General features: G+C 41.4%; 28 protein-coding genes across 28 annotated transcripts; 13 read left to right on the top strand and 15 right to left on the bottom strand.

Moving 5' to 3' along the window:
• Positions 1–5,931: 5,931 nt before the first annotated feature.
• MELLADRAFT_92458 (uncharacterized protein) lies at positions 5,932–6,631 on the top strand (the record flags this gene model as incomplete). The annotated part of the gene is made up of 3 exons (XM_007405644.1): positions 5,932–5,937; positions 5,999–6,166; positions 6,230–6,631. The coding sequence occupies 3 exons, from the start codon at positions 5,932–5,934 to the stop codon at positions 6,629–6,631; spliced, it is 576 nt and encodes a 191-aa protein (XP_007405706.1).
• A 3,083-nt stretch (positions 6,632–9,714) lies between these two features.
• On the top strand, positions 9,715–10,863 carry MELLADRAFT_92457 (uncharacterized protein; the record flags this gene model as incomplete). The annotated part of the gene is made up of 5 exons (XM_007405645.1): positions 9,715–9,786; positions 9,848–10,246; positions 10,304–10,456; positions 10,512–10,609; positions 10,674–10,863. 5 exons carry the CDS (start codon positions 9,715–9,717, stop codon positions 10,861–10,863), a joined length of 912 nt encoding a protein of 303 aa, XP_007405707.1.
• An 8,410-nt stretch (positions 10,864–19,273) lies between these two features.
• MELLADRAFT_102895 (uncharacterized protein) lies at positions 19,274–20,864 on the bottom strand (the record flags this gene model as incomplete). Its single annotated transcript, XM_007405565.1, has 5 exons — positions 19,274–19,310; positions 19,638–19,777; positions 19,833–19,934; positions 20,014–20,104; positions 20,383–20,864. The coding sequence occupies 5 exons, from the start codon at positions 20,862–20,864 to the stop codon at positions 19,274–19,276; spliced, it is 852 nt and encodes a 283-aa protein (XP_007405627.1).
• A 22,759-nt stretch (positions 20,865–43,623) lies between these two features.
• MELLADRAFT_92456 (uncharacterized protein) lies at positions 43,624–45,669 on the bottom strand (the record flags this gene model as incomplete). The annotated part of the gene is made up of 6 exons (XM_007405564.1): positions 43,624–43,711; positions 43,778–44,097; positions 44,213–44,933; positions 45,064–45,110; positions 45,264–45,418; positions 45,621–45,669. 6 exons carry the CDS (start codon positions 45,667–45,669, stop codon positions 43,624–43,626), a joined length of 1,380 nt encoding a protein of 459 aa, XP_007405626.1.
• Positions 45,670–51,011: 5,342 nt separating this feature from the next.
• On the bottom strand, positions 51,012–51,830 carry MELLADRAFT_60034 (uncharacterized protein; the record flags this gene model as incomplete). Its single annotated transcript, XM_007405563.1, has 3 exons — positions 51,012–51,386; positions 51,484–51,666; positions 51,753–51,830. 3 exons carry the CDS (start codon positions 51,828–51,830, stop codon positions 51,012–51,014), a joined length of 636 nt encoding a protein of 211 aa, XP_007405625.1.
• A 1,253-nt stretch (positions 51,831–53,083) lies between these two features.
• MELLADRAFT_60033 (uncharacterized protein) lies at positions 53,084–54,350 on the bottom strand (the record flags this gene model as incomplete). The annotated part of the gene is made up of 4 exons (XM_007405562.1): positions 53,084–53,587; positions 53,672–53,881; positions 53,968–54,189; positions 54,273–54,350. 4 exons carry the CDS (start codon positions 54,348–54,350, stop codon positions 53,084–53,086), a joined length of 1,014 nt encoding a protein of 337 aa, XP_007405624.1.
• Positions 54,351–56,560: 2,210 nt separating this feature from the next.
• Positions 56,561–57,288, bottom strand: MELLADRAFT_74138 (uncharacterized protein; the record flags this gene model as incomplete). Its single annotated transcript, XM_007405561.1, has 2 exons — positions 56,561–56,858; positions 56,962–57,288. 2 exons carry the CDS (start codon positions 57,229–57,231, stop codon positions 56,820–56,822), a joined length of 309 nt encoding a protein of 102 aa, XP_007405623.1.
• Positions 57,289–60,088: 2,800 nt separating this feature from the next.
• Positions 60,089–60,770, bottom strand: MELLADRAFT_124158 (uncharacterized protein; the record flags this gene model as incomplete). The annotated part of the gene is made up of 5 exons (XM_007405560.1): positions 60,089–60,105; positions 60,171–60,236; positions 60,320–60,427; positions 60,511–60,579; positions 60,659–60,770. The coding sequence occupies 5 exons, from the start codon at positions 60,768–60,770 to the stop codon at positions 60,089–60,091; spliced, it is 372 nt and encodes a 123-aa protein (XP_007405622.1).
• A 1,682-nt stretch (positions 60,771–62,452) lies between these two features.
• Positions 62,453–63,169, top strand: MELLADRAFT_123833 (uncharacterized protein; the record flags this gene model as incomplete). The annotated part of the gene is made up of 5 exons (XM_007405646.1): positions 62,453–62,573; positions 62,640–62,705; positions 62,783–62,887; positions 62,999–63,064; positions 63,144–63,169. The coding sequence occupies 5 exons, from the start codon at positions 62,453–62,455 to the stop codon at positions 63,167–63,169; spliced, it is 384 nt and encodes a 127-aa protein (XP_007405708.1).
• A 3,637-nt stretch (positions 63,170–66,806) lies between these two features.
• MELLADRAFT_70925 (uncharacterized protein) lies at positions 66,807–68,236 on the top strand (the record flags this gene model as incomplete). The annotated part of the gene is made up of 4 exons (XM_007405647.1): positions 66,807–66,948; positions 67,032–67,129; positions 67,244–67,397; positions 67,480–68,236. 4 exons carry the CDS (start codon positions 66,870–66,872, stop codon positions 67,788–67,790), a joined length of 642 nt encoding a protein of 213 aa, XP_007405709.1.
• Positions 68,237–72,002: 3,766 nt separating this feature from the next.
• Positions 72,003–73,061, top strand: MELLADRAFT_29246 (uncharacterized protein; the record flags this gene model as incomplete). The annotated part of the gene is made up of 5 exons (XM_007405648.1): positions 72,003–72,108; positions 72,229–72,348; positions 72,424–72,555; positions 72,640–72,699; positions 72,895–73,061. Coding segments are annotated over 5 exons (585 nt in total), but the record flags the coding sequence as incomplete, so codon positions are not given.
• Positions 73,062–74,319: 1,258 nt separating this feature from the next.
• MELLADRAFT_70924 (uncharacterized protein) lies at positions 74,320–75,551 on the top strand (the record flags this gene model as incomplete). The annotated part of the gene is made up of 1 exon (XM_007405649.1): positions 74,320–75,551. One exon carries the CDS (start codon positions 74,383–74,385, stop codon positions 75,091–75,093), a length of 711 nt encoding a protein of 236 aa, XP_007405711.1.
• An 8,131-nt stretch (positions 75,552–83,682) lies between these two features.
• MELLADRAFT_70923 (uncharacterized protein) lies at positions 83,683–85,352 on the top strand (the record flags this gene model as incomplete). Its single annotated transcript, XM_007405650.1, has 4 exons — positions 83,683–83,707; positions 83,770–83,884; positions 83,990–84,848; positions 84,942–85,352. 4 exons carry the CDS (start codon positions 83,690–83,692, stop codon positions 85,264–85,266), a joined length of 1,317 nt encoding a protein of 438 aa, XP_007405712.1.
• A 257-nt stretch (positions 85,353–85,609) lies between these two features.
• MELLADRAFT_60030 (uncharacterized protein) lies at positions 85,610–87,292 on the bottom strand (the record flags this gene model as incomplete). Its single annotated transcript, XM_007405559.1, has 5 exons — positions 85,610–85,721; positions 85,806–85,901; positions 86,034–86,173; positions 86,229–86,691; positions 86,778–87,292. 5 exons carry the CDS (start codon positions 87,290–87,292, stop codon positions 85,610–85,612), a joined length of 1,326 nt encoding a protein of 441 aa, XP_007405621.1.
• Positions 87,293–89,172: 1,880 nt separating this feature from the next.
• Positions 89,173–89,962, bottom strand: MELLADRAFT_102886 (uncharacterized protein; the record flags this gene model as incomplete). Its single annotated transcript, XM_007405558.1, has 2 exons — positions 89,173–89,858; positions 89,905–89,962. The coding sequence occupies 2 exons, from the start codon at positions 89,960–89,962 to the stop codon at positions 89,173–89,175; spliced, it is 744 nt and encodes a 247-aa protein (XP_007405620.1).
• Positions 89,963–91,554: 1,592 nt separating this feature from the next.
• MELLADRAFT_124323 (uncharacterized protein) lies at positions 91,555–92,431 on the top strand (the record flags this gene model as incomplete). Its single annotated transcript, XM_007405651.1, has 3 exons — positions 91,555–91,822; positions 91,925–92,334; positions 92,414–92,431. The coding sequence occupies 3 exons, from the start codon at positions 91,555–91,557 to the stop codon at positions 92,429–92,431; spliced, it is 696 nt and encodes a 231-aa protein (XP_007405713.1).
• Positions 92,432–94,180: 1,749 nt separating this feature from the next.
• MELLADRAFT_115375 (uncharacterized protein) lies at positions 94,181–96,722 on the top strand (the record flags this gene model as incomplete). Its single annotated transcript, XM_007405652.1, has 4 exons — positions 94,181–94,432; positions 94,509–94,614; positions 94,722–96,472; positions 96,545–96,722. 4 exons carry the CDS (start codon positions 94,268–94,270, stop codon positions 96,584–96,586), a joined length of 2,064 nt encoding a protein of 687 aa, XP_007405714.1.
• A 1,406-nt stretch (positions 96,723–98,128) lies between these two features.
• Positions 98,129–101,376, bottom strand: MELLADRAFT_76784 (uncharacterized protein; the record flags this gene model as incomplete). The annotated part of the gene is made up of 4 exons (XM_007405557.1): positions 98,129–98,759; positions 98,832–99,766; positions 99,859–100,144; positions 100,249–101,376. 4 exons carry the CDS (start codon positions 100,821–100,823, stop codon positions 98,735–98,737), a joined length of 1,821 nt encoding a protein of 606 aa, XP_007405619.1.
• Positions 101,377–104,552: 3,176 nt separating this feature from the next.
• On the bottom strand, positions 104,553–108,509 carry MELLADRAFT_42064 (uncharacterized protein; the record flags this gene model as incomplete). The annotated part of the gene is made up of 10 exons (XM_007405556.1): positions 104,553–104,908; positions 104,984–105,172; positions 105,268–105,531; positions 105,666–105,971; positions 106,048–106,329; positions 106,416–106,952; positions 107,077–107,487; positions 107,580–107,669; positions 107,919–108,042; positions 108,165–108,509. The coding sequence occupies 10 exons, from the start codon at positions 108,335–108,337 to the stop codon at positions 104,903–104,905; spliced, it is 2,382 nt and encodes a 793-aa protein (XP_007405618.1).
• Positions 108,510–123,382: 14,873 nt separating this feature from the next.
• Positions 123,383–124,441, bottom strand: MELLADRAFT_92446 (uncharacterized protein; the record flags this gene model as incomplete). Its single annotated transcript, XM_007405555.1, has 6 exons — positions 123,383–123,419; positions 123,485–123,579; positions 123,676–124,083; positions 124,159–124,272; positions 124,354–124,361; positions 124,438–124,441. The coding sequence occupies 6 exons, from the start codon at positions 124,439–124,441 to the stop codon at positions 123,383–123,385; spliced, it is 666 nt and encodes a 221-aa protein (XP_007405617.1).
• Positions 124,442–131,397: 6,956 nt separating this feature from the next.
• Positions 131,398–133,137, top strand: MELLADRAFT_92445 (uncharacterized protein; the record flags this gene model as incomplete). Its single annotated transcript, XM_007405653.1, has 5 exons — positions 131,398–132,147; positions 132,234–132,287; positions 132,373–132,449; positions 132,523–133,015; positions 133,093–133,137. 5 exons carry the CDS (start codon positions 131,398–131,400, stop codon positions 133,135–133,137), a joined length of 1,419 nt encoding a protein of 472 aa, XP_007405715.1.
• A 703-nt stretch (positions 133,138–133,840) lies between these two features.
• Positions 133,841–134,476, top strand: MELLADRAFT_54997 (uncharacterized protein; the record flags this gene model as incomplete). The annotated part of the gene is made up of 4 exons (XM_007405654.1): positions 133,841–133,859; positions 133,941–134,072; positions 134,144–134,279; positions 134,402–134,476. Coding segments are annotated over 3 exons (241 nt in total), but the record flags the coding sequence as incomplete, so codon positions are not given.
• A 5,402-nt stretch (positions 134,477–139,878) lies between these two features.
• Positions 139,879–141,784, bottom strand: MELLADRAFT_60021 (uncharacterized protein; the record flags this gene model as incomplete). The annotated part of the gene is made up of 5 exons (XM_007405554.1): positions 139,879–140,563; positions 140,783–141,098; positions 141,179–141,294; positions 141,370–141,470; positions 141,566–141,784. The coding sequence occupies 5 exons, from the start codon at positions 141,782–141,784 to the stop codon at positions 139,879–139,881; spliced, it is 1,437 nt and encodes a 478-aa protein (XP_007405616.1).
• Positions 141,785–161,327: 19,543 nt separating this feature from the next.
• Positions 161,328–164,810, bottom strand: MELLADRAFT_92442 (uncharacterized protein; the record flags this gene model as incomplete). The annotated part of the gene is made up of 7 exons (XM_007405553.1): positions 161,328–162,792; positions 162,863–163,143; positions 163,201–163,373; positions 163,422–163,714; positions 163,780–163,964; positions 164,047–164,275; positions 164,362–164,810. 7 exons carry the CDS (start codon positions 164,808–164,810, stop codon positions 161,328–161,330), a joined length of 3,075 nt encoding a protein of 1,024 aa, XP_007405615.1.
• Positions 164,811–180,329: 15,519 nt separating this feature from the next.
• On the top strand, positions 180,330–182,143 carry MELLADRAFT_60018 (uncharacterized protein; the record flags this gene model as incomplete). The annotated part of the gene is made up of 4 exons (XM_007405655.1): positions 180,330–180,735; positions 180,813–181,261; positions 181,333–181,578; positions 181,661–182,143. The coding sequence occupies 4 exons, from the start codon at positions 180,330–180,332 to the stop codon at positions 182,141–182,143; spliced, it is 1,584 nt and encodes a 527-aa protein (XP_007405717.1).
• A 2,850-nt stretch (positions 182,144–184,993) lies between these two features.
• Positions 184,994–185,733, top strand: MELLADRAFT_123973 (uncharacterized protein; the record flags this gene model as incomplete). Its single annotated transcript, XM_007405656.1, has 5 exons — positions 184,994–185,150; positions 185,224–185,274; positions 185,364–185,447; positions 185,548–185,628; positions 185,711–185,733. The coding sequence occupies 5 exons, from the start codon at positions 184,994–184,996 to the stop codon at positions 185,731–185,733; spliced, it is 396 nt and encodes a 131-aa protein (XP_007405718.1).
• A 9,121-nt stretch (positions 185,734–194,854) lies between these two features.
• On the bottom strand, positions 194,855–195,949 carry MELLADRAFT_92439 (uncharacterized protein; the record flags this gene model as incomplete). The annotated part of the gene is made up of 4 exons (XM_007405552.1): positions 194,855–195,060; positions 195,125–195,291; positions 195,370–195,607; positions 195,685–195,949. 4 exons carry the CDS (start codon positions 195,947–195,949, stop codon positions 194,855–194,857), a joined length of 876 nt encoding a protein of 291 aa, XP_007405614.1.
• A 471-nt stretch (positions 195,950–196,420) lies between these two features.
• Positions 196,421–197,625, bottom strand: MELLADRAFT_92438 (uncharacterized protein; the record flags this gene model as incomplete). The annotated part of the gene is made up of 4 exons (XM_007405551.1): positions 196,421–196,433; positions 196,492–196,763; positions 196,842–197,080; positions 197,148–197,625. The coding sequence occupies 4 exons, from the start codon at positions 197,623–197,625 to the stop codon at positions 196,421–196,423; spliced, it is 1,002 nt and encodes a 333-aa protein (XP_007405613.1).
• Positions 197,626–206,461: the final 8,836 nt, after the last annotated feature.

Genomic DNA, 206,461 nt, shown 5'->3' with positions numbered 1-206,461 from the left:
GACAAGACCTATCATCCTGATCAATCGCCCGTTACCGTTCGTCAACTGAAGACACCCAGCAAAACTCAATCGATATCTACTCAATCAAGATCTACTCATCCAAAAGCTACTCAATCCAAATCTACTCAATTGAAAGCTACTTCTAAAGGTAAAGACAAAGCAAAAGTTCCTCCCAAAGCCTCATCTTCACGCCCAGCAAAGCGTGTCCGTCAATCCTCCGATGCCCCAAACAGTCAATTGGATGCCACTTCAACTGCTTCTAATAGTGAACCATTACGGCTTGAGGTTGATCTAGTGCAAGACTCCAACAGCGAGAACAATAAGGTCCTCAAACCAGAACAGAAGAAAGCTAAGCAGCCTATTTTTGATCCTCTCCGTGAATACTACCACAAAGATCCCATTGAAGGAGAAAAAGACGTGAGTCATCTATTCTATTCTTTCAATCCTCTTATATCATACTGATTATTGTCAATTGCCTCTCACTCGCACCACAATTCATAGGATCCGGGTCAGCGCACATATTATCCATGCCAATACTGTGATGCAGCGATTAGATCTGTAGGTGGATCAACGTCCAATATGTGGGTGCATCGAGATGGTTCCAAGCAAGATGGAAAATCAGGCAAGCCCGGTTGCAGGGAAAGGGAGGCCGCCCTCGAGCAAGGATGTAACAAAATTCTCGAGCAAAATCATTTGTTTTTCATTTTGAACAAAAGACATCTCAGGACAGACCTCGATCATGGATTATGCTCAGAAGGTTCCTAAGTTCGACAACCAAACTTTGAACCAGATGCTAGGAATGTGGGTCCTTAGGACTGCACAAGCTTGGGCTCACGTGGAGGATGTCTATATACGGGCCTGTTTTTGTTACGCCAACCCAAATGCTCAAATATTTGGAAGGACTTGGGTCGCAAAGTTCGCCCATGAGGCTTACCTTGAACTACGAGCTACAGTGATTGGAGATTTACAGGTGAGTTCTGAAATAATCTCATGATAGCAACAAAGATTTTTGACTGAGATTATCAACATTATCAGGCTCTCACTAGTTCATTTGGTCTTATCTATGATGCATGGACAACCAAAGGCAACCGATACGGGGTTATCGGCGCTACCGTCACTTATATCACTTCCAATTGGAGCTTTGTCACTCAACACTTTGCTCTCAAACTCATAGCTTGGCACCATAAGGGCAAATGGCTTGCCGAGCCATTAATCAACCTCTTGACCAAACATGGCTTACATTCCAAGATAAGTATTTCCGCTATTTTATTCCAATCTTATCTTTTCCTATGACATTCTACTAATTTATCATTCTCAATATTCACATGCTAGCTCAGACCCATGACTCTGGAAGCAACAACAACACCCTGGCCAAAGCAATGCAAGTCAGGCTCAGCAAGTACTGTCAAGATTGAAACAAGGATTTTACTTGGGATCATCAGACAGACAGAGTTCGGTGTGTCTGTCACAAATTGGCACTCATTGTGAATGCGGGTCTGCAAGCGCTGGGAATCCAGGCACCCCCTCCTCCGCTGGTCAAAACTTCAATGTTGGGCAATTTTCCAGTTCAAACGCACACTTTACAGACCGTGATAGAAGAAGATGAGAGCGATGAGACCAACAAGATATCCGACGACCAATCAGATGCAGACAGTGAAGTCGACAATGTCGATGCGACGGTCCCTGAACAGGCTAGTACTAGTAGTACTTGGTATGACGTTATTGATGGCCCGTATGAAATCGAAGAACTTTCTGCAACCGACCGGAACGCCGCCAACGCAGTTCACTTGCTCACAACCAAAGTAAGTGAAGTGACCCAACAGTTTTATACTTTTAATATAACAGCATGCTGACATCAGTAAGTACTTTACTTTTCACACCATAGCTTGACATTGTAGGGCGTAAGATTGGTGGTTCTGCAGTTATGTGCATGCTTTTCGACGCCGTCAGCCAGGCATTGTTGAAGCAAAAACTTCCAAGGCCGATCCCCGGTTATGGTATTTGATGGAATATCAAATTGCAATGCTGGACTCGGTTGTACAACGCCCGTGAGGTAAGCAAGTCATTATGATATTCTCTCAATCTGTTCATCTTACTGATAATCTATCAACCCTTTACAACTAGGTCATCGATCAAATTCTGAAAGAAGATCAGATGGAACAGCCCCGCAGAGGTCAAACCAGTCGCGCTGGCAAGACTGCCCTCCCTCCGGATATTAATCAACCACGAGGAATATTCAATAAGATCATGATTTTGCCCGATGAATGGCGACAAGTGAGGGAGCTCATGGAGCTTCTCCAGGTGAGTAACTCTGGTGTTGCTGATGTGTTTGGGAGGAATTAACAAAGATTATTTATTACACATATTGCAGGAGTTTGAAAATTTAACTAAATTCTTCGAACAAGACAGACCCACGGCCTCACTTGTCATACGCGAGTATGTCAAGCTTCAGAAATATCTTCAAAAGAAGATTGACACCACTTGATCACAAAGCGCACCACTTTTCCCTATGCACCACGCCATGCTGGTGCGAGTGAAGTCGTACCTCAAGGAAGCACTCCGATCTAACACATTATTCCTTGCAACGGTTTTGAATCCAAGCCTACGCTTGGAGTACTTCGACTTTGCTTTTGGACCCAATTCCGAAGAGGCAGTAACGGCGAAGTTACTTATGAATGACGTTTACGACCATTGAAAGGCTGTAGTGGCGAACGAATTAGTGAATAATGTTTCAGCCTTACCTAATCCTGTTGGTCAAAGCAAGAAGTTGAACAAAGAGGACAAGGAGTTCCGTAAGCACAAGGAACGCAACCGTCGAAACACAGCCAACGAGCTTCGATCCTACTTGGACATGGCAGATGAACCGGCTCCTGAGGTGGCCGAGAACCCTCATCTAGCGTTGGAGTGGTGGAGGGTTTGTCTCCTTTCTCTTGTTTAAAAAGAAACAATAAACTGACTCTCATGTATTGTGCAGCTCAACGCAGGCAAATATCCGGTCCTAAGTTCCCTCGCACGCGACTATCTTGCTATCAGTGCGACGGCGTGCCCCGTGGAGAGAGGATTTTCTGCCTCTGCTGATGTCTGCTCACAGGATCGAATGGCTCTTGAGCCAAGAACCATTGAGCGCACTGTAGGGGGACTTACAGCCGTTGTGAGAACTATTGGTAAGTTTTGAGGTGGTGGGTGTCGCCAAGTTTTAACTAGAGTTTAATCTTTGGTCCAAAACTCAGTTTTTTTTGATCTCACAGGCCTAAACCTTGTTTTGGCTCCTGCAATATGCCTGTATCTCACGGTACTCATGGTCAAAAAGGAGTTTTTTTTAGTTTTTGCCAGTTTTGGATTAAATCTCAACACAACACAAAATAAAAAAAAGTTACCGTTAGTTCTCACAACGGCTGTATATGGTCTGTACAAGGTGTAAAAATGGCCGGCAAGTTTGAAGCCGCTCAAGAGATGATGGCAGATTGTATTGCAAAGGATCAAGTGGCGCGGGAGAGAAGGAAGTGAAAGTGATAGTCACTTTTGTCTATTACTTTTGTGTCTCGTTTTTTTCTATCTCTCTCTTTTCCTATTTGTCTCTTTCTCTTTCTTTTCCTATTTGTTTTATTTATTATCGTTTGTCTTTTGTTTCGCGAACTTCATCTCATTGTGGTTGTCAAGGCAGACGGTACGGTACTTTGCTGGTATTTCACGGCACGGTACGTTATCGTACCGTACCGTGGTTGTATCTCGCGGTACGGTATAGTACCGTACCGTTTTGTATACAGTCTAACCCGCGCAAATGCATAACTTGGGTGGAAGGCTTTCGCTATGCATTTTGACGGGTTATGCAATTCCATTGTCAAATTTGGCAGTAAAAAGTATCAAAATTTAGGATTTTTTTTATGCATTATCACGGGTTATGCAGTTGCGCGGGTATGCATTTGCGCAGGTCAGACTGTATGACAATACGGCACCCCCATCCAGTAAATATGGGTATCGTGAGCTTCGGTAGGGTATCTGGTACCGTATCCGAATCCAGGTACAATACTTGATACCAGGATTAAGGGTATTGACCACGGATACTCGCCACATCCAGCTATTTAAATAAATAGGAAATGGATCTGTATGGCACAATGTCACTGTAAATGCACATTAGAGCGGAGTCAGGATTGGTAAACAATCGAAGACAGTACATACACGTTCTAGCTTTCCTTTCCTTCCACCTTAGATTGGGGATGAGTCTGAGAAGCAGAACTGTCACTGATGCTCAAATCCCTGCATTTGAAGGACCATCCAAGAGAACAGTCGCAAATGGTAAACATCCCCGACAGAACATACAATCCCTGGGATCCTTATCTTCCACCTTAGATTGGGGATGAGTAAGCGAACTACAGTCATTCCAAAATACCTTGTCAGGTCGAAATTTAATAAGATATTATTTCGGCCAATACAGGCACTTATATGCTTATACATAGCCTTCAATCAAGATTGAGATATCTCGATTGAATTCGGGCTGTTGACCTCCATGCCCTCGATCCCAATTCCCACCACATCCCACCACAACAATACCCTCGATCCCATCCCATCACTTCACCCATACCCAATACCACCATGCCCACGAGGGTTAGCAAGAAACAACACGCTGAGGATGCAGCGCAAGCGAAGAAAGACTTGTAAGTTTCTTCTTGTCTGCTTCTTTTCCTCTTCTTTTCAACGATTTCAACCACTGAATGATTTCTCTAGTGAATTGAGACGAGATCGACGGGCTGGACCAGAAGGCCTCAGTCCTGATCTTGGCAGAGGTGGAACCCCTTGCCATTTCAACAAGTGAGTTCCTTTTCTAAATCTTATTCTTGAAATCATTCCAATGGCTGATTACCTTTGATTTGGAACTTTAGAGAGGGACATCATTGGGAAGATTGTACGGCTGGTCGACGTCAATACCTCGACACGGAAGTCTTTCATATTGATCCATTCGGTCAAGTAGGCTCTCGAGAATTTTGTTGTCGACTCCACCCCGAAACCAACGAAGGCAAGTGATTTTGACCTTCTCGTTCTGTTCATTCCTTTCAATATATGCTGATTCTTCTGCTTGTTTTCTTTTTCCGTTTGGTTTGATCTTCTCCAGCTCCAAAACCGTCTGAAGAAGCTATGCACCCCAATGAAGCTCACCAAGACCCGATGTTCAATACTCCCAGCAGTAATGTTCAAGCTCGTCCTAGTAAGCCTTCCATTCTATCCCTAACATCATTTTTGAACTTGCTCTGATTTGGAATTGATCAGAATCTAATATCGATATAGACTTGACTGGATCACCATGCCCAGCACCCTCCTACTCGGTTCGTCCTGGACCTGGTGTGGAGTATGAGGCCAAACCAAGTCATGTGAAGATTTGGTTTCATGCCTTCACTCCAATTCCGAAGACGAAGGCCGAGATTCAAGCTGGAACCGCCCAGAAATACATTGATTACACAAGTGACCCAGCTTTCGACGCTGTGATTCAAATCCATGGGGCTGAGCTTATTAGCGTACAGGATTCGGTTTTTGATGCTTGTAATGCTTACAAGACAGTTTGTGGAACGATCCTCAAGGAGTCTCACGAAGAGGGACATGTGAAATTCAAAGGCTATGTTGCTGGACGTGGCGACTTTCTCAAATCTGCTTTGAAGACCATTACGTCGGAGGAAATCTTTGGTAAGTTTAAGGCAACAATGATCGAGAACAAGGATAGCGAGGTGGGTTTTCGACTATTCATGGACAACCCAAAAACTGTCAAACGCTTGAAGTCAAAAGTAAGCTCTTTTTCATTTCTACTTCTGTTCAAGTGTTTCAGATATCCATCAAGACTCATTTTATCTTTGATGAAATCAACAGGAGGACGATTTTGATCGAGCAACTGTCAAATCTCATCCAAACTCATTGACTCCAGCCCGAGTCAGTGAGTTAGAAATGCTGGTAAGTGTTTCTTTTATTTTGTTTTCATCCACTATCTTCATTGATTCCTTGTTTGTTACAGGGAATCGATATTCAACCAGAATGGCAAAAAGTCAGAGTAAGCCTCATGAGACGATTTGGATGTGTTCCGATTGGAGGTAGAGAATGCATGGGATGCATCAATCCAGAGAACTCAAAGGAAGCGGTCTACTTGAGCCATGCCATGATGGACACCTGGGCTCAAGACGCAGTAAGTGTTTCTTTCATAATTATCTTACTGACACTTTACTAATGTACATTTTATCTTTGTTAGGTGGAACACAAGAATGGTGCTACTGAGATGATGCCACCCACTCGCCGAATCGAATTCCGATTTATTCCCATCCAATCTAAACCAGGTCGGCAATTAGAAAGTACTGCCAGTACCACCCAGTCGACCTCACAGATTCCCATCAATCAACCCGATTCGCCACCACCTTATCCTCTTCCGCCCTTTGAAGACTATCTCAAATTTGCCAATATTTCACCAAAGGATCAATCAACCCGAGACATTCTTGTCAAATGTGACATCATCGACTTCGAATCTTTCCTGTCTAACTCAATGGATGTTCCCACCCTCGAGAGGTTGGGATTTGCTTATGGCACTGCAGTCCGTTTACACGACAGAGCACCATTATATCGAACTGACCTCAAAAACCGCAAGAATGATATTTGAAGGAACATCATCAAAGAGTTAACCTGTCTTAATGGTAAACATTACTTGTCTTTGTAGCTTAACAAGATATTGCTGTATTCGTTATTAACCCCCCAACAAATGTATGACTGAACCATATGTACTGCTGAAATTAAAAAATCTGTGTGTTTGTGAAAAAATTGACCTGTGAGATAACCAGACTTTGCCTCTGTGAGTTCATACAAATTAAATGAGAAGTAAAATTGGCCATAGATCTCTCATGTGAGCTCTTTATTTGATCAATTCATCAATTGAACCTGAAAATTCTAACAATCAGCTGAATTCTAAATTCTTTGATTTCTAAGATCTGTGAATTTTTTGATTGCTCAGATTGCATGCAGAGAAGTGCAACTCAATACAAGCATGGATTTCTAAAAACCCTTGAATTGTAGATTCTCTCAGAGCAACTTGGACCAATAGGAAACAAACATAGAATGGGTATTAGAACCCTTTTGCATTTCTTAACCAGAGAGAAGGAAGTTTTTTTTGAGAACAGGCTGCTGGACTTGTATTTGAGATTGATGAGTGAAACTGTAATTGTACAACAAGTCGTTTAGGAATTTTAAGATCACTCGGTATGGAAATATCCACAAGTTCTGTAAAGACTCGTAATCAGTGAGCTGGTAGAAACTTCGCTCATCACCACTAGCATACAGCCCAACTTATCAACCGTATTCTCCAGCATCCGATTCCTTCTGAGCCGGTCTTTGAAGACGTCAAAAATACGTTATATTGGGTTGAACTCTGGTGAAACCGGCGGTAAGTATTGTAAAAGTATACCATTCTCTTCGCACATCTCTTCAATCGCACCACCATGATGGATGGTGGCATTGTCGAGCACCAAAACCGAATTGCGAGCCGGATATGCGTTCATCACAGGAAGCTGGAATCAAATCAATCAGTTTGATTGATTAAAAACAAAACACATGAAGAACCTGAAGCACTTACCAAGACGTGCTTCAAGAAAGCTTCAAAGTCGGTCCGAAGATAGGCACCCACTTTTGAATGGGCTGCCAATAGTCCCATCTCACATACAGCTGCAAGCATGCTGTAGTGAGGTCCAATTCGCTTCCGTTTCAACTTCGGTGGACGTTCGCCTCGCTTGGATCGGACCTTTGAGCGCATCACATCTAGTGATCGGAGACCAGTTTCATCTGATTGATACATAAGAATTGTTTCAATTCAGTTATTGAAGCAGTTATCAAAGAAAAGAAGAAGCGAGAAAAAAGCTTACCCATGAACACAAGGCACTTTGATGGGATGTTGGCAATTCGCATCGAAAAAGCAGCTCGAATTTCAGGTGATTGATTGGGGTCAACCTTAGATGCTTTATGAATGGTAAGAGAAAGTCGCTCTTTCAAATCGTTCGCAATAGTCTGTAGACAAGCACTGAGGTCGGTATGATTGTACATTGCCTCCTGAATCTCATCGAGGAAAAGCATCGGATCATCTTCAATAAGCTCTACCATAAATTCACGATCTTTGTATGAGTAGATGGTTGGACGGCCTTGCTTCTTGTACGTAGTCGGATCTCTGACAACAGCGTGAGTATGTTCATAAAGAGTCTTCCATCGGGAGAAAGACCTGGCTGAAATGTCGGTTAAAAGTTCGGTGTTAATTTCTTTAATTGATTGACCATGAAGAAACTTGTTGATGGCGATGACCTTGATTTGAGCACTGTACTTGATGAAAGGCATGGTGGTATTGGGTATGGGTGAAGTGATGGGATGGGATCGAGGGTATTGTTGTGGTGGGATGTGGTGGGAATTGGGATCGAGGGCATGGAGGTCAACAGCCCAAATTCAATCGAGATATCTCAATCTTGATTGAAGGCTATGCTTATATAAGTGCCTGTATTGGCCGAAATAATATTTTATTAAATTTCGACCTGACAAGGTATTTTGGAATGACTGTAAATTGTCACTGTTACTCTCTTTAAAAAAAAACAGATAGTGATAAATGTGTATTGATCTAAAGACACCTCTGATGCTTGTACCGACTAGATGGCCGCATTTTCGGGTGTACTAGTTTCCTCCAAATTATTTGCTCAGTTAGTGTAATATGCAATTAAAGCAATGAAGCACTTAAAAAAAAAAAAAAAAAAAAAACAAAGACCACAGATACGGTACTGGTATCGCCGGTACGATACTGGTACCGTATCTGTGGCGGCCTTGGTAAATACCTCGTAGCACGTCAATGTGCGCACACGACAAGATCAAACAACTAAAGGAAAGATACCTGTTTTCGCATAGTTACCACGCGAAGGAATGTCGTTGCCTGAAACGCCTAGAGACCTACCCGAGACCCTACTCGAGACCTCCCGGAGCGCCTTGAGACTCATATGAAGCCTGAGACCCTACTCGAGACCCTACTCGAGACCCTGTTCGAAGCGCCTTGAGACTCATCCGAGACCCTACTCGAGACCCTACCCGGCGCGCCTTGAGACTCATGAGACTCATATGAAGTCTAGAGTAGAATCTAAGACTTACTCGAGCCCCTATCCGAGACCCTACTCGAGACCCTACTCGAGACCCTGTCCGAAGCGCTCTGAGACTCATATGGAGTCTGTACTGTGACATGTGCTGATTTGTGGACTCCGTAAACACGTCACGAGCGACCTCCCGACGTGCAACCCTCAATTTACTCAGCCTCCGCCGCGTTCGACAGGTATGCCCCTCAGATAAAAGCGTTGAGTACGACTTTCCTCTGCTGAGACCTGATTAGACCCGCTGCCTCCGTCGTCGTCACCGCGATGGACTCAAGTGAAACGCCCCTTCGTTCAACGAGTCCCTATTCAGCGAAATGAGGAGTTGCGCGCCTTTACGCCGTGCCGCGCCAACAACGCGCGTTATGATGACCACTACCTGGAGCCATCGGTGTGAAACTTGAGAGTTAAATATTGCATTATAAATACGACACCACCGAAGCAGGGGAATAGCCTATGAGATCGAAAAAGCATCTTCGCCTCTCCATCCAAATTACACTTTCAATAAACTTCTCTACAGTGTGTGTCTATTTCTCCTAACGATTCTCTTTTCCGTTGATCACCATCGCACTTCCTCGACATGTCTCGCAATGAGAGCCGCGCGCCGTCGCATACCGTTAGGGTCAATTATACCGGCGAGGCGGGTGAACCAGTGAGTTCTGCATTCCGTCCCAACGCACGTTGACACTTTGCTGATACATCTGCCGTCATAGGGCCCTGTCACGGGGCCAGCAGGCAAAGGTTTCCTGTCCCACTTGGCAGCAGTCCTCACTTCTGGAATGAATGGTTCCAAGCCGTTTTCGAATCCATTTTATCTCACATCTTACGGACCAACTCTTGATTCATTGGTCGAAGGATCACTCTATGGCATGACGTGCAAGATGATCGGCTCCAATGACCATAATTACGATCATTTCCATTTCGAAAATGCTAATCGCATCAACTTCGGTCAAAGCGCCACTCTAGGTGAGAACATTCCCGAGGACCTCATAGACAAGATTACAATGATCGCAATGGGAGTCATAGTCGCGATCGACACCATCAAAGACCCATTATATAAGGGCAAAACGACTGTAATTGCCACTTTGAAACATACTGACTATGACCCATTCGTAAGCAGCCATTCCCTCATAATGATATTCATCGCTAACGCTTCGCATCTATTGTAGACTCGCATGAACCTGAGCTGGATGACACAACATTATGTGCCACCAGTCCGAAACATGGAGCGCGCTCAAGTTCTCTGCGTGATTGGGCGTGAGGCACAGTTCACCGGGTTGCTCCGTGATTATGACGCCAAAAAGTTCATGTGGTGCTGTGAGGTCGGTTATTTTTTTAGACTTTCATCCAGACTTCTACTGACTCTGCATCCTGCAGACACATGCTATCAGCGTTACCAGCGGCCACACAGCCCCCATCAAAACTTCGCCAAAGGCAGCTGGGAAACCAACTCACAGTAGGACGCCTTTGAACATGTAAGTTCTCCGGTTCCCCTGCCTTTATTGACTGCGGCTGACTCAACGATAATGATGAACCCAGGCGCCCCAAGTTAGCTAGCGAGACTCCACCAAAGCGCCCTTTCTGTACGGAGGAGAATGCCGGCCCGTCGAACTCTGATATTGGAATACCTAATGAGAGTCTTGCTGAGGTCGATGAGACCACGGCGGCAACTACTCCCAATGTGGCCAGAACCTCCAACTTGCCCTCGAAGCGCTCCCGCCGCGAATGACCAACTCGAAATGATGCTTCAGTCACTCTGGGTCCCCCGATTATATGGCATTTCTAGATTTGCAGCTGCATGCCACAAGACGAAACAGAAACTTGCAGGATGCTAGATTTCAATCGGAGCATCGTCCCATCTTTCTGTACCAATCATGGTCCCTTCCAATTATATGCTCTTCCAAAAAACGAAACAAAAAAATATATAAAATGTTGTAACCAATACCAGATACTTTTCCAATATTTTGTTCTCATCTGTGTCTGTCTCATGCCTGCGTATCTACGACCTCTCTGCTCTGCCACCGAAATCTAACTTCATACACTCATTAGCATTTGAGTCCTTTGCGCGAGTTCAAATTGGTGTGTTGCCAGTCTGCTCCCACTTGCCCGTTCGACGTGTCGGCAGCGGTCTCAAGCTGTTTCCACACTGTTTTAAATTCCTACGGCAACATCAATGCTCCAATTGCCGATGTCCGACGTTGCACTCGGCTTTGTTCGCCTGACGTGTCGTGGGCAGTGTCCTATGTATCGAGCGTACTGTTGCTCACTCTCTCACAATATAAATGCTCCTCACGACGCATAAGTTGTAGTTCGGGAAGGAGGATCAATGAGATTTCTCAGGATCGATTCATGGCTCTTTACAGCCATGTCCGCGGACAATCCCGTCATTCGGGCGGGATCATGACTGATGCCGAAGACATATCAATGGTCTTCATTGTTGGCCATTGCAAGGTGACTATCCAGTCGACAGCTTTGAGCAGAGGCGCGATGTGGGATGCAGGAAGCCGTCAAAAGCATAACAAGATAATGTTATGGTCAGTGTTATGGTCGCATACAAAGAATGTAGTGTGCTCTGTGAGATCACTGCACGCAAGCCTGCAGAAACTTATTTGGAATGTAAATATCATTAAAGGACGACGGTAGGCAAATATTACGCAACAAACACAGAGATGAAGGATTCAGGGGGCCAAAACGCTGTTGAACACATGAAACGCCCTGCCACTGTCTGTAGCAGAACAGGGGAAGAAACAATGCTATAACGGATACCTTGCAAATGGTAGACATATCTGATGATTCATGGAACGGTTACTGTTAACAATAAAAGATAACATCTGCAACAGCCGAGGGTGGGGAAGAGTCTCAACGCAAGTATGACTGAATAAGGAAGCTTTTTCATATTGGCAACAAAACACATGAATGATAGTAGTGCTATGCGTCTTCTGCAATACCCAACATAGAATAATCGGCCACCTGTCTGACGAAACGAGTATCAGTGAGACTATTGAAAAACCACGATGAAGACGCGGATCACGCACGCTGACAATATAACGTAGCGTCTCTGGATCTTTACGGACCACGTTGCCGTGAATCCGCATTTTCATACCAGTGGCAAAGTTGGCCCATTCATAAGGCAAAGGCGTGAAATGCTCAAAGTGATAATCGACAAGGAAACTGGATTTGTCCCTTGACTGCACGACATGACAAGATGCTTGAAGGTCATTAGCGTTGTCATCGTGTCACAGCAGAAAGAGAGACAACGAAGAAGTGCTGTGGACATTTACAACTGGATGGTAATAGTTGTGCATCGCCGTGATCACCATGTTCCACGCGAGCATTCCGTCGTCTAGGTCTTCAAAGACGATAGATATGGATTTGCCGATGCCATCTATGACGGCGCGCCCCGCAAAAGAGTCGTAGGATTGGCGGAACTCACCGATGTCGATTTGGCTAGAAGCTGTGTGATGAATATAAGTGATGTCATGCTCGGTGTCTTGATGGAATCGGCCGGTGAGCGTTGTAAGGGTTACATAGAGACAGATACACATAAGGCATGGCTGTAGACAGGTACACATTATAGTTGTCAATTCGCCCTAGCTCCAGAAGACTTCTTCTTCACCGAATACTCTTCGGACGGAGCTAGGTGAGCATTATCACATTTCACTTGTCTTTTCTCTTGTTGTCTCTTTCTCTAGTCTTGTTAGTTGTGTCTGATTCGTTCCTCTTCACCGAATACTCTTCGGACGGAGCTAGCTTTGTGTCGTAAGGAATTATAGAGCCGGGTTTTAGAATACGTTGTCGAGCTACCAGCTCTTGAGCCACTCTGAGTGAAGACCTCCTTCAGGAGTCTTACACTTTTTTATTCTAAATCCAATCACCAACCTAGAACATCAAACCGACGCTATCAGCACTTGAAAGTTTTTTTCTCTCTTAGACATACCAAGACACTCTGAATATCCCGACACTAGACAACCGTGTGAGACTAGACTGCGCCACTGACAAGCGACACTTCATGGGATTTGATCTCCCATTGAACTTCATCAGCGACCCGGAATCGTTTCTAAGACGCCAAAGACAAGAAAAAGCAGCAATTGAAAGTCCACCGCCTCCCGATCCGCCGAGATACCACTATAAGCCCGAAGCCTCCATTGACACTCTTGACAGCAACTACACGTTGCAAGCCAGTTCGACCTTGACTAACTTTGTTACCTCGACACCTGCTGACCTACCGGATCCCTCTGAACCAACTATCACCGACGACGCAAGAATCGTGCGACAATTTTTTAACTCCAAATTGTCACAAGACACACCACATCCCCCGGGAAGCTTTGTATTTACACCACTGGCTACCATGGAAGGTTCGTCGAAAGACAAAGGACACCAGTCACACGACGAGGAAGACAAAGACGCGATGATTGCACGACTCGAAGCAGAGGTTGCAGCGTTGAAATCTGATAGAGATCGGATACGAGCATTAGAAGCTTCTATGTCTCAATTTCTTATGTCTCAACAATCAAGAGTCACCACCTCCCCGTCAGGTATAGGCGCGAACACCAACCTTGGACAGTACCAGTCACCCGGTACCCCAACGCCGCTAGGACCAAGACACCTGTCAAGCAGCTTACCAGTCATCCCGGAGAACTCTACGTTACCACCGGCCGGCAGTACCCCGCTTCACTCAAGCCATGCAAATGAATCGACGGCATCAGCTCAATTATTTGAACCAGCACCAAACTGGCGAGAACGAGAAACCACGTCGAGCCCGGGTGGAGCGCGACGCGTGTCCTTTGCACAAGCTATGCAACCAGCTCTGCAATTGGACAGGCAGAGTCTCTTTGACCGAAACGAGACGCCAGCGACTGTCAAACCGGTACGAGCATGTGATATCAAGTTGTCAGAAGCCCCGAAGTTCACTGGACCCATCGAAGATCCCGTCGCGTTGCTCAACTGGCGCCGCCTTGTCGAACAATTTTTTCGACTAAAGCAACTAGATGAGGTTCAAGAGAGACTAATCGTCTTGGGGACAATTGTTGTCAAACCACGGGCGGGTAACTGGCTTCGCCGATCTGAAGACGAACTGATCGGACTCTCTTGGGCGGAAATTATGCACGCGATGGCAACTGCAACGCTCCCAACTGGATGGCTAGACGACTCAGAAAAATCTATTCGACAATTGAAAATCAAAAGCAGCGAAGATTTTAAGACCTACGCCAACCGAGCACGAGACTTATACACCTTAATCGAAGTCGAAAGCTCAATCCAATTGAAGAATCTAGCAGAATACGTCGTGTGGGGAACTCCCGAAGTGTTTCAGCGCTGGGTAACGGATAGGCGCCTACTCAAAGCCGCACCGTTTAAATGGCTTGAATTTGTAGCAAGTGGCTCGGAGATCTGGTTATTACTACAATCCAGCAACTTGCTACCTAGAGCAAGCGTACCCCAAACTCAATCACACCACTTGGCCCCAGCCAACCGTACTGGAAACCCGAGAACAAACGGGAATTCTAATGATCGCCGAACGCCCGAAGAACGTGCGGATTACGCCTGGCACTTTCACCAGTACCTTTGACACCGTGGGATTTGCTCAGCGTGCCGAACGGAATGCGGCAATCCTAATTGCAAGGGCCCGATCAGAGGAGGCTACATCGCACTCCCGCCTCTGAGCGTGTTCGACCCAGGCCCACGACCGAGAGGTCGCTCCAATCCACCAGCCAACGCAACCCCTAGACCTACCGCACCAGCAGGAGCACCCACACAACGGCCAGCAGGAAGGCCAACTCAACCGGTACCAGTGAGAGCCGTCAGTCAAGGGGTGTCATTCAGTCAAGCACCAGACCTATTCGCGAACGAATTAGAACGTTATGAAGAAGCAGATCGCATCCTAGTAGCTCATATGAAAGAGGAAAACGAAGGAGGGTGCGTTGACAACACCAAACAAACCAGATCCATCATCCTTGAATTAATGATTAACGGTTGTCCTTTACGTGCATTGATTGATTCAGCAGCCGAGACCAACCTCATGTCGGAAACAACGGCGAAACGAGCAAAAATCCCGCGTAGACCACTAGTGACACCAATTGAGGTGAGTTTGGCGATCTCGACTACCTCCACTCCGCACGTAATCAAGGAATTCTGCTTTGCTAATGTCAGCTCAGCAGACCCAAAATTACGATTCGGCTCAACCTTCTTCAAAATCGCACCGCTGGGGACAAGTTATGATGTCATATTGGGAACCCCTTTCTTGGAAAAATTTCACTTGGATGTTTCACTCAGAAATCGAACGGTCACACATGTACCTACAAAAACTATTCTGATTGAAAAAGTTGTGCAAGAAGAAATCACGTCTGCAATGAAAAACTCAATGGTGTCTTGTGTGATTCAAAATCTTGAACGTATGCAAACAAATCGTGACTTGACGATGAGAGAAGAACGTGTGCTCAGAGAATTCTCTGGCCTGTTTCCCGATGAGCTACCAGCAGTAGCTGATGACGACCAGGATGATTTCATCGCGCCTGAAGGGCAAAATGCGGCATCCAAGGTTAGACATCGTATCATCTTAACTGACCCAAACGTTGTCATCAACGAAAAGCAATACAATTACCCGCAAAAGTACCTACCCGCGTGGGGGAAGCTGATTGATCAACACTTGAAGGCAGGCCACATTAGGAAATCCACCAGTCAATACGCCTCGCCTTCTATGATCATCCCAAAAAAGGACCCAAACGCCTTACCACGATGGGTCTGCGACTATAGGACACTCAACAAGTTCACCGTCAAAGATCGAAGCCCACTGCCAAACATCGATGAAGCAGTCCGCCTGGTTAGCACAGGGAACATCTTTTCGATAGTCGACCAAATCAACTCGTTTTTCCAAACACGGATGCGAGAAGAAGACATTCCCCTAACAGCCGTGAAAACACCTTTTGGGCTGTTTGAATGGACTGTAATGGCGATGGGCCTGACGAACGGACCTGCCACCCATCAGAGCAGGGTGGAAGAAGCCTTGGGGGACATCATAGGTACATACTGCGTGGTATATATTGATGATGTTGTGATATTTTCAAAGTCAGTAGAGGAACACGAGTTACATGTGAGAGAGGTGTTGAGACGATTGAAGGCAGCAAATTTGTATTGCTCACCATCTAAGAGTAAGCTGTTTCGAACAAAGATAAATTTTCTAGGCCACGAAATCAGCGCAGATGGAGTCTGTCCAGATGATGCTAAGGTTGAAAAAGTTTCCAAATGGAAGACACCAGGAACCCAAAAACAATTACTCAAATTTTTGGGCACAGTGCAATTCCTGAAGAAATTTATCGACGGATTGGCCCACTATGTTGCGACGCTATCACCACTGACGAGCAGCAAGAGGAAAAATGAACCATTTAAGTGGGGTAAGAAAGAAGATGAAGCATTCGAGAATATCAAGAAGATCATAACCACCTTGCCAGTATTACGACAACTTGATTACGACTCCGACGAGCCAATCTGGCTGTTCACGGACGCCAGTGGTCATGGCCTTGGCGCGGCCTTGTTCCAAGGTGAAAAGTGGGATCGAGCTTCACCGATAGCTTACGAGAGTCGTACAATGACGGCGGCAGAACGAAACTACCCCGTACACGAACAAGAACTATTGGCGGTGGTAAACGCGCTGCAAAAGTGGAAACTACTTCTCTTAGGACTAAAAATCAACGTCATGTCCGACCATCACTCGTTGACGCATTTATTGACACAAAGAAACATCAGTTGTAGACAAGCTCGTTGGCTAGAAACACTATCACAATTCGATCTGAAGTTCAACTACATCAAGGGCGAAGAGAACACAGTCGCGGACGCATTATCAAGAAGCGAGGAAGTTTCAGCTTGCCACATAGCAGCCACACTCGACAAGGAAACAGTCCTGATGATTCAGAATGGTTATGCAGGCGACGCCTTCTGTACAAAAATCAAGAAGACACTACCGTTACGAGAGGGAACCGAGTGGAAGGGTGGTCTTATCTACGTGGACGGACGACTACTCATCCCGGACACGGGGAACCTACGGCAACGTCTGATGGAACAAACACATGCAGCATTAGGCCACCTAGGTACCCTGAAGACGTTATCCGAACTTCGAGAACAGTTTTTCTGGCCTGAAATGTCATCGCAAGTCAAGACCTTCATAAGCTCCTGTGACAGCTGTCAACGACTGAAAGCCAGGACAACGTTGACTTCAGGAAGACTGCAAGCTACAAAAATACCAACTCGACCAATGGAAGACATAGCTCTCGATTTCATCGGACCTTTCCCAAAAGTTCGTGGATACGATATGATCTTATCGTGTACTTGCCGCTTGACAGGCTTCACGAGAGCCATACCGACGTGTCAGACTGATACAGCGGAGAAAACCGCCCAGAGACTTTTCGGATCATGGCTAGCAATCTTTGGAGCACCTCAGACAATGATAGGCGACAGAGACAAGGCATGGACCTCTAAATTCTGGCAGGAACTGAACCTTTTACTACATGTAAACGTGAATCTGACTACTTCTTACCACCCACAAGCAGACGGCAGGAGTGAAAAATCCAACAAGACCATCGTCCAGATTCTACGCCAACTCGTGAATAATCGACATGGACGATGGCTTGAAGCACTGCCTGCAGTTGAATACGCAATAAATAGCGCACTCAACGTCGCGACGGGAGTCTCGCCATTTGAATTTGTATACGGCCGAAAACCACGATTGTTTCCCATTGCCAAACGTTTTGACGAAGTGGGAGGCAATGCCGCGAAATGGATTGAACACCGTCAAGCATTGTGGGCGCAGCACCGCGATAAGCTGTGGACTAGCCGGATAACACAAGCCGTACACTACAACTCTCGTCGAAGGCAAGGCGACACACTCTCAACCGGGGATTGGGTACTGATTGACAGCAAGGACCGACAACAATTGGTTGGAGGGGAGGGGAGGCCGACGTCGAAACTGAGACCCCGATACGATGGACCCTACGAAGTCGTCGAGGTCCTTAACGGCGGCCGTAACTTTCGGCTGAGGTTAAACGAGGAGGACAAATCCCACGACGTGTTTCACATCTCGAAACTCAAGAAGTACAATTGGAGGGAGGAAGAGCAAGGCTCAGAGGGCCAAAAGTAAGTCCTCCCACTTAGTATGCACCGCCAAGGCAACTATCCCAAAAAAATTTTGTCAAAACAATACCTCGGCCACACATGTGAGCATTATCGTTCGACCCTGGTTTGTTTTGCAGTTGGCGACGACGGTGTCAACGGATCAGCAAGACTTTTTCAGGACATCAAGATTGATAAATTATTATTATGAAAAATTTACGCAAGACCTCAAGACATCAAGTTTTATGAACTCATTTCAACTATCTTTTCAAAGCTTATCATCAAAGTTTCAAATAAAAATTTCTTTTCGTTACTCTATTAAATTCATGAATGGTTATGTGTGTGTTTCTTTTTTTCTCTCTTTATTTCTTTCAATTTCTAAGCGGGACGAGTCATGTCAATTTGAGGGCGCGTTATGCCATTTTTTTTCTCCTTTTTCTAGTTCTCTTTTTCTCTTTTTTTTTCAAACAACTTAGGGGCAATCATTGGGATTTTTTTTAGAAGGGGAGGGATGTAAGGGTTACATAGAGACAGATACACATAAGGCATGGCTGTAGACAGGTACACATTATAGTTGTCAATCCGCCCTAGCTCCAGAAGACTTCTTCTTCACCGAATACTCTTCGGACGGAGCTAGGTGAGCATTATCACATTTCACTTGTCTTTTCTCTTGTTGTCTCTTTCTCTAGTCTTGTTAGTTGTGTCTGATTCATTCCTCTTCACCGAATACTCTTCGGACGGAGCTAGCTTTGTGTCGTAAGGAATTATAGAGCCGGGTTTTAGAATACGTTGTCGAGCTACCAGCTCTTGAGCCACTCTGAGTGAAGACCTCCTTCAGGAGTCTTACAGTAGTCAGTTTGTCCCTATCAGATAGGTCTTGTAAGATTGTCAAGATTTGCTTCTTATAACCCAAGGAAAACAAGATAAGAAAGCCGTTGTGATAAAATAACCCGCGCTTCACAAGGGTGTTTGAAAAGTCTTCTATTCACTTTCAATATTAGAGACCAAAAATAAATTTCTCGATCCATCAGGAGACTGTGTCAATGTAGGTCTTCCAAGCTCAGCCATTCCGTCATACTGCATAGTCCAAGTCCTTGATTCATAACATATGTTAAAAAAGTAAAATTCAAAAAAATTATAAACTGTTTTCGAAATCAGATGAGCTTCAAAAACTAACTTTGATATTGGGCCCCACCCCCTGGGGTCTACAGTGAAGTCGGCACCTCGCCTAGATATCACACTCGCCTAGATATCACAGTCAAGCGTGCTTCAAATGCTTGTGTGTTTGAGCTGGGAAGATATAGCAGTACAGCAAAGTCCAGAGATGATCCCATAGGTTGACAGTTGTGGCCAAAATGGTTACAGGGGTTTCCATATCATTAGTGAAAAATTGAAATCACTTACAGGACTCCGTCACGCGCCTCACGATCCTCCTGCAGCGTCAATAACAATTTGTTTGTTTCAATCCCCGAGCTGAAAATACTTCCTGATGAAGTTGTGTCTCGGGATTGAGAGCGAGTATGTGTAAGATCCACCTTTCCATACTGGAGCCATCTGGTCAGAATTAACTCGGAGATGATGAAGAGGCAGACCACTTACGGCATTGACACCAAGCGAGAGGCCAAATGAAGTATCTCTACCCCGATGCACTGTAGTAGGTTCTCCAGTCGTGTGAACAACTCCTTGACTAGGGTGAATTGTCTAGGGCGGAAAAAAGTGCGATTGAGCTCTGATGTCCTGGATGTTGGTTGAAATATAGCAAGCAAATAGGATGGGATACCTTAATAATTGGATTTTGACTGCCTGGATCCGTCGGTCCGGGAAACAATGAAAGACTGATTACCACGTGTTTGATCCTTGCATGTGGGCGACTAGGATGGGAAACGGTTCGAAAACCTGCCCGGGAAGATTCCAGGCATCAACAATTGACCACAATTGATCGTAAGGGGAGGGCTGTCCCGCCAGTTTTTTTTGTCCAATGAAAAATGTAATGACAAACCTAATAAACAGCTTCTATAACCTAATATATTCTCAGTATAAAGACAGTGAGTCTTAGTCACCAGCAGTCTTGTGATTATAAATTAAAACATCTATCAGTAAAACACTTTGAAGCTCGGTGTCACGCTAGTTGTGATTGAGGAATGCTCACCTGCTCGTGCCAATATCAACGTCTGCAATCAGATCTTCTTCCGGCGGTATTCTGCAGCACTTTATCCAAGGTTGTCTTAGTGCCGCAACCCTCCTCGCCGTGTACTTTTCACCCACCGATTGACCTGGCAACCACCGCTTTCTCTCATCTAACCAGGTTGGTCGCCATGTGAAGACTTCAAACGTCTCACTGAGCGGCTCAAGAGACGAGGGGATTGAAGTGACATGAGAATATCGAGATCCTGATTGGTCAACTTCAAAATGTGATTCTGACATCGGACAAGCGCGCAGTCCTGGGTCGCTTTCATCGAGAGGAGGGTTGATCAAATGCTTGGCTTCAGCGTTCTCCGCCACCGAGGTCACGCTGGGACTTATAAGGGATTGGGAGTGACACTCGGGATTGGTATATGGTAGACCCTCCGCAGACTGCGTGTTGAAAGAAGGCATCACGCCAGAGCTGGAATCGTGGTCAGGAGTACTCATGCTCGTATAATGTGCAATAGTGAATTTAAAGGGAGAAAACAGTATTGATTGGACTTCAAATTGAGAAAGAAAGTACGGATGTGACTGTTCTATTAATCTATAAGCGTAAACGTAGAAGGTTCCCTGAGACTTGGAGAGATGGAATGTGATCGAGAGTGAGACTCTTTTATAGCAGAAGATCAAGACCTATACGTACAAACTGTTTTCAAGCCTAGAAGTTGAAGTTGGTACACAGCAACCTGTGAGATGAAAGCCGCATCACAGCAATTGGGTGAAGGTTGGTCAGCTCTCCGACCAAAAGTCCCAGTACGGCCGGCCCATGCTTTAAGTGCCATTTTGTCCTAGAGAATCGGCGGGCAAGCCTGCAAGGGGTTTCCGGCCACATCCTTGCTTTCTCACAACACAATTCACTCCCCAATTTATCATGAAGGACACGCCAAAGCATATGTCAAATTTGCTTGGCGTCAAGACCATAGTCCCACACAAAATACTACCTACAATCAGGACCGTGGAAAGCTCTGGTTGAGGTTGCTATGAAAAACCAGGAAAAACCTTACCATTTTTCAGACCAAAACAAGAAAGTGGAAATTTTTCGGTCAAAACCTGACCATTTCATTAGGTACCTCGAAAGAAAAAAGGGAGGCACTGGGTTCTATTTGCCTAGTAATTTGGTTTTAATTGCATAGTAGTTTAGAGAGAGCATATCAGTTGGCATAAAGCATAGTAGAAAGAGAAATGAATAGATAGTAAAGACAAAATCATTGCATAGATAAGTTGTAAAGAATCAGTTACTTTCAATGAGAGTCAACATGATTGTTTCTTTGAGACTTTAATTTTGAGACTTTGTCCTCATACCGGCTGATCAAATGTTTGGTATGAGAGCCTCCCAACATTTCTCTGATAGCCATTGGGATTGAGTAGCAACCCCCATCCACAGACATAAAGTTGCAGCCAGTCAAAGGTCGAAAAACATAAGCCATGTCTGTTGCATGCACAAGTGCAAAGGTCGGACCATCTCTGCGGTGCGGACAAGTTGACAGGGCAACCGGAAAAGCTGGATCATAAAATAAAATGTGGATAGAAATGTGTGACAACTCCTTTCAAGAGGTTTCAATGTTGCCAAAGCAGTGTTTCCCACTTTTGTGCTGGTAAACAACCAGAGTGCAACCCAAATAAAGAACCTACAGATCAATGAAAGCATCAGCATTTGTTCAATCAAAGTATTGTGGTTATACAGATGAGACTGGCATGATTTTTGATGTTTATCACAAATTTACCCGGCTCAATTGTGTTCTGAGTGCTGATGATAGTGATGATACCACTGTAGAACTCTTTCAGTACACAGCTGAAAGCAGAGCCAAGAAGGGGAGGAATGAAGACACAAATCAACAAACACACACAATCAAATTAAGAGAAATAAGTCTTGAGATGGTGAATTGAAAGACTTCAATCAAAGAAAGAAATGCCCTTCTTAAACAGGGACTTTGATTATCAATGAATTAAATTTAAGACCTTCAAGTCTTTGGATTAATAAGAGCCAGGCTGAAATAGGACAATAACTTCAAAAATAGCACAATCTAGGCGCACTCAGGCACCTTACAAATGAGCAAATGAGCTTACAACTCAACAAGAAATTAATTAAAAGATGAATAAGGGTCTTATTATTATAAAATTCCAACTCTCATTAGTTGTTTACCTGAATGATAATAATAAAAGATAAAAGCTTATTCTAAAAATCTAGTAACTATTTTTGCTAACTAAAAGGCTCCCAAAGGGAAAGAAAAAAGACCCTTGACTATATCAAAATTGAAACACACACAAAAAAAGAAAGTAAGACAAAAACAACCCTCAAACTCGAAATCCACCTTCAAACAACTTTTTCACACACAATTCATTGAACAACCCCCAAATTAAAATTGATAAACATCTTCAACTCACCCACATGTATCATTCACAAATTTTCAAGCACACATTTATCATCAAAACTGAGCTGTTTACCACAAAAACTGAAAAATCCGCCAATTTACCCTTAAAACCTGAAAAAAGATAAGAAATAGGGACTGTATCAAAAATCTGAATAGACAGAAAAAAAGGTCTGCTTCCGCTCTACAACTTTGCTCAGCCAAGCTAAACTCTAACTCTATTGGTTGTACCCTTAAAATGAAATTCGATTTTATGTGAAAATACTCGAAATTGAATTTACCCAGTTTACCACCTGATATTACCACTGATAATGCTGTATATGGTTTATAATTGATTTTTCATGCTCAGATGCGCCCATATGATGCCTTCCACATGATTTACCCTCTAAAAAACTGATGTAGTACATTTGAAATAAAGTCTCATGATTGAAAATGGAGCCTTTTATGGAATTTTGAAAGCCATTTTCGAGTTTCAAAATCATCCTTTTCATTTGTGATTTTGTATTTGCCAATATTGGTGTTTGATAATCTGATGAATTTATAATTCAACACCAATCCCTACTTGCTTTTTCAGTTTACCACCCCAGTTTACCACCACCCCAGTTTACCACCATCTGTCTGAGTTGCTGGATTTTCGAAATTCAGCCTTATTTAAACCCATACCTCAAAACCATGATTCCTCTACACATAACTTGTTAAAACCATACACATCTGTAACCATGACTTTTTAAACCCATAAAATTCGAAATTTCAAGTTTAAGCCTGTACACCCTATGTAACCCATACAACATTCAACTACACATAACCTCTAAACCCATAAATTCGAAATTTGACTTCATTAGGGGTTCTCAAAGTAGACCCGGTTTGTAAAAACCCGGTTGACCCAGTTGACTTTTTGGCTGTGATCTGTCAAAAAATGTCAACTCGATACACAAGGTTACTGCCAAAAAGCAACCGGGTCAACTGGGTTTTCTTGAAACCGGGCCAACTTTGAGAACCCCTATTTTACACTACACCTCATCCATCAAACTACATAACCCATAAAAAGAAAAATAGAGAAATAAAAATATAACACTTCACATAATAAAACTTGACATATATGATCAAACTAAATAAGATAAAAAATAAAAAATGAAAATTGAAAATTGAAATTAAGTAAAGAGAGAAAGAAAATGAAAAAAAGAAATGAACTAAATAAAGAACTAATTTAAAAACACATTATTGATGTAATGTTCTAAAAAATGTAGTTTCTCGTATTTTAAAATGAAAGTTAATAAAATAATGGGGTTACCCCAATTCTGATTTCCACACCACCATCAAAAAGACCTTGCAGGGTTTCATATCCAAGGAGCAATGTTCTGTTCAGTAATCCAGCCATGTTTAGCTTCACATGGATGTTCCAACAATGTCTATGTTTGCCATAAGAATAAAAGTTTGTTTGACTTTTCATGTGGACCGTGATGATCTTATAGCATGCACTGGGATCAAGACAACCATCTGTGTTGGTAGAAGCTACGGCCACTTGTAACTTGACAGCATTAAATTTAACCCGGTCTTGCTCATTGCCCTTGTGTCTGTGAGATTGACTGTGGTGTTTTTCTCAAAGATCAACCAAAGCCTTATTGTGAAGCTTTCAATCTTCAATCAAGCTCCAGATGTTCTTTTGGGTACATTGTTTTGCAAATATGGTGAAGATTGATTGTGTTCAACATCTGTAGATGAAATCCAATTCAGTCACAGTTATAATTGAAGCATAGACAGAACTTACCTGGGTTGAGGAGCCTAGATATAGACATGGCTGCACTCTGGACTGCTTCAGAATTGATGTTCTCATCTAGCTGATTGAGTTCTGTTCTTTGCCCAACATGGCAGCCACCTCCAATGCCTGGTCTTCTGGACAGTTGCTGGGTCTGTAAGCGTAGGTGACTTCATAATCTTTGGCAAGACTTTTGGATATATCTGAAATTTTGTGAGATGAGGTTTGTCAACTTAGCCTTGGTGTATCAGAAGTAACAAACTACTCTAAGATGCACGTACCTCACTTGCTTTGGATTCAGGAGATAATGAAGACTCTGGGGAAATAGTATCAATAATCTCATCTTCAGATAGATCCAGATGTCCCATTCCGGCAAAGTGAATAGGGCTGTTTGCTTGTTTGCTGGCAATTGCTAGATTGTCAGAGATCTTAGCATTTGTAGGAAAGTAGCTGAGTGATTTGGTGTTCAATCATGTGGGCTCCTGTCAAATCTGATAACCTGCATGCACGTGTTCTGACGGTGCCAGCTTCATCTTACCCATTACAATAGTTTTTATGACTGCAAAGATCTTGGGGATCATAAGGTGAGTGTTGAGAACAATTAATTTTTCAGAAATAATCTGCATCCATCCAAAGATATGTTCACAAGCTTTGCTGCCATGCTTCAAAGGCAAGAAAGGGATTTCTGAATAGTGTTGACAATGTGATATCATCAAGCTGAGCAAGCTTCATGCAAGAGTTTTGAATATCTTGAAGCTTTGAGGGGATATTCCGTTAGAGTCTGTTCGGCTGCCTTTGACCTTGCTGGCATAGACTTGCAAGGTGTCTGCCTGCGGATCTGCAGGTAGACCATGTCTGCCACAAGGCATGTACCAGGGTTTGGTGCGTTTGGTACACTCGCCTTGAAGTGTACTTGACCTTGAAACTTATGGGTTTTCTCCCTTTGCAAAATCCAATGTTGCGCTCCTGGTTTCAGGTCTATGGGACTAGTCAGGTCAACCTGCAAGATTCGACCAAAACGTCAAACCTGGCTGGTCAACAAATTTGGCTGACCGACCTCAAGGTAGACGCCTCAAAGGTCGACCACAGCTTCTGTACCAAACAACAAAACTTCAAGTGTACGTTTCAAACTGCTTCAAAGCGTACGCCTCCGGTTTTGGCTTGGTCAACCTGCAAGGCCGAAGGCAGCCAAACGGACTCTTATTCTTCATGCTCATGATACTATTGGGCTCATCTTGATGTCTCTTCAAGTGATTTTCCAGCATCACATGGAAAATTTGGTGGTCCATGCTGATCTGATCCTGTCTTGATGACTAATTTCTTGGTTTAACCATGCATCAGTCATCTCTCCAAAAACAAATAATAGTAATAAGAGACCAGGCAATTCTGGCTTAGAAAGTGAGGCCTCAAGAGTCTACCAACTGAATCTTTGAAAAGCTTGGCCATTGTCTTGCTTGTGACTATCACTGACATCTTTGGTAACTAAGGGACTATATGGCATCTGAAGGACATGTACCAACTGTTGAATGCATGAGTAGTATTTTCCTAAAGCCAGGAGTTGGGCACCAGAAAGAAGTTGATTTGCTGTGGTCTTTTTTGCATGTTCTGGATCTTGTACACCTACAATAGGTCAAAGTGGATTACCAACAAGTAGAACTCTGATATGTACATCAAGACTGGCTTCTTCAAAAGTTAAGAATTGGGTTTTCAACATTGCAAGACCTGCTTGTGCCGCAAGCTCCACAGGAGCACTGTTGCCTCCAATTGAAAGTAGATTGATACCTGAAGCTTGTCATATATTTATAAATTCCTTGTGCTGACATAGAATATTACCAGTGTTTTCATTAGCAGGGGTTGCAATGAGAGCTACCACAAAAGTGGGTACATTTGGGGGTGGAGCTCGTAATGTGTATGCTTGAATCTTGAAACACCAAGAATTGTCACCAGATGATTGACTAACAATCATACACAGATCAATTCATGAGCTCACCTTGCCACACAATTGATCTTCTTCACTTATCTTTTTCACTAAATCAGCCAATTCTTCAGGGGGTCCAAATAGGACATCACCACCTTTGGCTCTGACAAGGAATACATTGTGATGATGCAGTGTTTTGACACACACTGTCTGATTGGAAGTGCCAACCACAGGTCCTGAATAACCAAGATCTGAAATGAACCAAGCAACTTTCCCAAAGTTGATGAGTTTGAGTCCATCTTTGAGTTGCATCCCAGTTTTTCCACAAATCATACGTTGACTTCAGGCTGTGCTTCCTGCAAAGTTGTGATTGACAAGACCCAGAACACTTGTGCTCATTGCACCAAGAGTGGTGAGGCAATCGTCAAGGCCAGAGTTATTTCACATTCCTTGTATCAATTTTCCTCAAGATTCTTGCTCAGCTTGAATGGCTAAAGCTTCAATGAAATCTTTGACAGCTCCTTGATTTTGAAGAAGTCCTTGACAGGCTGAGATTGAAAGATGGTACATGAAATCACCCCAATCACGTTGTGACAAGGCTTCAATGGAATTGTTTAGGGTATCTAGCTCCTTGTGCTTCATCAATTTAGCATGGGAGGGATCAGCACAAATGATGAATTTCAGAGTGAATTTGATATTGTTGTCTAATGCATACATCATATTAAGTGCTGTTTGCACACTTTCCAGCCCTTTTAGTTTCTGAGATTCATCACAGAAAACCAGCTTGTTCTTCTTGCTACACTTTACTGGTATAGTACTTGGACAAGATGGTGAGTAGAGAGTGTTGCAATTGGAGAGTTGCTTATCCACATTGAACATGAATTGAGAGCAGCAATTAGGTGAGCTTTCTGATCTGCTGTCAGGTTGATTTCCCTTGCATCCGCACCAAACAGCTCTTGTAAGCAGTGGCCCAAAATTGGAGATAGTTCAGAAGTTTCATAAACTTGAGGTACTTGATTGAGTCTTGTGAGTTTGACATCTCATAGCCCTTCCAGTTGAGATTTGTTGGTTTTTGTTACATCCAAGGCACAGGCAAGCTTAGAGGGTGTTAAGGACACAAACAGGGTTCTCAAAAAGGGTTGAGGCTTGTAGTCTCTGGGGTTCTGGATTCACTATGTAGATTTTCAGATGGGGAAGACAGCAATGAGTGACGTGAGATACAAGCAAAAGTAGTCTTCAAACATGTGACATGTGATATCTGATATGTCACAGGTGTTTCCCTGTTATGTCTAGATCATAGCATTATCTCCCCTTTTACGCCTAAGCTCCCTCTTGCAAGCTCTGTGTTCTTGCCACAGGAAGCATTAAAAAACCCTGTGGGAAAAAGCTTGCCCTCTCGCTCCTATTTCTCCTATGTCTTGATGTTGCTTGTGGATTTTTCATTTTAAATTCATTTGATAATTCCATACTATGTTTTAAATTATCTTCCTTTTCCCATGAATTATGCTCTGAATTGAAATCTTTTCAACTTACTAAGTATTCAAGCTTATTTCTTCTCTTGCTCCTGTGCAAAAGTTTGGATACTCCCCACTCCCCATGCTTTTCAATATAAACTGGTTTTGGTTTAACTTGTTGTTGTTCCTTGATAGTGTCTGGAAGATGTTTTCTAAGCAAGGATACATGAAAAACAGGATGGATCCCTCTCATTTAAAGCAGTAATGTCAGTTTATAGGCAGACCTCAAAATCTTTTTGATAATATGAATTGTGTTCCCAGAGCCCGCGGAGGTACCCTACCTTCCATTACTAGGAAGTGTGTGACAAAGGTAATGGGTGCGAGCTTGAGAAGACTCATATGTGACAGGTGTACGTACACATGTCACATAACAAATGAGCCGAGGATGTGGAGTAGAGAGAAACTCAGTTTTATCTCTCTACCTCTCCACACCACCTCTCTCATAGCTCGCACTCTGAAGATCCTCAGAGTCTATTTTGCTCTGAATCTCACTTAATTTTTTGAACCCACCCACCACCCGGGGTCAAGAAGTCAATATTCTCTGGCGCTGTCCTCATGTCGCAGGGGTCGGGACTGGGGTAAGGTTGATACCTAAGACCCCTTTCCCCCAAATCCTGGGACCCACCCCAAACCACAACCAGGTAGGATGCTGGCCGTATGGTTGGTATTGTACAGATTGTGGTAGGACGGATCCTAGAGATAGAACACTATTCGGAGAATCTACTCGAGAGATTCTCCAGAAAGGAAGAGACAATCTAATTCCCTTAGGAGGATAGATTTCCTACGGTCACAGAAGTGCACCTCAGAATTCAAAATACACCTGACGAAGAAATGGATTAAAAGGTCCCAGCCACTTATCATATAGTTTTGGGTTTGGCCTGGTTGTTGAAATTTTCTTGCTACTAAGCCACACTGGATCACCAACATTCCAGTATGTTGTTGGTTGTGTGTGTTTGTCAAAGTGCGGTTTTATTTCCTCCTGTGCTCTTTTCAAACATTTCATCGGTTCAGTTTGTACATCATTGGATACCCTCATCCTTTCCTCCACTGCATTTGAGCATTGTGCTACTGAAGGCACTCCTCCAATTGATGGTTTGAATCCGTAGTTTGCCTTGAAAGGTGATACTTCAGTTGATGCATGGTCATTGTTGTTGTACGCAAACTTGCCCAATGGCAGTAAATCCGCCCAGTTGTCCCGTTGGTAGCTGGTGAAATGTTGAAGATATTTTTCAATTACCTTGTTCACTATATCAGATTGTCCATTGGTTTGTGGGTGATAAGCAGTCAAAGGATGTAACAACACGCAAACGCACCGTCGCGGCCGGCAGCACCTGCCTGACTGCGACGACAATGTGATCTACCGCAGTGTCGTCTTGACGCCATCGCAGCGCAGTTGCAGTCACCCAAAAGCTCCCTGAGAAAGCGATGTGCAAGAAAAATCGCTGCACATTGCAGGCCGTCGCGCTGTAAAAGAAACGCAGCGCGCCGCAGGCCGCTGTGTGCTGCGATGAAATGCTGTGTAAAGTGCAGATTTGTAAAGGAAACCACTATTTACCGCCCGGAAAAAAAAACCTGACGCCCCCTTTATTTGGGGTGTTACCCGAGGGTACCCGCGGGTACCCGATGTTGTCAGCGCCACAAACGGCCCCGACGGGCTGTCGGCGGGCTTAAGAATGCGGGCTGATTTGTATTCACAGCCCACGGGGGCTTTTCACCACCAGACAGGGCTTAGGGTGAGGGCTACTTAGCCCTCATTCCACATACGAATGATACCACACACCTCACCATCCATTGATCCACTCACCTTGATCACATCCAACACTCGATCGAACGGCCCAGGGAGACCAACCTGGACTCACCAGATTTGCATGAAGATGATTTGGCTTACGATGGTAAGCACCCGTTCCTTCATTCATCACGTTTTTCACTTCCTCTCCACTTGTACTTACCCCATTGTATCGTATATCCCTTCTTCAGGCGCCCTCCACACTCCCTCCTTTCACCTGGACTTTCACGTTTCAAATCGACAACAACAAATCCTACAGGTTCACAAGCATCCTCATGATGAAGCGAAACCGCAAAGGAAATCTTTTGAACGATAACGGTTCAAATGCTTTGTTGACCTCAAGCTTTCCTCAATCGACACCACAAACCAACTCACCATTACCGACCACACTACCCACTCTGCTATACAACCGACCACACTGCCGAACCACTCTGTTATACACCACCACGTCTATATTCCCTCTCAAACTAACTTTGTAGCCGGACCTTCAGCTCAACCCCATCTGTTCTGGCACTCATCTCCTGGGTTTCCATACCCCAATTCAAATCAATTCGTCTTTTCAAATCCCCCTGGAACAACACCTTTTCCTCCAACTGAATCGCAAACACAATCTCAGGGTCAAACCTCATTGAACGCGACCAATATTCTTTCACTTCCTATGCACTTGAGCACACATGTCAACAACCCAAGCCTTCCGTCATCACAATTCAACCCTACTAGTTCCAGCGATTGCAATAGTGTTGTTACTGTTACCAATGAAGAGCCACCTGAAGGAAACGACGTTAGCATTTTACAAGACTTTGATTTGGCCAACGATGAGCGGGATAATGAATGGCCTCCTATTGGTGAGTCCAGTCCACACCCGTCACGGAATCAATATGATGTGATACTTGATATACTTGATACTTATACATTGTTTCCTGGTATAGGAGCACCTCCTGTACGGTTAATGCAATCGCCAAAAATCGGTAAACCATTCTTTGAAAAGGAGGCTGGAATCATGTATCTCAATGCGGTCGCACGGTATCAAGGCTATGTTTTATCTATCAAGAGCCACAAGCCCAACCTGCAAGGAGAGACGGTACGAATCTATCTAGAGTGTTCCCGGGCAGCCAAACCAAAAAACAAGAAGAAATCGAAGGACGAAACAACTGACAATATGAACGACGAGGACAATCAGGACCATGCTGAGGCGAAGGAGCAAAAGCAGAAGCGTGCGTCATCATCCAAGAAGACAGGATGCACGTTTGAGGTCTCACTCAATTACCATGCTTCTAAAGACCAATGGTTCGTCACGTTGGATGCCAACAAAAATCCTCTCAAAGCGATTCACAATCATCCTCCTTTTGATCATCTCCACGAAGAAAGTCGATATCGACAAATCAATGATGAAAATGACAAGACAATTGCTCTCTTAAGCTCGGCTGGTGTTCGACCTCGCAACATTCGACCCCTTCTCAAAGTTGACAGTGGTGCCGATGTACTGGTGCGCGATATCTACAATGCCCGGGCACGTCACAAGAAGTGCTGGCTCAACGGAAGAACACCCATTCAAGGGTTATTCGATTTAGTAACAGAACTTCATTGGGCTTTTCGTACGGTTACTTCAGAAAACGGTACCCTCCAATCCTTCTTCTTTGCGAGTCCTGAGGCTATTCAGCTTGCCAGACGGTTTCCGACGGTTTTAGGCATTGATTGCACCTACAAGACGAACCATTTTAATTTACCACTCCTCCACATTGTCGGTACCACCAACACGCACAAATCTTTCACTGTAGCGCTTTGTTTCATGCATAGTGAGACAGAAGACGCTTACGAATGGGCCATGCAACAGCTGAAGTCCATTGTCTTTGACTCCGATGCAACCGTCAGCCTTCCTCAAACGTTTGCCACCGACGCCGAACCTGCTCTCTTTAATGCGATTAACACTATCTTTCCAGACTCCGTACACATTTTATGCATCTGGCACATTAATGAGAACATTGGAAATAATTGTAAGAAGCATTTTGACACGAACGAGGAATGGGATGAGTTTATGAAGGTATGGAATCAGTTTGTTTCCTCAACAACTCCTGAAGACTATGATATCAACTTGAAAGCCCTCACCGTCATTGCTAAAAAACACCACATCCTCGAATACTTGGAGCGCAATTGGCTCCATCGAACCAATAAGTTTGTATCACTTTTTACGTCGTCAACACCTCACTTTGGCAATTCATCTACATCCCGGGTCGAAGGTGGCCACTTTGGATTGAAGAACTTTTTAGAAGGTCGCAACAACGACTTTCTAACCTGTTTCAATGCATTCAAACGGCATGGTGAACATCAGTTCAATGAAATCATGGTATCATTTGGAATTGAGAAGGGCAAGACGCTTCAGGACATACCTCCGTTCCTTAAAGACCTTCACGGCGTAGTTTCTCACTTTGCTATCAAGGAGATAACATCCCAGTACCAGAAGATATCTCAATCTCAACAGCAACCCGACCGGCCTTGCACTAAGACTTCTCGAACCGCATGGGGAATGCCATGTAGTCATGACATCGCTGCTGAACGCGAAGTTTCCGAAACCCTCTCGCCGAATCTGGTTCATGATCAATGGCGCCTGGTGATGGACATCGCACCCCAATCACGACAAGGCCTTCAAGATGCCGCACGATTGAAGTTTGATGCCTTATTGAGTCTACCTGAACATGCACTCTGTAAAATCTATGAGGAAGTGGACCTTATGAAAACCGGACGATTCTCATTGGTTCCTATCTTACCACCTGATGTCAAGCACAACACTCGAGGTCGACCACGTACTGGAAGCCAAAAGAAACAAGCGGTCTCTAAAAACAGTCGATGGAAATCAAGACATGAAGTTGAAGAAACTAAAAGAAAGAAAAAAGAGAAGTCCAAACGAAGACGAGTCGAACGAGCCCTTACTCGAGAAGAGGAGATGTTGGATGAAGACTCTGTGGATCCAGAATCATCCGAGAACGACTCCCAACCTGAAGATGTCACAACACACACACACACTTCCGCCATCTCATCAATCCCAAACAAAGCTACCTCTAACTCATCCAAGCCAATTACCACCACGACCACAAAGACTTATAAATGCAGCAAATGCAGCGAACCAGGCCATCGGGCCAACAAATGTCCTGCAAACCGCGTAGTTTCTCAGGCAGAAATCAAATCAACTCCTCCTGTCAAATTGAACACTGCAAATGAGCCTAGTGATTTGTTGAATAACAAAAACGAAGACAACCTACCTACCGATTTGTTTTGGCAAAAAGAACATAATGAACACTTGTTACTTTTTGGTGTGGATGACAAAAGTGATGTTGATATCGGGTCCGAGACAGAGGATGACAAAATACTTTGTGTATTTTGCGATGAAGAAATGCCGGTGAATCCTTCAGAGAAACTTCTCTCTTTGCAGGCCGAACTCCTTGCTATGCCCGAGATAACTCAGGAACTTACTCGTCCCAGAGTGAGGTCCCATCTAGTAAGTAAAACACCCTTCTAACGTCTGTATTTCAGACGTCTTGTTGACATCGGTTCTCTTGTTTTAGTTCCCAATGACTGTGTCGTTTTGCTCACTTCATGAGGCTGAGCGTGTTGTAATCCCCAATGGTATCAGTCAGGGGTGGCCAACCTCGATGGACTTCAACGGTCTTTCAAGGTAAACCCCATCAAACCCCATCTAGAATTTGTGTTTAACCCCACTCGCTGACGCTATTCTGTGTTGTACAACAGGCGCGTAGAATCACATGTCAAATTTCTTTCCAAGATCATCAAACATGAAACGAAATCAACTTATTACAACCTAGCTAAGCAAAAACGGACCACCGGTGATCGAGGTCCAATGTTACAATTTGAAGGGTTCGAAATTGAGATTTCTGGCTAGTGAGTCCATGAGTCAAGCGCTGCTCCATAATGAGATGAATGGTCTAACACTAAAGTTATGTTTACATCAGTTATGGATACAAAGGTCTTGAAGTCATTGTAACAAAACTCGAGCGGATCTTCTTATCCAAATCATCCGATGCACAACTCAACAACAAAAACACAGCCCCACTGGGCCCTGACTTGTTCATTCGTCGTGTCCTGCTTCCCAAAATAAGCCTATGTTTGATTGCTGAGGATCTAGGATTAGCTCGAACCGATCATATAGTCACAGCAACACTTGAAGTGAGTCGAAACTTTGGCGCTGCAGTGTTCCCGATCGAGTACAAATACGAGGACAAGAACATTGACAAGTCCGAATCTCTGCAATCTAATACTATCCACAAAATCTGCCTTGTGAAACCAGATGAACAGTTGATATTGAAACAACTACCAGCCATAATAGTACCATATATCAAATCAATTCACAACCCTCCTCCGTATGGGAATTGTGGGTTTTACGCGATTGCGGCTTCCATGAACATGTTCACCAAGGATTCTTACCTTGTCATTCGCCGAGAAATGAAGGCTGAACTCTCTTCCCATCAAGAAGATCACACAAAACTGATATCAACGCCTTCTCAGCGCCCCCGAACAAGAAAACAGCAATCTGACGCAGAGGAAGTGGTACAAGATCTTATGGGTCGGCTTGACCACGAGGCAATATCTTGCACTAGAGAGTACTGGTTGAGGATGCCTTCATTGGGCTGGGTGATAGCAAGCGCGTTCAACCGCCCCGTGCTTCTTTTCAATCCGGAAAGGAGCAATTGTTATTTATTTTTCCCTTATCGAACACCACCTAACAAAGAAGCCCCAATAGTACTCGCGTTTGTCAATGGTATGCACTTCGTCAGTCTAGGTCTGGGTCATCTTTGTGAGCTTTTAGTACCTTTTCCTGAAGTGTATGGACAGGTCCAAAATGCGGCAATGCTTGAGACCACTTTGGTTCCTCAATGGGTAAAGGAATACAACGCTGAGTTGGAAAGATGGACTTCTCACCGTTGATTCTCATGTTGTTTCATTTCTTGTTTTTTTTTTTTGCTTTTCCTACTTTTTTATTCTTTCTTGATCAGTTGATGTGTTGTTGTTGCTTGTGTCTGGGAGAATAAATGATTGTTTTGTCTCAAGATTTGCTTGTAATCGATATCGATCGATCTCTATTGATACTTTGTAATTGATCCTCTCTTGATACTTCATGTTTTCAATACAATCACGTTTCGTTCTCAATACAATCACGTTTCATTCTATACATTCACTTGAGAAACACACAAAAAAAAGAGTAAGCTTGACTTGAAAGCTTCACGAGACCAACCAAACCACACAAAGTAGGTCACTTTGGAGTAGCCCGCTTTGATTTTGAAGCAGGCTGAGGAAATTCACAGCCCGCGAATTACCCGGAAAGGGGGCTTTGGGTTTTTTTTCCGGGCGGCAAATAGTGGTTTCCTTTGTAAAAGAGAAATTATTTTTTGAAGAAAAAAATAAAAAGTATAATAGGGCAGTTCAAGTTTGGGATTCCGAGCATTTGAAAAAAAGCCAGCGAGCAGGCTTTTTATGACGCGAGCATGCCTAAAAAGCCTGCTTGGGTTCCTTAAAATGTTGCAAATATAAGTTTCAACGCCTTTGAGACAAAGGCACAAAAGAGTCCAACGGACATTTCTTTTTTTGCCAATGAGTCCAACCGACATTCTTTTTTGTTGCCAATGATCAACCATGGAGTATCCACTGGTAAAAGAGATCAGACTCAGATCCCACTTGCTTTCTGAGCTGAAGAGCCTCTGCATCTTGCCCGTACACCATCATCTTCGACAAGAACCTAAATCAACCTCATCAAACCATCTTGAATCAGCTCGACTCGATGCCTCGAATGTCAGAACAAGCAAAGATGCTCCGTGAACTCACTGAACTATCTGTCTTTGCACATGCGGAATCAAATCTTTCATTACCTGGGATAGATGGAGTTGAAGATATGGATGACCTTCCCACCGATGGCAGCTTGTTCTACCCTGACGATCCTGAGATGGCCGAACTCTATGATCACCTCTTTGATGACGAAGATGAATGGGCTGAATGCCTGATTTTGGTTTTGAAGACCAGATACTTAGTCCCTCGATTTCGCGCTCCTCTAGCCAGTCCGTTCAATCTGAAGGACATGTTACGTGATCGATGTACCGATTTTCAACAAGCCATGAGAACGTCTCCTGAGGGTTTCAATGCCCTTCTCGCGTTGATAGAGACCCACCCAGTGTTCTTTTCAACTAGCCGGAACCCGCCACCACCTATCGAACAACAACTTGCTATCACCTTGGAGCGTTTAGGAAGCAACGGAAACGGTGCTTCCGTTGGTAGATTTGCTCGAAACTACAAAGTCGGCCGTGGAACTGTCATCAACTGTACACGCCGGGCAATCTTGGATCGAGGGAAATCTTACCTTCAATGGCCAAACAGCAAAAGGCGTAAGGCCATCTCCCATGTACTCGATGGCGACGGCTTTCCAGGATGCGTTGGCTTCGTCGACGGGACAACTATCCCCTTATTTCAAAGACCCGGAGTTGATGGAGAGGTTTTCTTCGATCGCAAGCACAGATACTCTATCAATGTTCAAATCATCTGTGATTGCGATCGAAGAATCACTTATGCCTATGCTGGGTGGCCAGGCTCTTGTTGTGATAGTACGGTATTTAACAAAACCAACATTGCCATCAATCCAGAAAGATACTTTGATGAAGGTACGTTTTTGACCGCCTATCCAAGTAATTCGTACTCACTCATCTGTGTTCATTTGTGACAGGCGAGTACCTCATCGCCGACTCTGCGTATACACCAACCGAGACAGTTGTTCCGTCTTACAAAGGCCAAGCTGCAGAGGTTAGCAGAAATCAAGAATTCAACTGGTGTGTGGCCAAAGTACGAGTATGTAATGAGCATTCCATTGGAGTCAGTAAGCTCCGCTGGGCCTCACTACAGTGTTTACGCCTGGCATTGAACAATCCAGAAGATATGTCACACATTCTGGATTGGATTTGGTGTTGTTTGATACTCAACAACATGCTGGCAAAATTTGGAAATGCGTGGGACATTATTTCACAAGATATCATTGATAATGAAATTGACCAACCTGCTATCAATGAGAATTTGGACATGGATGCTGATGAGGTGGAGCGTGGAAGATCAATGAGGGAATTTGTGCGTGATCATGCTGTTGCTTACTGCTGGGAAAGTGGTGTCCTTCCCATTGTTTGATAAAGTTGTATTTCACATTTGTTCATTAAACACACTTTTTGTTTATTCAATAGAATTGTATTTCCATTTCATGAGAATTCTCAACTTAGACACACTTTATGTTTGTTCACTTGCTCTTTCATCCAATTAATTCAACTCACATTTTGTTTGATGTGTCTCAATCTCAATAAATGTTCATGCAAACAAAGTAAATTCATTCACATTCAAAAGTTTTTTTTAACTCTACAAAAGAGTGCACTGACAAAAGAAGACAAAGGAAAATTTACATTTGTTTTATTGTTTTATTGTTTAGGGAAGTAAATAAAAAGTTTTTTTATGTTTATGTGATAGAAGGAAAATTTACATTTTTTTTATTTTTTAGCGAAGTAAAAAGTTTTTCATGTTTACGTGATTGACCATCTATTGAATGATAACAAAAAATCAAAGGAATGTGAAATGGAATGTGATTGGCTTGAGTCCTGTCAATCCCAATCACAAGACCAGATGGGAAGAAGGCACCTGAAACCTGTCAGTGCGCCTTAGAGGGTGAGGTAGTTGAAAGGTAGTCGAAATTGACTGATTGAAGTCTTGATGAAATGAGATTGACTGATTGAACTAACAAATAAAGTCAAAATTGACCAATTGACTGTGTTGTTTTGAATTGATAAACAAAACCGGTAAGAAAGAGAACTGATGAATAAAACTAAAGATTGAATACGGCTGAGAGTTGAAGTCTTGATGAAACAAATAAAGACAATGACAAAATTGACTGATTGACTTCTTGGAAAAACAAAATCGTTAAAGACAATAATAAGATTGATTGAGTGATTGAGTTGAAATTGAAATTGACTGAGTTGTTTTGAATTGATTAAAAAACGAAACCGGTTGATGATTGACTGATTGAATTTTTTAAAGACAATAGAAAACTTGACTGCTTGAACAACTGCTTGAGACCGGTAATAACAATAATAAGATTGACAGATTGAACTGATGAATAAAATTGAAGATTGAATACGGCTGAGAGTTGAAGTCTTGATAAAAAGAATAAAAATTTCCTATCGATCTTCTTGTGCCTTGGGGGGAAAGACAACATTCAAAAAATCTAGGACTTCGGTTGGTGTCTTGCCTGATATAGCAAGATCTTTTGCTAGTTGATTTCTCTCCTGTCGTTCACGGATAATGGCCTCTGCAGCAGCATTCTCCCTGGCCTCCTTGCGATCGAGGTGATACTTTTCTCTATTCCAGTCCAATTCGCTTTTTAACTCCTTTTTTGCATCAATTTCCTTACGTTTGGCTTCGTTGTACTTTGTGTTCTCAAACTCGTGTCGCCAATTCAAATTCTCCCTGAGGACCTCCATCTTCTGCTCGCTTGTACTTTGAAGGGCTGATGCTAGAGGATGCTTGAAATCCTTGGTTCGAACATTGGCCGGATCGATTGACAGTAGAGGATCCAAGCCACAACTGGCCAAAGTCTTAGTCTTAGAGTGGCGGCCCGAAGCGGCGGATTTGGAAGTTTGACCCCGAATCCTAGGCTTGACTTCCTTGCTGGTGGATTGAGCCTTTGCTCCCGTAGTTTGAGATCGTCTGGTAGTGGTTGAAGCTGAGGTTGAGGCCCCAATCAGGCTCTTTGGCGCAGGCTGTACAACTTTTCTTTCAGTGATCTCGTCATCGGTCGTGTTGTCAAGTGCGAGTTCAGATGCTGTGAGACCTTTTTCCTAGATAAATTGAATTGAACAAAACAAAGAAGAGGATATAAAAAGATCAGTAATGATCAAAATTGGAAAAATGATCAAAAGAAAAAGCTTACACTTCTAGTGCGCTTCTTTGGCGCAGGCCCTTTACCTTTGATATTTCCAATTTCCAAATCATTGTCCATATCCAAACGGGGAGTAAGAGGGGGGGAAGGCCATCATCAGAGCTATCGTCATGGTCGCTTTTGGTGGTTGGATGTTTGACTTGATTGTCTTCAGAATCTGAGACAACTATCTCCTTTTGACGTCAATTGTCTTGGGATTGTTGATTGTCTTCAGAATCCGAGACAACTATTTCCTTTCCAGCTCCAAATTCTTCTTCATCTTCTTCCCATTCACCATCTTGATCTTCGCCTTCCTCATCTTCATCACATTCTTCTTCTTCACCATCTTGATCTTCAATAAGTCCGCTATCCATGATACCAAATGCGTTTACATTTCCTTTATCTTTGAAGATCTCGTTCAACTGCTCGAAACAAGGACATAAAGACTCGTGCTTCTCGGCAAGAGTCCAAATTCCACGCTGGTTGTCCTTCTTGCTAGTTCCAGAACCGGTATCTGCATTCAAACGTTTCGCTTTCATATAGTTTCCTTTCCACCAATCCATTCGCAGCTTGAGTGAACGCCCAGTAAGTCTCATTTTTGTAGTCTTGTTTCGAATATTGTAATTGTTCTCAATAGTTCTTGCTAATTCATTCAAAATCTTTTGTGGAAGCATTGATTGTCCAGTGACCTTAGTTTTGCCACCACCACCACCAAACAGGGCATTTCGGACATTAGGACGATCTAGATTGGCAATAATTTCTTCGTAGTCAAGTTTTTGAAGGGGTGGGGCTTGGTACGACGATGAGGACGGAGGTGCTGCTGAACTGGGATTCGATTTTGATTCAGGAGGGGTTTAGCTTTTGCACTAGGAGTTCGAGGTTTTTGAGCCTTTGATCCTGAAGAAATCGGTTGAGCTGATTGATGTCGTGCTTTGGCGGCCACGAGTGATCTTCGAACTTCAGCAGGTGTAGGCTTACCCTTGCCTGTGTGTCCGCTTGCAGCAAGATCTGCCTCAAGCTGAGCTTTAGTTCGGCGAGGTGTACGGGCAACCTGACGAGATTTCTGATGTCAGCTCCTGCGTATCAGAGATTTGGGAAGACAGAGGACTTACTGAACTAGCAGGTTGCTCCGATGTGGCCATTGTGCTTTAGAATGTTGTTTCGATTCAATTGATTAATTGAGATTTGAAAGGATTTGTTTTGATTCAATTGAAATGATTTGAGATGATTTAAAATGATTCAATTTGAATTGATTTGAATTGAAATTATTTGAGTTGATTCGATTCGATTTGATTTGAATTGATTAATTTGATTGATTTGATTAAGTCAGATCCTGATTCAGATTGAAGTCGATAGAGATAGAAGGTGATTGATTCAATTTGAATTGATTTGAATTGAAATGATTTGAGTTGATTCGATTCGATTTGATTTGAATTGAATTGATTAATTTGATTGATTTGATTAAGTCAGATCCTGATTCAGATTGAAGTCAATAGAGATAGAAGGTGATTGATTGAGATTGGGGATTGGTTGTGTAGATGAGCTGATTGAAGAGTTTGAATTGAAAGAGTTGTGTACGAAGAGGATGATGAATTGAAGCTGATAGAGATTTGTAGAGTGAAATGAGGATTGGATTTGAGGACCACACGATAAGCAAAGGAGGATGAGGTGAGGATGAGGTGATCGAAAAGTGAATGAGGATGAGGTGATTGAAAAGTGAAATTGGAAAGGAAGGGGTGATCGGGAGAGGGTATGGCAGAAAAAGAGACGGTTGAGACAGGGTATGGCAGAGAAAGAGACGGTGGAAAAGGGTATGGGAGAGGGAGAGGGCAGGTGAACGTCTTTGAACTGTTTCTCACCTGCTCTCACCCGATTTTTTTGTCTATGAGCCAAAAGACTTATAAATTATAAGTCAACTTATAATTTATAAATCACCGAGCCACCTCGAGAGGTGGCTCGGTGGTCTTAAATTATGTGTTTTGGTTTAAGGACATCGAGCATGTCTTAAAACGTAAAAATGTGCCTTAAAACCCAAACTTGAACTGCCCTAATACGAATTCGACTAAAGAAAGTATAATAAAATATAACTATAGAAAACATATTCGCTGTGTCGCAGGGTACCCCCTGCGGTGCTTTCACTGCAACAGCGGCCCGGGAAAACCGCAGGCAACCCCGCGCGGCGTCCCAGGTGTACCTTAGGGGCTGTCTGGTTCACTGCAACAGCGGCTCGACCACAACCACAGTGTCATTTTACTCACTGGCAGGCCAGTGAGTACGTCCAGCTCAATCCAATCTCAATCCAATCTCAAATCCATGTCAGTTCAATATCAATCCAATCTCAATGTTTGGCCTAGAGTAGCAGACAAACAACCTTCCAGAATGAACTGGAATAAAGTTCGGTTGCATGTCCACACATGAAGGTGTCAGAATGTCTGCAAGGTTTGAGAGATTATGCAGCCCATGCATACCCCCCACTCAAACATAATTGGACATCAAACTGATATTGAACTGACATTGAATTGAGATTGGATTGAGGTGAATGGAACTCACTGGCCTGCCAGTGACTAGTAAAATTACACTGTGAACGCTGTCGCAGCGCAGTCGCAGTCCCCGGCGGGGGGGTTTGCGTGTTGGATGTAATTGTATCCCAAGTTTTTTATCTAACCAAGGCTGCTTTCACAGCCGCATGGTCATCCTTTTCCATCACTAGATCAGTTGGGTCTTGTTCTTGGGTCGGTGTGGTTGACGTTGGTTGCTGAGTCTGATACAAATTCTAGGAGGGGAAGGGGCTTGCCAGCTGTCTCAGGTAAGGGATTGATAAAAAGCACATCAAACTCACATTGCGGGGGCAATGGTTTATCTAAAAGAATATGTGCCCCCTTGTCAGGTGTCCTAACTTGCCCCATATGGTCCTTCATTGAGTTGATAGGGGTGGTTTGTGGATATGATGAGACTGTTGACACAGCCACAATGGTTGTAAGTTCCTCTTTGAGAGGTGTGTACTCAATTCCTGTGTCGTTATCAGATGCATTGTGTGTATGGTGTTGTCCGGGTTAAGCTCTAGGATTCAAAGGGGCTTGCCAGCTATTTTGGGTACAGGGTCAACAGGAAACAGGTCACACCCAAATTGTGGGGGCCATAATGTATCAAGACTGATACATGCCCCCTTGTCAAATGTCATAGCTTTCCCCTTATGACATCCTATTAGGTCCGTAGGGGTGGTTTTTGGAGATGACAAGGCTTTAGGTACAGCCACAATGCGGGCTAGTGTCTGTCTGGTGGGTGTGTGACAAGGGTGGCAACATTGGTGGTGGGTCTGACATTGCTGCTGTATTTAGAAATCATCTTCAATTAACTGTGCCTTGTAGCCAGTTGATCTTGTGGTGATTGCTCTTGATCCAAGGAATACCTAAAGTTCTGTCCTAAGTGTTCTTAATCAGTGTAATGATGAAGTGTGAGTGGGTTGGATCTTGGTCTATAGTGAGGTTAATTTCATAACACAATGTTGTCCTGGATCCATCAAATCCAGTCACATCTCTTGAAGTATACACTGTGTAATGCAGGAGTCCGGCTCCTGAGGCATAGGCTTCTCCAAGAACATTATGAGTTGCCCCAGAGTCTATGAGGAGGTGGGTTGGTGAAATTTTAAGTGGTGTGGCGCATGGGAGATGGGACAAATGAAATGAGAAAGGCATAAACAGACATGGATTGTCACTTTTGCAGGTTACAATTGCCCTAGCTCCAATTTCTAAATTATCCCTAATGTCCTTTGACCTCAAGCTAGGCACAACCTTCAGGCTCGAGGGCCTCCATTTTTTGATTCATCAGCATGACTAATCCCCTCTCCTTTATCACCATCTCTTCCTCCTAAAGCAGCTAATATTCCCGCTAACTCAGCAATCTTAGCACTATACATATCTTTCCCCTTCTTTCCATGGTTTGGACAGTCATTAGCTTGGTGACCTTTTTTGGAGCATTGAAATCAAGAGCAAGTCCTCAATCTCCTAGCCTTCTCTTCATTGGATAATCTAACGAATGAGGACAGTATATCCATCACATTAGGGTCACAAGTAGGGGTACTGATATTATTCAAAGTGTCTGCGGCTCCATGGAATGGTTTGAGCTAAAACTCATGATAAGATTTTTTAGCCAGAATCAGGGTGTAGAGTCCTAGGTGCATGTGCATATAAGAACAAGTCGTAGTGGTATAGAATTTATATACGGTGCACCTGACTCAAAGCAATCAAAAGGTCCACTATGGGGCAGACTAAAAAAGTATTACAAAGTAACATAAAAAGGGATAGGCAGGTGGAACCAAAGTTATATATGAATCATAACAATGATCATATGAAAAGTAGATCTTGAAAGCTGAGAACACTTTTTGGAGAAGCATTTCATTTCCTTCAGTAAAGAAGTAAAGAAGTGGGAAGAACTGAAGGTTAAGATCATCCGCCAGATTTTAAATAATCAATGAACGTAAACCGTTTCTTCATTATTTGAAAAGGTGATGAAAGAATTTTGCAGAAAAGTTGGCACAAGAGTGCAAACCTCAAGCAATGGAGATGGCTTGCATATACTTTGTCATGGCCATGTCACAAGTCTTTGTAACCTATTCTTGTATCTAGAAGCTCACTCCTAGTGCACAATGAACTGCAACAAAACTAGTGATCAGTGCATTGAAACCTTCAGCTAACGTTGGGCGTGGAAGGCAGGGCTTCACAGGTTTATACAATACATACAGCAGAGCCACAACCTGATCCAAATCCAAATCCATGACTATCCATATAATACAAAAGAAGGTACGTAGAAAATTGAGAAATACATTCTCCTGACACTCAATCATAACCTCACTTCTTGCAATCTGCCCTGATGTATCTTCAAGGAAGAGAAACATGACACCCATTTTTTCACTCAGATCAAACTCTTCCCAGTTGCTTTGGATGTATCTTACCAATCAACTTCCAACAACCCCAAGCAGAGACTACAGCACTAAACCCTCCGAGGCTAATTGTCAAAAGAGCCATTTTGATCAGTAGGAACACCTAATCCACATAGAACAAAAAAACTCACACAAATACCATTGTAATACCTCCAGGACCATCATTATCTTTTTTCACAATTTTGAAAATCCCAGATGCAAAGAGATTGATTAGCAATTGAGGTATTACAGCAAATATATTTTGAATTCCATAAATGGTACCAGCCAGATTCTCATCAGTCGCTGGATGATCAAATCCTTGAAGGTCATCTAGCAGACCCTCATATTCATCATCATCCACATGATGTATTGGGTTTGATGAGGGGTGCACATGGGTCGAAGAAGGTCGATATTGGTTCAGAGGAATAACGGTATGCGGATCAATTGGATCATCCAATATCTCTTGTGCTAGCTTCAATATTTTGAAAGTTAACGTGGAAGAAGGATAGAAAATCATCAATTAAATCAGTACAGGCATTACTCGTCAATCATTCTTAGGGGCATATATCAGTTTCAAAAAGACGTACCAAAGTGCTTGGAGCCCACAGTGTCACAGCCCAACTGATTCCAAGAATACCTATCATTCCACTGGCTAAGCGAACCTCCTTCGCCCAGACCCAACTAGTTACTAACATTATACTTAACAGACACAAAGCCGACATCCATAATTTTGCCAATTGCCTACTTCCTTTGAACCAAATTGGTAGAATTATACTTGCGATCAAAGAAACGATTGATTGAGATAACAAAGCTTGACTTCCTATCCTGGTTGCTTGTTCTCGATCTTGTTGTTTGGTGGTCATGGTCCATATCTCCACGATCCAAGTACTCGAATAAAATAAAACCGGAAACCAACCGATCGATGACCAAAACGTGATCCAACAAATCCTCTTCACGTTACTGTCTTCTCCGAGTCTTACCCAAGCCTGATATAATCTGTGATAAATCTCTAAGAGCTTTGGAACTGAGGTCTTTGTAATCTGTAAAGGTTTTTCCCGAACCATCATACAGGTGATAGATAGAGTGATGATGAAGATTGCAGTGCACATCATTGTGATCAGTTTGAGTTGAGTAGACGAGCTGTTCAGTAGCTTTGGTAAATTCGCTTCGGAGATAGAGTAGAGTGATACAGCGCCTATTCCGGCTATGCGAGAGTAGTAAGCATTCGCTATAGCCTGTCTGTCGGATGAAAGGATATCGACAATCAGGCATCGGGATGTGACCATGACAACATTCAGTGAGAAATCCCTATTTGTGTACAATTAAGCCCGAACAAAGCCAAGTTAGTGTGATATCATTGGATAGATCGATATTTCGCCTACGCGGAGCCAATCTCCTTTACGGATATATACGTTGCGGAAAAGATGGTGTCACTGACATCAGATAGAATGCAAATGCAGCCAGCCAGATGGTGATGGTTCGATGCTATATATGTATTTTCGTACATTAGTAGTTATTCAAGCGATCGAACCTCTTAGGGAAAGAGAGGGTGCAAAGGCAGAAGAAAGTACCCAATCAGATCCAATATCAATAACAAATCCGACCAGTTCGCGAGCCCAAACAAAGGAGATGATCGACAGTACCGTGACAAGACCTAAGAAGCCAAGACGGGTCGGTCATCAGGTACATGTGGATTGTTATCTTTATCAAGAGAAGAGTATTAAATTGACCTCCAAGCATCATGAATGGTCGCCGACGGCCTAAACGATGCTTACAGCTGTCGGCATAGATTCCTACGATTTCGTTTCAATAGTAAGCGGATCGAGATGATCATGTGAGAAAGAATTGGTGATTCATGAGAATGAGTCTTGGAGAATTGGATGCCAACCGACAATAGGTTGCATGATCAGTCCTATGAAAATGACCACACTAGCTTTGATCAGCCTGAAGTCGAACGAGATAGGAAAGAAAAACAGTATTCGTCTCGAATCTTACCACTCAATGGTCCAGCTAAGAACACTACTGCAATTCCACTTTTAGACATCCCGAGCGAAAGTAGGTAAGGAGATGCTTGGCCCATCTCGGTCGACCTGTTTGTAGCAGACTTTCAGTGAGATCGTCTCCGGCCTGAATATCCTATGGAGAAATGTGCCCACCAAACCACTTGAGTGCCAAGGGCTGGGATGGTGAGATAAAATATCAAGAGTGCTTCATCGATCTTGATCTTGCCCGTGATAGCCTGTATCCCTGTCCTGGTTGAAAGCATGTTTGTTTGATAACTGGCTGTCTTTCTTGACCTCCGAAACTGAAAAAAGGTGAGGGATAAGTCCGAGGACATTAAGAAATTTTACTGAAACGTTGTATACCAGGGGGTAATGTCCTCGGCCTCGGCCGGTTCCTGTGACGATTTCAAAGGTTTTGTCACCTGAACCGCCCAGGAAGGTGTGGAACCGGTTTCGCCAAAACCGATTCGGACACCGTTCCACCACCGCTTCTGGAACGAGCTGCATGTCAGCAACTGTTTGAGAACGGCTCCTGAGGCGGTGGTGAAGCGGTCTTTTTGACACCGATTGCAATCGGTGTCGAACTACCTTCAGCAACGACGACTTAACGTGCAAGTTGTTTTTGTGAGTTACCATGCGAGCAATCGAACATCGCTGATGGTTGTAGCCTTAGGCCAGCTTTGGAAAGTTGTTCATCATCAGACTGGTCATTTGCTACACACTTTGACTATCTTGATTGTATCTAGATCTGTGCTGGATTCTCAATAGATTACAACACTGGTTTATTCAAGACATCAACTTATCAAAAGAATCTCACCTTAAAAGTGGAGGTTGCCACAACTCCAGAAGAAAAACTTTTAGTCTTGATACCCATGCTGCAACGGCGTACAGGTGGAGCAATTGTTTATGTGACCACCCAAGTGATGCAGAAGATTTGGTACAACTTTTGCGTAGGAGAGAATTAGACGAAGCTGGTGTCTATCATGCTGGTATGAGTTCGGAAGATAGGTTGAGAACTCAAGAAAAATTCATCCAATCTTGCTCGAACGCTTTGTAATCATATGTCAAACGGACCGTCTAATTCTTCGGTACGAATTCTCTTTCCGATTCCAGCATTGATGATAACACGACTTACCTATCACCACGTTATTTGTTCTGATCAAATGGTGCTCACAGTGTGGTCTTTATGGTGTAGCGGTGAAACGCTTTGTGGCCGTGCTCAGGACCTTTTCTTGGTTTTGAGCCTGGGTTCAAGACCCATTGCTCCTTTTTTCTTTTGGCAAATCTACGGCGTACCCTCGGAACGTTCCAGGGACCGTGTTTAGGTGTCACCGAGGTGGTTTGCTTGCACCGCCAAAAACGGTGATGGGAACCGCTTTTGTGCGGTCCCATCTGAAATCGTCTCAGAAACGACACGAATAGTTCAAAACCGTGACGGCAGGAAAACAGTTTCGAAAACCGTTTTCTTGCCGTAGGTTTACCCCCTGGTGTAAGCTTCTCAAGCTTAATAAACCCCTCTCGGCGCGGCCGCGTCCGGAGGGGCTTATGACCGATCATTGGTTTTGGCGTGAACACTCCACGGATTATGAGTCCTTGTGTAGTTTTTTTTGTTTTGCCGCTTCCCTCGCAAACAAACATCACTTTACCCCGTAGTAATGTTGACATCAAATTTTTGGCCGCATCGACCAGAGTGTCTATGATGTTAGCCTACAAGATTATGTAGAAAGTTATGTTGAACGTCCTTCCCTGCAGAGTAAAGTGATGTTTGCTTGCAAGGGGAGCGGCTAAACAAAAAAACTACACAAGTTCAAACAACATGCTTTCAACCAGGACAGGGATTCAGGCTATCACGGGCAAGATCAGGATTGATGAAGCACTCTTGATATTTTATCTTACCATCCCAGCCCTTGGCACTCAAGTGGTTGGGTGGGCATTGATATTGTGAGTCCTTTTGATTCTTGAATCAATAATTTTCCTAACTGACATGGGGTTTTCAGTTCTTAACGCATGTCACGCTCCCCAGTTGACTCACAAGCAAACATGCCTGTACTTGATACAGCCATTGTGAAGTAAACAAATTAAATCCCCCTCTATATGGACACCATCTCACATTGCTCACATTTTATAAATCACAGCTCTGCCAAAAAGAACAAGGTCTACTGGGTGGATGTGTCCCAGTCCAAAAAGAAATCTTAGAACACATGGATAATGCTTGAACTGGGTATGCATGGTTGGTCAGTGGACATTCTACCCCTGACAACCCTGTGCCAGAAACGCACCGCGCCGCAGCACGCGTGTTTTTTTGGCGCATTGCTCCGCAACACACAACAAAAATCAGCATTAGACACTGCTTTGTGGTAAGTACCGCAACAACAAAAGGTGAGGTCAGGTTGCGCGGCGCCTTGACCGTTGCACAACGCAACAGGCGCAACAGCGCAAAAAAAACGTCAAATTGTAATTTTTGGGGCAGCAATGCAACAAATGTTGTTGCGGCCCAAAAAAACCATCAATTTGATGGTGCTTGTTGCGCGGCGGTTTGGGCACCAACCTAGAATTTGATTCTATGTTGTGGTGCGGTCAGAGTAACCGCAATGCAGGCGCAGTGCAGCATGCAACACCTGCATTGCTGGCCTAGGGTTGCCCCTGGTGAAGATTCCTGGGTAGACTTTTACTGATTTTCATTCTTCTGCAAACCAGAGAATGCAATCGTTGAGGCCTGGATTGTGACCTCTATTTCAATCAAAGCTTCTGGGATATTGTGGACAAAAAATCGGAATGTTTTGGCAACAGGTCCCACCAATACCGTTATGTGTGTGTCTGAAATTCTATTGTTATTTTCAGTATAACCAATAACTCAACATAATTTCCCTATCAGGTTTTATGTATTGATATTAGAAGCCCATCACAACCAGATAGATGGCAAAAGGAAAGCACCAATTTTGCTTTGCCCACAGAGGAGCGCATCCAGGCCACTGCGCAAGAGTTGGACAAAACTTGTGGGATTGGTCTAGCCCCAGATGAGGGAGTACATGAAGCAGTTGAGGTGGAGGCAGCTTAAAGTGGAGTTAGAGGGTTTATTGTGTCATTGCTGTCATTTGTTGTTTTGGCTTGCTATATTTCTTTGGGATTCATCATACGTTTGGTCATCCATACTGTTGAGATAGTCCTATGTGAAATTATGAAATATGTCCTGTGTAACAAATGTACTATTTGATTTCAGTTCTGCAAGACTACCTGTTGGCCTGTCAAGTCCTGCAAGACTTTCTGTTTCCATTGTCTCTGTGATAGCTCAACTTGTTACTTTGCTATATATTCTGCCTGGTTCAGCGGAGGAAAGTTGGCTTCTTCTTCACCTATCCTCTGTCTCTCATTATAATGTTCCAGGTAGGAAACTTTCTCTTTTACCTCTTCTCTCCTGTTTATCTATTTGATAAGTGAAATATAAACCCAAACCTTTCCTCTTTCTCTCATTACGCTGTTCCAGATTATTCAAAACACAAGACATACAACGGCTGTTTCCAACAGCGGAGAATCAATTGGAAAATGAAATTTGGAAAAAAACCTGGGTTTAGCACCAATGGGGCAGTGTAAGCTTAGCAAAAGGCCCACACTTGTGCATACTTGCAAGGCGTCAAGCAAGGGACTTGCAACAAGCTGGTATGCTTCATAACCTGAGAAATGTCCCTTTGGCAGGGAGCAATCTTGCAAGCTCTCTACACTTTTCCCTACCAAAGATTTTGGTCTGGACCAGAGACAAAAGTTGTTCTCCTCCTTCTTGCACACAATGTACATTAACTTATCCCTGAGGAATCAAAATATTTCCTCCTCTAAACAGATGCCAACATTTCTTTTCTCACTTTGCCTGTAACATGTAGCAACTGATGTGTCACTGCTGCAAGGTCCAAGTACATTGGCTTTATATGGTTTACACCCAACTCACACAATCTTAACTAAGTCCCCTGCGGAGCTTGGAAAGGTAAGAAACCTCTATCTTATGAGGAAGCCTCTGGTGTGAAGAGGTTTCAAACACCTCTTAAGCATTTTGACAACTGTGAATGGTCTCACTGAACCTGATGTGATGTGCTCACTGTAGCTTCTTCTTTTGGAGTATGCTTTGTTTGTCTGTTCATGCTTGTAGCAATTATTGGAGATGAATCAAAACATCCATCCTTTGACTGCATATCTGACTACATGATGATTTATTGCAATTCTTCATTTACTCAGAATGCTGGGTCTGGTCCAAAACAATACAATTAAAGTGAGAAAAGAAACTTTGGCTCTTGTTGAAAGGAGGAAATATTTTGAACCCTTGGAGGAAAATTATGGTACATTGTGCACAAGAAAGAACAACCTTTGTCTTTGGTCCAGACCAAAACTTTTTTTGGTAGGGAAAAGTGTAGAGAGTTTGCAAGATTGCTCCCTGAAAATTAAGGGGCATTTCTCAGGTTATGGAGCATACAGGTTTGTTGTAAGTCCCTTGCTTAATGCCTTGCAAGTATGCGCAAGCATGGGACTCTTGCTAAGTTTAGGGGCAGTGTGATTTAACTCAAGTTGCACAACCAGTCATTCTTCCCGCATTGGCAAGCCCAAAAATAAGAGATACTAAACCAATAGTGGTGCTCAAAGTAGAACTGGTTTCAAGAAAATCCAGTTGACCCAGTTGCTTTTTGGCAGTAACTTGGTGTCTCAAGTTGACATTTGTTGACAGCTCACGGCCAGAAAGTCAGCTGGGTTGAACGGGGTTTTTGAAACCGGTTCAACTTTGAACACCACTAATGTCAATAACACCAGGTTTGACACAGTGTAGACTTGAGTGTTTTATTCATGTACCTCACCTGCAAAACTTAATGGTGGGTTAACTGGGGCTAAGCCACCATTTGTAGACCAAAACACAGGGTTTGTGGTGTATACATTTGAGATATTTTCATTCAGGTGAGGAGTGAGACTAATAATTGAATCTATTAACTGACCTTTCCACACTTGTTGGTCAAGATCAAAAAAGGAAGGATTTGCACCGTGTGCAGTACCCTTCGATGTGTTGTGAATGTACTTATTCATCTTAACATTGATGTCCATGAGAAGTATCATAATACAATACTCGATCTTTTACAAACAAAATTCTGATAATGCTAAAATGACGAGATAAAAGCAAACTACAACTAAAAAATTCAAAGCTAGTCTTTTCATACGTTACTGAGAACTGATACTGTTAGAAGAGAAACACCGCAGACGAGATTGAGAAAGCAAGAGATGGAAAAAAAGAAAGCCAAAGAGGAGATTTTATTCAAGAACAACTACAAATGAATAGTCAAAACACCTGTACTCTATCCTGCCTAGAACTGCAAGAAACATAAACTCAAACTGATAAGAGAAAAAGAAAGAACTACCAAGTGTTTGGTTGAACTGGCGTACGACTGAGTACCTGAGATTTTGGTACTTTCAGTAATGTTTCATCCATGAAGTCTTCCCTTGTTGCCTCGCATACTTCTGCCAACCAGTATGGATCTTCTTCCGGCTCCGTGAGATACAACAAAGGAATTGATCTGTTAGGCTCCATGACCGGGTTCAATGATTCATGGTAAACAGCCTTCTCCTTCTGTGGTCCGGTGGGTGATGGGTTGAGTGATGATGATACTGAAGGGTATGTGGAAGTCGGACTACTTGTTCCATTGATCGAAGTCCGGGGTGCTGGTGGAGGAGACATCAATAACTCCAATGCCAACTTCAACGCCTCGCCTTCAGTGTATCTCTTCGGTTCCTAAGGTTTGATGATCACGGGATAAAGACCGAAGTAGATCAGGATCTGACCACATAGGATAAGGTGAAAAATTAGAGAGATATGTTACGTTACGTACATTGACCTTTCGTGGAGATGACTTCAGGACCATGTCTCTGCCGGTGTACATATCTATTACAAATTCTTCCAAACTCATCGTCTTCTCCGGCCTGGAACGAGTTGATGATCGAATCTCAGGTTGTGTGATCCTGGCTCGCTTGATGTTAGCCCTTGAAGTGGCATTCGAAACGCAGACAGACTTCTAGAATTGAGGCAAGAGAACGTTGAGATAAGTTTGATAAAATTTAATCATTGAATATGATCTTATAAGCTACGAAGATGACCTACCTCGACATGAGTAATGGGACGTTTCCTCGAGACTTCCTTACCATACATAGAATCAAGGAAAGCGTCGAAGCAGCTCATGGTGGTAAGTAGAAGCAGGGAGGAAATGAAGATTAAAAGAAACACTTGAAAGAGAGTCGATCTCGAGTGATGATTTGATTGAAAATTTGAACCCAAGAGCTAAAACAAGAAATTGATGCTTAAAGGTATGATTGATGGTTCGAGATCAAGAGATGCAAGGTGAAGGTTGACGGTAAATGTGCTGAGGAAGAGTAAGAGAAAGAAAAGAAGCACTCTGTTCAAATAGCAACATCTCATTAGTTTGTACCCCAAATTCTAAATCTGATCATGAAAAATTTGATAGATTAGTTGACATTGAAATCACAAAATGGCCGTTGGATGTTCCTGATCAAGGGCATAATGGATATTGTTTTTGGAGATGCTTGACGGAGATGGCTTATCGAGATAACGGACGATTGTATCAACTTGCTAAGTTTTCAGATGCAGATATGACAACGACAATCTTGGAACCCAACGTAGGTTTTGCTCAAATTGCCTCTGGTTGAGATCAACTGGAGAGGTTGTAGGATATGCTGATAAGCGAAACCACAGACATTAATCAGCAAGTGGTCAGCGCCCCAAATTAGGCGTATGGGGCGCGCTTATCCTATAGAGCTTTCTGAGCCTTAAAGTCAAGCGCTCCAGTACCCCTGCTTGACATGAAGTCCATCATCATCAGAATAGATTAACAAGGTCAACCCGAGTTTAAAAAGTTCAACTGTGTGTGCTCAAACAAAGAGAAGCTCCGAGCAGTATCCTGCGGTAAGTTAGTCAACTTAACAGCAAGTCATGAAGAGTATCTTAATGCAATACTCTATGTTTACAAAAGAAGATCTGATAATGATTAAATGCCAAGACAAAGGCTATCTACTATTCAAAAACGAAAGCTAATGTTTGATACATCACTGAGTACAAAGACTATTAGAAAAGAACACAGTAGAGTAAGTTGGGGAAAAAACAGAAATGAAAATAACTGAAAAATTTGTTCAAGAGGCAACTAAGATAAAAAATTGAAACAGAAACACTTCTACATCATTGTACAACTTATCACTTCAAAAAACATGAACTCAGTCTGTAGCGCGAGGAGAAGAAAAAAAGAAAAAGCTACCATGAGGGTGGAAGAGGATATCTGTCAAACGAAAAGAACTCCTGAATTAAGATCACCCATTATCTTTCTATTTTCATTTTGTTCTTGTTGAGAGTTCGGATGGGTTAGTTGAAGTAGATTCTGTTCAACCTTGTGTTCTCCCTTTGTTTGCTTCGATGTTCTCAGATTACGCCAACCGGTATGGAACTGCCGTCGGTAAATTTTCGTAAAGCAACGGCATTGAATAATCACGCTCTATGACTGGGCCAAATGTCCGATGAGATGAAAATACCGTCGTCTCGGGTGGTTCAGTTTGAGATGGTGCGAGTGACGCCGGAATTAAAGGTTGAGATGTAGTAAGGATACTTTGATGTGCATTCATCAAAGTAGGAGAAATCATCTGAGACTCCAATGAGCCATACAGAACTTCATGACCATATGACCGAGGCATCGGGTTTCTCCTCTCTATTGCTGGATTGGAAGGCCGATCATGAGGATATGATGCCACATGCCTAAATGGCACCGTTGGCGATGGGTCACGTGATGAAGGGAGCGAAGGATAAGAGGTTGAAGGGCTACATTGACTTCCGTTCATCAAAACAGGAGTTGTAGATGTAGGCGACATCAATAACTCCAATGCCAACTTCAGTTTGAACGCCTCGAATTCTTCATCCCTAGCCCTGGTCTGGTACTAATGATGAAATAAATTGATAAGAATAGATGAGACTCTGATCAAATAGGATGAGTACAAACACTCCAAAGATCGGTCACATACGTTGATAGTTTGATAAGAACTTTGTACCACCTCTCTCCTACTGCCGACAGACATGCCCGGCGCGAAGTCTTGCGTACTCGTCGTCATTCCTGTGTTGTGATACACCAACCTTTGAGGCTGTGTATGGAATACATTTTGAGCTCGACGTGGTGCAATTTGGGTACTGTTGATGTACGCCATGCGGGTCTGATGAGGAAAGCAGACCGCATTCTAAAGGTTGAGAAGATTTTTTTACACAATGTTAGTGGGAATCAGGTTTGGAAGGTAGTTGAACTTGAGGTAAGAAGATTACCTACCTCGACACTTCTTGGGTACAATCCTTGCACCAGAGATCCCCTACTGCCAGCATACATACCCAGCGCGAAATGTTGGGTGTTTTGATAGCTCGGTGTCACTCCTGTGCTATGGTTTATCAAGTTTTGAGGTTGAGCGTATGTCCAAATCTGAGGTTGAGGTGGCGCAACTCGGGCACGCTTGATATGAGCCCTGGGAGTCTGGTTGGGAGCGTGAACGGAGTCCTAGAATTGAAGGAATGAAACATCGAGACAATGTTGGTAAAAATCAGGCTTCGAACACAATACAAGTGACGAAGATTACCAACCTCTACATGATCAAAGGTACGTTTACGAGAAGCTTCTTGAACAGAGATCGAGTCATGGGAAGCGTTGGAGAAGCTCATGATGGTAAAGTTGAGGCGTTAAAGTTGAAAGATAAAGTCGAAAGGAGATCGAGCTGATGCAAACCGATAAGATGAATAAACCCTTCAACTCAAGAAACAAGATAAGAAACTGTGATGATATAGGTTGTAATGGTTATAGAAATATCTCGACTGTGATATATTGTTTAAATTGAAAATCGATAATGATATAATATCAAGAAATGTGTGGTGAATGTCAAAGGCAATAAATGTCTAAGGAAGAGGAAGGAATCGAATACTTCATCCAACGTAGGCCGTTTCTTGTACCCTGAAATCCACAAAATCAGTTGATGGTCAACATCAGAATTCCAGGATGTGCCAAATGACCATGTTCCTGATTATTGACCCAATGGACAGATTTATTTCAAGATTGTTAAAGGAGATAGCTTTCCATCCTTTAAAAATTATAAATCATTCAACCATTTGATGCGCATATCGAACACCAAGTTGCAATACTAAACGTTTGCTTGGTACCTGATTTGAAAACATGAGTTTGAATCTCAAGTTGTGTTCTGCGAATACCCAAGAAAGTGCTATTTCAAAAGTTTTGCTCTGCAAATCAGAAAGAAAAGTACTTTTCAATGAGTCTGCTTCGACAAAGACCATTGAAGTGAAGTTTGATATCATCATCCAATCCCAAGAAAATAATATCTGGTAAAAAACCTGCATACCGCGAAAAAAAATTCAACTTAAACAGCAGCAAAAAGAGCCCTATCTGAGCCTAGATGGATTAGAGGTTAACATTATCCACAAATGATCTGAACCAAGTCCTTATCTATGTGCTCAAGTGCTTTGACCTTCTGAGTGGAATGTGTAATGGGTACAATGGGAATTTGTCTGATGATCAGAGTGGAGATGACACTAACAGTATTGTTCACCACAGCTCTTGCACAGACGTTAAAGAATCCAAATAAAGATGTTTGAATGTTATCATTGCTTTAATTTCAGTTATTCAAGAAACTGCAATTGGTTAGAAATCGTACAAAGATATTCGAAAAGTTTGTTTTTAACGAGTGTTGAGTAAATTTTATGACTCGTGCAATTGGACCATTGCATTTGATATCTACTTCCTGCAAAACACGTGAAGAAATCAGTACATAAGAGATGATATGTGTGGTATATACCAATAAACCGTTTTGAACGAGCCACAATTTCATCCGATGTTAGTTCGCGAGTCATAGTGGAATGATAAACATTCGAGTTGTGGTAATGCTGAGAGTAATCTTGATATCGAGTCTGGATTGTAAGTTCCAAATCCTGATTTTCCAATTGTATTTAAATGAAATTCTAATGATGTTAATTTTTGGGTTATTTTAAAAGCCTCAATTCATTAAGAAGAAGCTCCTTCCTGAAGAATTTATAAAATTAAAGTCTTTAGATTTTTACAGACGAATTCCATCGATTTTGACTATTGATTCACTGAACCCAAAGGTGATTTAGATATACCTATGAAGGAGGAAAAGTTAAAGAAATTTCAGTTGATAGTACTCCAGAAAGCCTTTTTGAGAGAATTATGACAAAAACGGAAATCATCGACATTCTTGAATGACTTACCTTCTTTTTCTGAAAATACCATAGTTCTTTAATAGTAAGGTTTTTTACCATGACAACAAGAATGAAGTCAAATGAAGTCATCATTCCAATTGTCTTATCAATCTTGCACGTCTGGTTTTATCTATAGCGATCGTTTCAAAATAAAATCGTATAACGGCTGTCGACCAGGGTTTTGAAATTGATCTCAAGTTGATCAGTTCAGTATACGACGATTTTCTGAGGTAAGGTTCGGTAGCGGTTGAATGATCGAATTGAACTTTTTTTTGGTTACTTCTTGACAAATTCTCGTAAGACTTGAGTGATGACCTTTGATGGTAATCCATTGTATTCATCATCGTATGACTTTGAATTGAGTTGCTATTTGAGAGATGAATTACTTCTTTAGAACTACAATTTTGAGCATTTCGATAAAAAGTTAATGAAAGCGTTGAGCAGCTGCTGAGAACATTCAAATCAACTACTATCAATATCCTTCCTCTCAGTTAATTACTCTGAAATTCGTTACGAAATGTAACAAAAAAATGGTGTTAAGAATGAAATCTTGACGAACCAGATCCCAGCTTCATTTCGATTACAATACAATCTGGATTGCTTTATTCAAATCAAACAAATACAATCAAGGCTGTACAACTTTTTTTGCTTCGGGTTTCTTTAAAACCAAGGAAGAAGTGACAAGACATTATATGAAGGAACGAAATTGAAAGTTTTCACCAAAAACAAACAACGAATTCTAATCAAACTTTTGCATTGAATTTTGATTAACTGATTTAACTGAAGGGAATTTACTAAATTCTTGCATGGGTTTTGTGTATTCTTCGGACTTGCTAGAATTCATATATTGAACATTGAGACGGGTTTATAGATTTTAGAAAAGTTGTAGTAAGTGAACTTGATGATCTACGAGTTCATTGGACCATTGAGTTTATAGTCCAGTTCCTGATAAATGAAGGAATCAAGGTATCAGTATGAATCTTCAAACCCTTTACTTTTGAGCCAATTGGGGTGAGATCGACATTTGTAAAAAGAAATCATCACACACCATAGTTTTATCCCAAGAGGAATCCTCTACAAGACGAGATTGGACTCCATTTGCATCAAGGAACCTAACTAAATGAGGATTAATCCCTTTGTGTTTAAAAAGTGGATTTCCAACAAAAAAGATATATTTAACATTCGGTAAACTTTTAAAAGCGTTTCCACCAGCAAATCTTAATGCATCTAACCATGATTCTTCACTTGCAAATAAGTCGGTAACAACCGTTCTAAGATTCTTTAACATTGGTACGTTTAACCAATCGATCTCTCGCATAAAATGTCCAGGACAATGTTGAGAAGCGAGAACTCTTAATTTTGGAAACTTAAGATTCGTGATATCTTCCTTGATTTGATCGGTAAATGAGAGTGTAAAAAGACCTTCTAATGTATCTTTAACCGGTTCCAATACTTCAATTAGGCTTCCAGGATCTTCACTAGTCGGAAATAGTTGAATACTTTTTAAAGTGTTTTTTGAGTATTGAGTAATACTAGAGAGACCTTTTAGATCATCACCATAGGTAGATGAAAGATGACGCAAGTTCGATAAGGCTGGAGGTTTTAAAACTAAATCCTCAAAGATTGAACTAGGATGAATGATTAAGACTTCAAGTTGAGGTATCGCAGAAAGTAAATCAGATATCGAATTCGTATCATAAGCTCCACCTTTCAAATCGTGATACGAGTATAAAAGAGTTAATGATTTCAAATCTTTAATCGTTCCGATAGCTTTGAGTAAATCAAGAGAAACTCCCATGCAACTGACAAAGCGGAGGGTCAGAGTGGTCAAGTTGGAGCCAAGTAAATCGATTAATCGTGTTACTTGACTCATTGAAAGTGGCGGTAAGAGTTTATGATCTGAAGTAGCCATCGAGGAAAGGTCTAGTGAGCACTTCAGCATGCTTTATGTCATCCAACCGTCAAAAACTTACCATTACCTTTCTCTGACTCTTCATCTTCCCATTCTGAATCTCCATCATCTTCTTTTAACTCTTCTATCTCTGCTTTTTCTCCTTTTCCTTCTTCTTCTGATTCTTTCACTTTCTCATCTTCTGTTGAATACCAAATTCGTTCAATCACAAGTGTTTTAACAGGAGAAAATGAAGGAGGTCCGAATAAGTCATGATTCCAATTATTCAATATTCTTTTTGCGTGTTCTGAATGATTTATGGATATCTTTTGAAAATGAAATACTAAGACTGCTTCAGACCAAACTTTTGAAATTAGTCGTAATTTTAATAATTCTTTTGAGCTTGTTGGATTAGGTTCAACATTCTCGATTGATTGTTTCATAAACTCTTGTAAGATTTGATTGATCACATCTGTTGGTAAAGGTTTGATTGATTTCATGATGTTTGCTAAGTTCTTGTTCTTTGTTTTTGTTCTTCTTGACCGGAATGGTGTGTTGAATGGTTCATCGATCGAAAGCTTTCACATGATTTGTTTGTTAATGTCACATTTGATTCATTGAGAGGATATTGGTGGATGGCATTCATTTCGCTTGCTACATGAGTTTGTCCTTCTGCAAAACCATAAGATGAGTACCTTTGATAAAAGAGTATGATGAAATCAAGAGAGGAGAAAAGCCAACCAAAGGACCAGCAAAGAAGTGTGACCCAGACCATCAATTAAAAAAATTGAAAACTATTGCTCTTTCAACCCTTCTTTTTGAATTTAATCCCAATCAAATGTATCATTACCAAGGAGGCTAGTCACCATCAAGTTGCTCTTATGTGATTCATTAGTTGGAGTGTGTGCCATAACTTTAAGTATATCTAAGGCTAAATTATGTATCCTCATATCATCTGTGCATGTTCATCACATTCTGAGAATCCTTCTTCCCACAAACTATTATACCACTAAAGACTCAAGATCTAGAAATCCAATAGATTTTGACTGTGGTTTGGGGGGGGCAAAAGGGGGGTAAGCTGGTAGGTATCCCACAAGTTCCTTACCATAATGCACATGTTGAGTTAAGAACATACCACATGGTTAGCAGCTTTTTGACCCAGGGACAGTGGGTGTGTTTTAAAAGACTTGATAAGAAGTTGAAGAAAGAGAGAGAGGAGAAAAAAGTCTCCTTGAAGAGTTCTAGGAGAAGGCTAGAGGGTAGATGGTGGGAGAGTGGGTGAATGCAGAGTGAACATTCTCACACTCTCCCCCCAGACCCCTCTAATGCCATAGGTTACCTTGGCTTCACATATGCCCTCTCTACTCCCATTACTTGGCTTTTCCTCCATAATGGAATACAGAGATACTTGTCCAGGCTCTGGGAATCCCCGGGTAAGTTGTGCTTTCTTGTGTTATGTGACCAATCAATGTGGTACAGCTCTTTCTTGCATGCACATGTTGCATTGCCATTGCTGTGCAGCCATTCAGAAAAAAAGGAAAAGGGAAAGCCCAGCAGTCAGCTCCAAACATCAATTCTGCAGGCATGAACCACTGAGCAGATTCTAACTTGACAGGCATCTTTTGCCCTTGTTGCCTTTGAATCACAGTATTGTCAAAGAAATCATCCTTCATTATGATTATAAATGACTTGCAGTTCAACCTGCCAGGATTGACTTGCACTTACACCATAGCTGTAAAGTCATTAACTGATACATCTTGCTGATAGTCTTGAGTCTTGAATCTCAATTGGATCTTTTGAAAACAAGCAATGCAGCTCAATGAGACTCACAACAATTTTGTAAATGTTGCATGATGAAACATTTATTTTGATAATGCTTGATGAACAACAAACAAAAAGTATCTCTACAGACTCTGTGGACTGAAAGAGAAATTTCAATCAGGTCATGATTCTGAAGAAGATTCCAAGACTTTCATTCTTGTGATATAAGTTTGAGCTCCCGACCGGCACAGGGGGGGAATAAGTTGAAGCATGAATCATTTCAAAGTAACTCTTGATATCTCTAGGTTGTAAGCAAGCACACTGCTTGCTATTCATGTCTCTCAATTCATGGTGATCAGAGGGTGCAAATGACATGTCTTCAAAGTTTTGTAAAGCAGATTTCCTGAGGATCGAATTTGGCTTCAAACCTTGAGAACTCTTCAGACAGAATCCCAGAAGTTCAAGCCTTGATAAGATCTGAATGCCGCTTCAAAGCAGATCATCGCACGCGTCCCACAAACTATTAGCACTTCGTGCAGGCTGAAGGAAGAACGCATTCACTGGTCAACAACAGGACTTGCTAGAGCGTTTTGAGTTCGACTCACTTATGAACTCCTGGCTAGCTGGGTACTGCTTGCAATTATATTGATTAAAGCCCGGGTTAGTACAAGCTGGAAATTTGACCCGCAGTTCGAGGTCAGCAGTGGCAGAGGTAAATCGCATACTACAGGAAGAACGGAAAGAAATGACGCACTGTAGGCTTTGGTATTAGAGTCCCATTCGTAATATGAACAATCTTGTTTGCTGGGTCCCGAATTGTCTTTAACCCAATAGCAGTCAGTCATCTTCACAAATTGAAGACCTAGATTTACATTCAGAAGATCAATATTCACTGGTAAGTTTTTGATCATGCAAAGAAGGGTTGGTTTCTTTTAGAGTACCTACCGTGAGGATTGTGACAAGTTTTATAAGTGCATCCGGTTTGCGATTTAAGCGATTCGGTATCACCGCACACTTGAGAAGTCAAAACATTCAGAATCAAGTTACTTGTGAAGTCGGATCAAGGCGGCGAGGAAAAAGAAGAGTTAATTACTGGCTTGACCATTCTGTTGACTAAAAAAGTAACGACAAGATTTTGCAAAAGTGCCCAGACCAAAGGTAGAGAATAAGACGACGATCGTAAGTAGAGACTTTTGAAGAAACATCTTGATAATAATATGAGGAGGTGAATGTCAATATAGGGGTGTGAAGCAGAAAATAGTTGGGTGTTAGGTACTTGATGAGAGGTGAATGACTGCCTTTAAACACCTTCGACTGCACCTAAGGCTGTCCTCAGATAAGTGAAGCATGAGATGGCGTTGACTCCAGTGAACAGACCATTCAATGGCAAAACCCTTCTTCCGGGACGGCTTTCTTCATCCACAAGGTAACTCAGAAATTGATACTCCAATTATTGGAGTATCGCTGGAATTGTACGAAAGTGTCTCGGGCGAAAAATGACCCGGCCACCGCCGGTTGTATGTATCAACTCTGCCATGCGTAAGGCCGCTTCGCTTCGGAGGGTTGCCGTTTCTCATCTCCTTTGAAAGAAAATAAATCAAGAGTACCAACAACCCTACCATCCAGTCTACATGCCTCACAGAACGTTATCAATAATGCCGAAGATGAATTGCCTGATAAAATCTTGCGAAACCTACCACCATCACAGCAGCAGCAAAAGATGGCTATGTACATGGTTTGATTGGCTTTCAAGAGTGACAAACAATAGTCAGAGACACTATCAGAATTCACTAAGAGCAGAGATGGCCTCAGAGATGCCATCAGCCAATGATGATCCCAATTCTGCACGTCCGCCATCAACGCACATGGGTTCTATTGGTTGTCCTCAGTTTCGTCGTCGCGATCCACCCTGATTCACCTTAGCCTAACAAAGCCCTTGCTATCCATCGCCTACAAATCGCATCTTCAATTCACTGACATGAGGAACCGCGCTTGCTCTGCCGGCCATCACAATGCCTATCAGTGGCAAAACCCGTCTGAGCACCTTGATCCTCACTGACGGTAACTCCCTGACCAATCAAAACACCAACAACGTGGCTTGAGGTGAGAGTCCTATTTTGCATCGTCCCATGTCACTCCCTCGATCTGTTGACAAAGATCAAGTTGATTTGATCACTGATCGGTCTGGCCAACTTGGCTCTGTCGATGAACGATCACGAACCCATTCTTCCAGGCATTTGGCGGGACGCTCTATGGATCTATCCATGTCTTTTTCCTCATCAGATCCTGACCGCTTGGGGTTCGATGTTTCTCAATCTCTGATCAAATTAAGTCAAGACTGCGATCATCCCCCCTCAACGCCTTCTCTTGAACACCTCACATCGGAATTCCAGGCGACTATCGATGCTATCGGGGATTGCTTTCTCATCTTTAATTCAATCCATATGAGTAGTGATATAGTATTAGCTTTGTTGCTTATGTGTGATGAGAAATCAAATTGTTGTTTCTGTTTATTGGCTCAGTTTTTCCAAATAGAACCATTCCTAGCTTTTCACTTCAATTGGATCAATCTTAGAAGTATAAATCCAGTCTAAAGAAGGTAATCATGAGCGCTTTCGCCGCGCCCTCGAATTGAGGAGATGACATAACTAAACGAGATGTGTGGTCTTGATTTGTTGCGGTGATTTCGGTGTTGGATAAAATTTGAGGCCTTCCAGGCATCGATCAAATCACGAATGGATTCCACTTCCCGAATCTTCTGATCCTTCAGCCAAATGTCTCGGACATATCAGGACGAAAGACGTAATATATAGACCGGGTCCAATGGCAAGTCAAGAAGCAAGTACCCCACCAGCTTACCGGTCTTTCCGTGCCCATCTACAACTGGATGTCTTTCAAAACCCACCTCAAGATATTGGTGATGTGCATCACACTGTCTGTTCTTATGAAGATAAGCTCAGTCAGCGGCCTAGATTGTCCCGGTGGGTTCGATCCGGGGAGCCCAGCATGTGAGTCTGTTCTTTTATTTCGACTATTGTCTGTATCTGATCCAACGTTTTCTGGTTCTCACAAAGCTTGTATTCAGGATGTTCAAGGGTATTCAAGATACGATTGCCCGTATGAAACTTGCGGCCACGCTGGTGGAGTCGTCTCCTAACTCTCTATCTTACATATATGATGTTCACGTGTGATTCTTCTGTGGATTTGACGACAACAGGACATAAGTGGGTTTGGATGTCCAATTGCGTGCCTTACCCGGATGGCTCCGGATTCAGTAACCAAAAATGCGAGAAGTACAACTACCTTCGTCCAGGTCTTTACAGTCAGTACTTGTCTCTTCATCTTCTTATTGTTCATATTCATTGGGTTGATCAAATCCTTTGGTTAAATCATCTCCATGGACCTGTCCATTTTGTGGTACACATCTATTTAGCTTGTGAAAACCATGGCGGTTACACTTATCAGTGTTTTCACAAGCTTGGTGATAGACCAGTCATATGTAAGTCAAGTCTTGATGATTGTGAACAAGTTGAGGAAATGTGTTGTTGATGTCATCTGCTTTGCTTTTGACTCGTAAGCTTGTGAGAATTGTACAAAACGCTAGGGCCCTCACGTGGCTGGAAGATTATCGCAATTGTCACCAAATGTTGGAAACTCTTCATCTTTTGCGGCGTTGGAGTTGATAAAGACTTGTGGTACATATCTTGTTGGTCCAATCTGTATAACAGGTCCTATGTGTTACCCCACTTACTCACAAAGTTCAGACTATTCCCAGAAGAATAGGACTGGTAGTCTGTTGAGGAATTTTTCTAATGTCTTATACATATATATACAAGGAGTGTACCAAATCTTTAAGTCTATATAAAAGTGCTTGAAAATCTTGCTGGTCTTAGGCCAAAGTTGAGGTATAAGTCCTAAGCCCCTCCTCAAGAGCCAAGATGGCCATGCTGGAAGAGGGGCTTAGTTAAGCTTATGGAATTTGTAACTTTCTAGTGGAAAACTTTGCTCACAATGAAAATCTTTTGATAACTTTCAGAAAAGCAATATATAATATACTCACTTCTCCTCTGTTGTTCTTGTCCAACTCAACTTCTTGTCTCATCATGTGGAAGATCTTTTTGCATCCACCAACATCCCTTCTAGAGCAGTGCCAAATTTCTTTATTGGCCATTGAAAAAATTGTTGTAGCTATGAAAACATCAAGTTGAATGCATAATCAGTCTAGTGCTTATCACAATTAACTTTTGACCAGCAGCCAAACCTCACCAACTACATTTAAGATGAAGGCCAATAGGAAAAGAGGTTTGATCAAGAATGAGCTGAGGAAGAGTAAAAACTCTCTCCCTCTGGTTCATTTCTGAAAATGTCCACCTTTTGAACTGAAATGAGTCACTCATATGCACTGGAGTTAGCAAACCAAAGTATGAATTTATTCAAAGAGATAGAAAATCCAGCTTGAATTGGAAATGAGGTAAAAAAATACCCAGATTCTGCCCTTCCAACCAGAACAGAATAGATTTATGTGTTTTGAGTACCAAATGATTTTCTACAACCTCTCCTGCACAAGTTGAACAGACTTTCTTAAATTCCAGGTGTCAAGAACACAGGTCCTTGATCTGTACTTTGAGGTCAAACAACTTCAGTGGATCACACTGCAGGAATGATCAAGTTCAAAACCCAGCTGAGATGAGCTGGGATGTCTGAGTCCACAACTTTTCTCAATTGCAAATTTTCTCCACCACTTGTTCACATTGAGTTCACAGGTTTCCCTCAAGATACCCTCTGCTATACCAGTCCTAACTGTGAGGGTAGTGACTCTTTTGAAGGAGGCTACTCTCACTAAATGTGGTACTAGGACTAGGTAGATGATGGATTATAATAAGTTATTATTATATTTCAAGATATAACTAATTACAAGAAAGGATGGAGGAGGAGAGGTAGATGAGAGGTAGATGATAGGGATGGATGTTGATTAAACAACTAAGAGTCTGCTGGGACAAATCCTGGCAGACTACAGTTAGTTGACTCTTTAAGAAGAGGTTTTAATTTACAATTTGATATTATACTGAGAACTGGATCCCAAAGTTCTCCAGTATCCCTTCAGTAACAGGATAAAGGGTGATTATAAAGATCACTATCTTGGTTATCACTTAGAGGTCACCAACCTGATGGTTATTAGCTTAGAGGTCACCAACCTATTGGTTATTAACTTGGAGGTCACCAACCTATTGGTTATTAACTTGGAGGTCACCAACCTGAGATTGTTACTACTTGGGGAAAGTAGAGGATCCAGGAGTGAAGTGTACTTACTAGGATCTAGTCAGGAAAGATCAAGGTGAATAGAATGAATCACTAGTATTACTATTTGTAATACTCTTGATATTTATTCTAATTGAACTCTTGATAGTTCTTTAGAAATTGGTATGTATAAACTTGGTTTCTTCTCTGAGGATGAACTGAGTTTTGGTTTATATATTCAGCTCTCTAAACCTAATATTGTGATATACACAAGTGTTACAATATTAGGTTTATAATTATTATTTTATTATTTTTATAATTACTTACACTTAATGTTATGTTCAGTAATCATTAAGTGTATTAATGCTATATAAGCATTTTTAACTCTTGATACTGAGTTATGAGATGTCACTATTGTTTTTTGTATGTAATCTTATATGTTACATATTAGTTCTTGATTACGTATATATGTAATTAGTGTTTTGTACATATTTTATTACATGTTACATATGTTTCTAAGATATATGTACATGTACTTGGGTTTTATGAGTAATGTTTATATTTACGTAGTACATACAGCATAAAGTCCCTTGCAAGTCATTAGATATCTTCCTTGTTATTATTCTGGTCTTGCTTTCTTTCATCTCAGTTCTTTCACCATGCACCAAGAAGCATCTCTGTCACTGTCATTTAGGCCACTCACCAACAATGTCAAATGACACTGACTGTTTATGACAAATGATTAGAGATATAGACAGTGAATTGTACTAATCATTAATATTGGTCAAAGGTGCGATGACAGATATGTCCATTCACTCCTAGTGCATGTACAAGGTAGAGCACTCTGTACATACTACCTTGAATCTTAATCTAATTATCCTGGCTTAGGTTGATTAGGTTAAGAGCCTTGTACGCTCTGTTTGCCTCTGCAAGCTCACTCTACCCCTATTAAGTAGGCATCATGTTGACCAACCAGCAAGGAAGGAGCTTGGCTGAGACACATTGACATTTGCTCTTTTATATACCCAGGAAAAGTAAATCTCAAGGAAAACCTGTGAATAGCATATGGACAAGATCATGTAGGGCTATGACCCAGCCCTGACGGAACGTGGCAGACCCCGCGGGTTTGCACAGCCCTCAAAATACCCAGTCACAATCCCAAGCAGACCGGGCCCAGCTGCAGGGTTGGATTGACTGTATGAGAGCAAAGGAATCAACTGACAGAAGAAAAGATTGAATTGGATTTGAACTCAGCAGTGAAGCTGTTAGACACGCCAAAGGTTTATCCATACTTAGCACAATACATTCAAGTGACAGGAAGGTTCCCTTATTTACAAACATACTTAGAACATTAAAACCCAAAACACATCAAACATCACATATGCTATTTTCTATTATTTTATTTTTCCCTCTTTCTTCTTATGCTTTTTCATTGTGCTGTACATTCTTTTTGGGCGTGTAGTTAGAACACAGTATCCATTAAAGGCTTGGTAGTCCAGTACAACGGGGAGACATAGAGGTAGTTGTAGAATTACTCATTTCTTACACTAGACACACATTGTTGGTTAGTGCAATCTGTGAAATTGAAGCACTTTGAAAAAACGGGCCACCACCCTGGGAGCCCGAGTCCGTGGCGGGGCTCCTGGGGCTCTTCAAACCTGCTCCGCTCACCCGGGGCATGTACTGCTAGTCTCCAAGAAATCAGCAGACAGGCTGGGCCGGACGGAGTCAGGGCCGGGTCATAGCCCTCACGAGATGTGAACAAGGTCCGCAATTGAGCAAAGTTGCGGACTCGGACACTGCAGCCTCGCTCAATCGGGGGTTGAACTTGATCCTTCCCGCGGTGTCAGTTCAAAGTTGACGTCACGAAAACCCTTTCAAACCCATATATACATAGAGTGTCTATTTATATCGAGCTATGTTTCTACCAAGTTTATGCTTATAGCTATCCGACTAATTCATTCTTTCCTTGTTGTGATCACATGCACTCTTAAAGTAAACAAAGCATTCAACCTCAATCCAAACAACTTGAACAAAACTCAACCACGCGTGCAGCTGAAACAGAAATGTCGACGAGTAATCATAAAACCTTTGTCCCTTCCCCGGATTTCTCCAGCAATGAAAGAGACTGGCAGGCTGAGATTGGTAATGGACTTTTAAGCTCGATGGTTTTGATTGTCAATGCATGAAGTCTTGCTAACCCAGTTTGGCTTTACTTCATTTCAAAGGTCTTTTACCGTGGTCTACCTCGATTGTGTTTACTAAGGAATCTTTGGTGAGGTTCTTGAAACAGTTGGAGGTGGAAGTGGACACCAATTTGACTCAGGTTTGTTCTCGCGAAATCTTCCTCGTGACCTTTTTGCAAGCGATTCCATTCTTCATCCTAGCGCACATCCTTTTTGAATTGACGGATCTCTGGTTTATGTTATTTGAACTTTAGTTGAAGAAATTACCGAAGCATGCAAGCTTCGGCACCTTCCCAGACGAAGCGCCCAGCACCACCTCTTCTCAACAACCACCCACGGAAACTAGGACAGAGCCACAATCAGATTTACCTGCTTTCATTCCGACGCGCAAGGTGCGAGAACAGCCAGGTAGGTATCATCCACCGTTGATTTGCGTTCATCACAATCGCTACGAGGATCCAGCTTGATTTGAACGATTTTGGATATGTAGGAGGAGGCAGCGCACAAATCGCGTCTCTTTTTGGTGCTTCCTCTACCGATGTATCAGAAGCTTGGCAACCGACTCCGATCCCAAAGGCTCCGATTCTAACTCGCATCGATAGTAACAAAGCAGATGATCTTCCTCCTCCTGCCAGTACCACTTCTTCTGAACTCAACATTACTAATTCGATCAAACAAGACTCTATCACTGATCGTCCAAGGGTGGTCAATCCTGATGGATCGGCCTTTGTACCTACTCGAAAAGTTAGAGAGCCTGTCGGTGGTTTCTCCACCATGGGCTCGATCTTGGGTGGTAATTGATTATCACTCTCTAGGATTCCATCGTCTAGTTGGTACCTAAAATCGAGTCGTCGAATCGTCAGTAGAACTATTTTTGACTGCTCAGGAGCAGAATAGATATCAAATGCTCCTAGTGACTCGTTTTCCTTGAATGCTTGATCTTCAACAAGAACTTGTGTTATCTATCCGATTTCAGTTGACTTGCATACAATCAAATTGACGCTCGAAGTCAACCTAGACTACTTTTTATAACGTTCTCTTTGTTCGTTTTTTTTGATAGAGTTTTTATTGGATTTTGTTGAAAGTGTTGGTAATCAAGTAGTTGAACTCTTTCTTCTATGATGAGTACCTCACTGTTGTATAAATCTATCATTCGAATCTTTCCCTTTCCGTACGTTTCGAAGTCTTTACTAAAACCTCAATCAATCATCTATTTTCTTTGAAATCTTGATATATTTTCAATTTCGAGTGGGGTTCTCTGTCCTCTTCTTGCCATACCTCTTGAGTCCTTTGAACCATGAAACTTTTACTGGAAACTTTTCATCAAGCTGGGCTTTTTGAAAATTCAATCCAACTTTGAGATCCAATTCTGGTTCTGGAGCTACAAGTACAAGTTCAAGGTTAGATCTGAGTGATTTATGAAACCTAAGAAATTTACGTATCCTCTTCGCAAGTTTCTCTCCAATAGATATTTTGCAAAAAGAGGATACAAGGTATAAAAACACATGTTGGAAGTTGATAGTTATAAATAAGAAGATATCTATTTTGGATGAAATTCCTGTGCATCAAATGTATTTAAAGTGATTGAGCTATCTAAAGATGATGACTTGAAACAACAAGAATAACAAGCCTTCAAGCTATCTTAGTTTCTTATAAAACACATCTCTGCACATCCAAAACCTCAAATGATTGTAAATTCTTCTTACATACCTCTTTTCATACCTACAACAGCTTCTTCTCAAAGCCTGATGAAAATGTATTGTTAATGTTTACTACTTGAAGATGATCTTGACCTCTACAAATTCCTCAATTCTTTCCTATCAGATGTTTATGCAGGTATTTTGTTGACGGGTCGGATATGTAATCGGATCACTTTGGTGGTGTTATTGACGTCATACAACACCACTTCAATTCTCTTGTACCCTTGTTTACCTTTGAATTTTACAAACTTCATAACCTTGAACTTTTATCGTCATCAGAAACTTGCATGATTTCGAACTCTTAGTTAACTATCTAGCCGCTAGTGTTTTAGGGTAATTTCATGATTCACTTTGAACTTTTGCCCTTTTGCCAAAGGGCCTTATTTAATTCTGATTTCTAATCTCTCGACATTTCAAAGTTTTGAAAGATGATCCAATCAATTCTCTGACATAGATTCTCATTATCTATGTATGTATGTGTAGATGATACATTTTGATTCAATGATTGATATTTGTTTGAAAAGATGTTTAGTAGAAATATGAAGATCATACCCCTGCGTTTCTTTAAATTCAAACGTTCATGATGGCATTGGATTGTGTGATCGGATTTGTGTGTTTTGGTATTGAAATCAACACGAGAATCAAGAATGTTCAAGTAGATTTTTAATGGGATGAGCTGATGATGGTTTTGAGTTTTGGAAAGAGACAGCTTGTGAAATTAGACTTGTTCAAATATAAAAAAGAAATTTGAAGTCCATAATTTGAAGCAAACGATTTGGAACTATGTTATTGCTACAGTCTGTACATGAAGGGTATGAGATGTACGAAGCGAGCCAATTTCTATTTGACTTGAAATTTTTGGGGGGTCTCTCAAAGTTGGATTTGAAGTTTGGGATTTGAACCTTTTTAAACCGTATCTTTCCTATCCAAGCATGTCACAGTATATCTACCACCTCCCTCGCGCTACTCTCATGCTGTATTGGGCTGTATTAATGTGTGACAGGCTGAAATGAGCGATGTCACTAGCAAGAGAGTTCCAAATCTTTTAACTCCAAAACTTCAAATCCAACTTTGAGAGACCCCCCAAAAATTTCAAGTCGAATAGAAATTGGCTCGCTTGCTGTCGCTTCTTAATCTCATACACCCGTCTCTACGGGCTGTATGCAATAACATACTTCCAAATTCTTTGCTTCAAATCTTGGACTTCAAATTTCTTTTTTATATTTGAACAAGTCTATTGTGAAATTGTGAAAAAGTGAGATGAGATGAGATTTGAGTTGAGAAGAAAGTTGATTAGTGGCTCTCAAACCTGACCCAGTTTCAAAAAACTTGGTTGCACCAGTGGAATTTTTGGCTGGGAGCTGTCAACAAATGTCAAGTTGATACACAAAGTTACTGCCAAAAAACAACTGGGTCAACTGGGTTTTTTGAAAACTGGGGCAGGTTTGAGAGCCACTATTGAATTCTCAGTTTATTATCTTCACAAATCGATTTCAACATCCATGGACCATCAGACCATCACGTTAGCAAATCTGGCCACTTGAAGTTTAATATTTAGAGATAAGCTTCAGTTTTTAACTATTAAATGGTGTCTAAGTAGTTTCTACCCTGTGTTGTGAAGTACTTTACTGTTAAATTTTGAAACGGGTTTTCAATGGTGAGATGCTTAATAAGCTTAAGTACTTGAAACTCAGAATTTAGATTTAATTTAATTTCATTCATCATCATCAACTCATCAACTCATCAACCCTCATCAACTTCATTCTCATTCTCATTTTCATCTTCATCCTCAGTTTACGTATCAATTTCAATCAAACATGAGTGTCATTCATCAGAGCTCAATAGAGGAATCAGATCCACTCAGTATCTTACAACGTTATTCGGTCTCAGTTAGTTCTTCACCTAATCCAAATCCAACTTTTAATCATCAACATCAACCGCAACGTCATTCATCCAGAAGAAGAGCAGCAACCACTAGTAATCCGTCAAACAAATATCATTATCCAAATCAAAGTTTATTATCAATCGCTTCTGCTTCATCACCTTCATCAGCTTTATTACATCGACATTTAAGTTTAGATCAACAAATCACAATAGAACATTCACCTCCTTCAACCATTAGAGCTTCTTCTTCTTCTAGACAAGGCAGACATTCTCCAATCTCTTTTTTACATCAACCTCATCTTCAAAATCATAATCAACATCAAAATCATAACCACAATCAAAACCAATCTCAAACAAGATCTCAATCTCAATCTAGATTACAATCTCATTTACAATCTCAATCTCAATCACAGTCAACATCACCATCACATTCTCAATCTCAACCACTACCACAAACACTACCACAAAGTTCTACTTCTACTTGGTCTCTCAATCCTCCGAACAATTTCAATACATTGAATCCTGAATTGGTTAGACATACTACTAAACTCTTGAAGAGTAGAGATTCTAGGACTGGTAGATTGATCATCAATCAATATATGAAAGGCAAAGAAATCGGAAGGGTCAGTTGCTTTTCTCATCAGATATCATCATCAAGCCTATTGACTGATCTCGAGACATTCTGTAATTACCTTTTTTTTTCTTTTCCTGGCGTTTTTCCATCCTACATACATGGATTTTGAATTTGAATTTGATCGGAAATCTTGAATTTACCGATTTGGTCAACACGGGTCAATACATCATTTGTCGGCGGGTACGGACATTCTCAAACACGCTTGTGACTGTATGTAAACTTGGATACGCACGCCAATGTGGGATGATCGGAATATACGCGTGTATGCGGCGGCTGTAAACCTTTGGATCGACTTACTGGGTTTGGGTGACTGCTGGTCAAATCCATAATGATCATTTGAAATGGTAATCGTGAATTGCCAAACAAAAGGGTGTACATGGGATAGTTTATATAGGAAAGAATATGGATAAAATCATCAATCTTCGAAGTCCAACGGTCAACAAGGAGCGTAGTGGTGATGATCTTCGACTTCAATCTTCTCCTACTACTTCTTTCAAACATGATCACGATTATGAGACGGTCGTACGTGTGTTTGATTTTTGGTTTAAGCTCTCTTGTTGGTTTTTGGTTATCCAGAAAGAGGTGAGAAGGAAATGAGAAAACTGACTGTGAACTTGGTTGATTGGAAATCAATGTCTTCAGGCTATCAAAGTGGTTAGACGAGAACCACGAGGACCGAAATCGTTGAGAAGATCACAGATGCAACGAGAAAGAGAACGAGAAGCGTCTTCTTCCAAAGGTCAACTGTCTCCTTCGATTGAAGCTGGTCCTACACAATTGTTGAGAGATGTAGATGATAAATTGAAGAAGGAGATTGCTATCATGAAACGACTTCGACATCGTCATATTGTTCAACTCAAAGAGGTGATTGATGATGCCAAGAGTAAAAAGGTTTTCATGAGTTGAGCCATGCTGTTTACCGCTTTTTTTTGTTCATTTGATTTCCACTACTTTTTCTTTAGCACAAGCTCAGTCATGTGGATCGTGTTGCGTACTTACCTTTTGAATCACGTGTTTGCAGTTTTAGAGTTCATGGAAGGCGGTCAGGTTATCTGGCAAGATGAGATCACTCAAACACCGTTGATGACCGTGGAACAAGTCCGTCGAACGTTTCGACAAGTCTTGTTAGGACTCGAATATCGTTCGTGACCATTTCATTCATTCTCCTTTTCAGTGGAAAAGACGGTTAATCAGACATTCTTTGTTGTCGGCACAGTTCATTATCAAGGTATCATCCATCGTGACATCAAACCGGCGAATTTACTTTGGACAGCCGATCGAGAAACGGTCAAGATTTCAGATTTTGGTGTTTCTCATCTTTCTGGAGTTTTGAAGCGATCGGGATCAAGTTCGAACCTATCCTCAATCATGAATCAGTACCAACAGCAACATCAGCCAGGGAGCGAAGGTGCTCGAACGACTACTTCATTAGATGACCAGGCCTTGAGGAAGACTGAAGGTAGCCCAGCTTTCATGGCACCTGAACTCTGTTGTCCGGTTGAGGCTACTCCCACTGCTACACCACCTGAAGTCAACGCGGTCGATTACTTTACTCAATGTGTAACTTATGCAAACAATTCGACAACACCTGAGCGTCATCAATTCAATCGAGCTAACAGTGGGAATAGTCAGACTCGAGTCTTGCTAGACGGTGTACCGACTTACCGAGTGATATCACATCCCTTAGCACCTAATACGTTTGGAAAGGGTGAAAGACCAGGTGTTGGAAAAGGCATTGATATTTGGGCACTTGGCGTTACACTGTTTTGTTTATTATTTGGTAGAACACCTTTCAAGGCACCTAATGAATATGAACTCTTTAATGTGATTTGGAGAGAAGCAGTGGTGATACCAGAATGGGCAGGAACCGAAAGACAATCATTGATGATAGATTGGGATCATCCTAATCATGATGGACCGTTTGAAAGAGATTCGAGGGAATTGATTGACCTTTTGAGGAAACTTTTGACAAAGGATCCTCGGAAACGGATCACACTTGAAGAAGTCAAGGTGAGTTTGATTTGAGGGTTGATTTCTTTTCTCCGATTTCTGTCCATATCTATTTCCCCAAAACGTTTTCGAATCCATGGTTGATTCCCTCTCGCTTGATTTATATCCATGTCATCAATCCAAGACACATCCATGGGTTCTAAGCAATCTCGATAACACGCAGGAATGGGTACACGAAACAGCCCCGGTGGGTGGAGATGCAGTTCATGTGACAAATGAAGAGGTGGCGAATTTTTCGCATCCTAGAAGAAGTGATGAAAGGGTCGAGAAACCATTAGGAGGAGTGAAACAAAGTCTAAGGAAAGCAGCTATCAAATTAGGTTTACAGCGATCCACTGGTGGAAGGGAGAACCGATCCAAAAGTATCAGCAGTGCCAGTGCGAGCGCGAGCGCAAGTGTCTGTACGAGTCCAGTCGATCGACGACAGCTACCGTTTCAAACGTTTGCTGAAATGACTCTTGCCGGTCATCATACTAACCCTAACGCCAATCAACACAACACTCATCATCCACCACATCACTCTCAATGCAATTGGAATACGCTCAACTACCACCCGCCCATCTTGGCTTCCACTACCGCTTCTAGATCGGTTGAATTTGGCGCACGACCGTCTTCTCCGCTCTCTTCTCCTGTCAATCATCACAGTAATTCGACCAGTAGCAGTGTGTTCAAGCGCGGATTCAATCTCCGGGGTGGTCGGACAGGAGCTTCGACCAATCCATCTCATAACCCTTCCACTGGGATCGAAGCCCATGAAGATGATATTGAGAAACTGATGAGTAATAATCTCCGAGCGAGATCCAAGACCGGTCCACCTGCACGTAGCTCATTAGGATTGCTAAAAGGATCTGTTGGGGCATGTAATGAAGAGCATGATGGATCTTCATCGATGCGATCATCAAGACGTGGCGTATCACCTGCTGACTTTAATCAAACGAGTACAGAGATTGAATCGAATGCAAGTTCACCTAGGAATAGTTTAGCTGCTTGTTCAAGTTCGACTAGTGGGACCAATAATGTAGCGATCTATGCACAACATCCTCATATGCTCAATCGACCTGTCACTGGAATGGTACCGATGGAAGAAGTCGAAAGAGGTAAAGATCGAGCGATTCAAAGAAGATCATTACCTACCTCACCTGGTCCATCTCTCCTACAAGGATTGATGAAAAGTTCAAAAGGATCATTGAAGAGAGTTGTGGCAGGTACGAGTGGACCTTGTGCGAAACCTACGATGACGAGTATGATAGTGACCACTAGTAGTGCACCTAATTATCATGATCAGCTCGAGATCTCATCTAAAGATGAAGAGTGTATCAAGCTTGAAAACGCTAGACCGGTGAAGTTTAGAGAAGCACTCCTTTCACGTGTTCGACAACGGTTTAAGAGATCTAAATCTTGGGTTAGGGGAAGTGAAGTGGAAAGTTCGAGTGCTACACCTCCTCCTACACCTGATCATCGTCCAAATCCATCAGATGGGATGATTTCTAATCACGTTTTACAAGGAGAAGTTGAGGATGAAAATGAAGAAGAGGAAGTAGAAGAAGTAGAAGAAGAGGTAGAAGAAGAAGTAGAAGGAGTAGAAGAACCAGAAATGTATCATGATGGAAAGAAATGGAATTATTCGATTAGAAGACCACCTTTATTAAACTTACCAACGGATGGAAGTGTAGGAGGATGTAGAACGAGTAGTGGTACGGATGAAGAAGAAGAAGAAGAAGAAGAAGATGATGATAGTAGTAGTGATGAAGATGAAAGTGATGGGAATGGTGGAATGGATTCTACGGCTTTTACTTCTAATCAGGCTTTACATATTGAGATTGGTAGTCATAGAGGGGGTAGAAGAAGAGGGTTTTCTAGAAGTGAAGGTGGATAAAAGAACAAATGAAAAAAATGAAAAAATGAAAAAATGAAAGATGAAAAAAAAAATGAAGAATGAAAACTTTAAAGATGGGTTTTTTTTAAATCATCTTTTTTTCCTTTTTCTTTCTTTCTTTTTTTTTCTTATTATTATATTGCTTTAATTATTATTTCTTTTTTTTTTTGATTTATAAATTAATCTTCTTACTTTTTTTTTCTGTTACTTTGCTTTATAAATTAAATTAAATGGAATTTTTCTTTTTTTTCTTTGGTGGGGAGGGGGTTTAATAAACTTTCATTCCTTTTTCTTTGTTACTTTGTATGTGATCTTTTCTTTTCTTTTCAATGAGTATGTGGAATTAGATTTTAAAATCGTATTGTCTTTATATATATAATATTAGTATTATTTAAAAAAATCGTTTATATGTGGTATGTTATAATGTTTATGTAGGGGTTTTTTGATGTGTATTTTTGAAAGAAGAAAAAAGAACAGAAAAAAGAAAACAGAACAGAAAAAAGAAAAAGAACAGAAAAAAGCAAAAGTTGTTGTTCTTGTTGACAGAAAAACCAAAAAAGATATTGTATCAAACCAATAGATTTTCTTTTTTTTCTGTTGGAATGGATTTGGAAGGACAGTTTGGGTAAAGTATAAGGAGTTAAAAGAATTAAGATACATTGAGGGTTTGAAAAGAGTGAGAAGATGAGAGTTTGTTTGGTGATTAGAACTAGAAGGATTAGAGGGTTTATACATTGAGCTTGAGGAGAGGAGAGGTGAGGAAAGGAGAAGGATGAATTGGTTGGGTACTTGTGAATTTGGACTGGATTGGAGTTTGTTCCCTTCAAAAGAGTTGACTACGATGGAACCATGTAAGTTCATGATGTGAATGTGTATGGGCATTGGGCCGTTCTAGTAGAAGAGAAAAACCTTTTTTTTTGAATCAGTGCTGTGTTATGTAAAATGAGATACAGTCGATTTCAGAAAGCTTGGAAACTTTTGCCCGCCAAACTTGGGCAAATTGGCGCGGAATTCTTTCCAAGCTTGGTGAAATCGACTGTAACTGGTATGTATGAGAATTCTCATCATCAAGATGAAGTTTTTGCTTTTGTACAAATTGTTGTCTGTAAGGTTTTTTTGTAAGATGTGTAAGACATTTTTTTGATCATATGGATCTTTTTTTGATTTTTTATAAGGACTAGAGAACAGGTGGGCATGCCCGCAAGAGGGCACTGGTTTCCTACCCTGTTTGCTTCTTGAAATGTGATCACCAGTCCATGTCTATCATTGGGGGTCAAGATCTTATTTTTTTTTGATTCATAACTGTCTTGTTCACACGCAATGGCAACTAACCTCAACTTGTATTGATTACTCATATTTCCGCCCACAGTGGATCCAGGAGAACAAATAAATGAGGAAAAATGAAACTCTAACTTTTTCTCATATGTTGTGAAGAACTATAAACAAAAGAAAACAAACGAGGACACATTAACTGAAAAGTAACCCAAACACAAACATCTAATCACAAGAACCCATCCATTGCAAATGAACAGTAAGAAAGCAGTCCAAGAACAGTCACTAATGTTATCTGTGGTTTGTATATTGATGTTCTTCAATCTGCTCCATACCTAATTTAACAGTCACATTCAATTGACTTGAAAGCTGCCGCAAACTGTGGAGAAAATTTTCTTGACCGCTGGTTGTGTTAATGCCCTTAGCCTGAATTAAGAATCAAGTTACCTATCCAAATAGATAGAAAATATACCAAAATAAAAGGGGAAAAGCAGAATTACATCACCAATGAAACAGTGGTTTTTGGCGTTGAAAAAGATGATGTAGCCATTCACAACCACTTCACAAACAACCTGGAACAGAATTCGAATTGCAAGCAAAAAACAGGTTTTGAAAGGTGATGAAAACAATAATCATAAGAATTTTGATATTGATGTGGTTGGATGAGGAAACACAGCCCCCATCTACTGGGCTCTGGCAGGCCAGAGCCTACCACTGACTCCATGAAAGATTCATGTAAGATTCATGAAAGATTCATGAAAGATTCAGAAAGGTCTCAGGAAAGCTTCAGTATGTATTCAATAAAGCTTCAATCAACGCTCGGACCTCAGCGTGTTGAAAACGGCAAACGGCACGCCACGGCACGGCCTGCACCGTAGCGTAATGACCCGTTCATAATTACGGTAGGACCGTACCGTAACCACGGGATGGGTAAGTGTGGTTACGGTTGAAATTACGTTTACGGCGTAAATTGACTACGGTCACCGTGCCGAAACCCGTAGTTATTACGGTTTGACTACGGGTAATAACCTGGGGGGTAAAGCCGCGGGCCCATGCGTCGAGCTCGTCACTGAATCACCTTTACCACACCACGATCTTTATGGATCACAAGGCAAGGGACCTGATTGTCCTGATTTGGACTGCAACTCCCTGCAGTCCATACGCAGGGAAAAGACAGCTCGTGATCTATTAGTAAGTCGTCCTGTCTCGTTCATAACCTCTTCGTTCCCCTCCAATTCACCGTTTCATTTTACGTTTTCATTCTCATTCCACTGAACTGTGACTCATCTTGCTAAATTTTCCTTCGATTTCCCTTTAACCATCATGGATAGCCCTGAAATCAACGCTAGCACTTCGAATCCTTCAAACCTCATCCCCCCCATCTCCACTCGTCGCTCTGCACGAGCCAGCCCACGTCGTCAAGATCCAGGGTTTCTATCAACTTCAGGCGACTCGCGCACTGCCTTAACTCGACCAGCAAATCCCATCACCATTGGCATCCCCTCTTCCGATGATGAAGAAGGAAATAGCTCAGACTTTCAGGCAGACCTAAATCCCGAAAACGAACCTTCCCCAAATCCAACCCCAACTAAAACACAAAAATCACAAAAAAAAAGCACCATCTAAGAAGCGCAAGAAAAAGAGTGGCACCCAGTCTTTGGAAGATAATAAGCGGAGACGTGCTCCGGCCATCAAGGTTTGATATTTGATACTTTCTTTCTTTTTTTGATTTGTATCTTTATCTTATTCTATTGACTCGAGATCCGATGTTGTAACTGATCATGGGTAATCACATTAACAGGACTTCACTGCTCCAACGGATGTCGATGTGGATCAAGTAACCGATGACGAAGGCCCCAAAACCGAATTTAGAACTGGAATTACAGACAAAGTCAAGAATTTACTTGCTTACTATAAGGAACCCGAATTTGTTCCAGGGGAAGAGGTAAGTCATAATTAAATTCTTTTGACCATTTGTAGATCACTGACTTGTTCATTTCTTTTGACTAGCATACGGGTATCAAACGCAATTATCCATGTAAGTTTTGCAAGGGAGTATATGCTAGAGGGGACGATGGTAATTCGAACCTTTATGGCCATCGAGATGGATACAAAAAAAGGAAGGTTTGCGAGGGACGTCATCGAGCAATCAAAGCTGGACTAGAATTACCTCCAACATGGAAAGAACTAAACGAACCGGTCCAAGTCTCAATGAAAAGTGGTAACACAATAAAGTCGTTTCTGTCTCAGTCAGTGTTCAGTGTAGAGCTATTGAATGTTGTACTCGTCATTTGGATTCTTTGGCATGCGTTACCGTGGCTTCGTTTTCAGGACCCGACGTTACGAGCAGCATTCAAATTGTGCAATCCTACTGGTGTGCTTCGATCTCCCAAGTGGGCTGCTACTACTGCCAAGGAATTATTTTATTCTTTGTATAATGTAGTTATCAACCGCATCAAGGTGAGAACTATTTGTTTTAATTTCATCAATTTCTCTTGGGTTTTAATCTAAAGTTTTACGAATTGATGATATTTTCACATTTTCAGAATAACTCGAGTATGTTCTCATTGGCTCACGACGGCTGGACCACTAAAGGGAATCGAATGGCATTTATAGGTGTCATGATAAACTATATCGATGACAACTGGAATTACGTTACAGTGCATCTGACATTGAAGTGGGTTACTTGGCACCATTGTGGTGATCTTTTAGCTCGACCGGTAGCCCGAAATCTCATCCGACATGGTCTGCATAAGAAGGTAAGTTGTAATCACTTATTGTTTTTCGTTCTTGATCTCTGAAGTGACTGATGAATTGTAAATTCTCAGATGATAGGTCAGACAACTGATTCTGGATCCTCGAACGGACCAATGGCACGTGAAATGGCCCGGCTATTTGCAGAAAGTGACTCACCAGTTCACTGGTCACCCACAAAGAACCATGTTAAGTGCTTCTGTCACAAACTGGCTCTAATGGTCAGCCATGGACTCAAAACCCTCAACATCAGCGCTGGTCACACAAAACCAACCACGAAACCAGGCCTTTCAGTTCCTATTCCAACGGTTCGACTTAACGACGGCGACGAATTGGATATTGATGTATCAGAAGAATCAGACAAAGAACAAGGTAATTTGGTGCCAGATGCGCCTGAGGAAGGTTCCCTGTTGGAGGAGCCTTCAGAGGAGGCAATCCAATCTGCAGATATCATTGCACGTAGTGTCCACAAGGCCAGTGAGGTGCGATGTATATCAATTAAACATTATTGATCCTGATGTTATTTCTTGTATGCATTTTTAGGTCGACAAACTTATCCAAATGACATGTTCCAGCTCATCAAGACGGAATTACTTCGCTTCCAAAGCCAAAGCCCAAGGGATTCGGGTGCTAACTGTGGGGTATGGTGTCAGATGGAACGTCAAGGCTGACAGTCGGCGTAGGGCATGTGAAGGAAAAGAGGCAAGTGTTTTTCAACTTATATCATCACGCCTAGTATCATATTGATCATATTAATTTGAATTTGATTGAATAGATCCTGAATGCTATGACTTCACAGGATCAAAAGAGCAACAAATATTATCGTGGGCTTTCTATGTGCGATGAAGAGTGGGATGCCGTTGAGGCATTGAATCCGGTTCTAGAGGTAAGCTTTAAGTTTTTTAAAATGATGAATATATATATATATTCTCTTTTTCAACACTGAAATGTTTGACTTCTGATACAAGGTATTTGAAGAAGCCACCTTCCGAATGCAGGGTGACTTCTCCTCAGGATGCGAGGTTCTAGCTGAATACCTCCGCATCAAGAAGAAACTCGACTTGTTGAAAGACAATACCACATTTCCTAGTATCCACCGCGCGATTGATGAGATGTTAACCTGGCTCAAGACATACCAGGATGAGGCTTTAGACACTGAGATAATTGTCATCGCGACAATTCTTAATCCTCGGAGACGATTGAAGTTTATTCAAGATTTCTATCCACTTGCGAGCGATTTGGCCAAAGATGCCATTAAAGAGGTTTTTGAAGCACGGGTGATCGAGTGGAAAGCCAAAACAACCGAAGCTCCGATAGTTCATAAGGATACTGTACCTACTGCTATCGATGAGTTCGACATGTTTGCAGCAGGGTCTGATAACAATGCTCCAGCTTCTCAATACGAGCAAGAGCTGACTGATTACTGGTCAGGAAAGTTTGGCATTTCACCTGATGAAAAACCTTTAGACTGGTGGAGGGTAAGTCTCTCTGTATTTTCACCCGTTTCATCTTGTGATTGAAAACTGATATCAATTTGGGACTTTTTCAGAAACATGAGAAGTCCTTCCCGGTACTTGCTTCGATTGCAAGGGACTACTTGTCCATTTCGGGAACTACTTGCTGTTGTGAGCGTTTGTTTTCCTCGGCTGCAGATGTTGCTGCTCCGGGACAAGGTTCTATACTTCCAAATATGATCACTCGAAAGGTGGGATGTAGAGAGTGGATCAAGTCTGGAATTGTACCCACAGATAAGTTTGAAGATGCAGTGAAGTACCTCACAGAATACGAGGCACAACTGAAGAAGAAGGGACAGACCAAAAAGTAGTTTGACATTGTATCTTTTTCAATATTGTTTTACTTTCTTTTTTTCTTTCATCTATTTACAACAAGTTCTTTTATTTTGTTATCTCTTTTCTTTCAATTTCTTGTCTCTCCTTCAATTATTTGTTTTTTTGTTTTTTTTTTAAATTCAACCGTAATTGACCGATACCAAAGCCAAAAAAGCCGATTGCGGTAAGGTACGTTACGGTCCCACCGTGCCGGAATGTACTTTGGGAAACGGTTGTCTGACCATAACGGTATGGCACGGTGGGTACTTAGAACGGTCTACCGTAGTGTTATGGATTATCCACAACGCTACGGTAGATTACGCTGAGGTCCGAGCGTTGCTTCAATGTAACTTCAGCTGGACATGAGATCAGAATCTTTCATGATTCTGTGGTAGTCTCTGGCCTGCCAGAGCCTAGTAGATGGGGGCTGTGAAGGTAATGAGGAAACAGTCTTGGAAGCTTGATCAGAGCCAAATCAGAGAAAAGCAACCCAACATGTGCGCCAAAGGACAATAGGTATCCACAACGTGAGCTTTTCAGTAAGCAAAGCTTCAGAAAGAATTCACAGAAGCTGCATGAAAGATTCAGCAAAGCTTCAAAAGAGCTCAAGATGATGCCTGCAAACATCTGAACACGTCTCAAGATCAAAACAAAAATGATGTGTCCGCTGACCGGAAGAATCAGAGGACCATTGGCCTTCAAGAACCATTTCATGTGCCCTCAACTCTGAAATATGGAATGTGTTGACGTGTGTAGTACTCCCTTGATGGCCATTGAGGGCCCCCAAGGAATCACCAGTGTTGACATGTGTAGTCCTCCCTTGATGGCCATCAAGGGGCCCCAAAGCTGTGCAAGCCCTGAGGAAACACATGTGTTGACATGTGTAGTCCTCCCTCATTAATGGTCATCAAGGGGCCCCAAAGCTGTGCAAGCGCTGAGGGATCAGATGTGTTGACATGTGTAGTGCTCCCTCAATCGACGTCATGTTACTTCATCCATCAAGATCTTTTACAAGGCACACTGCATTGACAAGACAATCCCCGGGAAAAGCTACATTACATATGCACTCAACTCTCAAAGACAAAGACAGTGCATCTGACTTGATAAGCCAAAAGTCAAGGAACAATCAACGCAGACATGATGCAAAATTCAATTCAAGGTATACAGTATATACATATGAAGCGGGTATTGATGAATGATTATTCACCTTGTTTGGCTCCTGACTGATTGGGTTTTCTCTGTTGTATCATTCCTTGGGTAAGGGTGTGAATCACGTGGGTGTGAACAAATCAACACTAAAGGCAATAAAGCAACCACATTCAATGGTCTTTTGTCAACTGTATACCAACATATGGGATGTGATCGACAACAGAAAATGCATGGGATGAAAAGTCAAATCTTAGTGCAAATACAGCTCATCATGTCATAATGACATGGAAAAGCTGATGCAAATTACTTTGTCTTCGATCATCTAACTTATGGTCTGATCAATTGCTCAAAGGTGGGTATTGAGCTGGGGTGAGTTATTAGACGCAAAAGGCAATATTAAATCCTATGCATTGGCAAGTTGAGGATGTCTAAACGTAATTGGTATCGATCAATGAAAGTAAATGAAAATACACTCAAGGAATGAAAAGGTCAATGCAGGGTGGGATGCATGACATGTCGGGCACCAATAAATTATCAGTGACTCCGCTCGGCTGATAATTAATTGTGAATCCTTTGTATTCATGCAGCTGGGTAAGGGTGGGAATTGTGTTGATGTGACAATATCAAAGGCAAAGATAATCCAACAAAAAAAACCCAAAATTTATGAAAAGATGAATCAACAAGAAGAGTTGTCCACAAAAATATTCTAAGTGTAATGCAATCAAACAAAGAGAGAAACAACAGAAAAGCAATCAGCAGTTGATATAAAGAGAGTGGCTCTCCATCTCCAGGTGAACAGGACCGGAAATTGAAAAACAACACCGGGGTACCGAGGAGTGCGGGGTCGGGATTGTATCTTTTTAGTTTTTAGATTTTTTCAAAAAAATAGTAAAAGCTAGAGTTGTGTGAGATGGTTTGCAAAGACCTTTAAGATTAACTTTTCAATAAAGAGTATCAATTATTATTTCAACTCAAGCCTTTACATTCTAAAGTCTTCTTGTTCACTTGACATTGAGAGACCAAGGATAAGGTTCAGTAACTTTTGAGGTTGAAAATCAGTTTGGATATGTTGAACAGATTGTAAAGAGGAGTGATTGGTTCCTTGAAGTTTTAGAGTGTGGAATTTGAAGGAGTGCAGAGCTTTTGAGTGATGCAGGATCCTCAGTTGAAGAAATGGTACAAATGTTTTAGATGTCTGATGATTTATTAACTTATAACATCTGTCCTTCATCTTTGGCTTGGGATCAATTGGATCAAGAGAAACCCCCAAAAAATTATGAGGATGGGTCTAAATGATGTGATGTGGATGCATTGATATCAAACAGTAAGATAGGCAGAGAAAGACTGACACCATCAAATTGCAAAGATGACTTTAAAAGCTGAGCCTTTTCGAAGGAAGATGTCACAAGGCTTGAAGAGGTTGATCAAGAAGTCTTGTGCGGTAGTTGGGCCCGTCTCGCACTCCTGCGGGCCAGAGGTGGGCAGAGCGTTTGTGATCGGGTCGGAGAAGTTTCTCGGGTCGGATCATTAGCAATCCACGATTCTTGTGCTCTCGGACTGATCGCGAGTGTCTTGTTCGACTGCAGTGAAAGATGAGTGTGCTCTTCGAAGTAAGTCAAACCTTTCGTATTCTCATCTTGGTGATGGTGACTTACACTCGATTCCTTTTTAGACAAGTCTTGGTGACCTTGTCGTTGATCTCGAAACCGACCTTTGCCCTATCACTAGTGAAAATTTTCTCAAACTCTGTAAAACGTTTTACTATAATTTTACTTCATTCTTCAATGGTCTGTCCACTTCTTGAATCTGATTTGAATTTTTTTCGAATTCTTCACTAGGAAGTTTATCAACTGAATCTGTTTTCTCGTTGGCTGTTGACTTTTGACTTTCAGTTCAAAAGGACTTTATTGCACAGACTGGTGATCCTACTGAGCTTGGTACCGGAGGAGAGTCAATCTATTCAAAGCTGAAACCATCTAGCTCTTATCCTTACTATGGAAAAACCTACTTTCCAGCCGAGCTATTTCCTCAAAACCTCAAACTACTCAAACATAATACCAAAGGAACTCTCTCGATGGCCGTGTCGGACGGCAGATGTGCCAGTCAATTCTTCTTCACTCTTGAAGATGGTCTAGATTACCTGGATGGAAAACATGTAGTTTTTGGTAGAGTGGTAGAAGGATTGGAAACGCTTGACAAGATTAATGATGCACTTCTCGATGATAACGGACGACCATTACGAGATATTCGATTAAGACATGTGATCGTACTTGACGATCCTTTTCCAGACCCTGAAGAACTTGTGATCCCTCCTAATTCTCCTATCGAACCACCTAGTCATCTGAAGGGCAAGATTTTGGCGGTAGGAGATGAAGAAGAGTTGGATGAAGATTTAGATGAAGAAGAAGCTGAACGTAGACGAAGGGAACGTGATGCAAGAGCTCAAGCCTTAACACTTGAAATGGTTGGAGATCTTCCATTTGCCGAAGTAGCTCCACCTGAAAACATTTTGTTTGTTTGTAAATTGAATTCGATCACTAGATCTGAAGATCTTGAGTTAATCTTTAGTAGGTTTGGAACCATTTTGAGTTGTGAAGTCATCAAGGATGGCAAAACTGGTGATAGTCTTCAATATGCGTTTATTGAATTCGATCAAAGAGAAGATGCTGAAAGGGCTTATTTCAAAATGGATGGTGTGTTGATTGATGATCGTCGAATTCATGTTGATTTCTCTCAATCTGTCTCAAAACTGTTAGTGCAAAGTTTTTTTCTCCTATTTGATTTATGAAAACTTTTTGAAATCTGATTGATTTGATTAATTTGATACTCTGGATTGCTCCTCAGTCATTCAGATTGGGTTTTTAAAAGAACTGGACGAAGGACAAACCCTCAAACTTCAAGTGATCGAAAACCATCACATCCATCACAACCACGCTCATCACATCATTCTCATGGAACGAATACAAATCACAAAGCTCACAAAAACTATGAAATGACATTTGAATCAACTGAAAGAAGTAAATCTGACTCTCGACACTATCAGTCTCGTCATGAGGGTAGAGGAAGTGGAATGAGGCGAGATCGAGATGAACGTGGTTCTAGAAGAAGTAGGTCACGAAGTCCACAGAGACGCACATCTCATCATGATCGATCGGATCGTCGGAGGTGATGGTGATTCTTATAAAAAAAGAATGATGTATTCTGTAAGCTAAAGGACCACTATGGATTGTATACATAAATATCTATTTGACTTTTTATCTTTGAGACATTCTCATGGGTCATCTATCATCAAGAAATTGAATTTCATGTTGGTAAACTGAAAGGTGTGTTTGAACTTGTTGTATCTAATCATTGAGAGATTTGTTCAATTTGTCTTGACAGCGATATTTCTTGATGCTTAAATTCAGTCAGTGAATCAAATAACACCCTTCTACTTTCTACATTGATTTGATAGACCTGCACATCACATTAATAAAATAACCCGCGCTTCACAAGGGTGTTTGAAAAGTCTTCTATTCACTTTCAATATTAGAGACCGAAAATAAATTTCTCGATCCATCAGGAGACTGTGTCAATGTAGGTCTTCCAAGCTCAGCCATTCCGTCATACTGCATAGTCCAAGTCCTTGATTCATAACATATGTTAAAAAAGTAAAATTCAAAAAAATTATAAACTGTTTTCGAAATCAGATGAGCTTCAAAAACTAACTTTGATATTGGGCCCCACCCCCTGGGGTCTACAGTGAAGTCGGCACCTCGCCTAGATATCACAGTCAAGCGTGCTTCAAATGCTTGTGTGTTTGAGCTGGGAAGATATAGCAGTACAGCAAAGTCCAGAGTTGACCTTTGGTGGTGAAATGATCCCATAGGTTGACAGTTGTGGCCAAAATGGTTACAGGGGTTTCCATATCATTAGTGAAAAATTGAAATCACTTACAGGACTCCGTCACGCGCCTCACGATCCTCCTGCAGCGTCAATAACAATTTGTTTGTTTCAATCCCCGAGCTGAAAATACTTCCTGATGAAGTTGTGTCTTGGGATCGAGAACGAGTATGTGTAAGATCCACTTTTCCATACTGGGGCCATCTGGTCAGAATTCACTCGGAGATGATGAAGAGGCAGACCACTTACGGCATTGACACCAAGCGAGAGGCCATATGAAGTATCTCTACCGTGATGCACCGTAGTAGGTTCTCCAGTCGTGTGGACAACTCCTTGACTAGGGTGAATTGCCTGGGGCAGAAAAAAGTGGGAATGACCTCTTATGTCCTGAATGTAAATATAGCAAGCAAATAGGATGGGATACCTTAATAATTGGATCTCGAGTCCCTGGATCCTTCGGTCCGGGAAACAATGAAAGACTGATTTCCGAGTGTTTGATCCTTGCATGTGGGCGACGAGGATGGAACACGGCTCGAAAACCTGCACGGGAAGATTCCATGCATCAACAATTGACCACAATTGACCGTAAGGGGAGGGCAGTCCCGCCAGTTTTTTTTTGTCCAATGAAAAATGTAATGACAAACCTAATAAACAGCTTCTATAACCTAATATATTCTCAGTATAAAGACAGTGAGTCTTGGTCACCAGCAGTCTTTTGGATATAAATTGAAACATAGAACTATCAGTAAAAGACTTTCAAGCTCGGCGTCACGCTGGTCGTGATGGAGGAATGCTCACCTGCTCGTGCGAATATCACAGTCTGCAATCAGATCTTCTTGCGGCGGTATGACTCTGAGTAACTTCCGGCGGTAACAGCCGCCACTTCGGCGGAGGCTGACGCCTATTCCGCGCACGACCTCAGGCTTCCTCACGTACGTTCCACCCACCGATTGACGTGGCGACCACGACTCTCTGTCAGGTAACCAGGTTGGTCGCCATGTGAAGACTTCAAACGTCTCACTGAGCGGCTCAAGAGACGAGGGGATTGAAGTGACATGAGAATATCGAGATCCTGATTGGTCAAGTTCAAAATGCGATTCTGACATCGGGCAAGCGCGCAGTCCTGGGTCGCTTTCATCGAGAGGAGGATTGATCGAATGCTTGGCTTCAGCGTTCTCCGCCACCGAGGTCACGCTGGGACTTATAAGGGATTGGGAGAGCCACTCGGGATTGGTATATGGTAGACCCTCCGCAGACTGCGTGTTGAAAGAAGGCATCACGCCAGAGCTGGAATCGTGGTCAGGAGTACTCATGCTCGTATGATGTGCAATGTTGAAGTTGAAGGGAGAAAACAGTAGTGATTGGACTTCAAATTGAGAAAGAAAGTACGGATGTGACTGTTCTATTATTCTATAAGCGTAAACGCAGAAGGTTCCCTGAGACTTGGAGAGATGAAATGTGATCGAGAGTTTTATAGCAGAAGATCAAGACCTATCAAACTGTTTTCAAGTCTGAAGTTGAAGTTGGTACACAGCCACCGGTCAGGATATGAAAGCCGCATCACAGCAGGTTCAGACCTTGGTCAGCTCTCCGGCCGAAAGTCCCACGCTGCGTCTCTCTCGCACACTTGGAGTAGACAAACTCGTATCAAGGACCCTGATCAAAACCCAAGGGTGCAAAAATCCTCGAAGACCTGGGCAACAAACAATGCCATTTTCAACAATCTCTATTCCAATAACCTCAACATTCAAATGGCCAACCCGAACACGAGTACGATGTCCGGTATGGTACATTTATTACACTTCCTGCAGTGGTAGAAGAGCGGCCTCCTCTAAATGAAGATACTACCACCATAGCTGATTCATTTGATATCGCTCCTTGAGTTACATTTAACCTTTCTCACTCTAGTTGAACGTTGACAAGTCGATTGAGCTATGAAACAGAATGGAAACTGATTGCTAAAATTGAAGGATTAACTGAACTAGCATGTCCTGATAAGACCTCAGAGAAGCATATCTTGAAGATTTATCCGTAGAAATTAAAGCTTGGTAACACAGATAAGAGCTAGAAGCTGATGCAATGGTAAGTTGATAATATGGATTCAATTTGAACTCAAATCTAAAACCAACAATTCATATGATTTTTCCTGGATCAAATGTAGTAATTTAAATCAGAAATTTCAGACAGCTATTGCATAGTAAGCTAGTGTACAAAGCTGAGATGTACTTATCTACTATCTAGATTAGTTAGTCCATCAATGGAGTCCAAAAAATTATCTCATTCACATACATAAACTTGAATCAAATGAATTAAATCAATCATTTCAATTTGAGATCAATTAAATGATTCCAAGATTTGATTTATGATTCAGATTTCTTGAAACAAAAGTTGAAGAATAATTGAACTCCTCTTGTATCTAATACTTCAGGCTCTTCTACTATTTCTGGTAAAGAAATATTACAGAAATCTTCTTGGAAGGTTGAGGTTGCTTTTTGAACAGTTTTTTAAATATCATAAAGTTTGTCGAAGACACTGATCTGCACAAGCTTGGATGTCTACAGAGGTACTTTTAATATACCAGCCGGGCAGGACCCTGAAGATATCATATCGAACCTTCTGATGTGATTCTGTCAAAAGCCCCGTTGATTCATATCCCAAAGATTAGAAGTGCGCGCGTGCCGTGTGGGAACTTCTAGATTGGCCAGAAACATGTGTAATTTCGAAACGAGTGTGGTAAAGACAGAGGGCCTCTTCAAAAAAATCAAGAAAACCATCAAAATTCGGTATGGAAATTCAGGATAAATGTACAAAAAATTATGAACAGTGACAAGTAAAATAAAACGAAAGGACAGTGATAAATGTCAAAAGATGTGAACGAAAAGAAAAGAAATGGCTGAAATAATAATGCGATAAATGAAGACAGGGAAAACTGCGAGGAACAAACAACCCATTTGACTTGAAGAAATTTGCTTGAACATTTGACGCCAGAACACCATACAAATTCAAGAGACCACAAGAGTCAAAACGTGCCCTTACAGTGATCAAAGCCAAAGCCAAATGAAGTCTACAAGGAAGTGGGTGTAAGTGATTTGCCCGGAGCCCTCTCCCGATCCGGGAACTATGTGTGGTTACTTTTTGTCTTTTTGATATGTAAGGGAAACTATTGAAGATGGTGATTGCTTTCTTAAATTCGTCATTGCCGCGCTTCCGAATTGGGATTGATATTTCTACGGATCTTATTTTCGGCGTGTGCCAAGCGGTGAGCGTAAAAGCTGCGAGGACCGGGTAAGTTGGAGTTCGATAAGGAACCAAAACTGGATTCAGTAGGATAAAGGGCCTTGGAAGATGACTTCTTGAGGTCCTGCTTGTGGTCGACGTGGGCTTTTTGAACTCGAGCTTTCTCGTCTTCGTTGGATATCGCTTTACGTTTCAAAGAGGGGCGATTCGATTGCCTTTCATCGCTTGAACGGTGAACTTCCTTTGCCCGATTTCTGGTAAGCCATTCCCTAACGAGACTATGCACATGCGTACAGTCATGAGGTACGATAGCTGTATGCTGGTAACCTGGAGTTGATCCAACGTAGCCGGGCGCGTAGAGCGGAGGAGGAGGGTTATAACTCGCAGTTGAGGATGGTCCTTGTTCTAGAGGTTCAGGAGCCACTTGGGACTTTCGTGCGAGTGGAACCGAATTGCATGGAAGAGATTTGGAATCGGAGGGCAGTGACATCATGTGTTGTTTTTGGAAAAAGGCCAAGAGTGCGATGAGCAGAAACTTATTCTTATGAGCGCAAAGCTGTCTGGATCCGATGTCGAGGTGAGGTGTTCCAGTTGTTGAGAAGGACTTGAAGAGTTCAAATTGGATTGTAAAACTAGGAATTACTAAACCAGTGACAATGTAAGAAAGTAAAAGGGAGGAATGATCAACTGAGAATGTAGATTTTTTGGGGAGTTTGGCAGTTGGCCTTTCGGTAGCTTGAAGTCATTGTTTTGAGGTTGAAAGAAAAAGCTCACCCCAAATGTTTTTTTTCCCATAATCATCTTCTCAGATGTATTTTTATCTCTTTGTCCCTTTGAGCCTGGGTATATCGCCAGCTTGAGGAAGTGAAAAGCACCCTGAAGGATGTGTTTTATGTAGTCATTTTCCTAATTCATGTTTAGATTGCTATAAGCTACCTGGAAGGACAAAGGTAGTATGCTTTTGAAGTGATCCTAACTTTTGTCCTCACTGTTAATTTATCCTACCGGACCGCGAGCGATATCGGTTGAAACCGCTACTGATTTTTGCTTCGGATTACCTTTTGTTGTCGCCAGATTTTTTGAAGGATGATGATGAGAGGGGCAAAGGCATATCACCCTTTGTTACCACCAACGCTCGCAGCGAATGGGGAAAAGTTCTCCATCAAAAGTGAATCGCCTGTATGCTGCAAACATATCTCCATACAACGCTGATCCACAAAAAGGGCTTTCTCTCATGACGCGATCTAAGATCTTGCCTCAGACTACCGCCCTCAGCAAACACATGGAACTTCACAAAGTAAACAAATTGATAGCAAGAGAGATGATGGAGTCAACGTAGCTGACGGGAATTACGGAGTGAGCTCTCGAGTTCAGGGTGGTGATGTAGTATGCCAAGATCCCCGGGCAAAGATCATATGTACGTTCTCGAAGTCGGAAGCCCCTCTGAATCACCATTCACCGGTGCTAAATTATCACATTCGTCCATGGCGCACTTTCGACATCTCATAGAACCGTCAACTAATTGCTCCATGGCTGGTATATTTCACACATAAGCTTGACTAAAGCTTCTCTTCCGATTCGAGAGCAGACGTGGCCGCGTCGGATCCGGAAGACACCTCGGAAGAGGGGCTTGGTTAAGCTTATTTCACACATGTCTCTGGAGGCTGAACGCGCGCGCGCTCTTCCCGACATACGTGCTGGTCCAAAAAAGTCCGAACAGCAGAGCTCAAGACTTATCCAAGTGGTAAATATGTAGTAACTTCTTAAAGTTTCCAGCGACCAGTTGTTTGGCCGCACGAATATAGTAACAATCATGTACAATCGTCGTTATGTTGGAAGGGCATATAACTTACAAGTCACCAAGTCGCTATCAGTCTTCCTGAAAGGCACACATTTTGATATTAGAGAACAACACTATCATGGAATGAAGTCTCAAGTGGTAGAAATCCCCTAGCGACGTCTTTCAAGGCGTTTCTATGTACTTGAACCATCCAATAAGTATTGGTTCTTATTCATCAAGACTGCGCCTGTTTATACAACTTCGCACGCCGGTCTCATTGCAACTAGTTTGCTGGTGTCGCGGTTCGTCGTAGTGATCAAGGTCTGCCCATCATATCCTTCACGTCCACTCCTCTCCCGCTTTATTAAAACGGGGCTTCGAAAGATCTCTACATAGTCACATCCTAACTCACAGCCCTTCAACCTCCTCCAACGAAAATTATCAGAAATCTCCTCGAATTCTTCTCATCGAAGCTTGCTCGCTCCTGTTCCCAAGCTGAAGCCATATTATACATCTCGATCATTATCATCCGATCTGAAAGTTTCCTGTTGCGGCGAGATGTTGTTCTTCCTGATTGCTATATCGCTCATTCTAAACGGGGTGTTATCCTCTCTTATCGTCGTTGGCTCGGATTGCAATTCTGAAGGTTCAGGAGGCCGCGGTCAGCTGACACCTCGAGGGCCGGACTTTCCGAGAAACAGTTCCGCCTATAACCTTACCATCCCAGAAGACCTCACCTTAAGAGCCGTGACCGTTGGTATCGGAACTCAGAACTACACTTGCTCTCTCACCTCTGGAACTCCTACCTGGAAACCTGTTGGCGCCAGTGAGTTGATCAATTCAAATCAATAGGCGTCCATGCCCCAGATTTTTGACGAGGAGGTTGACTTTTTGGATAAAAACGCTGATGTTCATGTTCCATACACAGTGGCCCAGCTGAGAGACATCACCGACGCTGAGGAGGATCCCGAAGAAATCGCCAGAGCAGCTACCAAGAAACAATCCCGAAAACTTTTGTCTCGCTACACCCATATCGCGACGCATTATTTTGTCCCACACGGAGCAAGTGGTGCAGGCGCACCCGCCTTCTTTTTCGACCCTCGGAAGAACTTATGGCCCAACACAGGTCCTGCCGATAATTATGTGATTGTGGCCAAGATCGGATTGATGCCAGCACCAAACCACCCGAAACGAAACGTACCTTGGCTTGCTCTGAAAGGGGTCGATGGCAATGCAGCTAGTCTAGTTTTTAGGACGAATACTCATTTTGGAGCTTCACCACCTGAAAGTGTTTGTGTTGTGGAAGGAGAAGAAGCCAACATGGGTTACTCGGCGCTGGTGAGTATATTTTCTTTTCGCTCACCTTCTTTGATCTGCACTGACTTGATTTCTCTGATCTTGACGAACCCGGGAGTAGTATTGGTTTTATCACTGAGATTCTAGTTGATGGCTTTTACGTCATGGTAGATGAAGTTCTTGAAAAATCACAAAAAGATAACATATTATAACTTTCGATTCGATTGAAGAAAACATGCAATTCTCTTGTATATCAGAATTGAAGAATTATTCACCCAAGCTTTGATTGAGAGATTAAATTTTATTTCAAAACTATACAATCTAAGAGAAAAAACTTGCATTTACATAATTTTATTTTTTTTCTTCTTCTTCAAATTGGTTATTTACTAGTATGTACACTTTTGTTTGTTAATTCTTTGAATTTTCATTAAATTATTTTCGAACCTCAAAGAAATCTTTCAATCATCTCTTCCAAAATGATTACCTCATCAATAAATCAAAAAAAAAACCTCGCTTTGCATTTTATCCTTTCCTTACATAATTTTTATTTCAGCTTTTCTTTGTTACTATCTTGAAATGATGTAATTTTTTCTTCGTCATCTTTACTAGTGCTCTCCAAGTAATCAAGTTCACCTTCGTAAAGTGAGCAAACTAGACTTAGTTCTGTGTCACTTTGTTTTTAAAATCGTGATTTTACGAAATAGATCACCTACTATATCCAGATCATCTGGACGCATACCATTATTTCTAAATAAAGATCTTTTCTGAAATCTAGATCTTATTGCAAGAGTCTTATATATACTTTAAATGTCCCAAGTTCATGAGAAGATCAAATTCTCATTTGGTTTCATAGTGTAGACAATGGATTTCTTTCAAAAGCTGCTGAAATGACTGGGTGACAAAATAGCCTGCCCAACCCGAATCGATCCTCGAGACAAACGTGACAAGTGAATAATCCAAACCAAGAAAAGCATATGAAGGAAAGTACATTGGACGTAAACCATGGTACAAAAAGCAATATTCCTCTGACTCGTGTTTTCTTGACATGTACCACAAAGAGATTTACAAATTGCTGGCGATTGGCCGGCGTCTGTTCGACAACTATCCTCTCTTTATTTCTCCATCTCACTTCCCATGTGTTCCACCAATTTTCTCGCATAAGAGTTCCGTTCTCTGCCAGAGTACTTATAATGATCATGAAATGTACGGCACAGCGAGAAAAAGATACTGTCTGGTGCATCAGTTTTGAAACTTATTTCAAAACGCATCACTCATGTTGGTCCAGTGAGATAGAACAATATGATTTTCGTTTTTTTGGGAATATCGAGAGAATGCAGAAGTCATCAACACCTTCCCTCGTATCTAATTTTTGATATCTAAAGCTCCGATGTACAATACTTCATTTCCTCGTGATGTTTTTCTTTATAACGTTTGTGTGTGTCAATTTTCAATTTTCATTCATTCCTTCGTGTAAGTTTTGGCTGAAAACGTCTGATGGATCATCACTTATGAAATTAGGACTATGCTTGTTAGCAAGGAAGGAAGAGTGCATCTTACTGCTGTCACTGAGAGAACCACAATTTCAATACATGAAGGGATTTTTACCTTTGAAGAGCTTAAACTTCAATAATTTTGTGTTGAGGGGCTTCAAATTGAATCAGACTATGTACCAGTGTCACAGTTGCTACTCTAGCTCATTGAAACAAGAAACTTCAGAGCATGCGTCATTGAGATAATGTGTTGTTCGGCCTGCAGGTGCACACATGCACGCATAGTTAAGCTTATGCACGCATCTTGTGCTGGGTGAAGTCGGGTACTGCGGGAAGTCAACCGATCAGGTCTCGACTCGACTTACCACAGCAGTGTTATTCGATTTAGCACTTCAGACCGATCACAACTACCACTTCATCCAAGCTCGGAACCTGATAGCCATCCTCAACCATCCTCAACCAATACTTCATTGTATATTATATTCATGACGGGCTTGAGGCCGTCATCTTTGACTCGAGTTCAGCTTCGTCAAGGAAAATCGTTCAATACGCTCAACATGTCCATCAGGTCTTCCAACTCGATTGTTCCTCTTAACCATGCCATTCGTCAAACATCTATGAGCTCAAGGATGAACTTGGCTCAAAGAAGAGTTAGTATTCAAAACTCATTCGTAAAGCTGATGGCATATCTGACTGACGATCTCTCCTTTCGATCGACCAACAAAGCTTTACGCCACTAATTTGACCCCTCCTACACCTCCTAAGCGGAAAGGTCTGGTGCGGAAGTTCGTCTTACCTACTGCTGTTTTCGGAGGTGTCTTTTACGGTGCTGGTAGGTGAAAATTCTCATTATGATGTGTGAATATATGAGTCATCAAGGTAATCTCATGATGAAGATGTTGATACATATCGAAATCTTTGTATGTCTTTTGAAACCAGGCATCTACGCTTCGTTCCAAAACGAATGGGTCAATGACTTCTTTACTCAAAACGTACCACTTGGCGAGGAACTCGTCAATTATTTTGAAGAGTACAATCTAGAAAAGATTGGTGACGTTTCGAAACGGGCAGTAGAAGTCACAGGAGGCGTGATCTCAAGTGCTAAAAACACCCTCGGTCTCACTGAAACTCAGGCTCTTCACACTTCTCCTTCACAATCTACTACATCTGTCAATGGTGATGAAGAGGCCAAGTTGAAATCCAAAACAGAAACCAATATCGAGAAGATGAAAGCAAAGACAGAAGCAGCCGTACAACGAGGACAAGAATTAGCTGCTGCAGGTGCCCATCAAATCAATAAATCTTCTCAAAAACTGGAATCGACTGCTAAAGCCAAAGCTGATCAAGTGAAGCAAAGTCTGAAATCCAATGCACCTGCTGCATCAGAGTCTTCCCCAACGACTTCAGCATCAGCCACAACCTCTTCCACCGGATCTCTTCCTATCTACCCAGGATCTATTCCAATCGGACACGAACCTCCACCTGGCTACATCGGATCTGCCCCTAGACCACGAGATCCATCGACTACCGCTGCTCCCCCTCCACCCTCTTTGCCTCTTCTAGCACCTAGTATCCGAGGCTTCTCCGGTTCAGAACCCGCCCTTGGACAGTTGGCATCTACCATTGATAATCTCGCCGGATTCTTGCGAGACAATCCGGATCTTGTTGTCCGAGGCAAGACCCAGAGTGGAGACGATGCCCCAAGAGTCTTAGCAAGCGCTGAGGTCGAGTTGAAAAATCTTGGTCATCGATTAGAAAAGATCAAAGTTGAAGAGCGTCAACACCTGGAAAGCTCTTTAGACACTCAAGCTAAACAATACAGCAAGCTCTTACTGGATGCAGAACGAGATTTACATCAACGTCTTGACAAACAGGAAGATGATTGGAAGGATGCCTTTGAATCTGAGCGACAGAAACTGGTGAAATTTTATAATGCCAAGTTAGAAAAAGAATTAGAAACTCAACAGGAATTGATCAATGAGAGACTGAAACAAGAAGTGATTTCAAAGGGACTCGAATTACAAAGGAAATGGACTAGACAGATCAAATCACAGGTTGAACAAGAACGTGAAGGTCGATTGAGCAAGTTGGTAGAATTAGAAAGTTGTATTAAAGAACTTGGACGAGCTACACTCGATAACGAAGAATATCTTGATCAGAATCGTAGAGTTCATAAACTTTGGAATGGTATTCGAGCGATCTCACGAGTTTTCGAGTACAGCTTCAAACGCCCCTTCACCGAGGAAGTCCTTGCTTTGAAGGCTGTCAACAAAACTTTTATGTCAGCCACTGAACCTTCCACTGACATCATTTCCACTGCTCTTGCTACTCTGTCGTCTCAGACCATCGAGAATGGAGTCGAGACGTTACCAAACTTAACGATCTGGTTCCAAGAATCTGTTGCACCACGAGTTCAATCTGTTGCCTTCTTTCCTGATCACGGAGGATTTCTAGCATACTTTGCTTCATACTTTCTCAGTCACTTTTTAATTATCAACAAACAAAGTGGATATCAAATCGAAGGTGATGATGTGATGAGCGTCTTGAGAAGGGTAGAGAGTTTATTGAATGGAAAAGATTTGGATGGAGCTACAAGAGAATTAAACGCTTTGAAAGGATGGCCTAAGGTCTTGGCTCGTGATTGGCTTGAAGCAGCAAGAAGACATTTAGAAGTTAAACAAGCTATTGAGGTTTGTTCTTGAAGTTTTGATCTCTTTAACTAAATTGATCAGAAACTGATTCAGATTGATTTGTCAATCTAGTTAATCGAAACTGAAGCTCGCTTACAATCTTTATTACTTTAAAGCTAAGTTAAAGATTTGCTTTATATCCAAATCAAAAATCAAAACTCTTGCTTTCTTTTTCAAATAGTGTAGTTTTTGTTTTCTTCTAGTACTCAAAAATTATTGAAATTGAAAAAAACAAAAAACAAAAAGATTGAAAAAAACAAAGAAACTTTGTTTTTCAATTCAATGTAATTCACACAATATACTAGATTTCCGCCAAGTTTTTTTTAAATTTGAGAACAAGAGACTTCCTACATATGAGTTGCCCCAGAATTGTATTGCGCATTCAGTATAGTATAATTTAATTAAATGAGGATATTGAGGTTCTTGGCTTGAGGTGTCTTGGTCGTATGGCCCAAATTAGTTTCGTGGTGTTATGTAGAATTGAAGGCCGACGATGTCGAGATTTTTTGTACCTCTTCTGCCTCGAAGTGACAAGGGTAACCAAAGCAGCATGAAGGTGATGACATATGTACAGGCATAAGTTGTGCTGCGGCTGCTGTGCAGTTCGGAGTCGCTAAAATACAGATTACGTCATAGCCCTCGATAGCTCAGTTGGAAGAGCATGAGACTGTAATTGGTTAAGTCGCGCATCTCAGGGTCATCGGTTCGATCCCGATTCGAGGGAGATCTTCTTTTTTCTGGGACCGACGGGTGTTTTGTTTAGGAGATTTGATATTGATCTCAAGAAGATAAACTTGATTTTTGTTTGCATTCAAGCCACTTAACTTGTAAAGCATGAGGTGAAATCACATCCTGCATAATTTCTATCTTGAAGCTCCAACAAACAGCCCTTTTGAACCTTAGGCTTTGTATTCTTTGTGCATGGGTTGCTTGTTGTCTTTTGTTTTTGCAATGAATTGATAACACTTTTTGGTCAGACCCAGATATATCCAAATTATTTTGTCATCATACTTAATCAAGAGATCTCAAACCAAAATGTCTAGATTAATCTTAGTCATTCAGTTTCTTCATGAGAGAAATACAATTACAAAGAAGCTGTAGGCAATGTCAGCTAAGCTATTTGTTCATGAGTTACTGTTCCATTCAGTAATGAAAAAGTCATCCTATCTATCAGAGACATTGAATGTGAAGAAAAAGTTTAGATTTCCTTCTGTCTTCTTGGACCACTTATAACATATATGGATTTCAATCCTGTAATATCTACACTGTTTGTGAGCCAAGGCTATGGTTAAGAACAGTGTCAGCAAGTTGAAGAACCTGCATGACCAAACATACAAAGTTTCAATTACTTGGTTCTCATCTTGAAAGACTGCTTAAAGAGGCTCTTATTCAAAGCAGATTCTAACATGTGAACTTCTTGTAGATTGTCACTGGTTCAGGATTTGAATGTGTTATTGAGTAGGCTACACGAGTTTTCAAAAGTGACATATAGTACACATCCATCATAAGGGTTTTGGATTGAACTTGAATTGAAGTCAAGGCAATGAGCAAGAGAGTGGTTTGTGTGAAGTAGGTGAAAGGCAGAGTCTGCAGATATGTTAAAAGAAGTTTTATAACAAACACATCAAACTTGGTTGTAGTAGTACTCCTCAATATGATCATTAAAAAACTTCAATTTAATTTTTTCCAAATTTTCTTTACTCATAACAACAACAATTTCAATAAGGAAAAGGGATCATAAAGAAGGAACAGATCAATAAAAAGAAAAACAAAACATATATATATATAGACCACTTAATAAATACACAGATGAAAATAGCAAGTAATCGGACAAAAAAAAACAATATTTTCATTAAAAAACTTTAATTTAATTTTTTAAAAAGGATTGTTTACTCATATCAACAACAAATTTTTAATAAGAAAAGAAAAAAGGAAATCATAAAGAAGGAACAGATTAATCAAAAGAAAAAGAACACACATATATAGACCACTTATATAAATAGACAGATGAACATATCAACTAATCAAATAAACATGTACATTGTGAAAGATTATCATCAATAATGTTTCAAGCAAAAGATAAAAAAGAAAGAAAGATTAGTGTCACAACAACAACAACAACAGCAGCAACAGAATTTCTGAATCTTTTCAGCATTCTCTTCAGGATTTCAAAACAACAAAAGAATTTCATTCATCAAAAGTGATCTGATTGTTCAAAAGTTTAATCAAAAAACTGAACACTACAATTAGTTTGTTTTGAATTCAATTCTTCAGTACCAAGAAAGATCTAGAAAAAGTAATCAAATCATGAGTAAAGATTCCAAAAAAGAAAGTTTGAGCAAAAAAAAAGTCACTCAACTCGATCCTGATCGATTTAGAAACATTAACCACTTTCTCATCATCCGTCACAACGTTCTTTTCACCCACACCTAAACAATAACCTAAATCGATTTCACAACCTAATCGATTCTTAACATTATGAAGTTCATTTCGAACAGTTTGAAAGAGTTTTTTAGTTTCCGATTTCTGTAGTAAAAGTTTATCGATCAATTCTTTAATATGTTCGATTCTCTCGGTGGCTGAATGAGTGGTGATGATAGATAAATCTTTGGAGTTATAAAACGTTTTTAAAACCGTTCTGTAATTTGAGATTTTCATTTCGATCGATGTTAATGATGATGAGTAATGTTGGTATTGTTTTTTGAGACTTTGAAAGGAACGTTGATCCATCTCTGGGTTCCAACCGAACCTTTCGATCAACAGTTTAGATATCATTCCTGAAGTCGTGTCTGTAAAAGTAGAAGCAGGTGTAGGTTTTGATAGATTAGATGGTTTCTTTGCTCCTCTGGCTTGTGATACCTTTAATGATAAATGATGTGTATGATTTAATAAATTCCAATTAGAATTCATTTGATGATTTAAATCCAATGATTTCTTACTTTTCTTGATCTTCTTTTCGTCTTGTTCCTTATCATGATTTTCTAAAATAAAGATGTTTTGATTGACTTCAGGTTGGCTTGTTGGATTGATTTCTTCAAATTCGATTCTTCTTCTTTCAACTGAACTACCACCATCTAACATAGATAATTGTGCAGGTATGATCGATAATGGAAATGGTGAAATAAATCTTGTATCTAAAATTTCATACGTTTTTAAATTCGGATTTAAATTAGTTTCAATGATTTCTAATTTCTTTCCTGGTTTTAATACTCTTAAAAGTTCTTCTAATAATTTTGACCATTTATCTTCCGGTACTCCTGTTGCAATAAATGATGAATGAATATAATCAAAAGTCTAACAAAATAAAACCAAAACAAAAAAAACTCTGATTAATAAATTGGAAATTCTTGTCTTATTTCGTGGAAAATGAAGTGGTTTGAACTTACATCATCAGGAAAAGGAAGTAAATAATTCAAAAAATCATGTTGAATAAATTGTAATTGATGAAACCCATCATTTTGATAAACCGATTGAACTGGACAAATATCTAATCCGATGACTTTTAATTCAGTTTGAGTTTGATCACCATATTTTTGAATTACTGCATGAGACCAAGTCCCATAAGGGCCACAACCTAAATCTAATATTACTTTAGGTAATTCTGAATTCGTGGGACCTGTGAATGGTAATCGAAATGGATCATTTGATGATGCATACATCATTAAAGTATAACTGATTAAATCAACACGTTTAATTTCCAAAATGTCAGTTTTGTTTATTGTTTCAAACCTTTTTTGCCAGTTTGTGAAGTTTTAAAAGAAGAGATGAAACTTAACTGATCCATTACTTCTGGTTCGTATGATAACCAATATGGAATTTGATCAGGATCAAATGGATGATGTTTTTCATCATTTTCTAATTTAATAAACCAAGGGTAATAAGAATGAGGTGTAGGAAATTGTTTTCGTTGAGATTGAATAGATTTTTTCGAATTAGGAGCTGATTGAGAATGTGATGGAGTAGTAGTGGTGAAGCTAAACTTTTTCTTAGACCAAGACGGTTTAGAAAATGTACTCGTAGGCGGATCTGATGAAGCTTTATGATCAATTGTTTTGTGACAAGAAGATGAAGAAAGGATAGATCCATTTGAAATCGTTGTCATGGGTGATGGGACAGGTGATAGAGATGAAGTGGATTGGGTGGGTGACACTGAAGATGGTGCAGTTGATTTGAATTGATATATTAATTGTTTTTTTGAAAAACTTGTGGTACTTCGATGATTGACTTCAATTGCTTGTTGTTGTGGTTCTTCATGATGGGCTGAGAATAATGGATTGATGGGTTGTTTTAATGGATGATGAAACTTTGTGGTCATTTGTTTTGATTCGAGAGTATTTTGCAAATGTGGCATAGTTGGATATTTTAGGTTGTTTCAAAAAAAGTGGATGAACTTTTTGAAAGGATAAATGTAAACAAGAATGACTTTTTGTTGTTGTTGTTGGTTGTGATTTCGGTTGGGATTGGTTTGGAAAGAGGTACAAGCTATAAAGGCTTGAAGTTGATGTAGAAATTCAAATCTTGTCGATGGATTACTTGACCAACAGAACGGAATCAGTTCGATTGAAGCGAGATGTTCGAAAAGCTTTTATAGTCGTTATTTTTTTTTTCAGTTGAAGCGATTGAGGGATGAGACCTGATGAGATGAGCCCTCAAAAACTTTGAATAATCTGCTGGTACTCTTTTGTTTTTTTTTGCTTGCGAAACTTGCCGTATTAAAATAATGGCCCACTGCTTTAATCAAAAAAAATAATTTAGCACAGACATGTGTAGATTAAGTAGTTTTACGTAGAACCAAGCTACAAATGAAAAAAAAGAGATTCATGTAAGTTGAAGTACATCGAAGGGCGGTTGAAACTGGGTCCCGGTGGGTTGAGGAAATAGAATGGGGGAATGGTGTAATCAATCGATTATGTAACTGAATTTTAGCCGATCGAATCGTAAATGATATCTTAACATAATATTTCATATATCCATCCACATCTTTATTGTATGTTCCTTTCTGGCTGAAAGAAGAAAAGAAGCTGACCCCAAACTTCTATGGCATTGGTGGATATCAAATCAAGATTAATAAGAAAGTAAATCAATTCAAATCACTCCTCGGCCGTTATCGGAGAACTTAGTCTTCAGCCTCACTTCCTTTTGTACTCTATGGAATGAATGCAATCCTTCTCAAGACACCATCACCCACCACAATACATTTTTTTCTATATTACATAAATAATTTCACTACATACATACTATTTGGTCGGCTTTTTTAAAACAATGGGCCTGTACCGCCTAAGAAAGTTAGGGGATGTCCAAAATAGTTGGCGAACTTCAAAACAAACAGCTTCACATCAACTTTAATCAGCCTTAACTTTATTTTATGTAACTGGAGAATGTAGAAATCTAAAATTAGATTCAATAAGGAAAGAGTTGATGCTAAATGCAGAAGCAGAACAGCGTGGGATGTAATTATGTAGTGTTCTAGTCACATGATCTCAGATCGGGTCACGACTGCGGCACAGACTTGTCACCTTGCAGCCTCAACAAAACCCAGTTCTTTCGATTCTGAGAACCACTTCATCTGTGGATGTCATTCAAGCTTGTTTCTCTATGCTTTTATGCGTCTTTGTCACTCATACTTCACTTTATGTAATGTAAATGTGTCACTCTCGCACTTGCCCTTGACCCCACTATTTCCCATTAAATGACACAAGATAATTTCCTGCGTCATCAGATAATTTATTGGTAAAGTACAGTCAATTATTTGATGAGTTTATGAGGAGTCTATGAAGGATTAATTTTTTCACACGAACAAAAGTATACAAATTGCATTCAAATTTACGCGAGTCGATGCTCGCCAATCTTTCAAACAAACTTGCAAAGTCATTCAAATCACTCTGGCAAATCACTCAAATGCTACATAGTCCTGTCATTTATAAGTGACATTGCAAATCCCAAGCATTGCGACACAACGACAGAATCACATACTTCGAAGTATTTATCCCTAAATTGATCTTGAGGGGTTCCATGATTGAAACGAGGATAAAAATATATTCGTGGTGTCTACATAATATTCACGCCTCAAGTCGATAGAATGCCGTGGAGCATCCCATTATTTGACCCTCACTTCGTGCACTGTCAAGGGGAAATTCCTCAGGAATACGCACCAGGATGGACTTATAATGCCACGGTTGTAGACAGTATATGCGCGTTGTGACGCGCACCCACAAATACGCGAATATGAGCCATTGCTCCCAGATTCGGGGGATGAGGGGTGTCTTCGGTCAAAGCGAGGACCGAGAGGACCTCCTCGCATTGGCCGTGGTGCCAAAAGTAAGTTATAGTTTTAAGTTGCATGACGATGGCACGGTGGAAAGAGGGGATATGAAAGGGTGAGAGTAGCAATTTACACGAAAATGAAACTGTATGGAAAAGAGCAAAACTTGAATTGACGGAGGATGACGAAAGTACGGAAGAAGTGAAATCAGTACCTCATCACATAGTGCATGTTCTAACATGGCGGAAAAATGATGATTCGAAAACAACGGAGCTCGGTCGGAAGTAAATAGATCTTGCTGACCGAATGAGAACCGAGCGGACTTCACCAATCACCATACTTTGGTTCACTAAATGGAAGAAAAATATACTTTGTAAGGGAATGAAATCACGACGAGAAACAGATTGAAATGCTGAGAAAGTAAATCCACAAAGGGTGGAAGATAAGAAAGAGGATATGTACATCACGTCATCGACAGAAGGAAAGGGTCACTAAATGATCAGCAACGCTGTTGTTTCTTGGGGGTTGGTCTGCCGTTGATAAGGATTGTATGCTTGCCACCCTCAAAAAGAGGGACTGTAAACAGAAGGCTACCTCCAATTGTGAAGCCAGTGAGATTTGGGAATGTGCCATCCACACTTGTCAAGGATCTCAAGCCAAAGTGCAATAAATGCAAGCACATTGGAGTCTCAGTGTTTGATAGCTTTAGTGTGCTTGCGTATGGTGTTTTGTACAGTCTGGTAATCTATCTGAAGAGCCTCAGGGACAATCACCTATTGGGCAAGTCATAGCCTACATATAGGCATGAATTAGATGGATTATCATGCTGAAGAGTAAGGTGAATGAACTCACTGGTAAATGATCAGGACACAAAAGCAGGTGTTGGGGAGATTTCCAGGTCAAACCTTTGATGGATTGTGCGTTGAGCCACACCTTAAAAACCAATGGAAGGTGCATGTTACGCATGTCTTTGATAGAGTAGGGGTTGTGGTTTTAATGCTGCCAGTACCACTCAAATGCAAGTTTACCACTATCAAGAGTTGCACAAATAGAAAATTGAGCCCGGCATTGAACTTTGATAGAACTGTTTGAGCAACAAGTAGAATTGTTGAGTTTAGCATTTGGCTTTACACTGGGTTTGAATAACATAAATGTAGGAGAAAAATGTGTTGAACGGGGCATGTGAGTGCTGGGCTATAGAGATCATCAGACCAGTTGTCAAGAATAACTTGTGCGCGATTCGCGTTCTTCAAGTAAACAATACCGAAAACGAATCTTGATGATAGCTTGAGACCATGCTTTGGAAACCAATCGTAAACCAAGTAGTTTGGAAGAAATAAGAAGGTCTAACGTCCTCGTCCTCGTCCTGGTCCTCGTACTCTTCGGCCAAGAGTTCGAGAAAAAACTCCAAGATGTAAGTCTGGATTTCAAATGGCAGTGTAATAGGTTGAGGTTTGAACTGTAGTTGATCAGTGCTTCTGAGCATCTTCACCATTTGCTCGTGATAAACCAAAAGAGTTGTCTGATTATTTTTAACGTGACTCCACACGAGGCGTTGAGTTGGTTCCCCCACAGTAGTCCTCTATTCCTCCAAGACTTCATTTATCAGCTCACGACTTAATCATTTGCGGTTTGCAATTCTCTCTCTAACTATTCATCAAAATAAGAATCCTCAAGCTTCACTTTTAAAAAATCTCGCGCTTCTCAGTATATAATCATCATCCCACTTTAATAACTTTGATCATCACCATGATTCTTACAAATGCTTCAATAAGGCAGTTTTGTCTAGAGTCCAACCTTTAAGACGACTCATAAAATGTAAAAAAAAGGAAATTTCAAATTACCAAATCAGATTCATACAAAGAAGCAAAAAAAAAATGTTTCCAAATTCGACTTTTCATATAAAAAAAAATTCATCTCATCATCAATTCTTCCCAACTTACACTTCTTACCCACATGAAATCAATGAAACAAAGAAACAAAAACTTCATGATATATATATAGATAGATAGATAGAATCGATAATCAAATTGTCTCTACTCTAAACGGTTTTTGAACTTCTTCAAAATAGACTGATCTGATTACATAAAGAAACAGATCAATATATATAACCAAAGACCCTTTCCTGATCAATATCTTTCTAGAATAAACAAACCCATCATTCTCATTCAAGCCTATAGACCAAGACGAAAAAAACCAATATAAGCATTCCTAGTTTCTCAAAGAGAATCCGTCAAAAGACCACATACCAAGTAAATCAAGATCTTTCGGTCATGATTATCACGAGCCAAGTATTCCTTTTCGATTAATTTCTCAATCGAAGTTTTGATGACCGTAGGAGTAGGTTTAAATCGTTTAGCAAGTTGATTGATCACTTCATGATTTAATTCAGTATAACCTAATCTTTGTCTTGTTTTCATCACTCTTACAATACAAGCCTATTGTGTTTTTCAATCCAACCCCAAAAGCTACCATCAGAAAAAAAATACACCAAAAGAGACAGAGAAAGAGAGAGAGGGTGAAATTAACTTACTTCAGTATGTAACCTACGATCTTCTTCAACCCGATCATTAGTTTCTTTTTGTTCTACTTTATTTTCAACTTTGTTGGTAATCGTTTGAATCTTGATTCTCGTCATCGGATTTGTAAAATTCAAATTCAATTTAAATTCATCTAATCTTTCATTAATCTCACGTGATTTAGGTTCTTTTAATAAAATCTTATATTTCGCACATGATAAGGATTGTAAGGTTCGTTTTAAATCTCCATCTGACATGCCTGTTGCTTCTTGAATTTCCTAAGAAGTAGACGTAAAAAAAATTAGTTTTGGAATCAGTCAACAATTCAAAATTCATTAAAAAGTGTTTGGTTTGAAAAAACAAAATGGTCGAGAGAGAAAAACAATCAAAAAAAGAACATTGGATTACTTACTGGATAAGTAAATTTCCTCGATTCATCCACTCCATCAAACAAAAGGACCACCACACCAGCTAAAGTAGATAAACTAAGTTCATGAGTTGATTTATTAAACTTGATTTTGATTTCCAAACTACCTAATTCAGTATGCCAAGTTAATCTTCTACCACTATGTCTAGTCGAATAAAACCTTTCATAGAGTTTAATCGAATCATCCAACAATTTCGGTAAGATACATGGTGTTTTCATTTGATTGTTTCCTTGTGACATTGGCCACATAGATGAAGATCCTACCGTCACTACTAAATCCAAAGGAACAGCCTATCAAGAAGAAATAGCCTTTCAGTTAATCTCTCTCTCTCTCTCTCTGATACGAAAGATTCAAAACAAAACTCACGGGATGTTTCTTACTACACCAATCTTTAAAACTCTTACCCATCTCATTTGACATTTTCAAATCTTTCAACATCCCTTCAGAATCACGTGTAAAAGCACTACCTGATTCGACTTTTAATTTTCCTAACATATTCCTTTCTGTATCTTCTGAAACTGATTTTCCAAATAACAATCTTTTGGCAAGATGTGCTTTATAATATTTCTCAAATAAATCTTTTTCATGTAAATGTCTATAAAGTGCAATTGTCTTATCTAATTCAGATTCGATTTCTTCATCTGTTTTCTATTAAACATCAATCAATCCAAATTAAAGCATCATCAGTCTAGGCTTGGTGAAAGTGAAATATTCGTATATCAAAACATACGTACTCCTTTTAATCCTTTCTTGAGTTTATCATCAATAAACAAACTGATAAACTCAGCAGATCGTTTGTTAGCATTGATAAAAGAGCTAAAAGCCTCATCAATACAACTTTGTAAAAGCTTATTAGCCGAAAAACTTTCGGAAAGGATCACCAAAAACTTATCTCTCAAAGCAATGACATCCGAAACCCATTGTAAAGCGGTTGAATTATTACCCGCTTGAGGTTCATCACGAGTAATGGCTTCACCATTAAAACCTTCATTGATCCGATTCCCTCGTTCTTTAATCCAATCTTTAACTCCTTCTTTTAAACTGTTCAAACCTTGCTCAGGGATCCTAAGTAAGAGAGTGTAGAGTCGTTTTAAGTCGTCTTTGGCATCATGTTCGATCATTAGGTTTAAACCTCCTGATGCATGATGTAGGATTCCATTGATGTGTTTTTTGATTAGTTCTTCATCTAAAATAAATGCTAGGCATTGTTCAGTTGGTAAATGAAGGTAAGCTTGTGATCGGATTTCTTCTTCTGCCAAACGTTTTTCAACCTAAACCATAGAGGTGGCAATCAAAATGTGGTAGCGACAAGATGAGAAAGACGAAATCAGTCTGGGTACCAAGAAACTTATCATCAAGATACATATAAATGGGAAACAGAAAGAAGAAACAAACCTTTTTAAGATATTCAGATGCATTACAAGAACTTAAAAGTTGGTTTCCTTCATTCTTATAAAACTCACGACTCTCGGCCAAAAAAAGCGGTTCAAAGTCCGTCAAATAAATACTTTCACCCGCCGGACCACCGCCATTTCCACCCGTTTTATCATCTACTCTTTTGATAATCTCAACACTATGGTTTGTTAAATCGGTTAACATTTCAGTAGCTGATCTAACTACTGAACTATTGATCGTGTCTCCTAATCTTTCGGATGTGATGAGTGTGATGATGGCATTGATTAGGTGGGATGAGATGGGATGGTGTGGGGATCGGATTACATGGGTTAGGAAGATGTAAAGACCCAAGTCCCATACTGGTGGCATCCAATCAAAGTTATTTCCTGGTGCTGCAGTATAAACTTTGTCCTATATGACCAAATCATGGTAGGTCGATTAAATAGGAAACCAGTCAGTTTTCAAGATTTGGGATATATCCACAATTGTAGATTCAAACTTACCATATACTTCAATACATCTCTCAATTTTTTCATACAAGCCACATGATCATCCCAAACCTCTCTAACCGATTTCAAAAACCTTTCTTGAGACTGAATGAGAGTTAATCGATCAGTAGCGTTTCCACTAATCAAAGCAATCTGATGAGTCTGAGTAAGTAAAGGAATATGAGGAGCATTGGCTTCTAATTTTTCCAAGGTTTTTTCCACGGCTTTGGCTTTACCCTTGTTATTACTACTAGAGATTGTAGCTGGTGGTGAGATTGGGACTTCTTTTGTTGGGTTGACTGTGGTGGTGCTGGTAGTGGTAGTGGTGGTGGTGGTGGTTGAGGCAGTGAAGACTGGGAAGTTCGGCTTGATTTTTTGGTTGGCTTGGTCATCTAGATGGTGGGCCACTAGATCTCTGACCCCATTGAAGAGCTTGGTACCTTGCTTATAGAGTACCATATTATAGGCATACCGATAACTGTACAAAAGCAAACCAAGAGTATCAATAAAAGTTTCATACACATATGGATCGAGAGACTTGAGTGAATCTGAAGGTATTTTGGGTAAGAAACCAGGAAAAAGAACGGAAATCTACTAAACTGTTCTTCAAAAGAAAGTTTGGATGCATTATGGTTTAAGATTTCAGTGATTGCTTTAGCTAATCGAGACCAAGTGTCTGTAGCAGGTTCACCATGTCGTTTAGTAGGTTTAACCTTTGAAGAACGAGGAAGAAGATGAGGAGCTTGATGGAATCGTTTGTTATTGGATGACATCTGTGTATAAGGTCCGGGTTTGATAAAGGTCTGGAGCCGACTGATTGCTGAGTTGGATTCGCTAACCGGTTTTAGATGAGAAAGTGAGTTATGATCGGTAAGCTGAGAATGTTCGATGTTTGATATCTGAGATGGGTTGTGAGAGTAGTTGAATGATTAAGACTTGATGATGATGATAGTCAAACTGAGCAGAACAAGAACTTGAACAATCAAATCAAATCAAGACAAAGAAACAGTTCAAGTCGATTTCAAAGGCGAGATGGATTATATATCATCTGTAGCAGACTGTAGACAGTGCGGCGCAGTCCAAGTATCACAGATTATCAAAACCATACAACAAGATCCCATAAAAGGAAAATCAACCTATCACATCAAATCAAATCAAATCTACCATCCGAAGTGATATCCCATTTCTGATTTCCCTTCAAGTTCCATGCTGTTTCAATGGTCTTCAATTCACAAAACCATCAAGGGACAAATTCAACCCAGATTTACAAAAAATGGCAACTCTATTCACAAATCACATGTTCCTGTGTTGGAGTTCATACCACAACAATTCCCTTCATGGCTAGTAATCAAAAGGTTACTCTTGGCTGGAGATCCATCAGGCTTGTTAATCTCATGCTTGTGAATTTCTGCAATCAAGTCAATGATGGGACCAATGCTGATGAATGAGGATTCACAGTAGGTCAAAATGCTTGGAAAAAGACTATGAATAAGATCATCAAAAGCAAAAATGTACAACACACTACCAGTTTGGCATGAAAACAAATTCAATCTTGGTAATCAAATCATGAGATATTGTAATTCAAATTTATTTGTTTACTCATTCCAAAGTGGACATATATCTAACACAACCCAAAAGAGAATTGTGAGCTTCATCATAAGTACATACATCAAGGTTACCAAGATAAATTGTAATTAAGAAATAATTGCTCTATGTTTCTTTATTCATGAAAGAAAAACAAGAAAATAAACACTATAGCTCATCATCACGCAAAAGAATTAAATGTAATGTTTCATGGAGTTATCATAAAGAAGTTGGATTAAAAGATGTAAAGCCATCAATTCATACTTGGAACTAGCCATCTACCCAATTAAACAAAGAGGATCAACTTACAAAATGCATCATTTACAGTTTCTCCTATATCAAAATGTTACTTATGATTTTTAGATTTTTGTAAAACAAAGCTTTACTTGAGGCACACATTCTACAGCCGTTTTCAGTCTTGATGAACTTGCACCAAATGATGATTGGATGTTTTAGGCTGTACCAGTCACAGGTTCCAAACTTGATGCTCAGAACTACGTGAGCCTTGTAGACTTTCCAGAAGTCTCAAAAGATTCATTTTCTTTCAGATTCATTTGATTCATGAGTTTGGTAGTGTTCAAACAATCAGACTGTTTTTGATCAGATTTTGCTTGGCTTTGCTGGAGAATGCTCATTTTCATCTTGCATGAGAATTCTTTGGGCTCAGTCAGAGTCTCTGAGATGATTATTCAGGATCTGATCATGAGTCATACTCAGAACATCTCAGAATCTCTCCAAGATGAAAACAAACTGATTTTGTTTTCACAGCCCTTCCCAATACATGTCAGCACTACACCACAAATTTACCATGATTTTGTTGAAAATTGGTTTAGGGGGTACCCAAGAATCACGGAGGGAACCCGGCTCAAATTCCACGGGTTTTTGCTAGACTTTTCTTCAATATCCAAAGCTTTGAAATAACAGCACCAAAACCGTCTCAAGAACTTGTTTGTAGCCCCATGTGGAGGTCATATCCATGTCAACTAATGAGTCCATCACTTCATGACTGTGATAATATAGATACAAATCAGGACTTGACTTTGCAACCATCATGAACTAGAAAAGAACACACCTAAGGAAAAAAACAAGATTTGCCTTATGCACTATTTGCATTGATCTCATCAATAGAATTGAAGTCTTGGAATGCCAAATACTTGGTATGATCACCTCCCAATTCAAATGAAGAAAGCCAGGCACCACTATCTTTGCTGATGTTGGAATAGCCCCAGTGTAAGGCCCATATGCCCTACACAAAACTGTCTGGATTGAACACAAGGTGAATGAATACCTCACTGCCCCTCAAGAAGACAAGATCTGTAAACCTCTTGCCTATTGGTCAATAAACGCACATCACTGGCCTAATCTTGCTTGCATGGCCAGAGCAATTCTTGCAGTACCTGCAACAAGTTCCCCTTCTGAGAGCACATGCTCTAATGCTTTGAGAGTCATGAGTGACCACCAAGCCTTGTTCACTCCTCACAATCTTGAAGCTCAAGTCTGCCTCAAGAGCTGGAATAAGGTGATCATGAAAAAATAGGTGTTTATTGATTGATTTTCAAGAAATCTATTTTCATTTTTCACTAGAAACAAGTTTGAATGAATACATGTTAATTTGGATTGAAGTGAGAATTTTTTTAAGTTTTCCTTTTCTAAATAGACATTTAAACTTTGGATATATACATGAGAATTTCAAGTAAAGGTTGTTTTTCTCTCTTCTAAGTAGGTCTTGGTCTCTCAAATATGTTTCTACCTTCAAAGTAAGGTTTTATTGATGTCCTTGAAGATGCAATACACCCAATGGTTATCCCCTTTCTGAGCGTTTTATCCCCCCAAAATTGAGCCTGGCCCTGCGCGGCCTCGAGGCCTAGATTTCAGGGCCTAAGAAAATTGTACCAAGAATTGGCTCTCACATTGATTCGATCAGTTAATAACCGCAGTTTTGAGAAGGTTTGGTTTCTGTACAACAAAAAAACGGTTGTGTAAAGGGAAGGCCTACAGTAATTTTTGGGCACCTCAGTTCATTTTTTCCCTCTTTCTCTCTTGTTGAATCCATAACAAAAGAAACAATTATTTACTTTGGGGCAGGATCAAATACATCTTTCGTTTGTTTCTAACACTGGTTCAGGGCTCTGGTGGAATATACTTACATCTTTTGAAAAACAAAAGTTGGCAAGGGAGATGACAAAAGGCTTTTGTTAGTAATATTACTAACAAAAGAAAATTTCAAATTGAAGGGGCATCCACAAGTGAATCTAATGACTTGTTTGCATTGGTTCATTGAGTTCAAGATCTAATTTCTAATCAACAAGTAAAATAATCAGTACAAAGTTTTTCAACACACTCCCTATCAAAGTTTTGGTGTGATCAAACAAAAAGATACTAACCAAAATTTCATCTATTGTCATGCTTCCGAAGACATGACCTTGAATTCCGAGCGTCTTTTAGGCTAGTAAACCACTAAAGAAAAAGGGTGGAATAATAAACTAAGTTTATTGATGAAGAACATGTGTTTGCACTGTAAACATCATTCAACTTCCCCAATTTGGCAGAGGAAAATGATTAATAGTACAGTTTTTCATAAAAGAATCTAATACTGCACACCTGAGGGTTTTGGATATCAATCCGGGAATTAATGCAAGACAGGAGTCTTCTAGCAGGAATAAGAGTAGAAACTACAGTCTAGTTTCGTGCCCAAGCTAATAACACTCTACTCTAGAGTTTATTACACAAGGGAAATATCACCTAGTGATATTTAAAGTTCTTTAAACTCTGAACACAGAGGAACTCCCGTGAATTTAGAGTTTCTCAAGTTATTGAATTCCCTTAATAACTTGAGCAGTACTGCAAGGATCACCTCCTGAAAGAAGTCTTCAAAAGAACTTCTACAAATAACAAAAGCAATGATCAATTAGAGAAATATACAATGTCTAATGAAAAGAGGACAAGGACTCTTATTTATCTGATTGATGATGTTTACTGATAATTTGATGATATGTAATGATGATGATGGATTTTCCTGGCGGGTCAGAGAGCTCTTTATATACTCAAAACCCTGAGAATCCTTATGTACAACTTGTGGTTTGATTACATACTCATTTGACGTATGTAATCATGAATTTTAATTATTTAATTATTATCTGATTACGCACGGGTGTAACTCTTGTGTTACTCCTGTGATACGCACTTGTGAAAGGCAATCTTACATAATATAACCAAAAGGTTACATCTACATGTATGTACATATGTAATTTCATATGTAACTATATGTAATTACATATGTACTTGGCTCTTGAAACTGAGCCATGAGTTGTAATTATTATTTTTGTTATTTTATAGTTATTTGGGCAGCCCTTTGGTACTAGTAATAGGGCTCGGGGCTGACATTCCCCACCACCAAAGGAGGTCATACCACTTTCATGAAGTGTGATGGAATCTCGTTGGAAAAAAAGGGATGTTTGATGAAGAACATGTGTTTGCACTGTAAACATCATTCAACTTCCCCAATTTGGCAGAGGAAAATGATTAATAGTACAGTTTTTCATAAAAGAATCTAATACTGCACACCTGGGCCATTTCACCCACACTACATATGTGCAGCAAGCTAAGTCAATAGTTGTCTATCATGTACATACAGGTCTGCTCAGTTTTTTGCCCATCAGAATAAATAAATCACATGTTATACCACATGTAACTTTTTCGACTTTGAATTTTTTTTCCCAAAAATTCACTACATATAATTCTGTAGCTGCTCAGGCAATATTGTTGAAGCTATGTCTTAGTAACAGAAAGTGTGTTACATGCAGTTGAGTTGATGAGATCACACCAAAACATTGAGTCAGTGTATGTAGTCAATCTTTTGGAAGCTTTTTTCAATCTGAAAGAAGTTACAGCATGTATTACATATGAATAACTTGTCCTGATGAGCAGATAACTGAGCAGAACTGTATGTACATGATAACCACATATTCACTGAGCCTGCTACACATATGTAGTGTGGGTGTTATGGCTCAGGTGTGGAGTGATAGACCATTTTATGACAAATCATACTCCCAATCATTTTTCCCTGCCCACTTGGGGAACCCGAATAATGTCTGCAGTGTTTGAGATTAGTGAGCTTCTTCAAGACATCCACTCCGCTCAATTTCAAAGCATCTTTCAAATAATTCTTATTTATGACAATTGTTCTGACGTTCTTGAACATTGGGGCATTCATCCAATCAAGTTCTGACATGGTGGGACGAAGCACAGGCTGAGTTCCAATAACTCGTAATTTTTGAAAATTTAAATCCAAAACATCTTGGCCAAGTTGTCGAGAGATCCGCGTTGTAAAGAGACCTTCTACTGTATCTTTGACAGGCTCCAAAACTTGCCGTAGACCTTCAAGCTGATGATCACCAAAAAGTGCAATAGTTTTTAATCTGTTTTTTGAAGCTTCAGTGATATTAGAAATCCCTGCTACATTTTTTTCACAAGTGAGAGAAAAGTAGTTCAAATTCGATAGAGCAGGTGGTTTGACGTCCAAAATTTCTGATGAATCCCATTGAAGTGATAAACGTTCAAGTTTAGGTATCGCTGAAATTAAATCTGATAATGAATCCAAATCGTATGCCGCGGTTTCATTTTGAAATTCAATCGATAACCATTTCAAATTTTTGATAGTCTTGATGGCTTTGATCAGATCAGGAGAAACTTTCAAGCAACATTCAAGGCTGATATACAACATCTTCAAATTTTCGCCCAGTAATTCAATTAACCTTACTACTTGCTCGATCGTAGGATGTCTGAAATCACGCTCTTCTGGGGGCATCTCACACCGATCTGCGTGTGTATGGCCGAGTTCAATAATGTGCAGTATTCTAACAGGACATTGAAGATCAGGTGCATATAAATCATCCTTCCAGTTATTAATAATTAATCTTGCACGATCCCGATTTAATATCACTATTGCTTGAAAATATAATTGTATAACAGCTTTAGACCAAGCTTTAGAAACTAGTCTTAACTCGAGTAACTCAGTTGGTGGCTCAATAGAATGAGCTGGCATAGGTCTAATTTCTAAGTTATTCACAACTTCTGTTAGGATTCGATTGAAAATCTCAATTGGTAATTTATCAAACTGATTCATTTTATCTTTGTTGTTGTTGTTCTATGCGATAATTTTCAACTTTCGCAACACGAGTGATTTGAATGTCCTAGTGAGATATTGTGAAAGTCCTTTATGATGTAATGATGTTCGATATGCAATCCGGAAATATTCTTTATGTCGATTTTTGTGAATAAGCTGTTCTTTAAAATGACATGATCGGCTTCGTTGATGTTGGGTATTTTGTATGCTCTCAAAGCTGTGGGAGCAAAAACTAAAGCGCTAGTGTAAGTTATCAGACTTTTGTTGGACTAATTCGACAACAGAAATAACACCCAAAGAGCAAACTTTACAAAGTCCCTCGCCAAAGGTGGGGCTCAGGCCTTTGGCGAGGGACTTTGTTAAGTTTGCCTAAAGAGCTAGTGTAAGTTATAAGGCTTTTGTCGGACTTGTAAGTCTTCAACACAGCAGAAATACACACCTGACCAAAGTTGATGGAGAAGGGTTAGCAAGGTGTTGGACGAAATGTGAATTAGCAAGAATAAATGAGTTTATTTTTCATAACACAAACAAGAGAAAGGAGAAAATTAAGAGAAATAACAGGATGCAGGCCTAAAGCGCTAGTGTAAGTTATAGGGCTTTTGTTGGACTATGTCCAAGAATATCACACAATTCTTAATTACGAACCCCCCGCCTCGTCAGCTGAAATCCAATGTCAATCAAACCAAGATCACATCAAAGTTGTTGCAGTTTTGATTTATCAAGAGATTTAGTGAGAATTTAGGGGATACAAAGTTGAAATCCGGCCGAAAATCCGGCCGCGTGGCCAGATTTCCAGATTCCATTTTTTTCTGGCCACGACTTGAAATTTGGCAAAAAGAGAAATCAACAGATCACTGGCCAGTTCTTCACTCACCTCAATTCCATATCCGACTCAACACCTCAATCTCAAGATTTTCGTTCTCATCCAACACCAGGCACCCAGAAATCCTTCCTTACACTCTGAGTCAAATCGATCTTCATTACATTCTCATTCTCATTCAAATCAACCTTATCCTCCTTTATGGAATTCAACTAATCATCGAGATCGAGTGAAGATTACGGATTTTTTGAATAAAGGACAATTAACTTCAATGGTACAACAGATCGGTAACAGATCATTTTTCTTCTCTTGATTAATACTTTAAAAATCATATTCGATCTGATTTAAATCTAATCTACTCTTTTGGTTTTGGTTTTGTTTTCTCTTTAGCTGCTTCATGTCAATTAAAAACACTTGAACCTGCGATTTTAGATGTTTTAACTCAAGCTGCAGAACAAAGACTCTTTCAAACCTGTGGATGAATGAAACTGGCAGACAATAGCAGTTGATCTTAGTCCAAAGACATCCTCGATCTAGAAGTTTTGTTAAAGAGTCACTTTTCGGAACTCTGAATTTTGCATTAGATCCTTTGTATAATCTTTTCACACACGAATCAAATCAAAGAAGGATACAGATAAGTTTAAGAATAGTCAGACCAGATGGAATCTTTGTGAGAATTGAAGTCAAGAGTTGGTATTAATACTTTAAAAATCATATTCGATCTGATTTAAATCTAATCTACTCTTTTGGTTTTGGTTTTGTTTTCTCTTTAGCTGCTTCATGTCAATTAAAAACACTTGAACCTGCGATTTTAGATGTTTTAACTCAAGCTGCAGAACAAAGACTCTTTCAAACCTGTGGATGAATGAAACTGGCAGACAATAGCAGTTGATCTTAGTCCAAAGACATCCTCGATCTAGAAGTTTTGTTAAAGAGTCACTTTTCGGAACTCTGAATTTTGCATTAGATCCTTTGTATAATCTTTTCACACACGAATCAAATCAAAGAAGGATACAGATAAGTTTAAGAATAGTCAGACCAGATGGAATCTTTGTGAGAATTGAAGTCAAGAGTTGGTCTTTTTTCATCAATCGAAAGATTTGAGATTGATCTATCATAAGGTTCATGTTGTGATTGATTAAATTGTAAGTTTGGTTGACCGAGAAAGCTGCCTTCTTTCAATTCTTGTCAGTTACAGCAATTTGATGGATTTGTAAGGCTTGAATCATGCGTAAGAAAAATCTATCCCGGCGAGATTGACTTGAAACATTGCAAGTGAGTCTAGGTTGTTCTGAACATACGCCTTTCTTGCATGTCGTGCTGTTTGAATGGACCTCTTGAGGGCTATTTTGCGATGGTATCGAGTTGTTGCTATGTGAAGTGGGGGCGAGTCGTCGATATTGGATGTGGGACTGGTGGTGTAGTGGAAAGTTGGCATGGAACTTGAAGTCGGGGGATTCAAAGTTGAGAGAATCCGGACTCATGTCCAGATTCCGAATTACCGCAAAAAATGGAATCTGGAAATCTGGCCACGCGGCCGGATTTTCGGCCGGATTTCAACTTTGTATCCCCTAATTGTTAAAGTTTTCATATCACTTCTGTAATAATTTACATATCACATAACTGACATTCAAGTTTGGACTTAATATTTCAATCTCATTTAATCATTTACATATGTATCATTTGTCTATGTTTAGGTTTCAATCTGTTTGTTATCATTAATGTTAACCTATGTACCGTTTCAGAAGTTTCATGTTAAACCTCGAAGAGCAGCGATCTGAGTCTCCCTTCTTCATCCAAGATCTTCTTCTTACATCTTGGGTGAAAGGTGAGTTTAACTCATATCGTGGGAATTGATATAGTCATAAGGTTCTGCTTCTGAACCATATCTTCCCTGCTCTGACAGGTGTGTATTGAATTATGTTTCTCATCTTTAATCTTGTTCATTTCTTTATTCAATTGTGATGGAATAAAAACTGATCCAAGATCTTCTTCTTACATCTTGGGTGAAAGGTGAGTTTAACTCATATCGTGGGAATTGATATAGTCATAAGGTTCTGCTTCTGAACCATATCTTCCCTGCTCTGACAGGTGAGTTTAACTCATATCGTGGGAATTGATATAGTCATAAGGTTCTGCTTCTGAACCATATCTTCCCTGCTCTGACAGAATTGTAACCAGCAATCACATCATTGGTTGAACAAAACTTGATATCTATACTTTTATCTTGAATTTTCTGCCAAATCCAATGAAAATGTATCTCAATTTGTAATTTGCTCTGCGCGACCATGAAATATAGAATTACGTGAAAGTGCAATAGAACTTTGGTTGTTGCCAAAGAATGTAGTCGAAATAAGTTGATCATAACCAAAATCCGACATCAGTCTCCTGATCCACATCCCTTCCTGTCCAGCATCCAAAAATCCGTTATACTCCGCTTCGGTAGAAGAAAGTGTTACAGTAGGTTGCATTGCCACCTCACAGCGCCGCCATTAAAAATAAAATAATACCCCAAAGTAGATCTCTGAGAAATTGTACAATCAGCCTAGTTAGAATCAGAAAAAGCTACAGGAGGTCCACTAAGATCAGGCTGAAATTTTTGAAAAGTTTTATTCACGGGCTGAACACCATAAGTAAGACATAGAGTGCTTGTACCACATAAATATTGAAGCACCCTTTTAAAGTGCCCCCAGTGTGCCATGGTTGATGTTTTGAGAGATTGAGGGAGTAAACTGACTGGATGTGATAAGTCAGGATGATTGTACATTGGGAAAGATAATTAAGTGATCCAATAGCATTTAAGGCCACTAAGTTTGAATTCATTGATTTCATCTTCAGTGCTGGGTAAAATAGGTAAATTAGATTGAAGTGTAGTTCCTAAATGTTTACAGTCCTCCATGCCATATAATTTTAGCAATTCTTCAACATATTTTGATTGACTTATAGAAAGAGTCCTAGACTCATGGTTTTGTTTGATTTGCATAACCAGCATGTTCTTCACCGGACCCAGATCTTTGATACAATAATCACCTTTCAAAGCATCAAGCACCCAACAAACATTCTTACCAACAACAATAATATCATACACCCACATATAGATTAAAATTCTTTCACCCATTTTACCACAATAGACAAATAAATAAGCATCAGTCTTGCTAACCACAAATCTGTGTTTGTAATACCAGGCCTTAATAGTAAGTTACCAACTGTGAGATGCCTGTTTCAAACCATACAACAAACAGAGAAGTTCAAGCCACAAGGAACCTCAACAAGCTATAAGTGCCGGAATCCAAGTGCAAAAGGGTGAAGAGGGAGGAAGTGATTTGACCCAGTCAACAAAACCGTCAGGTATCTGGATCTACACTGTTTCTCCTTCACCAAGCTCTGAGTTAAGGAATATAGTCACAAAGTTGGCTTGAATAATATCAAGATCTTCAGTGGCAGTGTGACCAAAGAGAGCTCAAAGAGTTACAAAGTGTCCAGTAGAATAGAAAGTTTTGTCAAGATCCTTAAGTGCCTTCTTCTTGGAGGCAACCACAAGCTACACATCTAGCTTTAAATCTAAGGAGTTGAGATTGGCTTTTGATCAGTGGGAACAACATCAACAATTTCAAAAACATTTTTGGCCGCAAAAGAGTCAAATTCTTCAAACATTGCCTGTTGCCATTTCAAGGAGTTCCAAGTAAGAAGTGTCTGAGAATAAGAAGGTGGGTTGGGTTCCAGATCAAGAGTGGATAGATTTGCTGATTCATCAATTGATTTTCCAATTCTTGAGATAAGCGCAGTTGCACTGGCAGTGATCTTGTACTTTTTTTCTTGTCATATTTCTTTGGTGAGAGCAGGTGAATGAAGGCAAAATTTTAAAGGTTCACAAGATAAAGTCTCCTCCTCAGTAAAAGGTACAATAGTTGTGTTGGGATTGTTGAAAATCACAAGAAAATGAAATTTGGATTCATTGAATTGTACATCATGAGAAATAGTGATGGCCCCAGTGGACGGAATGTAAAATCTGCAGTTTTTCATACTTTCAACAAAGCCTACAAGAATTACTTTTTTGGCCCAAGGTCCAAACTTCCTGTCACATCCATGAGTAAGATGGTAAAATGCAGCACACCCAAAAATGTGGATGTGACCAACAGAAGGAATGGAACCATTCAGAGCTTCAAACGGTGTTACCCCATTACATGACCTGGAAATAGTATGGTTCTCAAAATAGACCGCTGTAAGAACAACTGCAGCCCACATAAAAGCAGGCATTGAGGCCTGGTGTAACATACTCCTGGCCTTCTTGTCTGTGGTTCAATTTCCATGTTCAGAGAAGGGATTTTGTTGAGGCGTATGAGAAGTGGTGATGTAGTGAATGATACCTTCAGTTTTAAGATATTCATTAAATAGATTGTTGACATACTTGCCGCCTCCATCACTAACAATCTTCTTGACCACATGTTCAGTCATGTGTTTGACTTGAACCTTCCTTTCTTTATATTTATCCAAAGCTTCATTTTTGAAACATGACAGATGGATCAATCCATAGGAGGAAAATCCATCAGTGATTTTCATGGAATACTTGCGGCCAGATGGAGTCAATGGAGTGATTTTTCCAGACAAGTTGGTGTGTACAACATTGAGAGGACCAGAAGGGCGGGAAGTCTTCCTGGTGAATGGTAAGTGGGTAGACCTACTGGTAGCACAGGCTTCCAAAAAATCCTTTGCAGGTACAGTTTCAATGCCTTCAGTACATAGTTGAGGTTACACAGTCATGATTGATATGACCAAGGCGGTCATGCCATAGGTTGGATGAGAAAGCAGGATTTTTATTGCATGATAGATGATTAATAGAAATATTAGAAAAAAGTAAACAATCTCTGACAACCCCATTAAGAATAGTTTGATCACCACAGAGGACAGAGAAGGTGTTATCACCATGATACACAAAGAGAGCTCTTTTGCCATATCAGAGAAAGTGGAATATGGTTGTAAGAAGAACAGGAACATGAAGAGTGTCTTGGAAGATAATAACATCACCAACACCATGAAAAGCAACCACACCCTTCCCAATAGCTTGAACAGCTCTTCCAACTTCTCCGATGTTGAGATTGGATAAGATTTCAGAGTAGGTGGAGAAGGCTTCTTGACTAGTAGTGTACATAACATCAGAACACCCTGAATCAAGAAGAGTAGAAGGTGGTTCAAGTGAAGTGCTTAAAGTGGTGTTTGATGATGGAAAAGATGATGCTGACAAAGGATTATCTAAGTCCATGCCAGTGTAAATAGATGTCAACACAGGAGCAGGAGATGGTGCAGAAGAGGTAGACACCATCAGAACAACAGAAGTAGCCACAACCACAGCCATCTTTCTTTCTTGTGTGTAAGCTGGTTTGAGTACAGGATGAGTAGCCCAGAACCTTGGTTTTAAATGACCAGGATGTTTGCAGTGAGTGCACCTGTGACCAGTGTTCTTGTTGCCAGCTGAGACCATAGCAATAGAAGGAGATTCATTGTCCATTGTAGCTTGTTGATGAGCATCCTGCTCAATTTGATTTAAAACAAAATTGACAGTTGTCTTTGGACTCATAGAGTGTGAGAGAACTCCAATAAAAGACTGAATAGATTGTAAAAGATGAGCAAGAACCAAGACAACAAGAAATTTTTTGGGAATATCAAGACCGATTTGAGAAAGTGTTGCCAGAGAAGTATGCCCTCCTTTACTGAATTGAAGAGATGATGTGTATTTGATGTGAAGAATGACATAGAACACATGAGTTTGATGAAAAACATTATTAGGCATACACTTTTCTTTAAGCTGATTCCAGATACCTGCACCAGTTTTTGCAGTTCCTGTTTTGGCAGTAAATTTAGTGGCCAAAGCTAAATTGTTCTGGTACAAGTTTCAAGAAAAAAATTATACACCTTTTGTTCAAATTTCAAAAAAGCAACAAGGTCCTCAGCCAGTGAGTTCTCTTTGAGAATAAAAGATCCATCTACCACGCCCCCAAAGATAAGTTATTTGGCTCAATTTCCATCCATGTTGTCCAAACAGTATAGTTAGTATCTGTAAGTTGCCTCCAAATCACATCAAGAGCAGCGGCTAGCGCAGTTACCACAGAGGCAAGACCCGGATTCATTGGAAGATTGAACGATGGTGATTTCTTAGTAGTTGTAGGTGGAGAATTTGGTGATGAAGTTGCCATTTCCTAACGGAGTAGGGTACTGATAATATCTTGTATGCTCTCAAATATGTGGGAGCAAAAACTAAAGCACTAGTGTAAGTTATAAAGCTTTTGTTGGACTAAGTCAACAACAAAGCAGAAATACACACCTAAAGTGCTAGTGTATGTTATAAGGCTTTTGTTGAACTAAGTCAATAACAAAGCATAAATATACACCTGACCATGTGAAGTTGATGGAGAAGGTTTAGGAAGGTGTTAGACAAAATGAGAAGTAGCAACAATGAATGAGTGAGAAAAGGAATACAAGGCTACAATAAGAAGCTATTTATACAGAAAGTCTTATCCATTTCATTTATCCATCTCTATCACCAGTCCACACATCCAGGGTGTTCCTACTATGCCACTTCATTGGTCTGTAATTAAATATAAGCTAAGTTAATCAAAACTGAAGTAAGAATTGAGGGTTCAGCACAACAAGAAAATGAATAATCTGGTCATGATTAAGAAGCAAGTGCCTAGTCCAGACTTAATTATGTACAAAAGAGTACACTTGATCATGGAACATCAACCCAAATTTGTGTTTGAGAACTTCGGTCCTCATCACTTTGCCACACCCAAGATTCAAAAGCTGCAAGCTGGCCTCAGCTGATCCCGTAAAGCCCTCCCGGCAACAATAGAGCCCCAAATTGATCTCGGGGTGCAGACTGGGCAAGGGTACAGTGGCCAGGCGCAAGTTGTTTCACCAGTATACACCACACCAGTTTACCTTTGATTTTTAAGATTTCTCAAGTCAAAATGATCATGCAGGATATCTGGTCAGAGACTCAAATTTGCTCCAAAACTATCAGAATTTGGGCAGAAAACTTCAAGGTCTCAAAATATGAGAACTTTTGTTCAATCACCTGGATACTTGCAATCTATAAGAGCCATGTGATGGGTCTACAATGTGCATCAAGGGGCTGAAGCCATTGTAGTAATGATTTCTACACTTATATAGGTTTCCTGCTGTGTAAGGATGTTGGCAACAGTGGCTCGCTAAGCTAAGCTAAGGATTTTTGTCACCTTGGCTTAGCTTAGCTAGAAGCCGCTAAGGAAAAATCCGCTAACACTAATCTTAGCGGATTTCTGCTAACGCTAAGCCATTAGCTTAGCGGGCGTAAAATGACACCCGTTAAGCCAATTGATTGGCCGCTAAACTGCTAATAGCGGCTTAGCGGCCCTTTTTGCACTTAAAACATGTATTTTTTTGATAGCTAAGCTCCCGGCTTAGCTTAGCGCAGACCTGCTAAAGGAAAAATCAAAATTCAATTAGCTTAGCTTGAGTGCACTAAGGATTTAGCGCTAGCTTAGCGACAAAAAATTGCTAAGCTAATGCACCACTAAGCGCTAACTTAGCTTAGCCGTGCCACCGTTGATGTTGGTATAACTTGCCCATTCTTAGAGACACAGAGCTGCTTTGTGTATCCAGATTTTGAAGCCAGAATGTAGCATTCAGAATGTCAAGACACTACATGTGTTGGAGCAAAACTGATGATTTTATGGGTCTTGCAAGGTCACTGTTCCAATACATGCCAATTTTGGACCGAAATTGGGTTTCTGACATCTTCTGCATTGTGGTTGTAAAAATATGAAAAAATATGCAAGGTGATTCGAATACACCACAGGACTCAACCATTATTTTTTCATATTTTTCTGACCCTTCCCAGCTTCTCTATAATTTTCTATGTTTTCTCCATTTTCTAAACCAAGTGGTAAGTTTTGCAATTTGGCATAGTGATAGCAAGCTACTGTGGACATGGTCAAGTTATCAAACATTTGAATGATCACAGAGGAAACCTTTCTGATTTCTTTCTCTTTCAACTTTTGAATTCTGCTTTGATGATCATGATCAGCTAAGAAATTAATTATACATTGTGAAAAACATAGACAACATTGACAATTTGTGATACTAAATGGTAAAACCATTGAATATTATGGTTTAATCACTGAAACATAAACTTGAGTGGACTTCAAGGAACATGTCCCAATAAAAACATTCTCAGGTATCAGATCCATGGCCTTCCATGTCTTTTAACTTACATTCTTTCAGTGTCTTGATTTATTGCCTCAAGGAGACAGTTCATGCAAACAGAAATTGCATGCTATACGTCTTTGTACTGTCAAGAAACACAAACGTAAGCCTGTAGAACTCTTATGGGATTTCGTGAAGTAGCATGCTTACTCTAGATCCCAGTGATTCCAAGATTTGCCTTCTGAGTTATCGATTTCCTGTGATTGTAACTTGAATGCGATAGTCTGATAAGGTTCTGCTGCAATCTAGAAAGAGTCAAAATGTGAAGTCCAATTCAACATTCACAATTAGATTCATCGACACATGGCTCTAGATTTGGAGCAAAAACGTATTTCACTCACTAGAAGATATTGATGAGCTCGATCGGCAGTTTCGACATGTTGTTCAAAACTAGACATAAACCTATGTCTCGGTTTAACTTCATTGGCAATTTGTGGATAATGAATTTGAAAAAGTAAACCTAATTGACCAGTGATCGGATCTCTGACTTTTGTGACTTGATAACCAGGTGAACCGATCTTGATGAATTGTTTTTTAGTAATCGTTAAGCGAGATTGAGCAGCTTGTTGAGCCAAAAGTGAAGATTGATATAATGATGAATCTTTGGCATCCTTGGCTGCTCTTCTTGCAAGATTGGTTTGATGTTTCTTTCCTTGTGTGTGTGCTAAGTAAGATCCTTCATTCGTGTGTAAAGTTAAACATAATCTACATTCTAGACCTCCTAAGTGATTTCGCAATATGTAAGGGTCCTAATAATCAAAAACAAAAGTTCTCAGCAAGAATTCATCGAGCATTTTGAACGTGTAAATGTTTTCTGATCAGACCTTGGCTAAATCGATCGTCTCTAGTGCAAGTTTTCGTAATCTTTCTCGTCGGTCTACATTGGCTTCACTTGCACCTGCAACTCCTCCACCTCCAAATTTCGATCCTACTCGGTTCTATGATGGAGAAAGGCGAGAAAAGCAGAACAATCAATTGTTTGTACTCATGCGGGACGACATGCGTTTGGAAAAGCTGACCTGAAAATCTATGACGTATCGCGTGGAATTAAGGAGCATAAGTTAGAACGCAAGTTAGATTCATGTTCAATGGAGCGCACTCACCCATGTTTTATTGAATGCTGAGAAGCGACCTGAGTGAGTTCTCTAGAAACCGATGATTGGTGTTGAGGGTTCAACGACTGCCACACAACTCGAACTTGATTGTGAATTCGGAATGTGACAGGGCAGGTGACATGTCACATTACGCTGACCCGGACCGTGAACAACCCGCGGGTATCCCAGCTTGGTTTCTCCTCCAGGCTATGCCTGGAGATCTTGTGATAGGCATCAACTTATAACTGTAGTGTCATGCATCCTTGAAGTGGCTTGATCTTGTAACTTTTGTAGACTTTGAGTAACTTGGGTTTCCAATACATCAATTTTTGATGATATCTAACTCTGAGGGGCAACTGACTTATCAAGCCATGATCACTCCCATAGTTGCCAAAGCTCATCTCAGAACTACTTTGTTCTAGGAAAGCAACACTGGAAGTTACACGTGCTCATGCAGAAGGCTTTCATGAGGCTCTGTTGAGTTTATGAGGTTCAAGGAGGTTTGTAAGTCTCAAACTGGGCCTTGAAGCAAATAACAATTTGAATTTCAATAGACCACCATGGCAACATTGGGGGTTTTCACCTTAGTACTAAAAATTCAAAAACTCTGTGGGGGTTGATTTTTTGGGTAGGGGAATCTGGATTTTGGCCGGGAATTCTCATACCCCACCTGGAAAATTACTTGAAAGTTAAACATGTACAGGACTGTTAGCTCAATGCTTCTATCCTAACTACTTTTCAACCCACATGTCTAACATACATCCAGGACTGAAGTACCTGTGACCTTATGCCACTCCTGTTGTTCTGATACACTTGAGTAAATCTCATGTCTCATTGACTTTGGATTATTTATTTGAATGGGAATGATTTATATGTCTCCTGACTTAATCTAGAAAACACTCATTCTCATTACTTTGGTTAGAACAATTTCCCCATCACCTTTAGCTTATATATCAAGTTTGATTGGCAAATATCCTCTGACTCCTCTCTCTTACTTGATATATAGATCAATTGTATCTGAGTTAACATGTAGAGTAACCAAGTAACACAGACTCATAGGTCTTTGGCATTGAATGACACCTACACTTTTGGAGTCAGTAGGGTTGTGGTTTGAATCAAGATGAGAATCTCTTCATTTGGTTAATATGAAAAGAATTTTTATGATAGAACAAATGTTTTGTCTTATACTTTTGGGAAAGTACCCAACATTGCTTATTCTGGACATATTTACAAGATTTAGAAGGTCCATTCTTTTTCGTGTTTATCTAGTAGTGCTTTGAATCTGTATTGTTTTAGATGGTTTGCAATTCAAATTTGATAGTCTCATCAAGAATCTCAGCTACATAACACTTGAATTATTCACATGTGATCTTGTTATTCCTGTCTCTTGCAAATCTAACACAATGTCATTTTAAGTTATTCCTTTTCAATCTTGCAAGTTCTTCTGGGCTGAACTATACTGAAGGAGTTGATTGTCCAAATTGAAGTCCATGGCCAATTTGATAGCATCCAAGGTCACACAGGCTCCAGTCATCAACTTCATTTCCTCCTTCAACAATACTTTCCAATAGAATAGGTGTGCGGAAGTCGTAAGAAATCCTCAGAGACAAGAATAGCATCTTTTTGTTCATATTGAATTGGTAGGCAATAAAGCTAGAGTTGATTTGCTCAAGATTTTAAACCCCTCATAAGAGGGGTTTGTGAAGTTGTTCATAAGTGTGGCAAGGTTGAAAGGCTATGGGCTGATGGAGGTCTTAAGCTTATGGCCACCTGGACCATGTGCAGCAGAGGTGAACTGGTGGGTCTGGCTACAAGGATATGAAAAATTCAAACATGTAAATAACCAGGTCTGTATGATAACCTGAGAGTTCCCACAGATAATCAAGAATCCCACTGCTCCTGATTTTTCAGCTTGAAGGATCATTGTGTGACATTCAAATGTTGAAAAGAAGTCTGTGGTCCCCTTTTTTGCTTGAAAAGAGGGTTTGTGCATGCCATCAACATGCAAGCCAACAGTGGGCATGTTGTATGGGATTAGAGGAACATGAATTTTGACAGAGTTGAGGTACAGTGTCTCCAAACAATGGGAATTTGACATTTGAGGGAGTCCTGTGTCCATCTGTTTTTTCCTGTCAGCAAGCACACATCAACTGCCTTTGTGATATAATGGGAGAATGTGTGTGCTTAATGAGAGGAAATCAACAACAAGAACAAGGCGATTTGACTAGATCTCATGATGAAATTGCAGGTCAGAATGGCCAGTGTGAGATTTGATCAAAATTTTGGCAATGTATTGGAAGATCAAGCATAGCACTTCTCCAGTTAGAAAAGATTTTGTTTGTTATTTGATGTGTGAAGATTTGGAGCCCCCAGTACCCTAATTGAGAGGAGAAGATATCATCAAAATCAAGCTGACAACTAGCTGTTGCAACACCTATGACAAAATCATCATTTTTGTGATGAAGGTTCAGTCACCCCCAGAAGCCTTGCTAGTCTTGAGTAAGTGGTGTTTGGATTTTCCTCATACACAGAAGAAACTTTACATTCACACCTTCATATGACAACATCACACCCTATGATTGTGTTGGTTATATGTTCAAGTTAGTCTTTGGTACATCCACATGTACTCAGGGCTGACACAAATCACCAGGACCGCTGAGAGAGCTACTATTGAGACACACAATGTAAAAGTTTTTTATTTCCTCATGTTTGCTGTGAAATCCATAGCCTGTTTTTGGCATTCAAAAGTCTTCACACTTGCAATGCTACAAATGTCTTCCTCAGCCAAGCCCTTTGCTCCAACCAGGGAGGAGCAAGGGACTGTATCAAGTTTTCATGAATTTAAACTGCAGTGAAGGATATGTAGTGTAGAAAAATGTTTGCAATGTGTGCCTTGATTCCTAGGAGCTCTGGAGTCTGTAGTGGGGTTCTCAGACCACCCTGTTGAATTGCTTCTTCAACCAGACTACCTGATGGAATAAACATGCAAAAGATGAAACTGTCAAATACCACATCCAAGATGTATCCTTTGGTTCATATTGATTTGATGGCCAATGAAGAAAACAGTGTTTTAGTCAGTCTCAAATCAGTAAATAAGAAGGAATGTTAAGATTTCTGATTGAGTGTGCTGAAGGGTTCAAGTTTCTGAGCACAATTTTCCCCAAACAGTACTTTCAAGATTCTGCCCTCACACTTACACCCTCACTTCTTGCAATCCGCAACTCGGAGGCATCTAGGAGTTGTTCCAAAGGCACTGGGTACATATTCCATACCGCTGACATGTTATAGGATCAAAGCTCTATATTTGGTACTGAGGATGAGTTATGTCCCTTATGTTGCCCCTCTGCTTGTGTCACTCATGAGCCCTTCACTTGAATTGGATCATCTTTGTACAATCATCTTTTATCAATTCCTTTTACAAAAAACAAAAGAGACAGAAAATAATCCCAAATGGTGAAGCAAAATATGGGGCAAACTCAACATTTGGTTTCTTCACAGCACTTGCACCACAGATCCTTGACTAACCCACACTAGATTCTGCAGCTGGCCTTCACCCTCCCGTGGTCTTATGCAAACCCACACTTGAAGCTTGCGTGGGTCGATATAAGTGTGACGGGGTCTTGTGCCTGTTCGTGACTAAAAAGTCCAACCCGCACTTACGCATCTATGATCCCATTGATAATAAAGAGTGGCCCACTTTGAGTCTTGGGAGATAGTGCGATGCGGCTATGTACATACTTGGAGATGGACAAGTGCCCTCCAGCATCACCCGCCATTCAGGTTTATATATACGCTAACGGCAGAAAGAAGCGGAGACAGCGAAATAAGGCGAAACAGGTGATTTGGCATTTCGTAAACCTCACCTTCAAAAGTAAAAGCTCACCCCGTATCTTTCCTCTAATCGAGCTCCAATCGGCTCATTTACGGGTAACAGTGATCACTTCAGCTTGGGTGTCTTGGCTGGTATTTGACCTTTCTCAGGTCTTGCCCCATGATGTGAAGCGAATCAATCTCGCACATCGGTGCATCCGTCCTCAGTGGACCCAATTTTGTTTGTACAAGAAACAAAAATGTGCCCAATCAAACTGTGACCAGCAAATTTCCCCAAGCTATTCCAGCATGAGCATCACACATCACGATGTCCTCTCTATCGGCGAGTCCTGTTTAACACGCAGGAGTCCCAAAGTCACCACGTCGCTATCAGGTAGCCAAGGAAAGAACCCCGTGGCGCAGCCAAATGAGCCGATGCATACATGGACCGACTCATGCAGACTTATAACCATGTTGACCGCGATCATTCACGATTGATCATTGTACTTGGTAATCCAGTCGATGTCGGATACGAATCAAAATCTCGATCTCAGAGGACACGTGGATTGCTCTATCAAGAAAACTTACCGCCGACTTGGGCCGGCGCGTCAAAGTCGAACGCCTTGGAATCATAACATCCATATCCCTCGCAATCCTATCCTGCGAGCGAGAAAAGGACCCTGGGCCTCTGGGGTTCGTTGCTCACTCCTCTCGTTCGATTCTCGGTGTATGAGGATGCTTATCCAGTGTCAGATTGGTTTGCAGCTTAAATTTGATGGGGCTGTGACAGAACAGAGAGCCACGCCATAGCAGCCTGCAACAGTTTGCGATGCGATTGGTCAACTCTAGTCATCCAATCAGACGATCCTTGTTTTAAGTGCGCACTACGTTGTATTTGACAACTTCAAGTCCCCCTCTGTGAGCGCTGTCATTAATCACTTAAACACAAACTTTCCCCCTTAACCAATCTTTGTGAAGGAAATCGACTATCGGTCTACAAGGCGCCCCCTCACCCCCCTCACCCCCATAATCTACAAATGAACTCAAGGTATGCGAACACGCTAGTTGATACACCTCGCGAGCCGCAAAGCTGATTGAATGCTTGCCCATCTGTTCGATTATTGATCCGTAATGCGCACGATTCCGCGCATCATCTTTTTATTTATTTCCTCTAGCTTTCCGTACATGTATAGCGGTAGCAGGCGACTATGAACATCGTAATTTGTACCTGGGCGAGTGTTCCGAACTGACCGTGAAATTTTAAACACCTGCTACAGGAGTGTCAAAGTTGCGCTATCTTTTTCACTTATCATGATTTCATTTATGCCGGATATTGGGTATAATTAGGCAGGCATGAGTGATACCTAGTAACTTACAGTAGCATCTTCAAAAAAACGTCAAATGTCGAGCCCCCAAACGTCAAGGGCTCGAAGGAAATGTGCAAGTTTAGCTGACGGTGAAAATGGCCGCAACAGCAAGAACATATACCAAGAACATACACATACACTGGTAATAGGACAAAGCTTGCCAAAGTTTTTGGCAAATTTGCTCGAGTTTTGCCGGACCACCTGCTCAGAATTGGACAAGCTTCTTGAAATTGACAGTATTCGTTGGAGGCGATGGAGCCTTCTGAAGCTCATGAAGACCGCTTTCGGAGAGGATATTAATATTAAAGGGGCCGAGGAGTGTAGTAGAGAGATATCGCTTGGAGCTTGAAGTTGCTTCGGGCTTCTCATTGACCGTGATAAACACGCTCGCCGCCCAACGTGTTCAGTTTGCCCACTCTCTCCTCTCCGCCTCACATATCCCCAACTAATCATTTGTAGTTACTCCAATTCTAGTTCCACCACTGAGGATGGCCATCTGAAGCTCGGAATTGGGCCCCTGACTTTTTTTAACATGCTCATAAGTCCCAGTCATCTTGGCTTTCTTGGGTGTTCCCTTTCAACATGTTCTGAGAACGGAGGGAAATATCACCATCTTATTTCGACCCGATATCTTTTCTTTTAAACTGCGAAACACAACTTGAAATCAAGCACATACATAAGACACGCTTTCTTCCGCGATTCTCTGTAGTACCAGAACTTAAGGAACTCCAGACCTGAAAAACGATCTCCCTCGCGCCTCTGTCAGCTGAACTATATCTCATCGAACCTCCGCAACACTACCGAAGACTGTGAGTCTCTTATCATTGTCACCATGCCGTTAGTCAGCTACAAACACACCATCACCTCATTGAAGATTGTTGTTGTGCAGCAAAGAAGAGTTCCAGAGTATACCCGTGCTGAAGAACTTTCAGACCTTATTGTTTTCGGGATCTGCGCTCAGCTCGATCTGCTCCAATACACACGCCCAGCACGTCAATGCTCATCTTCCCTTTGTTGATTTATTGATAGAGGTTCGAAAATTCCACATCAAACACTGGATTTGCCTTTGTCAATTCGGGCTTAGCTTTTGATTTGAATCAAGCACTCCACAGGTTGATATAGCGACCCCTTGTATCATATCTTCCTGATCCTTATACCGTCGGATTTGGTTAAGTGTTGGATTTGCAAATCCGTGATTCTCTGTAGACACCCAATTTTGGTAGGGGTGGTGAGTTGTTTTACAAGATACAATTTTCCGCGTCGATACAATCCTATTCAAAGACTAATCTTTGTTTGTGTCGATTTTTCTTGGGGTATCTTTCTTCGTGGATCTCCCGGTAAAAATTTTCGTTGTGTTTTCAATGTCAAAATTTTACTTCAAAACCATGACCTCAGGCTCCACATCTCCCTTCACTTCAAAAACATAGCTGTTGTAAGCGAGCCTTACTCGTCAGTATATACGTAGAGCTGCCGTCAGCTCCACAAAGTACGTGCTTAACTTGTCCAATTTCCCTTGACTAGGCCTTCAGGCAATCTTCAATCGTGATAAATCGTACATCAGTGGCCTTTTCCAATCCGGCTTAGAAACTGAGCCTCTCTCCATTGCTTCTCTATAAAGACTTCGTACATCTCCTGCAAACTAGGTTACTTCAGCCGGCGACCGCGGTAGCAGTCTTAGGGCTCGTCTATTTCATTCTTTTTCGTTGATTTCTCAAGTTTGAACCTTACCTTGTATTCCCTCAATTCAGGTTTTCATCATTGATTGCGACTGCAATTTCGCGCGCGACGGGCGATGAATCAACTCCGACAGATGCCTGCTATATCTTCCGTTGCCTCTGTTCCCAACTCCACGAGTCAAGCCAACTCCGAAATACGTCAAGTCATGGAGATGGTACCAGTATATCCAGATCTTCGAAGGCCATCGGCATCGGGCCAAATCGCGGAAATGTCAGAGTATTACTCACCTGCGATGAATCCTGTCCATGGGTATCATCATGCATCCGTCGAGCATCCTTCCATGGAGATGGGATACCCACAACAGCAGTCACAAGCTCCTACTCGTCGCATTCTCTCACCCTCCCATTGCTTTACCGAACATGACCTTCACATCCATCAACCGCGATCTTCTGGGTCTATCTCTCCTGAATATGTTTCACCCGAAGGACATGGAGAAGTAAGATTTGAGCGTGGCTACAAAAACTACCCTCAAAACCCAGACTCATCTTCCTCATCTTGCTCGAGCCCGGAGTTCGAACAACAAGCAAGAGAAGCATCGCTGTACCTCAGAGATGACCCAGAGGTTGCCAAACAGGAGTTCAATACTTATAGTCCAGTCGAAGAAGGTCCTGACCACCCTATCTATCATGGACTCCCACCCCATCATGTCGACGCATCCTACCAAGCATTTCGTTACACTCATGGTACACCGGATGCTCGTCCGCCTACTGAACACCAAGAGGAGCATATCGATCGGGACGTTGTTCCTTCCGAGGTGACCCCGAGAGGTAATGGGAAGAAGGCTCCGAATGCCAAAGTCTCAGAGGTAAGCTACCAGTGCCGTCATATGCGGTTTTCCATCATATACTTGGCAGAAGACTCAATCTATGATTTTGTAAATCTTGTCATTAGAAGAGAAGAGAACAGAATCGAGCGGCACAGAGAGCCATGAGAGAGAGACGAAAAGTGAGTTCACCTCCAACTCTACGTCATCCTCGTGTCTTGAATGAGTCAATGGAATTAGGTCTGATATATATCTCATCTTTCATAGAGAGCAGCCCAACATCAGGAGGTCCATATGGCGGCGATATTGAGTGAAAATGCTCATCTGCGCGAGAGGGTTGACTAGTGAGTCTGATTGTGTTCTGCCTTCTAGATGACCATGTCACTTAGCATAGTCCACCTCTTCGTGTTTTACCAGTCTCTCAAACCTTCTTCTGACTCACACAACTATGCATCCTGGAGACATACAAGAATGGGGTCCATATGTTCACAAACCTCCGCAATCTTACACGCCGATAAGCACCGCAAACCTATCAAATCCCTCGTCTGTTGCGGATTACTCTCCCCAGGAAGCCTCTGGAGCGCTACCTTCAATCTACTCAGGTCATAACCCAGCTCACTATTCGCATCCCACCAATCATGACCAGTTTATGAACCCCTATCAACCGGCAACTTATCACATGGGTCACAGCTCTTCGAATGCCCGGAACATGCCTGGAGCTTCTTCATCTTCGGGGGTTCTTCGCCCCAAAATATCTGGAGCAGGTGCGATGGGCGGAAAGACTCACGAGCATCCAGAATGGGATGACTATACAATGGTCGATGTTGATCGTGCAGAAAGGCATCTTGGCAAGGTTAGGACCATGGACTGTAGTAGTATTCCTACTTCGACTGTACCGAGTCCAACGGAGGTACGCTCATACGATCGCATCTCTCACCTTCCAACACAAAGCTCTTCATGCTGAATCTCACTTCCTATTCCGATCAGACTGATGGTCACTCGATCGACAATTTACCGCGGGCCGGACATTGATTGATTGATCAGGTAGAAGATGACCGACAGTCGATTTTACCCAAATTTTTAGTTATTTCTGCATCTCACATTTTTAAACAAAAAAGGATAGCAGCACTCTGGTGCTAGGATCCGTCACACTTCGTCTGGATTTGAAACTTCTTCCTCCAAGAAAAACCCAATTGCTTCAAAAAATTTACATACCCCAAATATAAAAGACCATGACTACTTTAACATCTTTTCATTGTTCATTGATTATTCACATTCCTTATCCTTTGATCTTTATCGTTGATCAATCGTTTCATGCTTGTTGCATTGCTCCCTTAATCCCTCACGAATAATAGTTTTTAGCAAAGCCCACAGGGATCGTCAGATTCGAATTTTGCATCCTAATGTGTCCTCATCCTTTTGGGTAGCGTGATCCATGTCTTACCCTTTCTTTTCTCACCGTGTTTCATGTTTTTGAATTGCTTCAAATGGCAAAAGTTCAAATCCCGTAATGATGTCCCGCTGCTTTTTGTATGGTACTTCTGAGGAGTATCTTGAGGCTTTACTTGAAATCAATCAATATGATCCATAATATCAAGCCTTGCTGAAGGTGCATGGCGCCTCTCGGTCCCAACCAAAACTGGCGGGTGGAGCTTGTGCACGGTACCGTCGCGTGTCCTCTGTCATCCATTGAGCCGAGGAAGAGTGCAGGAAGCACCGCCATGAGAGTTGGGTCAAGGAAGAAGATAATAAGAAGGTCAGCACTTCTCAGCGTTCCATTATTCACATTCGGAAGGCGAACCTCATGTTGAAGGTTTCGTTAAATTGCCCCCGACAGAAAACGTACCGCATCAGCCAACGGCATTACGAGCGAGAAAAGGTCAACACAAGAGAATCGCGAAGTTTCTCAATAATCAAGCTAGAAAGAAGCCTTCACCATGTCAGTCGAATCGTCAGAAACAAGCCATGTGAGGAACTCTTGGACGTCTCATACACTTTTTGGCGAATCATTAATCAATTATCATCTTCTTCGAAGTAGGTCTTTTATTGCTATACTCCCGACTTACGACCCTTGGCCGTCTTGCTTTCCACGGTTCACTTCTCCACTAGAGCAAATTTTCGAATCTCAGATGCTGGGATTCATGTCGGAGTCGAAGCAGGAAAAACCATGCAAGGTATATTATATGATTCGAGTTGATCACAAGCCTGTGGTTTCGCTATCGATCCCGATTGCCACAAAGAAAATCCATGTCTCTATTGGTCCTATGCTGACTATTAAATATGTTTATATATGTAGCCAACGCGTACATGGAAAAAGAAAGTTTTAGCGAATGGTCCTACAACCCGCCTCCCAATCGATCATCTGTACCCCCAAGGGGACCGGTTCAATCTCAATTTAATTCTTCGCCATCAAGTAGTAATAACCCTGGCGGGGGTCGTCTTGATAGTCAAGCTCAAGATCCGAACGCTGAAGAGCAAGAAGATACTGAATCTCAATTTGAAGTTTCACTGACTGCACTCATCGAATGCTTGAATGTCTTTGGCACTGCTTCTTCCACAAGATCTCACTCCAGATCATCTCCTGAACCCTCCCATCAAGATCAATACCGAAATGGAGATGGGGATAACGAATCTGATGAATCTCGAAGGTTTAGGATGAGAGATGAGAAGAACAAAACAAAGAAACAGCAATGTAGCGCAATTCGGATAACGTACGAAGGAGAAGGTTATCCCTTGGTCTTACTGTGGGTGAGAATCGCATCCCACGTTCTTTATTTGAATATTTGACTTTGAATTCTGTACTCATCTCTTCTCTCTCAACCATTCTTAGAATTGAAGATAGCGGAGTCGTGACTCGATGTGAATTGGTTACCTACGAACCTGGTGAAATGTCTGATATGACTTTTCCTGCAGATCGACAGGTCGTCCAACTCATTCTCAAGGTTGTTCAACAAGGATCTATATCTTTCAGCGTGGTTGATGGAAATATGCTGACAGTGTTGCGCTTTTCTTCTCCTGGCGTTGCATCCACCCCTGCAGAGTGATTGGCTCAGATCTTCTTTTGCTCTCTTCGATGACAAGACCGCATCCGACATCACCTTTATTTTCTCACCACCTCTTACTACTGCCACGAAGGAACCCCAGCCGAAAAGACCAAGACAATCAACCAACAAAGCTATACCGCCAACTCATAATGTAGCTAGTCATCCTTATTTTCGTATTCAGGTGGAAGGTAGTTTAGGATCATCAGCCGTTGATTTTCCGAATGATAAAGACATCTTGGAATCTTTCACTTGTAAACTACCACCTGGTCTCGATCAAGATGAACTTGAAGAGTTTGGATCTGTTAACAATTCGTGAGCTGAGCGTTGTACAGCTTTCTTCTACACTGCTGAGTCTACCTCAGCTTTGAAAATCTTCTGATCTACTTTCCTTGCATTCCTCTCTGTGAAATACGTGTGCCAATTGATCCACATAGATACAAGCTTTCACACATCCTAAAATTCCGGAAAGCTTTAGACGTATCGAGCAAAGCGGTAGGTCCATATCATCCACACAGCCTTCAATGCTTGACATATCTTGACCAACCTTTGTTTTTCTTTGTACTGATCACCAAGTCTCTGCGAGTGGATGATACAGGTCTTCTCAGCCTACAGTTACTGATATGGATTGATGATCATGCAGGCAAGAGGCGACGTAAAGGTTATGTTGAGTTTCTGGTGAGCTCGGTTTGAATGATCAAAGCTCTTTTGCATACCGCTGTCACAAAACATTGAGCTTTTCTGACTTACCGTGGTATTGGGTTTTATAGTGTGTACCTTTGGAGCGGGAATGACTGCGATTAAGCACCGCCATATTATGTCATCTCAGAACCCCAAGGGTTGTTCAGCCATATTTTTGTCCGCAACAGCATTGTATGTAACTACACACTTATTGTTGCAGTGTCTCTACATAATAATATTATTCACTAAGCATTGTTCACTCGCTTGTAACAGTATTAGAGTTAATTGTGGACACATTTCTTATGGGCTACAGAGCTCTTTCAACAATCAAAGCTTTAATTCAAAAAGATTCCAACACCGGGTACCTTGACACAATGGGCCTCTCTTGTTTAACCTGATACAAGACACCGAATGAAAAATGACAATTACAGTTGAACCAGTCTAGTCTCAACCACAACTGCTCTGCAGAAACAAAATTTCATTACAGAAATTTATACACATGACTCATACTGATAAACATCATGTAAAAAGTGATTTTTGGGCTTATTAGAGCATCTCCTATTGTTTCAGTAAATCTACAGTAAATTTTCTGTACATACTCACTCGGTACAGTATCATTAGATACAGAACAGTGGAAATCCACTATCGTTGCTTTATCTCAAACAAAGTACAGTACAGAAACACCACATTCCTACTATTGTGCATTTGGTAAAAGAACTGCAAATCTCACACTTGGGGTTTCAAAAACTTATGGTTGGAAATTTTTCTATCAGACAAACATCCATTCGAGAGGAATCAGTTTGCAAAGAACACAACTGATCTGATGATAACTGATTTCAAAACAATAACTTTGAGAACGAGATGATTGGTTTGAGAACAATTGATTTGAGAACAATCGGTTCAAAAACAATCAATTCAATAACGATTGATTTGAAAACAATGGTACTTTGAAAACGATCGATTTGAAAACGATTACTTTGAAAATGATCAATTAGAAAACAAACATTTTGTGAATATGATTGTTTGAAGACAATTGATCTGAAAAGTGAAGAATTCACAAAGGTACCAACACCTCCAAACTGATGTTTGATGGTGATGTACATACAGGTGTAGTGGGATAGTCTGATAGAGTGCGATTGTTTTTGAGGATGAGTTGTACTACATATGATTGGCTGGGATTCTGTGGGTACCGATGTTTTTGACACGATTGGGAATTTTACCGTACCAAAGCCGTTTACCGAGACAATAGGAGATGCTCTTACATGGTGTTATTGTCGGGAATGACTTGAAAAGTTGATCTGATGGGCCATTTCTTTTTGATTTTTTTTCCCCAAAACCTCAGTATTTGGGTCTAGGTACCTTAGGCGGCCTAATATTAAGTACGTAAGGACTTAAGTACTCAACCCAAGTACTTAAGTACTTAACTTGAGTACCTAAGTACTTAAGCTCAATACTTAAGTGCTCAAGTCTGGTCTTCCGGAGGGCCTCCAAGGTATTCTGGAGAGGCCAAAATTTGGGTCTTGGGGCCGGACCCGGGGCCGGCCTGTGGTTGAGACTAGACTGGTTCAACTGTAGCAATGCCCAAACCAATCCGACACAATATGACTTTTCGGAGGGTTTCCATGTCGTATCCGCCAACCCATATATTCAGACCAATACCCAATACAATATGAGGACAAAAAAAAATCCAAAAATTCGGTCGGCCATATTGTGTCGCTGAAGCGATACGAGCCGATACCGTACTTAAAAATTGGTTGCAAGGCTTTTTAAGTAGGAAAAAGCCAAATCGCCTCCATCCTGTATCGCGTCGCCGATACCCGATATGAAAAAAGGGGACTTCTCATGTCGGGTTGGGTGAAGCAATATGGAGAAATCCGACTTTTGATGTCGGATTGGCAATACAATACCAATACGATACTGGCTTTTGTGTCGGATTGGTTCGGGCGTTGACTGTAGTACATTTGCTAATTTGATTGGACAAACGCACTTTTTGATCAGGGGGAGCATGGATAAACCCACACTCCTGAAATCTCTTGGCCTGAAGAAATGTAGAGTTTTTGTAGCACAAACCAGGAGTCAAAATACGTTTTATTCATTTGTTGATACAGAGAGGCTAACTCAAGGGTAGAAACTTTGGTCAGGCTCTAATGTCTATGCTTGATTCTCCTATGTTTTCATGAAAAGTATCATTTTGATGAGACTCTTGCTATTTCCTACTTTTAGACCTTTCCTTCAGCCCTGATGGTCTTAATCTAACTCCTTGTAATGTGGGTACAAAAACCCTTGCACCGGGACTTTTCAAATATACTTGAACAGTTTGGCATTTTAGTCTGAAAATTAGAACCAGGAAGTAAACAAAGTTGACATATTCAGATCCCAAATACAGTAACAAATCAGAGGACTGATACTTTGAGAGAATTTCAACATATGTATCTTGTTCATGCAGGGAAAAGAGTCAAGATACTCAAACAGATGTGCATCATTGACTTTACAAGAACCTCATGTAGCTTCAATTTAAATGCCCTTACTTTATAACTCCATTATATGCCTCATGCTTTCAGCATTCATTCTGAGTGAATATATCAAGTGCAGTCTGTTCCATTGAAAATCAACATGCAACTAACAGTTCAAATGAAACCACAAAGTCTTTGAATGTCAGTATTACAGGTGCCCTAAGGAGCAATAGTGCCTAGGGTATGAACATCTCTAGAGAATACACTTTGAGCAAGGCAATTAAAGCTTTTCCAAAAGAGCATGCAAACATTGAGAAAAAAATGTCCACTCATCAATTATCCTCAAGTCACACCAGCTGTGAGATTGAACATCAACTTTCTAGAGCAAAGATCAACAATCTTTATTTGCTCTTACCCAGCACTATGCTCACCATACAGAGACCCACCCTGGCCAGTGTGTCTACTGCCTCACCCCCCACAGATTTGTTTTTGTGGCAATCAAGTATTTTTGCCAAGACATGTGCACAAAGTTGAGCCGTGGTAGCAAGTAAGGATTCTACTTTTTCTGGAAAATTGATGTTTCAATTTTGGTTCCTATGTTTTAATTAGACAGTTGATATGTCATAAATGTTGATTCCATTGGTACACACCTCAAGCCCTGCACCTCCATGTGGATTCATTTTACTGAGTAGTGCATTTAGCTGGGAGCCACCCATGGTTCAATCCAACCGCTTCCAAACAACGTCCTTCACATGTGCAATAAGGACAGTCTGACATATTCTCTGCTTCAATTATGAGTCAAACTTTTGTGATGGAGCTGTTTTGTGCACCTTGTAAATATCCGTGTAGCACGTCAACGTGCACACACGAAAGACTTTCCTTGGACCCTGTAATGGCCCATCAAAGAGGTTCCACGACAAGTACATCTCCCCCTTATCACCTGGGAGGTTGAAAGTCAGTTGGCCCCCACTGACAACAAAGGATTCTGCAAATCCTTTAAACAAATCACAAAGCACAAAGGGTGCTCAACAAAAATCTCAGTCTCAATCTGACCAAAAGACTTTGAGATTTATTTCAAAACTCTCCGTGTGTGCACGTCAACGTGCTACACGGATATTTATAGGTGGTGGTTACCCAGGCATTTTTTTTAAGCATTCATTTGTAAGCTGTGCTTGAATTGGTATGATGGAGCTAATTGACCAAATGAAAAATTTGATTTTGGCTCATGTGAGGTGACCAGAACCTGTTGCCAGTGGTTGTAATTTTGATATAAGATTTCGAACCGTAACCCCGCACACACAAAAATACCAGAGAAAACATCAAAGAGGGAAATTAAACAAAAAAAATGATGACCAATCAATCAAGAGGTTGAATGATGACAAGAATAGCGAAGAAAAAACTACAAGTGTAAATGATAATGATAGGTGTCCCAAAACAACCGTCTTTATAAACATCTTACAACCTTTTTTTGCAAGCTAGGAAAGAGTAAATGGAGGATAATCTCCGAGATCTTGCGTCAACAAAAACAAGTTAAAAGTACAACACTGCATCAGTGAAGCGAGGAGATGCGAAAAAACGAAGACAGAGAGAAAAGGTGTCTAATCATGACGTTGGAAGGGCGAGGGAATCAAGAGCCAAAATGGGATCCAAACGGTTGTAAACAACGTAGCCCAAGCGACCGCGGTAAAAACGTACCTCCGTTGAGCACGCATCACCAGCGGACTGAAGACTCGAGTAACTGGACCAAAGATTGGCGTAGCTTTGAGATCCTTGCTCGGGATAAAAAATTTATTCAAGCGTGAAAGAAGTGGGTTATCCAGTGTAGGGGTAGATGGTTGAGAGGAGAGTAATGCAGGTTTTAAAATGTTCGGATCATCGGACAAAACGGAGTCCCATGCGGTGAGAAGGTTCTTAGGATCTGTTGTAGCAGGTGGAGGCTGGTAGCTCTGGTTCTTGCGGGGCCAATTTTGAGGTTTGGCATGAGTGGCATTAGGGAGTGTGATGGCGTTGTGGAGGTTTATATGCGTGCCGGAAGATGCTGGAAGAGGCGAATCCTCGGGTTGGCGGACGGCTTCCCAGGCGTGGATTTGCCGGTAAGAACCAAAGAGAAAGATGACGGGACAGGTACGATGTAGTCCGCAAGTCAAGGTGATGATGCCTAACCAGAAAAGTGGGGTGGTCACAAGCCTGAGACGAGGAGAGCTCGTGAGATAATTGAGGAGCAATGCGCCGGTGATGGCTATGATAACACACATGGTGCCAAGAGCGATCGCAAACCAAACACTAGGTTTGAGACAATTTCCGGATGAGAAAAAACGACATGATGATAAAATCAAATTAAACAATGAGATGTGCCAGCACAGGGGTGAGTGCGAGGGCGAGAAAAGGCGAAAGGCGAATGTAGAGGAAAGATATGACGAATGAGCAAAGAAAAAGCGGAGGGTGTAGCCCGGTGTTTGACAATGTATTGTTCAATGAGAGATGCTTGTGTTCGCAACATACCGGAGTCGGTCGGCATTTCCAGAGCTGAGGACCAACCAGCGTTTCATGGATTCTTCTAACATATTCATCACTTCTTTCTCGACCAAATCGAATATAGATGGGTGACCGCTCAGAGTGGACTCAAGCTTGATTCGATCTTTAACATCCGCTGGAAGATTCAACTCAAGCTCGATGCTCGAGGGCGAACGGTGGCGCTTCGCAGGCTGACCATACAAGAACGTGCTGATGGCCATTTCCAGGGATTCATTCAATTCTACGGGTAATCCGTTTTTGGCAATCTCGGAAGAGGCTTCTTGTTGCGACAATTGATTGTAAGCTGTGCAGAAAAGAGTTGGGTGGAACATCAGATGTACACCTCCCATGACGAAGTCAACGTAAACATAGGAGTATACTGACCCTCACGCTTCTCAGCTAATGTCAACCTCATACTATTATTGACGTCTGGCTTACTTCGACCAGCTCCCCATTGATGGTAGCGGGTAGTGTAGTCTCTTAACCAAAAATAGAAGTACCTTCATCATAAAGAGGACACATAGGATGTATTAGTCTAGATGTATCGAGTGGTATTACGAAAAGAAAAAGCTTACAGATTTTCCGGGGTATGTTCAACATGGAGGAGGTAGTCCTCAAATTCACCGAGCGTCAAGGGCGGTGTATGTAGTCCGAAAAGGATATCATTCAACTTGACCTGAACTCATAAGACGACACGTCAACAAAGTGAATGCAAATTCGGTGCAGAGTAATGAATCTAATGAGTAAACATAAATGAGTGGATTGACTGACCTCTGTCATCGAACACCTTGACCACGTTCGCACTTTCCCGAACTCAAACTTTCTTTTTTCCTTCTTTGGAGCATCGGCGGACGAGGAAGCCTTCGGTACCACCGGGGGTTTGATAATTCGGTTGGGTAAGCTTAATAAACTCGAAAACTTCAATGTCTCTCGTTTGGGTTGAAGTTTTCGATCTTCAGGAAAGATCGATGGTGAGTTCTTGAAAAACATTTCGTCAATTTCTTGGAAAATCCGAGGAACGGTTGAAGTATCGATAGGTGATGAAGGTTCTTCGGGAGCTTTCAAAATAGTTGAGATGTAAATATATAGAACTTTTTCAAGACTGTAGTAACGGAAACGCAGTACTTGGTTTACTGTACATGTGAGGAATAATGTGATCTTGCAAAAAAAATTGAATGATAAGTTTAAAAAGAACTAAGAGAATAAACGTGATGGAAAGCTGCGATGACCGTATGCTTGCTCAAATATCGGTAGGGCAGGGTAGATCCAGTGGCCAAAAGACGTTTAAGTTGCCTGGAGAAGCAAAGATGATTGCGAACAAGGCACGCCACTGAAGGCTGAAGCCCAGTTACTGTATCTGCCGTTCCTTGCTTTTCAGGGAGACTGGGCCCTAGTGGGCCAACAACAATTATCGCAATACAACACCAGGCGCATTCAAGGCAGAAACTGCACTTCACCAAACCAAACGCCTAGGTTACGATGAAAAGTGAGTCAGCTTTATAACTGTTGTGCAGTTACTATCGGTCATGCGCACTTACTTTGCCCTCCCGACCTTATAAGTATATATATTGAGAATTGAGAGGTGCAGAGAGAAGAGCCCCCTTTTGACCGCCGGACTGAGTTCCCTGCATGTCACTGTGATGTTTTTACCCTGCTGACTCATCTTGAGAGTTGGGTTTGAATTTGCAATACTCAACTTTCGAACTTTCGAACGCCATGTTGAGTTGAGCCACCATTACATAAACAATCTTTTTGCGAAATGGAAAACCAAGCTCGGCGTGAGACCAGGCGGTGCAGGTGAGAGTCGAGACCGGCCGGGGACCTCAAGAGAATTGTATGTATAGTCGATTGAGCTACTTCTGCGCCAGCCGCCGAAGGAGTCTGAAGGATTTCAAAAACCTGGTCCAACGTTGGAAGTTTGGGACAAGCCTCGTGGGCTGCAAGCACAAATGAGAGCTTTTCAGGAGTTCCTAAAGATTCCAGCCTCCAGGACGTCCATCAAGTTCCCGAATCCCAGGGGGAATCCCAACCAGAGGCGAAGCACGCTGCACAAGTCAAGAAAGGCGTCAAGAAAGGCTACACAGTTAGTTCAATCCAGGTTTGAGAGCAAGGTTTGTACCTCACCGAGCTTATGTATGGTTGTTACTGGCAAAAGCCTTTAAATGTCTGACAATTCTACAAAATCTAGTGGCAGCCATAAATTCCGTCTGTTTTCAAATCTGATTAGTGGGAATCTAAGCTTAACTAAGCCCCTCTCGCGCGGCTTAGTTAAGCTTAGTGGGAATCGGATCAAACACCAAGACCAATGGTGTGCTCCAAATGAGATTGAAAAAGGTGTGCTCCAGAACTAATAAAATCCTCATTGAAAAACTAAAAATCTACAGTTGCTCATAGATTTTCAGTTTTTCAACAATGTTTTCTTTAAATTCTGGAGCAAGCTTTTTTAAAAAGAGCTACTGATTCTTCAGTTGATGAAACTCAGTAAACAAAAGAAAAATCTATTGTTCTGGTACATATTGATTTTGAATCGGTCTGACCTATTGATCTTCAATATCTTGATTTTCGATCGGTCTTCTTTTTCAATTGGTAGGAGTAATATTCATTCACGGCATCCGGTTATTCATATTCAATACTTGAATTTGATTGAATGAGTGAATTGCTGAGCCAAGAGGATATTTTGTGAGCAAACTTGAGAAAACAAAATCCAGAGACCTTTCAGTGCGGCTGGACATTACTGTCACAGCTTGTGTCACTGGTAAGTAAGGCTTTCACTAGCTTTGAAAGGGGTGGTGAGGGGTGGTGGGGCTTGTACAGGACCCCGGAAAGCCCCTACAGAACCATCCGATGAAAAACGTATTAATTGAGGGTTGAGAATTTGGCTAGGTTACCGATGAAAAACGTATCAATCGGCGAAATCTGAAAAAAACATACCGATGAAAACAGCCCATACAGGTATCAATTCTGTATCAAATGGCATGTCAAGGAGGGATTTTCGTGAAAAACAGCATGTCGCCAATGTAACATGTACAAAAGTGCCCAAATAAGCTTGAAAACTGCTCGATGTTACCGATGAAATTGGTATCAAAGATGTAAGGGCTCAGGTCCAAGGTCATGTTAAGATTAACTTAACTACTAGACCTTAGGCGGGCTTGCCCGCCCCTAAGCCTGATGAATACAGTCTTGAAGCTTAATTTCATACAACTATTGAGGTACATACAGTAGGGAAAAAATAGATGAAACATAAGCCTTGACAAATTCCTGTGTGAATTCATTGATTTCAATCAAGTTCAAAAATTAATGTGTATCTTAGAAAAAGAAAATCTTGAAAACATAACTAACCAAAAAAAGGAAAAAAGTCCAAAAAACAGCAATCAAATAAAAAACTGATTCAAAAAAATAGCAAAATCATTTTTCCAAAGTTCAAAAAAATACCAAGTGTTTATACAACACAAAAAACAAACTGAATTTTTGAATGTAAAAAGAAAGGTATAGAACAGATTCATGAAAACTAAACAAGACATAGAAAAGAGGAACTGAGCTCATGTCAAAAATAGGGGAATATGCAAAGTTAGTACATTGTTGAGGGTAGATAGACTCGGCGAAGAGGAATAGGTTCAAATGATGTAATACTTCATTTTAATTGGAAGGTGAAGGCAAGGGTAACTTGTACCTTTATTAAAAAATTTGCTCAAAGGGATTTAATCCATTCAAGTCTTTGAGTCTTTTAATGTTCCATTAAAAGTTTAAAAGTTTTTTCTATTTGATTTGATGCTTCTATGATTTCTGTCTTGATTCAACTAATTGCTTGATTTAATAATTTTATGGATTGATCAATTCAATTCATGCCCAATTAAGTTTAGCTAGAATTGATTGAGGTACAAGGTTTAACTATGTTTCAACCAAAAGTGTGGAACAACCTAAATCAAATAAAGCTTAAAGTGTACTCTTGTATGATAAATTGTCTGAAAGTGCATGTTCTTGACTTCCGAGTTCTCTTAACACAGTCATATCAGAAAACCCAAATAGAAGATCAGCCGCTAAAGGTGCAGGATATTGTGGGTCAATTTTTGCCATGGTGTTAAATGTTTGAATTGATTTGATCAAGTATTACTTAGGTTGATAAGAAATCAACCAATGTACTCTTGATTGATTCATAGGATTTCCAAAGCTCCAGATAAATATTTAAAAAGTTCAGCATTATCTCTCCCAAATGGTTGTGAATTTTGTCATATTATACTTGTAATAATATTGATTATAGATGCAAAAATCATCATGATGGGTTGATGATGAGGTTCAAGAGCTTCATCTTTTTATTATGTTCCATATATGTCTTCTGATTATATCATTCCATTATACTGATTGAGTATAAATTTTCCAATGTAATGATTAAGTATTCTGAATGTTTCAAAAGATGAATCCTGATCATTTTGAGATTCAGAATTATCAGCATAAGAAGTCCATTTGAGTATTGATGAATTCAACAAGGCATACATATGTTTGCATTTTGAACAAAAGACCTTGCTGGGATAAAAAGTTATCTTCTTCATTCATAAAGCTGGTTGTCCCAAACATCACGTCAGATACTCCAAATCAAACCAACACTCGAATGATTGGCTTTTGATTAGATTTGGTGTTCTTATCTCTCTGAACTCAAGATCATTGCTGTTGAATCAAAACAGACAAATAGTCTGTCTGCCATTGGTTCCGGAACAAAGAAAGTCGAAGGCTCCCAACCATACAAAGATCAAATTTCACACAAAATCTTGAGATTTGAGGTGTAGAACATGACAATTGGTTTGGCGTTTATCAAAGATTGATTACCCGTTGGAATCAATTGGGCCGGACCCGTCGAACGTTGTACCAGGCCAAGTGGTCATCCATTTCTTCAGACTGATTTGAGGGTTTCGAGGAGTCGACCATCGCTTAAATTAAGATGTACCATGCAAGTTTAATGTGGATTTCGTATACTAGCAATCAACGCAAACCTATCCTCACGGCAGACCGCTAGCGGGGTGAGGGAGGGTGTGGGTCTTCATGGGACTCCACAGTTCAGTTTGAGGGACTTTACAAGTTGGCCCTTTCACAGTTTGCAATCCGTGATCCGAAATTGATATCCTTTCAAGCTGAACTGCTCAGTGCTTACTCAACCGCGTTCCGCTGAGAAGCACGTCCGCCAAGCGTACCTTGCAAACGTTTATGTACGCTTCCACGGCGCCGGCCGATTGGTGGTGGATGTTGGTGCTCATGCAGATTGGACGATCCGCAAATTTCCGAATTTAGATGAAAACAGAAATGTCACAGATCAGTGAAATGTTCACAGATGGATATGTTTCCTTTAGTGAGCCTTGAATATACTAAATAAGAAAACAACGACAAGGAATGAGAAAATCAAAAATTACTAACCTACCAATCGAATTACTCAAGATTTGTTTTAATCAACTCAGCATCCAAGAATTGAACTGTTTATCATCTCAAATTCGAAATTCAACGGTATGTAAGCCTTTCGCATAATTGTCACCATAGACAAACATCAAAATAGCAACTAATTACCAATTAAAATGCTCTTGCCTTTTCATCAAACAGAAGGTCAGCTGATTTCGAATGTGACTTTGGAACTGCTTAGATCAAAATTCATTGAATTCTTAATCGAAATCAAATCCTGTGATTATAACAGGTGGATTATAAACTTCTAGTTGAGTACAATGTTCTCATTTCGAATTCCTCCAAGATGGATTTAAATGATATTATAAAGATACCTCTCTTCTGTGAAAACATACATGGGAAAAAATTGATTACAGATTTGATTGTCATAGCTTGAGATTTGTTTTTCATCAGATTATAAAAAAACGTATGAAACAAGTTTGAATTTCCTCAATTTCAAAACCACGAAAGGTCTTAAGAAAAGGGTCCCTCTAATTTTACACTACAGCTTTTACACTACATATGAAGTGTAAAAAGGTTGTAGTGTAAAATTCTACCTGGAACCGTACAGATACAATTTTACACTGCATTTCGGCGAAAATTCAAAGTGCAAAAAATCAAGTGTATTTTATGTAGTGTAGAATTCTATTGCACCACCGATGAAATGCATTTTTGCACCTCATCTTTTACACCTCATCCTGAAGTGCAATTCCTATATGTGCAAAATTACATTCGACACACCTCATATCGAATTTTACACCTCATCACTTTGCACTCCATTATTAGTGTAAAAGCCTGAGGTGTAAAAGTATAAATTGTAAAAGTGCAAGTGCAATTTTGCACTCCACAACTTTACCCTTCATGACACTTTGCTCTTTCTTGCGATTGTACGTACGCATTTACAAGAAAAATGTGAAGATATGCTTTGTACCTTTCAGCGCACATAAAGTAAAGGTCCTGTGATACCCTGATTCCCCTGTTCCTATTGTCATCTATTCCTTTTTTGTATTCACGCTTTTCAAGCGAGCTTTTCTTTTACTTTGTGCGCCTTTAAAATGTAACCCATTTTTTCTTTTGACAAATCCCCCGGATTCCTCCTTCAATGTTGTCGACCGGATCCAAGTATCCTCGGATCCGGCCATCCTCACTCCCATCTCGATGTCCCTGACATCATCATGTTGTATCCTTTATTTATTTCCTTATTTGTATCTTTGCAGAGATGGACGTCTATATAAGACGCCCATCCCTGGCTTGAGGAATGGATCCCCAAGCAGCTTCTCAACCAGTTCACCGCACCGAACCCGAGTTGACCATAACAAATAATTATTTGTTAGTAATCCCTTCCTTTCTCTAAAAAACAGTAAAAAGAACTACCTAACCAAACATTGAAGAAAAGGAACCCTTATTGATTCGTGAAACCTACCTTCCATCCAGTGCTCACCTATCCGCTTTAACCGACCCCAACACCAGCCAACCAGCACTCGTATTTTCACCAATCTCTACTCCCAAGTCGTAAGTTAAAAAAATTTCTTGGATCTCCTAGCTAGTGATTCAACTTCTTTCTTTTTCTCATCGACAACTCCCTCTTCGAAACAGTTAGAGACAAGGAATCAACAACCACACAAAGAAACTAACAACCCAACAGTTAAAACCCTATAAAACCGCGCGCCGCCTTTTTAGGTATTCAAAGTCCATATAAAGAAACCAGAAAACTCTTATACGTACGTGTTTTTTTGAAGACTCTGATCAAGTCTTACCACCCAAATACAAGAACATTAACTAAAAGAACCCTTAATTCTTAGAAAAATAGAAAATCAAAAAAATGGACGAACAAAACAATTTCATCCACGTCCCTGCCGAGGACATCCGGGTTATTAGAGCCCAACTACAACAAAACAACATTGACGCTCAAAACAGCGCCCAAGCTATAGCCGAACTACGCCAACAGTACCAACAAGCATACCAACAACAGGCCCTAGAACTAGCCGATGCGAAAACTATCATCGAACAACTCAAAAAGAACCAAGATAACAGATACCAAAAACCAGACGCATTCCGAGCGGAACCTCGCCGATTCGAAGGATACGGCAATAACGCTCAGTTATGGATTCTAGACTTAGAATCGAACTTCAGGATCCATTGATATCCCGAAGACCAATGGGGTGAAATGCTCGGCGCATACCTCGATGAAGAATCAAAAATGTTTTGGTATAAAGTAAGAGAGGACATGGGAGGAACAATGTCAAATTATCAAGACTTTCGCAAGAAATTCCTCGAAAAATACAACTTTGCACTCACCATCGACGAGATCCGCGAAAAAATCAAACTATGTTACTACAAGCCCAATGACCTCAATGATTACATACTTAGATTTCGCCGACTATCCTGTCAAATCCCGCTCGATAAGTATTCGTTTTTAGACCGAAAGTTCGCCTTCTTAGATAAGTTACCAGTCTCTATTAGAGAACACGCAAACAAGGCTGAATTCACTGAAAAGGAAGATATGGAAGTAATCTTCGCCGCCGCCCGTGAAAGAGACCGAAATATTAAAGTCAATAACCGAAGCTTTAAACCCAACGATAACAAATTCCTACCTGAACGAAGAACCAGCCATCATCATTCGAACTACCACTTCTCGTCACGGAACTCCTTCCATCATAGGCCCTCTAGTTTTGGACGTCCCCCTCCAGTCACAAATACTTCGGGACCAATGGACCTAGACTTGATAGACAAAATGAAGGTCACCTCTCAGACCGAATGTTTTAAATGTCACGGAAAAGGACACTTGGCTAGGGACTGTACCAACGTAAAACAACCATTTAAACCAAATTTTAGGAAGCCTAGTTATGGTAACGGTGACCGTCGTAAACAAAGTCTGTTAATGATAGACATGGACCCCGGGTGTTCTCCAAAGATGGAAACCACCCCCTTCTTAGGGCCAGACGGGACAATGGTAAAAGCCTCAAAAGAATCATCGCTCAGTCTTGACAGCCCCCATCTAGACGGAAGAGAAGACTTGAAAACAAAAGTAAGAAACTACAAAGAGGCCTTAAAGAGCACCTCACTCCATGAGGAGTTGAAGAAGGAACGTGAAACTCTAACCAAGTTGTTCCAGGCACAAGCTGAGGACCTATCATACCGATGTTGTAAGTCCTGTTTGATCTACGGAAATGAAGATAGTCCTGAAACCACTTCTAAAGGTATCGATTACTTCAACTTAGACGCGGAACAGGTAAATAACATCATGAAGAGACCGCTCGAGGAAGACCAGGACACAGAGGGAAGCCGAAACAACCCGATAATAATCAACCCAGACCCAATCCTAACCTCGGGATACTCGGACTACCCAAATATGCTCACAAGTCCACCTTTTTCACCCTCAACTCCGCCCGAGATCTCTAACATCGATATGTCGAACTTGCCATCCTCGCCCGCTTCCCCGGATCAAGAGAAACTCTTATCGTTATCTAGCCCAAGAGGGACCCAAGAACTAAACCTGTTACCTTTAGGTGATGGGAACCTCGCATACCCAGACATAAAAATGGATGGAAGACGAATTGATGGGTTCGGTTTCACCGATACCCCCTTTCATTCACCTATAGAAGAAAAAGACAGGGAAAAATTAGGCGAAAAAGAACTAGAAGATGTAGAGACATGGAACCGAGTATTTAACTCGGCCAACAAGAGACCAAGATGGAGTGGACCTAAAGACTTAGGAAGTTATGACGGCGAGGCCATCCTCACCCTTGAGGAAGGTGAGATCTACGAGGGCGATGCCTTTTTACAGCTCAACATGGTCGACCTAGCAACCCAGGCCGAATCAAATTCCTCATTACCATGTTACACAAGTCATTTTAGGAACTACCCTCTGTCTACAATTTTGGACACCGGTGCAGCAGCAAATTACATTTCGGAAACAAAGCTCAAAAAAATGATGGAACTAAGCCCTAACCGGATCAAATTAGAAGACACCAATGGACAAAAAGTAAGGTTAGCAAACGGAGCCCACGAAACGTTGACTAAAACTGCGACCTTTGAACTTGAAATCGACAATTGCAACAATGGATCTTTCTTTCGGTTCACCATCAAGGCCTATGTATTGCCGTTACCAAACGTAGAATTGATCTTGGGGATCCCATGGTTCAAAGAACATAAACCCACAATCAATTTCGAAACCATGGAATACAAAATCAACAAGAACGGACATCCTCACACCTTCATCCCAAGGCCTCATCTCAGCAACCTGCACACTATGGCCCTGGACGCGCTGCATGAAATCCTGGAGAAATGTGCACGGGAGACAGCGCCAGATTGCTTCAAGGAAGAAATAGAACAAGTGAACCGTAAGCATAAACATTTTATTGATACAGGTGATAGCAGCCCAATCAAAACTCACGGCCGGCCCCTCACTCCACCAGAACATCAATTGATAGGACAGTTCATCGAGGAAAGTCTGGAACAAGGTATAATCGAGAAGACAGATTCACCCTGGAGTTCACCGTTACTCTTGGTAAAAAAACCGGACGGATCTACAAGAGTATGTGTTGATTACCGAGCTCTCAATAAAGTAACTAGAAAAAATGCTTATCCCTTGCCTCGAATCGACGACGCGTACCAGTTCCTATCAGGCGCGAAATGCTTCACAACGATCGACCTGAAATCAGGATTCTGGCAGGTACCCATGGCCTCACAAGACAAGGAAAAGACGGCGTTTACGTGCCAACAGGGACACTTCCAGTGGTGCGTAATGCCCTTTGGCTTGTGCAACGCTCCTGCAACCTTTCAAGAAATGATGAACGACGTCCTACGGGACGCCATCGACAAATTCGCACTAGTATATTTAGACAATGTGATCATTTTTTCTAGGACCCCGGAAGAGCACATCGAACATGTTAAACAAGTTTTTGAAATCTTAAGGAAACATAAATTGGTGGTTTCACCGAAGAAGTGCCAATGGGGCAAAGACTCACTATTGTTTCTGGGCCACGTAGTCGACAGAAATGGAATTAAAACTAACCCTGATAAAATCAGCAAAATCAAGGAATGGCCTATACCGACGAATATCTCACAAGTAAGAGGCTTCTTGAACCTTTGCACATACTACAAAAGGTTTATTAAGGGATTCTCCTCCGTCGCGTCCCCGCTTTACAAGTTGACAGAAGGATCACCGAAGCCGGGGACTCTGATTGAGTGGGGGGAAGGACAACAATCCACCTTTGAAAGCCTAAAGGACTCACTATCACGAACGGTGCCACTATGCCACCCTACACCCTTCCGCCCGTTTGTCTTAGACACCGACGCATCAGGCACAAATGTTGGTGCCGTCTTACAACAGGACGAGAAAACAGACGTACCAGAATCCGGCGACTTCGATTTCAATCAGTATGCAAAAAATTTAAAGAATAACAACCTTCGCCCAATTGCATTCGAATCACGTAAGTTAAGTAAAACTGAACAGAATTACAGCGCTCAAGAAAGAGAATTACTTGCCATTGTACACGGACTAAAGCACTTCAGAGGCTTCATTGAAGGTTTGCCGATTTTAGTTAGAACAGACCACTAATCGCTGAAACATTTCAAAACACAGAAATTTGTTAATCGACGCCTTGCCCGCTTTGTAGATGAGATTGAATTCTTCAATGCACATATTATCTACCGACCCGGTAAGGAGCAACTTGCCGCAGACTCACTCTCCCGCAAACCAAACACCAAATTTGATCCAGATCCACCTGAAGTTGCCCAGCCACTATTCAATATCGACGAACAAAGCGACCCTTATAAGACTTTAGTCGAGTATAGGATGAAAATCGAAGCCGGTATCGACCCAGCAACCATTGGGAATGGACTGTTTCGACTCATCCATAACCATCTTGTGCTATTTGAGGACGAAGATTTGAGTACGGTACCACGCATCGTAGCAACCAATGAGGCTGAAGCGGAATCCATGGCGTTCCAAATTCACGAGGACCTAGGACACCGGAACGTTGACGATGTCCTAACAGCGGTAAAGAAACGCTACTGGTTTCCCAACTTAAGTCAAACAGTCAAGAACTCAGTAGCACTATGTGCAGCTTGCCAAATACATGCTTCCCCTACAACACAACAACAACTACCAATCCAACTTATAACCAGAGGAGATCCTTTCCGTAAGTGGGGAATGGATTTTGTAGGCCCATTGATTAAAACTGCTAATGGCTACCAATTCCTTGTAACTGCCATAGACTACGGTACGGGGTGGGCATACGCGAAACCCTTGAAGAGAACTTCGGCAACCACGGCCATAGAATTGATCAAAGAAATAATTTTGAATCACGGGCTTCCTGTCGAAATAACCACGGACAACGGATCAGAATTTATTTCTAAGGAATTGAAGGACTTTATGCTGGATCATGGCATAAGACATATCACCACGACCGCTTACCACCCGCAAGCAAATGGTTTGATAGAGAGGTTCCACGGAACGCTCCTCAACGCACTACGAAAAATGTGTAGCCCATATCATCAAGAGAGCTGGGATAGATACATAAACTCATGCTTGTTTGCCTATAGAGCCTCGTACTCACACTCTATGAAAGCATCCCCCTATTTTATGGCTTACGGTAGCGATGCCAGGTTACCTTCGGAAAAAGTAAGCATTAAATTCAACGACTCTATTGAAAACCTAGAGTTAATCCATCGCCAACGCAATATAGCTATTCGAAAACATTCAAAGACTAGGGCACAGCTTATTGACGAGCTCAACTCAAGAGCCACCGCCAGAAATACCGAAAGCGAGGAAACCTACGTCAAACGCGCCATTAGAACGGGAGATAGAGTTCTACGAAGCTTCGAAGGACGACCTTCGAAGTTGCATCCCAAATGGGATGGACCTTTTATTGTTAGAGATTGCTACCCAAACGGTACGTACTCTCTAATGACAGCAAACGGCCACGTCCTGAATGCTAAAGTAAACGGCGTACGCTTAAAACATTATAAAGGAGGATCAGACAAATTCTTCTATGCCTCTCGCGAACTCCACAAACGCGACGAACTTGCCAGAAGAAGATAACATAAGTGTCGATCCAGAACAAGAAGAGATGTTAGCGCGAAAAGAAGAATATCTCGTGGACTTAGCAATAAAATTACATGATAAACTGTACAAAGAAGAGTTGAATAGAGACTTAAGAAAATTCTCCGCAAGAGCTTTAGGTGCCCTGTTCTATTACATAAAAGGTGCATTAGAGGTAGTGAAAGACGAACTCGAACACGGGGAGAACAATAAAGAAAACTAGGAAGTTTTCCAGTCTTAAAAAGGGGGTGATGTGATACCCTGATTCCCCTGTTCCTATTGTCATCTATTCCTTTTTTGTATTCACGCTTTTCAAGCGAGCTTTTCTTTTACTTTGTGCGCTTTTAAAATGTAACCCATTTTTTCTTTTGACGAATCCCCCGGATTCGTCCTTCAATGTTGTCGACCGGATCCAAGTATCCTCGGATCCGGCCATCCTCACTCCCATCTCGATGTCCCTGACATCATCATGTTGTATCCTTTATTTATTTCCTTATTTGTATCTTTGCAGAGATGGACGTCTATATAAGACGCCCATCCCTGGCTTGAGGAATGGATCCCCAAGCAGCTTCTCAACCAGTTCACCACACCGAACCCGAGTTGACCATAACAGTCCATAGAAACATAACACCTCTTGCTTTTTGACAAGCAACTCTTGCTTTTTAAAAAAGGGCCGCTTTTTAAAAAGCAACCCTTCCTCTTTGAAAAGCAACTCATGCTTTTGGAACTTATGCCTTTTGAAAAGTAAATTTCAATTTTCAACAACTCGTGCTTTTTGTTGATGCCATATAAATACTGGAGTTGTAGACAACTTTGCCACTATCCTAATCCTCTCAAAATAAAATCACAGCCGATCTTTTTTCGAATCACATCAATTGCCGTTTGTTGGAAGGCAGTGTGCCAGATCAATAAACCAATTGTCCATTCCTTTTTGTCAATCGCTGTTTGTTTGAAGGCAGTGTGCCAAATGAATAAACCGATTGTCTGTTCTTTTCTATTCACATCAATCGCTGTTTGTTTGAAGGCAGTGTGCCAAATGAATAAACCAATTGTCTGTTCTTTCTATTCACATCAATCGCTGTTTGTTTGAAGGCAGTGTGCCAAATGAATAAACTGATTGTATTGTTTTTCTATTCACATCAATCGCTGTTTGTTTGAAGGCAGTGTGCCAAATGAATAAACTGATTGTATTGTTTATCACATTTTTTCAATTGCCGTTTGTTGGAGGGCAGTGTGCCAAATTAATAAACGAGCTGTTTATCCTTTTTCATTCACATCAATCAATGTCTGTTTAAAGGCAGTGTGCCAAATGAATAAACTGTTTGTCTTGTTTATAACATGTTCTTTCAATTGCCGTATGTTGGAGGGAAGTGCGACATCAATAAACCAATGTGCATAAAAGAGACCTCACGTATAACTCTTTCTTTTAAACAATTGACAAACATGCCTAGTCAAAATAGAAAGGGAACACAAACGAGAAAGCAGAGTTAAGGGAATTGACATACACAAAATTCTTAAGGAGCCAAATGATATATAAGAAGAAGGACAAGAGAAAAGAAAAGAAAAGAAATAGCATCAAGTAACGGAAACAAAGAAAGCCCCTAAACTGAAGCCAGCAAAAATTATGAGAATGGAACAAAATCACCAGTGGCTCTGAAAGCTCAGAGATCACTACTTCTTCTTTGCCTTGGGTTTCATACTTGCCTTTGTCTTCTTATTGATAGGTGGTGAGCTTGGTTCTGGTGCAGGACGCTTAATTCGAATCAATGTTCCGTTTGATTTTGATTTGGAGGGCTTGCAATTCAATATCGGCTTGACATCTTCTGTGGCCGGTGGAGGTATATCCTTAATTGCTATCTGACCTTTGTTATGACCTTAACCTTATAAGGCTTACTGAGAATATGTCTATACTGTACTTCTCTATATCTCTTGTATCGTGTCGAGTAGAGACTCTTCTCCTCACTTAGCAATCCAACTACCTTACAGGAACACCCTCTGCGCTCTCTTGCATCTCACTCACGTCCTGGTTCCTATCATATTGCTAAGTCTTATCATTAAGAGATCCAAGAGAAAATACGAAGATAATCAAAAGAAGAAAAAGTTCAAATCGAAAAGATAAAATAAAAAGAAGAAGTAAAGCTAAAAAGAAAAATTGAAAGAAGCAAAGAAAAAAGAAGCGAAACTAAAAGAAGAAGCAAGTAGAAGAACAATTCGAAATCCCAAGTAAGATCTATTATTAGTAGTTCAGAGGAAGATCCAGTAATTTTAAAGTTTTAAAAGTAATTCAATCAAAACCTTATTATCCCCAACTAGTCAACCACAACAACTTTAATCTTCCGCTCAAACCTTATTTCCGTTGATCTTAATCACATCAGCCAAAACGCCGAACTTCGCATTACCAAGTAGTCCAAGCTTATCTGAACACGGAGAATCTTCTGAATCCTTTGTTGACGTAGCAGAAAGCACCATGTCGGATCTTAATGTTGAAGAGTTGATGAGGAAGATGGAAGAAATGAATCGAAGATTGAATGAAGAATGTCGATTGAGGCAGGAAGCTGAGAAGAAATGGCTCGATTTACAACAGAGTGTAGAGCAATCTAGGGCAAACAACGTGAACATGGCTACAGACCCTATCTCGCAAGCCCAACCTGAGACACCGGCTCCCCTTGCCCCAACCTCGGTCCCAATGCAACACGTCAAACCGCCGAAAATCACCACTCCGAATAAGTTTGAAGGTGCCAAAGGCCAAAAGGCAGAAGTATTTGTAAATCAGATTAGTCTATACATGCAAATGAACGCTGCAGCCTTCATTAATGAGCAAGCTCAAGTAGCATTTGCACTTTCGTATATGGATGGAAAGGCAAGCCTATGGGGTCAATCTCTCACCGACCAATTGCTTGATTCCGACAAAATGCATTTGGTTACTTGGAAAAAATTCATTGAATCCTTCAAGGCCACGTTCTTCGACACTGAAAGAATCGCAAAAGCCGAGAAAGAAATACGTGCTCTACGGCAAACACGATCAGTATCTGATTACTGGATCAAATTCTCTGAGTTGTCCTTAATTGTTAAATGGCCTGAATCAGTTCTTATCTCACAATTTAAGCAGGGTTTAAAAGGCGAGATTAGAGTCCATATGGTTAGAGATTTATTTGATGAAGTGGAGGAAATGGCGAAGTTGGCAATCAAGATCAACAACGAAGTTAATGAAAGAAATCAAGAAATAACTCAACAGTCAAGATTCAATGCTCCTCCGATGACCTCTTCGACACCAAAGGATCCTGATGCGATGGACTGTTCAGCTTATAGGTTAAACATTACAAATGATGAGTACAAAAGAAGGAGTATGGCAGGAGTGTGTTATCAATGTGGGAAAAGTGATCACTACATAGGAGATTGTCCTGAGAGAAGAAGAAGAAGTACGAGAGGCAATTGGAGAGGAAGAGGAAGAGGGGGATTCAGGCCTAGATTAGCTGAAGTAGATGGAGTAAAAGAAGAAGAGAAGAGCGAAAGCAGGTCTGAATCGTCAAAAAATGGCGAAGCTCGAGAGTGCTAGTTGTGCCTCCCTCGAGCGGTATAGATTTAACATTAGAAAATAGTATCATTACTTCACTTGAAATAAAAGACACGAGAATTATTGAAACTGTTACTATCTTTGATGTTAAAAGTGCCACAACCATAAATGCGAGAGCTCTGATCGACAGCGGAGCAACTCATGAAGCCATCAGTAAAAGCTTCATCACAAAGAATCAATTGTACACTGAGCCTTTATCCCAAGTCAGAAGCGTCACTGGATTCAGTGGCCATGAGTCGAAGATTACTCACACTGGTGATTTCCATATCAATTCAAGCAATTCACCCCCAACGACCTTCATAGTAACTGAATTGAGAGACAAATATGACATCATATTAGGCATGCCATGGATCAAAGAAAATCATCATCTTATTGACTGGAAGAATAGCAAGCTGCAAAATGACAAACTCACCATTGCGGCTGCAGATGCAGTGTCGTCGAAACCGAAATCAGCCTCAAGGAGTCCAACGGAACTGCCAAAGGGGCAAGCTAGGAATTTCGACGAGGGGGTGGAGCCTAAAAACTCATTCACACCCCCGCAATGTGAGTGCGATTTTAAACTTTTAGACAAAATTGAAGAAGCAGCTGGCAAGCCAGAACACCTCCTAGAACGCCTAACAGAACCCGGAACATAGAAAGAAGAAAGAACCAAACCTGCAGCTGTCACATCTACAGCTTCGTCCACGCCGAAAAACCCCTCGAAGACCCAACTAGGATTGGAGCCTGAGAGGCACGCAAGGCACAGTGACAAGGGGGTTAAGTCTTGCAATGACTTGTTAAAACCCCCGCAGAGTACGTGTATACTTCCTCCTTGTAAAACTATGAAAGAACAAGCCAACAAGCGTCGACATCTTCCATTACAGATGTACTCAAGAAGTGCTCGGGCAATACCTTCATGGTCAAATCCTATCGCTACACGACTACGGCAATCGACATCTCCTCCCTCGGCAATGATAGACGCAGCAAAGACGTCGTGGAACCTATCTGCAAAATTGGCAGCGGAACAATCTAAGGACATCCCTCAAAAGAAAGCTTCTGAACTTGTCCCCGAATGCTATCACGAGTATTTGTACATGTTCGAAAAATCAAATTCAGACATCCTACCACCTCACAGACCGTACGACTTTCGAGTTGATTTGATTCCAGGCGCAACGCCTCAGGCTGGACGAGTGATACCTCTGTCGCCAAAGGAAAGCGAAGTGTTGGATGAAATGCTGACTAAAGGACTAGCAAATGGCACGATCCGACGAACAACTTCGCCTTGGGCAGCTCCGGTATTGTTTACGGGGAAGAAAGATGGTAATCTACGACCATGCTTTGATTACCGAAAATTGAATGCAGTAACGGTGAAAAATAAATACCCTCTTCCATTAACCATGGAATTGGTGGATAGCCTACTGGATGCCGACAGATACACAAGTCTCGATATGCGTAACGGGTACAACAACCTTCGAGTTAGAGAAGGAGACGAAGCAAAGTTGGCTTTTATTTGCAAGGCCGGAAAATTTGAGCCACTCACAATGCCCTTTGGTCCGACAGGAGCTCCTGGTTTCTTCCAATTTTTTATACAAGACATACTGAAAGGTCATATAGGAAGAAACGTAGCGGCATACCAGGATGACATACTCATTTATACAGGCCCGGGAGTTGATCACGAAGCAGTAGTAAAAGAAGTTCTTGATATATTGAAGGCACAAAATGTTTGGTTGAAACCCGAAAAGTGCAAATTTTCAAAACAGGAAATATCTTATTTGGGTTTAATTATTTCAAAGAATCAAATTAAAATGGATGCTAGTAAAGTCAAGGCCGTTAAAGACTAGCCAATTCCAAAAAATCTCTCAGAGGTCCAAACCTTTTTAGGATTTGCAAACTTTTATCGACGTTTCATCAATCAGTTTTCAAAGATTGCACAGCCGCTGCACGAGTTGTCAAGACTGGGTGTCGACTTCCAATGGACAGAAGGAAGAAATGAGGCATTTGAAACCCTGAAGACCGCTTTCACTACTGCCCCGATACTGAAAATAGCAAATCCTTACAAGCCGTTTGTGTTGGAATGCGATTGCTCCGACTACGCATTAGGAGCGGTCCTTTCTCAAGTATCAGAAGATGATGGTGAATTACACCCGGTTGCTTACTTATCAAGGTCATTAATACAGGCCGAGCGGAACTACGAGATCTTCGACAAAGAACTCCTCGCGGTAGTAGCAGCATTCAAAGAATGGCGCCAATATCTTGAGGGCAACCCAAACAGACTCAATGTTGTGGTATACACCGATCATAAAAATCTTCAATCACTAATGACAACAAAAGAGCTGACGAGAAGGCAAGCCAGGTGGGCTGAGACGTTAGGCACATTTGACTTCGAGATAAGATTCAGACCTGGAAGGCAATCAACTAAACCAGACGCATTGTCTCGACGACCGGACTTCGTACCACCAGAAGGCACCAAATTAACGTTTGGGCAATTATTGCAACCCGAGAATTTACCTTCAGATGTGTTCTTAGATGATTTGGAAATTGCAGATATGTGGTTTGAGAATGAAAACCAATTTGAGGAAAGCAGCGAAGATGTGATGGAAAATGAAAACGACAATGAGCTGAATGGCCTGATATTAAAAGACTCAGACATTATTGAATCAATCAAGAAGAAGACTCAAGACGATGAACACCTTCAAGAACTAATTCAGATTTGCAATGACATGCCAAAATCCAAACATATTAAAGATTATTGTACAGTGGATGGATTATTGTATTTCAGGAATAAAATAGTTGTTCCACAAGACACTAATTTGAAAGTTCAGATTTTACGATCCAGGCACGACAGCAAGCTGGCGGGCCACCCAGGACGAATGAGGACCTTAACACTCATCAAGCGGGCGTACCACTGGCCGTCGATGAAGGCGTTTGTCAACAAATACGTGGACGGCTGCCAATCATGCCAAAGGGTAAAAGCCAGGACTGAAAAGCCATATGGATTGTTGCAGCCTTTACCGATTCCAGAGGGCCCGTGGCTCGACATTTGTTACGATATGATAACTGACTTGCCTGAATCTGGAGGGTATGACTGCATCCTCACTGTAGTCGATAGATTAACGAAAATGGCCCATTTTATTGCCTGTAAAAAGAGCATGACATCAGACGAGCTTTCAAAGCTAATGATCAAAGAAGTGTGGCGACTACACGGAACACCAAGGACGATCACATCCGACAGAGGAAATATATTCATTTCGAGAATCACAAAAGACTTCCACAGACGATTAGGTATCAAGACGCAGTCTTCAACGGCTTATCACCCACAGACAGATGGGCAATCTGAGATCACGAATAAGGCAGTGGAACTCTTCATACGGCATTTTACATCGTACAAACAAGATGACTGGTTTGATTTACTGCCATTCGCGGAGTTTTCGTATAATAACAATGAACATGTTGCTATAGGCATATCACCATTTAAAGCTAACTACGGTTTTAATGTTAATTTCACAGACGTCGGGGCCAGCGAACAGTGTCTACCTTTAGTAGAGCATCGCATGGATCAAATCAAGACAGTTCAACGCGAACTAAAAGATACGATGAACTTAACGCAGGAGGAAGTGAAGAAGCAACATGATGCGAAAGTACGAGAGACACCAACGTGGGAAAGCGGTGACAAAGTTTGGCTAAATAGCAAGCACTTGTCGACATCCAGACCTACTGCTAAGTTCTCCCACCGCTGGCTAGGGCCTTTTGTAATCTCGTCACGTGTATCAACTAACGCCTACAGACTTAAGTTACCCAAGGCTATGAGCAAAACCCATCCAGTTTTCCATGTCAGTTTACTACGAAAATTCAACAAAAGTGAAGTAGAAGGTCAAGGAAAATCACCAATGCCGCCAATAATAATAAATAATGATGAAGAATTTGAAGTACACGAAATACTTGATAAAAGAAGAAAAGGTAATCAAATAGAATACTTAATCAATTGGAAGGGTTATGGAGAAGAGCATGATTCATGGGAACCATCAAGCAATCTTCAAAATGCGCAAGATATGGTGAAAGAATTTAATAAAAAGTATCCTCAAGCTGAAAATCGGTATAGAAGGGCACGGAGAAAGCAGTGAGGGCAAGGCTTTTTCCCAAGAGGTTTTTTAATGCCAGCCTGGGGAAAGATGCTGGCCTGCAAGAGGGGGTCGAGACATTAAAGGGGGAGTGATGTTATGACCTTAACCTTATAAGGCTTACTGAGAATATGTCTATACTGTACTTCTCTATATCTCTTGTATCGTGTCGAGTAGAGACTCTTCTCCTCACTTAGCAATCCAACTACCTTACAGGAACACCCTCTGCGCTCTCTTGCATCTCACTCACGTCCTGGTTCCTATCAACCTTCACCTTCATTCTTTTTTCCGGCTGGAAATATGATTATATATGAGCGAACATCTACCAGCTATGAGACAACAAAAACATGAACGTGCCTGTGCTTGTAATGTCAAATGCCAGCATTGCAAGGTTCACTTCCTATCCTCGATTACCTCATGACCAGGCTCTTCAACCATGATTTCAGCTATCTGATCTTCAACTTCCACAAAGTCATCTGCCGAGCCAAATGGTGTGTCGCCTGTGGGGTTTTTCTTCGCAATTCTAGCTATACCATTGTCAATGATTGTTTGTTCTTCACGTGTGGGCTGGCGCGAATAGATTACCCAGCTGGTGTTTGGTTGTGCACCCGATATAAGACCCATGTCTCGACCTAGCAGCTGTGCGCGACCATCGTCGAGCAGATCATTATAATAATACACTCCAGTGGCACCATCTAATGTTCGAACTACCTTGCACCAAAAATGCCCTTCTCCCCAAAACCCTCTTGAGACAATTTTGTAGTTGTTGCCATTAAATTCCAAACATTCAGGCCATTTCATATCGCCCATAAATTTATGCTTATCAGATTCCGCAAGGCCCATGACACCTGCAAGATGAAAGTACACATGCATAGGTGAACTGCTGAAGTCAAGGTGTGCACGTTCGTATAAAGTAGGTACATCTTTAGCGGGGTTTTCTTTGAGAACTTGAACTTCAATATCTTCATCAGACATCAGGGGAGATAATTGTTTTGGGTTTTCATTAAAACTCTTCTGAAAAGCTGTGCAGCATCGTGGATTTGTACTGAACAGCCCATCCGTGACCCACATTTGAATAAGTTCTTCAATACCTGAATACTTGAGATTTGCATCATGGAACATATCATTTGTGATAGATATTCCGTATTGGGTCACAATTTCATTTTGAATATGACTTGGGTACTGAGTACAACGGAACTCCTTGATGACTTGATGAGGAAACAATTTGGCAATAGGTGAGGCGGGTTTTCCCCTGGCTGGCACAAGAAAATAATCGATGAATAGATCGGCTGAGGCGAATCGGTCGGTTACAAATGAAGGTGAAAGCTGTTGAGCAGCCTTTTGAAGAGATGTTAGTCCCCGAGATAATATTGACCTCATCCCCTTTCCCCCGTGAATTTCTGACGAGACCCTTGCGGAATAGTGTCGGGTTAGTTTAGTCACGATGTCTGTTTTTTTTCCTGTAGAGCCTATTATCCAAAGAGGTGAAAAAAGAGGAAAGAAAGATTCCAAAGAAGCTGTTGCCCAGCAGCAGTTCTTTTTGCCGGTTTCATTGTTACAGGCCCAATAAGACTGGTAAGATGAATGAGGATCACGATGCACATTAGGCGCGCCGCGTGGTCGACCAAGCTTCTTTGTTCCAAACAACACTTTGTTAGTGTCTGGTGGTCGGCCATCATTTGCTTCCGGGCGCCTAGAAGCTCGTTGCTTGGACCAACCCATGGTTTCAACAACACTTTCCCAATTGTTCCCATACTTCACCGGAATACCTCGTAATAGCTGATCATAGTCTTTTTCCAGTGATTTTGCAAAGAGTAAAAGTTGAATCAGGCCCTGAAGCAGGGTACATTTTCCATCACTACGGTTCAAAAACCATCAGCTATGGATCACAACACATGATGACTGTAAAAAATAGACAAAAAACATACGTAAGTATGTAGTACTGTCTATGCATAGACTCTTGGCCATTTGTTGTTTCAGGTAGTTCATCTATTTCATTTCCACACTCATCATATCTTGGAGGATCATCAAGTGGAAGTCTCCGCCGGGCGCAGAAGAGCATTGCCTCGATATCAGCCGTATTCCACCAGGCGATCCAAGGTTTAGCCGCTGGGTAAGCCTTTGCCAGGCTTTCAAATCTTTGAGCAAGATTGAGCCCATTTGGTTTATCAGGCTCAAGGAGATTGAGTGCCATATCTTCAAATGTACCCTGAAACAAAGAAAAATGAGTAAAAATCCAAATGAGATACGGTGGAGTGACACCTACATTGTCACCTGCCGGCACGACCCCACGATTACGCGTGATGCGAGTGATAGATTGGCGGTAGTGCTCGCAGCACCCCTTTAGTTTTGACATGGCTTTGTCACGGTCTCGTTTGTTGAACACATCCATATAGGCACCAACAAATCCCTGCTTCTGCGCAGAAGAGAAGTCCACAACTTGTCAAACTAGCTGATCACATTCAAAAGCTGTTATGTCCGCATCACACATCTGTTTCATGAGCAGTGTGAAATGCCCTTTGTAGTGAGTTACATCAAGCCTAGCCATCCATGTAAGCTGAACGGGTATCCATCGGTGCAGAAGGTCACTGTACATTGACGTCGTCAGGAGATAGCCATTCTTGAAGAAACGGTAGGTAACGTCGGAAAGTAGGCCTCCAGAGTAAACCTTCTCTGTTTCAGGATCACGGCGCACTAACTGCTGAGCCATCCATTCGATTTGAAATGTAACATGTACATTAGATCCAGTTAGGGCCATTGAAATCAACCAAAGACCTTTACTGTTTCCATTACCAATGTCAAGCCAAGCTGTTGATGCGTGGTGAAGAATTTAAGTGGGACTTACGTGCCCCAGTGCTGGATATCTAAGGGAAAACTGTCTCCTCCACCCTTGCTCTCCTGCTCAGTCATGATACCCGTGTTGTACAGGATTGTACGTCGCAGATACCCTAGGCGACTACGATGTGAAAATGCTGGATGGAGATTATCAACTGAGGGTGTTATCTTCCGGCCTTCACCAGCCTGTCCAACCTAGCTCAGACACATAAATGGATAAATAGAAGATTATTCAGCTGATTTGATTGTATGAACAATCATGAAGAGAGGATTTCACCTGTAGTACCATTGGTCCAGCCTTTGGATTCTTGACAACTTCCGCTGTCAATTTCTCCATGGCTAATGGGTCCGCCTTCTTTGACACAGGCCAGACATGGCAGTGTGTGCCTGAATGTCGAAGAATAGCCCATCCCGTCTCTTTTTCAAGATCAACACGACAGCTGGTTGTGGTGCAAGTTGTCCAGCGGTGTTGACCCTGGCATTCAGCAGCGGGACACCTAGGGTGCCTACAGCAGTGAATGATGAACAATTCTCCGTCAGATTTTATGGAAAATGCCATCCAGTAAGGATATGTTGTAAGGATATGTCTTACTTCAAGATGTGTTCAGCTGCTTTCCTGTCACCTGTGGGTGGAGGTGCCGCGTACTTGCATGCTTTGTTATCGCAGTCCAAAAGTCCTAGACATGTGTACCAAGTTGTCTTCCAAGGTCTGTCGTCATTCGCGCCTGATGTCTTCTGAGTGTGTGGATAGGCTATATGCCCAAAATTCGTAATGTCTTCATTAGGCTTCTTAACAAAAACTGTTTCGTTGTTTGGATATATGGGATAGCCTTGAGCATCAGTCTCGCATCCAATATCGATGAATGTCTGATGTTTGCCGCTGGAGGGAACTGGAACTTTGAATCTCTTGCCGGTCTTTGTACGTTTACGACGTTTCTTCACTATAGGAGCTACAGGTGGTTGATCGTGAGGTAGATCTTGCAATATGGCCGGATCAAGTTGAGTCTGGGTCGTCTGAGGGGAGGCTTTCTCAGAAGACATTTAAAGAGGGTATTTGATTGATTTGTGAATTGATAGATAGGCCAGTTCAAGTAGGGATGTTTGCAAATAATGAAAAAAATTATGAGGGGGAACAAGAAAAGGGAAACAATACGAAAAGAGAAACAATTTGAAACACTTGACAAGTCTCTGTAAGTAAAAAAAATCCCTACAAATTGAACCACATGAACTCATCCCATCTTAGACTCAATTATGTTACCTTAGCCTAACTTGGCAAAGCTTCAATTATATAGGCACCTTTCTTTCCAGAATTACGTCTCAAAGGGATTGAGGTCCTTGAGACACTGGGGTTTGGCAGGTGCACTCGTTGTTCATCTCATTCAATTTAAAGAACAATGAAAAATGAGTGGGTATGTACGTCCACTTGTTCATTCATCCTCCCAATGGGTGAGGGTGGGAACTGAATATTGGGGATCCAACCGTTAGGTGGTGTGTAAAAGTCGTTGGAATTCGAGTGCACTGCATATTGGAGATCCGAACGTTAGGTGTAAAAGTCGTAAAAGTTCAGGTGCAAAATTGCATTTGAACTGTTACAATTCAGACTTTGACACCTCAGGCTTTTACACTAATAATGGAGTGCAAAGTGATGAGGTGTAAAATTCGATATGAGGTGTGTCGAATGTAATTTTGCACATATAGGAATTGCACTTCAGGATGAGGTGTAAAAGATGAGGTGCAAAAATGCATTTCATCGGTGGTGCAATAGAATTCTACACTACATAAAATACACTTGATTTTTTGCACTTTGAATTTTCGCCGAAATGCAGTGTAAAATTGTATCTGTACGGTTCCAGGTAGAATTTTACACTACAACCTTTTTACACTTCATATGTAGTGTAAAAGCTGTAGTGTAAAATTCTCTTGACCGTTAAGAAAACCCTTTGGGTAAACTTTGACAGCGGAATTGAAGTATTACATTGTAAATCTAAGATTCCCAATCACATTTCATTCAATGAAGTTTTTAATGACCAAACAGAAAAGCATGAATCATTTACACTTTGGATTAATTTAAGTTTATATAATCTCAATTCAAGACGTAAGAAACGTGATAAGAATTCGCTTATCATAAATGGAACGAACTGGAGGCAAGTCGATCATTCATCTGAAATTCAGGTTATTGACCAATTGTTGTTAATTTTACTTCATCATTCAAATGAAATAGGGAAGCAAAACATGAAATTAGTGTTTTTGGATACTTGGAAACTCTTGATCTTGATCATCCCACGGAATTGAAATATGAAACAGCTGATTTAACTTCAGTTAATCTTTCAGATCAAATTCTTACTCTTGGATCGCTTTCTGATCTCTTGGATTGCTTTCTGATCTGAGTTTAACAATTGATGTCGAGTTTTTGAATCATAATTTCAACTCTAAAGATTTGGACCTTGATTGTCTGAGATTTGAATGTGTATTTGATATTTGATAAAGGTATCTAAAGACTGAGAATGGTGATAATAAATTAAAATGATGGGTACGAATTGATCGGTAATCTGATTGGTTCAGTGTTGGTGCCTTTGGATCTTCTGATGTGACTCAGATACAGTGAGATCCAGAAACCAACTGAGTACAGTAAAGAGAGCAATCAAATTGGATCCATTGGACGGGAATGTCTCGGTCGAACGTAGATTGGTTGGGATTGCGCTAAATGAGAGGAAAGAGAATATGTTGCTACAAATGAATGATGCAAGAAAAGGAGCAATGAAGGTTAACAGCATGTGTAAGCAAGGTAAGAGGTTTTTTGCAGATTGATACATGAGCTGTTCAGTGGTAGTCCTGTAGTGTAGTAAATTATGTTGATGGGATATATCATCAGCATGGTGAATGAACGTGCATAAAAATGGAAACTCAAATGGGGTTTGAAAAGGATTATCTTTCTGAAAATATGTTAAAAGAGATACTGACGACATTAAGTTTGGATGATCAAAAAAGGAAATGGTGAATATGGATTGAAGCAGGCCAAGAGTATGTGTGTAGAAAGCTTTACTGTGTGGGAAAGCAATGTTGAATTGTAGGTTTATTGGTAATACATATCGGAATAAGATTAACTGATAGCTACTTGGGTAGGTATATGTGGGGTGTTTGATGATAGTGTTGTAAAGTAGGCAGTTGGATGTCATCGGCATTGTAAAGTTGACAGAGGTGCGCGACAGAGGGAGCCAAGAAGAAGGTCTGGAAATGGTAAAGTTTGGAGGGTCTCAAATGAACGGTTGAAGGTAGAACGAAAGAAGCTGAATATGTATTGCGTAAAAGTGATTAGTGGGAGTCGAGTAGAGAGTTTTACTAAGCGGGAAATCGAGATAGATTGGTACGTTCATTGATAAGCATATTAGATTGAGAGGGATGGCCGGCAATGGATAATGATGATTGTAATATTGAGCAGAGTGAATGCGAGTTGTTGAGGGATTAGTGAGATATATAGGAGCGAAACCAAAAAAAATGGAACAGAGGCCAAGAGTGGTAACTGGAGTACAAATACGAATCAAAATAAGCAAGTGTCAATCAAAAGACTGGTAGGAAGATGGTATGAATACAATTCGAATAAGGAAGTACTTAGCTAAATGCAACCAAAGACCAAAGGAGCCAACATCAAGAGGTTGAAGAGCAAGGCGGAATCATCAAGTATAAAAGGGGAGGTTGTATGCTCAGCAAATGAGACCCCACACCCCTCAACAGCAAACCAGGAAGTCGTCCTTACGACCATCGGTGGCTGAAACAGTAGGGGTGTAATGGTGGATGTATGTTTGTAGGCTCCGGCTTTCAAGCAGAAACTCAGCACTTATGTGTCTAGCCCTAAGGGGAGGCATAAATGCTGAGTTTTTGCTTGAAGGGGGGGTTTTTACGAATTTACATTTATTTAATTTGGCACGTTGGATTTTAGTTTGAGTGATAAAACTACGTTAATAATTCGATAAGGAAAACACTACAAATCTTCTACTAAGTTCTTATATACACATTATTCTCTTCTAACATCTATGTAGATAATTATCTCCATCACAACCATATTCCAATACTACACAACTATTTGTTTTTACATATTTGAATTCTTGTAACTTTCTTCGCTATTACATAATTTCTTTTACATATTTCATATCATTACAATAATAATCACCGTCCACCTATAATTCTCCCAAAGCTTCTTGATATCCCATTGAAAATCTGGAATCTAACAAAGATGAAGGAACTGGAAATTGAGGATATTTAACATGAAAGTTTAAAAGGAATAAATCTAAATCTGATGAAATGTCTGGTAAAGAAACCCAAGTGTCGTCCGAAACCGGTCTTCCTAACCAACATATTAAATATTCTGGAGGCGCTTTATTCTTCTTTCTATAATCTAAAATCCCAGAAACATGTCTCCAATCTCTTGAAGGTGCCACAGAATTTGAAACTGATTGATGAATTTTTGATTGCTGTCTTCCACCTAAATCCGGAGGAAAATAAGGAGATATGAGAGAAATATTGAACACAGGATGAAGTATAGAATATGCACTCCCCAAGTTTAGTCTGACCGCATTTGACCCCACCATCTCTATTACCGGAAAAGGACCAATCTTTTTAAAATCAAGTTTAGATGAAGGTCTAGCAGACGTGATATTTTGTCTTGATAACCACACAAGGTCCCCAGGAGAGTAAGATGGTGCTGGTCGTCGATGTTTATTATACATCTCAGCTTGAGCCATCTTTGCATGTTTTAATGACACGAGAAGATTTAATTGAACGGCTTCCAAATCTTCAATAAACTTGTCAGCATGAGGTACTCGAGAAAATTCTGTAAAACTATTCGCGCGAGGATGGAAACCCTGCCACGCAAAAAAAGGAGATAATTTTGTTGAAGATGAAACTGAATTATTAAAGCAAAATTCCGCCATTGGGAGTAAATCTACCCAATCATCCTGTCTGTAGCTAATAAAATGTCTGAGATATGTTTCTAAAGTTTGATTAGTCCTTTCCGTCTGCCCATTTGTCTGAGGATGAAAGGCAGTCGAGGGAGCAGGTTGAATTCGTAATTGCCGTTGTACCGCTGTCCAAAAAGCTGATACAAAAGTAGACCCTCTATCCGAGACGATTTTATCAGGATATCCATGATAACGAAAAAATTGAGAGACGAAAAGAGAAGCTAGTTGCGGAGCGGACATTGATTCCTTACACGGAATAAAATGTGCCCCTTTAGAAAAATGATCAGTGATGACTGAAATCAAATCGCAACCAGAGGAAACAGGCAATTTTACAATGAAATCTACTCCGATAGTGCTCCAAGGCCTATCAGGAATCTTTGACGGGATTAATTGCCCTTGTGCTGCCTGAGTGCTACGTTTCGCACGCTGACATGAATCGCAACTTTTAACGAAATCAATCACATCTTTTTGCAAAGTCTTCCAACCAAACGTACGAGTGATAGTGCTAACCATATGAGCCACTCCAGGATGCCCCATTGTTACGGAGTCATGAAAAGAAGAAAGTATGCGCTGACGAAGAGGTAAAGGAACAAATAAACGATCACGAAACCACCACAACCCTCCACGGAAAGTAAAAAGTGGAGGAGGAGTAGCAATCTCAAGACCCTCATAATCTTTATATGAATTAATGAGTAGGTCTCGAGTAGCTTGAGAAGGAATAATAAAAGAAGTATCAATAGAACACACCGAAACACCATTCTTAACCATATACGGTTTCAAAAGTGTCATTCTGTTAGAATCAGAATTCACATCCTCATAGTCAGGACGACGCGACAAAGGATCCGCAGGATTTATCTTCCCTGGGGTATGCAAGATTTGAAAGTGAAAAGAACTGAGGTATGATGCCCAACGAGCCTGTCGTGGGGTTAACTTTTGAGATGACATAAAATAACGAAGATTTGCATGATCTGAAAACACAGTTACCGCCGTAGGAGTTCCCGTTAACCAAGCCCTCCACTCCTCAAACGCTTCCACGATGATCCCAAGTTCTTGATCATGAACTTGCCAATTTCGTTTGGCCGGAGTAAGCTTGCAAGAATAAAATGAAACCGGTAACAGATTGCCATCTTTGTCAGGTTGTGAAAGAATCACAGCCATTGCGAAACCCGAACAATCAACCTGCAAAGCCCTAGGCTTATCAAAATCAAAATGGGAAAGTAAAGGAGCTGTAGTAAAAGATTTTAAAAGAGTTTTGAAAGCAAGATAACACTCAGAAGCTGTCAATCCATTAACCACATCGACATTCTTCTGGGTCAAAGCCGTAAGCGGAGCGGAAATAGAGGAAAACTTGTGAATAAAACGTTGATAGAAATTGGTAAAACCTAAGAAACGGTATAATTGCTTAGCGTTCACAGGATACGGCCAATCAGCAATAGTACTTAATTTCTTTGGATCCATACGTAAACCTTCTTGGGAAATCACAAAACCCAAAAATGTTACTTCTGACTGGTAAAATTGACATTTGTCTAACGAAACATTGAGCTTATGCTGCTGCAACCTGCTCAAAACTGCTGAAATGTGAGCTTCATGTTCTTCACGAGTTTTAGAAAAAATTAAAATATCGTCAATATAGACGAAACAACAAATACCTAAATACGCTGACAAAACCGACTGAATAAATCTCTGAAAGCAGGCTGGCCCATTTGCTAAACCAAAAGGCATCACAAGGCATTCAAAAAGTCCCCATGGAGTTCTGAAAGCAGTTTTCCATTCATCACCCTCCTTAATTCTAATAAAATTGAAAGCTGATTTTAAATCTAATTTAGTGAAATATCTACATCCAGAAACTCTAGTCAACAAATCTCCCAACAAAGGGATAGGAAAACTATCACGGATTGTCATTGAATTTAGTGATCTGTAATCTACACACGGCCTATTCTTCTTCCCAGGAACCTTAACAAAAAAAATTGGTGATGCAGCAGAAGAGGAAGAAGGACGAATATTGCCTTTAGCTAATTGACCATCAATCCAATCCCTTAACTCCCCTTCCTCCATCCTAGACAACAAATAAGATCCACAATAAGTAGGTACCGCCCCCTCCTTGAGTCGAATACTCATATCAAATGAATCTCGATGAGGTGGTAAAGACGAATCCCCCTGCGGTTTAAACACATCAGCATACCGGAGAAACTCTTTAGGAATTGAAGGATCCGAATCCAAAGATGCTGAAAAGATGTTGGGATTTGAAAAAGAAGATGAAATCGGAAAAAATGTTGAAGTAGATGATTCACCAATTAAAGATAGATTCTTGGACAAAGCCGGCGACTCCAAACGTAAAGACGGACCAACGCCTCCAACCCAACCATGATGAAGTCTCAACCAATCCATCCCCAAAATCACATCATATCCCCCCAAAACCGTTACATCCAAAGAGATAGTTGAATTAAAAAGATGACTAGAATCATCAGAAATGGACAAACCTCCCTTCCAGAAATGAGTGACCAATCCATCTTTACCAGACAAACCATCAAAGGTAATGCAATTTAAAGGAAAGGGTCGAAGTTGCAAAGGGAAATTGTGAGATTGAACAAAGTTTTTATCCAAAAAACTTCCAGACGCCCCGGAGTCCACCAACACTTTGGCTTGAAAAGATTGACCATTGGTTTGAAGAACGACGGAAAGGATTAAACAAGTATCCATTTTCGCCGAATTGGTAAAAGTGACAGCAGAAACGGAAGAATTCTCGGTGGCTTTAGGCTCATCCACAATACCGTCATTTATGTTCTGATATTCAGAAAATAATGCAGAAACTTGTTGAACTGGATCCGGTGCAGGCAGAGGAGCGGTTGGTGACGAAGCCACTTGTCGAACAGGGTGAGACTGAGCTGAGGGATGAAAATTTCGTCTTCCAAACTGAGAATTCGAAAACTGAGGATGATTCGTATGTGAAAACATGTGTGGTGGAGGACCGTAAAACAAAGGATGGACCGGGACTTGATGAAAAGCAGAATTGACATCTACAAAATTCATAGGTGCAAAAGGGGCTTGATGATGATTGACATGAATATAGGGATTTGAAGGATTTTGTGCTGTTACTGCAGCCACAGACGAGGATTGAGATTGAAGTCAAGCAATGAAAAGTTCGATGTCACAAGTCGAAGCAGGTGGTGAATTTGGACAAGCAATGCTTTTACCGTCCTTCTTATGAGTGTGATCATAAGGTTTAAGACACCTATGACACATTACATTCGAATGACAAAAATTTCTAAAAAAAGACCAGGAAATACCCGCAGGTAAAGGCGGAAAAGTTTTCTTAGTACCTGAAGCCACAGCGTTGATATCAATATCCATCGCATTAGGATCGCGAGGAACATTAACAACTACTGGAGAAGATATGACTTTTTGAACAGGTTGAGAGGAACCATAAGTCGCACGATGAACACCAATGTCGTGTAATTGCTCAGAAGCCAATGTTGCAAGTTCTTGACGAGCCTCCAAAGTCGCACCCTTCTTCCAGTCCAGTAAATGCAAAGCATGCTCTCGTAAATCACTTCGTAACCCTCTACTAAACATATCTTTCAAAACAATTTCCGAAATTTGAAGTTGAAAAGCTATAGCATTGAATTTCGAAATGTATTGGCCTACTGGGGTCTTCCCTTGACGTAATCCTTGAAGTTCAATGAATAAAGTATCTTCTGCAAATTTGTCCCCAAACTTGTCGAAAATTGATTTAAAAAAGGCGGAAAGAGACTGTAATTAAGGGTACACAAACATTACAACCCATTTGAAAAACCCATTTAAGAAAAAATATAAAAACCCATTCAAAAAAATATTTTTTTGAACAGAAAATTCCAGAGGGACCCAATTTATTTTTCTGTTCAAAAAAATAATTTTTTAAATGGGTTTTTCTATTTTTTCTCAAATGGGTTTTTCAAATGGGTTGTAATGTTTGTGTACCCTTATTGTTCAATTTCAAAAGGAGGAGAAACAGCAGAAAAATCATCACGCGCTCCATTCTTCCGGTCATTTAAACGAAGCAAACTTAACCACCAGTCATGAGAACTGGAAGCTAATGGAAAATGCCGAGCCACCCAGATTATCTTCCAATCTTCATTGGAAAAACAAGAAGCCGTTGATACCAGGTAATCCCGAACCGTGGTAATGAAACCTATAACTTTTCGAGAATCACCCTCAAAAGTTAAACCTGGAATGGAAGGAGGCTCCACAGGAGCAATCGGAGTGACTGAAGGAGTAAGATTGACAGAAGTAGGTAAAGTAGATAATCGATGATTCAAGGTAATCATTAAATCATTTTTTACTTGATTTAACCCTGCATCAACTTTAGAGCGTAGTTCAGATTCAAAGGTGGAAATAGAGACCGCAGCGTTAAATTTAGAATTGAACTCAGAACGAATTTGATTCAAGATGTCTTCTTTGGCGGAGTCAATATGAGCAGAGATTAAACCATCGATTTTCCCCGAAGCCTCAGAATTACGAGCATCGATACGTTCGTTGATTAATCCATCAATTTTAGCCGCAGTTTCACCGTTTTGAGTCTCAAATTGTTCATGAATCACATTATTGACCGAAGTATTAAAAGAAGTTAAGCGAGGTTCTAAATAGCAAGTAACAAACAGATGCTCCTCATTGGAGAGAACATACAGTCCTTCATGCGAAACGCCTTCAGCATTTGATGCAGTATTACGACGCGGTAAAGACATAATTAAGACGATCAATAAAAATCTTGAGGTGAATTGATAATTGATTTGTAAAAGGTTAAGGAAAAAAATTGATAACCGTTCGATAGTCAAATGTAATCTAACTGATGATAAAGCCAATGACGAGAAAGGTTTGAGGAGAAAAGGAAAATAAAGAAGTGATAAAAGACGCGATAATACGAATATGACGTAATAATTCCCCCATATAAAAACAGGGGTACCACAATTTAACGTAAATAATAATGAGATTTGAAAAATTTTGAGAATAAACGTTTTAAATTTTAGTTGAAACTTATCTATGGACATAACATAACAAATAAAGAAACTAAAAAAAATCGATAAACTAAATCTTACTACTAGATCTTTGAACACATAGCAAGCAATAATACTTATAATAACAGAAAAAATAAACAGAATACACAGAAAAAAATAAAGAAAAAATCGAAAAAGACGAGGTAATGATCAAATTATACTGTAAGGGCTCAGGTCCAAGGTCATGTTAAGATTAACTTAACTATTTGGCACGTTGGATTTTAGTTTGAGTGATAAAACTACGTTAATAATTCGATAAGGAAAACACTACAAATCTTCTACTAAGTTCTTATATACACATTATTCTCTTCTAACATCTATGTAGATAATTATCTCCATCACAACCATATTCCAATACTACACAACTACAGCCATTCCGATATTGCTTGTCGCTCTGTTTTGAAAAAGAAAAAGTTGAAACCTAAGTTTTTACTTGATAAAACTTCAAACTCAGCTGTAATTCAAGGCAATTTCAGGTTTTAACCGGTTAAAACTTAGGTTTCAAGCTCACAAACTTTTTCTTTTCAAAAGGGTGCGACAACTAATATCGGAATGGCTGTATTTGTTCTTACATATTTGAATTCTTGTAACTTTCTTCGCTATTACATAATTTCTTTTACATATTTCATATCATTACAAAAGACCTCAAAAAGTTGATTTTTGAGGTATTGATCAGTGAGAAATTGCTGGAATTACATCGGATGGTTCGCGTGCCATTAAATCACCAGCACATGGCGCTTTGACTTGCGTCATTGCTTCCAAAAGGAATACCGCCGCGGTGTCAAATCGGACAGACGATTTGAAGCCCGGACAAACGGTTCGTTGTCCGTATACCCGACCCCGCGGAAATGAGACACATTGGTCTCATCCGCGGGCGATCAGACGAGGTACGATCCTCGCCTTTGCGACTCAATGAATTGTGCACGAACCAGAAATTGCAATGCACAAGAGCCACGGAGAAAAGTACATTAAAGGAAGGACAGAGCACTAATTAACGGAGGAAAACGAAAGGAGTTGTTGTAGTAAGAATACATAATGAAGCGAGCACAATCAAACCTTGATTCTGGAGCCGAGAAGACAAACGGATGAAACTGTGAAAACGGTCTAGATGAGAGAAAAGAGTGAGAAGCACCTTGCCTAGATGCATTAAAAAAGAGACGGAATGAGTGACGATGAAAATTGAGAAAAAAACTGAATGAGTGACGATTGAAGAACGGTGAGCTAATTGCGACGTTGTTTCTTGTTCTTTTCAACGGTGTGTAGCGCCGTGAAGCGGCGCACTAAGTCCCGTACTTCCGATGCGAACTCTTCGACTACAACCTCGTCACGGCGGTTGTGTATGTCAACCCGGTGTTGGTTGTTAGCTTGGCTGGCGAGAGTGCGGAAATCGCGAAAGATCGAGTCTATGGCGTGATCCCGGCGTTGAAAACGGCGTTCAGCAGCGTCGCAAGCCGTGTGGAGTTCACTGCTTTGGAAAAAACCGGAGTCATTTGATTGGTGGCTTAGCGATTGCTCCAGTTGGTGGGAGCTTGGGCCGGCCACGCCGCCTGCAAGCTGTGAGTTGGAGCTTTGGCGACGGGTCGTGGCGTGGTCCGCGTGCCTGTGTTGATATGCACGTTAGCAGTTATTTAAGATGATGGACCTGCTGATACTTACATAGGCATTTGCATGGGGGATCCATCGTACGTCCCGGGAATCGGCGCGTTGTGTGCCGTCATTGTGGCGGTTTGTGCGGCTGCAATTGGATTGTTACGATTGGCGTAAAACTCGTCAAATAGGCCGTCAATTTGGGACATGCGAACTGGGGCGGGTGTAGAACTAACTGAAGGTTGTGTTTGGCGAGGTTCGTACGGAGGCGGTGGAGCAGGGGACGGCGCAAATTGACGTAATTGTGAGGACAATTCAGAAGGGTTAATGTGGAAAGTTGCTTGTGTAGGAGGAGGAGCGTGGATTGTTTGTGTTGAGAGCTCTGTTGAGAACGATGAGTTGTAATAAACTGGGTTTGGGCGATGAATTGATCTGCCAGTGTTTGAAGAATGCGCGGCGGATGATGATCCTTGTTGTGCTTGAGGGAAACCGCCATAGGTTTGTGGGTGGTGTGTGATCGGTCCACTAGCAGCTGCCCGCTGCGGAAAAGGAGGTGGGAACGGGTCAGTTGGGTGATGAGCGACGCCACGTTGGGCTGGGGTCGACTGGAGCCGGCTGTTAAGCAGCCACATCATGTATGAGTCGCTGGTAGTGTCTGTTGGAGGTGATGGGACAGCGTTGGATCCCGGGTTGTGAGGCGAAGACAGATGCGGACTTGATCGTTGATTGAAGTTGGGCGTGTAGGGTGCCGGTGCGGTTTGAGGATATCGCGCAGCTTCGCCGGGAAATCCCGTGGTTGATGGAGTACGTGCAATTCCGGAGAAAGATCTATACGGGTGGTAAGGAGGGGTACCACGAGAGCCGGGAGCAGACAAAGACTGGGCAACGCCGACTATGATGTTGACGGGTTCAACTACCATACGTGGCTCGAATGCAGTGATCCCATTGTCAATATCTTGAACCTCCGTTTTGCAAATGTTGAATCAAGTACGTCTAGCAAGTACATACATATGCTTGCAGGCTGACTTATTAGACTTGTAGAACGGGCATGAACAGTTGTTGATCAACCCCATGCGTCCGCCTTGAGGCAACTTAGTGTTGATCATGTACTTTTTAATGTCGGGCTGAGTAAAACTGCTCACTACCCACTACAATAGTGGAGCGTTGGTAAGTAAGCGCGGTGTTGTATTTCGGCAAAATGGATCTATTACTAACCTTGTTGTTGGACTCATTGATGATCTGGACGCAGAGATCTTTGAGCTTGGCGTCGGTGTAGCTGGCTGCCAGTCCTTTGGCGACGTTCTGGAATTTGGTCGAGTGTTGGGTTCGGAATCCTAAAGTAGTTTTGAGTACAGTTTGGTGGAAGTCAGGCCCGACGTTGTCTACTAGAATGTGGATCAAATCGTCGGGTCTGCGTAAGGAGGTGCGGCCGAGGAAATGGTATTTGAGGCTACAATGATGGCTCTCATTGAAGTTATTAGTATGAATCCCCTGCATCGGCACTGTACGTTCCGATTTCATACAATGCGGGGCATTTTCGTACCACTGGTAATGAAAGTAGTGCAGAAACGGCTTGCACTTGATCCGGTAGGTCTGCTCAAACTCCTTCCAAGCGTCTTGCCATCTCGGCGAGTAGATGACGGCCATCGCGGCGGAATGCATGGCATCGGGATCACAAAGGCCGCGCTGTATATGTGGCTGGATGTATTAATAGAGATGAAGAGTGATGAATGCGTGTAAGAAGGACACACCAAATCATGAGCTTTTGCTTGGATTGCTTTTGAAACATGAAACAAGCAGAAGTAGTGGCGAGGTGGGTTCGGACTGCTGACGTAGGTTTGCCGAACAGCCTTTTGATAAGACAACGCACAGTCCGTCATGAAGGCTTTCGGATGAACGTCGAAGTCGTCTTTCAACCACAAGAGCAACGCGGAAACTGTCTCGCTGCAAGCAACCAATGGTAAGTGAGTAGGAGGAGTGGGGGATTGAGGAATATGCTTACGCTTTCTCGTTGGTAGTTAAGAACCAAACCACCGGTATCCCACTGCCAGTGATCGGATGGCGAATGACTAAGGTCAACAGCGTCATTTTTTTCAGAGGCCACTCCGGGATTGGAGAACAGACGCAGTGGGTAGAATCAAAACAGATAACGTCGTTGCCGAATTGCAACAATTGCTCTCTTTGCCAGGGCGAGAAGAAGGCAATTTGGACTTGTTTTTTTGCACGATCGATCCGCTTAAATGTGTGCCAACCTTTTGTAGAGAGTTTATCCATCCAAAGTGATATGGATGTGATGACGTCGTGGTCTAGGTGGCGAATCTTGTTTGCCTGTTGGCGAGCGATATTTGCTACCTTCTGATAGTCGACATTGAAAGCTTCGGGGATGATGCCGCTAGCACAATTGGGGTCCTGGTAAATGACAAATGTGAGTGTTGCATTTACGCGTATAGTGCGAGCTAAAGACTTACGGGAAACAGATCAGGGCAGGAAAGTAATCTTTCTATAGAGCGCCAGTTCAGACCCTCAATGACCCGCTTGCGAATCCATTCACGAACAACAGCAGGGGTACGCATCAAGCGCATATCCTCGATGGAATATGGGTTGTGATTCTTATGAATCCAATACCACTCAAACTCCAATTCACCTTCCAGGGTTTTCCGTATACTGAATTTAGCGGGACATCGAACTTTAAAAGAACCAGCAGATTGGCGGGTAGCGTCGGTGGCGGGAAGCTTTTCGCGTTGAGATGGATCACCATAAGAGTTGCAGAGGAAAGTCTTTGTCCACTCGTGTCTACGAACGGGACCACTGTGTCGAATAGGTGGCGGATCAGGGTCTCCGTCGTTAGGATTGGTAGGTGGCTTGCGCCGGCCGTTGAGCCTCTTGCCCTGAGCAACCCAGTTAGAAGAGGCTTTCATTGCAAAGATCACGTCGTTTTCGATGTTGTCTTCGCGGGGGAGCGTAAGCCGGACGACAGGATCAGGAAACCACGGTGGTGAACGTGATGTATTGCGAACAAATCGATTCGAATTCGGATTGAAATCAAAACCAGCTGGAGCTGGAGCGACGTGGACAAGGGGGAAGGGGAGCCAGTCATGGATATTGATGGCGCGAGGGAATGCTTCAAGCCCGGTGACAACAGCAGTCAAACGGTGGGGATCCCGCTCCTTATTGATTTGGATGAAGTCGGGATTGGGCTTTGCCTTTGGTGTACTACGAGGTTTGATTGGTGCCATTAGGTCCACACTGTGTCCAAAAACAATTGATGCCAGATAGCGCGTTAAAATCAAAGCAAAGAAACCACAAGCTCCAAGATTGACCTTACGAGAGAACGGCAAGTCGAAGAGTGAAAACCGCTAAGTCAGATTTCTTCCTCGCGGTGACACAACTTGTGAGGACAGGAATAATCGTAAGTCAACAAAGCCCCTGAGCTCCAGGCAAACAAGGCAAACAAGACAAAGCAGCAGCCGGTCTTCAAGTTGCAAGGAAATACGCCTCTGTGTTAACATTGTCTACAACGTTTGTGGCGAACTTCAGCCGCGCTTCCGCGCGCCTCTCGTCTCATCTCCTCTCAGGTGATTGCCAAACGCTCAGCAACCGCGCACCTTTTGCAATCTTGTGTTGTAATTGCGAGGACGCCAGAAACAGATGTGCCCCGTCCACACAGACGCGGGTGTACCAAACGCATAACCAATGGCGGTCGAATGAGACCATTCCCGAGGTTCACCGAGATGTCAACCAACGTATCTCCTAATGTTTTTAGGACATTGCACTTTCGGAATCTCAAATTCACTGATCTGTGCGACTTCGCTCGAAGCGGCAAAATCTCACAATTTTCAACTTACGCACCAACGACGGACGTTTTCCCAAGTGCTGGTGATTTAATGCCAGGGGGATGGTTCCATAGGAGCTTTCCGGGGTGGTGGGGATACCGGGATCCTATGTTAAACTCCTGCATCGTACACCACGGAGGGGCTTTGAGTCTAGAAATGGCCTTTCTTAGTCTGAGAATGGTCATTCCTGAGGGCCACCTGTAGACCGGCTGGCAGGCCATCGATCGGCGGCCCACTGACCGCCTGAAGATGGACAAGAGAAATCGAGGCCGTAGTCGGCCTCTGGGCCATCGTCAGACCAAATACGCGGTGGCGGCCTGTCTGCCTGCTAATTTTGTCAAACCTTTGCAAAAAAAACGATCAATGACCTGGAAAGAAGGTTGCCAAGTGTAGTTTTTACGTGATATCATTGTCAAGTTCGAGTCTGGAGGACATCAAGAGTCGCTAATCACTTGTGAAACCAATATCACGATATGATTGGTGTCTTTCGTGATGATCCTGGCTCAGGTTTGAACTCGGAGTCGCTTGTTTTTGTATATAATTATACGAAGTAACAAATCCTTCATGGAAATTCTGAAGTATCTGCTTGAGGACTACGGCATGGCTCTGTCCTTAATGTACATACTGTTTACAACTGCTTTTTTGATGGACGGAAGGCAGATCACAGCCCACCAGCGGGCGCAAGCAAGCCAGCCTACCGGCGAGCCCAGCAGGTGCCTGCCAGACGTCGCGCGTGAGGGCCACCTGGAGACCGCCTACCTTTGCAGAAGGGCAGACCGTCTCCAGGTGGCCTGGATGGACCGCCTGCAGGCGGGCAAAACACCCCTGTGGTGTAGTCCCACGCTGTTGCTCGCGACCGAGCCCCAGTCGCGACTCCAGCGTGATCAACAGATATGAATTGATTCTAATCTCGACTACTCGCTCGTCCGAGAGGGACTTAGTGAAGTTAGGAATTGATCACATAACTTTGCATCACGCGAAAGGAAACAAGAAAACTTACAGCTGATGGCAAGATGTGGCAGGATATATCAAATTCTCGATAGACTCTCTGTACAGCTCGCTGCTCTAATAGGAGCTAGACCAAGGAATGTCCTTGTCAACCAAACGCCCTCGATTCAAAGCCTTGGTCGACACGACTCTTTGGATTCACAACAGATGAATCAGATTCTTGCCCCCAATTCCTCTCAATTGTCCAGCTTCGATGCCCATCGAGTGGTCCAAACACCGTCCGATTTCAATCATCAAACCAGGGAATTAACTCCTGCCAAAGACTCTTTTGTGGTTTTAGAATCTCCAACTACAACCATTCAACCTGGCAGACGTGATCCTATGTTTCCCTTCGGATATTCGAGTTTGGATGCACAACACTCCAGTCAAAGCGTTCGATTGAATCAATCCCAAGTTTCTCAAACTTCGACTAACGGTGTCATTCCTCCAACTGGGGACCATCACATACCTAGTCGGGAGAGTTCTTTACCACCATCACCATCTGATTTGTGGAATGACGCTCATCATGAGAATCCGGCTGCTGGCGAGCAGGAAGCTGCTAACATGACTTTAGGTAACTCATCTTGGTTTCTTTCAAATTTTGATCTTTGGATTTTGATTGTTGAATGTTTTGTTTTATTCATTCTTTAGATGAACCTGAAGAGCTTATGCACGAAATGTGGTTCAAGTATGTAGTTCATTCACGCCAAGGTGTGGATCCTGCTCGAGGCCCGGCGGTAGCTAAGAATCGAGCACCGAAGATTTTCAGTCACACCTTCAAAGCGCGCAAATTTGCTATCAATATCAACAATTACTCCTTCTCGGACTTGAAGCAAGATCTTTTTGCTTTTTCGGATCAAATGGGTAAAAGTTCGGAAGGAAACAGTTTCATTTTCAAAGCGGCGGACTCTACCAACTCTGTTCACTATATAGCGTACATTCATAGTCACGATATTTACAATAAAGGAGCGGAGATGGAGTTGACATCCAATGAGGATGTCAAGGCCTTCTTTAAGGCTGTTGCGAGTCAACCAAAGCGGACTAGTGGTATTGACACATTAATGGAAGATCCCAACAAAAAGAAGTTGGAGGCTGAAAAGGTACGTTTTGATCTCTGTTCAGCATTAAATATCACATGATTTGTTAATGTGATGGGATTTGTCTTCTACAGATGCTTTCTATCGGTCAACATCAATTACAGGCTAGAAATATCAATGACAATGTGGAGACTTCGAATTCCGATCTCGCTCATACCACCCCAGTTGACCCAGTGGATACCGCTTTGGCCGCCTTAATGTTAAAATATAGCACTGCAAATAATAACAACTCCGAGGGATGGCGAGTGTACAAGCACAACGACATCACAAAAGTAATGCCGATGAATTTCCAATTGTTGAGAATTTGGGCGGAGCATATGGTAAGTTGCTATTGATTGACTCATTTATATTGATTCATTCTTTTTAATGATTGAAAACTAACCGTTTGATACCTTTGGCCAGGTTAAAAACCCTTCGAAAGTCACGCTGGAAGTGCCCCCAGAAGCCGAAGGGTTTGAATGGACCGATTTAAAGAAGCCCGTCGCTATGCAGACCCCCCTGAGCCCTGGAAATGGCATAACGGAGCAACCTGCAAAAATTGTCCCTGGCACCATTTCAGAAGCTCAAGGTTATGACATAGCTGTAGATCCATACGATTTAGACCGAATCCGTACCTACGCCACGATGGAGGAGTACATGGCCTTCGCCGGGGTTCGAGTTGAGAAGCACGACGAGGTCGCTGCCATTTTATTAGATCACGATATCGACCGTTTCGACGCTTTCCTTTATCCCGAAGAGACCGGTCTAAAAGACCTAATCGACATGGGCATCAACCGAGGAAGCGCTATGAGGTTAATGAACTGCGCCCGTCGCTTTTATCAATACATCCTCAGTGCAGAAGTGAACAACCCCAAAGAACCGTTTGATTCTAGCATGATCATCTAACGTCTCGACCCGGCTGATTGTTATCAATTGATCTTGTTTCTACAAAAATGTGACATGTCTTCAAACTCGAAAAATTCGACGGTTGGTTATGGGATTTTCTCTTTATCTTAGATAACTCAAACAAGGTGGTCTGTGCCCTGGAGAGGTTACTTTTTTTTTCTTGCGATAAACCCTCCGGATTTTTATTTATCTTCATTATTTTCCTGCGAATGATACACCTACAAAAGGGGTTTATTTCCGTTGTTATTTCCATAGGAGTTGTCTCCCTCTTTATATTACCCAAAACACGTAGGTATTTGTCGATTGATGATATTATCTTCAAAGAAGTGTATTTGAAATGAAATTGCAAAGTTTGAAGTGTGCTACCACATGATCGAATCATCTTGTCCCACAAGATAAAGCGACCAAAAACTTCCAAATATCTCACATAATAAAATATCGACTTGATACCTTTTGAAAATATCAAGATGATATTTTCAAAAGGCAATTCGGAGTATGTTACATTGGTTATCCGAGATCCAAGCTTCAAAACGCGAAACCGAAGCAATAAGTCTTTTATTGCTTCAAACAAGAAAACATACACCTTTTTTTTCTTTTCGCAAAACAAACTTGGGTCAAACCTTCGAAGACAAAAGATTATGGAAACACAATGATTAATTTTTTTTGTTGTTCACTTTAGGATAATTTGAAAGTTCATCCAAAAGCGAACACATTAGTTCACTTTGGGAACTAAGATTTTGGGAATAGGAAAATACTTTTTTTTTGTTTGGAAAATGAAATACACAATTAAGATAACCAACAAATAGGATAATTCTTAACCATTAAATTTTTTGAATAATGATGAAAAAGATAGTTCACAAACAAAACTATCTTTTCGCTTTCACTGAGGAAAGCGATTATATTTTATTTGAAAACAAAAACAAATTTGTATATATTTGGTTGTTTAATTTCTATCTAACATAGGTTATGTGATTCAAAAAATCAATCCAATTTAACCAACTTTTTTTTATTTTGGCACTCATATAATCGAAATATTCTAATATTCACAAACGGTGAAAAAAAGGACAACCAAAATCAAAACTCCCAGTCGACCTTTGGGTGAAAACAAGTCAAAAATCAAACAAGGCTTACCTGGGCCTTTCTATTCAGGAAACTGTAGATTATAACGGTACCAATAAAACTGGGTCACATAGCCGCTCGAAACAATGAGCGGCTGCATAAGCCTCCTGGTGATCACTCTGCCGGCCACCCCTAGGATATAACTGCACTTGTCGTTCTCGAACCGCCAGCGTTGCTCTCGTTGCAGACGCTTCTTCATGCAGTTGAATGCTTTTTTGATAGGGTTAAGGTCAGGTGAGTACGCAGGCAGATATATTAATAAGATTCCTTTCTCTTTGCATAAGGCCTCGATTTTTCCTCCATGATGAATTTTGGCGTTGTCCAAGATCAGAACCAAATTAGGGCCGGGGTAAGAATTCATCACTGGGAGCTGCTGCTCTCGAGAGGGAGAGCATCATCAATTTTTCATTCACCAGGGCTTCAGAGAAGAACCAATCTGACCAGTTTCCGAGCTAAGAACAGCTCCACATGCACACGCTCCACTGGTCCTTTAACCACTGTCCCCGCGATCATTCCGGCCTCGCAAACGGCCGGAAGAATGGTCCAATGGTCGTTTTCTTGGTAGCGGGTTTCCCGGACTGTACGAGTCCCAGTAGGAGCCCAGCTCTTCTTTCTCGTGGCATCTCGACCGACAACACCCGATTCGTCTGATCGAGTGTAACATAAAGATAATCAGTTACATCAGTGATCATGTAAGTGTACGTGTCCAGAAAATCAAATATAATGAAAGATATTGGAAGACTTACCAATGAAAACTAGGTATTCCGCCGGAATATTTGCAATACGTTTTACAAACCTGACACGTTCTTCCAGCGACTGTTTTTGATGAACACCACAAGTTACAAGCAGAAATAATCCGAGTCGGCGCTTGAGCTCACGTGAAACAGTTGCTCTGGAAACATCTAGGCCGGTGATTTGATTGAGACGTTGTTGAATCTCATCGAGGTACAAGGCAGGTGAATGTGTAATGATGTCTTTCAAGACCATCAGATGATCATCGGATAGGACATGAGGTTGGCCTCTTTGTTTGTAAGTAGCTGGATCTGCTACGACTCGGTTTGTTCGGATATACAAGGCCTTCCATCGGGCAAAGGAGTTGTAGGAAATCTTGGTTCGAAGCGTTCGGTTGATATGCGAATGACTATGACCATCCATGACCATTTGGATGGCTAACGACTTGATGTCTTCGGAATAGTGCTGAAAACCCATGTTTTGACGGTTAGGGATGGTGATCTGGAGCTGAGGAACGGGGGTAGGATTCGATGGAGGGGACCGATTGGGGGGAATCGAGAAAAATGGGGTGCCCATGATGACCTTTCGATGGAAGCTGTCGAGTGGAGGTTAGTGAAAATCAAAGCGACATGTGCCATGACTTTTTCGAAGGAAAAAGTCACCTCATGTCACATCATCTCTGTGTCACCGCTCCGCGCACGGACCCCGACCTCACCTCGAAATGTTGGCTTTTTCCAACATTTCTGAGATCGACTGTATCAAAAGCTATAAAAAGTCATCATGTTGACTCTTGACTCTTGAGGTAAGTTGTTTGACTTTCTCCGTGTACATTCAAAATCATTTCTTTTCTCAACCAAGATCAATCCATCCAATCCATTTGAAGCAGCTTATTTCAGCTTATTTCTCGTTTAACTGCAAAACTCTTCTCCATTTTACAATTCGTATCCAAGTATCGCCTCATCTGCCCATTCACTCTTGCCTTTATTGTCATATATTGCCATGTTATCCTTCCTATCTTGTCATAAACTTTTCATCATCTTCATTGGCATCTGTGTCACACGATTAGATTTTGGCTTGTGTTCGGGAGGTGTCGGCGAATATATGGGTGAAGTTAAATGTACCCTCCAATATAGATTGGGACCACGAGGAAAAAATCGTGAGTCGAATGATCAAACGGTTTTCTTGCAAACAAAATGTGTTTCTAACTCTTTCTTTGCCTTCCAAAAAAGACTGCATGGGTGATGATTCTAGGGCTTATGAATGTGACCAATGCACCGAAAGTAGGCATCGACTTTCCGCTTTCATCATCGACATTTCAATGTTTGGTACACCTAATTCTTTCTCAAACTGATACTTTATTTTGCCTTAGAACGTCCTATGTTGGCTTGTCATGCCGGTACATATGAGAGGACCGTACCATGTCCAGAATACGCCTGGGACACCAGTGATTACAGTTAGTTTTCCGCGCAATCCTTTCGTTTTGTCATCCAGATGCGCCCGATAAGTTCAAAACTTGGTCATTGATTTGTGGTTTTATTCTTTCCTCTTCACAGCTTGCACTGTGCCCAGGCCATCAGGAGGTCCCCCGGTCGGATACCGATGCGATTATCAACGCGGGACGATACCTGGCCCGAGTAAGTCATCTTACTCTTTCACTATCCACCCAATCTTGTATCAATTATCTAGTCTCTGAGCCGTTTTTATCACCCTCAATAGCATGCACGAAATGTTACAGGTAAACAAATCCAAGTAGCCTCGTCGTCAGTCAAGGTCATCTTTCTTTTTTGACCTTTTCACCAATTTTGATCGAATCGCCTGTTTGAGATGCTCTTGGTCTCATCTATCAGTCTTGGGGATTGGTGGAAAGAAGCGGCACATGTTCTGATGTGATTGCATGCGTTAACTGGAAATAAGATGAATGAATTTGGTTTATTCACTGCATCCCTATCAGAGGAGATACCTATTAAATGAGATTTGCTCTATGATTTCTTGCTTCATCTTTTTGTCTACATTAGGCCCTGTTGACAATTGTCAATTTTGTTTATTTTGCATTATGTTACAAGCAAAAAATTCTGAAGCACCCTCTCTTATCATGAGAGACAGATCTCAGGCTCAATGAACTGGAGAAAAGTATCATGAATGTAACTGAGCTGCAGTATAACACACAAGAGATTTGAACATCAGATCATGCTAGCTAGTTCAAGAAGGGATATAAAAACAAAGCAAACCAACTCCCTCTAAGCTGATATTCCTGTAAGTGAATAATTCTACATGTGCATAGGATTTTTTGCTGCCAAAAAGGGGTTTTCCAGCCAAAATGAGGTCTATAAGTGCAAGAAAAACCACCTGCCAAGCTGTATGTAATTAGAGGGAGTTGACTGTATACGGTAACTGAATATGGGTTTACATCTGAAGCAGATCAATTGCTCAAGGGCTCCATAAACAAAGCGGAAAGATACACCTGAGATTGTGCATCTTGCTCTGGGGTCTTGTAAAAGTGTTGAACTTGCAAATATGATGATAGGCTTGTGTTGAACATATCTTCAGCAAGAAACACTTTTCATCAACAAAGTGGCCTCCCCTGATTTAAAAGTTCTTTTCAACTTCCTCACATACCTCGCTCCATTGCTTGCTCTTCCTGCATACCAATATAAATTAGATCTCCTTCTTTTCACTCCAAATCCAATGGCTCTCCAGTTGGGTCTTGATCATGTACCAAGGGAACCATGGAATTTTAGAACCCTGGAGACAAAATCTGGAGCTGCTTCCTCTTATCTGACACAGCTTCACCAAATTGGCTGTTGCTTGAGGGATATGAGTACATTGTGATACACTTGACTGTTCACAATTGCACTTCTTGCAAATTTATCAGTCATGTTTCCCCCCTGATGACTTTAAACATGTCATCACATATCGCTCCACAATTGTTCTCCCCAAAATTGTCTATTTGTTGCATACCTTTCATAACTTTGCATCCAATTGATTCGTCAAGAGCCTCCATGTCTGATTTGAAATGTAGGCACTATGTTTGAGCGCCTACATAGGAAATTCAATTTAGGCGCTCAAAGATAGCGCCTACATTCCCAAAAAGGACATAGGTGTAATTTTTGGGTGCCTACATTGCATTTTGAGAATGTAGACAAGTCATGGAAACAAGAGACTTTAAGATAAAGCATGACCAAGACTTTGATAGCTAAACCTTCAAGGATTGTAGCTTTTTGAATCAAATCAAGTTATAAAAAGACAGCCAAACCTGATTTCCCTTTAGCATCTCAAATCAAACCTAATTGACCTCCTGCAAACAATCCAATAACTGAACCTGGTATAGATCCTACTATAAATCCTAATGTAGCACCCAAAGCTGCTCCTAAATATTTCCATAATGGTGTGAATTTTTTGACTTCTGGTTTTAATATAGCTTCAACTGAATCAAATCAAGACATCAGATCTTTTGGTGAAGATTGAGGAGGTTAGGGAAAGTTACTTACAGATTGATGAAAACGTTTGGTTTGGATCATGTCAAAGGGTCTCTTCTTTTGATTGAGTTGGTGGATTTGTACTAGAAGTATGAAAGATTCAATTGAAAAATGAAGGATTTGGATTGGTTTGTTCTTTTTGAGTTTTGTTTTGAAATAAATTGGTTTTTAAATACTCATTCCTCAAAATATTGTGTTCTTTTTGCCATTTTGAATCTGATGCAAAATAACAAGAATCAGGCACTCTGAATTTCAAACTATGCAAAACCACAAAAACAACACAGATTAAAGATAAAACCTTGATTAGAAAAGAAATTTTGAGGGTGGGTTTTGCTCAACTGTTGCTTGAAATTTGTTTGACTCTGTGAGATTTGATTTTTGATCTGGATGAGGTAAGAGTGATGCTTTTTTATATGCATTTCTTATATCATCAGAAGTAAGTGAAGGTGAATCTTGGATAGAAAGAGACTTGGTCATGGTACGCTGGTGCATAAACTAAACAGGCCTTTGATTTGACCACAAATAAAGCATGACACAAGCTTTCATTTGAATGCTGGTGGTACATCAGAACACCTTTTATTGAACCGTAAACAAAGGAAACAAACCCCCATATTTAAATCAAGCCAAGGAGATTGGGTATGCTAGGAAAGAAGACAAACTATCAACTTGACCACAACTGAAGGGCAATACAACCATTTCATTCAAGATCTAATGGTTGATTGGTTGTGGCCTGGTAATTCCCACTCTGCTTTTGAACTTTTGGATCACAATCCATCTTGTTGTCTATTAATTGAGAGGCAGGGGACATATTTTCTTTTTTGCTGAATTTTCAAGGGTCAATTTACCATATCCCCACCATTCAAATGCATACAATGTTTTTTGACACCCACTAGATGATGTTACCATTTCACAATCCATGAGCTGTTGAGTAAATATGAAATGACGTGTGATACCATGTTGGATCAACTTCTTTACTTATATGCTTTTTGTTTTTGATGAAAATGTGAATGGCAGTCATTAAAGCTGAATCAAACCACATCATACACCCAATTATGCAAATGCCATTGCTTTATGTTTTTGATGAGTCTCAACAAAACCAAGTGGGCAATTCCTACCACCCTTTCCTGTAGCCAAACCTTGTTCAACCATGTAGATACTGTTTCATTTCTCTCACATTCATCACATACATTTACACCTTTGTAATCTTTGTATCTATCAAACAAACATGTGCAAAATTGATCAACAGAATTTCAAAAGGAATCACATTCACAATGATTGAAGGTAAGATATAAGATTATCTCAACATTCCTTTGCCAAAAATATGTCAGATTGAGGAGGCAATACTGGAACCTTTTTGCTCTCCTTCTTGCTTGCCTTCTACCCCTCATGTGGACTACATGGATCTTGATAGAGCGGTTATATGTAGCCAAGACAAGCATGACCATTTGTGCATAGGGTGGGGATATAGTGAATTGGCCCTTGAAAATTCAGCAAAACAGAAAATATGTCTCCTGCCTCCCAATCAATGGACAAAAAAATGATTACTGTTACCAGAAATCTGATCACTGATGCCACAATAATAATGCAGTCATTTAACATTTCATTCCTCTGTACATTCCATGGAGCATGACACTTGTTACGTGAAGCAAAGGAGCCTCAAAACACCAATCAATTCACACAGGCCAAGCAGAAAGCAAAAAGCAGGTGGTCAAGCATCAAAGCGCACACTTGTTAGGCAAGTGTGAGATTCTGCACAATAAAAAAATGAATCCATGCACACCAAAAAGTGAAACAAGCGGAGACTAGTCTCTCATCACACCCAAGACCTGATAATCTTGATTGCAAATAAGTTGAACAATGCATGTACATAAGTGTTTGGTTGTTGTAGTGAAAGTGATTTCATTCCTCTGTGCATTCCATAGACTATGAAACTTTCTATGTAAAGCCAAGGAAGACTCCAAACACCAATCAATTTACATCAATGGACAACAAGATGATTACTGTTACCAGAAATCTGATCACTGGTGCCACAATAATAATGCAGTCATTTTACATTTCATTCATCTGCATTCCATGGACCATGACACTTGTTATGTGAAGCAAAGGAGCCTCCAAACACCAATCAGTTCACACAATCCGAGAAAGAAAGAAGCAGGTGGTCAAGCATCAAAGTGCATACTTGTTACACAAAAATGAGCTTCTCCACAATAAAAAAATGAATCCATGCACACCAAAAAGTGAAACAAGCGGAGACTAGTCTCTCACCACACCCAAGACCTGATAATCTTGATTGCAAACAAGTTGATCAATACATGTACATAAGTGTTTGATTGTTGTAGTGACAATGATTTCATTCCTCTGTGCATTCCACAGACCATGAAACTTTTTATGTAAAGCCAAGGAAGACTCCAAACACCAATCAATTTACATCAATAGACAAAAAAATGATTACTGTTACCAGAAATCTGATCACTGGTGCCACAATAAATAATGAAGTTGTTTTGCATTGCATTCCTCTGTGCATTCCATGGACCATGAAACTTGTTATGTGAAGCAAAGGAGCCTCCAGACACCAATCAATTCACACAATCCAAGCAGAAAGCGAAAAGTGGGTGGTCAAGCATCAAGGCGCATACTTGTTACGCAAAAATGAGCTTCTCCGCAATAAAAAAATGAATCCATGCACACCAAAAAGTGAAACAAGCGGAGACTAGTCTCTCATCACACCCAAGACCTGATAATCTTGATTGCAAACAAGTTGACCAATACATGTACATAAGTGTTTGATTGTTGTAGCAGCAGTGATGTCATTCCACTGTGCAGTCCACAGACAATGAAACTTCTTATGTAAATCCCAGGGAGACTCCAAACACCAATGGATTTACACAATGAGAGACCACAACATAGGGCTCAATGACACAATATTGATGAAAAGTCGGATGGACAGCAACACAGACAGTCTTCAAAAAATATAAAAGGGCTACAGAGATTTTCTCATGGTTTGCTCCCTATCCAATCATCCTACTAAATTGTTTCCTAACCTACACACTTGCCTGGGTATGTCTCCTATCAATCTTCATCAGCCAATTGTAGATTTTTTCAAAACCGTGAACCAAGCTCATCCTTCATGGTCCCTTACCTTACCCTTTTGATTGGCCCAGATACTATCAGCTTTGACCTGAACTCCACTCAAACACAATATTTCACACCTGTACAGTTATGTTTGTACCCTATACAATTGGGCCATACAGACGTCTGTATGACCCAATGGGGTTCGATCCCCCCTGCCAAGATGATGCATCATCTTAAGAAGGATCCTGGTGACCTCCAAATTTGGCTAAGTCCCACTTTTCCCTTAGGGAGGCCCTCATCAGCCTCGCACGCTTACACAACACACACCACCCCTCATTACCACTACACCACCCTTCCATATACTCACCCTCTCAACACAATAATCCACCTGGTCTTATATATTCTGACCTCACAATTGACAAACCTACCCCTGTGTAATTACCTACCCATCTTAATTATATGCACGCACCCCCCAATCAGAACTATACCTCCCTTCAACATCACCCACTTGAAAAAAATGACCACGACATCCTAACACCCTGTATACATAACACTACTACATACACAAACCAAAACATAACTCCACCACCCTTTATTATCTTTACACTTTTCACATAACCCGACCAATAGCTCAATAACACACCTTCCTCCCACCTCACTACAACTCCTCCATTGTTGAATAAGTCAAACAATCAATTTCAAGGACCACCATCAATACCGCATCATGCCAACTACTTTGTCAAGCACCGTTCCCAGCCTTCAACCGCCACCACTCAACCTCATTGGTTCCTCACAATCCGATATTCATGACAAGCTCCAAGCTCACGCCGTTGCAAACGGATACAAGATCACAATTCGATCTTCAGACGACACCAGTGTACGCTACACCTGCCATCGATCAGGACGGAAACCTTCCATTCATTCCACATCCCGCAAAACCGACTGTCCTTTCTCCTTGACTGTGTCCGAGATCATTGCTCCCCGTGTTCCCAGTCATCTCCAGGCAATTGTAATGGAGAATTCCACTCAATCGCTACCACCAGTTGGCAGTTGGGTCATTCATATCAAACACTCCGGACACAACCACGGTCCAATTGGAGCAACCGTCAGTCAATCTATAACTTCCCAACCTCATGATCTTACGCTTATTGCACCACTTTCAATCCACATCCAGACACATCAGGCAACATTATCTGAGAGCATGACTGAGATCAAACAACGATCAACTCAGGTTTGTTTATTCACTTGCTCCTATTGGCCAGTCAAATGCTTACATACGGTCCTCCAGATTTCGCACAAATTATCTCAGATCTCAGACGTTCATCGGCCTCAAGCACTTGCTGAAATCGAGGAAGTACTTCAGAAGTACAGCGCCACCATCCCAAACCTACCGCTGAATACCCCCTGTGCATCAACAACAGACTCTGCCTTGTCATCGGCAGCGATCAAGACAACATCAACAATCAATGCTGAACAATCACTCTCATCTCGAATTGCTATCAAGCCTGTTGCTCAGCGCACAGACAAAGCTCCCCTGGTCATGAAGAAGAAACACAATAAAATCATCAAGAAAACCCCAGCTCTCAAACCAAGTACACCAGCTCTCGATACAACAACTGCTCCCGATACAACAACTGATCTCGATACAACATCCCTTAATTTGACACCTGCGCTCGATCCAAGTCCCAGTCTAGATTCCAAGGCAGATCAGGTCTCAGATCAACCCATCATTGGTAACACACACGTTGTAATCTCACCAGGACCAGTCAGCCCCGCCCCACAGCCTCCGCTATTCAACTTCTCAACTGACTTACCTTATATTACCTCAGTGCCTCGATTCATCACATCTTCAACCCAAAACACACGCATCAAAGATTCCAGCCGCCCCATATTCTTCTTTAGATCTGGAACGATTGGTTGATTATGACTCTGAGGATACCCATGACACTGACTCTTTGGTGAGCCAGCTCACATTAATATGCGCTCAGGTGTACAACTCAGTGACTAAAAATTTTAATATGATAGCCTTCACCTACTCTTATTCCCACTACACTTCCATCGACCAAACAGCCTATGGTAAGTATCGTTCCCCCGCCCTTCAGCACTCGCAATTGTACTCCGAGGCTAAATTGTAGTGATTTTACGTCAATCATATCGAACTTACATTCTAGGCCTTACCCACAGTGCTTTCCCTCACCACCACGCTGGAAAGTGATCTACCTGCAACCGAATTTTTGCCTACAGAGTGCGACATTGACAATAATGACGGGAGCTTTCAGCTGGAATCGTTGTTACCGTCTGCGACAGGAACAAGCATAACCCACCGCGATGAAAATCCACCAGAAGAAAACCCCCCGATAGGCCCCACGCCGCCTGCATCCAACAAAGTGTGTCATATCTAGTTTAAAATAGTGTTTATCGCATGCAGCTTACACTCCATATCGTGCTCCCTATGTTAGGTGAAGAAACGAAAGGCTGCTGCTGCTTTCGCATCGGCTTCTGGCCAAGTGGAGCAAAGCTCAAGCCTTCGAAGATCTAGTAGGCACAACGAGGTTGACACCAACACGTCTTCAGTGCCAGGTCCTCGCCGGTCTGCACGTACCCACACGGGGAAAAAAGTGTGTACGTCAGGCTTCAACCTGCTGTTTCTGTCTCATTTTAGCGTACATACATCCAGATCTCTTATATAATTCTCGCTTAGGACCCTCGTGTTCCCGTTTGGCTTCATGGATATGTGTCATCAGTCTCCAACCCAATTGGTGATGGCCGTTGCGGTTACCGAGCGATTGCAATCAGTCTGGGCCGATCTGAAGATAAATGGTCTCTGGTGCGGGATGAACTGATTGCAGAGTTACAGTCCAAAACTCACTTCTACAACTCTCACTTCAAAGCACGTAAGCGAGGAGATGGTGGAGTAGCAGAACACATATCGGTCCTCAAAACTAACAGGAAACAAGTATTGGACACACCTTCACTGTGGCTCGATTCCGCCCAGATGTTGTACCTCATTGCAACAACTTATCAGCGGCCTTTCTGTGTTTACGGTCACGGCCATGAAAGCTTTTCGGCATTACCTTTGGAAGGCCCAGTGAACAATAATCCTCCTATATACCTCTGTTATGATCGAAAAGGTTTTCATTTCTTGTCTCTTTCTTTAGTATCCTCCCTGTGTGTTCCTATACCTAAGCCGTGGCAAGAATGGTATAAACTTGCCAAGCCGGAGACAGCTTCATGGGTTACTAAGTATCAATCCCATTTCAACATGTTCACCAAATGTATCTACCCCATCTTAGTTGCTGAATATCTGTTGTTGTATGCTTCCCACGGTACTGCTGTTGAAGTTGATTAGCCTGTTGCATCGCTATTGTACATAGGTTCCCCTCATTCATCTATGTACAGCTGTTGTTAACAAATGTAGTCTGGTTGAGTGACCTTTCTGGTGTGGCTCGAATAGCCAGCCTCTTCAGCTAGCTCAGAAAACCCTTATTTTTGTATAAATCAATACACTTGTACCAAATCTCGTAATGGATATGCAATTGATAGCAAATAATCGGTTGGTTATATGAGTCAACAAAAATAATTACATGAAAAAGCACGAAGCATTAGTCTTGCCATATCTCATCACCATAAATGCGGTCCTCCCGCTCCTCATAAAAATCGGGCTCCTCCCCCATCACCTCCGGCGTCAACTGAGCCCTTTCTGCAATTACCCAATCACAAACCTTACTCCAACCCTGTCCTAACGTTCTATCCACTTGGTCGCAGCCAGGCAATTCACGACGAGTATCTTCTAGCTGATTTTTGAGATTTCGCCAATTCTTCCACAACTGACAAGCCCGACCAGCCACAATCCTGTAAAGGGCCATCTTCTGAGTCTTCTCTGCAGGAGTATACTCTGGATACAAGTCGCAATTAAAACAATCAACCTGACGTGCAATCATATACATAAGTCACAGTAACAACACGATTACCTTGATCAAGACTGTTCTTGAGTGTCATAATTCGACCATGATACTCAATGGCCCAACTCATCATTTGGCAAGCTTCCCGCGCGAGACGACGCAGCTCTTCTTTAGCTGACCTATGGGCCAAGAAGGCTTGAATACCTTGGCGAATGCGGCCTTTTTCCGCCTCGTCACCCTCTTGTACCACGTTTTCGCCGCGGTCCCAGAAGGGATCATCCGTCTCCATTGCTTCGATTGTTTCAAAGTCTGGCAGTTCCACACGTTCACTTGTTGGGTAATCTGTGTGATACTTGAGAACACGTCGCTTTTAAGTGTTGTATTTGGTCCGTAGATCTCTCAATTTATCTCTACACTGGCGTGCGTGCTGCTGCTGTACTCTCGTTCCTGGTGGCAGAGATGGCATATGCGTCAGGTCGGGTCTGGATAAATACGTACAATCGTTGGTCACCTGAGCTGCGATGACGCCGTAGCCTTGATTCGATTACTCCGACTTTCGCTTCATACAAGCACCCCCGCGCAACAGACAGCGCTACAAGTGCGGTTTTTTGATTCTCTGGAGATAAATCAGACATGTTAGCATCAGTGATCTCATCTCATAAAGGCCGATGGAGACATACTTTGGGCACCCAAAATGTTTTGAAACTCAGCACCCCCAAGCTGAATCGCCACAGCATCAATCCAATCTTCAATATCAGCCACAGTCCTAGGAAGGGCCAGCAGCTCATTTCGTTCAGCTTGGGTTCTTGCTCTTCTATCAGTATCTTCCATGAAGGCGAGTCGAGCGCTTCAAGCACCCAAATTCATGGGTCAGATTATGTCTATTATGACACGAACTGTTAGTAAGCTGCTAGGCTGCACTTACAGAGTAACATGAAGGCCTTCCTCCAGACCGAGTAACAGAGCTATCTTGTCTCTTTTTGCTTGCTGTCTCTCAGTCATTGCATCTAGCTGTCGCGTTCGTTGAGCCATCCACTTGGCCTCAAAATAGGCAGAATCGCGTCCAGGGCACCCCTCGCCCGGGGTCGACAGCGTCCTAAGGGTCTCTGAAGCCTCTTCAAGGCGCTTCTTAGCCTCAGTTGTCTTCCTTATTAGATGATAAACTGTGATACATCGAACAGCAGGGGATGGTCAGTGGGATGATGTGTATGGATACAAATATTGAGTAACATTCGCGTACCCGCTTCATGACGCAGCCGTGAATTGACATGAGCTGAACGCATGTGGATCGCGTTCACCCGGTGTTGTGCGGTGGCGTACCTGAGTGGAGGTATGAGGGAATCCAGGCCAGACCACACCCTCTCGCTTCCTTCACCATCAGAAAGTCCAAACCCCAGATTAAGCCGGGGATTCCAGCGCAGCTGGCAAGACCACCGATGCACATACGCGTGGAATACGCTTGTGCCAAATTTGAGTCGCCCGTGGGCCCGTTCATCTGCAAACATTCCACGCTGTCGAACCGTGCTTTTAGTACGATTATGAATGTTTGGCCACAATAAACCTTACATTCTCTATTCCAGCAAGCATCGTACATCCAATGTCGTACAAAAAGGCAACTCGGCGAGGAGTGAGTCCATGGTTTCGGGTCAAGTCCAGTATCCATTGAATCAAACTGTAGCTATAGTGTAGCCTGATCGATCCCATGTTCAGTTATTACTCTATATTGAAAAAGGAAGCCAGGCAAAAAACTTACTTTTCACCACTTTGCACAATGTTAGCAAAGCGGAGAGAGTGGTCGTGACGGCACACCATTGCCATTAGACCCGTCTCGTCACAACCTCCCCAATGGCCTTTACCGCGAGTATCATTCGCTGCAGTATGTTGAGCTGCACAAGCTTGCTGGATACAAATGAGCATACGTCAGCTTGTAAAGAGAAAGCTATAAGTTGATATGAATGAACAGTTCGAAAAGTTTCTCACAAACTCATCCTCAGGAAGGCCGTTCAGCCGGGCCTCCATTTGTTTCACTGTCTCGTCCGGTAGAAACAGAGGTGGCATCTTGGTAGCTACTTTCCCTGCTTTAGTTCCTGCAGCTATGTGACGTCGATGCTGAAAATTACCATCCATGCATACTACTATATCCGGTTCTGAGGCTGGCGATTCAAGTGGAATTGGTGGCCCAAAGCATCGAGGACAGTTTTCAGCAACTTTGTCCAGCGCGGTGAGGCGAAGTTGTTCATCAATCGCGGATTCTGTCATCGCCAGCAAGAGTCGATAGGCGTCGACTGCCCAAGTGAATGGTGTGTGCCATCGCCAAGGCTGAAGTGAACAGCATTAGTCAACGTTTGAATCCTTTCGGATCCTGAGGCTTGATTAAACTAATAACATCGGACTGACCTGGTCATTTTTGGTAAGAATGAATGGATTGAACCCATTGAGGAAACCATCGAGCGCTCGCACAAATGGGTCAATTCGGACTGTACAGAACTTCCAAAGGGTATGGAAGAATCGAAGAAGCCTGATGGAAAAGGCGGTCTGTGGATATTTGGGCGAGCCCCCAATGTATCCCATGAGAATCAGTCGGGTTTGATCGCTTTGGTAACAGGGACAAAACCGAATCTGAGCCTTTCGACGGGCTGCCCTCAATGAGAGGATGGATCAGTTAAATGAAATTAAATTAAATTTACATTATATCAAACTCACTTAAGAGGTCAACAAGGTCAACATTCCTTTCCCGCCATTGACTTGGTGGACATCGACATTGAGCTTTGTGATCAAAGTCCCAAGTGGCAGGATTGCCCCATTCGCTTGTCTTCATTCCACATTCCAGATAAGCACCAAACATGTCGTGTAAAGCTTTTTCCAGTTGACGTTGGCGTTCCTGCCTTTCGACTTCAAGTAGAGCTTCGTGAATATCATTAATGAAGTCAGGAAACGCATTGGGACATCTTTCTTCATTATTCATATCGTGCAAAAGTCCAATGTCCTCATAATCGTGGTCACCACCTTCGCGATACGGATTATTGTGGGTTTGAGAGGTAGAGCCCCGTTCCTTCTTTTGGGCATTCACCGCCTTCTTCATCTTTTTAAAATACTTTTTCTGTAGCTCGGTTTTGGCGGGTTTGTTCCAGTATGGGTTTTTGGGTTTGAATGGTTGGTGAACACCTTCAAATCGTGGCATGATGCTTAGCGTGCAAGTTTGATATAAGTGTTATAGAATATGAGGATGAGGTCAAGTTCAATCATCTGTCTCGACAGTGATTAAGTGTTACATTTCCAAAAGCATACGTCTCTATGTGACATGTCCTTGACATGTCACATAGTCATGTCATCAATTCTGATAATGTTCACCACTGAAAAACATCAGTGGTGAGAATTTATGTTGAAAGGATGTTCACCATTTAGATATGAACATGTTTGAAAGTAGTGATTGCCTTTGAATATCTTCTCATGTAATGATACTAATAAAGACTTATTGTTGAAAGGATGTGATTCATTTAAATATGAACGTGTTTGAAAGTATATATGAACCTGTTTGAAAGTAAATATTTAAATATGAACATGTTTTAAAGATATTTCCTTTGAATATCTTCTCCAGTTAGGATGCTAATAAAGTCTTATTGTTGAAAGAATTTAATGCTTTTAAATATGAACATGTTTGAATGTGAATATTTAAATGTTTGAAAGACATTACCTTTCATATCTTCTCAAGTTATGATGCTAATAAAGACTTATTAGTGAAAGGATGTGATTCATTTAAATATGAACATATTTGAAAGTTATAGGATGTGATGCATTTAAATATGAACATGTTTGAAAGTTATTACCTTTGAATTCCATCTCATGTTATCGTACAAATTTTATTATGAAAACTTGATCTTAAAACCTGATTGGATTGCTACATTGATTGTAATATAGAACCTTTTGATTGGCGTGAATTTGTTTTACTTGTTGGAAATTTGGTGGCTGGAAGAATTAATTTTTATAAACATCAATTAAAGGATACCAACATATAGTAAGTCTTTGGTCCAGCAGATGAAAAAATTAATTTTAGAAACATCATTTAAAGGAGACCAACTTATAGTAAGTCTTTGGTCCAGTGGATGGAAAATATAACTTTGATAAACATATTTGAAATAATACCTACTTATAGTTAGTGTTTGGATAAGAAACATACAAAAATTCCCCATGTTGGAGAAATGGTACCATTGGTTTATCATTACATAAGAGTGAGCTGTGCAATTGTGAAAGCACATCGTACATGTGGCCGTGATACTTCATAATGGGTATATATGCCCATTTATTTTGAACATTCTGGACGCAATAAGCAGTTTTCAAAGTGTTGGAATACAGTCAAATTGTAATAATGATATGCCACGTTCCTAGTCCTAGGATGGCAAGTCAAGTTAGTAATTCGTTAGTAGTGGTTCTGGATTGTTGCAATAAACAATGATTCTCAATCATTGGGTATTGACTTACATTGTCAAACAAATACGCTAATAAGATTGGTTCCAGGGTAGGTCAGCAGATGAGAGATATGAGTTTGATGCAAATAGAGATAGTGTGCATTACTTACAAAGATCTGTTACTACTCCATCCCAATCCACCACTTCACCCATCGTAGGGCATCGTGGCTTGGCCAGAAGCAGAGTTGAGGCACTGATGCATACATGGATCCACGGATTGCTTGACGACTGCATAGGCGCATTGGTCGTCTATGACATCTTGAATGGAGGCCAGGACCGGTGGAGGTTGTAGCAAGTAATCGGCCTTATTGGTTAGTCTGTCGATGCCTTTGCACACACTAACTAACCACGTGTCATATTCTTGAGGCGTGATTTTGTTGTCGAGGTCAAGGCGTTGAACATCAGACAGGATGCCTTCTACATCCTGCAACGGCTTGAGATGGTTGAATGAAGGGACATTGGGTTGACCAGGAGATGGAGTTCGACAGTAACTCTGTGACCCATTGGCCCATCGGTCTGAATCATAGCCACCTTCGGACATATTTCTAGAGCAAATAGAAACTGATAAAAATGAATCAGATACGCGAAGGAAGCATCAAATAAAGAGGTATACAATCGCACCAGATGTTTCGAATTATGGAACTATTGTATATATATATATACTTATACTGATCAATGATCAATGATATTTGGGTACGTGAGGGAAGTTTCAAAGAAATTGGTCAAAATATTGCAACAGACTTTTTGATTGAGATTCATCACCATGAACCAGTGGGAAGCAAGTCACTTACGCATAAGACCCAAAGTGTGTAAAGATAAACAAACTATAATTGATCAATCAATTGAAGCAATCTTTAATAGATCAATCAATGGAACAATAATTATCCTTCACTGAGATGCAGTTATTTCCAAAGGAATAAATAGCAAGGTTCATATTCAACGCCTTATGGCTTACCTCGCGCATAGGATCATGACACCACCGAAACCTTACTTCCCGCATAGGAGACCGATTGTATTGATATGCAAACCAATAATGCATGGAATGAATCGAAGTAAGTAAACATCATAACCAATGTATGCAGAAAGATATGTATTGCCGCCGATTAGCTTACTGGACACCATTTCTAAATATATGCAAACAAACCTTAGAAACAAAGCTGTGACGATAGGATAATAAATATATTGAACCAAAGCTGATACATTTATCATCTTTCATTCGGAAAAGATTTACTGGCGACTGCAAACAGCAGTCTGCGATTCCAATTAGACATTTCATTTGATTAATGATAACTACCTCATCATAATTATCACAGATCAAACATTTAGGCATTTCATTTTATATCATAAGAGACCATCCGTGATAATACAACTGCAACACGGAAGCCGCTGACCCGGCTTCCGCATACCTTTTCATAGCCTTTGCTATGGAGTGCAGACATGTTGTCTGAAAAAGTCGGAGTTATATAAATCATGATTAAAACAAGGATTACTAACGGCAACTGCCTGTGAGAGTGTGCCTGAGGACGCATGAAACTTATAGCGGATGGGTTCATGCTTTGGTTGATATGTATTCATTTGCTAGAGACCATCTTGCATCTTTTTTGGTGGCAATTGCAAAACTTGTGTGCATGTTTTTTAAACACAGGAATTGTATCTTTACTATAATTCTCAAGACCATGTACTATTTCAATGAGTATCAGGTCTTGAGAATTTTTATATTCAAAAAGGCGTTCTTTCGACACCTAAGAACAATAACACAGGTATGATGAGGGTTGATACCATATGAAATAACTATTTCATGACACAAATTCCGCTACGAATTTTCACGTTTTTAATAAAATGACATCAACGCAGTACGAGGATGTACCTAATACTATTAAATCTCAGTGAGGATAGGACCAAAGACAAAAAGTAACAATGTTGGATTGTTGGCAATCTAAACCCGACTAATAAAGGAAACAAAAAGACAAGACAGAAGGTGGAGGAGAAAAAACATTTGAAGTATGTTTGAAGTTAAAGGACTAGAAGAAATGAAAGTACAGGAGGGGTAGTATGCTAATTTTTCCAGTGTTTTGGATTTGTAGGTACAAGAATAGGGACTTTGAACTTGGACGATTTATTAACGATTTCCTGCTCATAGCACTTGATAACCGATCGCTTGTATAATTCCCTGCTTCATCTTCAGCAGGCATTCAATACGTTTAACCAAAGACACGCTGATTTGTAGTGAGCAGCCAAATCGAGTTATTGGCGAATGCTTTGGCCGTATTGGAATCCAGCCATCGTCGTATGTGGTGGAAGCCGAGGTATGATGAAGTTCATCCGATGCCCATAAGCTCTCCACTACTCCGTCACATTCATCAAGACACAACTCAACATGATATTGATCCAATATGAAAAAACAGCCTTCGATGTCCCCGAGATACTCAGATAACTCAACCCAATGAAGTTCACCGGTGGCACGATTAATTTTGGAAAACAAACCATATGCATATGGGGTGGCGTCAAAATCGGGATGAGGATTGTTGTTAAACCCATCACGAGTTACGGCAATACTAGAAGCGATGACATTGGCATTCGGTGATTCCGACCACTTTTTATCGGCGAAAGACGGGATTGAGAAATCAAGCGCTAGGTCTTGGTTAGATTGAAACGCTCTCATGCATAATGAGGACATCCACTCAGCGAGGGTGTCGTTGATTTGTGCCAAGTCATCCATCCTTGCTTCGTCTTCGGCAATAGCTTCCATGCTCTTTGATGTCTTCGCGCTGAGAGCGGTCACACCTGCATATCAAAAGATAAATATTCATTCATTTGAACCATCCAATTCGTCAAAGTGTTGAAAAGGCAGAGAGTACTTACCAAATTTGCGACCTTTGTCTGAGGCACCCCTGAAGCCGGCGACATACATCTCACCGGGTTCTTTAATACCTTTCATTGCGTGATTGATTTTGACGGTAGATCAAGCCAAAGCATGGTTGTAAATTGTTTTGATGGTGAAATCCATTTCCTTCAGTTGCTCTTCGGTCATCTGTGAGAAAGGTGTGAATCGGATCACTTGCAAAACCTTCCAAGAGTCGGCGTCAAGAATTACACAGTTGCGGTGGGTGATTTTTAACCGAGGAGTTTCAGGTAGGTTATTCATTTCATATTTCTTCAAAAAGTATAGTCGGCAGTCGCTAGGTAGCCCTAATTTTTCTGTTAGTTCTTTCCGAAGGGTGTCGAATCGAGAGGTGCGGGCTTTGCTGCGATGCAAATGATTGGATGGGCCAGGATTAGGACGCATGTGAGGTCGAGCGTTACTCTGGTGTTTGCTGTGAAGACGACTGCTCTTGGAGCGATTCTTTTTCTTCTTTGAGAGATCTGAGTGACTCATGGCCAAAGGGGTTTGTCGTGCCGGTTCCCTAACTGAATCAGACCTAGACCGAACGCAGGCAGACAATAGGAAGGAACGTCAGCTTGGATTTGACCAAAATATCATGGATCCATGATATCTCGACATCATCTGTGGCCATAGAGTGGAGAATAGATTTGCAACAAAGACTTCGGGGGTATTTTATCCCTCATTAGGAAACCACTCCCAGATATCTCTGATTACTCTCTTTTCTCCAGTCCATGGCCAAGCAGATGAATGCCAAGTATCACGCAAGGATGAGTGGGGGAATGAAATGGAATAAAGATGGGGAATGAACTTGATTGAATCGTTCCAGTGGAAAAGAAGTATATTCGGAGTGAGGGTAATTGCGAAGAGAAACAAATCGATATTGAGTGTAACGAGAAAAGTAGATGTCGTCGATGGTGTTTCTAAAACTGATGTGGAAGAGGTGAGGTTAGTTGCCACCCAGTTGCAAGCGAATAAAAATAATCCACAGGTGGAGATTCTACGAATCGAAATCGCACCTGAAGGACCTGAATCGAGTTGAATGGCCCTGAAATTTTTTTTTGCACCCTGTGAAAAAGAATTAGTTCAATGGATGTGTCAATCGAAACGTCAAAACGTCAAAGCCCAAGTCAGACCCGATGGAAGGGTCCATGACCAGTCGTTAACAAATGTTTTCTGACCCTTTGGAAATGAAATGGTCCAATGGATGATTCAATCGAAATGTCAAACCCCAATTCAGACCCGATGGAAGCGTCCATTGAAGCGTTTGATGTGGCGTGCCGCGTTGGTTCGACTTCAATTGTGCTACTTTGGTACCGTACGTGATGAGACAAGAGAGACAGGCGTGAGTGAGTTTTTTTCTTCGAAATCCCTAGGGGTCCTCTATATTTCGATGATACCCGACGTGTATCATCAATAATCGGGCTCCTTGGGTTGATGACATATGCCTTGGCGGTAGCATCCCAGGCTACCTTTTGTGATAGATATGTGTGTCAATGACACAACAAGCTGGTCAGCGCCCGCTTTCAATCTGAAAGAGCTCAACCGACGGTCTTCTAGTAGACCGTGTATGTCTTCCGCGCAATTGAACGGACAAAACACCACGCAAAAATAGCCATTGAAATGCGCGGAATTTTTGTCTTCAAAACCTCAATTTGATGAATTCTCGATAGGTTGTGTGTCGAGAACATTCAAAAGTATTTCATCATGAAAAGGTTGGGAGATAATTGGTACGTAAACAACAAAAAGGGTAAAAAGTATAGGGCTCATAAGGCCGCACCGGCATCAACTTTGTGATCTTTGTCGACACGAATGACAGTATATCTTCGTGCCAAGATGTCATCATACCATGCCTGCATCAAATCTTTATCGTTCATGATAGATGCAGGTCCAACTGAAAGCATTTCAGGTGTAACCTTTGAGTCACGGGTCTGATCCACCTGAAGGCGGATGTCGTTAGGAAAACTGATTCGCCTGAGTAATACATCACACTGTCCCTGTTTTGGATGAATGTGTACTCTAGGCTTGATGAGCTTTGGTTTAACATATTGGAGGTGATCGGCTTGATGGAAAAGTGGGAAATCAACAGTGGAAGAGGAACAAATTAATTCGATGCTTCCTTGGATGACAGGGCATGGTTGCACTTACACACAAGGCCATTCAAGGCTGATGTGAAGTTTTTACGAAGCTTATCATTTGCACTAAGTCCTGTGTTCTTTTCCTTCTGGCCCAAAACTCCACGTCGGGTTGCAAAGCGGTCAAATTGTTCCAGAAGATGGTTTGGAGCAGAGAAGGAAGTGAGGTACACCCGGTCTGAGCTGAATGCTTTGGTCCACCCTGCTGAAGAATTTGTGGTGGTGGGGTTCCACGACGCAGCCATGAGATGGTAGTGCATTCCGTAATTTTTATGGGCGGCTTCAAGCTGAAAATAACAGTGTCACATTTATGCATCAGTAAAAAGGGCATCGAACACAACCCAAACAGTATAAGCCGTACGGTGGAATGGATGTGCTCAATTTGTGCAATGCCTTTTTGTTGATACCTCGCACTTTGATTGGGATGGCGACTCAGAGCGAGATCCTTTTTCACCTTCTCGATATTAACCAGCCGATGGAAAACGGGTAGAAACTCCTGTTCTTCAATAGAAAGGTGTTTGTGAGGACCGAGATCGATGGCCTCATTGGATACTATGAGTGCTAGGCGGCTGAAGAGGTCTTTGGTGAAGATCTTTTCGTCGGGTGTATGCTTAATTTGTTTCCACACCGCAGTGACATTGTCATTGTAGGTGCCAAGGAGGTGAGGTTCCGCCGAGGGATCTTCATCTTCCCCAGGTTGGCGTGGCGCGGTCTGTGGCACTGGAGGTCAAAGCGGGGTCAAACCTTGTCAGCGTTGATGAAACCACAAGGAAGGTTTGAAAGCTGCTGTAAATCATACTGATGTTGTCGACAGTAGCGGCCAAGCTGAACTTGCGGAAGATGTGGTATGGTTTTTGCTCTTCAAGGCGGATCACACGATGACTGGATAGTAAATCATATCGTCAGTCCGGATAAGTGGATTTAACCACAATAAAAGATTGACTCAACATCCCATATTTCATTGTATCGAATGAAACACCACCGGCAATGCTTAACACCTTTAACCTTGTGATCAATTCATCCTCAAGAGCTCGAGCTTCATTGAGAATATCAGGTGGTATTCTGCTGTGTGCGAAAGATTTTGTGCATTGAAGGTAGTGTTCGAGCTCGTCTGAAGTCCATTCGTCGGCGAGCTCCCTGTAGTTGAGGAGTGTTGGTGTTTGCGTGGGTTCTTTGGGGAGTGGCAGGCCATCTTCATCTACGGCTTCGATGCTAGGATCAGCAATTACCAGGTTGTCAGTGTCTGGTAGCTTGGTGTGATCATTCTTAGCCTTGGTACGTCTCCTTCTCCTCTTCTTGGGTGCTGGGCGTGTGGATGGCTGCGCTGTGGATCCTATTATTTGTAACACAATATTCAGTGATGCTGCAGCATCCGAGTAGAGAAGGATGTGGATTATACCTACCTGAGCTGTGGTCTGATTCCTCTTCAGAGTCAGATTGATCTGTATCGGATTTATCTTCTGTATCAGATTGATCTGTGCCTCACAAATAATGTCAGCGGAACTGTGCCATTGGTTGTTATTGCCTGGTTCATTACATTGCCGTACGGACCTGGGTCATCTTGATAAGTCTTCTTCTGATTTTGTCGGCTCCCACGAGTGGTAGGTCCAGAGTGGATGACAGAGGGAGGTGGCTTTCGTTTGGGCGGACGAGGTGGCATTGGATTCTGGGGTATGTTGGAAGGGTATCTTGAATGAAGATGTAAAAGGTTTGAGAGTGGGTGGGGTATGGGTAGGATGCACAAGGTGTAGTTTTTCATATCAGACTAGTGTGGTAGAGTTGTGGTATGAAGGTGTGTGTGGATGTTGCGCACTTAGCTTAGGTATGTTGAATCAACTTTGACATTTTCTGCGACAGCCGTGTGTATCGAAGGGGGCCTATCCGCTGGTTGGTTTCTAGATGAGGATGGCTTTGGTGGGCGTGGACATTCCATAGAATGTGCAATGAAATTCGTTTTGATGACATATAAAAGAAACAACACTGAGCATACGATAGTCGTTTATATGATTATGGTGCTTGTGTATTCGTTGGATACCAGACATTGTTGTGGTTGAAAATTGTTGAGGTGGCTCTCATTATGAGAAATAAAACAAAAACTTCTGAGTGCAACGGTGAAAAGAGGCGATCGATGTGATGTTGTTTGTCTGCAGGTGCGAAAATTTGAGGTGGTGGGTTTGTGGTTTTGGTGCGGGTATAGACTTATGTCACTTGGTGATAATTGGCGATTTGAGTGGTGAGCGAGATCACTGGGCAGGGTAGCTTCGAAAGAGGTATGGTAGGTTTGGACTGGGGTGGTGAGGAAGTAGGTGTGTAGCACAGAATGCGACAAGTGACAAAATGATGAGGTGGTGAGGTTTTGATGAACGGGTGGTATGTTTGGAGGGTGAGTTGGTGTATAGGTTCGCGAAGGGATGTGGTATTTGTTGAAGTTGTGAGAATTGTATGATATGGTAAGGTTGTGGTAGAAGGGTGGTATGTTTTGAGGTTGTCTTGGTATAGAGATTTCAGATTAGGTTTTCCCTCTAAAGCTTGCAC

The sequence above is a fragment of the Melampsora larici-populina genome (assembly GCF_000204055.1).
Source record: "Melampsora larici-populina 98AG31 unplaced genomic scaffold MELLAscaffold_4, whole genome shotgun sequence".
Taxonomy (NCBI): domain Eukaryota; kingdom Fungi; phylum Basidiomycota; class Pucciniomycetes; order Pucciniales; family Melampsoraceae; genus Melampsora; species Melampsora laricis-populina.
The sequence above is the reverse complement of the archived record's forward strand: the minus strand, read 5'-3'. Positions and strand labels throughout refer to the sequence as shown.